General features: G+C 42.2%; 5 protein-coding genes and 1 pseudogene across 6 annotated transcripts in view; 2 read left to right on the top strand and 4 right to left on the bottom strand.

Annotated features, from left to right (window-relative positions):
• Nucleotides 1–12,112: 12,112 nt before the first annotated feature.
• LOC149467374 (uncharacterized) lies at nucleotides 12,113–25,916 on the bottom strand. The gene is made up of 11 exons (XM_089671879.1): nucleotides 25,850–25,916; nucleotides 23,094–23,213; nucleotides 22,205–22,402; nucleotides 20,749–20,840; nucleotides 19,411–19,521; nucleotides 19,309–19,341; nucleotides 17,844–17,952; nucleotides 17,685–17,727; nucleotides 16,551–16,676; nucleotides 15,328–15,353; nucleotides 12,113–14,129 (listed from the first exon to the last, which is right to left on the bottom strand). The coding sequence occupies exons 1-11, from the start codon at nucleotides 25,908–25,910 to the stop codon at nucleotides 14,062–14,064; spliced, it is 987 nt and encodes a 328-aa protein (XP_089528005.1). The 5' UTR covers nucleotides 25,911–25,916; the 3' UTR covers nucleotides 12,113–14,061.
• A 14,254-nt stretch (nucleotides 25,917–40,170) lies between these two features.
• On the bottom strand, nucleotides 40,171–83,439 carry IPO8 (importin 8). Its single transcript, XM_089671734.1, has 25 exons — nucleotides 83,207–83,439; nucleotides 79,766–79,847; nucleotides 79,415–79,571; nucleotides 73,450–73,608; nucleotides 73,190–73,346; nucleotides 71,373–71,462; nucleotides 68,803–68,897; nucleotides 67,186–67,270; nucleotides 66,721–66,855; nucleotides 66,025–66,124; nucleotides 62,423–62,499; nucleotides 61,872–61,988; nucleotides 61,701–61,790; nucleotides 60,508–60,673; nucleotides 58,580–58,740; nucleotides 57,888–58,013; nucleotides 57,744–57,810; nucleotides 57,357–57,482; nucleotides 56,537–56,634; nucleotides 56,117–56,212; nucleotides 50,663–50,883; nucleotides 47,284–47,489; nucleotides 45,340–45,540; nucleotides 43,150–43,266; nucleotides 40,171–41,127 (listed from the first exon to the last, which is right to left on the bottom strand). The coding sequence occupies exons 1-25, from the start codon at nucleotides 83,288–83,290 to the stop codon at nucleotides 41,066–41,068; spliced, it is 3,075 nt and encodes a 1,024-aa protein (XP_089527860.1). The 5' UTR covers nucleotides 83,291–83,439; the 3' UTR covers nucleotides 40,171–41,065.
• An 8,289-nt stretch (nucleotides 83,440–91,728) lies between these two features.
• On the top strand, nucleotides 91,729–153,834 carry CAPRIN2 (caprin family member 2). The gene is made up of 21 exons (XM_089671678.1): nucleotides 91,729–91,926; nucleotides 93,874–93,936; nucleotides 94,389–94,475; nucleotides 98,475–98,713; nucleotides 99,743–99,825; nucleotides 100,762–100,920; nucleotides 102,916–102,953; nucleotides 103,345–103,581; nucleotides 106,009–106,065; nucleotides 110,205–110,312; nucleotides 121,264–121,395; nucleotides 133,039–133,114; nucleotides 135,357–135,409; nucleotides 136,523–136,633; nucleotides 138,734–138,829; nucleotides 141,176–141,334; nucleotides 145,585–145,762; nucleotides 148,679–148,861; nucleotides 151,658–151,758; nucleotides 152,470–152,536; nucleotides 152,978–153,834. Exons 1-21 carry the CDS (start codon nucleotides 91,729–91,731, stop codon nucleotides 153,535–153,537), a joined length of 2,985 nt encoding a protein of 994 aa, XP_089527804.1. The 3' UTR covers nucleotides 153,538–153,834.
• Nucleotides 153,835–157,212: 3,378 nt separating this feature from the next.
• LOC149467371 (uncharacterized) lies at nucleotides 157,213–170,998 on the bottom strand. The gene is made up of 6 exons (XM_089671878.1): nucleotides 170,662–170,998; nucleotides 167,935–168,014; nucleotides 165,698–165,766; nucleotides 164,048–164,107; nucleotides 163,872–163,971; nucleotides 157,213–158,459 (listed from the first exon to the last, which is right to left on the bottom strand). The coding sequence occupies exons 1-6, from the start codon at nucleotides 170,801–170,803 to the stop codon at nucleotides 158,359–158,361; spliced, it is 552 nt and encodes a 183-aa protein (XP_089528004.1). The 5' UTR covers nucleotides 170,804–170,998; the 3' UTR covers nucleotides 157,213–158,358.
• A 15,316-nt stretch (nucleotides 170,999–186,314) lies between these two features.
• Nucleotides 186,315–187,530, bottom strand: LOC149467370 (general transcription factor II-I repeat domain-containing protein 2A pseudogene; annotated as a pseudogene).
• A 12,302-nt stretch (nucleotides 187,531–199,832) lies between these two features.
• ARFGAP3 (ARF GTPase activating protein 3) overlaps nucleotides 199,833–241,488 on the top strand; it is a 92,699-nt gene continuing 51,043 nt past the window's right edge. Inside the window, exons 1-9 of one of the 2 annotated variants that reach the window (XM_089671732.1) lie at nucleotides 199,835–200,029; nucleotides 213,271–213,389; nucleotides 218,920–218,992; nucleotides 228,468–228,599; nucleotides 232,864–232,941; nucleotides 234,278–234,377; nucleotides 235,273–235,338; nucleotides 238,370–238,414; nucleotides 239,460–239,509. In XM_089671732.1, the coding sequence (XP_089527858.1) occupies nucleotides 199,961–200,029; nucleotides 213,271–213,389; nucleotides 218,920–218,992; nucleotides 228,468–228,599; nucleotides 232,864–232,941; nucleotides 234,278–234,377; nucleotides 235,273–235,338; nucleotides 238,370–238,414; nucleotides 239,460–239,509 (732 nt within the window). In that variant the 5' untranslated portion in view covers nucleotides 199,835–199,960. Of the gene's footprint in view, nucleotides 200,030–213,270; nucleotides 213,390–218,919; nucleotides 218,993–228,467; nucleotides 228,600–232,863; nucleotides 232,942–234,277; nucleotides 234,378–235,272; nucleotides 235,339–238,369; nucleotides 238,415–239,459; nucleotides 239,510–241,488 lie in introns of both variants that reach the window. The other variant, XM_089671733.1, reaches the window with a different exon arrangement.

The raw sequence follows: 241,488 nt of genomic DNA, 5'->3' as shown, positions 1-241,488 counted from the left end.
GGCTGTCACTGACAGAAATGGTTTATTACCAGTTCCAAAAATAGAATCACGTCCACATTCATCCCCGATATCGTTAGAATTTGTCGCTCCAATTGTATTGGATGACAATGGAAGACCATTTCTACATGGATTCCTAAATGGTAAAAAGATCAAATTCCTAATTGACAGCGGATCTGAAATTAGTCTTACCAGAGAAAACATACCTGTGAAACCAAATTCACCCATGTGTAAAATAAAAGGTTTTAATAATACAGGTCATTCCACTGCTAGACAGGTGCCTAATGTAACATTTGAAGTACCTGGGCTAGTGAAAACTAACATTGATATTTGGTATAGTAATGCCACCGAAAATATTCTTGGCATTGATTTTATCAATAAGCAAAAGTGGATTATTGATATTATGACCAAAGTTATTTGGAGGAATCCATCTAGGCCCAAATCAATATTAATGGATCCTTCTATATACAGTGATGTTGGTTTCAACTCTAAAATGTTTACAGCACAAAAATGGCCTGATACTGATGGTAATTGTGCTTTAAAAGAATTGGTACAACGTTTTCCAAGTTTGTGGTCAAAGTTTAAAAATGACATAGGAACATTGAAAGATACAGAATTGAATATTGGGGGAATAGATCCCATACCCCTTAATCAATATGAGTTACCACAAGAATCAATAGGACCACTTTCTGCCATTATTCAAGAGTTTGTACAACTTGGCATTTTAAAGAAAACACAATCAGTGGTAAATAACTGTATTTGGCCTATCAAAAATGCTGACAATTCATATTCTTTGTCAGTTGATTTCAGGACACTGAATAAACATATTACAAATAACAAAGCAGTTGTTCCTGATCATTCTAATATCAAGTTACATTTAAAGGCCGAATCCAAAGTGTTTTCTGTTTTGGAAATCGATAACAGTCATTTTTCGATCCCCTTAGCTAAAAGTTGTCAATACAAGTTAGCTTTTAAGTTTCAGAAAGAGACCTATGCATTCACTCAATTAGTAGCTGGTTTAGACATCAGTGATGGTGTAGTCCATGAATCCATAGCAAAAATTCTATCACAATTTTCAAGGCCAGAATGCATTTTTCAGCATGTAAATACAATTATGCTAAGTACGCAGAATGTTAACGAACATATTACTCTTTTGTCTGAGTTATTTATGTTGTTACAGGAGGCAGGCCTAAAATTAAACCCGGAAAGAGTTCAGCTGATGAAAAGTCAGGTGAAATGCTTTCACATGCAGATTGGTCAAGGAAAGAGACAATTATTACATGAAACAGTCAGAGCAATCACTGCCTTTCCAGTTCCTACAACTCATAAAGCATTGCAACAATTTTTGAAAAACATAAATCATTGCAAAGAGTTTATGCATGGTTTCGCAGAGAAAGTTAAGCCATTATATCATCTTTTGAAGAGTAAAAATAACTTAGTTGACCAATGGGGTCCAAATGAGAATAATGCTTTAAAAGTGTTGAAAAAGGATTTGCAGAATGCGCCAGCATTAGGTACTATTGAGGTTTGTTCCAATGCTCCTTTTGTTGTGAAAACTCATGTATCTGATAATGCAATTTCAGTAACTTTGTCTCAATTAAAAGAAGGTAATGAGAGACTAATTAGTTACTTATCCAGAAATGTATCCCCATTGGAAAGAACTTTTACATCAGAGGCACAACAACTGTTGAGTTTCTTTTATGCAATCAAAGCTTCACAAAGCACAGTAAAGTCACATAGTATCATATTACAGTCTCCTGACAGTTCACTAAGAAGAATTCTTGAGGAAGATACATTCAGAGAATGTCGTGAAAAGTATCCTCAGTGGATAAGAGCACTGTTAGCCAAACACATTGTGATAGGTACAGCTGTATCAGACAAGTCTCTACCTCACATTCATAGCAACACATGCATTACTGAAGAACACTCTAACACCAGAATAATGACATCAGCACAGAAAACAGTTACGCATATTTCTAAAATTATAGGGATGAGAACAAAGGCATAAACCTTTGTCATCTCTGGGGTGATACAAAACCTTTCTTTGTTTAGTAAAACAGGGTTTTGCGGTCATGACCTATGATGAAATATTGCGTCCTGTCATACCTAAATAACACACTACTTTTGTATTCTAGTTTAGGTAATTTTAGACAGGATTAGGACAGTATTTTGATTGATATATAGAAATTTTCTGTAAAAGGAAATAGGAAGTAATGATACTTCACAATATATGTTCCAAACTCATAAACTGATTGTTCCATAATCTTTCATATTTGTTGAAATAGGTGCAAGAATAATGCAATGTTTGTGCCAAAGTAATGATACTGCATTTCTTTACAGAAATGACATCTAAAATCAAACATGAAGCGTAACAATCTCCTACAAGCCAACGTGAAGGAATTTGGACGTTAAAGAAGAGATCTTCATATGGGAAGAAGATTGAACAAGAGCTTAATACTGCACACTTGTGACTGATTTATTATGTTCAACAAAAATGTTTCTACTTTACAGAACTTAAAGAAGATATTGTATAGACATTGCATGAAGAAAAGATTCATCAAGAGGAAATCTATTTATTAGTGATAACATAATTTATTATTGAAAATATTGTTATAGGTCACATATACATTTTAATGATCCTTTTATTCAGATACTTACATCCATATTAGGATAATATTAATATTATTATTTTTTACATATTCATATACGGAATATTTTTTGGTTAAAACTTCATAGAGTTATTCCAGTTATTAGAATATCTTTTGTTAAAAGAGTCAAGAAACATATTACTCTTATAGGAATAATAGAAACTTATGACACATTTTAGAATGGAAAGTATATTTCCGGAGAGTTAAAATATTATACAAATATGGAAATATACTACATTAATTATTACATTATTTTTATTATTATTATTATTATTATTATTACTATATTATCATATATCAATTAACATTATGATTAAGAATTTTTAGGAAGAGAAACTGAGATAAGGTATAGAGTTGTGAAGGAAAGTTATTTTTGATTGGTCCAGTTATGAAGAATATGTACGATCATTTGGTATAAGACGGTGTGTATGGGACATGAATGAAGTGTGCATTGATTGATCATTAATTTTAGACTAATCATAATAAGGGGGATATGTTAAATCTAAATTATGATTCGGCACTTATATTGATGGCAAGCTTGCAAAATATTTGGTTTTTATGATTAGTCATAATTAATATTAATATGTGTGAAAGGTCTTTTGACAAATGGCAGTATTACTATTCTTCAATTAAACTGAGACTGAAAAAGATATGAATAAGTTAGCTGAGACAGCTAACCAGTTGAAGGTTGAGTATACTATATTTAGGCATAGGAGTATTTGGTAGTTATGTCAAGGTTATTAGAAGTGACTTACTATTACATTATGTATTTTAATAGTATCTGTGTGTATTTAGTATACGTCTCTAACATTGATACATATATAGTTTAGTGATTATACATTGATATGTTCTTAAGCTATACTATTCTTTTAAATATATTGCTGAGGGTTATGTCATTAGCTTATAATATTATTTACATCAGCATACATATGTTCCTGTCCATCAAACATCATATGTATAGCATCCCTTCCTTATATGAAATGGCTTTGCTAAGCAGTAATAATTTCCATAGAAGGTATTAAGATCACTAACTATGACGTACATTTGCCTCATAAAAGACCATGAGACATCGGACAAGGAGACTCTCACACACACACTTATACGCTACATGACTCTTGCATACACACGTCTGAGAAGCTGCAACAGGTGCATACTGAGATCACTTCCGGCTACAATATAGTCACGTCCGGTTCTTCCCAAGGAGACATGAGAAGGACAAGTAGAGATTGAAGGACAGGACAACACAGCACATGGCCGTACTTCAATACCTAATAATGGTGACTTTGTTTTAAACGTTTGCTTGTCATTTTTACAGTAGTTTTATCTACCTGGAACTGTCCATAATACGCTTTACATTGTCTATTTTACACCATTGTGTGATAGAATAAAATCACACTTCACTTTTTATTTCAATGGCTCTTTCATTCATAATCGCTTCAAGACACTAGAAGAAGTATTATATGTGTCTAAAAATCTAACATTTTGGTGAGCCAGCCACCGCCGAGTATTCCCATGCCTTGCTAAGGGGGAAAACGCACAATTCTGTGATTGTCAAGTCTTGGGAAAAACACGGTGAAAAGAACCTAGAAGAAAAGGCGATTAAACAGACGTGGACGAGCGGTCCAGTGACTGAGCCGGGTCAAACGAGAAAATCTTCTGATTACGGTGAGTAACAATTATGGAATTTATTGATGACTTAGTTAATGAAAGCAAGTTAGAATTTAAAGATGTTTCTTTATATCCTGAAGACAGTCAGCTATGGCACTATATGTATAACGAATGTTTACAGGCCAATATTCAGATAGATAAATCTAGATTTATTACTGTGCACAGACAGCGTAAAAAGATATCTAACATCTTAAATTTAGTAAGAATATTCAACAAAATGATTTTGAAAGTTTATTTACCTGTTAAAAAAGCTTGTACATTAAAACAGACAGAATGTAACACTGTACAGAATACAGAAAAGCATGAAAATTTGTCTCAAGATGCTCTTAGTTGTCCAAACTGTGACATTTTTTGTAATTACATAGAGAATCTTGAGGAACAAATTGACTCAAAGACAAATCTTTTGTTAAGACTGCAGAATGACAGTAAACAGGTTGCCATGATAAACACAGATAACAAACAGAGTGATTCAAAATCAGAGCCACGGCTGTCCGATATCTCTGAAAGTTCGGATATTGACTCTGATAACGAAACACAAATTAAACATAAAGAATTGTTATGTAAAACTGCAAAACTTAAATTGCAAATACATAATCAATTAATGAAAGTTTTAAAAGACATCCCTGCTTATGATCCAGATAAAGATATCTACAGCAACATGGAAATATATGAAATGCATGTCAAATGCCATCAGATTTCAGATCATGACATAAATTATTTATTTCCGTTGTAGCTGCCAATTAAATTTATGTCTCGAATTAAAAATTCTGTTATTAACGATAAAGATCAGAAAAAACATAATGACGCGACAGACAGACTGCGACAATTGCTGTTATGTTCAACAGGTGAAGACGTACCTTCTGTAGAAATGCTAGACTTACTTCAGACTACTGCTGACGAAGACCCTTTTGAGTTTAAAAATAAGTTTTCCAAAGCATATAAAATTATATTTGGAGTAGAAAATGAGGAAGACTCAGCTATGATCAAAGCTTTTGTAAAGAAATTCACGTAGTTAGACCCAGTAACCATTGTCATAGCAGAGGAAAAACAAAATTTGAATGACATAGTAAGTTTCATTGACAAAATCCGGAGAAAATTGAAAAACAGCAATCTCACTTATGAGGTAGCTGTGCTTCAAAGTGACAACAACAGTCAGACTACAGTTATGCCAGGAACTACAGGTCCCAGTAAGAATGACAACGACAGATGCAAGCAAGTGAGCCATAATGAGTATACCACATGCTTTCACTGTCATAAACAAGGTCATATCAGACGGCATTGTTGGAAGTTTAAACTTGAATCACAAATAAAGAAAATGGAAATAAAAAGTGAAAAAGCAGCTTTTGTACAACCTGCTATGTTATGTAATGATAAAAGTTTACCTGAATTGCCTTATGCCTCATCAGTTAAACAGAGTCATACTTTGACTAGAAACAACTGTTCTGACAACATGGCGAGAAGGGCTGTCACTGACAGAAATGGTTTATTACCAGTTCCAAAAATAGAATCACGTCCACATTCATCCCCGATATCGTTAGAATTTGTCGCTCCAATTGTATTGGATGACAATGGAAGACCATTTCTACATGGATTCCTAAATGGTAAAAAGATCAAATTCCTAATTGACAGCGGATCTGAAATTAGTCTTACCAGAGAAAACATACCTGTGAAACCAAATTCACCCATGTGTAAAATAAAAGGTTTTAATAATACAGGTCATTCCACTGCTAGACAGGTGCCTAATGTAACATTTGAAGTACCTGGGCTAGTGAAAACTAACATTGATATTTGGTATAGTAATGCCACCGAAAATATTCTTGGCATTGATTTTATCAATAAGCAAAAGTGGATTATTGATATTATGACCAAAGTTATTTGGAGGAATCCATCTAGGCCCAAATCAATATTAATGGATCCTTCTATATACAGTGATGTTGGTTTCAACTCTAAAATGTTTACAGCACAAAAATGGCCTGATACTGATGGTAATTGTGCTTTAAAAGAATTGGTACAACGTTTTCCAAGTTTGTGGTCAAAGTTTAAAAATGACATAGGAACATTGAAAGATACAGAATTGAATATTGGGGGAATAGATCCCATACCCCTTAATCAATATGAGTTACCACAAGAATCAATAGGACCACTTTCTGCCATTATTCAAGAGTTTGTACAACTTGGCATTTTAAAGAAAACACAATCAGTGGTAAATAACTGTATTTGGCCTATCAAAAATGCTGACAATTCATATTCTTTGTCAGTTGATTTCAGGACACTGAATAAACATATTACAAATAACAAAGCAGTTGTTCCTGATCATTCTAATATCAAGTTACATTTAAAGGCCGAATCCAAAGTGTTTTCTGTTTTGGAAATCGATAACAGTCATTTTTCGATCCCCTTAGCTAAAAGTTGTCAATACAAGTTAGCTTTTAAGTTTCAGAAAGAGACCTATGCATTCACTCAATTAGTAGCTGGTTTAGACATCAGTGATGGTGTAGTCCATGAATCCATAGCAAAAATTCTATCACAATTTTCAAGGCCAGAATGCATTTTTCAGCATGTAAATACAATTATGCTAAGTACGCAGAATGTTAACGAACATATTACTCTTTTGTCTGAGTTATTTATGTTGTTACAGGAGGCAGGCCTAAAATTAAACCCGGAAAGAGTTCAGCTGATGAAAAGTCAGGTGAAATGCTTTCACATGCAGATTGGTCAAGGAAAGAGACAATTATTACATGAAACAGTCAGAGCAATCACTGCCTTTCCAGTTCCTACAACTCATAAAGCATTGCAACAATTTTTGAAAAACATAAATCATTGCAAAGAGTTTATGCATGGTTTCGCAGAGAAAGTTAAGCCATTATATCATCTTTTGAAGAGTAAAAATAACTTAGTTGACCAATGGGGTCCAAATGAGAATAATGCTTTAAAAGTGTTGAAAAAGGATTTGCAGAATGCGCCAGCATTAGGTACTATTGAGGTTTGTTCCAATGCTCCTTTTGTTGTGAAAACTCATGTATCTGATAATGCAATTTCAGTAACTTTGTCTCAATTAAAAGAAGGTAATGAGAGACTAATTAGTTACTTATCCAGAAATGTATCCCCATTGGAAAGAACTTTTACATCAGAGGCACAACAACTGTTGAGTTTCTTTTATGCAATCAAAGCTTCACAAAGCACAGTAAAGTCACATAGTATCATATTACAGTCTCCTGACAGTTCACTAAGAAGAATTCTTGAGGAAGATACATTCAGAGAATGTCGTGAAAAGTATCCTCAGTGGATAAGAGCACTGTTAGCCAAACACATTGTGATAGGTACAGCTGTATCAGACAAGTCTCTACCTCACATTCATAGCAACACATGCATTACTGAAGAACACTCTAACACCAGAATAATGACATCAGCACAGAAAACAGTTACGCATATTTCTAAAATTATAGGGATGAGAACAAAGGCATAAACCTTTGTCATCTCTGGGGTGATACAAAACCTTTCTTTGTTTAGTAAAACAGGGTTTTGCGGTCATGACCTATGATGAAATATTGCGTCCTGTCATACCTAAATAACACACTACTTTTGTATTCTAGTTTAGGTAATTTTAGACAGGATTAGGACAGTATTTTGATTGATATATAGAAATTTTCTGTAAAAGGAAATAGGAAGTAATGTTACTTCACAATATATGTTCCAAACTCATAAACTGATTGTTCCATAATCTTTCATATTTGTTGAAATAGGTGCAAGAATAATGCAATGTTTGTGCCAAAGTAATGATACTGCATTTCTTTACAGAAATGACATCTAAAATCAAACATGAAGCGTAACAATCTCCTACAAGCCAACGTGAAGGAATTTGGACGTTAAAGAAGAGATCTTCATATGGGAAGAAGATTGAACAAGATCTTAATACTGCACACTTGTGACTGATTTATTATGTTCAACAAAAATGTTTCTACTTTACAGAACTTAAAGAAGATATTGTATAGACATTGCATGAAGAAAAGATTCATCAAGAGGAAATCTATTTATTAGTGATAACATAATTTATTATTGAAAATATTGTTATAGGTCACATATACATTTTAATGATCCTTTTATTCCGATACTTACATCCATATTAGGATAATATTAATATTATTATTTTTTACATATTCATATACGGAATATTTTTTGGTTAAAACTTCATAGAGTTATTCCAGTTATTAGAATATCTTTTGTTAAAAGAGTCAAGAAACATATTACTCTTATAGGAATAATAGAAACTTATGACACATTTTAGAATGGAAAGTATATTTCCGGAGAGTTAAAATATTATACAAATATGGAAATATACTACATTAATTATTACATTATTTTTATTATTATTATTATTATTATTACTATATTATCATATATCAATTAACATTATGATTAAGAATTTTTAGGAAGAGAAACTGAGATAAGGTATAGAGTTGTGAAGGAAAGTTATTTTTGATTGGTCCAGTTATGAAGAATATGTACGATCATTTGGTATAAGACGGTGTGTATGGGACATGAATGAAGTGTGCATTGATTGATCATTAATTTTAGACTAATCATAATAAGGGGGATGTTAAATCTAAATTATGATTTGGCACTTATATTGATGGCAAGCTTGCAAAATATTTGGTTTTTATGATTAGTCATAATTAATATTAATATGTGTGAAAGGTCTTTTGACAAATGGCAGTATTACTATTCTTCAATTAAACTGAGACTGAAAAAGATATGAATAAGTTAGCTGAGACAGCTAACCAGTTGAAGGTTGAGTATACTATATTTAGGCATAGGAGTATCTGGTAGTTATGTCAAGGTTATTAGAAGTGACTTACTATTACATTATGTATTTTAATAGTATCTGTGTGTATTTAGTATACGTCTCTAACATTGATACATATATAGTTTAGTGATTATACATTGATATGTTCTTAAGCTATACTATTCTTTTAAATATATAGCTACGGGTTATGTCATTAGCTTATAATATTATTTACATCAGCATACATATGTTCCTGTCCATCAAACATCATATGTATAGCATCCCTTCCTTATATGAAATGGCTTTGCTAAGCAGTAATAATTTCCATAGAAGGTATTAAGATCACTAACTATGACGTACATTTGCCTCATAAAAGACCATGAGACATTGGACAAGGAGACTCTCACACACACACTTACACGCTACATGACTCTTGCATACACACGTCTGAGAAGCTGCAACAGGTGCATACTGAGATCACTTCCGGCTACAATATAGTCACGTCCGGTTCTTCCCAAGGAGACATGAGAAGGACAAGTAGAGATTGAAGGACAGGACAACACAGCACATGGCCGTACTTCAATACCTAATAATGGTGACTTTGTTTTAAACGTTTGCTTGTCATTTTTACAGTAGTTTTATCTACCTGGAACTGTTCATAATACGCTTTACATTGTCTATTTTACACCATTGTGTGATAGAATAAAATCACACTTCACTTTTTATTTCAATGGCTCTTTCATTCATAATCGCTTCAAGACACTAGAAGAAGTATTATATGTGTCTAAAAATCTAACAAATAGCCAATAGCTGATTAAATAGCAGTCCGCATAAAATTATGTCAATATATAATATGCATAGAAAGAAAAAAAGTCCCATAAAAAGTGCAGGATATAATGATGATAATGGGAGTTAAATCTCAGAAATAAAATATGTGAACAGTTCCAAAATCCAAGTGCGAATCTTTGTGGCCCCAGTGTGAGAAAATAATAATCCGGTGGTGTGCGATAAATAGTAAGATTGCAAACTCACCAGAAGTGCAACCTTAATGCGCATTAATCATATAAATCAGCCAGAGGTTCTCCCCTCTATTGGAGTACAGCCTGGTGCAGGAATCGCCTCCTCTGTTGGTCTGGGCATTTATGATGTCAATCAGAGGTCCCTTTAAGGGGTGTGCTGTATTAGGGTCTGGTCACAGATAGGTTCCCTCCACTGGACTGGAGAAACACACCTGGGGTCCTAGATCTACACAGAGACACTTAGGCTGGGGGAGGAAGGGGCAGTAATAAGAACCAATCTGCTAGAAGCAGATATACCCAGCAACATTGGATCTGACACTGAGCTATCTTCTGTCCTAGGTGCTGAGGACACACCCACTCAGGTGAATCGGCCCACAGGTGATCACGCCAAGTACATGGTAATAGTTTACCTTCTTAACACCAGATTGTCCTGTTCCATGATGAGCTCCTGCTGACAGCATGCAGTCCCACACTATAAACATGTAGAACCAATGTAGCACCAAGATGAAGAAAGAATATTCAGAATCTTTACATCTGAATTAATGAGGGAAATTGGTTGATAAGACTTGCACTTAACTGGGTCTTTGTTGGGCCTAAGAAAAAAAATAAATACGTCTCATAGAAGCTGGAAGGGCTGCTAGTCTTGAAGGCATAAGGGGCAGATGAGTAGATGCTTATAAGTAGTGTACTAATTGGCCAAGAAGATATCAGGCCCTGGCATTTTGGTAGTTGAGAATTTGCTTGGGATATTTCCTCAATGGTAATAGAAGCATCTAAGGGTTTCCTCTGTTGTGGGGTAAGGGAATCCAGGCTAAGTAATTTAACAAGTCAAAATGAGGATAGGAGGTATCTGAGGAAGAGAGTTGAGAATACTAGGTGTACCTTCATGAGATTGTATATGGCAACATCCCTCGTTATCCAATTTTCTAGGAATAGCTATAGAAGTGTAGTCTGGTTTGGCAGCATATGCTAGGCAAAAACCTGCCTTATTGCCAAATTCAGAGATATATTGTTTGCATTCAAACAAGCTTTTTTTTTGAGTTTGAGAAAGAATTCATGAGACCTTTGCTGGGTCTTCCATTCTATATAAAGATGCTGAGGAGTGAAAAGATAAAAGAAGAGGGGCATGGTCAGAGATATGCAAGATCAAACATTCACAAAACAATGTAAAATACTATGGTATAATAACAATAAATACCAACAGAGAATAAATGCAGATGAGAGTGCAGTATAGGTATGTCTATCCAGCATGTTCAAACAAAAAGTAAAATTTGTTAGGGGGTGAAGTGTCAGTCCACATAACAAATAGTTTTGGCAATTGGTTAGGCAAATGGTTAGTTCCCAAGTATCCCTCATCTTGAGGGACTGTCCCTTATTTTAAACAAATCCTTCTGTCTTTTCCTCCTCAGAATTTGGAAGACTATTAAATAACCTGAAAGGCAAATCCAGAGGAATTTAAAGCAGGTAAAGCACAGTGAATATTTTTTTACTCTTCACCAACAATTTAATTTTGGCAGATCCTCCTACTGTGAACCTGATAAATAACCTCAGCCTGTGTGCAGAGGTGAGAAACAATTAATGACACAGTTAAAAAGTTTGTTATGTTGTGCTGCAGTACTAAAATAATGTTTAAAGAAATTAGGTTCCAGAATACATTTTCGGGGTCTTTGTTCCTTCCAATAAGCCATTCAGAGAAAAATATGCTATTGGGACTACAGAATGATAGCAAACTGACTATTGAGATTGATGATCTAGGACAATGTTCTCCATGTTTTTGAAAAAGTGTCCCAGCATTTATTAAAATATAGGGTTAAAGACTATACCCCATTCCCACATTTTTAAACTTGGGGATTGAGTGCTTCGTTTGGAAGGAAGAAGGTTGAATCACACGCTTCCTCATACCTGTATGTACTGGATATTTAACTTCAATTTAAGGGATAACCAAACAGCAAGGAGCTGTAATCTCTTAACATAAATTTACTGAAAAAAAAACAGACTCATGGATAATATCACTTTTAATAATATTATTGCACATTAAATTTTACAGTTGATCTATACAAGTATTTTTCTCAAGACAATTGTTGTATCAGGCCCTGAGAGCTTCCTACATAAACACATACCATTCTTTCTAACCTAAACCCACCACCCCCATCAAAAAACCTAAAATCTTTCAGATGTATGTAAATATTGGCTTTCATCTCTGAAGGTAGACCTCTGGCAAACTCCCCTACAACATGTGCCTATCTATAGGTTGGTAAAATTTGCTTCATTGAACTGGGGGAATGAGAATGGGTGTGATTGAGCTTCAATTTCAGAACTGGGAGAAGCATTTGCATTTGAACATCTGAGTTCAGGGCATTAATGAAAATGAAAAAGATTTTGTGTAGACAGCTATGATTTTAACTTTTTAAAGTTAATTCAAATCATTTTGAATACAATGTAACAGGTCTCCTTAAATGCTATTTACATAAGCAACAAGAACATTTAAATTCATGGTCTGGTTGTGTAATATGTTTTCTACCACACATTCACATCTTGTAATATTAACTTGTGGTGGAGACTAATGTGATAAGATGACAGCCCTGACCTCCACACTAGGTATCCAAGGCCATATTTAGAATCTATAGAAAAAATGGGGGTATGTCAGTATAGGTCATAAATGCATTTTATGAAAACAAAACAAACAAAAATTATATATACATACATATACACACACACATTTTATTTATTTATTTTTAAAAGGTGCAGCAAAACATCCACCATATAATGAATATTTAAAAACCCAAGATATGTGATCTCTGTGTATTTACATATTACTATGGCTGTATGTACTTACTCTATATTCTGAGTGTTATTCAACTGAATTTTGAATTTTTATTAACAACTGCTATTTCTTCATAATTAATAGCTACATCAAAGTCCTGATGAAGTAGACAGACTCTGTGAAATGCATAGATGACTGGAGCTCCTTGTTTTAAACTTGAGTAGCAGAGATTATTGTAACGCAGTAGCTACTGTATGGAATAAGTGAAATGTCTTGGGTTTTTAGATAAGTGTTATCTGTATATGGTTGTTTTTTTTCTATAAACATTGTAAATATGGTCTTGGACAATCGTGACTTGGCCATCTCTGACAACTGTCTCCAGCTGCTGACTCACCCACATCTGTAGAGTACTTTGATTGGTGGAAAGTACAGACGATCACATTGCCTTCACAGATTGAAGATATGTGTTTGGTATTGTCTAAAATTGGTCATTTCACTTGGAAATTAATTTATAGTATTTGTTGAATGAGGATATCCCATAAGGCCAAGTATTTTGTGGGATGTGTGCCCCCCCTCCTTCTTCAGGGCAGCCAACAGGTCTCCTTTCAGCTATCTTGGTTAGGTTACACTGACACTCAGCCCTAATACAGCCCCAGTTGAGACTTTACAGCAAAGTCCACCTTGATCAACTCCCAAATCGATATATTGAAAAAGGGGGATTCCCTTTCCTAATATACATTGGTTGTGTCTGACATTCTTGTCAGATGCATCCTGAATTTCTAAGCAAGATGACAAATTTTATTAGATGCTCCCCAACCACATATCTACAATTTGATGTTTAGATGAGCAATTTTTCCATCATGATCATAAAGGCAGCATCCAGAGTCAGGCTGAAACCCTCCACTCCCCAAGGGTCTACCAATTACCTTGAGAAAGTATGTCAGGTGCTCAATAGAGGCAGTTAGGAAAGAGAACTGAACTTGTATTTGAGCATTTCCAGGCGTCCGTGTTTTTTGCTTATGTTTTATAACCCTAATAATTATGGTTTGTTTAAATTACTGAAATATTTCACACAGTCCTAGGTAGACTTTACATGCCTTTAATAGTCATATTATCTATCTTTTCATAGCTTGCGTCATTCAACAGGACAATCAATATCCAGAGATGAAGTCCACAAACTGCTTAATACTGTCCCTGAGTCCTCATCATCATCCTCTCAACTCCGGTTATCTGGAAGCTATCCTTGGTAGCTGCAAAGGAAAATGCAGATGGATAATTTAGAGGACAGGTCTAAGTAAACTGGTAAATACACTGGAGAAACATATGCCACAATATTTAGAAAGCAATGTATTTATTTTTATGATTTATCCAGCTTTCTGGTGAAATATTTTCATTGCAGAATTACAATGAAAAAACTGTTTAGGGTTTGCAATTCTGCAGACTCTGGGGTTGATTTACTAAAACTGGAGAGTGCAAAATCAGGTGCAACTCTTCATAGAAACCAATCAGCTATCAGTTTTTTTTTTGTCAAAGTTGAAAATGGATTGGCTACCATGCACAGCTGCACCAAATTTTGCACTCAGTTTTAGTAAATAAATCCTTCTGTGTCATTCCTCCTGTCCATCACAGCCACTCTATCTGAGCCTACTCGCAGCTGGCTTGCAGAAATTAATATGAAGATGACTTTTGGGTTCTTCCACCCGTCCAAACTACAGTATTATAAAATCTCCTGTGAAGTGTACACTCCCCACACTGAACTCTTACAGCACCTATTCTTTGGCACTGAAAACAAGCGATCCAAATAGGGGATTCAAATGCATATGATGAAAATTACAAAAGATCTCTTATCCTGTAAAAAAAAAAAAAGTTGTGTTTAGCTACACTCCTTCCAATTTCCTCATCTTCCCCAATGGACATTAAAGTAATGGACAGACTCACCAACCAATAGAGTGGCTTACCGTTTTAAATTGCTCAATTTTCTTATAATTTTCCCCTATTCAGTTGAATTTATACAGTTTTGAAATTGAAATCTTTGAATTAAACTGCAGGACCAGTTTGGCACTATAGTAGTAGCAACATGACTTATAAAACAAAACCCCCTTCCTTTCTTGTAAATAACACAGGACTTTGCCTGTGTATATATATATATATATATATATATATATATATATATATATATATATATATTACTGTATGTACTGGTTTTGTTCATCTTCAACACTTCTATTTGCAATTCATTAATTTTGTTTGTAGTTTTCCATAACTCATAAGCAATTTTGCTTGCAATTTTAAAAATCCAGTTTCAATTTTTTTAGCTCACAAACCTGTAAATCGCTGATATATAAAAACAGCGGAAAATGGGCAGCAACAGCAAGATGAATTTGTAGCCCACATATGTTGATGTTAAAATACACTCCTTGTTTTCAGCCAGTTCAAATGTGTACTTACCATAGTAAATGCCTGTATATCCCCACCTAGAAGTAATCAGAGTATTAAGAATTAGTAACAAATACAAGTTTTAACATAACAAGTCTAAACTGCTTTTTTCAAAGTTTTTCTAAGTTTAAGAAGTTAAATCTCAGATGTAATTCGAATTGAGTTTTACCTCTCAATTTAAGTCTACTTTATCAGTAAGCATTAGCAAGAGAGGATGGGGTATAGGTGCCTCCATATAAAAACTTCATGTACATATAACATTGTAGGCAATATGGTTGATAATGCCTTTGCATTGTGCCTGTGGAGTTTTCTTCAATTTAAAAGGAGATATGTTGTTGGTGGAGCAGTGGACTCTAGTCCATGTGGGTATTTGAATTTTTCATATTTGGCTCCTAATGATAGGTTTATTAGAGGCAGCTTTCCTATAACCTGATAGGCACAAAAGCAGGTCCTCAGGACAACAGCAGCACATATGGTTATGTATGTTATACTTTTCTCCAAAATAGTCATGGGGTCAGTTTGGTATGCACCTTTAAGAGCTTGCACTAGGTAACTAAGCAAGTTCTAATCATGTGCATTCCAAATCAACTCCAGGATATCTGCCCCTGGGCCAGTTACTGCTTTGCTTTTATTTTTATCAGCCCTGATGAAGGTGGGTTGGATAAGCCCTAAATCACATTGGTCGCCATTTTCCACTATTGTGATAAGTACACATTAACTGCACTGTTAAACATACTTTTGGCGCTCTCCTCTTTACTATACTTTTCTCCACTTTAAAGACCCTACTGCTGTCAATGCCTTGCACACTGCTGTCATAACTTTCAACCACTAGACCCTAAACCAAGGATCATGAGATCTGCCTTTTGGAGCTGACAGCCAAGAATATGAAGACTAACTGCCCTGCCCAATGCCTACATAAACAAAGCAGGCAAACTTTCAACCAAGACCAGGCTAGGTATGGGTTAGAACTCCCATTGAGTTTAAATTACTACCTGTTTCCTCTTTGGAAGGTTGACCCTAAATTCTTGTCTCAGTGACATCTGAGTGGGACAGGTGATGGGTGTCAAGCAGAACAGGCAATCTCCCCAAAAGTGACACAGCCAGGAAAAAGGACCCAACAGAATTTCTAAATCTCCTGTATTCTATTTTCTAAATGAATGTTTTGTTTGGAGTTACATTTTACAGAAGCAAAAGTAACTCAGCAAAATGCAGAATAACAAAATTAGAGCACTTACCAGTCCCAGCACCCGTTAGGGTTGGTCAGGGTGGACCTGGCTTGAGGATAGAGGATGATGAAATTATTCAGATCAGCGACTTGGTTGTAGCCGGCGTATCTGGCAAACGTATCACCAACCTTCTCTCTGTAATACAACAAGGTTTTCAAACAATGCCTTGTAAAAATTGTGAAAAAGTGTGCAGCTATAGACATGTAGATGCCTCCCTAAGGGTGATGGATGGGGAGACATATGCCTGTACTCAGATGTGCTGATCCTAGCAGCTTCATTATTGGGGCCTCCATCAAAGAACAGAAGCAGCACTCACCCAATCACTTCTTTCTTCCTCTCAATGAGGAGAGGCATAGTTTGGACCAGTGTCATGGCATTCTTTTAACCAGTCCAAAAAGGTCTGTGTACAATATAGCCTCCCTAATGTAGTTTCAAATAAACTCATTTTCACTCAACGAATGAAAAAACTAAAATGAATATAAACTGAAAAGTAAAACCAACAAAATCGTGAAAAAGAAATATTATGATTTTTTTTCTAAATTCTGTTATTAAATTATTTATTAGTCAATATATTGCCAAATTGCAGGATAATTTCATCATTACATCAGGAAATGTTACCATATTCACATATTACTCAACCCAATTAAAAAATGTTATTGGCTGCAATGGTTTAAAGGCTCGGCAAAGGCTAATACTTTGCATATGGACAGATGCAGTTGAGTTTAATCACCTATCGGCATCTTTTATCTTCCAGGAACAGATCGGGGCTCTGCTCCTGTTGCAGCAAGACTTGTTGTAATCCCTCTGCTGCAATCTTTATAATGATCCATGAAGAAAAAACTCAATAGGGAGGGTATGACCCTGGCAATTGGATGGGGCTGAGAACACAGATGAAGAGGAGATCTCTTCCTCATAGCTGAAGTAAGGTCAGAAGATGAACCAGTACATGTCCCCTGGCCTAAATTCAGGAAATCATGACTTCATCTGTTGCCTCCTTCTGACATGTTTTTGCATATCAATACAGAAAGTTTTTCAGGGAAGATGGGTACAAGACAAAAGCAACATCCAGCCCATGGACCACAAATTGGACAGCCACGTGCTAAACATTATATCAACATGCAAGAGCAGAGAAAAGGGAATTACCTGCCCTGGAGACATCCATGGAATGCAATATGGAGCTTGCATCCTGAGATATAATGAAATAAAATGTTTAAGGCCACCATGTTTTATACAGTATTTAACCATAGATAACACAGTTTATTATTGTGGGTCTAGAAAAGGACATGGGCTGTAATCACTCACTTGTTCCACTGGCACATGCTGAAGGGACATAGATGTATCCTGCTGAGTCCATGCCATAGGTGACAGGAGGGGCCAATTTGAAAAATTCTGATTGGTCAAACAGGATCAACTGGGGATATAAGATATAATACATTCAGATTTTGTTTGTTTGTTTGGGGGGTGGGCTTTCAGAATAATAACATGCTGACACCGAAGGTCTCAGAACAATGACTTGTGAAGTCTGGAGAGCTCAGCACAATAACACACTGAGACTGGAGGTTCCTTCTGTAGGATCAGAAAACTATAAAAATACAACAACACTTAGAATCTCAGAAGATTTGAGCTGCATTAATATCCTACATTTTAGTGCAGTGCATACAAAATCCAGTTTGCTGGGTAGAGATGTGAATGTAGTCTTAAGCTAGCCATACATTATTCATTGTTTTTGTTCAACCAGCGTTCAAATAACCCAATTCGCTCATCCACACATGTGAAATGTTTTGAGTTAATACAGTCCTCCCACTATGCTATTGTGTTCTGACAATGGGATGGCTATAGTAGGCAGCACTGATCGTTCAGGAAAAACAGCCCAACAGGCCGGTTGTGCAGAAGTTGATTGGTAGGTCGACTTCTGTACTACTAACCTGCCCACACATGGAATGAAACTTGGCCAGTCCCTACTGAACTGGCTCAATTTCGATCCATGTATGGATGCCCTTAAGGACTAATATTTGGGGTTCCAGAACAATGGCACACTGAGAGTTGGAGTCCCAGAACAATAATATATTGACAAGTGGAGTGCCAGAATGATTGCATAGTAACAAGTGGAGTCCCAGAACAATGGCATATTGACAGTTGGTGTTCTGAAACCAATGAGCTTGTCAGTATCAGGATTTATGTGACAGTGTGACATCGAACTACCACTGGGTGCAGCCATTTCGAAGGTATAATCCCAGAATCCAAAGCTTCTGTCTGACATTTGATGTAGTAAAGAGCACATATTTCCTTGTCCATTCAGGGGAAAGTCCAAAGGGTCAATTTAAAGCCCATCCCGACCATCTTACAATCTCAGTATGCATCAGACCCCCGATATTCTTCCTTCCATGACTGCCAAAGCAAAGTACTAGGTGCTCCTGGGTATGGGGGAGCATGTTACTTCCTTCCATGAGGAATTGCTCAGGTCTAGCAGCCAAAAGCAAAGCCCAAGCACTGTCATATAGAGATGACATCATTGCTCTCACTAACGTCTGTCACCAACCAACAACAGGTATTTTGCAGCAACAGGAAGATCAGCAGATCACTGTAAAGGTAAATATAATTCGTTCAGAGTGTGGGCAAGGTGACAGGGTGTCTTTAGTCCCGTAAGTTATAAGTATACTATACTTTCATCCCATAGGTATAGTATACAGCAATGATTCTAAGAATCTGCAATTCTCCACATTTTATCTTAAAAACCTTTTAAGTAGCACTAGGTCACAAACTTTACCTGTCCAGACTGTCCGGCACTGCTGCTGGGTTTCTGAAAGGAAGAGAGAAGACGTCAGTATAAGAATCAAGTATGGCCCTCTGGAAATGATTCTCAGCTCACCTGCAGTCCACCATAGAAATGATTCAGAGCTTCATAAGCACCATTGTAGTTACAGTTATTGATATAGTCATTGTTCATGGTTCCACAGGATCCTCCGTAGCTGTCGGTGGGCTTGAGGGGAAAAAAAAAATCCTTCAAAGTTTCTATTTAAAATGGTTGTAAACCTCAGACATAACCAATGTCCCACCACAGTCACACTCTATTATTATTATACATGTATATAGGTCTGACATCAGTCACATCAGTCTCTGCACCAGAGGAGCTTACAGTAACTATTATTTACTATTTCTATACAACTATACATTTATATACATTGGTTCAACCTGCTCGGCAGTGTTGTATGGAGAACACTGAACCATTCACATCAATCTCTGCATCAAAAGAGCTTACACCACCCACCACAATCACACATTATTATTTTACATTTGTAGAGCTCTGACATATTTTGCAGTGCTGTATAGAAAACAAAAATGTAAGTCTCTGCACAAGATTTGCTCGCCCACTTATGTCCCACCCAGGGGCAGACTGACAACTCATGGGGCCCCCGGGCAATAGGGGATCATGGGGCCCCTGTGTCCTTGGCCAAACTCAAAAAAGCCTATGAAAAAGGTGCGATGGGCATCTCATGGGGCCCCCTACTGACCCCGGGCCCTCGGGCAGTGCCCGTGTTTCCAAATGGTCAGTCCGCCCCTGGTCCCACCACAGACACACTATTATACAGCTCTGACATATTCCGGAGCGCTGTACAGATAACACTGAGCCATTCACCAGCCTCTGCATCTGAGGAGTTTACACTCTAATTCCCCCACCACAGCCACACACTTATTATTATTTTATTTATTACAGGTACTTATATAGTGCCATCAATTTTACACAGCGCTTTACATACAGTATATATTGTACATTCACATCAGTCCCTAACCCTCGAGGGGCGTACAATCTAAGGTTCCTAACTCACATTCATACATACACATACTAGGGCCAATTTAGACAGGAGCCAATTCACCTACCAGCATGTCTTTGGAGTGTAGGAGGAAACTGGAGTACCCGGAGGAAACCCACGCAGGCACAAGGAGAACATGCAAACTCCAGGCAGGTGGTGCTGTGGTTGGGATTCAAACCAGTGACCCTAGTACTGCCAGGCAGAACTAACGATTTAGCCACTGTGCTGCCCACGCTAATATTAATATAACTCTGACTTCTTCCACAGTGCTGTACAGAGAACACTGAGCCATTCACCTCAGCTTTTTGTTTCTAACAAAACTGGGGACATGTTCTATAGATGCTTGGACCTAGAAGCCTGGAAAAATAGGACAATCAGTACAAGGTCTGACTCACCATCCCATGTTCAGCAGCTATATTGTATACAGTTTTTATAGATCCGGCGCTGATATATGTCGTGTAGAACTCCTGCAGCTTCTGGGCCACCCCTGTGAGCAACCAAAAATAGAAAATCACTCCTGGAGCACAGTCTACATTAGAAAGCATTTAATAATTCAAAATAAAAAAATGTAATGTGCTTGGTGTAGCTAATGTGTTTTAAGAATGCAGCATGTGACCAATCCAAATACAAGTTATATAAAACATAACCAATAGGTGTGCAATCTTTACACCAAATAAATACCACCCTTCTGTGGCAGTATGAAATTAACTATGATATAAACATTGCTATTATATACTTAATAAACCAACATAGATAATCATGTAAAAATAAAATGAAGTGAACAATAACCCAAATAAAAAAAGTCCACAACCAGTGTCCACGTGTAGCCCTTTAAGGCAATATTATCAAGAAGCCTAGTTTTAAATTTGTTTTTCAAAACAGACATGCGGTGTTCCCATAGTGCCAAAGCATGAGCTGTGCAAGCCCCTTACCCGTTAAAAATGATCTCTATAATAAAGAGATCAAACACACTTGAAAAATAAGAAAGTAGCGTCCATGTTGTAACCAATCCAGTATGCAATTTTCCACAGTAGTTAAAGGAGGGGACAAATGAAAACTGCATACAGTAATGTCGCTAATAGTCCATACTTTATTTGTGTAAAAAGATACAAACATTTTGTACAGTTGCGGGTGTGATGTCTCAGACCGAAGCCCTGACCTACGAGTCAGCAATCAGACATCGTCAGGGGATTTTTTTTATTTGGTTATTGTTTACTTCATTTTTTTGTTTTTGCTATCACATGCTTACCAGTGTTGCTTTATTAAATATATAATAGCAATTTTTTTTTCTCATATTTAAAATCATATCTTCACAGAACTGTGGTATTCATTTGGTGTAAAGATTGCACACCTATTGGTTATTAATTACCATCTAATAATTATTAGGAGATTTTATCACACTAGAATTTCAGCACGAATGAGGCAGTTGCACTCACATCGGTGTTATTTGTTTCTCTCTTTTTTAAAGCAGAACCTCCCACTTTCCTCTACTTTTGAATGTTTTTAGCAGCTGCGAGGAAACCCACTATACATGATACATGGATATTGGGAAGAACAGTAGAAATAAATATAGAATCTTTGAGGTTTGTGATTTTAAAGGCTAAGTTCACCTTTATGAGTGCTGCTACATTTAACATGGAGATGTAGCTACCAGCATAGGAACTTTGGAGACTCCAGTAGAGCTATGAGGGCAATAAGCAGTCATATGACAGATGAGGAACTTTTAGTGTCTGCTATGCAATACCTACCTTTGTGAGAAAATGTTTAACTGCTGAAAGCCCAATTGTACAGATTACAACACATGAGCCTATGAAACCGAAAAACATAAAAGAACATAAATACTAAAGTCACCTTGTACGAGGACACTGTCTTTTGATCCAGAAAAGATGAAGACACGTCCACGGCCCAGGTTAGATAGGGGGTCAATTAATCCTGTGTTTGCAGCAGTTTGTGTATAAGTTTTTATTGCAGCCATGCTGATGGAAGAAGGGATTTTCATACATGTAGTAGATGCTGTCAATGAATTTCCCAACGCACAATAATAGGGACCTGTAAGTACATAGAACAGAAAAACGTATGACTTCTCCACCATCTCTGCTCTCCTGAAATACTCTGTACTGATAAAGGACTTTGCTCCTTCTTCTATGTAACTCTCCTCTTCTTAAATACTTGATGCTGCTGGAGGACTCTACTCATTCCTCTTTTTAACTCTTCTCTCCTGAAATACTCTGCGCTGCTGGAGGACTATATTCCTTCTTCTATCTCTTCTCTCCCAAAATACTCTACACTGCTGGAGGACTATATTCCTTCTTCTATCTCTTCTCTCCCAAAATACTCTACGCTCTGGAGGACTGTATTCCTTCTTCTATCTCTTCTCTCCTGAAATACTCTACGCTGCTGGAGGACTATATTCCTTCTTCTATCGCTTCTTTCCCGAAATACTCTACGCTGCTGGAGGACTATATTCCTTCCTCTATCTCTTCTCTCCCAAAATACTCTACGCTGCTGGAGGACTATATTCCTTCTTCTATCTCTTCTCTCCAGAAATACTCTACACTGCTGGAGGACTATATTCCTTCTTCTATCTCTTCTCTCCAGAAATACTCTGCTGAGTACTCTGCAGAGGACTTTCTTCCTTCCACTGTTCTGATGATCTGTCCTTTTGCTTCAAAACATGTTACATCTGGGCATACCATGAAGAACAACCAGCCTCGCTCCAGCTGTTTGCTCTATTATTTACCTCCTGCAAAGATGGCGGCTCCGGTGACCCTTCCTGAGAGCGACATGTGAAACTGATTGGCCATATAGGCCCCAGAGGACAATCCAGAAACTGTCACAGCGCTATCCAAATTGTAACTGCCTATAAGAAAAAAAAAAAGTGTAGGATAATCTGAAAACACTTCTTGTCATAAAACAGTAATAGGTCCACTTTGACTGGCAGAAATTGACCAGTAATTTCCTTGTTCTCACTGATGCAAAACTGTCCTGTCACTGGCCAATTTCTATCAAGAATTAAGAGACTGCAGTTTAATACAGCAGTATAAAACGGGTCAGTAGCTGGACATTTTTAATGAGAGAGAAGTGGTCGAAATGCATGAGGGACATAAAATATAGGTAGCTGTTTTACTACAAGAAATAAACAGACCACAACAGAGTGAAATTGACAGGCAGCAGGACAGTCTTAATGAACAGCTTTCCACTAAAGAACTTCCAATTCAATGACATTATGGCCGCTCTGTGCCTCACTTTTTATAGTGAGGGGGCTGACTTATTCAAAAGCCCCTTTATTGGTCCTTTTAAGCATGTTGGCCATTATTTAAAGGCTGTGCAGTGCATTATGGTTTAAAAAAAAAAATTCTCCTGGGAAATGATGCAAATATTTTGCTGGGTCAAGAAATCTCAAAGCTGCATGAATCCATGGTAGCAGAGAGCCCAAAATTCATCCCTATTTCCAAACACAAAGGCTATTGTTATTTATAAGTAATAAGACCGGAGATTGCTGACCCAGGGAATAGCCAATTGCTTTAGGAAAAAAAAAACACTAAAAACCGCAAACGCGGAAAAATGCCACTAAAAGTGGGGAAACGCTGCAAACCGCCGGTTTTTAACTATTTTTGACCCAAAAATTTTTTTTTTTTTTTTTAAAAACGCTAAAACACCGGTAAATGCTAATGCAAAACCGCTACAAAAACTCACATTTTTAATGTGACTTTACACAGCTAACATTACCAGCGTTGTCAAAACGCCCAGCGTGCATGGAGCCTAAGGGTTTGATTTGCCTTCCTCTGGATAGACTGTAGGTTTTGGTCCTTGAAGATGTATGTTTTTCAATTTATTTATGCCTTGTCTTTGAATATGGTAGACACGTCTTTTTTCAGTCTAAGCATGTCTTTATCATCAGCTTAGTATGTCATCATGGAAGTCAAATAAGGAGCAATAAACAGCCCCAGCACTACGGACAATAGGTAAGTCACTCCTTGACTGCAGGGGAGACATCTGCCACTCTATGACTAGACAAGGCTTAGATAGTAACTGTCATGAATTTTCTGGAACAATCCCATATCCAGGGGCGGACTCACCATTTGGAAACTCGGCACTACCCGAGGGCCCGGGGTCAGTAGAGGGCCCCATAAGATGCCCATGGTACCTTTTTCATAGGCTTTTTTGAGTTTGGGCAAGGACACAGGGGCCCCATGATCCCCTATTGCCCGGGGGCCCCATGAGTTGTCAGTCCGCCCCTGCCCATATCTCATTCCTCTGTTCCAATGATGCTGAGTCCAAGGGTGTGTTTTGTGATCCTAGCTTAACCTCTATCTGAGTTGCTGTGTTTGCTCAGCAATTCAAAAAAAAAAAGAGTATTAACTGAGGGGACCACAGCCACAAGTGGGCAGTTCCTGCATTTTCAAGGATGGGACCATCCAGAAAGCGGTCATAATCTGAGTGGAACTATCTGGAAGGTGGATATGTCAAATGTGGGCCATAGATAGGGATGACAGGTAATTGCTAATATTTAAAGTGTTACTAAACCCCGGACCTTACATTCCCTGTATCTGGTCTCCCACTGTACACAGGACATGGAAATGCAATTATTTTAGCAAATATAAACTGCTAAATACCTTTTCTCATCAGCAGTTAGAGCAGTCTTGTGACTTCAGCAGAGCACTGGTTAAAGCTTGTAGGAGGAGTTTTCATTCTGCTCTAGGAGGATGCAAAACCCCTGACCCTCTGGACACTGCTGATTGGCCCTGTGCTAAACACATGCATTCTCCCAAGAAAAAAAAAAACCTCTCTAGCAATACACACAAACTGAGCATGTGCATGTGGCTATAGCTTCAGTCTGTCTTATCAGGACATAAAACGTGGAAATTTGAACAAAAGGAGGGGCAGAGAAAACAGGATCAAATGGCCTTTTTTACACAATGCAGAGGATTAACCCCTTAGGTTCCACAGTGAGTGTAACAAGCATGTTTTACTGCAGATACAGACTGATTTTACTGTTGTGGGTTTAGTAACACTTTAAGGAGAGTTGTTGCCTTGTAAGAACCACTTCCCACCCACTGATATACACGTTCTGAGTCCTTCCATCAGATTGCTATGTGCATACCTGTGTAAGCTTCATGTTGAATGCGGTCAGAGCTCACACAAGGTTAATGACCTCCTCTGTCATGTAACAGTGTCTATGCCTTGTGGTTGGTTGCTCATACTACATCCTAGGATCAAGTCACATGATTCGCTATAATGGGAAGGACTGTGGGTGTACCAAATGCTCCAAATGGGACAACAGTGCAGCATGCAGGTGGACAACACTGGATGGGGGGGAGGGTTGGTCTTACAAGAGGACCTGTCACTTTTTTTTGCGTGTGCTATGGAGGGTTGCTATCCCCTTCAAACTGAATGGGCTGCAGTTTTACAGCCTGTTCTAATGCACAAAAACATGCATACTCAAAAGCTAAGGATCCAATTGCTTAAAGGATAAATATGGGCAGAAGTTCTTACCGAGCCGGGACTGGGCACTGCAGAATCCAATGAGAGCCAGGAGAAGAATGTGCCCCATCATTTTAGCAAGTGGGTGAAGGCTGGGATGCTGCACCTGACCCACTCTAGAACCAGGACTTATATAGATCTTGAGTGGCCAGTAATCTGAGAGGCCGGTGATAAAAACACTGTGTGAAGGCCAGCTGCGGAGCAACCTTGGCTGGATAGAAGTAATTATTAACCTACTTGAAAAGGACAACTTAGTTATCCCTACCTTAATTAAAAACCAGTGTTGACCAACTTTTGTAGCTACCAAAAAGCCAAAGGTTGGTGCCCCTGAATAAACCTCTGTGTAATAAGGAGATTTAGGCTGGCCATACATTATACAATTATCTGCAGATTTTTGGTTTAGATTTACCAAAAACCATATAATAGGAGGACAAACCTAAACAACACTTTCAGTTGTATCCAATTAGGCAGGCCCTTGCACTACATAGTTGAAGGTAAATCTAAAGGAAATTGGGCAGAAAATCTGCAGATAATTGTATAATGTATGGCCAGCCTTAGTGTTCGGAGAGGAACCCTTCCATTATAGGCCTGCTGGAGGAGGCAACAACTGCCCAAAAGCCTTATACCCTGTATAGATTGGGTAGGAAATAGTTAAAACCCCTGTCAAGGGGAGAATATTTAAGATATTTCTCTTTAGCTCCTGTTCTAGAGGCATAACAAGAAGTAAGAGGAAATCTCTTCAAAGTGAGGATTCTCCCCTTAAGACAGTTATACTAAAAAGGTTGGAGTGGAGTGGTGGAGTGATGGAACCAAAGGCAAACACCATCTGGTGTCATTTTCAGTCTACCATACAGTGTATTCCTACGGGTCCTCTGGGTAGTCTAAAGAAATGTAAAGGTTTATTTTTCTGTATTATCTCCAAATGCGGCACTTATTGCAAACCCTAACTATGGAACTATGATTGGTTGAAACCCTCCGCGGCTTGGATATTTCTTATTTAAAGCACAATGGCAGAGGGTGGCTTTGTAGCCCCTAGAGGCAGGGTGTATTTAGCACAAGGCAAACAAGGCACTTGCCTAGGGCGGCAATTTTCAGGGGTGCAGCATCTTCCCTCAGAAGAAGGGATGAAATAAGGGACACGTACACCATGGGAACCAGGGGGGATCCAAGAGAGGCTGCAGACTGCTTGAAGGTGTATGTAGAGCATGATTCTCCTTCCCAGGGATGTCCGGAGCTTTGAAGATGATTGTAGAAGGCTCTTCTGAGTGGGGGGCAGGGGTGTTGTTGGTCAATATCAGGCTCTCTCTGCAGGAGGGGGAAGGGGGGGTCCATTGGGGCAGACGATTTTTGTGTTGCCTAGGGCAGCACAAAACCTAAATACACCACTGCCTAGAGGACGTCTGTTGATGACGAAACATGTCGGGCAGAGCATCCCTCTGACGTTATCGTGCTGTTGGCCATCTTGGATATGGTTCATGTGAATGCTTTTAATTGTTCTACAGCTTGTAAGTAGGATTCTATTTGCGCAAATAAAGAAGTTTTTGATATGTATTGCACTGTGAGAGGCATGTTTTTTCTTTCATGACCTTGTGTGGCACTACACTTTGAGTTTACATTCGAGTTGGAGTCCGGGAAGTTCCATGCTTTGGGGCGTGATACGGGAAGCCTGTCAGTGCTCTACATTATAAAGCTGGTTGGGACCCCTGTAATTAAGGGGTCTCCATTTCTGGTAAGCCTACATTTGTTACTTTGGTGGTGGTGTGCACTACGGTGACCAGTTGAAGCAAGTTTATTTGCATTCACAGCATTGTCTACAATAGTACCATCGATTGTGGAATTTTCTTCTTACACTTATGGACTATGGTTTATGTCTATATGGACGTTTTGTTATTGTTTTTGAAATTTTTCTAACTTTTATGTATATTTGAGGTGAATTTTTTGCACATTGAGATTTGACCTTTCCTCAACTTCGATCACTCTTCAGAGGTGTGAGAGTCTTCATAGGGCTCATAGATAATGCATGAGATTTTAGGTTACTTTGACCACATATTATGGTTTATTACACATATTTATGATTACTGTACTCACTCAGTTTATTCAATTATTTTTTTTCAAATTTTGATTGCCCTTCAGAGGGGTGAGGGTCTTCATACGGCATATATTTAGTTTAACTATTACAGTGTTTTATTTTCAATTTTTGATTGCTCTTCAAAGGTGTAAAGGTCTTCATAGTGCTCACAAAGTTTAAGGGTTCACCTAGCACAGTATCCATTTGAATTAGCTTTTTAAGAGACGATATCTTCTTATATACTTGCAGCTTTGTGACTTCAGTTGATTAGGGATCTTACCTACAATATTGAGGTGGTACTATACACCCATGAGAATTGCAAAATGCCTTCCCACTGTAAGATAAAGGGGGATATTAAACATTTATGGTGGATGTGCCCCAAAGTTAAACGGTTGTGGATACGAGTTTATAACATGGTCAATACACTCTTATGCCTAAATTTGTGCAAAGACCCATGTGAAGCCCTGTTACACAAGCCAATAGAGGGCATAACAAAAAACACGTCCTAGTGACCCACATTTTCATGTTCACAAAACAGATAATCGCAAAGGCCTGGAAAATGTCAGCATTCTCCTTTGTGGAAGTACAGTGGGGAGTACACAGCACATTAGTGAATTAAAAACTCATGGCGGGTGTGTGGCTTAGGCAGCGATGTGAGTGGCCGTGCGGGCTAGAGCTCTCCATTCCCATCCTGACTTTCTCCTTCTACATCGGGACTCATCCTGTCTTATGGGGCTAGACTACTCACCCTTGTTCTCCTCATTCACCCAGAACGCTTGGGGCTCGTCATTCCTACCCTGGACACATGATGAAGAAGAACAGAGAGGAGGGGGTGATGGCCAATTGCTCTGTTCAAAATGGTGCCGGACCCCAGCGCAGTGCTCCATTAAGGAGAAGCTGCGTGATACCACCACCCGCCTTGAGCGCTTTGCCCAGACACTGGCTAAGGAGGCTGGTGGCCCCAGTGCCTCAGCACCTTCGGCAGGGATTGCTCCTTCCCCAGCCTGGGAGGAAGACAAGGCCACATGGCATACCACTGAGGGTGCAGTGAGTAACCCTGATACGAACCCTGACTCCATCCCTGCTGTGGAAGATAGAATTAGTGTGCTGGAGGACTGTGTTCATCCCATGTTATGCTCTACTAAGTCTACTACTCAGAAGTTGGCTAGCCATGACTTCTGTTTGGAGAATTGGAAAATCGCTTACGCCGGAATAATGTCAGAGTTCTGAACGGTGGGAGGGTAAGAATCCTTTGTGGAAACCTGGCTGAAAGCTACATTTGGAGTGGAAAGTTTTATTCCTTTATTAGCTGTGGAGCGGGCACCTAGGGTTCTGGCCAGGCCGCCACCGGCAAGAGCCCCTCCCAGAACTTTCCTCATATGGATGCTTAATTATCAAGATCGTGACATCATTCTAAAGAAGGCAAATCAGATGGGGTCCATTTCTGAAGATGGCTTGCGGATTTTCTTCTTTCCTGATTTTTCGAATGAAGTTCAGCGCCAACGTGCAAAATATTCTGATGTGAAAAGAAAGCTGCGCCAATTGGATCTCAGTTACTCAACGTTATATCTGGCTAGACTTCGGGTGGCTGCTCATAATACCACTTACTTTTTTGATATGCCGGCTGCTGTTGCCCAGTGGTTGGATACATATCAGTGACCCGATTGCTCTTCTAATCCACCTTTAACCCTGATGAAGAATTTTTCTGCTTCTTTTGGAAGATTTGTGAAGTTCGGAATAGGCAGATGTATAGCCCCATTGCAAATAGTGCCCCTGTTTTGGGCTTTTTTTTTATAGTGCCTAGTACAGGCGCGTTCAGCATAAGCTTTTTTCCTGGTCACCTGGCTCCCCAGGTAGTGGCTCCTGTGAGGAGCAAGTTACTTTATAGTCTATTTGTAATTTTTCTTTCCTTCCCCTTTTTTCTATTTATGGTTTTCAGTTACTTTCTATTTTTTTAGTTTTTTTGGCCTGTGGTTTTTCCTGATCATGTGGAATAATTGATGGTATGGGCCAGAGGTCGGTGCTACTTTTGGACGTCTACATGCCAGATGTTCTCAGCCACAGTGAAAGTTAGTCCTTTCCAGGTACTGATTGTATCTGCCCTGAAGTCCCTCATTCTACTCCATGCCGTGGAGCCCCCCATGCACCTTTTCCCCCTTTGTTTGGCTCCGCTCGTTGGAGCGGGACATTTTGCTATACTCTATTTTGGTTGACTTATTATGGGTACCCTGACTGACACTTAGATATCCTGGAATGTGAGAGGACTCGGTGATCCTACCAAGCGACAAACTGTATTTGCTGCTCTGAAATGTCATTGTCCTTTTGTGATCTGTTTGCAGGAGACCCCCCTCTGCTTAGATACTCTAAAATATTTGAAACAAACTAATTTTAGTACTCAATATCTCTCTATTTACACCTCTTACTCTAGAGGTGTCTCTATGTTAATATCAAATGCGGTGGACTTCTCCTGCAGCCAGGTCCAAAGGGATGTGAAAGGGAGATATATATTTTTGTATTGTACCTTGTTTAGGAAACTGTACTTGGTGGCTAATATTTATATTCCTCCTCCCTATTCACCTGATGTTCTTAGGGACCTCCTAAAGTTTGACTTAGACAAGTCGGATGTCCCATGGTTGTTGGTGGGGGATTTCAATAATTATGGTGACCCATCCCTGGATAAGTATAGCTCTACCGCGGGTCCAGTGCCGTCGCAAACCACCCTGCTGAGAGACACTTTTCATGCTTCTCACGTACCCATAAAACCTTGTCGAGAATAGATTTAGCCTTGGGAACACCTAGGATATTGCCCTTCATTTTTTATATTACTTATGCTGCTAGAGGTGTCTCCAACCATTCCCCTTTGGTCCTGAAATTGTTTTTGAGGTCACGTCCCAATCGTACCTTTTGGAAGGTGAATTCTTATTGGTTAACTCTTCTTCCCCCTCTGGGAGGTCTACTGATTGAACTTCAGGAGTACAGTGTTGCTAACAAATTGACTGTGTCATCCTCAACATATTGGGATTCATTGAAGGCTTATTTGAGAGGTGTCCTTATTGCGCAGATTGCTTGTATCAAGCAGCGATCTAAGCAGTGGGAACATGACTTAAATACTCAAGTTCTACGGGCTGAGACCAGATATCTTGCTGACCCCACGATGGTTAACCTACATGACTGGGAACAATTGCAGCAGGCTTATGCCTCTGTTTCCCTCAAGAAGGCAGAACAGAAGCGTTTTTTTTCTCCAGCAGCCATACTTTGAGGAGGGGGAAAGTACGGGTCATTTGTTGGCTACTATTGTGAGAGCACAGAATCCTCGGGCCTACATTTCTGAGCTGCGGATGCCTCCGGATGTTGTGGTAACTGCCACTCCAGAGATCTCTACAGTCTTTTGTGAGTTTTTTATGTCCCTCTACAGTACTAAGGTATCCTACCGTGAGGAACACTTATTGTTGTTTCTTACTTCTATTCAATGGTCATCTCTGTCCGATTCAGAGAGAGAAGCATTGGAAATGCGATTGACTTTGGAGGAGTTGCAATTCACAGCTGCTGGTATGTCTAATAATAGGGCCGTGGGGCTTGATGGCCTTCCGAGTGAGGTGTATAAAACCTATGGAGATTTCCATTTATCAGAACTTTTGGAGGTATTTAATAATGCTTTTGAAGTTGGGACCCTGTCTCTGTCTATGAATGAGGCTGTCATTGTTGTAATACCCAAACCAGGCACGGACCCTGGCATTCCAGATTCTTATCACCCGATATTGTTGCTTAATTTGGACGTTAAGCTTCGGGCTATAATGTTGGCCGTCCGTTTTTAACCTGCAAATCCCAATGTGCAACAACGGTAACAGAGCTGTATTGTCACTTGATGCAGTTAAAGCATTGTTTGCGGCAGCTTGGGTTTGGGCCTAAATTTGTAAGATGGATCCAGCTTCTCTATATAGCACCGACAGCTAGGGTCCAAATTAATGGGCATGTTTCTGACTCCTTCCCACTATACAGAGGTACGAGACAGGGATGCCCCTTATCACCCTTGCTTTTTGCATTGGCTTTGGAACCCTTAGCGGCAGCAATCCGTCAGTTCACTATCATAGAATTTAAATGGTCTATAGGAGATAACAAAATATAATTATATGCTAATGACACTTCATTGTTTTTGGGAGATACCTCCTCCTCATTGATTGAAGTAATGTCCCTTATAAATACATATGATTCGTTCTCAGGGTTTACAATTAATTAGGACAAGTCAGTCCTTTTGCCGTTGGATCCCCTTCCGCTGGATTTGCCACCAATTGCTCAGCAGATATCCTTGGTGTCCTCCTTCAAATATTTGGGAGTTTTGGTCACCCCTCAGGTGTCTGATTATGTAGAACGTAACTTGACACCTTTACTACATAGGTTAAAACAGACGGGCAGAACGTGGTGTAAATTGCCTTTAACAGTCATTGGTAGAGCTAATTTGGTTAAGATGGTTTGGATGCCTCAGCTCCTCTATATTTTACATAATTGGCCAGCGTGGCCGTAAAACTGACTCTCTTTTTAGGGATCTTATTTGGAAATATAGGCATTCCAGAATACGGCTCTCCACATTACAGCTGCCCAAGGATGGGGGAGGCCTGGCTGTTCCTAATGCCAGATTATATTTTATAGTGTCACAGATGCAACACAGGTATGGCTGGAATAAGCTGGATATCTCTGACCTACTTTAGTGTATTATAATCTCTCAGTTTATTAATGTTCCACTAGTACAACTAATAGTTTCTTACTGTTTTTATCAAAAGCGTTCTTTCCCTACTTTTCATTTAATTCATAAAGTATGGGACTATGATCCGAACCTTAACCATGCATAAGGGGTACACTCAATATATGCCTAGTTGTAATAATCCCTAGTTATCAGAAGTGGCGAAGCTTGAGGGTTTTGATATTTGGAAAAGGTCTGGCCTTCGATTTCTCCATCAATTGTATAATAGGGATGTGCTTTTACCCTTTAGGGAGTTGGTCGATCTCTATCATATTCCTCATAAAGTCTTTTTTCAATATCTCCTGTTACGCCATGCATTGCATTGTCAGGCCGCTACAGTCCTATTTAAATACAACCCTACCATACCATTGACTATGGCGGTGTCCATGTCTTGCCCAAAAAGGGGTCTTATAGGAGATCTATACTCCTCTATACAGTCATCTATTACGGCTCGCTCCCAGGTGCAGAGTTTAGGATAGTGGCGGCAGGATTTGGAAATAATAAAGGAAGAGGAATGGACTCAGGCTTTGAAGTCCTTCTCGCAGGTTTCTTTATCCCCATCACAACCTAACTAACTCAACTGTTTATAATTCATAGAGTGCATTACACCCCACAAAAGCTTTACTCTTGGGGGAGGTTAGACTCTCCATTATGTTCTAGATGTCATTTAGATACCGGTACACTTATTCATATGCTATGGCATTATCCTAAGCTTCATCGATACTGGTCCTCTGTATTTAACACCCTTAACTCGATCTGTTCCATGCGAGTGCAACTTGATCCCAAAATTGCATTATTGGGTATCATCTCTGAGGACACCCTTCCTAAAGAGATGCACTTGTTATGGATTAGATCCTTGTATATAACCCGTAAACATATCCTTCAAAAATTATTTCCCATTTGCCACCAACTTATAGTCAATAGTGTAATGCTCTAAATGCTACTTTGAGGAGGGAGGAGTTGACTTACAAACACAGTAACTGCCCTAAAAAATTTAGGAAAATATGGTCTCTGTGGCTGGAGTCTAGTGATTCAGCAATTTCACCATTATCCATGGGAACGGATGAGGGTTAGATTTCTGATTTAGTGTTACTACTGTTGAGGGATCTCTAAACTCTGCTGTGCTGACATACGGGTTGTACTGGTGATTCTGACGATGCTGGTTCTGAGTATCTTGTATGTGTGTACTGCGATTTTGCACGATCTCTATATATGACAAAAAAGTTGTCTTTTTTTTTTTATATGGCCTATAACATTAGTTATTGTATATTTTTTTTCCCCTGTTCTTTGTTTGGACTGTTCACATAATGTTCGGCTTGGCATCTGCTGGTGCTGATATATAGCTGTTCCATGTCATAGTTTTGTTTATTGTTTGTTGTATTACATGCAAGAATACCTTAATAAAAATTACTTGATTTAAAAAAAAACAACTCATGGCGGTTCTCTCCGACATGCCTGAAAAACTTTTACAGACTTGGTTGGGCCAATTTCAGCCTATACAGCCACCTACATGTATTTTGGAAATATGATCCCCAACAATTAGCCAGTTACACATCTTGAGGAAATGCTGGCTTCTGCCATTCACCTTCTCCTACTCCCTCCCTTTTTGTTTCCTCCTTCTACCTCTATATTCTTATTTTGAACCCTCATACTTGTTTTTGCTTGTTCACCATGTCATCTTCTTCACCTCACTGAAGGTCCATTTTTTATGTAGTCAAGTCCCATATCAGGACTAGCTGCAAGCCTGTTGCTAGACTAGACGAACCTTATCCTGGCTGCTTTAAATACTAACTAAACTCCCAATTGTAGGCGCTTCTGTATGACGATCTGCCTGCTGCTTTGGACCCACCTGTCAACTTCTCCGTTGGAAGTCAACTTCTCCGTTGGAAGTCAACTTGGCTGTACTTGCTAAAAAACCTCTTTTCAATACCGTACACTATCTCTCCTATCTATGGTGGACAGACTTAACATTCAGTATTCTGACTTTGTTGTATCTTGCTTTTTTGTTACGACAACATGACTATGAAACTTAATTAACATGTACATCGCTGAGCTTCACTTCTACACATTTTGTATGCTGCTTGTCCTGATTTACTTTAACAACAAAATATTGTGAAAGAAATTTAAAGGTTTAGAGCACCACAAATGTATAAGTCCAGTAAAGATTTATTAATCTTGCTAAAAGATCAGTAGTTAAATTAATGCATTTCTAGGGCTCACAACTCTCCCTTCATCAGGCCTGAAATGATGATAGGAAATTGAACTGGTAAATGTGAGCAACAGATCAAGGATTCCTGTAATATCAGTCTGACAGGGCTGATAAAGTTGGTAATTTCCCTCAGAGCAAACTTGGACAGCAATAAAAACCTGATGGGTTCTAACCCCTTACCACGCTACCCTAATTTAAAATAAATAAAATATTTTGGCTTTAGATACTTTTTTAAAGCAGGCAATTTCCATATTTAGTGTTAAAGCCCAGTCCTCAGCCAAAATTTTATTATTTATTGGAGGGAGTGAAAAAGCCCCCCAAAAATGGGCACCTTTAAAATAGCAGTAGGCCAGCAAACGGTACCCAATAAATTGAAGTACAACCACAGATTTGCACCCACATATCATTGTTGAGTATATTTGGACAGGAATTCTACAAGGTTGCCGTACCCTGGATCACAAGCAGTAACTTTCCCCGAGGTGCAGTTATCAAGTATATTTCAGCTGGCATTAAGTGACTGCTATATTTTCTGTGTCCATACCTAGCAACGCAGGATGACTGCTGCATGATAGGGGTTGGGGAAAGACCTGGCAACCTACCCTGTAAAAACAAATACCCAAGAAAATTCATGGAAAGTCAGTTACGGATTGCAAATATACCCAAAGGTGGGTCCCCCAGGCCTGTAAGTACCAAACAAATAACTGGGGAAGAGCAAAGATCCTTTGTAAGTAAATCGGGAAATTATGAGGCAAATGGGTCAAATCCCTCGGGAAGCCCTGCTGCTAATGCTGCCTACAAGGAAAGAAAGAATCTGCGCTGCACTAAAGTTCATAAAATTGCAACATGGAATGTTCGTAGAATGTGTCAAGGAAGATTGGAAATTGTCAAAAAAGAAATGGCAAGATTAAACATAGATTTACTTGGAATCACTGAATTGCATTGGAAAGATGATGGCTATTTAAAGTCAGATAACTTTTCAGTGTATTATTTGGGTAATCAAGAAATTAGAAGAAATGGCGTAGCTTCCATAGCTCAGAAAACCATTGCTCCTGCAATTGAAAGTTACACCATCATTAGTGATCGCATAATGGCCCTTTTTTACATGGGAAACCATTAAATATCACAGTTTTACAATTATATGCACCAACAGATGCTCCAGACGATGATGAGCTTTTTTACGCCAAACTCGATTCAGCCTTAAAACAGGTACTAAAAAAGGATATTATTTACATCATGGGCGATTTTAAATCAAAAGTTGGCAGTCAGAAGGAGATGAATATTGTTGGAAGGCTTGGACTGGGTGAAAGAAATTCTGTAGTGAAAACTGTTTTTGGATTGCAAACACTGCGTTCATGCAGCCTAAACGTCGAGTGTATACATGGACATCACCAAATGGACAACATCGCAATCAGATTGACTATATACTCTGCAACCAACGTTGGAAAAGTTCAATCCAAGCCATAAAAACATTCCCTGGCGCTGATTGTAGTTCTGACCATGAACTACTTGTAGCAACCACCAAAGTGAAATTCTGTAACATCAAAAGAAAGGCCGCACCTAAAGGATTCGACGTCTCAAAAATTCCAGTTACATATGCTGTTGAAATTAAGAACAGTTTTGAGCTCCACAGCATGATGCAAAAGGAGCCAAATGAATTGTGGCATGATATAAAATCAACAATCAATCAAATTGCACTTAAGCATATACCTTATAAAAAAACGGGAAAAAGAAGTGACTGTCTATCAGAAAAAACAATTAAAATTGCTGATGAAAGAAGAAGAGCCAAGGTAATTGGGGACCATGTTGAGGTAAGAAGGTTGAATGCAGAATTTCAAAGAGCAGCAAGGAAGGACAAAGAAGAGTACTGGGATCAACAATGCGGAAAATTAGAAGACAGCAAAAAAGGCCATACCAGAAATCTTTTTGCAAAGGTAAAGAAAGCTCGAATTCCGTTTTCTGCTCGCAAAGGAGCAATAAAAGACAAGAATGGAAAAACCATGATTGATCGGTAAGGCATCAAATGCAGATGGAAGGAATATGCAGAAGAGCTGTTGGCAGCCAATGATAACGTGGAACCAGTACTTGGGGACCTAGTAGAGTTAGAGCCAGCTATACTTAATGAGGAAGTAGTATGGGCACTGAAGAAGCTACCAAACAACAAAGCTCCTGGAATTGATTATATTCCAGCTGAATTGCTAAGACCCATCCCATCAACAGTGATAAAAGAAATCTGCTAGAAAATCTGGGAGACTATGAAGTGGCCAAAAGAGTGGAAAAGATCAGTTTTTATTCCTCTACCAAAGAAAGGCGATTCACGAGACTGCAACAATTACCGCACAATTGCATTGATTCCTCACATAAGCAAAATCTTGCTAAAAATTATTCAACAGCGCCTAAGACCAGTCATTGAAAGAGAATTACCTGACTTACAAGCTGGTTTCCAAAGAGGTCGAGGTACACGTGATCAGATTGCTAATCTATGTTGGATTATGAAAACATGTAATGAATATCAAAAAAGCATCTACATGTGTTTCATTGATTACACCAAGGGATTCGACTATGTTGTACATGACAAGCTATGGAAAGCATTGCAAGAAATGGGAGTGCCAATGCACCTTGCACAGTTAATAAGGTCACTTTATACCGACCAAGAAGCTACTGTTCGGACACAATATGGCGAAACTGAGAGGTTTAAAATTGGAAAAGGTGTACGACAAGGTTGTATTCTCTCCACTTTTCTTTTCAATCTGTATGCAGAGGTCATCATCAGGAAACTAGATCTAGAAGAATCTGAAATTGGGTGAAGATAGGTGGTAGGAATATTAATAACCTTCGATATACTGATGATACAACTTTACTGGCAGAAACAGAAGAGGACCTGAAACACCTGATAGCAAAAACACAGGAGGAGAGTGAAAAAATGGGACTCCGTCTTAACATAAAAAAACAAAGATCATGACAACATCTAAAACTCGAACAACCAAAATATACATTGATGAAGAGGAAATAGAATGTGTTCAGGATTTCTGTTTTCTAGGATCTATGATAAACCAAACAGGAGATTGAGCTCCTGAAATTTAAAAACAGAAAGCATTAGGTCGAAATGCCTTGCATTATGCAAAAATTGTCGAAAAGTAAGGATATCAGCCTCATCACCAAATGCAAGCTGGTAAACACAATAGTTTTCCCTATAACAACGTACGGGTGTGAAAGCTGGGTTATGAAAAGAGCTGATAGAAAGAAGATTGATGCATTCGAATTATGGTGTTGGAGAAGGCTATTGAGGATACCCTGGACAGCAAAGATGTTACCAACAGAGATGTTTTAGAGCGAGTTAAACCAGGAATAACTTTAGAAGGAAAGATAATCAAATTACAGCTGACTTGTTTTGGGCATGTGATGCGATCTGATTCCTTAGAGAAGGCAACATTACTTGGTATGGTCAGTGGGGGGAGAAAAAGAGGAAGGCCGCAAACACACTGGTTGGATGCTATAACATTGAACCCTGGCCTAAGCATGTATCAGCTAATAAGAAAGGTGCAAGATCGGAAAAAGTGGAGAGAGACGGCCCATGCAATCGGCAAGAGTCAGACACGACTGAATGGATAGAGAGAGATTTTCTATCTTGTCTTTTGGGCAGTACTTGAGAGGCATTACTGGGCATGTACCTAGTTGGAATGTCTGCCATGCCCTACAATATCAAAGTTTTATCTGGAGCCATAAGTGGACACTTTCTGGCAGATACTTACCTCTGGTGAACCACGTTCTATCTTCTGACAAGAGCTTTTCTGCTCATATTGCTCACAAAATCCCAATTTATTATATGTAGATCTTACTGCAAAGATGTGAAGCACACAGTGCCCCTGGAAACAGGTGATTCAAGAGCTCAGAATCCTTTATTTTTAGTTGGGGTAAAAAAAAAAAATACTTTTTTCTTTTTAATAAAATAATATGAACTGTCAATGGGCAAGGGTCAAAGTCACATCTGAGATTTGGTCACTGTGCTTACCATGCAGGCAATCCATCTCCACAGATATCAATTTGTATCCTCAGTAACACACATTTTTTTTATCCTTCAAGTATGAAATTCAATTAAAGCAGAACTCCAGAGAATGAAAATATAAAATAAATACAAGAGGCGTGTGTATTTTTACTTTAATATTGATGTGTTTCTTCCATTTATGTGCAAGTAATCCAGTGTGAAACCTTGCCTCTAGTAGGAGCTTTCTGTAATAAAGACCTGTCACTGCCGCTTCCTGTCCTTGTTAAGGGTGACTGGTCTTGTCTCCACCCCTCCTGTAGTTTTCTGCAGGCAGCCTAAAGTGGGTGGGGCCTGCTGGGTTACTCCCACAACTCTGCGTGTAGCACAGTGCTGATGTCACTGTTACTTTTATATGGTTTGCAAATGCATTAGGTGCACACAAGGTTGAATGATATCCTTTGCGGCAATGGAGCATATATTCAAATGAAAGTATTCAAGCCCAGATTCAATTTTTGTTGGCTTAATATTTTTTCCTATCACTGTAGACCATACAAAAAAAATTAACACTGCACAGAAAGTTTCTTATTGTGCGATTGCAGTTTTTCATGCCATAGTATAGAAAAAAAAAACAATGATGCGATTAAATTTTGTCTTTCATGGCAAGCAAAAGATGCAGATTTTTTTACCAGCCCCCGCCTCCCCAACACAAATGGATGTAAACAAACTGCTCACATCCCCATCCTCCTTTCCCAAACAAATACTCACCTTGATCCTATGGCTTGAAATACCACAAGACTGCACTCTAACCCATTGCAAAAGAGCATTGTCATGAGATAGTACAATGTACAAGCCTAGACTCTGCACAATGTACAATACAAGTAGTAGAATCAGTCAGAAAGCGGCTGGATCATATCACCTTGCTAAGTGATCTACTGCTACCAATTTGGAAATGTACAATTACACAGTATAAGTATTACTATCATACTACGGAGTCCAGGCTTATGCATTAACTTGCATTGCATTGGTAATTTATTCTATTCTAACAAGATTTCATTAAAATCCTTTTTTGGACTTAATAAATATTAGCATGGTACTTAAACTGCTTTTCTAAAATTTTGGAATTCCTCCAGGCTCCTCTATACCCCCAATTGGGGTTTGTTGTGTCATATGGGTGTAGCCTCAGCATAACTAGACTGATTTATCAGGTCACTTGCACTATTGGATATTAAAATCAAGCAATCTAGTGCCTTTAACACAAGTACTCCATCTTCAGCGATATAAATCTCATCAGGTATTTTAAGGGTTGCATACTATATTCAAAAATGGAAAATAAATGTTTTGGCTATAGATACACTTTAATACAATGTACAATCAGTTTGTAACATTTGACCAACATTAGGGATGATGGTTGCTACATATGGCCAGTTCAATCATTTATAATTCCTTAGGGAATGGGACTGGGTTCTCACGACCAGATGACCACAAGTATTTCCCAAACATCAAATGGAAACGTAATGGAAATAAAAATTGCAGTCATAGAAATTGTGCACATGGCCAGCATAAGAGATGTTTCTTGTTTTTGATGAATAGAGAAGCTTCATTCTCAGTCACTTGTCTTCTGTCAGCCAAATGGTTGAATCTATTATAATAAACTGACTGCCAAATATATTTCTTAGCTGCAAAAATATTAACACAAGACGTAATGTGCAGCCTACAGGTTGTATAGGTGCTCCAAACACACACTCTTCTTTATTGAAAGACAAGGATGTAAAAGACTGGCGATCAATGTTACACTGGTAGTTAAAAGCAGGGCTTTAAAGCTAAACTTCAATAGCAGTCATTCATTAATCTGGTCCTTGGGGGCAGGGTCAATAGCACACACCGATGCTGATCTGTAGACTCCAAGTGCATGGTCGCCAGGGAGCTCATGAAGACAATAAAAGTGCACAGGTCAGTTGCACCATGGTCCTAGCTCAAGCTCCTTAAAACAATAATTTACACAGTTCCTCATTCATTTCATGATAAGGTCGGCCATCTCCAAGGAAAAAAAAAAAAAAAAACAGGAAGCTGACCATCAAAAGAAAAACACTCTTCCAGAAACCGGTGTGAAGGCTCATTGATGGGCTCCACTGCAGATGCTTCAAATTGCTTTTATAAGTCGCTGCCCAGTGTGATGGCATTTACAAAATGTATTAGTGCAAATGTCCCAGAGTCTCTTGCAGCTCCACAGTTCATTGCTGGGAACCGCCAACCATTTGCCCCGACTGCTGTTGCTGCTCGAGCTTTCGAGAAGCTGTGGGAAGAAAACACAATGGTGACAAGAGCAGGTTGTGCGAAAATATAAACATTCCAGGTCTTAAACACCAAAGGGTATTTAAAGAAACCCTATCACCAGACCATTCAGTTCAACAACAATCTCCCAAAGTTATACGTGCAGTTAAAGCGGAGCTACACTGCGTCTGAGCACTGCAAACAAAAATGCTGTTTAATTCATTTATAATGTTCAAAGCAAATTCACCGATTCATCCATGTCTCCATGCTTTATTTTGCTGAGAAATCATTTCGAAAAACACCTCCAAGCATTTTTGGCCCTGGCTATTTCGAGGAATCCATCTGCCTTTAGCTCAGGCATGTAGGAAGAAGGGGGGGGGGGGTTAGCTGAGAAAACCCATCCTTCCCTCCTGAAGTCTCCTGGGATATATGGCATCATTTGTCTAGGCCTGGAAAACAGGACGTAACTGAAGAAATGTAAAAAAAAAAAAAAGTTTAACCACTAGCCTACAGGGCACTTTCACCCCCTTCCTGCCCAGGCCAATTTTCAACTTTCAGCGCTGTTGCAATTTGAATGACAATTGTGCGGTCATGCAACATTGTAACCATATGAAATTTTTATCATTTTTTTTGAGACAGATAGAGCTTTCTTTTGGTGGTATTTTATCACCACTGGGTTTTTTATTTTTTGCTAAACAAACCAAAAACTACTGAAAATGTTGATTAAAAAAAGTTTTTTTCTTAGTTTCTGTTATAAAATTTTGTAAATGAGTAATTTTTCTCCTTCACTGATGTGCGCTAATGAGGCTTCAGTGATGGGCATAAATAGGCTGCACTGATGAGGAGGCACTAGTAGGTGGCACTGATGGGCATTGACAGGCATCACTGGTGGGCACTGAAAAGCAGTACTCATATATGGCACTGATAGGCGGCACTGACTGAAACTGTTAGGCAGCACTGACGGGCACTAATAGGTGGCACTGACGGGTACTGCTTGGCAGCGCTCATAGGCAGCACTGACTGGCAGATAGCTGGCACTGACTGGCACTGATAGTTGGCACTGAAAGGCAGCTCAGATGGGCACTGATATGTGGCACTGATGTGTACTGATATATGGCATTGATGGACACTGACAGGTGGCACTGATGGGGCTACACTGATCATCAGTGCCCTGATGATCAGTGTAGATGTCCCCTATGAGAAATGCCGATTACCGGCTCTCCTCTCCTCACGAGCCGAAATCATCGGCTCTTTCCGCTGATTGGTGATCTGATATGTCCCAGGGACACAGCGAACCACCGATCGCCACGCTGCACGCTCCTGGGGTCACGCACGCACGGTTAGAGTGGGAGGACGTCATATGACATCCTCCCAGAACGAGAGAACCTCCACCCATCCGTCATTTCCTTATATGGTGGTTAAATAAAGTAAATATGATATACATTCTTATCTATTTACTAATGCTAGTAGCATAAAGATTAAAAATAGTCAAAGTTGATTGAGCGAGTGACGTTCTGCTTTAAGGTATTTTAGACATCTTATTTACATGTAAAGCCTCCATTGAGTTGACAATCAAAAATCCTGAGACTGCTGCTGGGTGCCACCATCTTTGGTTGTGATGTCAGCAGCACCTGGAGACTCAGAGCTGTCATTCAATTGACACTCCTCCCCCGGTCTAAACGGTTATGTAGGAAGGCAAGGGGAGGGGTAGGGTGGATGAGCTGGGCCAGCACATACTGTAAAAAGACATTTCCAGAAGAGGAGGTCTATGACATTCAAGGAAAGAGGGCAGTGCTAGGGAACAGATTCTTCCTACAGTAGTTAAATTTTCTAGCAAGTTTAGAGAGACATTGAAAATGAACAAAAATCGTTTTTTTAGAAAGGAAAAACACTGCAAGTAAGCATTCAAAAAAAAACCTTGATTTTTTTGTGCTTTTATTTTTTTTTAAGTTGGCTTTCTTTAAAGTATAAAAAATGACCAAAAAACGCCATAATTCCTGATATTTTCCATGAAGTCCATTTTGTCACACAATCGGCCCCTTACCGGCTGCACTCCTCCGCTGCTCCGACAGTGTATAAATTTCCTGCAACTGCTTCTTCTGGTCATTGCTGAGCGGTGCTGTCAGTGAGTGATACCAGACTGGGTCTCTGCTCTGTATGCCTGAGTCAGAAGAAGAGCAGCCAAAGACATGATCAGCAATTTTCTATGTACAAGGAAAGATCATAACACTCCCCCTTACTATGGGAGCAAAAACCAGTTGTATACCTATGTATAGCGATATTAATGTGTGTAGTGTACTTGTCTTATGTCAGTGGCTTTAAAGTGGATAACGTATCACATAAAAATGTTGTCATGCTCAGTAATGTGTCAGTGTAGCACTTCTAGATACTTATTCCCTCCCACAGAGATCACAGCTATCTCCCTCTCATAATGCCATCATCAGCTTCTCTCTCCAATAGGACGGAAGAGTCTTTGTTTAGGCATTATCCAGGGTCACCATCTACTTCCTGGACTAAAATGCCAGCTTGGAGATGATACAATCATGTAAATCCTGGTGCCTGTATAGTTCTTAACTGTGTTCACAAATGTATGACACAAATCAGCACCTTGCTGAAGCCTCTCACCTTGTGACTTGCTGTAAATTTACAATCACTGAGCAGAAAAAAAGACATAGGAAATGCTTCTGACTATCTGCAGCAGACTGATGATATCCTCTCAGCTTCGACAAAGTCACTGACTTGAGTTTAAGGATGTTTTAATGATAAAGGGGAAGCTTTTCTGAGAAACAATATTACTGCTGTATTTTGTGACATGTCAGAAATGTATTCATGAAGAGTTACTATATATCTACTTTGAAATAACTGCACAGCTTTCCAAGACCCTCTAAAAGCCATTATTAGGTCAGGTTACATGCAAGCAGCCGTGCACTGTGGGTGCCATCATCAGCAGCATAGGTAGCACATGGCCTGCCAACACAAAATGGGACCGATCTGAATTAATAGTAAACTATTAATAAAAAATCAACAAAGAATATCATTCTATATAGTGTGTGCTTGCCTTGATACAAGGCCCCTAGCGTGGTTTCTGTCTGCTCTCCCATTCCTCTGCTATCTGTACAGGTAACTTCTGACAGTCTATTTGAACACCAGTACAGAGGTGGTAACTGACAACCTCAGCTTTGCTTGTTTCCCTGAGACTCTGTTGAAGTGCACACATCCATTCCATCCACTCAGATTACACTCAGATCTGTGCTGTGTACTGGGCAGACTGACATCAGATGCATATCCCCTGCCTCTTGGAAGCTCAGAAATGCTGTGTAAATTCTGTACCTGGAACGGATGTAGAGGAATGAAATGGGCATAACAACAGGTACAACTTACGTAGGAGGATTTGTTTCATCTTTGTGCATCAACCGACATTAGTCATTTCACTGGGTATGTGTAAGGCTTCATGTACATGAGTTTAGGAGCTTTTGGCATTTTTTTGCCAACGCTCCTAAACTCAATTCCAAAAAAGCCAATGTGTCCATGTACAGATCGGCTTTTAGCAGAGTTTAGGAGCTGCCGCGCTTAGGTGAGGAACCTCCCTCTCCTGAATGCGGAAGATTCACGTTCAGGATAGGAACGTTTTGACCACCGGCCACAGAAAACCGCAAAACACGCCAAAATCGTGGTGCCATGGTTTTGCCGTGATTTGTGGTTTCCCGCGGCCAGCGGTCAAGGTAGGCTCATGTACATGGAGCCTTAGGGTTTACAACCACTTCAATATAAATACCAGTTAAGTGTATAGAAATTTAAACTGTATACACCCCAAGGCTAGTGTCAGATCTGCAAGCTGGGCATTATGAACTCCATGCAGCGCATCCCATCAAAATGCTCCAAGCAGGACTTTTCTTTACCATAACCCACAGATGAACAGGCCCTAGTGCCTATTCTCCCCCCCCCCCAGTGGTTCTAAACTTCAAGCCAAATTCCACTCTAAAGACATCTCTCTGAACATGCTAGCAGATTTCTGGCTGCACCTGGTTTTGATATTCTCAGAGCCACTGACCCAGAATAGTTTTAACTACTTACAGCAATATCATTTGTGGTGTCAGGTTTTTTTTAAGGGCTCTCCCTAATGTGGGAGCCTTGTAAAATTTTGCCTTCACTGGTTGCTCCTTATCAACATGATATTAATGATATTAAGTAAAACCAGACTTTTTTTTTAGACCCATACCTATTTGAGGCTTACCTAACAAGACACCTGTAAAAAACTGGTATTCATCCAAGGCATCATGGCAATCAAGCGGAGTACTAAACCCTTCTAAGGCCGTCTCCTCCAGTGCTTCATCATCCCAGTCCTCATCGTCATCCTCCTCCTCATCATCCCGGGTGCTATCCTGCATGGCCTGGCCCAGGCTGTTTGCCTCCTCCTCGTCACTTGGAATCTCCTCTTCAAATGAAACGATTTAATTTAGTTCAAATAGAGTATAGGTAAAGCAAACATTTATTTTAGTTTTGGAAGGAGGATTTTATTGTTGTGTCTTCACTAGAGATATTCACCCTCTATTTGTCCCAGTGATCATTGTCACCCAGATAGAAAATGGTTTGAAATCCAAAATGTTAGAGCAGTCATCAGAAAACTAAGTGGCAACAAGAGAGAGGTAATTTCTCCTAACAATGGAGGGAATATTTGTCACTTCCTGTTGTATTTCTAGGACAGGAAGTGAAAGAACATAAAAAAGATTCCAGATGTTTTACTCATACCCGACTCTACCTGTGACATGGGAAATGGGAGTGCAGCTGACACTGGGACAGGAAGGCACAGACAGCAATAAAAACATTGTCATACGTTTTAAACTCTCCCCACTTAACAAGTGTTTTTGTCTGAGCACCTGTTAGAGAGACTTCATATCACTTCCTGTCCTGACAAAAAATGAAGAGACTCAGAAGGCCATGAAGACCTGATATAGACTCTAATACCTTGCTCTATCCAAAACCATGCATGTTTGGTTAGAGTTTGGCTTTAATTGCATACAATATAACTTTAGGCAAATCTAAAAGACACAAAATGAATACAAATAAAGGCTTGTTGATAAGAGGAGATATCAGAATGAGGAGCTCATCAGTGTGCTGCCCCTCCTTTCACTATCCAGTCATAGGCTGGGGAAGCGACAAGACCTGCAAGTGTTACTTAACCGTAACAGAGAAAAATCAGGTCTCCTTCCCTGCCAAGACAGGACTGTGCTGATATTTGAACTGAATGCACAGAAATACAAATCATTTAGCAGGTAAACAGCTCCCTTATATGCATTTGTGTATTCAACTACATGCCTGGATTTTTACATAATACTGTTCTGTGTGTAGCAGCATGCAAGGTTTGAATAGGACAATACAGCTTTCTTTCCTGTTTCACACTTTGCTGCATGAAAACGGACGTGTAAATAAAGCTGACCATATACTGTTAGGTTAATCAGCAGGCTGAACAAAAAAAATCTAACAGAGTCTTCCATTCACAAAAACAAGGTGGATGGAGGAATCCTTCCCGCTGTGACATTGTATTCTGACAGTTGCACTAACAACTGTCAGAATACACTGATCAGATGCTGATCAGCAAATTTTCCAACATGTCACTTTGACAGAAGTTGATCAAATGATCAACTTCTGTCAAGCGAGGATGACCACACACTGGCTGAAATACGGCTAGTCCCTGCAGAACCAAACCAATTCCGATCAGCATGTAGTCAGCTTAAGCTCTAATACACTACTACTAATGGTTCGAACCTAAACAGCTGAAAGAAAAGACTCAGCTACGAATCAGAGCCTATTCTCTATATTGCATTATTGCAATCTGTATTACATGTATTGGTGTGATACAGTGCCATTTATTCTTAAAGGCATCCCAATGAACCTTGCTGATGGATGTATGCTGTGGATAACATTCATGAACAATTTTTGGTTTGTTGTGGTGCATTGGGCAGTCTATTAAGTTAGATAGGATGCACTAATACAATGCATGTTAATATGTGACACAAGAGTAAAAGCGCATACGCTTACCGCACTGGAGCGGACCATGGGCATCCCCTTATATTAGTGAGTTCCAACTAAAATACAGAGGTCCCTGTCTATACTGTACAACTAGTCTATACAAGTTTACTGGCAGGTTCCCTTTCATCATTAGTCGCAGTCCCCCTACCATTTTCCTCAGTATCGGTCTTTATGTTTCGGGCTGACGTCCTTCGGTCCGGATGGTCACGGTTGGCACAAACCTGCCTCAGCCCGAGGAACAGGAGAAGGATGGAAGGCACGATGAGCGAAGCCACAGCACTGACAGCTGCTGGTCGATTTGGGAGCTCCATAAGCATACTGAGGCCAATCACACACATCTTCCTATCATGTAGTCTGGAGGAGAATATGAAGACTGAATGGAGGTGTCAAATGTTAGACCTCAATAACACTGTGTTTAGCTTTTTCCCCAAAGTTACCTGGGAAGTATAAACAACTTTTATGCTTCCCAGATCCATTTTTCCTGTATTTCGATGTCCCTGCTTTAAAGCAGGTTTAGACTAAACAGACCATGAATGCAATTTGTTCTTGATTACATAGGTACATCTAAAAATTGAGTTTGAAAACTATTCTGAACGTCTAGTGTACAAATGTACATTGAAGATCATAAGATGTTTGCATTCAAATCCGTTTAAAAATGTTCATTTTGCAGACTTAAAAGGTCTGTTTTTTTAAGTTAGTGTGCATGAGGCCTTAGCAGTACTATAAAAGATGCATAACTGTTTTCCTAGGAGGCAGCATTCTCCTTTGAGTCCCTGGTGCCCAGCAGCCAGTATTCATTATTTTTCTTGCCTAGGTGCTTACTTAGGGACAGTCAGGAAATATTCTGGTTTCTACTAGCTAAAGGATTTGGCTTATTTCTTTTACACTTTCTGTTCTGTCCACTCTTATTTCTCTGTTTGTGAACTTTTTTCTGACCTCTTATAATCTAGGCTGCGGAGAAAAATATTAATGGTGGGGCAAGTCATTTCTCTAGGAGTTGTAGCTGGCTCTGACTTGTAAAGGGACTGTAATAGCAGTAATCTCTAGCAGTTTCTGACCTTGCCTGCAGCACATTTGCAGTCCCTGACTATCTTACTAAAGTATATCCAGTTTGTGACCATTTTGTGTAGCATTACATACACTGAACATTATGTGTGCTTCTTTGGTGATTTCAGGGGCATCACTTGAGTCCCTCTATGTCAAATAAGTTGACCTGCTTTAAACAATCGATCCCATTTACACAAATATGTCAGTGTTTGGTAAACACTGGGGAATCCTGTGGTCTGAACATCTGCTGCAGCCATCACTAGGGGGTCCCTTTCTGCCTGTTGTAACATGTATGTATTTTGCTTAATGCAGAATCGAACAGGAGGGGCATAAGGTGGAAGCAGACACCCAAAACATCCGGGTAGGTAGCTGAGAAACTATGGCAGGTAGATTCCACTGTTGGAGTCTTCAAGAGATATAAAGCCAATGCGTGGCTTGGCTAGTTGAACTGCACTTATAAGAAAAAAACTTTTTTTTGGCCAGACTGACCCTTTAATTCTTCAAATACATTTTAGGAAACCTCACCCGCTTTTTAAAATTCTACTGGTTGCTTTGGTTTTTTCGTGCACATAAGGAAACCACTGTGTGCACACAACAATCTGGCATCTAGAATAGATGAAGCAATGCATGCTAGGAAATCAGAATATGGTTTGATATTTTAGGCTCTGACTATACAGTGAGGAACAGAAGTATTTGAACACCCTGCGATTTTGCAAGTTCTCCCACTTAGAAATCATGGCGGGGTCTGAAATTCACATTGTAGGTGCATTCCCACTCTGAGAGACAGAATTAAAAAACAATTTCAGGAAATCACATTGTATGATTTTTAAAGAATGTATTTGTCTTGCACTGCTGAACATAAGTATTTGAACACCTGAGAAAATCAGTGTTAACATTTGGTACAGAAGCCTTTGTTTGCAATTACAGAGGTCAAACGTTTCCTGTAGTTCTTGACCAGGTTTGCACACACTGCAACAGGGATTTTGGCCCACTCCTCTACACAGATCTCCTCTAGATCTGTCAGGTGTTGGGGCTGTCGCTAAGCAACACGGAGTTTCAGCTCCCTCCAAAGATGTTCTATTGAATTTAGGTCTGGAGACTGGCTAGGCCACTCCAGAACCTTGATATGCTCCTTACGGAGCCACTCCTTGGTTATCCTGGCTGTGTGCTTCATTGTCATGTTGGAAGACCCAGCCACGACCCATCTTCAATGCTATGACTGAGGGAAGGAGGTTGTTGCTCAAAATCTCACAATAAATGGCCCCATTCATCCTCTCCTTAATACAGTGCAGTCATCCTGTCCCCTTCGCAGAAAAGCACCCCCAAAGCATGATGTTACCATCCCCATGCTTCACAGTAGGTATGGTGTTCTTGGGATGCAACTCATCCTTCTTTTTCCTCCAAACACGACGAGTGAAGTTTAGACCAAAAAGTTCTACTTTGGTCTCATCTGACCACATGACTTTCTCCCATGCCTCCTCTGGATCATCCAGATGGTCATTGGCAAACTTCAGACGGGCCTGGACATGTGATGACTTGAGCAGGGGAACCTTCTGTGCAATGCATGATTTGAAACCATGATGGCATAGTGTTCTACCGACAGTGACCTTTGAAACTGTGGTCCCAGCTGTCTTCATGTCATTGACCAGCTCCTCCCTTGTAGCTCTGAGCTGATTCCTCACCTTTCTTATCATCAGTGATACCCCACGAGGTGAGATCTTGCATGGAGCTCCAGTCCGAGGGAGACTGACAGTCGTCTTTAGCCTCTTCCATTTTCTAACAATTGCTCCAACAGTTGATCTATTTTCACCAAGCTGCTTGGCAATTGCCCCCTTGCCCTTTCCAGCCTTGTGGAGTTCCACAATTTTGTCTCTGGTGCCTTTTGACAGTTCTTTGGTCTTGCCCATGGTAGTAGTTGGCGTCTGACTGACTGTGGGGTGGACAGGTGTCTTTAAAGAGCTCAGACAGGTGCTACTAAGTTAGATTAATGAGTGGAGTAGAGGTGGACTTTTTAAAGGCACAGTAACAGGTCTTTGAGATCCTGAATTCTTGCTGTTTCTTAGGTGTTCCAATACTTATGTTCAGCAGTGCAAGACAAATAAATTCTTTAAAAATCATACAATGTGATTTCCTTAATTTTTTTTTTTAATTCTGTCTCTCAGAGTGGAAATGCACATACAATTTGAATTTCAGACCCCTCCAAGATTTCTAAGTCGGAGAACTTGCAAAATCGCAGGGTGTTCAAATACTTCTGTTCCTCACTGTATAATAAAATTTTTTTTTAGAAAATTGCAGATACAGAATCACATAATCGCATAAAGAATTCAACGATAAAAGTGGCGATTCCAAACATTCATATGTTGGAGAAATGGGGTTTGAAGTTTAGCAGCAAAATAAGAACATAATTTGGCAAATTTGACAAAGATTAAAAATGTTATACTTGAACTGCACAGTGGATACTGAAGAAATACATTACTTGCCCCAGGAAGCAGTCCGTGTCGTTCACCCATTGGTTGATGAACTGTGCTGTGATTGGCTCTGAACTGTGCGGAAACCGGATCTGTTCCAGGGTGTTGAGGAGCAGAGCGGAGTTATAATACAGAGCTGCAATAACAACCTGCAAGCACATGGTGCGCAGCTCGCTGGATTTCACACCTCGCGTCAACCGTTCGAGGACAGCTTCAACAAAAAGCGGGATGCACTGAGGAAACACAGTGACAGTTCTCAGAGAAAAAACAGGAATGTACATAGGATTTTTGTACTCACTGCAAAATTCTTTTCAAGGGGATTGGACACTAGCAAACAAAAAAAACTGTAGGCTAGCCCAGGATAACCTCTCCTACTACCAACATGCCTCAGCTTAGTAGCAAAGCAATACCCAGAGAATGATCATAAAACACAGGAGGGTGGGACCTGAGCCTCCCAATGGAATCCAAGAATAGGGTTTTTATGATGAGTACAAAAACCCTATATTCTTTCTAGTTCATGGAAAGATACGGGAATATTTCACCTTTAGGATATCCAAAAAGCAAACAAAAACCAAGTCAGTATTAGCTGAGGTTTTAATGTTCACCTGGAAGAACATACAGAATGTGTGAACAGAAAACCAGGTGGCAGCCTTGAAAATCCAAGAAACAGTAGCTTGATGCTGAAAAGTCAAAGAAGCACTCCCAGATATAGTACTGTAGGCCTTGACAGGAAAGGGTAAAACCCAATTCTTAATACCTAAAGCTAGGATTATGGTCTACCTGAGTCACCAAGAAATGAGAATGAGAAGCCACATGCACCTTTCTGAGATCCTTCCAGAAACAGAAAAAGAATCAATCTTCTTGAAAGAAGCAATGGCAGAAAGACAGATTGACAGCCCAAATCACATCCACACAATGGATGGAACTTTTTTTTAGTGAAAAGGAGCAAGACAGTGGTATGTAAGAATGATATTCTGATTTTGGTGAAAGGCAGAAACTGCTTTAGGTGAGATGGAAGTCCTGGTTTTGTGTAGGTATACTTGCAGGTTACAGCAGTTCGTTCAGATACTCACCTTGCAGAGGTGCTGGCAACAACGAATGCCACCTTATAAGAGTAGAGAGGAGAAAGGTCTCAAAGAGGTTATAAAGATGGTTTCTGAAGCCACAGGGGTTTTAGAATCACATGGGAAAGAATAGGGAGAGCTACACAAGAGATTTCCTTTACACAAAGTACTCAAAGAGTGAGAATCCACCAATTTAAAACAGAAGAGAAAAGGACAGAAACCTGACCTTTGACAGTCCAGAGAGCCAAACCCTAGTTTAGAACCAGCTGCAGGAAGGAGAGAATGCTTTTCACAGAGAAACCCCTAAGGTGGAAACCCCAAGACCCATACTAAGTGAAGTATGCCTTCCATGTCCAATGATAAACCTTGGGGGTATGTAGATTTCCTAGCTTGTAGCATTGAAGGGATCATACATTCAGAAATGCCTCTACCCCTTAAAAGCTGGGCTTCAACAGGTCAAGCCATTATAGCCAGCGATCATGAAACAGGATGGTAAATCAGTCACTCAGACAGAAGATCACGACAATTTGGCAGGCCCACAGAGCATTCACCAGGAACCTCACCAGGTATGCGTACCACATCCATCAGGACCTGTCCAAAGCAACGAGGATAACCAGAACAATCCTGCAAAGCAGACGAGGAAGAAATTTCAAGGGAGGCACAGATCAAGGTTTACCAATCTCATGGATCCGCCAGAGCATCCACTGACTCCACTAGAGGATCATTGAACCTACAGACAAACCAGTATAGTTTTTTTGTTTAATATGGAAGCCAGAGGGTCCACATGTCCTCCATTGAGACACAGGTCCAGGAACACCTGTGGGTAGAGGGACCACTGCCCCAAAGCCAGGCACACCCAGAGGAGAAGATCTGCCTGCCAACTATCCAAGCCTAAATGCACATGGCGGACAAGGCTGAAACAGGAATTTCTAGCCAAGGCAGCATGCGGTCTACCTCTCTTGTCACTGAGATTTTCTCTCTGATGGTTATCATATACCACTGTCGTGGTATTGTCTAACTGAAACTGGATCAGATGATACTCAAGCAGGATGGTACGAGGCTGCAGAGATAGGCACACTGAAGTTTCAGTATACCGATTGGGAAACAAGATTCCAACAGCTAAATGCACCAACGGTTCTCAGGACTCCTCCCCTGCCCCACAGGCTGGCATCTGTCACAAGGCTCTTCCAAAAGGACAGGAAAGAAGGACTGGCCAAACAAAAGAGTTGGATTGCTGAGCCACCATGCCAGGTTCTCAGTGCCAAATGAATGGAATCACTCTGTTCAGGAACTGGACTGACTCAATAAACAATGATAAAAGGTTGCATTGTAGAGATCTTGAGTGAAACCAAGCAAAAGGGACTGCCTTCAAGGAGGCTACCATCAGACCAAAGACTCTCATGCAAAAGCAGATAGACAAATGACTCCTAGACTGAAAAGCTCTAATCTAAAACGCAGACGTATCTCCTGTGGAAGAAACATTCTGGTCAATGCCACATCCACAACTAGATCCAGGTACTCAGAACAATAAGTCGATTCTAGTGCCGATTTCTAATAGTTCCATCCAAGCCACTATAAACATCTGGATAGTCAAAGCTATGTTGTCTGACAGAGCCTGTGCTGACTGTTCCTTTAACAGAAGGTCATCTAAGTATCCCACAATGGGGATGCTTTGAGATTACAACACAGCTAATACTGGAGCCAGCACCTTGGCGAAAGCCCAAGCTACAGACCAGAGCCTGAAGGGTAGCATAGAGTTCTCACAGCAAGGCATAGGAAATGCTGACGTGCTGGAACAACGGAACAATGTAGGTATGCATCCTTTCAGATACTCTGGGTTTGGGAATGGTGAACAGGTTGAAGCAAGTTTTGGCAAGGTAAGATAACAAAATACGGTAAGGAGCAGGGCCTGCTTGAGATCAAAGCTCTAGAGAGAGCTCCCAATTATTTATCAGTTGGGCCCATAAAGACAGGTACATCCTCCGCAAGTTTGGCCTTTGTTAGGAAAGGACACTGCTGGATCTGCTTGGCAGACCACTTTTTTACAAAGTCCTCATCAAATGAGTACAAGGTTAACAAGCGAGTAGCAGCAGCAAACATCTTGACACAGTGTTTCCCAATCAGTAAAGGGAGACTTGGAACAGTAGATCCACTGGGAAGTCTTTACTGTCTTAAGGGCTCTAAAGGACCCAAGGTTAGGTTAGAAACAACTGGCTGTTCCTCCAGTTTCAAAGTGGTGCATACTGCATTAAAAGCTGAAACAGTCTTTCTTTTTTTTTTTTTTTTTTTTTTTTTTTTAGAATAATGGCAGAGGACTCGAAATAGGCAAACTCGTCAGGTAAAGACTGGAACAACTTAGAATCACACAGAGTCTCATCAGTAGGTCAGATAAAGAATCTGCAGGAGAAAGAGTGGCAGCATGGGGCCTCTGCGATCAAAATCGGCCAAACACTGGGTGATTTGAGCCACAACTGTAACAAAAACCTCAGCTGAGGGGACACAGGAGTGAACCATGTCCGACAGAGTTAAGGAAATAGACTCTAGGAGCAGAGGGCTACAGGATTCCAGACTGCTTATGTCAGCCACTTCAAGCAGCTGCAAGCAGCCCCAGGGCTGTTTGGTTTAAAAAGTGTGAGCTGGGGGCCACCTTTTACAGCAGAACTGTTCTGCACAGCCCAACCGGCCAACTCACACAGCAAGTCTTCAGAGACAGAGCAATCGCTGAGGCAATACTAAGTACTCTGGACCTGGAAAGCACTCTGTGGCTACCTTTTTACCGGAAGAAGCTCTGGAAAAAACAAAAGCAGAACACAGCGTCTGAAAGTCACTTCCAGGCTATTCACAGTGTCCAGTCCAGACATTGCACTCCAAGGCCAGGATGAGGTCAGCTGCGTCGGATAGCTGCACACAGAGAGACCAGCTCTAGCAAGAGTATAAAGAAGAATGCTGGCGAAGAAGAGTCTTGAAGAGAAAAAAGGTGCTAGCAAAAAATAGGTTTGTTTTTTACACAGCAGACATGAAGAATAGTTTTATTGTTTGCCAGTGTTAATCTTCCTGTAGGCAGCAGTATAACTGAAAGATGAGTATCTGTGTCCCACAACTGACAAGAAATGCAATTAATGAAAAGTATGGACTTGGGATAAAAACTAAAAATTCATACTCATCTTCATGCTTCAGAATCTGTCTGATGCTGCACCTGTCCCCTTCCAGCTCTAAGCCCAAGAACTGAGTGATCACATGACTGCTGATCATACAGTTCTTGGCTTGATTTAACGGAAGAGTTGTGACCGTCAGTCACTGCTCTCCAGAGTTCACAGGAGTGCAGGGCTGGAGAGAGAGAGCAGTTACAGCTGGCTTTGGTTCTGAGTCATGTGTTGAGAGCAAGAGCCAGCTGCCAATGAGACAGCTAGATGGATCCCAACAATATGGTCTGAATCCTTCCAGGGCCTGGAGCGGATCTGTGACATTAGCTGACAGTGGACTTTAGCCTGCTATTGGTGGATTCTGGGTCACAAGACAGCAAAAGTAATTACACTCCTGTGACCCACAAGGGAAATATGGCCACAAAAGCTTTGGCCATACTTTTCTTCTACTATTGTAAGTTATATTGAGGGGAGGAATCTTTCAATGAGTTGCAGCACCATCTTGTGGTCAGTCTGATGCAACCACATATTAGGTCAAATTGAAGTAAGATCCTCTACACTACAGCTCATTTTTTCCAAGATTTCCATACGAGTCTTTTTTAGAATGTGCTTCACAGAACCACATTACCTCTACAATCATTGAATAAACAGGAAAAAAACACAATCAAATCTGGAAAGCTCAAAGTGTCTGGGCAAAAAAAAAAAGTTCATACATCTCTAAAATACATGCACATTTCCCCATAATTGTCTTTAAATGCTGCAAATACCGAAAAATACCTGTTGATAAGAAATTCAGTAAGCTCCCAACTTCCTATGTCAGCAGACAACGCTGCTTCTGCTGCACTGAAATCCCAAGCAGGGTTGGTAGCCATTCCACCACTAGACTACAAAACATTTCCCTCCCCCTTATAGTATTGGGATGAGGAGAGGGGAAGGTTTCCTGTAGTCAAAATCAGGAAAGCAACCCAGGAAAGAAACCCAAGCAATCTATTAAAGGTAAAAAACATTTTTAGGTTTAGTATCACTTAAATCAAAATATGATGTTTGTGAGGAGATTAAAAAAGAAGCACTATACCTAAAAATGGCCACATAAAATAAGCTCATTATCAATATAAAAAAGCTATGATTTGTGACCACTCTAGTAGTGTACCCAGAATGAAGAAAGCAAAAAAAAAAGAAAGAAAGACTGAATAAGAGAGAGAGCAAGACAGACAAATAATCAGTTGTGTATATTGGATTCATTCCTATTTTCAGCTTACCTGGTCTATCCCTCGACCCTTACACTGAAGAATAATGACCTCTAGGAGTTTGGCTGCATGACACTCCGCATCTTCTCCCGCTTCTCCTGTCAGCACCTGTCCAATGAGAGAATGGGGTTGTTGTTCAAAAACCACTGCAGATTCTTAGGGTTCATTGCTTTAGTCAAACCTATTAGGCCATTATACTTGCTGTTGGGGGAAGAGGCAAAAAAATTGGTGGTTGGGATGTGGTGTTCCTGCCCACCATAAAAAAAAAAACCAGCGACCAGATGAATCTTCTTTTATTACAACGTAATCATTCTGTTTGCTGAATCAAAGTAAGGTGATGGTTATGTTAAACAAATTTTATTTATATTCTTGGCTGCAAGAAAAAATGTTATGTATATACGCATGCACACTAATGTGCTTTTAGCATCTCACCTTCTTACACATGGTGTAAATAATCTCCAGGTGTTTAGGGTTAGTCAGCAGTGTGCCTGTATCCACCGTGATATAATTATGAAGAAGTGGCATCATATCTGTGCATACAAAGAAGGGGGGGGGGGAGAGAAAGAATAATGAATACATGAGGATCTATCATATGGATCTATAGTCAGAAAGCAAAAAATAAAGCTCATCTTACTGCATAGCATTTACATTCCTATGGAGCAATCTGTAAAAGCACCGGAAGCCCAGGTGATGATTGTTTCAGTTCCTGGGCTTAGTGCTGGACAGCAGCTGTCACTAAGCCTGCGGTTCCAGCACTACTGCCAACAGGGTCAAAAAGCCACTGTCTGTTTTAAATAATACTGTTGATGCAAGGCTGCTATTTTTACATAATCTTTAGCAAAAACGCATATGAGTTTACAGAATGTGTGACTCAAAAACCGCAGCAAAAAAAGCAACACGGGTGCATGCTTGATGCATTTTTGCTGCGTTTCCATTCATTCTATTAAAAACTGTAGCAAGCAGGATTTTAAAAAATGTAGCAAACCTGAAACAGATCGGTGTGAAGAGTTCCATATGATTACACACTCACACATTGTTCTTCCGCTTTTTTTTTTTTCTTAACACGAAAGCAGAACAAAATATATTCAGTGTGAAAACAGCCTAAATGTAACATTTTGGAAATTTGGATGTGCAGACTCAAAAAGTTACTGACAACCCCACTTAAAGGTTGCAGGGAACACTGGCCGACAGATGAAAGGAAGTAACTATTCCTGCTACAGAACACATCAAACATGTTTATGTAATAACAAACCTGTAAAATATTCATAGCAGTCTCTCTGAAAAACTTCAAAAAGGATCTCTAGAAGTTGCCACATCTGTGGGGAGATGGTCTGGTTGGTGAGGCTGTATGCTAGTGCTAGAATCTCCTCATAGAACTCTGTAGGGACAGCAGAAATGAAATCCCATAGATAAAATACTGTGCACTACTCACTAAAGCATACTGTAAAGTCTGTCCAGGAATTGATCATTGCCTTCATTTGTTATAAACTTCACTTTTTACACAGGCTTAAAACCAAACTTATAACATTATGTTTTTTGGAACTTATGAGGTCTTAGAATAGAATTAGGTTATGTGACCACCCTAAGTATAAATATTACTACGTGACCTCCTCCTTTAAATCTTTTTAGTGGCTCATACCTATAATATGTTTCTGGAGCACAAGACCAACAATCTGCAAACAGATCCCCTCCAGCTGCTGCTTCACCTGGAAAAAAGGTAAAGAATTATAAAGGGCAAGGGAAAGTGGGGGATATCCACTAAGCTACATGTCCTGGTACACACCTCTTTATGATTCTCCACAACAGTCAGGACAATGTCGATGGTGTGAAGGATTCCCATCGCCATGACGGTTTTGTCCTCCACCTCCTCATACTCTTCACTCTGCAGGACCTTTACAAATATCTCAGCCTGGAGAAAGAACACAAAGAGCAGTGACATGGTACAATCCTGTATATCGCTTGTACATATAGACAAACACCAGACCACCCTGTATATCTCCTGTACATGTACAGAACTTCATACATCATCCTGTACATACATAGAGTACTGGGCCATCACAATCCTGTATATTTTCCTGTACATACAGATCAGACCACTGGAACATCTCCACCCTGGACATTTTTTGCACATGTACAGAGCAATGAGCAACCACCATCCTTTAAATCTCCTGTACATACAAATAAGGGCACCGGACTGTCTCCATCCTGTATATCCTAGTTACAGACCAGAGTACTGGATCATTACCATCATGGATATCTCCTGTATATATAGATCACGGCACCAGGCCATCACCATTCTATATCTCTCTTGTACACACATACTGTAGAGCAGCTGACCATCACCACCCTATATATGTCCTATACATACATACATGCACACACAGCACCGAATCATTGCTATCCTGTATATCTCCTGTACATATACATCACAGCACCAAACTATTGCCATTCATCATATCTTCAAACACCACTCACTAGATGCCTTGTCATATCCACAGCAATGGGGGCCACTTCCTGACTGTACTCGCATATCATCTTCTGGATGACGTTGGTCAGATCATCATTCTCGGTCTCCCGAACTATGTGCAGCAGCTCCTGCATAACTGGTCGGATGTACGGCCTCATGTACTCTTTTGCTGAGGGTTAAAAATGCTGGAATTGTTATAAAATACAAAACTACAATCTTAAAGTGTACAACAGCACTGTAGTTTAAATCTATTGACAATTTTGTCTAAGTTACCAAACCTCCTACACCAGATACTCAGAATAATTTGTGGTTATATCCCATCCATGCTGGAAAAGGCAACCGGTTAACCTAATTGCTGCCCTACTGCCAAGTGCCAATCTTCATGCTACAGCTTTCCAGGGGTCTAGGAACTCTCAACAAATCTCAACACAGAGGCCTGATGGGTGTTTGTTCACTTGCTCTAAAATGTTGTGGCTGGATTTTAAAGGCCCCCCAAGGTCATCGGTCCCATTCTATTCTCTATCTGCATCTTCTCCCTTAATTCAAATTTCAATCTGTTCAGCAGGTACTGCACAAATTTCGATCCATGTATGGACAGGATAGTTGTACAGAAGTCGATCTACTGATCACCTTCTGTATAACCACCCTGTTGTTTTTCTGCCACTAACGCCGGCAACACTGATCCATATATTCAGATGGCAGGGAAATCTCCGTGCTGTCAGAAAACAATAGTTTAGCAGGAAGATTTCCCCTATCCACATCTACGCTTGAAAAAGAAAAGAAAAAAAAGAAAAGACTCATGTATGGGCTGCTTAAGTCAGTCAATATCCTCTCAAGGCTACCAATACGATCTCTATGATGCCAACACCAAAATCTATCTACTCCTCAGCTCATTTCTTCAGTCTACTTGTGCATCACTTATTTATTGATAATTCAGTATGGATGTCACACCACTTCCTAAAACAAGACCTTCCAAAACTGAGCCCATAAAAGTCACCGGACTTTCGCATCAAAATCAATAACATAACCATCAGTCCCTCCCTTCATGCCAGGGTGCTAGGTGTAATCCTGAATTTTGATCTCTCCTTTTAGTGCCACATCCAATCGCTGTCCTAATCTTGCTGTCTTCACCTCTGTCAGCCCCTTAACTAACGACACAATCATCACTTCCTTGTCATCTCTTGCCTCAACTGCTAACTCATGCTTGTTGGCCTTCCTCTACACAGACTATGCCACTTTCTGCTTATCATGAATTCTACTGCCAGACTTATCCACCTTACCAACCGCTTAGTGTCTGCCACCCGTCTCTGCAAATCACTCCACTGGCTTTCGCTCACCCAACAAATAGAATTCAAAAAATGTTAACATACAAAGCCAATAACAATTGTCCTGAGTTACATCACCAACCTCATCTCAAAATAGCACCTAATTCGTCAACTTTGCTCCTCCCAAGATCTCTTGCTTTTTGGCTCCCTCATCGCCTCCAGGGTTTCTCCAGAGCCACTCTCATCCTCTGGAACCTACCTGAAGATCTGTTCAGCTATCTCCTACTCCCCGAAATCTCTTTAAGGAAGCCTATCCTGCCTCTTCTCAACAACTGAAACTACTTTCTCCACTAACTACTGTAATCTTCACAAAGTTATTACCTTTTGAATAAACCCTTCCCTTCTAGATTGCAAACTCTTATGAGCAGGGCCCTAAAAACACTTGTCTTTATTTGTATAGTAACTGCACTGTCCCTCTTTATATTGTAGAGCACTCCACAAACCGTTGTTGCAATATAAATCCTGCATTATATAGTATAAAAATATTACGATTTAGGGTATTGGTGTTCTATTTCAATATTGTGATTAATAAAGGGACAACTTAATATAGTACAGTACTGTAGCATTTTTGGATGAGTTACATATACCAAATATATTGAAAATTCTCTCACCAGCCCCCTGGTAACTGATTAACATCTGCAGAGCAATGGCAGCCTCCACCTTCACTGGCAGTTCCTTATCTTCCAGCAGACTTTTCTTTGCCAACTCTACGGCATTTCGAAGGTTCAGCTCATTGTGAAACTTCAGTGTGCTGAATGAGTGAAGAACCCAACATGACTAGAAGAGAAACAAGATGGAGTATGACATAACGGACAAAACTGAATTATGACAGATTAGTTTGCTAAAAATATTCTTTATGAAAAGGGGTTTTTTTTTTCTTAAAGTAAAATTCCAGGTTAACTGACAGGCAGATAGTCTCACAATTACCACTTCAGCCAATCAGAGAAAGCCTTGTATTCACAAAAATATAAGGCTTCTTTTGAATAGCAGAGAAGCATTTAGGTTGACTCAACTTAATTCTGGCAGCAAAGGGGAAGTTGCTTCTACAAATGGCAGGATATATACTGGAATTTTTTATACTGACATCCCAAGTGACACCAATACAGTGATCAGTGCTAATAAAAAGCACTGATACTGTAGTAATGGCACTGGGGTGATCAAAGGGTTAATTGTGTGCGGTTTTACTGTTACACACTAACTGTGTGTGTGTGTTTCACTGTAAGCACACTGCTTTGTATGGCTCTGCTATGCAGAGCCATACAAAGCAGTGTGCAGGAGCTGACAGGTTAGAGATCTGTGCTGTTTACATATAGGTCTCTCTCCCGTCGGAAATGCTCGGAGATCGCCGGGTCCCGGTGGGGAATCACTGACTGGGAGCTGGTGATTGGCAGCCGATGCCGCGAATGGTGGCGTAGGTAGGGCGCGTGCGTGCCCCCTACCCGGAACTGCAAAATCATGCATATATATGTGATTTACGCACCCATGCTGCCCTGTAGCAGTATTTCTGTTATAGGGCGGCGCGGAAGTGGTTAATGTGCAGCATCCCTTATTTCACATTTTGAATATAATAGTCCACTAATTGACTTTACACTATAAAACTTTCCTAAAACTGACAACTGTGGAATAGGTCTGTGTAAATTGTACTTTTAAACTCCTGAGGATCATGCATGACAATACAGGAATACAACTGGTAAATGGCGAAAGAGTGTTGTCACTGCCAGGAAGAGTCTTAACAAGTACCTTTGTGGCAGGATATTTATGAAAGATGCAGATTTAAAAAAAAATTCAAAACTGAAAGACCTACTCGTGCTCGGAGGTAGCCCAGCTCAGACATGAACAGTGGGAAAACATGATTCTGGATGAAGACTTCCATCTGATCCTTGTACACAGATTTCTGGAGGAAAATATAAAGTAATACACAACAGAAATGTCACATGTATACTGTGACCATAGCAGTAGTAGGCAAACCTGTTACCTTTAATAAAATCTCTGCAAGTGAGCCCAGCACATGAAGCGCCCCATCTATTTTCCGCGGGTCAACCGAGGAACTGGTGAGGATCTGGTAACAAAAATTCATCATCTTTGGCAACACCTAAAATAAAGAGGATTTTTAGAAAAATATACGCAAAATAAATTTTAGCACACACAAAACGCAATAGCCCCTTTTTTCGGTAAAATGAAAAAGATGAGGTTTGGTAAATATACCAAACATGTCAAGACTCAAAACTGCGTGCACCAGCCAAATGGTAAAAACTACACTATCCAACATTTTTCATAGGTGACGCTTTAAAAGTCTTTACAGGTTATCAGTTTACAATTAACCATGAATTATGACCCTAGGCCCTCATGTGTGGCACAATCACTGTGGGTACTATGTGCGTGTTTGCACTGTAGCGTATCCATGGAGGTGATTTTAATTTTTTTTTTTTTTTTTTTTTTAATTGCAGCCATAATCTTGTTTTAACCACTTGAAATCCAAGATGGCAAGTGGTTAAAAACAAAGTTTTTCCATTGTTCCTGACTCACCTCTTTCCTCTTCTTGGAGGCAGTAAAGAGCAGGTTTTGAGCAGCAGTGGAAGGAGATACATAATCTTCAAACACATCTAGAATCAGAAACACAACAGGTCATGGATAAGGACAACAAGCAAGAAGCAGTACTGGGTGTGACGTACCCAGTGTACAAAAAAACAACTGCCGGGTGTGGGAAGGTCTGACACTGAATGAATTGACAGCCTTGGTTGATCTACAGAACAAAATGGAGGATCTGCCATACTGGATATGGCATTGAAAATGCCACAAAACTAAATACATGCATGGAGAATAGTGCACAAAAAATCGAACTGCATATACATCTAGTATTGGTTAGTCACCTTCAACTGCACCTGTTCTGTAATGTTGAAGATGTTTCATAGTTTATCCAAGCCACTTCTTCAGTTCTAATGAGTGGTAAGAACATACCCCAGCATTTAAATCCACACAGGTAGCACAGACACCTTAATCCAGTCATCAAGGCATGTGTCAAGGTAGATGATGTTTGTCCAAGAACAGGATGAGAGGTGAGAAAGTTGTGGAACCACCTGGTTCTAGTTATATTATCTCATCCTTGGTGGCAGTAAATTTGCACAGGTGGTAATCCTTCAATTTACATGGCTGAAAGTGCAACTGGGGCAGAGATGTGGAAGACACATGATGGCGAAGGTGATGATTCCAGTCTGAAATTTAACTGTTCTGGTTTTAAAAAGTCACACCTTCAGACATGTGAATTGAAGTTTTAACAGCAATGCAGGCTTTGCGACACCAGTGACGGGTCAGTGGCGTCCAGGATTGGACATCTGTCCCTAACCGCAGCTATCCATTCTACGTACAGCTACATGCAAACAGTAGCGGGCGCTGTCAGCCCACTGTTAATTTAAAAGTGTAGAACGGCCACTGGTGCTCACACAACCCTGTCATTGCAGGAATCCACCAGTCCTTGCCGCAGGAATCCAGCAGCTGCTGCTGCCCGGCCGTGTGAAGAAGGCCTTATAGACCAGGGCTCGACAAATCCCAGGCACCAGGTCGCCATGGCAAACAGAAATCACAACCTGGTGCCTGGGCGCTGGTCAGCCCACTAACCATCAGCAACTACCGTATGCCCCAGACAAACAGCTCGGGGCACAGGGGAACCGATCCTTCTCCCTCCCCCCTGCTGGTCTCTATAGTTTCCCTGGAAGTAGGCAGTAGGCTGGGCTGGAGTCTGATGTCTGGCTGTAAAGCCCGATCTGAGTGATATAGTCAGGGGTGGCCGGGCTCTTCTCAGGCAGCCACTATCCCCTCCCCCAATGCCCAAGCAGGGTTCAAGGATGAATGGCTTCTCTCTGGGGTAAACCTGTTGGCTCTTCTGCTGCCCACCGTGCCCAAACCACATCGATGCCAAGCTGGCCTTCCTCCCCCTGGAGCTCACCTGGTGCGCACACGGTGCAGGAGGTGAAGGAGCCGTGGGCCTGTGTGCCGTCCCATGTGACCTCCACCTGACAGAGCGGGCGGACTGACAGTACTCCCTGCAGGAGCTTGACGCGGTGGAGGTGTTCTGGCAGAGAACATAGCGGAGGAGCTTCCTCAGCTGTATGTTCACCTGCTATGCCCCGGGGAGCGGTGGATCTGGGACAGATGTGCTCCTTTGTCTGCCTGGGCTCCCACCTCAACTGCAACATCTCCAGGTGTATGTATATATATATATATATATATTATTATACAGTATTTATAAAGCGCCAATGGTTCGCTCAGCGCTGTACATTACTAAGGGGGACAGAACATGTGACAGAACAATACCAATACAATGCAAAACATGAGGGGATCGAGGGCCCTGCTCTTTCGAGCTTACAATCTAGGAGGGAGGGATATATATATATATATATATATATATATATATATATATATATATATACACACACACACATACACACACACACATACATATACACATAATACACACGGGGAGGACCAGACCTGGGGTGTATACAGGGGGGAAGACCAGACCTTGGGGAGGGGGGAGGACAGGACAAGTGTGTATACAATGGGGGGGGGGGGGGGCAGAGTGCATATAGAAAGGAGGGCGGACCACACCAGTGTGTATACAGAGGAGGGGAGAGATGTATAGAGGGGGGGAATCAGGGTATATGGGGGAGAGGGGGGAGGCAGGGCTTAAAAATCCCAGGTTGCCATGGCAACAAGAAACTACATCCTGACACTTGAGCTTCCACCAGCCCACTCACTGCCAGCACCAGGCACTAGCAACTCCCATTGCCCATAGCACCAGACATGCAGCTCCAGGCGCTGGGCAGCCAATCCAACTCAAACATGCAAAAAGAAAAAACCTCCAGCTCTGCTGCTTATCCACAGCAGAGCCAAAGTTTCTCTATTCCTCTCTACACACTGGCACCCCCATGCACCCTCCATCCCCTCCCTCAGCGCTCCCCTCTCCCTCGACACCAGCCAATTCATGCATACTGTGGCCCACTCCTCGTCCACATGACGCTGGCGGTGAGCAGAACCCAGTCAACATACCATGCCACACACACATCAAAAACCGTCCCACCCAGCAGCATGCCCGGCTCCAGTCCCCTCCATTAGAAAATTCAAGATCTGCCATCTCGGTCAATGAAAATATGAAAATAAAGCCGTTACTAAAAAAAAAAACAAAAAAACTGTCACCTAACTTTTTTAGCTGGCTATTAGATTCAAAGCAAATTTGTCAAGCCCTGTTATAGACTATCTGCATATACAATAAAATAGAAAACCTGTGCTACATATATTATTCTTTGTGAACATAACATTAACAGTTTTGTTAGCTGTGTGAAAAGTAGAAGGAAAGACTAAGTAATAAACCAACATTTAAGCGTTCCCTTTCCTTGTCACCCCATGGCCCTGTATACAATTTATAACAAATCACAATGCAAATACCATTGTTAGCATTTTTTTTATGCGGTCACGTATCTGCAAAGCTTCAATCTCTGCTACTTCTGATGCGGCTTATGAGAGGGAACTCTCTCTTCCTCCAACACCACCTAAAACAGTGGACACCATTACTGCCCTATGAAATTCACTCCTGTTGTCGGCCCTCCACATTACATAGAGGAGCCAGAGCTTTGTGGCCACATGACCACATAGAAAAGATAACAAAATGCTAAAACAGGCATTACATTGTGAATGGTTATAAAATATATGCAGGGACATGTGGAGAAAAAAGGGAGAAAATATTTAAAGTGGAACTTTACCCGTACCAACCTGATACAAAATTATGTTCTTTAGCAAGGAACATACACTCCACTTGCCTCCTGTTTCTTCTTGCTGGAGGCTGCCTTTTTGCTGAAGCCCAAAGCCCTGTCAGCAGATTGGCCATTACATTTTCAGTACAGTGCCAAAAATAGAGCAACTGGGCATGTGCAGAGCAGGATGAGACAGTGTATTTCTGGATTTTAAATAGTATAGTCACTTATTTGCAATGTTTTACATAGCTATACCTGTGAAAGGGGTCAGCCTAAAATGATCTAGCAGGACTTAATTTTCTGACTAAAGTTTCATTTAATTGCTGCTTTATTACTTAGCCTTCTCTTTTAATTCAAACAAGCAAAAAAAAATCTATTTACCAAACTTCATGCGAATGTACTCATATGGGTCATCCTGCCACAAATCCTCATCTTCATCTTTGTAGCACATCAAGGGGAAAATCACCTCTTCAGAAATACTCTAAGAAGCAAGAGGTAGGGTATAAAGTCTAAGTGAAAAATGTTTACAATCACTTACTTACACTATGTTTAAAAAGTGGAGACACTTTGACAGTTTTACCCTGCAAACTGGTTTGATCATTCATTCTTTTCCTTTGTGTCCAGCAAGGGTGGAAAAAATTTAGAAGCCAAAAAGCAGATCTGCTAAAAGAATAACTAGCTGCTAACTATCTTACAGGAGTCATTTTTATGGCTCATTCCCATTATGGTGTGTTAACACAAGGACTTATTGCATTTATGTTATGCATTAACGTGTGTTGCATTAGGGCAGCTCATTCATTTTAAAGGGCTGTCAACATAACAAAATGCCTAAAAGAACAGGCAAGCACCATTTTGGTGACCTTGCACACAGTATTGCACCCTGTGTTGTGGACACATGTTGGTTGCCATTCAAAATTAATATAATGTGTATTGCTACAATGAAAAAGTGTGAATGTGGCCTTAGGGTTCTTTAGCTCCTTAGGTGGAATCTGTCACGTCAGAGACTAAAAGTGTTGTAGTAAAGACTTGCTGAACACATGTCCCTTTCAGCTCACCTATGTTTGACAGTGTTCTCACCTGCATGTTTGGCTTCAGAACCTTCCAGGTGACGGCATGAGACACCCCCAGGTTCAGGTAGTTGAGAGTCTGCTGCAAAACCCGCGGGGCCACATACTGCTTTTGTCTGTGCTGCTCCAGGACTTTCAGCAGAACCTGAGAACAAACAACATATTGATGTAGTGTGACAATTCCTCCCCAACAAAATAATTACCAAGCAAATGTTCTTTATGTTCATGATCTGCCTACATTGCGTATAGAATCTGAAACCCTGTTGACATCACTAGGACTAAAATAAGGTGTATAATGCAAAGGAAATGTTTTATTTTAAAATTTTCATTAGCGTGTTGATGAGGGGGAGGGAAGAACCAGCAAAATAGAAGCAAGATAAACATCAGCTTCAATCAAATTTTTTAATCAACAAGTGTATTTAGCTCTGTATGTATGCAGCTAATGGTAAAAAAAGTGTGCAGAATACAAAATCACCTGCAATATTCCCACAGCATATGTTTTCACAAAGAATTCTGAGAACTCAATATATTCCTTGGTGACACTTCCAGGACTTCCATACCTAAAGAATACAATGCCAATGTAAGTGGTAGAGAGAGAGATCATTTTCAGACAAGACACAAAGGAAAAAATAAGTTGTTTAGGATTGAATCAGACCTAATTTCTGATACTTATGTCACTTAAATGCACACTATGTATTGTATAAATGTAACATTTCCAGGTATTTATTACCTCTCACAGAGATTACAGTACTCTGTCTGACAATGCTTTCATCTGATTTTCTCTCCAGATGGAAAGCACCATCTTTTTTCAGGCATCATCCAGGGTCACCTTCTACTTCCTGGACTTTGATGCTGGCTTAGAAATGACACAATCATGTAAACCTTGATGCCTATGCAGTTCTTGGCTCTGTTCAAAAATGTCTGACACAGTTCAGCCTCAAAACTTGTGACTTGCTATAAAGTTACAATGTTGCAGTCTGATCACTAGTGGAGGGAAGTCTCTCAGCCTACATACAATCACTGCCCTGGAACTCAAGACCAGATTTTTAAATCTAAAAACTTAGGTTATTATATGAAAACGTTACAGTTGCTGTATGCTATATATATATATATATATGTATATATACTGCAGACTTGTAAGGTTAGCAAAAGGTTCACCACTGTAACGTTATATTGCAGAACAAAAAAAAGCCACCTCTACCTCTTACTAAACCGGCCAGTCTTACCGAGAACTTGCCAAACAAAACATATCGGAGCCATTATGGATTGCTCTCTTTTAAGCCTAGATTCATTTTGAATGAATCATTTTGAATCTGCATCAAAAAGGTGCGGGTATCTTTTTTTTTATTCGCTCTGGAAGCGGATCGCATGGGTGTTTATATCCATGCGATCCAATTCACGCAAATGCACTGCGTTTGTGACCTGCTTTTGGGGTGTTGCTAACTTTCCATTGACACCTGCAGCAGATCGCAGAACACAGTGCAATTGCTATGCAGTGTGGGAAATGCACAAGAATTATTGCATTTCCTGCAACACATCAGTGTGAACCGGGGCTGAAAGGTGCAAGTTTCAGAGTTGTCATATTCATTCTTATCAACCCACATAGTATATTGCTCCAACTAACAAATACACATCAAAGGGAACTCGTGATTTGAATAACTAATCCAATCACACTGTGTGCAGTGTGCAGGCTTGTTTACATGGTCGCCAATATCTGATCTCTGGCAACTCTATCAACTCTCTGGCAAAAATCGGTCGTTGCTGCCATGGATGCTGCCACCAATGCTTACGAGAAATGGCCGGTTTTTGTAGATTTTCCAGCATGACTGATAAAAAGAAACGAGAAGATCCACGAAAAACGGCCGATGGCATTGCCCCACTAACTGTGCGAATATCGGCCGATTTTTCGGTCGGACAAAAATTCGGCCGATAAACGACCCGTCTATGGCCTGCCCTAGCAGCAGCAGAGTGGAAGACCTGTACTTTCAAACTAAAACCTAGGTACTTGTATTTTTTTGCATAGCATACATGGTCCAGCTAAGGTAAGCAACTAGTTAAAAGAGGCAAGAGCTTCATAATATGCCGACTTTACCGTTCAAAGAGTCGGGTGATGGTGTGAAGGGCCCACTTCTTGCACTTCCACCAGACCAGCTCTGGACGGTCATCTTCATCCACCTGAAGCGTTTCCTAACAATGCGAGCACAAGATCAGCAAAGAAACATTTTTAAAATATCCCAGATTAAAATCAAGCAAGTTTTCCTTCTTTTTTTTTCTTAAATAAATAAATTGCAAGTTCTACATACCCTCTCGGCGCTTTCTCTGGCTCCCTTTGGGGACCCACCCAGAGTATTCCTCTTCAGGCAGAATACCAGTCACATCATTCTGCCAGTTTCTTGTGAGCCCAGCCTGTTGTTTACCCCTCCATCTGCAGGGGCGCATCATCATGCAGGCTGGGCTCGCGGTACTCCAGGACTAAGTGGCACTCCAACAACGTTACGTGAGTTAAATATAAATGTGCTTGCAAGCTACTATGGTGTATAATTTTAGTGCATAAAAATTAATTCGATTTAATTAAAAAATAATTAATAAATTTAAATCAATTGTGGTTCACTGACACTTTAACACATACTCATATCATTTTGTGAATAAATGATTAAAATAAATTAATATGTGTCGCGCTCCACTAAATAAATTAAATTATTTATAAAGTGCAATATGTGCTTAATTTAATCATTCAACTTTGAAATTCAAGGCTGGGGCTGCACAAACTTCCATGCATTTGTGGAACTGTTTCCAGGATTCCTTCCACCTTTTGCACTCTTGTATTGAGTCCTAGAGCGCATGAGGTTTTGTTTCTGCAACTTTGAAATTCAGCCAGGAGGAGGAGTGACATCACAGACACAGAAATCTGATTTATACAACTAAAAGGAGAAAATTGTGCTGGAAAGTGTTTTAATTCTCTAATGCTATGCGTGAACACTGACAGAATCCAAATCTTCAAGTATACGCGTTAAAGGATTTTGGGCATAAAATTGAATTACTGCATCTTGCAACTCATCATTCCTGGAAGTAAACTACCATTGGAAATTGCCTCATCTGTCCAATTGAGGACAAAAAGTTGTTTTAGCCTCATTTTTAGTTAGGCTAAAATTAAGGTGAGCGCATAAGAAAATGACATCCAGTTTTTTGAATATTTTCACGGAGTGGACACTAAAGTGGGTTTATGTTAATTATTGGACATTTTTTGAATAATATAAATTTTTTTATATATACTTTATACATTTTTTTCATATTATAGATTTTTAAATATATCACAATCACTGGTTGATATTTATATCATTCACAGATTTTGTTTATTCCAATATATATTTTGTTAATGAACTATATAGTATATGGTTAAATTAAGCACATATTGCACTTTATAAATAATTTAATTCATTTAGTGGAGCGTGACACATATTAATTATTTTAAACATTACGGGAGTGCTGCTCAGTCAAGAAAGTAACCTTGCCCCCCACTGCTACCAGATGAGGAAGAGGAAGTACTGCTGATGTCTTCAGACTGGGTAGAAGAATACAGGAAAAGGTACATATTGTGTTTGGGAGAAAGAAGGTTAAATGCCAGGAATTTCCCTATAAATCTTAAAAGTGATGAGAAAGCTCTCCAACACACACATAAACTACAACACATTTGTAGTAGAGTGGAGAAGTGTTACAACTTTGAATACTGTCTCCATTGCTGTCTGTGCCTCCCTGTCCCAGTGACCACCATACCCCACTCATTCTTGTACAGGTATCACAGTGACAGGAAATGACAGAACATTTCCCCAATGGGTCACAGACCTGGAAATAAAAACTTGACAAATTATGTCTCTTTGCCACTTTACTCCAAGCTAAAAATATATTATTTTTGCTAGAGATGAACCCTAGAAAGGAATTGAAATGTGGAAACTGTGCCCAAAAAGGCAAGCACAGACAAAGAGCACATCATCAGTACTTTCTGTGGTCTACCTGCAGACATCCCCAATACCAATTTACTATGCTTTGTTCTGCGTTTTATCTCTGTGTGGAGGCAGCTATCCTGGTAAATGTACGGATTTGATTTCTTATGTCAGAGCTGGCCCCTGATGATTGGTGGTCTGATGACTGGTGGGGGAATAATCAGGCAGCAACAGGGGGGTAGAGGAAACACAGATTCTAAGAAAGAAGCAGGAAAATCCTTCTCTGCAGGTCCTCAGGTACACCCTCTTCTCCAGCAAGCTGAACACTGAGCAGGACAGTAGTGATTCGAGATAAGCCTGGGTTCACACAGAAGCAGTGGGAAAAAACGCATGAAATTTGGACAGGAATCGCATTCCTGTTCAAATCGCATGCTATTCTTTGAGGTGCAATTTGTATTTTGAATTGACGCAAATTGCACCAGAAAGTATCGGTTTCCAGTATCGAGAGCATTTTCTTGCATGCAAGTACGGTCAGTATCAGTGCATCCCTAAATTTTTAATAATAGATTCCAGATTAAAAGATACATTTTTCAGGCTACTGCTTAAGCACACTTAACATTTTCGATTTTTCCCTATAACATAACAAGTCTTCACTTTTTAAGTTCAGTTCCACATTAAGCCTTTAAAGCTTTGTTAATGTATTTTTAATGTTTACACTCACAGGAGGAACATCCCGATCAGCAATACTGCTAAATATTCCCATCCATTGCGTCATGGTCTGATTGTTTACCAGCTGAAGCGGCAGAGTGTACTGCAGAAAGAAGGAAAAATAAAATCTCTGTAAAATGTGTACACACTGGCATAATAGGCAATGTTCACAAAGAATACTTTCCTGCAAATATGATATACTTTCCTATCCATTTATTGACGCTAGCAGCATAAGAATTACAAATAGTCCATGTTGATTGAAAGAGTGAAATTCCGCTTTACTTTTTTTTTCCAGGCTTTTTTCCTTCATTATTTGCACTTGGTGAACCTGCCAGTAACACAATTCCTGTCCTAGGGTGACAACAATCACTCAATGCACTGTATCTATGGAGGAGCAACATCTTCACAATAGGCTGCTATTTCGATTTGAATTACAAACACCTTTTTCCTCCACACATATACTGTACAAAACATAGGGGGAGATGTTATTGAGTTAAAAAAAAAGACAGCCAGCAAAGCTGATAGCATTGTTTGAGATCTCAGTTCAGCACACAGGAAGTTACAAGTAGGCTGGAACTCTGACAGGATCAGCAGGTATTGTTCTGTACTTGCAGAAAATGTACATATGAAAAAAGAAAAACGACTGTAGCTACCACATCTAAGGACTGGTAAGCTGCAATATATTACATTTTCCTGGGTTTAGATAAAATTTAAAGCTCAAAGTGTTACTAAACCCAGAACTCTGCATTCACTCCATCTGGTGCAAAGAACATAGAAATTAAATTATTTTAGAAAATATAAACTGCTAAATACCTTTTTTCATCAGCAGTTAGAGCAGTCTTGTGACGTCTATCCGTGTTCAGCTGAGTACTGGTTAAAGCTTGTAGGAGGGGTTTTTATTCTTTTCTGACTGTGCTATGAGGCTGCAGGACCCCTGATCCTCTGTCTGGACAGTGCCAATTGGCCCTGTGCTGATCACATACACTCTCCCAAGAAAAAAAAAAAAACTCTCCAGCAATACACACCAAACAGAGCATGTGCAGTTTGCCCCCAAGGCTGTGTACTATAAGCAGGTGGATTGGGGACAGTAGAGGAAGGGGAGGATCAGAGAAGACAGGATCAAACAGCCTTTTTACACAATGATTAACCCTTTAGGTTCCACAGTGAGTATAACAAGCACACTTTACTCCATATACAGGCTAGCTTTACTGTTGTGGGTTTAGCAACAATTTAAGTTTACTCGGTCAATACGTTGCTTTCCTTGGCTTTTCATTTACTCCCTTCACCAACAAGCTAATCACAGTAAAACTTGTTTTCATTACATCATCGCTGGGTCTTTATGCTTCTCTATGCAATGCAGGCAGATCACGGCTGGTGAGATGGACCAGCAGGGTGCTGTACGTTGCTTCTTGAAAACATCACAGCAGCCTACCTCAATTATCCTCCCAAGAGCCCCCTCAGCCTGACACAAGCAGTGGGCTGGAATTATGCAAATATCAAAATGCCTTGAGTGCATGTCAGTTTGGATGACTGGGAGTTCCTGTGCAGTCAGTATTAGCATGCAGACTTCTTTAGGTAATGTACATGTGTGATATTGAACCATGATGTTAAAAGAACAAAAATGAAATGAAAGCAGGGGGCCAAGGACAATCAGGCTGCACAAGAAAAAGCTGGATAGTGCTGGACAGTGCTGGACATCCTCTAACCAGGAAAGGAAGCAGGCTCTGACTTGCTGCAGCTTCTAATGCACACTAATGCATGGAAATGAAAGTAAGCAATTTCACTACAGGAGACTAGCCAGTACAACTGTGCACATCCTCCAATGCTCACCTGGATGAGGGCATAGAATATTTTCAGAATCTGCTTCTGCATCAACACAGAATAGTGGGAGGGGTCTGGAAGCAGCTGAACAATCTGCTGCTGGAGACGGGGCAGGAAGATCTGCATGGCTGCGATGAGAGGGGCTCGCTCATCTGCCTTCTTATACCTGCAAGAAACAGGAGACATTTTACGATTACAATTGTCGGTTTTCCCTCCACCATAATTATTGCAGTTCCCCTGTGGCTATCGAACAAAAAAATGACACTCACTCATAAGTCTTCACCAGCTGGTATAGGCAGAGCAGACTGCCCAGCCAACTGCCAGTGTTCTGAGACTGCAGGTAGAAGCCGATCTTGTCCACCACTCCGGTCCACCGCCCCGGGAAATCGTGTTTAATGATTACGCGTAAGCAGAGAGTCAGCTGAGCCCTGCAGAAACACCAGACAGTTGATGCATTTACTATTATATTTATGACAACAGATTGCGACATGATGTCTTTTTTTTACCTTTTATAGCAACATCATATGCCAGAGTACTGTCAGGTAGGTTATACAGTTAAAGTGTACATCCAGGACAAAAACTTTTTTTTTACTTAGTTTAGGATAGTGCATAAAAGGATTAGAACCCCTGTCTGTTCTTTACTGCTATCTGGGGTTCTGTCAGTAACGTATCAGTGTAACACTTTCAGACATTTATTCCCTCTTCCCTCTCAACAATGACAGTACTCTCTCTGACAATGCTTTTCACACCAGGACGGAATCATCTCTGTTCAGACATCATCCAGGGTTACCATTTACTTACTAGACTTGAGATGCTGGCTCAGAGATGACACAATCATGTAAACCGTGCCCAGTTTTTTGGCTGTTTTCACAAATGTCTGGCACGGATCAGCCCCTGCTGCAGCTTTTTACCTTGTGACTTGCTACAAAATTACAATGTTGCAGTCTGGTCACTGGGGGAGAGGAGACTGATGAAATGCTACCTCCCACCTGCAGCAGACTGGGAGATCAGAGAAGACAGGATCAAACAGCCTTTTTACACAATGCGGTAGATTAACTGCTTAGGTTCCACAGTGAATATAACAAGCAAGCTTTACTCCATATACAGACTGGTTTTACTGTTCTGGGTTTAGCAACAATTTAAGTTTAATCAGTCAATATGTTGCTTTCCTTGGCTTCTCATTTACCCCCTTCATCAACAAGCTAATCACAATAAAACCTGTTTTCATTACATCATCACTGGGTCTTTGTACTTCTCTATGCAATGCAGGCAGATCACAGCTGGTGAGATGGACAAGCAGGGTGCTGTACGTAGCTTCTTGAAAACATCAGAGCAAAATCACCCGGATATTTCTGGTGTCCCCTATGCCGACACTCAATATAAGGCCAACTTTTATGCAGATGATGCTCTTTTGGTTTTAACCAATCCTCTCATCACTCTCCCCAATCTCCAGGTCATATTGGACCGTTTTTTTACTATTTCTGGCCTTCACATTAATTTGTCTAAAACCACGGCATTGAATATTATGTTCCCTGCTGACCTGGTTGAACGGTTGCAGACACAATTTCCCTACCGTTGGGCATCCCATTCTCTGGCTTATCTTGGCCTTACACTTACTTCCTCCTACTCTGCCTCATTTTCGGCTAATTATTACCCCTTATTGCACTCTGTTACTTCCCTGCTTCATTCTTGGCAGTTTCCTTCTTTATCTTGGATTGGCCGGATAAATGCTGTCAAGATAACTATCTTGCAGAAAATTTTGTACTTTTTCCGCACTCTCCCTATTCAGGTCCCTGCGTCTTTTCTTCATGTACTGCAAAGCCGGATTCTCCATTTCATTTGGGCTCATAAGCGTCCCAGAGTGCCTAGAGCCACTCTGTATACTCATAGATTACAGGGAGGTTTGGGAGTTCCACATATTTCTAGATAGTACTTGGCAGCTCTGATTTCCCAGTTGTCTATGCTTCATGCCAAGACAGATATCCCGTTATGGGTACTCCTGGAATTACCCGACTGTGCTCCTCTTTCTTTAACTGCATTGCTTTGGCTCCCGCCTAAGTTGCGCCCTCCGGATTTGAGCCCTATCATGCTTCACAGTTTATGAACCTGGCATTCTGTTAAATATTCGGGTAATTTGATATCATTGTTTTTACCATTTTTGCTGATTGCACATAATCCTCTATTTCCACCAGGCCTAGAACATCCCCCTTCTTTCTCTTGGTGGACCTCCCATGGCTTTGTCATTGTACATGATTTCATGAGTGCTCGTAGGTTTCCATCATGGGAATCTCTTCGAGAGGCAAGGGGGGTCCCGCCACGGGAATATTATCGGTATTTGCAGTTGCGCCACTGGGTTTTAACCCTCCGTCGTACCTCTACATATCCTTACCGCAAAACGCCCTTTGAACACGTCTGTCAGCACTCCCCAGGGTCCCCTGGCCTTATTTCTGTAATTTATGCCTTTCTTAACAGTAGGTCCTCCTCATCACCCGTCTTATGTCTCTCAATGGGAGTGAGATCTGGGCGTCTTGATTGCGGCGGAGGAGTGGCGTAGGGCCTGGGGGATGGTGGCGAAATGTTCATTCAATACAGTCACTCTTGAGGCAGCCTATGAAGTTCTCCTGCGGTGATACTGGGTCCCAGCTCGGACTGCTCACTTTAATCCGACTGGCGGAGATAGGTGTTTCCGTGGTCTACGTGGGGACGTCCTGCACATTTGGTGGTCATGCCCACGATTGATAGGCTTCTGGTCTAGGGTTTTTGGTTTGCTACAAACGCTATTTCATATTACGGTCCATAGGGATGCAAAGGTGGCCCTCCTGCATTGCCCAATTTTGGGTCTGTCTAGGTCTCAGCAGAAATTGGCATCCTATCTTTTTATTTCAGCCAAACGTGCTATAGCTCAAGCTTGGAGAACCCCTTCGGTTGTCTTGCAGGGGGTGAAGACCCAGATGAATGCTATGTTGTTCAATGAACAGATGTCTAGCATTCTTCATGATTCTCATCTGAGATTCCTTAAGGATTGGGAATCTTTGATACTTTATTCCTTGCCATCCCTGCCTCATACTAGTTATGGCCTCCTATAGTCGCTGCCTATGTTAGCCCCGGATCCGTGATCCTTCTAGTTTCCCTTCTTTCATGTTTCCTTTCTGATTCCCTCTTGTTTTATTTTCTTTTTCTTTTCCTCTAACCTGTAACAATCATGCACACAGGGAGAGGCACGGTTCTCCATTTTGCTCCAAACTTCTGCATTTTGGTATTTCTCTTAAACTCTTATGCAACCACCTGAGGGGGGAGGTGTAACAATCGTGCACACCAGAGGCAGACACGATCTTTATTTTGTTAAGAATCCTTCATGTTATCCCCTCATTTCCCCCTCCCTCAGGAATGCGTTCAGTGTATGTTGCTAAGTTCCCTGCCTTTACACAATCCTTTTACCAAATAAGGCAATTGGGTTCTGTTGTAAGAGACACCCCGTTGACTTTGGGTAGAAATAAGCTGTTATGCTTTGTGTGTAGAGAGAGAAGTGAGGATCTCCTGCGTTTAACATCTCGCAGAGAGAGAGAAAGCCGAGTCTCGCTGTAACATCGAAACTGAGTGGAGACCAAAAATCCTTTTTGAGCTCATCAGACTTGAAACTGCTTAACCCCAGGCATTTATTTGGCAAGTACTTATCTGCATAAATTTCTGTTATCTGTTTGCTGTGCTGTTGTGATCTGTATGTATATATATATATATATATATATATATATTGGTTACATCTTTTTTCTGTAAATATTTCTACTGCACCCTTTTGACCTTTTAGTAATAAATCTTACTTTCTGAAAGTGTTGAACTGTTTCTATAGCTCTTTAATGTAACTTACGAATCCCTGCCACTGAAGAGCACTACTTTGAGTGTTTAACCCTCTGTATAACCTGTCTGCGGAGATAACAGTATACCGAAGATTAACCAATCATGCTAGTGTATTGCTGAGTTTCCTCTTTCTCTATACAAAAAGGAGGTGGTGGCAGTGTGAAGGGTTAATTGCGTAATTAACCTGACCCAGTAACAAACGCTCCCAGGCTGCAGGTGTATCGAATGTGGTCCAATTAGCTGGAAAATCGGTGTGCAGGGTGCAGCTGGGCGTGACATTGTTACGCACATAACATCGTGGTTTTAGATTGGCTAGTACTTCAGTCACGAGTTTGGTGAGAAGGTCTGGGGTCTGACGCGCGATCGTCACATAACCTTTTTTCTTTTCTCTTCTTTTTCCGATATTTTGTTGGATTACTGCTGCTATTTGGTTTGGCTTTTTTGCCGTTCCTTCTTGATGTCATTGGACATTTCGTTATTTGACTAATACAAGTCAGCAGGATGTCTCTGTTTATATGTTATTGTTCTGCTCTGCCCCTGCGAGGGCGTATTTTGAGCTTGTTATATTCTTAAAACCAAAACTTTCTTAATAAAAATACTGAAACAGAAAACATCACAGCAACCTGCCTCAATTGTCCTCCCAAAAGCCCTCTCAGCCTGACACAAGCCGTGGGCTGGAATTATGCAAATATCAAAATGCCTTACCGTGCCCATTTTTTTGCTGTTTTCACAAATGCCTGGCACGGACCAGCCCCTGCTGTAGCCTTTTATCTTGTGACTTGCTACAAAATGACAATGTTGCAGTCTGATCAATAGGGGAGAGGACACTGAGGAAATGCTACCTCCTGCCTGCAGCAGATTGATGCCATCATCTCAGCTTAGGAAAAGCTAAAGTATGGCTTTTTAATGAGAAAATGTGGAGCTTTTCTGAAAAGTATACTTTTGCTGTAAATTGTGACATGTCAGGAATTTTTCTATGTGGAGATTTACAGTTACCGACAAATCTAGTTTATAAAAAATTTTTTATAAACAGTGTCTAAACCATGCAGTTTTACCCAAGTATAGTGATATTAAGAAAAGCGCCAAAAAAAATCTCCAACTCAGCTGCAAACCTTAACCCAAATCAGGTATAAATACTTAATAATAAAAGGAATGCGCTAATCATGAATACAATGTCAAATAATCCCAGACACAAAATATATATAAATCCAAATTAATAAGTGCAAAAATAAAAATAATGTCCACAAATCTTGTATAAAGTCCAACCACCATAAAGTGACAAATACTGCAACCTTGTATAAACAATTGGCACCGTGAAGAAAATCCACCACGGAATAGATTAAATAAACTCACCAGAGCGATATGCTGATCAAATTATAAATCAGCATAATCGCTATTGTTCTGGGAGCGTTGATCTGTTGAGGTTTCCAAAGGTTTGGGAGTAATATACTGCAATCAGCCAATCAACATGGATGAAGAAACTTTGATATCAACCGGATCTCCTCTCTCTCTCTCCATAAATAAAGGCAATGCTCGGGGAATCAAGAAGAAATATATTGGTGCAATACGTTCTTTAAAACATAAGCTTTATTAAATGCCAAATGCAAACTCACAAGAAAGGTGTCTAAGCCGACACTAGCAATGACGGCCTCTGCAAATAACAAGGACGAGCCTCGCTCACCACGGTAGCCCAGCCGATAGTCTCGAAGAACGTCCTGACGTCACATCCATTAGGCCCCGTGGGCTTGATTCCCTGAGCATTGCCTTTATTTAAGGAGAGAGAGAGAGGAGGTCCGGTTGATATCAAAGTTTCTTCATCCATGTTGATTGGCTGATTGCAGTGTATTACTCCCAAACCTTTGGAAACCTCAACAGATCATTGCTCCTACAGCAATAGCGATTATGCTGATTTATAATTTGATCAGCATATCGCTCTGGTTAGTTGATTTAATCTAGTCAGTGGTGGATTTTCTTCACGGTGCCAATTATTTATACAAGATTGCAGTATTGTTTGTCACTTTATGGTGGTTGGACTTTATAGAAGATCTGTGGACATTATTTTTATTTTAATTTATTTTTGCACTTATTACTTTGGATTTATATATATTTTGTGTCTGGGATTATTTGACATTGTATTCATGATTAGCGCATTCCTGTTATTATTAAGTATTACCCAAGTGTCTAGCAGAGAATGAGAGTGTGTTCCAGTATATAGGTACAGAACCAAAGAAGTTCTTCACTATAGTGATGGTAACAAAGGAAAAACGAAGAAGAGCAATGTCCCAAACCAGGATAATGAAACTGGCTCTTGGTTGGCAAGGCTACAGGAACACTTTGAATCTAAGCTTTGATAAATAAGCAATCAAAGTTACTCCATACCTTACAAGGTCAGGTGAGCGGATGATCCCCTCCACAATGTTATCACGGATTTGCTGGCGGTCATTTTCGTGTATGTTGAATGGGAAGATGACTTCTCCTGCCATGGGTTCTCGGTCAGGCCAGTACTGTGTCACCATGTTCTTTAGGTAGATGGCAGCTATGACAGAGGGGCTCATTAAAGTGCATCTCAACTACATAACAACATCAATTAAAGTGATTGTTTGCAGATTGAATTTATTGCATGCAATTTCTGTGGAAACAATAACAATCAGACTGTTGAGTGTATGACCACCACTGTGAGGACACCTTAACATACAGCAACAAAATGACAGATGACAGGTATACACTTACCGGCTTGTCGCACAGGAAACTCCACCTGATCAGACACAATGATTTGCAGCAATGTAGGAGCAAAGCTGATGATCTTGTAAGACTGGAGAGAAGAGAAAAACATTGAATGCACATCAAGAAATGTCTTGATATGGAGATCCTGTTTGTGTAAATATTAATCAGAACATTATTTCTACATGTATGAATCTTGGGAAGCCATATTTCCCCCTTAAAGATAAAGGTTCTGTGTCCTATAGATATAAGTATACAGTTGTCCTCAAAAATTTGCATACCCTGGCAAAAATGATGAAATTTTGACATTGCTATTGAATATGTAACTGATGACTAGCTCCTTATTAAATCATAATGATAACAGAAATCACCCAAATGGCCATGATCAAAAGTTTCCATACCCTGGAATGTTTGGCCTTGGTACAGACACACAAGGTGACACACACGGGTTAAAATGCCAATTAGAGGTTAATGTCCCACATCTGTGGCTTTTTAAATTGCAATTAGTGTCAGTGTATAAATAGTCACTGAGTTTGTTAGCTCTTACATGGATACACTGAGCAGGTTAGATACTGAGCCATGGGGATCAGAAGAGAACTGTCAAAAGACCTGCTTAACAAGGTAAAGATGGAAAAGGATATAAAAAAAATGTCCAAAGTCTTTAATATTCAAGTCAGTACTGTTCAATCACTTGTTAAGTGGAAAATTCGGGGATCTCTTTATACCAAGCCAAACAAAGAATGACTGCAGCCACAACTGTTTGGGATACAAAGAAAACCCCACAGATAACCTCAGGAGAAATACAAGCTGCTCTGGGAAAAGACGGTGTGGTTGTTTTTAAGAAGCACAACACAATGATACCTGAACAAAAATTAGCTGCATAGTTGAGTTGCCAGAAAGAAGCCTTTACTGCACCAATGCCACAAAAAGCCCAGTGACAATATGCCCAACAATACCTTGACACACCTCACTGAGTTTTTTTTTTTGAGGCATTTGCACAGTAAAAAGTTCTTTCTGGCAACTCAACTATGCAGCTCATTTTTGTTCAAGTACAAAACAACCACACCATGCTTTTTTCAGAGCAGCCTGTATTTCTTCTGAGGTTACCTGTGGGTTTATCTCTGTATCCTGAACAATCATTCTGTCAGTTATGGCTGCAATCTTTCTTTCTCTCCCTGACCTTGCCTTGGTATTAAGAGGTCCCCAAATTTCCCACTTCTTTATAAGTTGTTGAACAGTACTGACATGCACATTCAAGGCTTTGGATATCTTTTTTTATATCCTTTTCCATCTTTATAAAGTTCCATTACCTTGTAAAGCAGGTCTTTTGACAGTTCTTTTCTGATACCCATTGCTCAGTATCTAACCTGCTCAGTGCACCCACATAAGAGCTAACAAACTCATTGGCTAGTTATACACTGACACTAATTGCAATTTAAAAAGACACAGATGTGGGAAATTAACCTTTCATTGCCATTTTAACCTGTGTGTCTGTACCAAGGCCCAACACTCCAGGGTATGGAAACGTTTGATCATGGCCATTTGGCTGATTTCTGTTATCATTAAAATTTGAAAAGGAGCCAAACAACAATGTGATAATAAATGGCTTCATATGATCACTATCCTCAAATAAAAGACAGTGTTTTGGCATGATCAATCATATTTTTAATATAAATGCCAAAATGTCACAATTTCTGCCAGGATATGCAAACGTTTGAGCACAACTGTATATGTATACATTCATATAAAGCCCTGGGCAGATACAAAGGGATTTACACACCAGGTCATTTTATCTGCTCTCTCAAGGCCATCCATCTCTGGCAATTGGCATCATTCTCTCTAAAGCTGCAGAAATTTCTCTGACGATAACTTCTACATAATTAGCGCTGCAGTGCAAAATTATACGTTGGGGGTACAATAATATACCCCCTCCTTTACACTATCACCTCTATGAGGGCAGAGTCATGTACCCCTCCCTTACGCTATCACCACTGGGGGGGGAATAATGCACCCCTTCCTTACCCTAATACCCTAGGGGGATAGGGGAGCAGACTGATGTACCCCTCCATTACACAATCACTCCTGGGTTGGGAGGGAGAAATATGTACTTCTCCCTTATCCTGTCTCCCACTGGGGAGGGGGGTGTACCCTTCCTCTACACTATTACCCCTTACACAACGAAGAATGATGAACCCCTCCTTTACAATACCACTCCTGGGTTGGGTGGGGAGATTGCACACCCCACCCATATCACCCCTGGGGGGGCAGAATGATGTACTCCTCCCTTACACTATTACCCCTGGGGGCAGAATAATGTACCCCTCCCTTACATTATAACCCCCGGGGGGCACAATGATGTACCCCTCCCTTACATTATAACCCCTGGGGGGCAGAATGATGTACCCCTGCCTTACACTATTACCCCTGGGGGGGCAGAATGATGTACCCATCCCTTATATTATAACCCCTGGGGGGCAGAATGATGTACCCCTCCCTTATACTATTACCCCTAAAGGTGGTGTGGAGGGGGGGGAGAATATGATGTACCACCTCCCTTATACTATCACTCATAGGGGTCAGAATGATGTAAACCTCCCTTACACTATTACCCCTGGGGGAGGCAGATTGATGTACCCCTCCCTTATACTATTACCCCTAAAGTCTATGTCTGTTACCCCTCCCAAGCCCTATTACCCCTGCGGGGGCAGAATGATATACCCCTCACTTACACTATTACCCCCGGGGGGGGGGCAAAATAATGTACTCCTCCCTTACATGGTTGTCCCTGAGTTGGGGACAGAATTATGTATCTGTTTCTCCTCCCCAGCCCTATTACCCCTGGGGGGGCAGAATGATGTACTCCTCCCTTATCCTATTTCCCTCAGGGGATAGAATGATGTAACCCTCTCCTACACTATTACCCCTTGGGGGGGTAGAATGATGTACCCCTCTCTTACACTATTACTCCAGGGAGGGGGGTAGAATGATGTACCCCTCTCTTACTCCAGGGAGGGGGGCAGAATGATGTACCCCTCTCTTACTCCAAGGAGGGGGGCAGAATGGTGTACCCCTCTCTTACACTATTACTCCAGGGAGGGGGGTAGAATGATGTACCCCTCTCTTACTCCAGGGAGGGGGGTAGAATGATGTACCCCTCTCTTACACTATTACCCCTGGGAGGGGGGGGTAGAATAATGTATCCCTCTCTTACTCCAGGGGGGGCAGAATGGTGTACCCCTCTCTTACACTATTACCCCTGGGAGGGGGGGTAGAATGATGTACCCCTCTCTTACTCCAGGGAGGGGGGGCAGAATGGTGTACCCCTCTCTTACACTATTACCCCTGAGGGGGTAGAATGATGTACCCCTATCTTACATTGTTACCCCATGATGTACCCCATGTAATGACAGGATTACCCCAGGATGGTGTCAGCCCAGTGACTACCCCCACCTGGTTGAGCTCGTTCTCGGCCGCCAGCCTCATCTTGGGGTCTATGGTCCCCCGCAGGGCCTGAATGATCCGGTTCGGATCCATTGCTGTGGGAATCAGAGCTGATCACTCGGCTCAATAGCGAATGCCGGGCATCAAAGTATCACTTTACGACCGGACTCCTCACACTGCTGCCGCAAACTATCGCGCCGTACGGAATCCATCAAACACTCCAGGCGGCCATACTGTACGGATGAGCATGCGCACTACGAGACAGAACACCCAGAAGTGGGAGCTGGAGGGGTCGGAATGAGGTCCTTGTGGAGGGCGGGATGTCAAAGTGACAAATGAAACATTGTGATAATGTCAGTGTGCGCAGGATACTTTCCTTCTGTGACACAAAGTATAACATTCGAGAGGAGGAGAAGGTTGCTGGCAGGGTATTTCTTTCTGCTCGTGACTTCACATCAGGCACTCCCCTCCTATTCTTGTATCGGTGTCACAAGGGCAGGAAGTGGGGCTAAATCTCCAATAGGGGATCACCGACAGATGTAAAACCTGACAGGAATTTGATTTGTATTCTTCTTCACACTCTAGTTAAGGCATGACTTGGCTTGTTAGCATGCTATTTTACCTGATACACACATACAGTATAGCCAATAATAAAAGGCTGCTTCTTCCTGCACACTGGGCATTGTTACCAAACTCTATCCGTCATGTCTGAACACAAAACAGCACAGAAATGTTGTCATGTGACCTGCTTTGCATACTAATTCATCACAATGGGACCGCCTGCGTCCAAAGAAACGCAGTGAAGGTCAAACAGCCTCAGAACCGCCATTGACGATGTACAATTGAGGACAATAGGAATCCGCGGAGCTGTGCTTTAACAGCAGGAGAACAACACCCATCTACGCCAACCCTAAAGTAGAGATAATGACAGAAGCTTTTTTTTTATCATTTTGGATAGAGAAAGAGGGAGGGATAAATCCACTGTCATTTTATTCATTTATTTTGCCATCTAGGTCCCATTGGGGAGATTTCCCTTCACTTTCAGTCCCAAAACAGGAAGTAAAAGGAAATCCCTCCAAAGGGAAGGAAATTCCTGTTACCCCTGGTTCACACCAATGCGTTTTTTAGGGCTAGTTCACGCTAGATGCAGTCCAGTGCATTTTTTTCTGCATCAAAACTGCATGCAAAGTGTTTTCCATGTATTCCAGTGGCCCTAGTTCACACCAGTGCAGTCAATTCCAGCAGGGGCGTCCCTAGGGTTGGTGTCACCCGGTGCGATAATACCTGGTGACACCCCCTCCGACGATCCCCGCAGAATGAAATGGATCTGCAGATTGAGCATAATGGATTGGACTGCGATCCATTATGCTCCCCAATCCGCAGATCCGATCCATCCTGCAGGGATTGTCGGCACGCAACTTATACGGGGTGACACCAGACCCGCTCCACAAAAAGGTAAGTTGTAAAGAAAGCCGACGATCCCCGCAGGATGGATCGGATCAATCCTGCGGGGATCGTCAACTTGCTTTACAACTTACCTGTTCGTGGAGTGGGTCCGGTGTCACCCCGTTTGGTCAGTGTCACCCCGTGCAGCGTGCACCCCCCGCACCTGCCTCGGGACGCCACTGAGTTACAGTCAGTTTCTGGTGCAGAAAGAAACAACTGAGTACTGTCCGTGATACTTTTTCACTAATACGGCTACAATCACCTCAAGCAAAATGGTGCAGAAAGAAAAGTAGAACATGCTGCATTTTCTTCTGCACAGAGCCATACTAGAACATAGCAAACTGCATCAAAATTGCACCAGAACTGCGTGTGGTGGAACTGTCAGCAAAAACGTATCCGGAATGCATCTGGAGTGCGTTTTTGTGGTGTGAACTGGCCCTCAGTGCTTTTTTTGCAGAAATGCCCTACAGTCCATTTAACATGGTTTCCTATGAGACACGTTCACATCTGTTGCATTCCTGGAAAGGCTCAGGGACTTTGTTAGTCCTCATGCACACTGGACGTTTTTACAGCAGCTGTTTTTCACGTTTGGCGTTTTTTTCTACAGTCAATAAACTCCCCAGAATGTTATCCTATGGGTCCATGCACACATAGGCTGTAATCAACGTTTTTTTAGCTGGGATGTTTTTTGGCTGAAAAAAAAACCAAAACTAGTAAGGCTGGCCATACATTATACAATTATCTGCAGATTTTCTGCCCAATTTCCTTTAGATTTACCTTCAACTATGTAGTGCAAGGGCCTGCCTAATTGGATACAACTGAAAGTTTTGTTTAGGTTTGTCCTCCTATTATATGGTTTTTGGTAAATCTAAACCAAAAATCTGCAGATAATTGTATAATGTATGGCCAGCCTAAGTTTCTAGAAGAGTTTTTTAGTTGCAAAAATGCTCTAACAATGAAAAACGTGGCCAAACGTGGTAAAATGGTGCAAACTGGTGTTTTTGGAAGGTTTTTTGACCAAAAAAACCTCCCTAAAAAGTGCAAAGGCTTATGGGGAACATTCCATGTAGAAATTAAGTGTTTTTGAATGGCATAGGCAGTTTAACCACTAGCCAACTGTGCTATAGCTGAATGACGGCTGCAGCACGGCTGTCCAGTTCTGGGCTGGCATGATATGATGTCCCCCCAGAACACACCCTCCCAGTGGCGCGCATCCAGCGATCTCTGTGATCAGACACAGCAGATCACCGAGTAAATACAGTTGCCGGTTATTGGCAGCACTTTCTTCATGCTGTCACAACGTGAGGAAAGTACTGCTAATAACCGGCAGCTGTCACAGAGCAGATCCACACTGATCATCAGGGCACTCATGATCAGTGCCTTCAGTGCCGTCCAGCAGTGTCACCCATCAGTGCCCCCTAGCAGTGCCACCCATTAGTGCTGCCCAGCAGTTGTGCCCAGGGGCGGACTGACCATTTGAGCACTGCCAGTAGGTCAGTAGGGGGCCTCATGAAATGCCCCTGGTACCTTTTTTATAGGCTTTTTTGAGCGTGGACACAGGGGCTCCATGATCCCCTATTGCCCGGGGGCCCCATGAGTTGTCAGTCCACCCCTGGATGTGCCCATCAGTGCCACCAGTCAGTGCCGTCAGTCAGCGCCGCCCGTCAGTGTCGCCTATCAGTGCCGCCTATCAATGCCCATCATTGCTGCATATCAGTACAGCATCATCAGTGCCACCTCATCAGTGCTGCCTACCAGCGCCACCTCATCAGTGCCCATCGGTGCTGCCTCATCAATGCACATCAGTGAAGGAGAAAAATTACCTGTTTTATAGCTTATTATAATTTTATAATAGAAACAAAGAAAAACTTTTTTGTTACTCTTTTTTGTTTATATACCGCAAAAAATAAAACACCCAGTGGTGATTAAATACCACCAAAACAAAGCTCTATGTGTGTGTGAAAAGATTAATACAAATTTCATATGGGTACAGTGTTGCATGAGCGCACAATTGTCATTCAAAGTGTGAGAGCGCTGAAAGCTGAAAATTGGTCTGGGCAGGAAGGGGGTATAAGTGCCAGGTAGGCAAGTGGAGGGACGGGGAGATGTCTACGATGATATAAGACGTGGGCAGCCAAAACGCAATGGATGGATGCAAATGTGAACATGCGAACCCTCCTACACTCAGATCGAACATTGAATGTGCAAATGATGGCAGAAGAATTGAAAAGAAAATGCAGTGAAAAAAATGCTGAGGTATTGGATCATTTTTTTTCAGTCCATTCTGGGAATTAAATTGTAGCACCTCGTTATACATGCATCTGTGGGTTGGGAAAGCCCTAGCCGTAGATGGTTTGGCCCAGTATAGGTGACAGATCCCTGGCAGACTCACTCAGGTGGGTTTTGGATTTGGATCCAAATGTGCCTGAGCTCATTCCTATCTGCCAGTGTAAATGAGGCCTCAGGCCTGGTTCACACCTATGAATTTTTCAGTTTTGCAGAACCGCATTAAAGTCCATTTAAAATGGTTTCCTATGGGTCACGTTCACATTTGTGGGTTTTCCACCATTTTGGAAATGGTCAGGTACTTTTTTCCCCGCAGCAGGTTGTGTTTTTGGTTCCATAGACTTCAGTGGAAACGCATAAAAAAAAAGCAGAGCTTGCATTTGTGATGTGTTTCTGCTGTATTTTTGCTGGTTTCTCCCGCAAGACAACAGACACCTGCAAAGCGCATCAGAACACTTGTGAAAAAAACCTCAAAATGCACCAAGAAAATAAAAATTAACAGTAACCTGCATAGATGTGAAGCAGGCTTAATGTGGCTGATGCAAGCACCACACACTAACATGCACTGGATTAACCTCTTCTTAGCTGCACGTGAGCCAAATGACAGCTACAGCACGATTGTCCAGTTCTGGGAGGGCGTCATATGACATCCTCCCAGAACGCGCACCAAGCGACACACACCCGGCACTGTCTATGATCAGCTGTGTCCTTTGGACACAGCTCACATGACTTGGTAAAGGGCCAATCACAGTGGCCTTTTACCACATGATCAGCTGTGTCCAATCACAACTGAAAACCATGTAAATACACTTGCAAGTTATCGGCAGTACTTTCCTCATGCTGTCATAGCGTGAGGAAAGTAGTGCTGATAACCAGCAACTGTGAAAGCGGAAATCTACACTGATAAACAGGGCACTGGTTATCACTGCAGCCCCAAAAGTGCCCAGCAGTGTTGCCCATCAGTGCCATCAGTCCGTGTCCATCATTGCCGCCTATCAGTGTTGCATATCAGTGCATCCTCATCAATCCCCACTAGTGCTGCCTCATCAGTGCAGCCTATCAGTGCCCATCAGTGCAGCCTATCAGTGCCCATCAGTGCTGCCTATCAGTGTATCCTCATCAATGCCCACTAGTGCTGCCTCACCAGTGCAGCCTATCAGTGCCCATCAGTGCTGCCTATCAGTGTATCCTCATCAATGCCCACTAGTGCTGCCTTATCAGTGCAGCCTATCAGTGCCCATCAGTGCTGCCTATCAGTGCAGCCTCATCAATGTACATCAGTGTAGGAGAAAAATTACCTGTTTGCAAAATTTTATAATAGAAACAAAGAAAAACGTCTTTTTTTTCAACATTTTTCAGTCTTTTTTGTTTAGCCCTCATGCACACTTGACGTTTTGATAACGCTAGTAAAGTTAACTGTAAATTGACGTTAAAAACATGAGTTTTCAGCTTTTTTTTGCATGTTTGCATTAGCGTTTAGCAGCGTTTTGCCGCAATTAGTGGCGTTTTCCCGTGTTTGTGTTTTTTTGGGGGAGTGTCAAAAAAACATCCAAAAACGCCGGCTTGTGGCGTTTTACCGCATTTCACCACATTTTGCAACATTAGAGCGTTTTTACAGCTACAAAACTCCTCTAGAAACCCACTAGTCCTGGGTTTTTTTCCAGCCAAAAAACATTGATTATAGTCTATGCGTGCATGGACACATAGGATAACAGGGGCAGACTGACCATTTGGAAACTCGGGCACTGCCCCAGGGCCCGGGGTCAGTAGGGGGCCCCATGAGATGCCCCTGGTACCTTTTTCGTAGGCTTTTTTGAGTTTGGGCAAGTACACTGGGGCCCCATGATCCCCTATTGCCCGGGGGCCCCATGAGTTGTCAGTCTGCCTCTGGCTGGGGGGTTTACTAGCTGTAGAAAAACACATCACAAGTCAACAACAGCCGCTGTAAAAACTTCAAGTGTGCATGAGGGCTTATGGTGTAAAAAATAAAACATCCAGTGGTGATTAAACAACAAAAAGAAAGCTCTATTTGTGTAAAAAATGCTAAAAATTTCATTTTGGTATACTGTTGCATGATCATGAAATTGTCACAGTGCGGCAGCCCTAAAAGCTGAAAATTGCCCAGAGCAGGAAGGGGGGTAAAAGTGCCCAATAGACAAGTGGTTAAGGTAGCCCGTTCATTTGGATGGACAGCCTAATGCACAAAAAAAGGTGTGTTGAGGTGCAATTAGGCATTTTTGATGCCACAGCAAACCAATGCGTCTGATGTGCATTTTTAGAGGGGACAGTAATAGGTAGGTTGTTGCAGTGTGATCCTGCCCTTAATGAACGCGCCTGCGTTATAGTGTGCATCCACGCTCAATGAAAAGGAGTCCTGAAAGCTATGCTGTGACATTGCCAAGATTCAGGAGTCTCCATGTCTGATTGACAGGTGATTGGTGGAATGTGTGCAGGTGTGTAGAGGGTGTGGCTACATTTATGAGAGCCAATTTAAAGGTCTGAGAAGCAACAAGCCCAGCTTTGGAGGAGTTGGGATCGGTGCCTAGTGAAGGCTTATGGTCAGTAATGAGTCCTAAAAATGGTTTACATAATTAGTTCTGTTGAGTAGAGGTGGCCCTAGGAAAGCTGCTCCATGTTGAAAACCTTGTGTAGGGCTTATTTACAGCATAATTACTGGGCATTTAGGGGTGCTGTGTTTTTAAAAAAAAATGAATGACAAAGTGCAAATCCCTGTCCCCAAAGTACTTTGTGCTCAAGTCTTATGCACACCTAGGCTCTTTAAGTATGTTCTCCTTAAAGGGACAATCCACAAAACTTCAGTTTTGGTGAATGAATGAGCTGCCGCCTAGCAGTGTATCTGAGACTTTGCTGAGGTCCCTGAGAAGGGGTTCACAGATCTGCAGTGTGCTAGTACTGCTTTATCTGCTGGATTTTGAGTATTTTCACTGTGTTCTAGCAAATGTAACTGGAGTGAGAACACCCCAAGCTGGTTGGCAAGAGTTAAAGGGTAACTCAAAAATAAATCCCCTCTGTGTGATCTATGTACATTGCAAGGATTTTAATGAACTTTGTTGCAAGTCCTTTTTTTTTTTTTAATCTGAATACAGTATGGCTTTGTGTCCGTGTAGAGTGAATCCGTATGGGAGTGATTAGAATTATCAGTCAGCTGTTCTACCTGCAGGATTCTAATAGTCCAGGTTCTGCATTCCTTTAGATGTTTTCCGTTGGACATCTTTGTTGAGGGGGTTACCCAAAATCTGCCTTGTAACTTGGGTTGTAGAGAAGATGTATTGCTAGTTCTAGAGCAACTTGAAACAGTGGGTGTATTATGTTTTATAAAGCTTTGGGCTCCATGAATGATTGGCTGGGGGGGGGGGGGTGGCAATTTTTTTAGAAAGTGTATCTGTTTCAATGGGCTTGTTTGCTAAAAAATTATTTGGTAGATGCTGGACAATTAAACTTGAGACTTCTAGCTCTTTCCCTATTGGAGAGATATGTGCTGAGTTTCTGGCTCTTCACACCTCCTTTGCCCATTATGATGGGGTCCCAATATACATGCACCACATCTGTCTATGCATCCACGATACCGGTTATAAAGCATTCCCATAATCCATGCACTGAGTTCCTAGATCTACAGATCTGTGCCTATTGAGGGGTTCCCACCATCCATGCAAAGTTTCTGGGTCTACTTATTTGCTATGCCCATCATAAGGGGTCTCAACATCTGTGCTATGCTCTGGCTCTGTTCTGCTGTGTGCTATTAGGAAGCTTCCCGCCATCCTTGCAGTATGGTCCTGATCTCCTCCTGTCCCCATTATGAGGGGTTTCCACCATATCCAGCTCACAGTTCTAAGTTCTGCATCAGTGTTGTCCATCCTGAGGCATCCTACCATCCCTCCTACAGAGGTCTAGGTCTGTGCAGGTGCTGTGCCCATTTTCAGGGGCTCCCGCCAGCTTTGCTGTTTTATTTTTTGCTATGGACAATGTTAAGAGGCATTGGAGTACACCAGTGTTTCTCAACTCCAGTCCTCATGGACCCCCAATAGGTCATGTTTTCAGGATTTCCCTCAGATGAAACAGCTGTGGTAATTACTAAGGCAGTGAAACTGATCAAATCACCTGTGCAAAATAATGGAAATCCTGAAAACATGACCTGTTGGGGGTCCATGAGGACTGGAGTTGAGAAACACTGGAGTACACAAAGGTGGGCAAGAACACCAAAGCGTTGGGAGGACTGGATTACAAATCGTATTGGCAACATCAGACATTTAACACCAGTAAGCATTTGGTCTCAGGATGTGGGGGAAGTTCAGTTTCAGTGCTGAAAACACTTGGTCCATGGTACTGTGATCTAATATACAACATGGTAGCACTCTACCACTATATCATAGCTCCCAACTGTCCATTTGGTGGGACTGTCCCTCTTTTCAATCCAAATCCTCTTTTGGATCACAATCTGTCCTGCTTTCTTCCTTAGGTGCCCCTCTATTTGGCCTGATGTGTAGACCTATATATACAAATGTAGTAGTCAATTATCAAAGTATTTTACTACACTACCCCATCAAATCTTTAAGTTACTGTTTTGAAAAGCCACTATAAATGAAAAGTGATGAGATTTTGAGAGACACTTTTTTGTGCATTTTGTCATGGTCTACATACTGGAGTCATGGCAAGGGAACATCCTTTGCCTACATACTTCATGCTATGTGTCCCTCTTTTCCATCTCAAGTTGGGAGGTATGTTATATCGATGTATGCAATTAACACTTTCCTCTTCTTTCAGTATGGTAGGCCTTTACAATGGTGCAGCTCTCACAATCCAGTCCCACTGGTGATGACCAGCTGATGCGAGAAATCAAGAGTCAGTCTGAGCGGGGCCTCAGCTCCCTGCAGTCCTCGCTGTCCTCTACCGCAACACCTCTCCAGGTTTATGAGACTTATATAGAGAATGGCTTAATTAGCCTGAAGCACAAAATCCGCAACATTGAGAAAAAGAAGGTACTGGTGTCTTCATGCTACATTATTTCTGCTAGGTGACTGTGTAAGATGACCGCTGACTAGCTCAAATTTGGTGATAGCAAGGGTTGACCAGGGCCTAAGAGTATGCACCAGATTGCCTATTGGCTTTTATTTATGGATATAAATGTGGCAACTGCTCTTGATGACTTGAAGGTCTGGGATTTGGCAGCATTATCTTCCACTACTTGGGGAGCTGCTGGCCTGGTGCAGGCATGTAGCTGGTGAATGTTTGCATATCAAATTTGCGTACTTGAGTCAGGTTATTTTTAAATGTGGTAAAAAAAGTACCTTCCCTTTGAGAGTGAAAACATTCAATAGCTGACATTCTAGTTCTGTGGTTGGGTAACTGAACATGTAGTACTTTTATAGCTCCCACTTTATTTAGTATCCTTTATTTAGCATCCTCCTGCTCTTTATCAAGCAATTCTTTTGAAGCGGTAGTAGTTAGTGAGAAAACTGAAGGAATTGCCTCCCCCTTGCAGATTTTAGCCATACTGTACTAGTATGCAGTGCATACTAGCACATTATGACCCTTACCGACCAACTGATCCAACCAGCGCTGCACTCTGGCCGGCTCCCTGGCACTTTCATGTTCACCCACTTTCTTCTAGATTTTGTATTTTCGGCTGCTTGATGGCCAGGGTGTTGTCACTCCCATGCATGGGAATCACATTGTTACTGCACAATGTGGGCCATAAATGTGATCTGAGCTGCGCATGCGTGGCTCAGATAACATTGCTCACTATCAGATGGGGGAGATTTATAACAGACCTCTAGGGTCTCTTCTGATATAAAAACCCTGCCTGTCAGCGATTTTTCTGATTTAGACTTTACTACCACTTTAATATGTAAGTACGAATTCTGAGACAACCTGTTAGTGAGTGTAGCACAAGTGAGCATGTCTGAGGCTCAAGTCAGGCTGGAGAGCTCTGCAGATCAGGCCTTTGTCACCTCTCCCTGGTTCTGGAAGTTTCCAGAAGCATCTTGAAACTAGTGGAAGGGGGTACAGGGGCAGGGATCTAAATATTCATGGAGGTTTGACCAATCCCCAGGCAAGAGGCCTGGCAGGGTGGTAAGATCTCCCAATAAATATTGAAGAGCCTAGTCAGTAGGGGTTTGTTGCTGGTTGGCATATGGATTGCGGAGTCAGAGATCAAGAGGCCGGGAGGGGACCCTGCGGGTCTAGGGGTTCTGAATCCAGGCAGGAGCTGAAGGAGCTTTTTGATCAGAAGGATCTTCACCACCCTTCAGCCTCATCCAGGAGACACCCTGTATTGCATGGGAGGATTTGTAAAGCAGGAGGCCTGGACAGCAGTCTTTACCGAGTAGCAGGATTTCAAGGGACAGTGAGTACCTCTTACCACCTCCAGGGACAACAAAGGAAGAACCTAACAAAAAGGGACAGTGCCACAACGTGCCTCTACCCAATGTTCTGGGATTCATTCATAGAAGCCAGGTGTGCTTGCATTCCTACTAAGGGGACATAGAGCTCCTGCATACAGTTGGGACATTGCTCTTTCTGCAAAGGGGACATAGAGCTCCTAATAGCAGATGGGATATCTGCTACTGATCCATTAAGGACTGATATTTGTGTAGTCTAGGATCCATTTTTTGCTGCAAGTTGTGCATAGAGATGTTGCTGTCGTTGAACTATGGGCATCCCATAACCCCCTTATTCCCATCAAAGTTTATATTCACTCAATAAAACAAAAACTGGTTAACTGAGAATGGAAGGTGGAAAAATGTGCTTTGCCTGGCTGTACAAAGGGGGACCCAAAATCCAGAGGCTCCTTAGGGGGTAGCTCTACATAGGAAACCTAGCATATTGTGGTCATCAAATTGTTCTGCTTGAATGTATGGCCTAGACACAATACAGATTTATGCTTGTGGATCATTTGACCCTGAATTTTTATTTTTTTTAACCAGGTTAAACTAGAAGACTACAGAGATCGTTTAAATAATGGGGAGGCGCTAAATCAGGATCAGCTGGTTAGTATGTTTTGTTAATGCACCCTGATAGCAAGCTGAGGTTCTAATGCGTGTCCATTTTGTGTTTGTGTTTTTTTGTTTTGTTTTTGGGCAACCTTCTAGAATCAGGAAAACCTCCAGTAAGTCAAGACAGTCAGTTAAACAATGCTAATTATGTAAGTTGAATTTGACCATGCCAACTAAGCCTCCCTGTTTGTCCTTTTTTACTATTATGAGTTTCCTAAATGACCAGTAGGTAAACTCCATAGGAAACGAAGGGGCAGGGACAAATTAATATTTAAGCCTTGCGGCAACTTGTGTGGACTAAAGTAGTTTGACACACAATCCATGGATATATTGTGGGACTACTTTGTCTAAAGTTAAGCGAATGGGTTATTTAGTCAGTCCTATTTAATAGGAATTTGCAGAGCTGCTGTAGTGAATAGTGTTTCTGTGGGGTCCATGTCTTTCAGGATGCAGTAGAGAAATATGATGAGGTGCTTCACAACTTGGAATTTGCTAAGGAGCTCCAGAAGACCTTTTCTGCTCTCAACCAAGATGTAAGTGGTTTTTATTCATGAACATGTATTTAAATGGTGTCACGTGAAGAGGATCTGTTGACCTAGTAGGCTACATTGAGAACAAACCTGTACTCAAGGGAAAGCTGTTTTTATATTTCATTAAAAAAAAAAACTTGTGATTGCTCAGGCACTGTCCACCATAAATGTCTAAATTGTCTAGCTTTTATTCTTGAACATTTTTTTTTTTAAATTTTCTGTCCATTGCTTGCTCCAGCAATAACCGCTGTCATTGCCCAAGGCAGACAACTTGATGGAGGTAGTGGTGGAACATGCATAGCCCATTGTCTGTGCTGGAAGCACATGACAGGATGACAACACAACAGAAAAAGGACACACAGTTCATCACTTATAACTGAAAGCTCCTGAACAGGGTCCTGTGGTGGGAAATTCCCCTCTCGTTTCAAATTTCTCTAAGGGGGTCAAATAGCAACACTTTGAGCAGTGAATGGTTAGAACCTCTGAGGATTGTGTTATGTTTCTAACTTTTATTGCCCTAAGGTCAGTGCTTAATTACTGTTGCCAATACCTGGCTCCAGTGCACGTACAGTGGTTATAAAAAGCCACACCCAGGGGCGCACTGACAACTCATGGGGCCCCCGGGCAATAGGGGATCATGGGGCCTGTGTCCTCACCCACACTCAAATCACACCCAAAAAATTTAAATAAAATCTTTAGGGGAATAAACCTAAAATAACCTGTCCCATCTTTTGGGGTACATGTCTCAGCAAAGCACATTTTGGCTTGGAAATCTTTGCCTGCTCTACCTTGAAGGTACAAGGAGATCCCTTTTTGAATTCATCACGAGAAGAGTACAAAATTTCTAAGGCATTAGCTATACCATGGAGCACAGAAGAGTCAACATCACTGTTGGTGCCATACATTCTCCACATAACAAGCTGGACATTCCTCAAATTGCGGAAAATAAGAAAAATCATCTGGAAGGCTGCCAAGAGGCCTTAACTGCTTGCTGCATGTCCACAGTACATTTACTGCAAGTGGGTGGCAGCTACAGGCTAGGCAGCGTACTGGAACATCAAACCGCATTGGCGCACCCCCTGGGACAGGTAGAAGCGCAATTCCATGACCTGAGACAGGATATCACAGTGCCCAGTACCCAGCCACTGAATGGCCAAGGTATCGTGCTCTGACCACTCAAAGCAATTACATGTAAGCAAAACTGTCAACTGGCTTCCATTTATGACAGCTTGCTTACTATTGAGATGCCGTGATTGGCCCACAGCTATCACATGGTACATGACACCCTGCAACATGTGATTAGCTGTTGCAAATCACAGTAGTAAGCAAGCTGTCATGAATGAAAGCCATTCATGACCGTTGAAACTATTGCTTATAGCAGTGATCATCACTGTTTTATAAACTGTAAAAGATCCCTGATCACCGCCAGAGTAGTACAGTTTCTGTGGCTACACTGAACTACTCTGGTGACAGTATGGTGTTAGAAAAAAAAAAAAAAAAAGACTGTCGGTATCTTTTTTTTTTTTTTTTTTTTTTTTTTTTCTCCACCACACCAATAGTGGTGCTGTACTGGTGATGTGGAAAATTGTGAACTTATTTAATGTATTAAGTTAGTTTCAAAAACTTGTCATGTCTTTTTAAATGGACTGTACTTTCCAAAAGGTCATTTGCGAGGTATTTGTGCTGTCCTGGCATTTTAGGGCCTTAAATGATAGGCTGTCATCGGGACTGATCAATTTTCAAATATGTATACCATAGTTTGTAGACTCTATAACCTTCACACACACTAAACATACACAAATTTGGGTTATTTTAACAAAGCAATATAGCACACTACATTTTTGCCTAAATATTTTATAGCAGAAACTAAACTTATTTTTTCAAATGTTGGGTTTTTTAATATAGCAAAAGTAAACCCAGTGGTGAATACCACCAAAAGAGGTGGGTGTGACACATTTCATTTGGGTAGTGTTACATGACCAAGCAATTGCCAGTTAAAGTAGCACAGTGCTGAATAGCAAAAAATGCCCTGGTCATTAAAGGGGTAAAACCTCTGAGGTAAAGTTTTAAGCAACATTAAAAGCTGCTAGGCTGTTATGTGTTACAAAAACCAACATAACCTGCCAAAAGCATGTGAATATGTTCTGAAGAGGCAAATTTAACTTTTTTGACAATTCCAAAAAGTATGTTTAGTGTATAACCTGCACTGAGCCACAGTGAAGCCGGGTGGTGGCAGCATTGTTTTGGGGGTTTTTTTTTTTGTACAGCAGGAACAAGGGTTTTAGTTAAAGTAAGGGGGACTTGTGAACCATTCCAAATATCAGTCAATTAGAGGCCAAAACAATCAGGCTTCTCTTAAAAAGCTGATTAAGAGGAATTTCACCTTTCAGCTTAACAGAGCATACCTCTCAACTAAAGAGTGGCTATTGCAGAAAAACAAAGTTTTGGAATTGCATAGACATGAAGCTGATTGAAAAATCTGTGGGATGATTTGAACAGGGCTTTGCATAGGAAATGCCCTTGCAATCTGAATGCTTTAAGGAAGCATGGGCAAAGATTCCCAAGGAAAGGTGTGCCATGCTGATTCTCCTACCCCCGAGACTGGATGACGTCATAAAACCAAAAGGTAATTCAACAAAGTATTTAAGGATGTGCATATTTATGCAACCATGTTAGTGTTACTAAACCCAGAACAGTAAAATGAATCTGTATGTGCCGTAAAGCATGCTTGTTATACTCAATGTGGCACGTAAGAGGTTAACCACTTAACCGTGCTGTAATGGAATGACTGCTACAGCACAGTATCCAGTTCTGGGAGGGCATCATATTACATCCTCCCAGAATGCACGCCCCTGGCGCTGTCAGTGATCGCCATGTCCTACGTACACAGCTGATCACATGACTAGGTAAAAGGCCAATCACAGCGGCCTTTTACCACGTGATCAGCTGTGTCCATTGACACAGCAGATCACAAAGTAAATACAGTTGTTGATAACTGGCAAATGTCAGGACATCTGCGCTGATAATCAGGGCACATCAGTGAAGGAGAAAAATTACCTGTTTGCAAAATTTTATAATGCAAACAAAAACTTTTTTTTTTTCTTTATAGTGCAAAAAATAAAAACCCCAGTGGTGATTAAATACTACCAAAAGAAAGCTGTATTTGTGTGAAAAAAAATAGATTTCATATGGGTACAGTGTTGCATGACCATGCAATTGCCATTCAAAGTGCAACAGCACTGAAAGCTGAAAATTGGCCTGGGCATGAAGGGGTAAAAGTGTCTGTTAGGCAAGTGGTTAATCCTCTGCATTGTGTAAAACATGTTTGATCCTGTCTTTTCTAGTCCTCCCCTTCTACTATCCCCATTTTATCTCCTGATAGAACAGCCTTGGGGGCAAGCTGCACATGCTCCGTTTGGTGTGTTGCTAGTTTTTTCCTTGGGAGGGTGCATGTGATCAGCATAGGGTCAGGGGTCCTCAATGGACAGTGAGGAAAATAAACTCCTACGAGCTTTAACCAGTGCTCAGCTGGACACTGAAAAGTCACAACTGCTGAGAAGGCATTTGGCAGTTTATATTTACTAAAATTGCATTTCCATGTGTGCTGTGGGAGACCAGATATAGTGAATGAAGTGTCCTGGATTTAATAACACTATTTTGTTTTTGTAGTTTTCTCTTTATGGAGTTGAACAGATGAATTAAACCTTTTTTTTAAAAATGTGGAAACATTCATAAGTGATATCTTGGGTTTTCACATCTCAGAATCCTGGCATTGTTACGGGGGGTGTTTTTTTTTTTTTTTTTTTTTTTTTTTTAATATAGACTGTAGTTGAGTCCTGGACCACCTCCTATATGTCCTTTTTAAAGGGACACTAAAATCGGTCCCTTACCTTTTTTTAGTTGTCAAATATGCAGTGTGAATTTCAGCCGATCTGGGCCTACCTCAGGTCTGGTTGGACTCCAGCACCACTGCAATGCATAAGTAATTTTGGACTTTCTCAGCTGATTAAAGCCCAGAAGAAGTCATTGAGGCGGGAGCATGTCCAAAGGCTTGAAGCGGAAAAGAAGCGCCTGCATACAGTCCTGCAGATACAGTACTTGCTGCAGTCTTTCTCTCGGGATCATGTCCAGGGAGACTTTAAAGATGGACTTAACGGAGCCATGTACATCTCCTCCAAGGAACTGGATTATCTAACAAAGTTTGCAAGGCTCATCTGCCACAAGAGGTTCAAACACATGAGGTAAGTTTGGAAACTGATTTGCCCCTGGTATTGGGACATCTTACAAGTTGTAGACAGCAGGCTGGGAGAAAGGGCCACCAGCACGTTTCATTGGTATTTTATTATTTCAGTTTTCAATGGAGAAGAAATCATGGGATTTTTATCTGGAAACCTATGCTTATTTTGTGTTTTTCCTACTTCCAACGTGTCTCTCAAACACAGCACTGTCGCATGATAGAAAGTGTAAAGCGTATTCTTTCCATGCTCCAGAAACTTAGGTGTTTCTGCAGGCTTTATTGTGAGGAGTTAAACTGAACATAAAGGGCATCTAAGGGGCTAATTCAGATCAGATGAAGCCTAGTTTAGAGGTCTAAGACTACAGACTTGTTCTAACAAAGGGTCATTCTAACTCCTATTTTGTTCATTTTCAGCTCTGAGTGAGGTTGGTGATACAAGAACTGTAAGGGCAGCCATACATAATTAATCTGGTTTAGCAGGCGCAGCTGATTTTTTCAACAATGTATGGGCAGGCCGATTGTTTAGAAGTGAATCTAACGAACAATTTCTGTACAACCAGCTGTCGGGCTTTTCCCTGAATGACCAGTGCCGCAGGCTATAGTCAGTGACGTATTAAGGTTTTGTGCTGCCCTAGGCAACACAAAAATTGTCTGCCCCCATGGACACCGACCAACACAACCCCCCCCCCCTCCCATGGAGAGAGTCTGACATTGACCAACACCGCTAACACTCATAGTCATCTCTGGGAATGAGTCAGGCAATACATACACCACCAAGCAGCCCGTAGCCTCTCGGATCCCACCTGGTTCCCATGAAGCACGTGTCCATTCTTTCATCCCTACTGGGGAGGGTGCTGCCCTAGGCAAGTGCCTTGTGGTAAATACTCCCCTGGCTATAGTATATACAATAGCACAGCAGGAGTGGGGCTAGGAAAAGTGTGTGGGGGGGAAAAAAAAAAAACTAATATCTAGCATAAAATTTGTAGACTGGGTACACTTGGCCACTGGTCACTTGTGTTAATGTTTTTTTCAGTCTAGAAGATGAGATGGATCAGTCAGCTGTCTACTTCTGGAATCTGCTAGAGGGTAATGAGAAAACAGTGGCTGGAACCAACTGTAAGTTTATCACTAAAGCCCAATAAATCTTCATGTAGCACTACCCCCTTAGTCCTTGCTAACGGTTTGGGTCCCCCTATAGTCCCACACAGCTAAGTAATTTCACACACTTGCATTCAGGAGTCACTGCTCCAAAGTTCTAGAATGGGGTGATTCCAGAGGGCTGGTCTGCAAAGCCTCTAAGCTCTGACCATTATAATTTGGCCTGCTAGCTGTTCACACCCTGGCTGCTACTCAGCACTCCTAGCTAACAATTGAGGTCTAGCTCCCCCTAGCTGACTAGGAGGGTGCTACATTCATGATCAAGTGACCAGCACCACCTATCAACTGTTGACTAGCTTGGTGTATCAAAAGCCAAAATGGTTTGGGCTTTGGATAGATTAAGGATTAAAAGCCCAATAGGGTTAAATCCTCACCTGTATCACTGCTGAAAATGCTTAACCTTTGTCCTGCAAAGATGAAAAAGGGATTTTAATGTTTCAGGAGTGCAGGAGAAGACACCTTCATAGCAAGCATTTATTTTGTGAGGGAAGTGGCAGAGGAAGGATCTCTAAGTTGGCGAATAACTTTGAGACAAAACGTGAGAATTAAGAGCTGCTGTAGCTGACTTCTTGGTACATGCTACAGGACTCAAATTTCTCCTTTCTGCCTAGTGTGCCATTGGCTTTGACTAGAATGGAGCGAAGTCCTATTGGGAGTTCTGACCTGGCATTTTCTCATGTGGGTAATGTGGAGCAAGTTTCTCCAGAGCCAGAGAAACTGATGGGCCTATCAGCGGTCACCTAGACTTGTCACCTTAATTAACTCTGTGCAGACCTTTGCAGCAGATGGAAAGGCACATACAACTCTTAAGTATATGGACTTTAATTTCCTGAATTAAAGTTCACTTCCCTTCTGTTATGCATAATCTATGACCTGCATTTACTCTTCACTTAGATAAATATTTGAAAGACCTCATTGCCAGAATGTTGGATTGCGGTTACTTTGAAAGTGTCCCTGATCCTCCTCCAGAGAAGAAGCCAGAGGTTTTACCTGAGGAGCCTCCAAAGACTGAGATTCACAAAGTGGCAACGCTTGAACTAGTGAGAGAGCAAGGTGTGTGTTTGAAGTTTTTGTAACACACAAAGGGTTTTCAATTTGAAGCTCTAGCCAAACATACATTGACATGTTTCTCTTTATCCAGTCCTGTGTTTTGTACACATTTCTGTTTCTGGTGGTCAAGGCTTCCTTTAAAATGTACTGTATAAAAACTGGATAACATTTTCCCATCTAAGCACAATGGTGCATTCAATATGCACTGCAATACACCCAGCGCAAGGTCATCTAATGCCCAGGGTACAGATGTCAAACTGCGCCCCCCACTCAGATGCACGAGGCATGTGTCGGCAAAAATCCCCCCCAAAATTAAGCACTAATTGGCACCGTAAACCCCTAGGTATAACCCCCCTCAAAAAAACACCCTCCTTGGTACACATCCTCACCCCTCAAATTTCCGCTCAAAGCACAATTCCCCCCCAAATTTCCATTCTAGCATAAATACCCCCCCAGTCACCCTTGGTGGAACAATTCCCCCCCCCCCCTCCAAAAAAAATGCACACATCCTCTCTCCTCAAATTTCCCCTCAATCATCCTTATGAGCACAAATCCTTCCCCTTAAACAAATTCTCCCCCCCCCCCTTCCAGTTATAGGTTGGGGCAGTTTCTGTTGTACTGTTGGTATATAGGTGAGGGGATGCACTGGACACCTTTGCTGCCATTGTGCTAAATGATGGGGTTCCAGTGCGCCCCTGTGCTTTTTGAGGGGTGGGCTCCCTCTACGCTTACCTGCCTGCAATCCATCCATTATACTTGTGCTTCTACTATGGAGGCTTTCATAATTTATAAAGTTAGGGCTGCTGAATACTGGGGTGCCGTAAAGAGGCTCTGTAGCTTACACTTGTATTTGCAAATGTGTGCAAACTAAACCTGTGTTTAACATGAACTGTTAGACATTACAATTTGGCTGGTTGGTAACTTGAGCTGGGAATGTGTATGTGGTTTTTTTTTTCCCCTCTTTCATGCATTGCTCTTGCATGTACTCCTGGCTGCAAAGGCTAGTTATATATTGGGGCAGTTGCCGTTGTACTAAAAAGAATGTAGGTAAGGGTGGGTAAACAAACTAAAGTACAAATCTGACATCCAGCAAAGTTCCTGAGCAGATTTGGCATATGCAATCCAGCACGAAGCTGACAGGAGTAGTGATGCCACTGTTGCTTACTCCTGTCAGCTTGGAATGCTAGGAATCCTGGCTGCACTCGCCCCCAACCCTCTCATGCTAAAGGCACCTGGGGCAGCTGCCCATCCTGCAACTCCCCACCACCACCTTATCCCGGCTCTGAATACATCACACTAACCATCATGCTTTTAGGTCCAGTAACGTGCATGTTTCAGCAAAATACTCAGAAGTTAAGCAAGCATACTGTACATCTTTTGCTGCTGGACTAAAGTTTGAGACCTCCTTGCTGGTAGTGCTGTTATCTGCTTGAATCGCCAACAAAAATGCTTTAAGACTAAAACTGTTTATACACTAGTAGCTTCAGTCAAAAATTGTTTTAGGACAGTTTGGTTTTCTAATGGTTGGGTCAAATTGATTTTTGACCATAGTGAAAAAATTTGAAGGAGCAGGATAGAATTTTTATTGAACAAGTTTCCAGCTTTGAATGTGGCATTTGTTCCAAAGTCAAATATTAACACAAATGAAATGACAAGTGTTTTGAAAGTACTTTTTGGCAAGTCATCAAATGTCCTAAGAATTTTCACATGAATGCTATAGGTTTAGTATAAACCTATATAATCCCAGTAGAGCAAGATTTATTTTAGTTTATCATTGTTCTGCAGTTGCTAAGACTTTGATGGGGCATTTGATTTGTGGCCTCCAGAATCGCATATTGGGTTTTGGTGTCCAAGGGATTTGGTTACTACCAACCAGACTTGTGTATATGGATGGAGCTTAGTCTGGAGCTAATTAAGCAAATCCCCTTTGCAACTCCCATGCAAATACTGACTTGAGTGTATAACGTAAAATGAGGTAATTCATTGTCTTTCTTCTAGAGTCCTTTGTGGAATGTGTGAAACCTAACCATCGCGAGGTAAGGCATTCCTTTTATGAGAAGCTGTTTGACTTTTTCTTGTATGGCTAAGCTTGGTGGTACTAAAGCAGAATCCTAGGCACAAATTGGATCATTATGTTCCACCTGTTTTGTACTAATAGCTTCAAACTCCTCCTATGATTGTCCTCCCATGTGCATGAATGCCTTTCGAATTGTGAAATCATGGTAACAATTTGGCTAGTGGAAGACAGTTACAGCAAAAATGGCTAGTTATATTTAAACTTTGGGAGCAAAACATAACTGTCTAAAACATCTTGGGTCATCTAGGTTACAAAATGGATGTATACAAACATTCGTTTGTGGAATTGTAGGACCTAACTTTTGCCTCCAAGCAGGAGTAAGTTTCTGACTCTGATCTTCTACTTTACAGCTTTCTATTAGGCCCATTGTGCTAAGAGCTGATCAGATGCGGCCCACAGAGGTGCAGAAAACAGAGGATGTCAAATCCATAAAAGCTTGGCCAGCAGCTATGGTAAAACTGCCAGAGCCAAAGAGGTGGCAGACTCCTCCATTAACTCCACTCGCCAAACCCTGGGAGGGGTCAGTGAGCACCCCACAACCGGCAGCTCTGCCTCTGAAGAAATGTGAATCAGAACCCCCAAAGGAGGTAAAATCAAAACTGAGCTAGGTGGAATTTTGTTTTACAGAATTACTTTAACTTTTCTGGTAAAATTTTAATTTTATGATGGCCATGCTAGACCTACCCAAAGGAGATTTTACACAAATATCTTTAACAAAGGGTAATCTGGCTATAGACAATTGCAACAGTAGCACTACTCCCACAGGAGCCACTGAGTTTGGTTCTCCCCTAAGCTATGCACGCCCAAGCAACACAATCTTCTACATCAGTCAGTAAAACAGTCCTTGAGCTGGTTTTTGTTTGAGGGGTTAACTTGGATTGGATTAAGGGGTATATGGGATGCCCAAGAAACTTCAAGACCCCAGACGAATCTTTCTTCTTCACCCGGCTGCACTGAGGGTATCCCTGGGCAAGGGGTTCCAAGATCTGCCACTTAAGTAGTCCTAGATGAGAACTAGTTGGGTCTTCCACCTGACCGCCCTCTCCCTTTGGCCCAGGGGGTGTAGAAGTACTCACACTGTCCTGTTAGCTTGATGGGTTGTAGCTGCTTTCAGGCCTTACTCTGAGCTGGCTCCTTCCTGCTGACAGGATTGTCCTCCCTAGGAGACTTAGCACAGTGGAGATCCTTCTGTCCAGCATTCAGCCTGTAGGTAGACTCCACACTCCAGCACCTGCCTTCAATCTATATTCCATCTGCACAAGCTGTCATATTTAAGGATTTACATTGGCCTTCATGCCCAGCATCCTACCTGGGGATTGGCCAAGTTCCCCTGATTATGAAAATCTGGGCCTCCTCCTCTCCACCCCTCTTCTAGAAAGTTCTAGCAGTTTCTGGAAGGGTGGGATGACTCCAGAAGCCCTGACCTGTAGAGCCTCCAAGTGTGTCCTGAGGTGAACTCTCTCCCAGTCTGACTCATCCCAAGCTTCTAACAAAAATCCTAGCTAAGCTAGAGGGCGTTACACAACTTTCCTAGGGTAGCCGTGTATATTGGCCTTTCATAATTTGTGGTTCGGAGTACAACTGTATTTTTGGTGAAAATGAAAAGCATTTTTAGTGTTGTGGTGTTTGAGAGCTGAGGTCTTGAATTACAGTGAGTCCAGTTTATAGGACTCATATTTTAGCAGTGGGTTTTCTTACTGCAGCTCAGCCTCGGGTTTGTCCAACAAATGAAGCCTGAAAGCAAGCTGCTCTTGTGCATTAAAGTGGTATTAACCCCAAAACAAAATGTAATACCATTCCAGTTTAACAATCCTTGTATGTGGTGGCTGGCTGCATTGGCTTTCTTTTTTAGGCTTTTAATTTTGTGATTCAACCAGTAACACTTCCTGTTTTTAGAGTCTGCTTTCTGGATGACTTGGTAAAGGGTACACCCTTTTGGACAGCAACATCAGTGCAGTGGGTAGTGTTAGACCAGCAGATTAAATAAACTTGGTGGTTGTAAACGCTTACATATACCCAGTGAAGTGACTGGCCTCCGATGACAGATTAAACAAATCCTCCTACATACGTTCTACTGGTCTATCTGCAGCTGTACATCCCCCTACATCCATTCAAAGTACTGAATTTATACAGGATCTCAGCTCTGACAAGCACGGGGCAGGGAGCTGTCAATCTGCTAAAGGGCCCTCCCAATCACTTTTTTCTCTTGGTGTTAGGAAAATTTGTCAGAAGTGATTCATGCTGATGGCAAAGGAACCGGGCAGCAGAGAGAAATCTCATGGTGCTCCGAATTGAGACAAATGCACACTACAGAGGGATATGCTTCATTTTGTCTTAGCTTAACCACTTTTGCAAATGGAAGACACTCTAGTTAACACTTCATAAAATTACAGTAAGTTTTTCTGAGGTTAATACATTTGTGAAATTGAAATGTTGGCCTCCTGGGAATCTCAAATTGGCACACTAGAATAGGGGAGAATATGATCTGAATTCCTCCTGTTTTCGGCTTTAAATATATCTCCTGCCTAACACTGTTTAAAAATGCCCCTCCGACCCACCTATGTGGCTTACCCTGTGAGGTGTATTTGCCCATTAGCCTGTTCTGGTTGAGTCATGTGTTCTGCAGCTGTCCCCGTTAGTCAGCCACTGCTGCAGGGGAGAAGAAAAGAGACAATGGCTGGACATGGAAGCCTATGAGTGATGTAATCACTCCTGGAATTCCCAGCTGTTGAACATTCTCTCCTTTCACTGCAGCTGCCACTGATTTGACACAGATCACATAACTGGAATGGGCTTAAAATAAGGTGAAGTATATACATATTTTCGCAGGTTGGGTAGCAGGAGGGGGGAGGGAACATTTTTAAACAGTCAAGGATAGGACAGTAATTTCACATTAATCTGTAAAGCCAGTAACTTTTTTTTTTTCTTCTTTTGAAAAGTCTTTCCTCTATGGGGAAAAATCTAAAACCCTTTGTATCTGTTTTAATAAACTACATGTTCTGATTGGATTCTAGAAACGTGAAAGGGCACAAAAACAGACATCTGAAATCAAACCTGCTGATCAGGTTAAGGTGAGTAGGAATAAAATTTTAAAAATGCTAGGTCTGTGCAGTGGTGTGCCTAGAGGGGGCAGGCCGCACTGGGTGACACCATCACAGGGGGTGCAGGATGCCAGCAGAGCTGAGCTCTGAAGGTTCTGGCCAGTTATTGAGGTGATCCCAGATTCCCGGCACAGTGATAACTGCCCCCGGGGTGGAGGTATGAGTATCTGGACCTGTGAAGATATGTATCCCCTGAAGCAACTGTACATGTGCCAGTTTCAGGCCGAGGAAGCCGATCTCCGACTTTAGTGCAGAGCTGCCACAGTTAACGCCTTACAGGCTGCAAGCCGCTGAAGCTGATCCCATTGATCACTATGGGTTGCAAGATCAATTAACCCCGTATAGGTTCAACCTATACAGTGTTAACTGATCTTGCAATCCATAGTGATCCATGCGTTCAGCAATGTGATCAGCATTTTGGCCACTAAAGGATTGCCACGTATTGATCACCTGCACATCACTTGCATGAGAGTGAAGTTGGAGCACGTTCATATGTTTTTGGGACTCTATTATATGATTATACATTTGTTTGCTGATTGATTTGAGTATTTAGTGCTATTTGCATTTCTGTTGTGTGATGTATGACAAATAGCACTGTTTGCACTATTGTTCCCATGGAGGGAATTCACCTGTTGCACATATCATTTATTTAGCATATTGGATCCCTCAAGTGTGGATTTTAGGGGGGATTGAGTGTTGTGCACTTATATATGTTATATTACAATGTTTTATTTTATTCACTTACCATTTTGTAATTCAATTTGATTTTTGGAAGTATTTATCACATTAGTTATGTTTAGCGCTACACCGGGTTTATCACTTTCACTTATTGGGTATAAGTCTAGTGTCAGCAGCTTTAGGGTTAGGGCTCCATTTAAGCGCAGGAGGATCCTTTTTTATATTGGCTTCAGCGGTTTGCAGCCTGTAAGGGGTTAACCGGCAGCTCTGTGCTAAAGTTGGAGATTGGCTTGCAGCAATCTATCGGCCTCCTGAATCCATATCCCTTTTCCTGGACGACTTTGCCACCTGGCTTCCCTTCTTCCTCTCCTCCAAGCTACCGACCATCATCCTCGGATTTCAACATCCCCATCAACATAAACAACCCGGCTACTTCCCAACTCCTCTTTCGTGCTCACACAGCACACAGTCCTCCACCCACACCGATGGGAACACCCTGGACCTTGTTCTCTCCCACCTCTGCACCCTCCATAACTTCACTAACACCCCCTTCCCTCTATCTGACCACCACCTCCTCTACCCCCCTTCCACCTCCTCTAAACCCCCCCCCCCCCAGCGTAAAACCATCACCAGCCAATAACCTCCGCAACCTGAACCCGGCCCATCTCCACCCGGTAGCTGACCGTCTGTACGACAGTATCCTTCCACTGTCATGCCCTGACCTGGCCACTACTGCGTCTAACGACTCACTTTCCCTCCATGCCGCCAAGCAAGCCTATTTCGTAACCCTCATCAAAACCTGCTCTCTTCCTCCTCCCCCACCTCCACTCAGTACCTCACTCACCACCCACACAAGATTGCCAATCATTTCCAATAACAAGATTGCCGCAATCCGTAAGGACATTGTCAATTCACAATCTACCTCTCCACCTAGCCCCCCTCCCTCCATCACCCCCTCAACTCTCCCCTCCTCTGATCTCGTAACCGCACTGCCCCACACCATACCTAACGCCCCACGCACTATCACCTCCCCAACGCTCCGCTCCTTCAGCCCTGCTACCACTGAGGAGGTCACTAAGGTCTTCACTGAAGCCCGCCTCACCACTTGCCCCCTAGACCCTATCCTCTCACAACTCCTCCAGTCACCCCCCCTCCTCCATTCGCTCCCGCACCCACATCTTCAATCTCTCCCTCTCTACTGGCACATTCCCCTCCCCCCCCCCCCCAAAGCACACATCACCCCCATACTCAACAAACCCTCCCTTGACCCCACTGACCTAAACAACCTTAGACCCATCTTCCTGCTACCGTTCACTTCCAAGCTCCTTGAGCGCTTAGCCTACAATCACCTTAGCACCCACCTCATTGATAACAACTTCCTTGATCCACTACAGTCTGGCTTCCGTCCCCTACACTCCAACTAAACCACCCTATTTAAAATCACCAACGACCTGCTAACTGCCAAAGCTAATGGCCACTACTCAGTCCTCCTGCTCCTCGACCTCTCCGTGGCCTTCGACAGTCGACCACCCCCTCCTCACCAAACTGCACTCCTTTGGCATCAGGGACGCTGGTCTCCTGGTTCTCCTCCTACCTATCCCAACGCTCCTTCAGCGTCACCTATAGTGCTGCCACTTCCCCCTCTCTCCCCCTCTGTTGGAGTCCCCCAAGGCTCTGTCCTCGGACCCCTCCTCTTCTCCATCTACACCTCCTCCCTTGGCAAACTTATACGCTCCCATGGCTTCAACTATCACCTCTATGCTGACGACACACAAATTTACCTCTCCACCCCTCACCTCACCCCCTCTCTCCGCCCGCATCGCCCACCTCCTGAACGACATATCAGACTGGATGCCGCTCCATTTTCTTAAGTTAAACAGGTCCAAAACCGAGCTCCTGGTTTCCCGCCAGCCCATGCCCCTCCATCCTCTCCATCACGACTAGCAACGCCAGCATCAATCACACCCCACACGCCAAAGTCCTGGGTGTCACCCTGGACTCAAACCTTTCCTTCCAGCCTCATGTCCAATCACTATCAAAATCATGCAGGCTCCACCTCCAACATCTCCAAGATACGTACATTCCTTACCCCAGACACTACTAAACAACTCGTACACTCCCTCATCTCACGCCTGGACTACTGCAACTCCCTTCTCACTGGCCTACCCAAACAAATGCTATCCCCACTCCAGTCTATCCTGAACTCGGCGGCTAGACTCATCCACCTCACCAACCGCTCCACATCTGCCACCCCCCCTCTGCCAATCCCTTCACTGACTCCCAATTGCCCAGCGCTTCAAATTACTAACTCTGACCTACAAAGCCATTCACAATGCTGCCCTAAACTACCTAACTGACCTGATACCCAAATACCACCCTACCCGTGCCCTTCGCTCCTCACAGGACCGCCTACTCTCTAGTTCCCTGGTCTCCTCCTCCCATGCCTGACTCCAGGACTTTCCCATCCTCTGGAACTCCCTACCCCAATCCATCAGACTGTCACCTACCCTCCTCACCTTCAGGCGCACCCTGAAAACCCATCTCTTCAGGGAAGCCTACCCCACCCTCACCTAACCGATCTCCTCCACTCCTCCCACTGCCACTTCCTCCTGTACCACTATCCCCTCCCTCCTAGATTGTAAGCTCGAAAGAGCAGGGCCCTCGAACCTCTCGTGTATTACTGTATTGTCTCATTTTCTGTCCCCCTTGCTATTGTACAGCGCTGAGCAAACCCTTTGGCGCCATATAAATACTGTATAATAATTTCCAACCTGTCCAATTTCCTCCCATGGTGGTTTCTGGCACACCATAGTGGCTGTTCTCTCAATCAGACTTTGGGAATGTCATCTAATGTCTAGACCCCTGTCTCCAACTCTTCTCTACACTCCAGTACAGATTAGTCTTGAATATTACCTTGGGTTCCTTGGCAAATTTTACCCTAACATCTGAATTTTATCAAGTAGATATACTGTACTTTCAGACTTGGAGTAATTCTCTTCCCTTCCTGTCCTAAAGACACAACAAAGTGAGAAGAAATCTCTCCAATGAGGGACATACTATTAAGTGGAAATATAAAGTATTCACCAGTGTCCCATGTATTCATATTTGACCACTGCAAATTTAGTTTTTACCTACATTTTAGCCTTGGTGGCAATGGTCATCAGGGGTTGGACTGTATTCGCCCCCATTTCTCCAACTGAGGGCAGAATTATAAAAACCTGACCTATGATTCTCTTCCCTACTCTATTTAAAAAAAAAAAAAAAAAAATACTATGTTTAGCGTGTTGGTAATAAAGACTTCTAGTTTCGGCTTTTTCTGTCCTAACATTGAGGTGAAGTCAACCCTTCAACATTTTGAAATCTGAACAAGAGAAGGCTTAACTTCCGTGTGTGTGTTTTTTGTTTTTTTTTTTTGTTTTTTTTTTTAATAGGAGGCCAAGCTCCCCATTGTGGTAAATGGGCAGATTCCAGTGAAGAAGAGGAATGTCCCAGCACCTATTTGCATTAGCCACCAATCTCCAACTATAAGCAATTCACAGGTGAGTGAGCATCAGTTCAGACTTGCATTTATCTTGAACTATAAACTCTGAATGCACAGCTCTATCACAACCTAAAGTACAATGCACTGCTTTTCAGCATGTAATTTCCGCCTATCTCCTGGGTTTTCATAAGCCTGCACAAGGCTAACCCTTAGGCCGCATTCACACTATTGCACTGTGGGAACTCATGCATACTACTACACATGGTAATGTGCATTGGTGTCTTGGTGTTCATGGTAATGCATCCTAAAGTACCTTTCTGACAGATGTTCATTGCAGCATACAACACATGGTAATGCTACTGTTATGTGCTGTGCTACTAAATACCCTCTTTTGGTCCCTTTTGGCAGCATGTTTAAATGAATGGTCTGTTCTAACACAATGTACTTTAATTGCGGTCTAAGGGTTCTAGAGTGAATACGGCCAGTACCATATCAGTGAAGCAGGGCTGAGCCAGTGTCAACTGACAGTGGGGCTCAATAGTGAGCAAATCGCTATTGGTGCACTCTATGAAGGGAAGGGGGGTGGTTGGGGCCAGGAGTGCCAGCGGGGAAACTAAGAGGATCAGGGCTGATTTGTGCAAAACATTGCAGAGCAGGTAAGTATGCCATGTTTGCCATTTTAATTTAGAAAAATTGAGTTATCACTTTTTTTGTTTACAAACGATTTTATTGTACAAGAGTAGACAGTAGAACAACAGCACACTTTAAAAGTGATATTGTCAGCAAAAACAAGGCACTTTTGAAAAGTACAATACATAAAGGTATATTAACATAACAAAGAAGATAAGAAAAAAAAAGAGGAAGTTACAAGTGCATGAAGTACGTAAATGACAAAATAGGTTAGGTGATACACCTGTCAATAGTACATGCCAGCCAACTTTTACTGGGGATGTTATTAAGCATGTAATAAGTGTCTGCAATCTCTCCATGACTCCCATTTTTTATCGTATAAGTGCAGCTTATCCAGTAGGGTATAATGAATGCGTTCCATAAGCATTACAGTGTCAATTCTGTGTAAAACGGAGTCTAAGGGTACAACATTGGACCTCCAATGTAGGGCAATAGACCATAAAGTGGCAATACATAATGTGTGTATCAATCTCAGATTGGCATCAGAGACCCCTGGGATATGGGCCCCCAACAAACAGGTCTGCATGGACAATCGTATCGGGGCGCCCGACAATAAGGTAGCGACCTCAGAAATCCTACGCCAGATCAAAGATATGGTCGGGCAATCCCAAAATATATGAACCAAAGTACCCGTGCAGTCACAGCCCCGAAAACATAGAGGGGACGTTTGTGGAAACAGTACATGTAGTCTTGACGGGGTATAATACCATCTGGTTAGAACTTTAAGGGCCGTCTCACGAACCGAAAGAGATCTAGAGCTCTTGCATATATTATCCACCATGGAATCCCAATCCTCATCCGAAAAAGTGACGCCACAATCCTCCTCCCATTTTTGTCTGTACAAAGGGGGAGCATGAAAAAGACAGATCAAAAATTGGTGATAAAGATTTGAGATAAGACCCCTACCCCTGGGAGAGTCACGGCTGACACGTTCAAAAAAGGAAATCGGAGAGGATGGGGCAAGGCCAAAGTGCGCTTTAAAAAAGTGCCTAATCTGTCTATAACGAAGGTACTCGCGAAGAGGAACATCAAACAACACGCGCAGCATATCAAAGGTAATATAAGATCCTCCTCTTTGGAAATCAGACAATCTGATAAAAGATCGATCATACCACCAACGAAACATATGAGGGGAAGAAAAGGCTACAACAAAAGTAGGATCCCCAAAAAATGACACACCTGGGGGAATAGAAGAGACTAAACCCAATTTAGATTTGTGTTTGGACCAAAGCGTCAGTGAGTGAGTCACTATGGAGTTATGAAAAACAGTCGATCGGGGGGAGATGTTAGACCATAAAATTCCCGGTAAATAAAAAGGGCGTATCGACTGAGACTCAAACTTGATCCACGGGATTTGAGAGTTAATAGTAGCCCATTGTGACAATTGCGCAAAGCGAGCCGAGAGATAATATAGCCAAAAGTTAGGAAGACCGAGACCTCCCGACCGTTGTGAGCGATACAAAATGGATGAGGCAAAACGTGGATGCTTATTTCCCCAAATAAAATTATTAATAGTCCGCTGAAAATGATCCAAAAAGGTTTTTGAGACCGGAACTGGAAGTGCTCTAAAGAGATAAAGCAATTTGGGCAAAATATTCATTTTAACCGCCGTGACTCTACCCAGAAAGGAGATATGATAACCGTGCCAGATCTTCAGTAGAGTAGAGAGACGCGATACACATGGTGGATAATTAGCCGCAAATATATCCGAGTATCTGGGAGTGAGGTTAATCCCCAGATAGGATATCCTGTCCTTGACCCAGCGAAATGGGAAAGAACTACGGAGAGATGCACTTAGGGAGTCAGGAACATTAACAGGCATGACCACAGATTTGGTAAAATTAACGGTGAGACCTGACACTTTGGCAAAATCGTTCAATACAGCACACAAGTTAGGTAAAGAAGTCAACGGGTTAGTAATAAAAAGCATAACATCATCAGCATACATGCTCAATTTAAACTGTGAAACTAATAATGAATAGCCAGAAATATCCGAATGTGATTTGATCGCCAATGCCAAAGGTTCCAACACCAGCGCAAATAAAAGGGGTGAAAGAGGACAGCCCTGGCGGGTACCTCTACCCAATGTAAAGAAGTCAGAGTTACAGCCAGGAAGCCTAATTCTCGTTTTAGGAGAGTCATACAGGGCATGTATGCCTGCCAAAAACCCCTCACTAAAGCCCATTTTCTGTAGCAAGGAGAACAAGTAGGGCCAAAGAACACTATCAAAGGCCTTGTTTATATCCAAACTCATCAACAGAACCTCTTTGGAATGTAAATTGGCGTCTTGAATAACATTTAGAGTGAGACGAATGTTATCAGTAATAAATCTGTCGGGAATAAAACCCGACTGGTCTGGAGAGACCAAAGAGGAGATGATAGGGGCCAACCGGTCCGCCAAAATACGGCTAAATATCTTTAGATCATTATTCATGACTGAGATTGGTCTATAGTTTTGTGGCAAACAGTGGTCCTTCTGTGGCTTGGGTATTAGAGACATGTTAGCCAATAACATCTCCTCAGGGAACTTACCCCCCTGCAAAACATCATTAAATAAAGTTATCAAGTATGGAGCCAACGTAGAGGCAAAATGTTTATAATAGCTAGCGGTAAATCCGTCAGGACCCGGCGCAGTAGAGCGCTTGAGCTCGCCTATTGCACATGTTATTTCCTCTAAAGTACAGGGGGCATTAAGAGTGACAATCTGAGAGGGTGTAAGGGCAGGGAGGGGTATAGAGTCCAGCCAAGAGTCCGACAGAGGGACAGAATCCGACTGCGGAGGAGCTAGTAGTTTTGAATAAAAATGTTCGAAAATACCCAAGACTTCCTGAGGTAGAGATGAGATAGCACCCGAATTTGTGCGTAATTTATACACGTGTGGGGGGCGCAGAGTGTGGTTCAACTTCCTTGCGAACATGGTAGATGCCGAGTTACTATGTAATAGGAATGAGGCCTTCGACCAGCGAAGGGCCTTTTCAGTTTTTTGGGAAAGCAGGGCATTCAGTTCCAAGCGCTTTTGGGACAGTAGCGGTTTATTAAGCAGAGATGGATTAGCGACATGGCTTCTATAGTGTGCTTCTAATTCTCGGGTTAGAAGTAGTATTTGCTGCCAACGTTTTCTATTTCTGGATGAGGCCATGGAGATAAGTCGGCCTCGTAGGACCGCCTTGTGGGCTACCCAGAGTGTGGCTGGGGAAATATCAGGGGTTAAATTAGATTGAAAATATTCCTGAATAGATGTAACCACTTCCTGGCGAGAGTCGATATCGGTTAGCATAGAATCATTAAGTCTCCAAGAGAAAGGAGTAGGTGCCAATCCCACAAATGTGATAGATAAGGCCACAATACTGTGATCCGACCAGGGGCTCAAATGAATGCAAGCTACCTTAGAATTAGCTAGTAAAATTGGGGTACAATATATATAGTCTAATCTAGCATAAGAGTCATGTGGGTGGGAATAAAATGTGTAATCCCTGGCTCCGGTGTTGTGCGCTCTCCAGGCATCCACCAACTGGAGGGTATCTAATTTCTTAGTAAGGGATTTTGGGAAAGCCTGGGAAGAATGCGAGGGGGAGCTACGGTCCAAAAGAGGATTTGCCACCAGATTAAAATCCCCACCCACCAAGAGATGAGGGGACAAAAACCTATCCAGAGTACCAAAAAATTTTGAAAAAAAGGTAGCTTGAGCTGAATTCGGTGCATATACATTAGCAATAGTAAGTTCTCGACCTGAAAGGGTGCCTTTAAGAATGATAAACCTACTGTCCGGATCACGATATACATGTTGAACCTCAAAGGGGAATGAATTATGTAGAAATATGGCTACGCCCCTACTCTTGGAGGAATGCAGGGTATAATACCCCTGCCTATAAGATCTATGAAAATATGTCGGGTGTTTTGCAGCTGCAAAATGTGTTTCCTGTAATAAGATAATCTTGGCTCCCAGTCGTTTATATTGAAGAAAGGCCGTTTTGCGCTTGTTTGGCGAATTGAAACCCTGGACATTATGCGAAATACATTGAATTACCATAGTAAACAGAGCTTATTACTATCATCATAAAAGTATACATTACAAAGATATCCCCTAAAATTAATTGGCTAGACATAGAGATCCGCAGGTCTAAAGCAGACAGACGTACAGGTGGCAGAACCAGCCCAGGGGACCCCCCGGCCCCAAGATGGGGGCCATGATGTCCATAGACCGACACAACACAATCCTCATGCACTAAAGTGTTGAAAAAAGAGAAGACAAAAAACAATAGAGAGGAGATTTGAAGAGCTCCTACAAATAAGGTAACTAAAGAACATGGATCAGGCTGAAAATTTGTCATACCTGATAAAACAAAAAGTTCAAATATTAAGGGGCCAAATGGGCCCAAACCCTGTCTCCCTAAAACATGGAAAACGGAACTGCCACCCCTCAATCGGGCGGCGACACTTCCGGCCATGTCAGGAGGCAGGGTGGGGTAACGTGTCAAAGAGTTGTGGAACCATAAACCAATGGGCGCAATTAAGAGGGACCAAAGACCCTTGTTATACCTTAACTCGTCCAGCTATCAATGCAAGGCACACACATTACTCAGGATTATAAATTTAACATAGCAGTAACCATAGAAATACACATCCTGACAGCGTAAGATGTAAGAAACAAAATCCCTGTGTCTCAATTCTCGGTAAAGTCATAAAAGACAATAGGCAAGACCAAGGACTGTCAAACAATAGGTAATAGGCAAGTGAGAATGGACCTATCAACCCGGATCCTGTCTGACTCTCCTATCTCTCCGTGGAGATGGGGTATGCCAAATGGGAGAGACACGAGGGGTGGAGGGTGGACGTTGAGGTGATGGGGCATCCGCTAGGCCCAGTTTGGCCAAGATTGCTCTACCTTCAGAAGGAGATGTAGCTATATATGTGCTCCCATTATGTGGAACAATCAACTTAAAGGGAAAGCCCCATTTGTAGCGAATACGAGCTGAGAACAGGACCGTTGTGACTTCTTTCATTTTTCTACGCTTCTCCAACGTGGCCGGGGAAACATCCGGAAAGATTTGTAAGACCGAGCCTTCAAAGGAGATCGTAGGGGTATTGCGAGCAGCTCTGAGTATTTCCTCTTTGGTCAAAAAGTCCCTCATGCACAGGACAATATCCCTAGGTGGCTTGTCAGTAGGAGGTTTAGGGCGCAGGGCTCTATGGATGCGGTCACAGGCAAAAGACCCAGGGTCACGATCCGGGAGGAGTGATTGAAATAATTTGGTCACGATTAAGGAGAGGTCAGACATAGACTCCGGGATTCCCCTGATTCGCAGATTATTCCTGCGATTGCGATTATCAAGGTCCTCCACCTGCGCCTGTAGTTGAAAAAAGGCCGTTTGTAAATGATCATGCTCTCTGGAAAGTTCACCATAGGCCAGGCTAAGTTCATCGTGTTTGGTTTCTAAGCGGTCTGTCCTGGAGCCCAATGTGGCTATTTCCTGAGAGAGAACATTAGTGCTTTTATGCAATTCTGATTGAAATTTGGCGGCTAGTTTGGCGTACATAGATTCCAAGCAGGACTCCAAGTCTCCTTTTGTAAGTTGCTGTGTATTTTCACTGACCAAGGCCGATAAGGGAGCGGTGGTATCCTGTGTGGGATCGGACAGGGATGCTCGCTCTGTATTGACTGGAGACATATTACAAAGCTCGTGTGCCTTAAGTAGGTATGTTGTGAGGGACTTCTGGGCTTGTCCCTTTTTTTTCTTTGTGGACGGCATACAGGGAGTCTCCTGGGGGTGATCAACTGAAAATAGGATAATGAATGGAGATTATAACCCCAGGGAACCTATAACGCCCAAAATAGGTTTAGGGTTGTAGTTACATGAATGCGGTTAGATTCATCTGCGGGAACATTATATTGTAAGGATAATTAGCAAGTCATGGAAGGGTAGAGAGGACATAGATCACAGTAACACGCAGATATAGCACACCGGAGCAGGATGATGGCACCAGATCCCAATCTAGGACACAAGAGGGACAAGTGGGAAGCAGAGGACCTCCAACACCAAGCACAGGGCCCTCCAGGGAGACACTCCACGGGGCAATATCAAGGCCCCAGTAGGCCTCTGAGCCCAACAGGGGCTGTGGTTACAGGAGATGGCAGGCTCCGGGGTCAGCAACGTGAGGCCCACTCCCAGGTCACTGCGGGGGGGAGCTAATAATAAGAGGGCACCCGCATCCCCCACTCACTGTGACCAGATGGAGGCTCCAGACCGGTGATGTAGGCCGCCGCCACCGCGGGAAGCAGTAAGGCTCAGTGGCGTCTCTCCCCCAGTCCCAGCAATGCAGAGGGCGCCGCGGATGTCCCCAGGCGATCTCCCACAGCCCGGATGGCAGCAGGTGCAGATGGGAGAGCCGATGGGCGGCGCCGGAGCCCCGGCCCGCGCGGCCGCACCAGGCCGCGGACGTCAGCCGCCACGAGGGGCGGAAATATCACCCGGGTTCCGACTCCCCGGGATCAGGGACACCACCCGGGTCCTCCGCCGGCACTCCGCGATACGCCGCCGCACGGATGGCAGCGGACTCAAAAGCTCGGCACCGGATGGCAGCAGGTGCGGATAGGAGAGCTGATGGGCGGCGCCGGAGCCCCGGCCCGCACGGCCGCACCAGGCCGCGGACGTCAGCCGCCACGAGGGGCGGAAATATCACCTGGGTTCCGACTCCCCGGGATCAGGGATACTACCCGGGTCCTCCGCCGGCACTCCGTGACCCGCCGCCGCACGGATGGCAGCGGATCTAAAAGCTCGGCACCGGAGCTCCGGATTATGCGGCCGCTCCGGTCGCCATCTTGGACACGCCAGTATTTATCACTTTATCCTGCTAGCAACACTTCTGTCTGTGATTGAAAACATATGCTGAACGGCATCCATGGGGAGCAGTTTAAGATTCTAGGACAAGTTTAGCAGTGTTGTAGCACTGCACCCTGCCTGCTCCCCACCCTCCAATCTTCTGTAGAATGTAAGTGTTTAGACCCAACACACTTTCTAGTAACATTGCAGAGGGCACAGGACAGCACTGAATTTCTGGCTAGATCAACAGTTTTTTGTTTTGTGCTTATATAGTAGTGGTATGTTGAATCTGTTCAATGTGACCAAAAGGGGGCAAATTAACTTTAGGGGTTCACTTACAATAAAAGTTTTGGGGTCAGAAGAGGAAAGGTGTTCTAAAACATTTTGTAGTTAAACTGTATGGACTTGTCTTTTTAGCCAGACTAAGCATAAGTTATAATTCTACACCCACAATTGATCCAGAGGAAGGCAAAAAAAAAGCAAAGCATGATTCAATTTGCTCCTGCAGGGGAAAAAAAAACTTCCTTCCTGAGCCCCACAAGAGGCAATCGGATATTCCCTGGATCAACTTTACCTATAAATGTTAGTAACCAGTTAAATTCTGTTTAAGAAAGAATAGAAAGAGAGAAAAGCGCCTTTAAGTGCAACAGAACCACTTTAATGTAGCACAAATGTAGGAACACTCACATGTACATTGAGTAAAGCAGGCATGTATGTATTAACCAGTGTGGAACGGCTGTGACAGGTGCCTGACATCGTGTCTTGCTGGACAAGCATGGTAGCAGGAGGGAGAGATGTGGAGCCATCTGGAACGCATGGTGAGGTGCGACATAGGCGTGATGACGTCTGTGACCAGAAGCTATTGCGACACGTTTTGGAGCATGCGCTGGCCTCTATTGGCAGAAGCGCTCTCCTTTGTCAAGCTTAGGAATGGCAAAGGCAGAATTCCGTTAACAGCTGCCGCCTGGAGATGGGCGGGGCCTGAAGACTCACTATCAGACCACTTTGTGCCAGATTTGGCAAACCTAATCGCCTGATAGAAGGAAAAGAAACTGTCCCCCGTCATTTTTCTTTAATTTCACCAAGCTAGCGTTTATAAGAACGGACGTCTGCCTTTGCCATTCCTAAGCTTGACAAAGCAGCGCGCTTCCGCCAATAGTCAAGCGCATGCGCCAAAACACGTCGCAATGAATTCTGGTCACTGACGTCATCACGCCGACGTCGCGCCTCAGGGTGTGTTCCAGATGCCATCTTGAGTGTGCATTGCGGCCGGCTCAATCTGTCTCCCTCCTGCTACCATGCTTGTCCAGCGAGACTCTGATGTCAGGCACCTGTCAGCCGTTCCACACTGGTTAACACATGCCTGCTTTACTCAATATACATGTGTGTTCCTACATTTGTGCTACATGAAAGCGGTTCTGCTGCACTTGGAGGCGCTATTTTTCTCCTATTATACAGAGTTCTGCTACAGTACTACATGAAGCTTGCCCTGAGTGATTTACAGACCTTCCTAATCTAAGTTATTTAGATTATGACCACTAATTATTGGACTTGGTTCTAGTGTTTTGCGCTGAGTACCATTTCTTATCCAAGAGAGAATCCAGGCCTTTTAAAGTTGGAGGCATCCTGTAAGGACCTTATTCCACTGCACAGCTTGGTGTCATCTGTAAAGACTCAAATAGTATTTTTTTAATCCCAGACCCTATATTATAAATATATTAGAGTCCCAACATTGAACCTTGGGGTACACCACTAACAACCCTAGACCATTCAGAGTATGAATCATTAACCGCTACACTCTGAATCTTTTAGCCAGTTTTCTATCCATTTACATACTGATTTTTCCAAGCCTGTAGACTTTACCTTACACATTAGCCATGTGGGGAACTGTCAAACTTTTAAAAATCTAAGTATACCACAGCCACCCCTCTGTCCAAGGTTTTGCTCACCTCCATAAAAAAATCAATTTGATCACTTCTTTCATTAATCCATGCTGTTGCTTAAAATCATTGTTTCCAGCAAGAACTCGTCTTGTGGTATTTTATTAAACTCTTCAGTATCTTTTCAACTATAGAAGTTAGGTCTATAATTGGTAAAGATTTTGACCCTTTTTTAAATATAGGCACCACATTGGCCTTACGGCAATCCAGTGGTACTATGCCAGTCACTAAAATGTGAAACTATGGCTTTTGAAATGAGAGCTCAATTCTTAAAGGACCCATGGGTGTATGTCATGCAGTCCAGGTGATTTATTCACCTTTTATTCTGTGTAAATATTTCTGGATCATATAGAGCCAATGTGGATCATCTGGAACTGTCAATACCATGCCCATTATGGACAAGAGCTCCCCAATGCTCCTTTTGTATACACAGAGCTGAAGAAGATATTTAATTTTATTACCTTTGTTCCCAGTCACCCGCACTAGATTATTTTGTAAAGGGCCTACATGCTCAGACCTGACCTTTTACTATTAATATATTTGAAGAATGTTTGGGGGTCTGTCCAGCTATTTCTTACAATCTGTCCATTTTTAAATTTTTGTGGTCTTTCCTTTTTTGCATATTTTGTTATATTTTTTGTAATGTTTAAATGCTAGCGTTCCATAATTTATTATATTTTATAAAAGCTCTTATCTATAGCTTTTTTTTAACTTTGGTTGTAAGCCACTTAGGTTTGTTTTTTTTTTAGCCTTTTAAACTTGTTGCCCATGGGAATATATTTTGCAGTGTGTTCATAGTTTGAAGAACTCCCATTTCTGTGTTCGATGCCAATATTCCCTCCCAGTCTAAGTCTTGGAGAGCAGCTCTCAGCCTTGGAAAAATAGCTATTAAAGTTAAGTTTGTTTTTCCATTATGTTGTGGTTTACAGCGAACAAATGAAATCATGTTATGGTCACTGCTACCCAAATCTTTTTATATGGACATTTGTAATAAGCTCTGCATTGAGATTACCAGGTCCAGCAGAGCATCATTCCTAGTTGGGGCCTCGATGAACTGCACCATAAAATTGTCCTGTAGTAGGTTTTATAAATTTTTGCCTTCAAGACCCCAGTTGCACTGGGTGCAACTTGGCATGCGATTTGAATGCCATGCGACTTGAAAATTGCTTGCCAAGTCGCACCCTATTGTCCACAATTACAGCTGTCATATTGGTGCGGTTCCACCTCGGTCGGAGCTGCACCGATTTCTAAAGTAGTACATGCACTACTTTTGGTGCAATTTGCATAGACATCTGTGTCAGATGTCTTGCAAATTGCACTTGAAATCGGCAAGTTCTCAGACTTTGAAATCGTGCGACTTCACTGTAAGTTGCATAATTTCAAAGTTGGGCTTGTACTGGGGTGTAACTGTTCCTGCAATACCTGTACTCCAGTCAATTTCCAGGTAGTTAAAATCCCCATTATCACTGCCCCAGCCCTTTCAATCTGTACAAGGAGCTTAGTCTCCACCTCATTAACATGGGGAGGCCTATAGTAAAGACTTTGGTTTCTTCCACAGGCCCCCCGGGTTATCTCCCAGCCAGCTGCAGAATTTTGCTCTTCACCAACTCTGCCTAAAGATCCAGAGCTCCGAAAACAAAGAATCAATGACCTTATTGATGAAATAAAAGGAACCTATAATTTCATGCAGGTAAGAATCCAAAGGTTTCCCTAATGTGCTCAGACACTTAACCATAAAGTATTAAAGGCAAAACATTTTTTAGTTTTTGGCAGGGGTTGTAATTCTCCCCTCTATCCAAGAGTATGGAATCACCACTCTTGGAAAATGTTCAATTGCGTAGAAAAAACTAATCAGACATGCCTCAACTATTTTTCATTTAACATTCCAACCTTCTGGCTTTAACCACTTCCAGACCGGACACTTTTACCCCCTTCCTGACCAGGGCAATTTTCAGCTTTTAGCGCTATCACACTTTGAATGACAATTGCGCGGTCATGCAACACTGTACCCAAATGAATTTTTTACCATTTTTTTTTAGATAGATAAAGCTTTATTTTGGTGGTATTTATTCACCACTGGGATTTGTATTTTTTTTGCTATGTAAATGAAATGTCCAAAAATTTTTAAAAGTTTTTTTTATAAAATTTTGCAAATAAATAATTTCATCATAAATCTTAGCCAAAATTTATTCCGTTATCTTTTTAGTAAAAAAAAAATCCAAATTAGTTTATAAGCAAAAATTATAATTTTTAAACATTTTTTTTTACATTTTTATTTTTTTTATATTTTTTATTTATTTATTTTTTTTACATACTGTCACCCTAGCAGTACAGTGTCACCATGGTGACACTGTACTTCTTGTGAGGGGTGATAAAGATTTTTTTTTTTTTACACTGATTGCTTTTACACCCATATAGGATGTAAAAGCAATCATTTCTCTTTCTGTGTGCATTCCTGCACTCATTGAGAAATACAGAGTGAGCTGTTATTGGTCACAGCTTGTCACATGGTACAAGGCTTTTGTTTATAGCCTTGTACCATGTGACCTCTGTGATCATTCACAGATTTCACACATGGTAAGCAATGATGTCACAAGTGACATCTTGCTTACTACTTTGCATTTGATCACTGATTGGCCAATCAGTGATCACATGATCGGGACCTCGTACAGAGGTCCCGTCCGACGATCGGTGTTTCACTGTGTCCGGAGGACACAGCGGGCACCGGATCGCGGTGCTGCGCGCTCCCAGGGAGCGCGCACAAGCAGGGTGCGGGGAGGCCGTTTATAGACGGCCACCCGACCCTGCAGTGCCACCGTCCGGCCGTTTATATACAACGGCCAGTCGGGAAGTGGTTAAGAAACTGTAGTCAGTTGCAACGGTTTTTGCAGATCAAGCAGAGGAAAATATTATGGAATCATGAACAAAACACTACAGTACACCACTAGTACTTTGTTGCGCCACCTCTGGCTTTTATAACAACTTGTTCTGAGGCATGGATTTAACTATCGACACAGTATTCTTCATCAATCCAGCTCCACCTTTCTCTTATTGCAGTTTCCAGATCAGCTTTGCACGTTCGAGCCTTGTCATGGACCATTTCCATCATAGATTTTCAGTTGGATTGAGGTCCAGACTATTTGCAGGCCCTACCATTGACTGTCTTCTTGAAGGAAAGCTTTCATTGCTTTTGCCCTATGGCAAGATGCATTTTCCTGAAAAATGTCATCACCAAACATCCTTTCAATTGATAGAATAAGTGTCTAAAATCTCAATATAAACTTGTGCATTTATTGAAGATTTAATTACTGTCATCTCCCCTGTACCTTTACATGACATGCAACCCCATATCGATTCCTCCCACTGACACAAATGATGGTGCCCCATCATTAGTGTCAGTGTGTGAGGAATGGTGCCCCATCATTGGTGTCGGGGGGAGGAATGGTGCCCCATCATTGGCGTCGGGGGGAGGAATGAGGGGGCACTATTCCTCCCACTGACACCAGTTATACTTACATCGCCGTGTCACACCCCCCCCCCCTGAAAAGTGCCGCCCTAGGCAAATGCGTTCCGAGCGCATTCCGGGGATCCACCCACCGCTCCGCTCTCCTCTGTAACCGGTCCCTCAGCCATGGTGACCCTGCCGTGGGAAAAGGGGGGGTGGCACTGCCACCATGCCGCCCCCCCCTGAAAAGTGCCGCCCTAGGCAAATGTCTAGGTTACCTCACGGCAGATACGCCCCTGTGCTTGTCCCAAGCCAAATCTCAGAAAATGAAGCTGTCCTGCTTTAGAACTGTATTGAATATCATGGTAGTGGAGTTGCCCAGTGAATCAAGAGGTCACAGAGATCCCTCCCCCCTACCTCTAGCAGCAGAGCTGCCCAGCGGCTCCCAGTGGGAACCCTGATTGATATGAGCAAGTCAGGAGGAGTCTTGCTCGCAGTGTGATAGGGAATCATGGAGGGGTGATCATTCCAGCCAGCCTTAAACCTTGTCAGTTGCAGTGAACACATGTGAGGCAGGAGGAGCTGCAGCCATTCAGACCAACCAGAGGAGGTGCAGTGATCTGTGGAGTGAGTAGACCTGACCAGAGGAGGTATAATTCCAACAGCAAAGAACCTGCAAGAATGCCTTAAGTGTAGTTTCCTCCTAATTGGCTAGGGGGAGCACTAGTTTCAATTCTCGGGGAGGAGGGCTGAGTAGCAGCCTGGGTGTAATAGCCAGGTGGGTCAAATTTGGGTCAGGGGCTGAGGGGCTCTGCAAATTAGCTGAGGTGTCCCCTGTACTAGAACGTTAAAGAGATCTAAATGCAGTGGGTGGAGGTAAGGGGTGGCTAGTCTGTAATCTTTAAAGGATCCTGGCCAATCCCCAACAGGAGGCTTAGCAAGGAGCCAGAACAGCCCTTAAGAGTAACTAAGCCTGCTAAGCAGGAGGGGGGAGTATTTGGGTGGAAGATGAGGAAATGAGCCTGGGAGGAGGCCCAGATGGAGGGACTAACCTACAGACAGTGTTTTGGAAGGAGGAAAGCTCAGGACTTTTCTGGCTTGTCCCCAGAGCAAGGACCACCTATGCAGCAGGGAACTAGCAGCCAGCAACCCACCAGCAGCACAGGAGAAAGAACTGAGTAAACCTGCACCTCCTGAGCCAGTAAGGGGAAAGAGGCACTCTGGTGGGAAACTGGATTTGCTTTTTACCCGGGACTGTTCGGGCACTGGATCCCCTGCCCAGGGAATTGCCCAGTACATCTGGATGAGAAGATTCATCTGGGGTGGTACTATGGGAGATGCTGGCTAGCTCTCATCAGACTGTTTGCTGTACAGGATTGAACGTAGACTGAGTTTGTCCTCTGTTGCCATTACCCTTGGGCATCCCATTCACCCCTTACTCCATCGAAGTTCAGTTTCCCAAATAAAACAAAACACAGCTCAAGGACTGGTTGCGGTCTAATCCAAGTCTGAAAGAGGAAATGTGTTGCCTGGCTGTGCAGGACTTTAGGGGGATAAGCAATTTGGGTGAACACGATTAGAACAATTGTTACAGTTGGGGTCTGTATGTTTATCGATGAATGACTGCTTTTCCAAGTGTTAAACTTGACAATGTAAACAAATAACATATGCTCTAACAAACACAGGGGCAATGTGAGAAGCCCTCTTTTGTATCCTTTATAGCTCTCCTACAGAAGGTTTCTCTTAAATGCATATTCATACCATGCTTTTCACAGCACTCCCTCCTGAGCTCTTGCACACTCTGCCCAGTGTCAAGCCCAGATAAGTCTTCCCGTTCAGATTACACTCTGGCCCCTTCACCATGGTGTCATTATGGACCTCACACTGAATAGACCATCTGAGAAATAGAGAAACCAAGGGAGAGCAGAGGCACAGGAGCTTAATGGAGAAAGCTGAGGAGAGCAGAGATGGGAACTGAATGTAGAAGGTAAGAGTAGACACAATGGAGAAAGAGGAGAGCAGAGACACAGGCCTGTGTAAGCTGGTCCAGCTCCTTTCTCACAAGTAGGTAACCATAGAATCGACAACTAGGAGCCTACTGTCACATTCTGCACTATGCAAGTGTCAGGGCTGGGCTCCTGCTACTTAACAAGCAACTCTTTTCTTTCAGTGCTCAGAAGCTGCTCAGCTGTCGGTAATTACCAGACTCTCGTCTTCAGTGCCTCTCCTGGGTACCATTATCTGCCTCATTAATCCAGCCTACAACCAGCCCTTTTTGCTGTTTTTAGCAGCTTAGCTCATTTTCTACTTGCCCTTGCATGGTCTATGATCTCCAGTGTGTTTCTACCTGTGTTCTGTGTAAATTTGGTCTGGCTGACTTCTCTTCCGCTTCCTGATTTTTGGCTCCTGACTATGCTGACTTCTGGTTCCTGACCCTGGCTTGTCTGCCTGCATTGGTATCCAAACCCTGGCTTCTGTTTTGACTACATTCCTGATCTGTTTGCAATTTCATTAAAGGTGTTTAACTGCACTTTCTGTCTCCACCTTGTTTATGGTTCCTGGCATTATGCAAGGGCCATGGAATGTAGAAGATACCTAGTCATTTTTTCCAGATTGGATGAGCAGGACCACTGCTTGGTTCATTTTGCCATAGCATCAACAACACTCCTAATCTGAGCTGCTCATCTGATTATCCTACCCCAGCTGCTCCAGTACAACCAGTGTTGGCAAGCCATCCCTGCTACTGCTCCTATCTCAGTTCAGGCAGCCACCTCTGATGCTACCACTGTAAGTTATGACTGGCTCTCCAGTGGTTTGGGGGCAATCCAGCTCACTGCAGAGTTTCTCAACCAGGTTGGAATATATTTTGAGATGCTGCCCCAGCGTTCCCTACGGACAGTGGCAACGTAGGCTTATTTGCATTGCTTTCTGACAAAGCCTTGGCTTGGGCAAACCCTCTATGGGAGACAAATTGTCCAGAATTACCATACCCTGAGTTTGTGGCGTCCTTTAAAGGGTATTTGATATTCCCACTCGCTCTACTTCTGCTGCCAAGAGCCTCATGTCCATTAAACAGAGTACGAGAACTGTTGCTGACTAGGCTATGGAATTCTGTACTTTGGCAGCAGAGGTTAATTGGAGCAGTGAGGCTCTTGTGGTTGCTTTTTCACTTGGCCTCTAACATTAAAGATGAGACTGCAGCTTGAGATATACCAAAGGATCTTGAGGAGTTGATCTAGTTTTCCGTTCTCATTGATACCAGACTCCAAGAGATCTTCCTTTTTAAGGAGCAGTTGTCAAAGCCACCTGTACGGTTGGCACTGAGCTTTGCCTTCCCACCCATTCCTCCCTCCCTTACCTCTTCGGACCAAGTCCTCCAGTGAATTGGGGCCAATGCAGCTAGGCTTCACATGTCTCTGCCGCAGAGGGCCATTAGCAGAAGGGAGAAATTGTTCCTTTACTGTGGCCAAGAAAGTCTTTAAGTCTTGTCTAATCTGTCTGGGCAACACCTGCACCTGAGGTCCTGTAGGGGATAACCTTAGGTGGTGTCTTTACATCCCCAGCTTTCCTTAAAGATAAGCCTCTAGTTCCAGTTACCTTTTCCTGGTCTGATGTTTCCATAGACACCCAGCCACTAATAGATTCTGGGGCTGCAGGCTTGTTCATAGTGCCTTTGTGTTGATGCATTCGATACTGCTGCAGCCTCGTGCCTCCCCATTTGTCATTTAGGATATTGATGGGAGACCTCTACATCCTGCCCATGAAACCTTTGACCATGGTTTTGGGGCTCTTCACAAAGGGATCCAATCCAAAGTCCTTTTACTCACCTCATTACCTAGTTGTCATTGGTTATGTGCTACAGAAGCACAGTCCTTTGGCATAGAGCAAAGGTTCTGTCATGGTTACCACAATGCACTAATACTTGTTTTCAGGAAGTGAGTTGGGTCTTATACGTGTCTTCAGTCTCCTTTACCAGAGGAGTACAGGAAATTCTTTGACAAAGGTCAGGCCGGTATTTTGCTGCTACATTTAGCCTTATCACTGCACAATTGTTCAACCTGGTGCCATTCCTCCTTGTGGCCGGGTTTACCTTTTTCTTTAAGGATAAGGCTATGAAGGAGTATGTTGTGGATATAATATACAGTATATGTGACTTGTGAGCCAAAACCTACTGAATTACTTCAATGGATCGCCAACATTAAACACAACTTCAACTGTGCAAATTAATATATTTATAAATGTAGCGCTCCTTAATACCACAATAACATATATATATATATATATATATATATATATATATATATATATATATATATATAAAATTTTCTTTCTGTGATATCACACACCATATATTTAAACTAAAAATTCAATTCTAAAAAGTGACATATAATCAGTGTTATATAATCAAAATTATTATTGTGACAACAATGTCACAATAATTTGATTATATAACAGTCTCTTCACAATTGATTTTTTAGTTTAAATATATGGTGTGTGATATCACAAAGGATTATCTATATATTGGTATTAAAAAGCGCTACATTTTATAGATATGTTGTGGATATACAATCTCAGGAGTTCATCCACAAATCCCCTGTTTCTGCTGGTGCGGTTGCTGTGGTGGTGGTTTGTGTTTTTAGTGAACTGAGACCCTGTATTGATTTTATAGGGGTTGCAGTCACATTACTATTAAAGCCTTTGAATCCCTCAATGGTGCTTTTGCTGCAGCCCCAGTGCTGACACATGTTGATCCCTCGCTACCCTTCATTCTTGTGGTTGTGTCTGAGACTGGAGTAGGCGCTCTCCTGTTTCAACATCCTACCCCTGTGGGCCCTATGCGTCCTTGTGGCTACTTTTCTAAATGGTCTCCAGCCGAAATCCAATTGTGAAACTGGGGACAGAATTAGCCATTTTAGCTCTTAAAGAATAGAAGCGTCATTGAGGGTACTTCTGTGCCGGTCCTCATTTTGACTGACCATAAGAATTTCATATTCTTGTCTGAGGCTAAGCGACTGTCTCCTAGAAGGGCTTGGTTGGCCCTTTTTCTGTCAAGTTTCAATTAGTCTCCTCCATACCTGCAGATGCATTTATCGTGGCAGTATTCCTCTTCAAAAATTGAGTCTTTCTATTCCTGTGATGCCTCTGGACCACATTTTGACCACTAGTCTCACTTTACCTTTTTGGGTGAGAGATTTCTGGCTTCTCAAATTTGCTTTCCTCCTGGAAAACCTCATGACTGCTGCTTTTGTCCCTGAGAATCACCTCACTGCTTTGCTCCAGACCTACCATTGCTCCAAGGCAACTGGGCACCCAGGTAAAAATCAACTCCTATGGTCTGTTTAGAAAGTTTGGAGACCCCTGGACTAGGCCACCAGAATTGTTGACAAAGGGCTGGTTTACTGTCCTTCAGACTTTAGGAGGGCCGGAGTGGCCCGTGAAAGTAGAAAATGTCAAGAGTAAAACAAGACAGTACTTGTAGTCAGTGGGAGGAATAGTGTCAAATCATTGATATTGGAGGAACAGTGACCCATCATTGGTATTAGTGGGAGGAATTGTGCCCCATTGGTGCCAGGGGGAGGAATACTACTCTGAGGGCTGGTTAGAGGTAAGTAAAGGGCCACATTTGGCCCATGTGCTGCAGTTTGGAGACCACTGGCCTAGTCTCCGTGCTGATGAAACTGTGGCACCTTCCAGTAGGCTGCCTACAACCCCCATACTCGGTGGAGAGGCCTTGGACCCACTTGTCTATTTTGTGGCTTTACCTAACTCCCAGGGCAATAGTTTTTCTTATGGTGGTTGACCGGTTTTTGAAAATATCACATTGCATTCTGCTAAAGAAGTTGCCTGCATCCAAAGAACTGGCATCAATATTCGCTCGGGAGGTCTTTCCTTTACATGAGTTACCTAAAGTTATCTTTGACAGGGGTATTCAGTTTGTCCAGGTTTTAGCGAGCCTTTTGTGCAGTTGGGAATTTGGCTTTCCTTCTCTGCATACCAACCGCAGTCCAATAGGGCTGCAGAATAAACCAACCAAGCTTTGCTATATTTTGGACCTGTTACCTTGGGTGGAGTTTGCTCACAATGCCATGAATACTGCTTCCTGATTATCTCAGTTTATGGTGAACTGTGGGTTCCAGCCATCCACATTGCCTGATACGTTCCACTGGAAATTCCTGCATTAGAGGGACATCTTTGAACTCTGTTCCACTTGGGTGCAGATCCAAGGATCCTTGCAACGCTTGAGAGGGGTACAAACTACATGCTGACACAACTGCACCCTCCTAACCAAGTTGGGGAGAGGGTCTGACTGTCTTCCTGTAACCTCAGACTCAGTGTTCCCTCAGTAAAACTGGTGCCTCAGTATATTGGGCCCTTTCTGTGTACTCTGTAGGGTTAACCCAGTGTCATACGCATTAGATATTACTTCCAAGATGTTTCATGTTTCCTTATTAAAGCCTTGTATGCAACTGCTATACCTCGGTTTCACATCCTCGCCCAGCTCAGGTTGACAACCATGAGGAATAAGATGCAATCAATCAATTCCCAAAGGTTTTGTGGAGGCATAAAATATTTAGTTCACTGCAGGGGTTACGGTCAAAAGGAAAGCTCTTGGGTCTCATCCTTGGACTTGCATGCTGCTGCCCTTCGTGCTATTTGTTTTCCCTCAAGCCTAGTGCCCCCTGAGGGGCAGGGGTCTTTAAGCAGGGGGTACTCATGGCTGGGCTCCTACTTAATGAGCAGCTCTTTTCTTTCAGTGGTAAGAAGCTGCTCATCTGTCAATTACAAGCCACTTGTCTCCAATGACTCACCTGGATACCATTACCTGCCTCTGTGAGGGACCGCCGAGCGGCACCACTAGCACTCCACTGGTCAGGCGTGCCCAGAGTGCGGAGTCTAAGCCCCAGGGTACTTGTTCACCAGAGCCCCTGATGGTGGGGATGGACTTGTAGTACCCCGGGACCAGGTCGCCACTACTGAGCACACCTGTCAGTGGTAGGGGTGTTCGCCAGGGGCTCCAACCAGGGAGAGCCAGATGTGAGGAGGTCGGGTAACCCCGATGGGATGGATGGCTGAGCAAGTGCGAAGTCAGACGGGCCGAGTTGGTAACGGAGAGGACGGTAAGCTACAAGGGAGCGGGCAGAGAATCGTCGGGTCACACGCCAAGTCAGCAACAGTAGGTCAGAACTAATGAGGGGCATTCAGAAAGAGGTCAGGCAAAGCAAGGGTCTGGGCAGGAGAAATCAGCAGGTCAAAAGCAATCCGGGTCAATAACTTACTTAGGCACAGGTTCAGAATCACAGGATACAGGTAAGACCAGAAGGCACTGGAATGACAGCTCAGGGACATTTAAATATCCCGCCCTGCGCTGCCATTGGTGCCCAGCAGGCGGCCGCGGCTTCTACTGCGCATGCGCGAACGCCACGGCTGGCCCGGACCTAGTGCCCGCGTCCCTGCACAGGGCGGTGCACTGCGCCTGTGCCCGGATCATCGCGGCGGGGATCGAGGGGATCCCTGACAGCCTCATTAGTCCAGCCTACAGCCAGCCCTTTTTACTATTTTAGCAGCTTGGCTCATTTCCTTCTTGCATGGTCTATGATCTCCAGTGTTTCTGCCTGTATTCTGTGTACAACTAGGTCTGGCTGACTTCTCTTCCAGTTCCTGTTTTGGGTCCTGACTATGACTTCTGGTTTCTTGACCCTGGATCATCTGCCCGCACTGGCATCCAAACCCTGGCTTTTGTTTTGACTACATCTCTGATCTGTTATATTTGCCATTTCATTAAAGGTGTGATTTTTAACTGCACTTTCTCTGTCTGGTTTATGGTTCCTGAGTCATTTCAGACTCCATTTAAGCCAAGCCCAGTATTTAGCGTAACTTTCACCACATCCACTTTTGCTGCAGTTTTTCCTTTTAAACCCACAAATGAATGCCCTGCTCCTAACGTAATGTGCCACCTACAGTGCCTTTCTGGAAAGTGTCGCCAACTTTTCCCAAAAATGTTTAGGAACTATGGCTCATGGGGGAGGGATATTGCATCTTGATGGCTTCACCTCCCAGTTCTAAGTCAGTGGAGGGGAAGGAATTTGCCCACACAATATTTCCCAAAATTAGATTTAAATTGTCAAATATAAATTTGAAATGAAAACTGAATTAACACTATGCTGTAATGTCAGCTGCACAATGTTAAAACCAACTCAAGATGGCAGTCTCCTGCAAATTCAGTGGCACTCACTCTGCAGAGCAGCCCTATGGACCTTCTATACTAAACTGCAAAACTTTGCTGGGGAGCAGTGTATCGGAGGACTAGATTTCCCAGAAGAGCTGGAATGAGTGGGGGTATAATATATAATACAGAAGTCTGGGAGACTGAACAGGAAGTGTGAGGTGAGTGAGCTGGAGAGTCGAAGCAGAGCTGTGCTGACTGCCAGAGAACTGGACCAGGCCACAGAGCTATAGAGGAGTTGCTGACAACAGGTCTTGCCACCATGTTCAACAAGACAGTCTGCCAGCAGGTAACCCAGAGCACAGTGACTGGAGTGAGGTTGGAGAACCTGTTTGCCCTAATCTGCTGACAGCCAGTACCTGTTGGAAGTCACTGATTGGGTGAGAGTCCCATACACCAGTTAAGCAAGAGAACACTGACATTCTCCTCACATCTGCTACTTTTACTGCACACAGTTGTGGACATTGCATCCAGTTAGCACATGTTGCGACTAGGGGCGGACTTACCATTTGGAAACTTGGGCACTGTCCAAGGGCCCAGGGTCAGTAGGGGGCCCCATGAGATGCCCCTGGTACCTTTTTCATAGGCTTTTTTGAGTTTGGGCAAGGACACAGGGACCCCATGATCCCCTATTGCCCGGGGCCCCATGAGTTGTCAGTCCGCCCCTGGTTGCAACCTAGTTCCCACAGCTGCTACTGTTTGAACATATTTGCAGCACAGTCCAATCCTCAGAGCTGGCTACGGTGTACACTTTCTGCAGGCCATATCACATCAGTGCTTCCTTGACCACTGGCTTACCCTCTTAAAGGAAAATCTATCATTGACATTGGTTACTGCAGCCCAGAGTGGACTTGCCCCTGTAGCCAACAAGCCCTACTGCCAGTTTGACACTTTATTCATCTAAAGCTGCCTTTTCTTTCCTGAGTGCACAAAAGGGGACAACGCTCAAGTCAAGTGCCACTGAAAGAGTACTTGTTGTTCCTCTCCTTGTGTTTAATTCATTTAAGGAACTGTCACCTACATCACTTTCTACTTGAGCACCAACTGGGCCCCAGCAAGCATGCAGAAGAATACTCACATTTAAAGGGACATTGACTACCCTGATCAAAGCTTTTTCAATCTTAGATTTTAGCCTTGCCATCAAATTCTGAGGGCACAAAGTGAGCTAGTTCTGCTGTTTTGCTAGTTTTCATTGCTCACTGGGGTTAATGTCTCAGGTTGTAGGTATTGGGTTAACTTCTGGAAAACAGCCCTGCTGACACTGAGATTCTGCTGTATGTGCTTGCTTAGTCGCAAGAATAATTGCCATTCCATGTACCAATACAATTTTTTACGGTCTTAACGAAGCTTGCATTGAAGTTCAATATAAATCTCATATCAGTTTACTCTAATTTTGTCTACTTTCTGGTGGTATTTTACTCTGGTTGTGTTTTAGCATTTAATATATATATTTCTCTCTACAATGACCCAACATTGAGAAACTAGGATAAACAAGGACAGGTATGAACATTCAGTGGAAACAGACAAGCCAAATCAAAAAATTAAGAACACTTGTCTAAAGTTATGTGTTCTATAGCTATAACTAATTCTGACATTCTGGATGATAAAACCTGAGTGGATTTATTGCATGTACCTGTAAATTTCTCCTTTTTCATTTGTTAAAGGACTCCATGTTGGATTCTGAGTTTCCTTCTCCAAAAAGTTCTTCTCCACAGCTGCCACCAGAGTCTCCTCCTAAAGGTAGGTTAGATTCTGTTATGGGCAAAAAGTGACTTCATTGTCTTTGTAGTGGGCTTGAGAGTCTCTTTGCACAGTGCTGTTGTGTTTCTAACAAAAGTTTGCATCTCCTACCTAAAGCTGAGTATGTTAAATCTCATTTTGAAGTTTTGCTTTAAGAATGTACATTTGCTTTTCTGATAGCCATGTTAAATCAACATTCATTTTTGGCTAGGCGCAGAATGGAAAATGTCTCAAATGAACCACTAAGTATATATGGGTTTTCTCTTGGGGAAATTTCATTAGTTCCTAAATGAAATGTTCAAGGGAATAAAATTTAAGTACTTTTCAGACATTCATAGTGTCATCAGATGCACTGAGAATTTTGGTATGAATTTATCAAATATTTGTGCAAACGCTTACTGGAAAATCTACTAGTGTATAACCAGCTAAAGACCTGTGTGGCTGCTTTGGACAAAACATACTCTAGATGTACAATTATGGCTGGAGCTGCCTTTCAAGTGAAACCATTCATGCACAATGCAGTACCAAACGAGAAGCAAATTGGGAGACACTTGCCCCAGGCTTTTCATCTGCTCCCTCAGCAATGTTTTTACTTGTATTTGTGTATATTTTTTTTTTCATACAATTTGCTCAGTTTTGGTCTAACAACTTTCAGCAGTTTTAGTGCAAAAAAACTTTGTCAAATATCCAGTGCTGTCCTCTGCAATTAACAATGGTTAAGCAGTGGTCTGTAGTCCTGAACACCTTTCTGTTATGACAATGCTGCTACTGAATCCAGGACATGCGTTGTCACACAGGATGTGCTGTGGGTAGGTGTGATGGACCCAATTGGAACAGGGGCTTTTGGATGGGACTGCAGGCTAGCCTCTTCCCTACTGACTATGGGCTCTGGCCACTGAGGGGCTCTATTCTTTGGGAGGTGTGCCTAGGGGACCTGTGGAGTAGTTTTTTTACTTCAGTTTTAAGTCCATGTCTCTCCAAAACGCTCTCTGAGAACTGGAGGACCAGGATACAGATTTGGGTCTGTGTGCCTGAACCAACATTGACTGCTTCAATCCTCCCCCTAGACTGAGCAGATGTTAATATAATCTGCTCAAAACAACCTGTTGCTGAGGTCTCTTGCTGTAATCTGTTTAGGTTTTGCTTACTGCTGTCTGTCCCATTGTTAATGGAGTTTCCTATTGTCGGCTAATCGTCCTGGAGGTTCCTACATGATGGGATTAGTCTTGTGTCAACATGACCTTGTTATCTAATCAGTGTGGGATGTTTATCCCAATGTTGTAATTGTTTTTTGTTTTTTTTTATTCAATAAGACTGCCCCTATTTCTGAAGTGTGTAAAAACCAGTATTTCTCCAGTAAGGAGTTCCTGTTTGCACGTAAACTAGTTTCTAGTTCTTGGATGCAATGCCAAGCTGTAATACCTTGTTCCTGTGTCCCAGCAGTGAGACAGCAGTTCTCCAATGGACACTCAGGTGGTCTGTCACAGTAAAATACAATTTATTGTGTAAAATTTAAGTAATGGAACACTGGTAAGTGCACTCCATCAGTTTATTGACAATAGCCTAAACTGGAGTAAAAGGCTAATTTTTGTACTATATACAATGGTTCTGGATGTTCATTTGGCACTTTGGATGTAAATGAATTATTTGCATGGCTCCATCCACTGTCCTGAATTCAAGAATAGTAGGCACATGATGAAATGAGACCTGAGCCTTTTTGTGTGTGGGTTTTTTTTAGGTTTCATTGAGCTTTGTAATCTTAATCGAAGTATAAAAATACATTAATGTGTAAAATGGGCATAACACAACTCAGAAAACCTGAAGGATGCAGAATTGCACTCATCTAAAGATGGCTGGAGAGGAAGGTTCCCAGGCAGAAAAATGCTTCAATGGAACTTTGGCAATGAATTCAGCAAGTCCTAGACTCCTAGATGAAACAAGTGTGTGCATAAATGCTGATGGCGTATGACAGAATGGACACTTAGTCTCAATGTGCAGGTGAAATGGTGACTCTGGCTGAGGTTGATGCATTGATATGCCTGTCTTTCACATTGGCCTGTGAGTGCAATGGTTTTCCTTCATTATTTGATGGTCTGCTCTATCCAATTTGCTTTTATGTTGGTTATTCAACTGGCCTCTGGATCTTTACAAAACTGCATGGCTATATTGCATGGTCCTTGATCTTTAGTGAACGCAATACTTTGCCATCATGTAAAACAGACTTTTTTCCTTTAATTTTTAGTGTCGATTGAGGCTATACCAATTCTAAAGGACCCGCCTGAGCAGCCTAAGGAGGTAAACGGATCATCAGATTTTGAAGTTTGTTGGTAGGAGGTAAACCGCTCTACAAAATGTGGATTGTGAGAAACCCTTTTTCACTCTGTGCTCTGGTCACTCTAGTCCTGAGTAGTCCTCTTGGATACCTCTTGTCATTTGGAGGATTATATGCAACTGTAACTTTTCTCCTTTTCCCACTTTATACCTGAATTTCTGGAAATTTCACTGATTTCTCTCCCATGCGACATGCATAAGGGGGGCAGGCTCAACTAGTAGTGGCAATGGTAAACTATGCATGAGACAGGGATATCAAGGAACAATCCAAATAGGTTTTTCCTACACTCATTCAGCAAGGTGGTAAACTAGCCTGTTCAATAAAGAATTGCTTGTACAGAATCGTAGCATAAAACAAACCCTCTTACTGCCCAAGCCACTAAACCTATGCTTGCTTCTTTTCACGGTGTCCCCTTATGGGTTCCCCAAAGATGCACGCATATGCTACTCTGTACATAGTTGGAAGCACATCCATTACACTGTAGGCTGATTGCAACTGGTTTGTTGCATTTGATTTGACTGCTGCTGGGTGAAAGACCAGCTGACTGACATAACACAAAAAAAAAAAAAAAATTCCACAACATACACAGAACCAGGCTCTAGCCATATGTCAGCTCAGATATAAAGACCTGTGGACAGTTGACATAATTGAGGTCTGGCTAACCTACAGTGTGGACCAAAGCTTTAGGCTTTGGGTTTTTGTTTAAAGGTTTTTGTTGGACTTCATTTTTTACTTTTATTGCTGTCACAAGAGATTAACATCCCTTGTGATAGCTTGGGCAGTGACGGGTACTGTTGGAGAGAGAAGGGGTCTTAGACCCCTGATCCCTCCTAGGCATCTCATCAAATCCTGCCCCATGGCTCTATTATGAAAGACTTCAAGAAAGTTTAAAATGTTAGTTAACTGTTGTGTTTTTTTTTTTTTTATTTTTATTTTTTTTTTTGGGGGGGGGGGGGCTTGGACTGCCTTAAGTCAAACTGCTGCAAGAAGTTGGTGATAAACTGGACACCAAGGCTTCTGTGTTGGATTCTTGGTTTCAAGCCCTAGAAATTAACTTCTGCTTGTCTAATTTACAGCTTTCTTCAGTGCCGGTTTCAGACATGGAGAGTGAAGCAGCCTGTCCTGTTAAACCTGAGCCTGCTGACCTGCCTTCTGACCATCCATCTCCCGTCAGGTCTCCTGTAAATGTACATATGTAGTGTCAAGTGCTAGCCTATAAAGTAATACACAAGGTTAAAGCCAGGGTTTGGCATTTTACAGATCTATCACCAGAATAAAAACCACCACATTCAACCTCCCACCCAAGGGTTTCTGTGCACATAGCACTTGTCCCAGTCTCTAAATCTCATCTCTTGAGCCCAGACCTGCAGACTGTTCAGGACATGGAGTGTGAGAAACTGGTTTTGTAAGTGAAAGTGCACTGAGCTGCAATCCTTGCTTCCTAACATGTAGGCATATGCAGTCTGTTTTCTCCACAAGCAGTGCTTGCCGTGAGCAGTACTGCAGCTGGAGGGAAAGTCTAGGAAAGCTTAATGGTTCCTGGGAGCAGCATTCGGTTGGCCATGCTGCATCCAGGTGACAATCTTGGGTCCCCCAGGGTCCTAAGTCCCTTCCCCCAGTGTTTCAGCATGCATTTGCGAAGTGGCTAGTGTAGGGAGAGCATTGCCATCTGTCACAGCCCTAGCAGAATGGAGGTTCCAGAGGAGTGAGAAAGCTTAGGGCCTGTCTGCACTTCTGCAAGCCAGGCATGGCCAGGCTGCATTCCACCTCCATTGGCACGCGCTGTCTTCAGTTTGGGTCTACTACCGCTAACTTTACGTTGCATTAACTGTAAGTTCCCAGCCAAGTTTGCTCCCTGCTGGCCTGTTAACTGTTTGCAAGTTCTTCAATGCATCAGTTACTGCACTCTGGGCCACGGTTTACTGCCACCACACCATGCTGCACCTACCCAACAAACAGGCTGCAGGTTAAGACTGTGTATTGAAAGCAGAACCTAACTGTATCTGAGCACCACAAACCAAAAACACATCAATTTTTAATATTAAAAGTAAATGCTCCCATCCCTCCATTCATGTCTGCATGATTTGTGTTCAGAAATCTTTTGAAAAACACCCAGCATTTTTAGCTTTGACCATCTTGAGTAAAGGCAGATTCATGTAGTATTTACTTCTGGAATCAATCTACCCTACTCTGATGCCCTTAATCTTGTGCAATACAGTGCAAAAGTGTACCGGCGGTCCATGTAAAGTCAGGCATTCTTGCTTGGCTGAGAGTCTCTCTCCTCCAGAAGAATAAATGTATAATCCTTTCGATTTACTTAATTGTGAGCAAACAGTCATTTTATTGCAGAAGAACATGTGTTTCTTCAATAAAACATACCTGCTCTTACAGCAACCAGGCCAGTCCTGTGTGCTGGGATGACTTATGACTAGCACCTGCACAGATGGAATGTCATCCCATGCCAGCCAATGATGGCTGAAATTCTGCACAGAAGATGCTGGCAACCGTGAGGGAGCATTGAAGGTGAGTATCTTCCCTTTTAGTTCCTTTAAGTCTAGCAGCGTAAGAATTAACAATGGTTAATTGTTTTCACAGAGAGGACAGTTGCTGCAGAATGGAGTAGGGTTAGGGCTTGGTGCTGGCTGTAATACTCCCATGGGAATGCCCATATTTTTTGGCTGGGAGGTGGAGCTACAACCAGCAATGACAAAAGGTTGATGAAAGGGACAACTGCTATGTGCACAAGGACCCCTGGAGATTTAACAAGTGCTTGTTGTGTTTTTTTTTTTTTTTTTTTTTTTTCTTCCAGGCACTTTGTGTCAAAATCACAAAATGGCATGCCACCCTGCTTACTGTTTACAGTAGTGGTTCTTGACCTGGGGGAGAGGGAAAATTTCAGCAATGGGCAATGGTGTTAGACTAGACGGCACCGTAAAATGCACTTCCTTGGGGCAGGTGTCTTGGCTGCACTTTCACTGGCAACCCACACCATGGAAATGCATGATGCTGTGTGGCCTAGTTGCCTGCATTCTGATAGCATCATGCTGGTGGTGGCAAGAGGTGAGCGTGGTGAAGAGGAAGTGGAAACTTTCTAATGCCCATACATTGTCACTAGAATGTGGATGAATTGTTGCATTCTCCTGACACAAGGGGTGTGAACAGTGCAGTTATTTTGGGGCCCTAGTTAATGCTCTCATGGTTCGGGATGACATAATTGCATAATATGTAGAATTGTAAGCTGTGGATAGTACTATTTCGCAAGTATCTAGTGGAATGTCTTCTGATAGCTTCCAGTTTCTCCAGTTCATGAGTTGGAGATCTCCGCAGAGCACATCTACGTGACAAGTCCACGTCTGACAGATCTGCCACTGGATAGGAACCCGGTGAGTTTTTGCACCTTGCTGGTTTTATTCTTGGTCATGATGCGTCAGTGTGAATGTACCAGCTGGGCAAAATGCACTCCTTTTTTACAACTCTTTGCTAGTGCTCAGCATAAATGAGTACACCTCAACAGATTTGTCATAAAACCTTTACTTTCCTTTTCAGAATCATTTTCTATGGGACACTATACTATAAAATACTCCCACAAATGTGGGCCATTGTGTGCAAATTAACAAATCTTGTTTGCAAACAAGTATATTTCCTAACAAATTCATTCAAGACCATCTTGCAAAAATGAATACACCCCAATGAAAGTCTTAAAAGCAAAGCTACATTTTAGACAATCCATTAACAAGAATTCAACTACAGGTGAGTCTAATTATTCATTAAATAGGTGTCCAACAGACAGTTATAAAAGGGCGTTGCTTAAAGAACCCCTTCCCATTTCATGCTGTCAGCAATGGCACCACATGGAAGAGAGAAATCACAAGGCCTGAGAAAGAAAGTCATTACTTTACACAGGGAAGGTAAAGGCTACAAGGAGATCAGCAAAGCTTTACTTGGTCAGAGTACTATAGCCGAAGTAATACAAAAATTTAACAGATAAAACTGCAACCATCTCACAGATGTCCAGGCCATCCATGGAAGGTAACACCTCAACAGGAGCATCTTCTGATGAGAAGGGTTGAAGAAAATCGCCATGCAACTTCACAGCAGGTAGCTAATGAAGTAGAAAGCCAAACTGAGGTCATTGTTTCCCGTGACACAAACTATGTACACTGCAAAGGAATAGCATGCATGGGTGTTGTCTCCGAAGGAAGCCTTTTCTAAAGCCCACCTAGAATTTGCCAGGGCCCATGCAGAAAGACTACTGGGATTCTGTACTCTGAAGTGATGAGCCCAAGATAAATGTTTTTGGAACTCATGGCTTCAAAGGTGAGGAGTAGGAAAAAATGCATGGTGCCTACAATGAAACGTGGCAGTGTCCTGTGAGGCTGCATGAGTGCTGCTGGTGTCGGAGCTGCATTTCATTGGTGGTATCATGAATTCACAGATGTACTGCTCTATATTGACAGATGTTACAATCACTCTTTCCTTGGTCGACGTGCACTTTTTCAGCCGGACTATGATCTAAACCACACATCTAAGGCCACTGTTGCATTTTAGAAGAACAGGGTAAAAAATGATTCAGTGGCAAAGTATGTCTCCTGATCTGAACCCAATCTAACACAGATGGGGAATTCTGAAGAGAAGTTGAATCACTCTCCAGCATCCAGGCTCTAAAGGGGTTCTTATTGAAGAATGGAAAAATAGATATTGTAATGTCGCCAACTTGTTCATTCTATACCTAGAAGACTTAGTACTGTCCTTGCAAATCATTGCGGTCACACAAAATACTAGATCGAGTAGTTTTTGTTGTGGGGTGTATTCATTTTTGCATCAACTAATTTGAGTAAAAAAAGGTATATTAACCTTACATGTAATGAACTAAACAAATGTTCTATAAAACTCACTTACTCTTACTTTTCAAAAGGGGTGTACTCATTTATATTGAGCACTATATATGGCCAAAAGCTTGTAAACCTGCCTCCAAATTTAGTTCAGGTGGTTCCAGTGGAAGGGTACAATTAATGCTACAGCATTCAAATGGCTTTTAGGTGATTGTGTGCTTGCGAACTTGGGGCAACAGTGTAGGGAAGGACCTTTAATGCTCAGCATGACTGTGCTCCTGTGCATAAAGCCAGCTCCATAAAGGCATGGCTTGGTAGAGAAGATTAGGAGTGCCCTGCAGAGAGCCCTGACTTTAACCCTATTGGAATACTTGGTGAATTGGAAGGTTGTTTAACATCGGTACTTGATCACACAAATGCTTTTTTGCTGAATGGGTACAAATTCCCTATACCTATAAAAGCTTACGGAAAACCTTTGCAGATGAGCAGAAGCTGTTGCAGCCACAAAGCTATAGGGAGAGTGGAGGTGCATCTACTCCATATTGTCTGTGGTTGTGGAAAGGGATGTCCATTACCCTGATTCAGTCCTAAATGGCTTGAACAGTAGTTGGCACTTTAGTTTTGCTGTGCTGGTGTCCTGGACTCTGTGAACGATTGGTGTTTTTAGGCTTCCTTCTATAGCACAAGTATTTAGCCATATAGCAGAGAATACTTGGTTTCCATTCAAGGTTAAGGTGGATAGCTTGCTTGGTTAGACATGTTTAGTAGGTGGAAATGATAGTAAAACATACTATCAGATACATGGTGCACAGCACTAGGTGACATGCAATGTACAAGACAACTATACTGTTGTGTTTTTTTGGTTTTTTTTGTTTTTTTTTTGTTTTTTTTCTCTAGACTCCAGTCAATATGCCAAGCAGCAGGATCCAATCTCCAAAGACTCCAACAAACGTGTCAATCTTGCAGCTGCAACAGGAGGAAACTGTCTTATCGAGAAGCCCACCAGTGTCTGCTCACACCTCCCCATTCCAGGGCATGCCAGCTGTAAGTTCAAGGGTAATAGCAGTAATTCTGATATCTCATAAAAAATATGCACCAAGAAAAGGTGGCAGGATTGGTGTTTTTCAGCTGACAAAATAGCCAACATAGAACACAAATCATAGTTGCCGAGGACTTTAGTCTGAAGATGCAGACATTCAAACATACTATATCTCAAGGCAACATTTTTTTTCATTTTAGATTGAGTAGGGGATGATTAAAACCACTGTTGGGATATTTAAATCTGTGTCCCATTAAGATTACCCTTCACTTGTCCTGTGTGCACAACAGGAAATATTTCTAAAGTGAGATATACAGTCATGGCCGAAATTGTTGGCACCCTTGATATTTCTCCAGGAAATCATGTATTTCTCACGAAACGTATTGCATTAACACATGTTTTGCTATACACATGTTTATTCCCTTTGTGTGTATTGGGACAAAACAAAAAAAGGGAGGAAAGAAAGCAAATTCGACATAATGTCACACAAACCTCCAAAAATGGGCTGGACAAAAGTATTGGCACCCTTTCACAACTGCGGATAAATAAGAATGTTACAAGCATGTGATGCTCCTGTAAACTCACCTGGGGCAAGTAACAGGTGTGGGCAATATAGAAATCACACCTGAAAGCAGATAAAAAGGAGAGACGTTCACTTAACCTTTGCATTGTGTGTCTGTCTGTGCCACACTAAGCATGGACAACAGAAAGAGGAGACGAGAACTGTCTGAGGACCTGAGAACCAAAATTGTGGCAAAATATCAACAATCTCAAGGTTACAAGTCCATCTCCAGAGAACTAGATTTGCCTTTGTCCACAGTGCGCAACATTATCAAGAAGTTTGCAACCCATGGCACTGTAGCTAATCTCCCTGGTCGTGGACGGATGAGGAAAATTGATGAAAGATTGCAACGCAGAATAGTCCGGATGGTGGATAAGCAGCCCCAAACATGTTCCAAAGACATTCAAGCTGTCCTGCAGGCTCAGGGAGCATCAGTGTCAGCGCGAACTATCCGTCGACATTTAAATGAAATGAAACGCTATGGCAGGAGACCCAGGAGGACCCCACTGCTGACACAGAGACATAAAAAAGCAAGACTACAGTTTGCCAAAATGTACTTGAGTAAGCCAAAAGCCTTCTGGGAAAACGTCTTGTGGACAGATGAGACCAAGATAGAGCTTTTCGGTAAAGCACATCATTCTACTGTTTACCGAAAACGGAATGAGGCCTACAAAGAACAAAACACAGTACCTACGGTAAAATATGGTGGAGGTTCAATGATGTTTTGGGGTTGTTTTGCTGCCTCTGGCACTGGGTGCCTTGACTGTGTGCAAGGCATCATGAAATCTGAGGATTACCAAAGGATTTTGGGTCGCACTGTAGGGCCCAGTGTCAGAAAGCTGGGTTTGCGTCCAAGATCCTGGGTCTTCCAGCAGGACAATGACCCCAAACATACGTCAAAAAGCACTCAGAAATGGATGGCAAAGAAGCGCTGGAGAGTTCTGAAGTGGCCAGCAATGAGCCCAGATCTAAATCCCATTGAACACCTGTGGAGAGATCTTAAAATTGCTGTTGGGAAAAGGTGTCCTTCCAATAAGAGAGACCTGGAGCTGTTTGCAAAGGAAGAGTGGTCCAAAATTCCGGGTGAGAGGTGTCAGAAGCTTATTGATGGTTATAGGAAGCGACTGATTTCAGTTATGTTTTCCAAAGGGTGTGCAACCAAATATTAAGTTAAGGGTGCCAATACTTTTGTCCAGCCCATTTTTGGGGTTTTGTGTGACATTATGTCATATTTGCTTTTCTGCCTCTGTTTTATATTTGTTCCAATACATACAAAGGGAATAAACATGTGTATAGCAAAACATGTGTTAATGCAATACCTTTTTTGTGTGAAATACTTGATTTTCAGGAAAAATATCAAGGGTGCCAACAATTTCGGCCATGACTGTATATCCCCTTTCTAGACAATGTCAATGGAACAGGTGGTGGAAGATGTCCCCTCTTTTCCGTTGAAAACCAGTTAATTTTCTTCAAGTATAAAAGTATGTTGGCAACAAAATAAGTAATAGTCTGGGGAAGATGCAAATGACCGTATATAATGGTGATTGGAGAAAGGGAGGGAAGAGGGGTGGGAAGGCAAGTTGACAAAGGTATAGACCTACCCAAGAACATACAAGGCAAAATGATCAAAGTATATGAAAACGCAATTAACTTTCTGCATGGTGACCTACCACTGAAAACACTTTTTTTTTTTAAATTGGGCAATGTAAATTTTTGCTACTGCCAAAAGCTGTCATTTGTACATTTTTGCTATTGCCAAAAACTCAGTGTCATTTGTAAATACAGCCAAGAACTGCTGACACAGGATTTATAGGTGTTGTCCTCCCTGAGCTAGCATATACAGGTGAAACTCGAAAAATTTGAATATCGTGCAAAAGTTCATTTATTTCAGTAATGCCAACTTAAAAGTTGAAACTAATATGAGATAGACTCATTACATGCAAAGCAAGATCGTTCAAGCCGTGAGTTGTCATTGTGGTGATTGTGGCTTACAGCTCATGAAAACCCCAAATCCACAATCTCAGAAAATTAGAATATTACATGCAATCAATAAAACAAGGATTGTACATAGAACAATATCGGACCTCTGAAAAGTATAAGCATGCATATGTACTCAGTACTTGGTTTGGGCCCCTTTTTCAGCAATTACTGCCTCAATGCGGCGTGGCATGGAAGCTATCAGCCTGTGACACTGCTGAGGTGTTATGGAAGACCAGGATGCTTCAATAGTGGCTTTCATCTCTTCTGCGTTGTTCAGTCTCATGTCTCATCTTTCTCTTGGCAATGCCCCATAGATTCTCTATGGGGTTCAGGTCAGACGAGTTTGCTGGCCAATCAAACACAGTAATCCCACAGTCATTGAACCAGGTTTTGGTGCTTTTGGCAGTGTGGTCAGGTGCCAAGTCCTGCTGGAAAATGAAGTCGGCATCTCCATAAAGCTCGTCTGTGGAAGGAAACATGAAGTGCTCCAAAATCTCTGGTAGACGGCTGCGTTGACCCTGGACTTAATGAAGCACAGTGGACATGGCTCCCCAAATCCACACACTGTCGAAACTTCACACTGAACTTCAAGCATATTGCAGTGTGTGCCTCTCCATTTCTCCATACTCTGGGTCCTTGGTTTCCAAATGAGATGCAAAAGTTGCTCTCATCAGAAAAGAGGACTTTGGACCACTGAGCAACAGACCAGGTCTGTTTTACTTTAGCCCAGGTAAGACATTCTGAGGTTTGTTGTTCAAGAGCGGCTTGACAAGAGGAATATATTTGAAGCCCATGTCCAGGATCCGTCTGTGTGGTGGCTCTTGATGCACTGACTCCAGCCTCAGTCCACTCCTTGTGAAAGTCCCCAACACTTTTGAATGGCCTTTTCCTGACAATCCTCTCCAGGCTGCGGTCATCCCTGCTGCTTGTGCACCTTTTTCTTCCACACTTTTCCCTTCCACATAACTTTCTATTAATGTGCTTTGATACAGCACTTTGGGAACATCCAACTTCTTCTTTTGCAATTACCTTTTTTGAGGCTTTCCCTCATGGAGGGTGTCAATGATGGTTTTCTGCACAACTGTCAGGTCAGCAGTCTTTCCCATGATTGTGATCCCTACTGAACCAGACTGACACCATTTAAAGGCTCAGGAACCCTTTGCAGGTGTTATGGCTTAATTAGCTGATTAGAGTGGGACACTTTGAGCCTAGAATATTGCACCTTTTCACAATATTTTAATTTTCTGAGATTGGGGATTTGGGGTTTACATGAGCTTTAAGCCATAATCGTCACAATTATGACAATTAACGGCTTGAACTATCTCATATATTAGTTTCACCTTTAAGTTGCATCACTGAAATTAACTTTTGCACGATATTCTAATTTTTCGAGTTTCACCTGTAAATCCAGAAAGTAGTTAGTAACCGTGACTGGTGCTTTAAAAAAAGGTGCCACTGTTCTGAAAAGAAAAGCAGGAGGAATACCTGGGAATGATACTTGTACATTACTTGGCATACATAAAGGTAGCATGAGAATTACTTGGGTCAGCTAATGTATGCAAATATGACCCCTTCAATAAATCTGCAGTTTTTCAATTTCTAATGCAACTTGCACTAGATGCCCTTTTATTATGCCGTTTGTGGAGGTGTAGTAGTTCATAGAACCACTAGACTTGTTCTGGGGTAATCTGATGGTTACAAGTATCTGTTATGCACTGTTCTCAGGTCTTTAAAGTTAATGCCCCTCTGCCTCTGCGAAAAGATATGGAACTTAAGGAGGAACCGCCTTATCCAGCAGAATACCAACAGACATTTAGCACAGCCAGTACCCAGACCCTTCCTCATGGGCTGCTGGAAACGAATGGGTCGGAGCCACATTCACTCATACAGGAGCAGTTACCAGGTGAGCAGAGCTTTAAGACATTAATCATGTCACATGGGAACGTTATTGTGGTCCTGTTATACATGAGGTTCTCCTAAAATGCCTGGTGGTTAGAAATGAATATTAAAACCTCAGTCACACACAAGGTGCTTTCATATTTCATGCACTTCGCATGGCCATTCTCTATAGGCAGACTACAAAAGCGCCAAGTAGTATGAATTTTGCAGGTATGGCTATATTAATTTGAATATCATGGGTTTAGGCTATTCATTGTACAATTATTACTCTTTAATGGCTCAATGTGGCATGACATTTTGCCAATATTTTATGAATAGATGCATGGGTATTAGATTGCTACAAGCGTTTGACGTATATAGCTGCAGGCACTGTGGAGAAACTTATGTTCTATCTCATTTTGGTTTTCAGCAGCTTGGCTCCCTCTGCTCCCCCTCGGCAGTCTGATCGCTCAGCTCTGTGTAGAGCAGAGGGGGACAGCTGCAGCATCAGATACAGCAGTCATCTAGGAGTATGAACAAATGTATTTTTTTTTTCCTGCATTTTTTAAAAGCTCAGATTAATTTGTCTACAGGCAAGGTAGTGCTACAGCTTTTAAGTATATCATTTGGATAAATACCTTGATGTAGTGCATAATGTTATGTGGAGTATAGCAAAAAACACTTTGATGTTGGCAGCAATTACATGACATACTCACGTTATTTGGTAACTGCGCTGATTGTTTTGCACTAGTTTGATATTCATTTAGGCATTTGTAGGACTTCACAAGCAAAATCTGATTCTGCCAGTGAACACACTTGTGAAGGCTGTGCCTGATTGTAAGACAGTGGGATGAAGAATTGTAGGTGCACAGCTAGAAGTATAACAGCTGATTCACAAGCCTGTAAATTGACTGTTGGCACCAGGTCACACCTAGTCATGCCCACTTTCTGGTTTGACAGCACTGCCTCTGCAACTGAAACCCTGAACTGAGCTATAGTATCTGGGTGTGAGAGCTTGAGACAAAATTGAGAGGCTTTGGCTCGTGCAGAGGTAAAGGATGCTACAAATGCCCCAGTTTGGTGATCTTTAAAATTATCCCTTACAGTGGGGCAAGGGTTAATTGCTCATCAAGATCTACGGGACACAAAAATGCATAATTACCCTATGCAACGCCCCCGCTAGACCTGCCCCCACAGAATAGCCTTCCCTATGCTCTACAGGTCTAATGTTATGTCAAAGGCCAGTCAATCGCTTGGTGCTGGGCACGAAGATGCAAAGACTGTTTTTGTTTTTGTTTTTTTGTTTGTTTTTCTGAGCATAGATGGCACCATGTGGTGGATTGGGTAATTAAACTTGCTTCTCTCTCCCTGACGACAATACAAGCAGTTAGCCCTTGCAGTGTGGATGCAGCCCCACTGCAAGGGATAATTTGATAGCTTGGAGTAGGTCTTTAATGCCCAAATCCAGTTACTATGTTACTATATAGCCTGTCATACAGGAGCCTTTAGTTGTGGTTAGAGGGAACTTTTTCCCAGCAGGACACAAAGCGTACAAACTAAAGTATTTTAGATGGGGTGGGGAGGCGGGCTGAGCCAGGCCTTGTCTTTCCCTGAGCCTCCAGTGATCAGTGGTGGGAAACAGAGGGTGAGTGGATGCTCTAGTCCAGAGGCGTCAAACTGCCGGCCCTCCAGCTGTTGCGAAACTACAGGTCCCATGATGCCTCTACTTTTGGAAGTCATGCTTGCAACTGTCAATCTTGCAATGCCTCATGGGACTTTTAGTTTGGTAACAGCTGGAGGGCCACCAGCTTGACACCTGTGCTCCAGTCTCTCTGTACCAGTAGATGCTGTGATGTGGGCAGTGCTGTGCTGCCTCCCCAATGTCTGTCTCGTGCTTGAAGCTCTGCTGGTATGGTCTCCTGGCAGGAAAATGTTCTCCGGTGCTCTAGCTCCCTCAGTGCCAACAGGAACTATCCCAGGCAGTTTAATAAACCTCTTCTCTGCACTCCTCCTGTAAAGTGCATATTGGGATCAGTAGTGGAGCAATTATATGGCTGCCATCCCAAACTTTGATTCAGGTTTCTCAGTGATCTGCATAGATGTCTATGGGCTTGCTTAGCTTTAGCTCTCCCCCTGCTGGCCAGAGGATCATGGTGTGCAACATTACATTATCTTTGAGGTAGCATAGAAGACAATGGAGTTTATTTACTAAAGGCAAATATACTGTGCACAGCAAGTGCAGTTGCTCCAGAACTTGGTAAATGAGGTAATACTTCACTTTGCTAAAAATATTCAATCTCACATGCAAGCTTGTAAATGATTGGATGATAGAAATCAGCAGAGCTTCCCCCTCAGATCTAGATAAACTGTGCTTGCAGTGCAGACTATTTGCCTTTAGTAAATCAACCCCAATGTCTTTATATTGTTGTAGCCCAGTATCTGACTACCTAAGTTAATAAGCTGGAGGGCAGAGCTGAGAAATCTGAGCCCCTGAAAACTTGAACCCAATTTTCTACTCTAAACTGATTTACTCTACAATGCCTACAGCTACAGAGGTCAAGAAGGGCTTCTTTTATGGGCTTGTTTGTTGGGCTGCATTGCCCATCACTGCATGTTGGGCTGCACTGCCACAAAGCAAGGCATTTTGCCTTCTATTGTAGTTCAGTTTGCACCAACATATTGAGTTGTGCGCTGAGAAAAATCATAGTTTCCTGCATAGTTTCCAACTTGCTGTAATGCATTGTGGCATGTAATCTAAATGTATGCCTGGGCATGTGTAGAAACATGTGCCGCAAAGCCTCATTACTGCTTAATCTATGGTAGACTGCCTCAGAGGAGGAAACCCTATATAACCCCTATATCCTGTTTAGTTTTGTGCACATCACAAACTGCAGTTGTGGCTGTATGGAAGAACCAAAGAGGACTTGACATTTATTTTTAGGTCCATATTCTTCATCTGGGGCTTCTCCAGTAAACAGTGGAAATCTGCCCTGTTACACGTCCACTCCGAACATTCTACCCAGACTTTCCCAGCCTTGCCTGACCAGGGGTGGAACAATCAGGGGGACCAGCCGTGGAGGACGCATCCTGACAAATGGCTATCGCTGCCAGACCACCTTCAAAGGTAAGGTTTTTGTTCTGTATTCCAATTGTTGGAGGGTTGCTATATTTGTTCTACTTGGTCCCACTGTGTAAGAATGCAGCCATTCTCTTGCTCGCTCACTCCTGAGTTGATTAAGGACTCTGGATTTTTAGTATGCATAGAACAGTGCACATGACCACAAATAAGTTGCAGTGTCTGTTCAAATCAGTGGAAATGAGGGGAAAGGGAAGGTTCAGGGGCTCGGCATGTTAGTGGCACTTGACCCATGACTTGATAAAAAGTTCTTTATCAAGGAATCTACATTTCACATTAATGCTGCCAAAATTGGTGTGCTTTAAATTGCCTCCAGCTTTGTTTCTTCTTCCAGGGGCTATTTTGCTAAAGCTCAAAGCCCCCGAGCAGCAGTAAATATTTAGGATGTCAGCAGATCAGCCTGTAGACTTTTGGCAGTGCCAAAAATAGAGCAACTGAGCATTTGCCAAGCAGGTTATGTAGTGTATTACTATGAAAATAAACACCTACATTGTTTAAAATGTTTTACATAGCTAAACCTGCAAAAGGGGCCAGCCTGTAGTGATCTAGCAGGATTTAATTTTCTGAATAAAGTTCCCCTTTAACATGGAGGGACATAAAAAATTAGTGTTACTAAACCCAGAACCCAGCATTCATGATATCTGTTCTCCCACAGTACACACAACATGGAAATGCTTATATTTTAGTAAATATAAACTGTTAAATACCTTTTCTCATCAGCAGTTAGAGCAGTCTTGTGACTTCTATCAGTGTCCAGCTGAGCATTGGTTAAAGCTTACAGGAGTTTTTCTTCTCACTACCCTATGAGATTGTATAATCCCTGACCCTCTGGACAGTGCTGATTGGTTCTGTGTTGATCACATGCACTCTCCCAAAAAAGAAACCCTAGCAATACACACCAAACTGAACAGCCTTGGGGACACTCCACATGCTCAATCAGGAGATGAAATGGGGAATGTGGAAGGGGAGGATCCAAAAAGATGGGATCGTACCACCTTTTTACACAATGCAAAGGATTAACCCCTTACATTCCACAGGGAGTATAACAAGCATGCTTTACTGCATATACAGACTGATTTTACTGTTGCAGGTTTAGTAACACTGTCACTTTTAAATGAGCTTCATACAGGATTACAATTCAGTTTAGCTGAATAGTTTACAACACAGTGTTCTGAAATGGTCACCAGATTTTTTTTTAAAAATTGCATTGGCAGTACAGCTCTGCAATACAATTACTTTTTGCCATGTTTATCCTTCCAAATATGCTTAAAGTACAGGAAAATACCTATTTATCTGCCAGAAATCCAGTGTGTTCCTTGCTCAGTTTGAGCTGACAACCCAATACCTCTGCTGCACTGAAACCCCAACCAGTATTGGCAGACCTGCCTGCTGGACAATAAAACCCTGCCTAACCCCTGCTCCTATCTTGCATACATTGCATACATTCAGAGCTTTGGATAAGGGGGTACCACCAGTCCTGTACGGGGCCCAGGCCAGCAGGGGGGCCCAGACAGCTGGGTGAATCAAATGTGGGCAGGAGGGTGATCAGCACGGTGGGGGGGGGGGGGGGCAATTACTGGAACCGATCCCCTGTACGGCACTCTCTGCAGCAGCTGAAAGCTGGCTTCTCTCCTTCCTACTGGATTTCAGCTGCTGCAGAGAGCCATACAGGGGATCGGTTCCAGTAATTGCCCTGCACCCACGACTATCCCTGTACACCAGATTTTTACAGGCTCCCCTGTGTTCCCCCCACCCCCACAGTATTGCCAGCTTCCCTCCTCTCCTTCCCACCGGCAGCTGCAAGCACACAATAGGATCCTTCAGGATGGAGAGTGGGGGAAGGGTCCGGTAAATGTCACATTTTACCAGCCCCTTTCCTGAATGAACACAAGTAGTAATCAGTACGGACCACTCACTGTGTTCATTCATAACTAAAGCATATTAAGCTGTTTTTGGGGGGTGGGAGAGTGGGGCCCTATGATTTTTGGCTGTATGGGGACCTTTGGTTTCTAACCGCAGCCCTGCATACATTGATCACAGCAAAACATTGCAGCGGTCTGGAATCTTAAAGCATTACTAAAGCTAAAAATGTTTTACCATAATGCATTCCTTGCATTAAGGTAAACTTTTTTTTCTATCTCTCTACCCTCCCCTCCCTGTGTGAAGGGGAAGAGGGGAGAATAGATCAGCACTGTGCACAGCTGTAGATCTTCTCCCCTCGCTTCCTCTTCAGAGGGACTCTAATGCAGTGAGAAGGAAGTGGTGGTGGGACCAAGTCTCGCTGTCTGCATGTGTCTATGGAGTGCAGCTCCATAGACCCACAGCTTGGAGCAAGCAGAAAGTGTCTTCAAATCCCCCCCCCCCCCCCCCCCCCATAGGTTGCCACCATACTTCCAGTACAGCCAGCCATAGAAGATAAATTTAAAATTTCTTTCCACTAGGCTTTTTTTTTTTTTATGCCCAAGTCAGTGTTCATGAGGACTAAAGGGCCTATGTCTAGGGTCAATTGGCAAGTAATTACTTTTTTCTTCAATCACATGTAGTAGTTAATGCAGTAAGGGGGGGTGGGTTAAGAAGTGGAAATACAGGAGAAAGGGTGGTAAGGATATCACAAATATGACGGTAATGGGCAGGCAAAGGATATCACAAATATGACGGTAATGGGCAGGCATAGAAATCCAAACTGCAGCCCTGAAGAAAAACAGCGGCGCAAGAGCCTCTGTATAATTGTGGCACCCTGTGGCTTTGTTGTATAACTTTCATGTCTTGACTCTCTCCCTGCAGGTCCAGAGAGCTTCAGAGGAGCCCAATGTGTCCCTAATGGAATGTACGGACATGGGTCATGCCCTGGGAGAGACTTTCCAGTTACCCAGTTTATATCACGGGTAGGGATTTTTACTTGCAAATATTTAACTTGGTGATTAAAATATTCTGGCCTTTTTTAAAGGTTGAATATCGTACTCTTAAAAACAAAGGCTCTTTTAAAAAAATGCTTGGTAATGACAAACTGCAGAGCTCTGAAGGGTCTCCCTTTGAAACGCATCAGCCTCACTTTTGAGAGTTTACCCTCGTGACATGACTCACACTGGCTCTACACTCCCTAGTTCCTTTGAGGATCTGTAATGCTTTTTACATCCTTGTTTGTGAGTGTGCGTATATATTTTATTTAATAAAATCAGAATTACTGAAGTAATGTGCAAGGTTTGTGTGCTTTCTTTTTGCTTCACGTCACATGATGGGGCAAATTTGAGGAGGAAGGCACTGGTGATGAGCCTACCTAGGATGCTTCCAAGGCCCTGGTTAACATTACCAATGCCTTACTCCAGAAATGGCAAAAACAATTTTACTCCAGAAGTAAGAACAAAAATTTAATGAATGTAAGATTTCATATCAACGTGCAGATGCATGCTGGGGTGGCGGTGTTATGTGTTTTTTTTTTGTTTGTTTTTGTTTTTTTTTTGTCTGTGTGTGAAAGGTCAGCTTTAAGCAAAAGCCCTCAAATGCAATGAATTGTTTTTAACTAGTTTAACTTGGCCGGAGGGCGGCTGGTGAAGAAATTTGGTTTAATTGTTTGACTGAACTGCTGACTTTTCTAGGATGCAAATTCCCATCTCTGTCACAAGCGAGGAAGTGTCACTCCTGGTACACGATCTACTGCAAGAAGTGAGTACCAATATTAGTCTGCAACCTAAGATGAAAGTAAAATTAGTCATTGTTCAAGTTACTATTAATCCAATTGGCTAGCTGAACTATTGCGGTGGTCCATAAACTCAGATATTTCAGTAGTGCGTCTATTTATTTTTTTTATTTAGTTTTGCACTGAAAGTAATTACACATTTGAAAATCTGGACTTTTTTTTTTTTGTGTGTGATCGGGTTCATAGTCTGTAATGCACTGCTAGGGATGCTTCAAATACAGTTGCATGTAGTGGTGATCAATGGGACAATTTGTGCAATACCTCATTTGCTATACTGTTTTAAAACAGTGCAATAATTGCTGATTAAAGATAACTAATTTTGCTTTTGTGCTTTTACCTCAATGCTTGTTAATGGTGCTTTATACTGTCTGCAGTAGCTGACTAAAATGTCTTGTGACTTACTACAGACTGGAATGACTCTCAGCTTGCCAGTCCAGAGCGTGAGGAAAGTTTCAACAGTACAGACTCTGGCCAGGGGGATTCTCGCAGCATGACGTCAGTTGACATGTCCATGAGCAACCAAGCTGCCACCATTCTTCCTGTTCATGTCTACCCCCTCCCCCAACAAATGAGGGTTGCCTTCTCTGCTGCCAGGACCTCAAATTTTGCTCCGGGTACCTTAGATCAGCCAATTATCTTCGACCTCTTGCTCAACAACCTGGGAGACACCTTTGATTTCCAGATTGGCCGTTTCATGTGTCCCGTTAATGGCACATATGTCTTCATCTTTCATATGCTAAAGCTGGCTGTCAATGTTCCACTGTATGTCAATCTGATGAAGAACGAAGAGGTAATGGTTTCAGCTTATGCCAATGATGGTGCTCCTGACCATGAAACAGCCAGCAACCATGCTGTCCTACAACTCTTCCAAGGTGACCAGATATGGTTACGGCTACACAGAGGAGCAATTTATGGCAGTAGCTGGAAGTACTCCACTTTTTCTGGGTATTTACTCTACCAGGATTGACTAGGCAGTTTCTTTGAACTTGGCCCAGCAGATGAGCAGATTGGGTAATGGTGAATGGTTGCTTGTTTACCAATGCAGATGTGATTTGGAACTATAAGCCCATCAAAGTATTTTAACTGGATAGGCCAGTGTTTTCATTTGGTCTAAACTTGGATGCAAAGTTTGTCATCCCATAATGCTTTGAATGGTGAAAAGCTTGTTTTTTGTTAAATGATGATTCTGGTGTGTAATAAGGTCTGCTGGTGCTGTATGGAGTTGGACCTGCTTTAAATAAACACTGGTTGCAACATTCTGTCATTCTTGGCTGTTTAATTTTATACGCTAATCAAGAGTGAACAAAAAGTGACAGTAAAGAACTGGTTACTTTCTCAATCTGCTTAAAAAAACATACTTGCATTAAAAAAAAGAAAAACTGGCTTCCCCAGTGGCACCTGGTGTATATGATCAGCTCAGACATTAAATTAACAAATGTTTTATATGTGATTTGCTAAAACAATGAACTTCTGCTGCTCCAGTTTGGTCTGTTTTAAATATACTAATGGATGTACTTCAGTTCATACAGGAAGCTAAGTGCACACTGTTCTGTACTTTGCAATGTGTTTTAAAGAAGTTTAAGCATGGGCATATGTGACAGATATTGCAGATCTTGCACAGATATGCCAATTCTACTTCCAACTATGGAATTGGTGCTAAATAAACTAAATTATGGTGTTTGTGGGTAAACATAAGAAGTAACCTTATTTGCTACCTCCTTGCTGGATAATTGAGCCGTTACATATGCTTTAAAATAAAAAAGCCCTTTTCTAGTTTAAAAAAAACAAACCCAAAAAACAAAATTTCAATTGTGAAAATATATGTTGATCCTGACAGAAATCCATTGCTTTTAACTCGGTGTACTCATCCTCTGCTGCACTTTAAACAAGTTATCAATCATACCAAAGGTATTTGAACTGCAAAAATTTTCCCCCTGTTAGAGCGAAGAAAAGGTTCTGTAATCTACGCTCTGTAATAGAATTTTCAAACATCACTGTGTTCCCACCTGACAGCTGAATGTAGAAGTATTGACGGCAATTAAAAAAAAAAAAATAATAATTTCAAATGGCATGGGGTCCCCCCTCCCATCCGTACCAAGCCCTTCGGGACTGATAAGGATTTTGAGGGGAGCACCCATGCCAAAATTTAAAAAAATGGCATGGGGGTCCCCCCAAAATCCATACCAGACCCTTATCCGAGCATGCAGCCTGGCAGGTCAGGAAGGGAGAAGATGAGCTAGTGCCCCCTCCTAAACCATACCAGGCCACATGCCCTCAACATAGGGGATGCTTTGGGGTGGGGCCCCCCAAAGCACCTTGTCCCCATGCTGGTGGGAGATGAGGGCCTTTTCCCCACAACCCTGGCCTGTGGTTGTGGGGGTCTGTGGGTGGGGGGCGCATGTTGATGGCAGGTGGCCTGGTATGGCTCAGGAAGGAGGTGTATGCCATTTTTTTAAACTTTGCCATGGGGGTTCCCCTCAAAATCCATACCAGACCTGAAGGGCTTGGTATGGATGAAGAGGGACCCCACACTGTTTTTTTTTTTTTTTTTTTTTTTTTTAAATTGCTGGCAATTCTTTTACATTCAGCTGTCAGTGGGGAACCCTGACAGCTGAAACAATGCATGGTTTTCACTACTAAAATACTCATGCGGTATTTTAGTTTTTTTTTTATTGGTGAATTCAAACTTTTTTAAATGCTATGCAGTAAGATGCCGCTTAGTGAATTGTGCCCTGTGTCAGATGTCTAGCGAATTGCACCTAAAATTGGCGGTTCACCTTTGAAATCGTGAAATTTTATAGTGAAGTTGCACAAATTTCAAAGTCGGGCTTGATGGGACTGGGGCCTTAAGAGCGATTTATTCCTTGGGGCAGCAGCTGGTTACAATACTGGCACAGGTGCTCTGATGGATCGGCATACCTGTGCTGTTCCATCAGATCTTTTTGATGAAAAGTGGTGCAAACACTTTTTTTTAATAGTTAGTGGCTTTGTAGAAGCCTGGGTGTGTGTTAGCAAGGTTCCTTTAGGCTACGGGGTGAAGGGCTCTCCAGGTTGTTCCTAGTACCTCCCCCTGCTCTGGAGAAGGTTTTTATAGAGCTGGTGTGAGTATTGGCTGTTCTACTTATTTGGAAATCTGACCAATCCCAGGCAGTGGGCATGGCTGTGTGGGAGATTACCCCTACTGGCCAGGATCTCTTATTGATGGGCTAGTCAGGTGGAAGACTGAGTAAAGAAATGCTGCTGTGGAGCCTGGGTGGGGGCCCCAGAGAAGGAGGGGTGGTCTACTTAGAGGCTGTGAGCTGGAAAGACACTGGTCAGCAAGGGAGGAAGCCAGCCCGGTGTAAGGTCTGAAAGCAGCTTCACCTTCTTAAAGCTACAGGAACTGGACAGTGAGTACGTTTATACCGCCTGGACCTACATGGGAAAGGGCAGTTAGAAACCATACCTAGTTCTCCCTGGGACAGCATTCTTATGCACCTGACTGCCATGAGTATCCCAGGGAAAGGGATTCAGAGACATGAGATTTTCATCTGGGGTCAGAAGAAGGTTAATTGAAGAGGACTGAGTGCTCTTAGAAAGGACTTTGCTGATCCGTTAAGAGACTTTCAACTCCCTTGGCACTGGCTCAAGTCCAGAATTGAATTTTTCTGCCTCTTGCACATAGGAAGTTTGTCCTCCCAAGTTGTTTAAGTTCCACTGGGCATCCCATATTCCCCTAGACCCTGTCCAAGTTGTTTTAACCTCTAAGGCTGGCCATACATTATACAATTTATCTGGAGATTTTTGGTTTAGCTTTACCAAAAACCATATAATAGGAGGACAAACCTAAACAACACTTTCAGTTGTATCCAATTAGGCAGGCCCTTGCACTACACAGTTGAAGGTAAATCTAAAAAAAATTAGGCAGAAAATTGGAAGATAATTGTATAATGTATACAACAAAACAAAGCTCATGGATAGTCTATTGGCTTTGGATGCAAGGGTGGAAAATGTATTGCTTGGCTGTGCAGGAAAATGCTGCCAAAACCAGCAGCCCCCCCACAATAAAAACCAGGATTTTAATCACTTGCCATTCTAGCCAAAACTTAAAACATGTTTGTGATTTTAGTGACCCTTTAAATGTATATGTAGGTAGCTGTGGTGTCTCCCTTGTTGCAAGTGCATACTAGGGCCCAACTTGTGTTCTTGCACAAAAGCCCACTGTATTCTGAACATGTGCCTGACACAATGGTTTCCTATAAAGTGGAGGAGGTTGTCACGAATGCGACATCAGACCCCAGCCCTTCTCACCAAACTCGTGACTGAAGGACTAGCCAATCTAAAACTGTGCTGTCATGTGTGTAACAATGCCACACCTATCACAACAATTTTCCAGCTAATGGACCACAATCTATGTACCGGCAGCCTGAGCGATTGTTACTGGGTCAGGTTAACTATGCAATTAACCCTTCACACTGTCACCACCTCCTTTTTGTACAGAGAAAGGGGAAACTCGGTGATATCAGCTATAACACTAATGGTTGAGGTAATTGTCTGTATAACACGGTCACCGCAGGCCGGTTATAGAGAGGGTTAAACAAACACAGTAGCGCTCTTTTAGAGGCAGGAATTCATAAATTTCAATTAAGAGCTATAGAAACAGTTTAACACTTTCAGAAGGAAAGATTTATTACTGAAAAGTCAAAAAGGGGTGCAATAAAAATATTTACAGAACAAAGATGTTCACACACACTCACACTAACACTAACAGGAGGTTAAAGTACTTGCCAATCAGCCTTGGGTGTGCAGATCAAATTTCAGAGCGAAAGGGCACGGATCTCCTCAGGTGGTACTGATGTTAAAAATGGGAGAATTCTTCAACTTCACTCTCTTAAGCCTGACAGCCCATTTTTTTAGTTCTCCAGCAGGGGGTGTCTCTGAAGGCAAGGACCAATACCCTGTTTAGGGCATGGAGGTCTGGGCGGAAACCTCAACTAGAGCCAAAATCTCTCCTAACTCATATTTTGGCCCATAACTTTCCATCTGCACAAGTGACATTCCACCCGTGGGTAGATTATTATGCAGACACGTCTGAGGATTGATTAGATATAAAATATGAAATTATACACTGCCTGGTTCACGAGATCTACTTTTCTGCTTTCCTATGTATTCGAGACAAGATAGTGACCTACCAAACTGTTCATCTTTTTGTGGCCAATCTGACGATATGTCTGGTTTTTATGGAAGTTTCTCATATTCCAAGATATGAGACATAGGGGGAAAATGGATTTTAACAGGTTATCTGGTCGTGTTTCCTTGAAATGTTCTTTGAACTCCTGGGAAAGCTTGCCTCATCTTATACAAGGTGTTACAATTTACAGGTTCTTTGGACAGCCACGGCTCCCTTGGGGGTCTTATAGCTCATAGCACCCCTGCTGGGCTCTGGCCTGTGACACTTTTAACACACACACACACACATTCTCTCTCTCTCTCTCTCTCTCTCTCTCTCTGCCATATGTCACTGTGCCTCTCAGAGGGAGGGGGAAAGTATAAGGGGAGAAAATGGAGATTCTTAACAAAATGGAGGCTGTGTCCTGCCTCTGGTGCGCATGTTTGCGACAGAGGTAACCGATCTCCCAAGATGCATTTTGAAGGCATTGAGCTGCCTAGGCTGTTTATGACCAAGAGGTGGTGAGAATCCTTTTTTTTTTTTTTTTTTTTTTTCTGCAGTCTGCTGCTTACAGTATTTAAAAAAATATTTACAAACTTGGTAACATAGCATTTAACAGATGCAAATATATATATTCTATTATAGAGCCATGCATGGCCTTTGTCGGTTTGTTTCAACTTTGTGTCCTCTTTGATAACATGACTTTGCCTTTGTTCTTGGTATTTTTTTCTTTACAGCGCCTGAGTAAGAAAACAGTTGAAAATGGTGGATAAGTAATTTTAAAAAGCTAAGTTGACCTTTCTGATCACCTTTCATGTTGTACCTATATTTGGGCAAATTATGAAACTAGGTCAGAGTTTGCAACATGCACTTGCCCCCCACCATGCTCACTTAATCTCAGTTGTTATTCCCACCAGTTCCTGTATTTTTTTTAATTGATTGTAGCTGTGCATGGCTCCTCCCCACACAGCTGCAGACTCTATTCAGGCTCCATGCACACTAGCAGTGGGTTTTTTTCTTCTATGAAGCTCCTAAAAGCTGTTATTAGCATTTTTTTCTGCTCCTAGAAGCTAAAAGTGTTATCCTAAGTGTAACTGCACACTACTTTTAGGCTTTAAGCAAATTTTGAAGTGTCTAGGAGCAGAAAAAAAAATTGGTTTTGTAGTTGGGAGCATTTAGCATTTTTTTCTGATTAAAAAAAAAACTCAACAGCTCTTCACATGTACTGTAAAAATGCTATTGCTCCTAAATGCTACTAAACATGCTATTACCAGCGGTTTTTGAGCTTGCAATAAAAAGCTAGTGTCCATAGTCTTAGACATCTGTAAATGGAAAGACTACTAGTCCCATCTGCTCTCATGTCAGGGGCCACTTGTAGCTCAAGTGTAGTAACAACCTAAACCTCAAATAGTAAAGCTACACCACGAATTTTACATGCTCTTGTTTGATCTCATTAATGAATTTACAAGAGCTGCAATTTAAGGGTGTCTTAATTGTTTCGCATCTATTAAACCCTGCGAATTTGACAACATCCACTCTTGCAGTGGAGTCTAGGGTTGCAGGGGTAAGGTGTGATACTTGATTTTTTTTTTTTTAAATATTCCCTGGCTCCTTCAATCCATAGTACTAATGAGATTTTCCATATAGCATTTGCTATTTTGGATACATGATCCAAATATTGCATGCACTATCCTTTAGTAAAATGTGCCAGGACCTTTGGCAGGGACACTGTCACTTTGCCCTGCACAGGCAAGTTGTGACATTATCTCTTAGAGGACTACAGTTGTTGACCTAGATGCTGAAGACCTTTTCTTAAACATGAATGAGGTAACATACAGATGAAAATGGTGTTTAGTAATTTAGCCTTAAAAGAACAGGATGGAAAAATGGCCTGTCTGATTTACAGACAAGTTGTAGCAAATTAAGAGAGAAACCTGGACTGTACCAGGGGTGGACTGACCATTTGAGCATTTGGGTGCTGCCTGGGGTCAGTAGGGGGCCCCATGAGCTGCCCGGGGTACCTTTTTTTTTTTTTTTTTTTTTTTTTATATATGGGCTTTTGAGTGTGGGCAAGGACACGGGCTCCATGATCCCCTATTGCCCGGGGGCCCCGTGAGTTGTCGGTCCACCCCTGGACTGTACTGATGTGTTCCGAGTAGATTGAACAGTAAAGTGTATTGAACACGTAAACTTTAGAGTAGTGTAACCCATTGAATGGGTGTTAGATGTAGTACTTTAAATTGACATTGGGTGGTGGCCTACCATTCAGCGGCAGAAAAGTCCTTTGGACCTTGTATGCTGAACAGCAGGACTTGAATGGTGAGCAGAGTGCTCAGGGACTGCATTTTCCAGGGGAGGTACCATGTGGGTGGGGGGCATATATACATCAAAAGCCTGGGAGACTAGGGCGGAGAGGAGGAAGTATGTTGTCGAGCTGAACTAGGCCACAGAGCCAGAGTTGTAGAGGGAGAAGGAATGGAAGAAGCTCACTGATTGCCTGTCCTGCCATGTTGTCTAGTGAGGCTATCTGTTAGCAAGAAACCAGACTGGATTCTGAATTGGAACCAGAAAGTCTGTGTGAGGCTGCCATCTGCCTGAGAAGCTGGACCGTTAAAAGCTGCTGAATCATATTGATCGAGTGAGAGTTCCAATTATCCACTAACCGAGTGAAAACGGTTTCATTACCCCAGCTATCTACTTCCATATAGTTGTGAACATTTCATATAGTTTCCTTAGGTTGTGGCCTAGTTCTCCTGGCTGCTTCTATTGAGGGAAATGTGCATCAGTCTCATCATACAAGCTGACTGCAGGACATAGTCACAGGTCAGGACACAGCAGTGCCAACTGAAACAACAAGTTCCCTTTTCCAGCAGCAAACAGGATTTGTAGCAATATGTTATATGCTGTGTATGGCCTCTAGGGGTCTCACTACTTAGATACTGGTACAACTGTGTAATTGCCTCTCTTTGGTTGTAGTTCTTGGGATATACACATGTATAATGGCAGCTATGAGCACCTAATAAAATGTCTGCTATGAACTACAGTGTGTGAGTACCTGAGCAGGATTGACTAACAACATGGTGGCAGCTGGGCACTGGACCTCTGCATAGCAAGTCTTCTGTCTACAAATACAGACCTGCACAGCGGAAGATAAAACTCTACAGATCCTAAAGACTGTCATCTTGAAGGGATGGCCAAAACACAAGCAGCATGCTCCAATGGAGGTTTCTCCATTTTATCACAGAAGAGATGAACTCTCTGTGGAGCATGGAATCATCTTTAAAGGAGAAAGGGCTGTCATACCAAAATCCCTTAGAAGAGACATAGAAAGATTGCAGTCGACTTACTTAGGTGTAGAAGGATGTCTATGTCGTGCATGAGAATGTGTTTATTGGCCTGGAATGAATGACCACATAAAAAAACTTTATAGCACAGTGTGAAATATGTGCATCGTGCAATAAGCAACCGAAAGAGACATTGCAACCACATCCAATTCCAAACAGACCATGGTCAAAAGTGGGAACAGATCTGTTCACGTGGAATGACAAGGAATATCTGGTAACTGTGGACTATTTTTCCAACTTCTGGGAGATAGACTACTTACAGGACACAAGGGCCAAAACAGTAATTAAAAAACTCAAGGCCCATTTTGCCAGATATGGCATTCTGGATATTGTGTTCTCTGACAACGCTGCTCAATTTACATTGGAAGAATTCAAAAAATTCAGGGAGAGGTGGGAATTTGAACACCAGACATCTCCTGGATATCCACAGAGTAATGGTAAAGCGGAGTCAGCAGTAAAAACAGCCAAAAGACTCATGCAAAAGGCAAAACAGGCAGGTACAGAGATATACCTGTCTATACTGGACCACAGAAACACACCCACACAAGGCCTAGACACCAGTCCAGCACAGCGGCTTATGAGTAGACGTACAAGGACTCTCCTACCAACTGCAGGTCAACTACTAAAGCCAAAGCTTGTTGGCAATATTAAAGCCAAACTAACGAAGAATCAAGATAGGCAAGCTTTCTATTATAATAAATCTGCAAAAGATCTGCCTGTTCTCCAGCGCAATGAAAATGTACGGATTCAGCCAATAGGCAAATATGACAAACACTGGAAAAAAAGCGAAGGTTGTACAGAAATTGGGACCACGGTCCTATGAAATTATAACAGAGGAAGGAAGAAGATGGAGGAGAAATCGGAGACATCTGAGAAAAACACAAGGAGATGATACAGGGCCCTGGGAACAGTATATGGACACTCAAAGCGATGAGACTATGAATACCAGCAACAAAGAAACAGGGACTGCTGAGGAGCATAGGGAGGTCTCTAGGCAGAGAGAGACAGTCCCAGAAAATAGACTGCCAGAATCAGAAGAACACCAAGATTTCTGTGAAGAAACCTCATATGTTACGTGAGCTGGCAGAACAATCAGAAAGCCGGCTCACCTCAAGGATTATATCTAACTTTTATAGCTATGTTCTACTTCACCAATTTGTGTTTGTGATATTTCATTGTTCTTTTATTTAAAAGAGAAAGGATGTAGCAATATGTTATATATCTGTGTATGGCCTCTAGGGGTCTCACTACTTAGATACTGGTACAACTGTGTTATTGCCTCTCTTTGGTAGTAGTTCTTGGGATATACACATGTATAATGGCAGCTATGAGCACCTAATAAAATGTCTGCTACGAACTACAGTGTGTGAGCACCTGAGCAGGATCGACTAACAAAACAGGATTTCTACTGCTGTTTCCCTCGGCCTATGACAAGCAGAGAGAGTTATCCTTTCCTATAGACATTTATGCCTAGTGTAACCTTTCACCATTTCAAGTCTGCCTTTTATCTAGTGCCTTAAAGGGCACTTTATTATTATTATTATACAGGATTTATATAGCGCCAACAGTGTGCACAACGCTTTACAAAATGAAGGTAGACATTACAGTTACAATATAATTTGGTACAAGAGGAAACAGAGGGCCCTGCTCGTTCGAGGTCACAATCTAGGAGGAAGGGTTGAGTGATACAAAGGTAATAGCTCTGGGGGGGGTGAGCTGATGGAGGAAATAAATGGTGGTTTATTAGGTAGAAGTAGGATAGACTTCTTTAAAGAGAGGTTTTCATGTATTGTCTAAGGGTGGATTGATTAGGAGACAGCCGGACAGATTGGGATAGAGAATGCCATAGGATGGGCGAAGCTCAGGAGAAGTCCTGCAGGCGAGCATGGGAGGAGGTGACATGGGAACTGGAGAGCAGAAGGTCTTGGAAGGATCGGAGAGATCGGTTTGGTTGATATTTTGAGACCAGGTTGGTGATGTAGCTGGCGGCAGAGTTGTGGATGGCTTAGTAAGTTGTTGTTAGTATTTTGAATTTTATTCGTTGGGCGAGTGGAAGCCAGTGGAGGGATTGGCAGATAGGTGTAGCAGACACTGAATGGTTGGTAAGGTGGATGAGCCTGGCAGCAGCATTCATGATGGACTGGAGGGGAGATAGCATATGGAAAGGTAAGCCAATGAGGAGGGAGTTGCATTAGTCAAGCTGAGAGATTACCAGGGAGTGCATTAGGAACTTTGTTGTATCATTGGTTAAAAAGGAACGTATTCTGGAGATTGTTGTCAAGTGAGAGGAGAGGAAATCCCCTCTAAGTTCCCATGCACGCTTTTGTGCTGAAATAATGCATGCCTTATTTTGGGATTTGATCAGAATCTCATTCCAATGAGCCTTCCTGATGGATGTGTGGTGTATTATTATTATTATTATTTTTTTTTTTTATATTTGGCCCACTCTGCCTCCTGCCACAGTTCTCACCTAGGTGAGAATGACATCATCCTGCAATATCAGGGAATATACCAGGAGGCATCACAATGCTGGAAGAGGGTAGACCCAGCAATATGTCATCAGGGGGACTGACTGTACGAGTGTAGAAGAAACGGCCAATTCAAGATGCCTAAAGCAAAACGAAGATAGTGCAGGACGTGGTGTGCAGCAGTGGATCAACAGATCATAAAAAAGCATAATGCTGGTTTTGTTGGGCTTGTCCATATCTTTTTATGGACAACTCATCATAAAAGGTGAGAGGGGATAAAAAAAAATAAGGGTAACATTTTTAAATTTGAAGAGCTTATTTATGCTTGTCTCATACTTACAAAAAATGATTAGCAGTAACGGTAAAGTCAATCCAAGTATAATAGTTGCTCTGATAATATTGGATAGAGGACTGGACTGGGGTTTATGATGTGCGTTCCTCTGAAAGACAAAGTTAAAGTATTTAGCTGTGAAATTAAATATTTCTATAGAACACATCTTACGTAATGAAACCAACCTTGTTTGTTCCCACATCCTGTGCTGCAGAGGTGATCTTGTTCTCTTTAGCAAGACTGTTCTGAAGAAGAAAGAAATGTTTCCTTTTTAACTCTTTCCTCTGCCTCTAACAACCCCCCCCCCCCCCCCCCCCCCCCCGCCAAAAAAAAAAAAAAAATTAACATGCTAATATATTTCACTAAACATTTTCATTACATACTTTTTTTTTTTTTTTTTTTCCCCTGTGCCTCTATGCAAGGGAGACAGATCCATTGAGGAGATTTATCTTCATTTCCTGTCCCTTTGCCAAGAGAGTGGGGGTGGTAATCCTTCTAAAATGAGGGAAATCGCTGGTTGTCACGAGAGCTAGTGTCTACATGCAAAGATTTTAGTACTACTCTGTGTTTAGGCCGATACCTTGTGGTTTCGCCCACTGTTCCTGTGTGATCCCAGGCTTGTCAGTGACTTCAGCCTGGGTGCGATTTGGACAGGAATTGCATTGCATGCCTTTCTTTGCAGTACAATTTAAGCCCATTCATTTTCTATGGGTTCAAATTGCACTGCAAATGTATCGGTACTCCGTATTGGCGAGTACTTGATGAAAAGTAACGGTAATCATACTCACTGGTTAAAAAAACAGGTATTGGTACAACCCTAGTATTTTCTTTCACTCAGTGACAATGGTAAACAGAGCAAACGTAAATGGAGTAAATCTCCCTAACAGGGGCACAGACAGATTAAAACACCTGGCAGGCTTTTATTGCTATCTTCACTCTATCCCAAATTTAAAAATATGTTTTGCCTTTTCAAATTACATTAACATGTTTAAAAAGTATGAGATTTTAGTGAAACCAAAAGTCATTTCCAATCTCCTTTTTAAAGGGGCATTATGGGTTTTCCAAATGGTAATTAACTGAAAATCATAATGTGCAGCAGCATAGGACTACAATGGGAAAAAGACAGTAGTCTTCAACTGGGCTTTAACTGAAAGCTTAACTTTCTTTACTTTGGTACTAAGTCTAGCCCAACAGTCTAATGACAGTGGCCAATAAGGGAGAGGGTGGGCAGGCCAGACTTGGGGTACATTCACATCTGCAAATGCACCCCAATTAGATGCAAGAACCCCAGTAGGGGCTCCCCCAATTAGCTGTGGGAGGCTGCAGACTCCCACAACTAATCGTGGCTGCTAGCATTTAATTGCTCATGTCCTCCAGGGCCAATCACTCACATGTGATCACAGGATGAGAAATTACATGCAAGTGGCCACAATTAGCTCAAGAGGTGGCAGCCTTCTATTGCTTTCAATAGGACTGCCTCTTGCAGCTATTTGCAGGAACCCCTGCTGGCATTTTGACTTCCAACCTGAATGTGGATTCCTTCACAGGTGTGAAAGCGCCCTTAGCTATTAGATGAGGAAGCCAAGTTTTTTGTGAAACTAGCTTCAAAAGGAAGTTCTAAGGCATATTTTTGTACAAATAAAGGTAATAGATGTCACCTTGCTCGGTCTGCTACTAGGCAGGACATTTAAAAATGGCTGAAAGATCTATCTTTAAAAGTTTTTACACTGTAGTCTGTGATAAAAATTTTACATACCAAATAATGAAATCTGTCCTGGCAGAACTATATTTGTAAGGAAAGAAAAGTGAATAACGACTCAGCCAATTGTACTCACTATGCTCGGTGTCAAGTCTGTTCGCAATGATGGAGGGTTTGATGTTACTTCCTCTTCATGGGTCTGCTTCTAAAAAGGAACAAATTATACTTCTATATTTATCCTATGGTTTATTTTCTACATATATATAAAGATTATCTTTACTTGCATTTTATGGTTTGGCCGCAAACCTTTCTTTCTCTAGTCATCTTCCAGGACTTCCCTCCACTCCTCAGTTCTTGATTGTGTTTCCCTGGCAGCAAAACATTTGTTTGTTTTTTTTCTTGGACCTAAGGCTGTGGACTGGAGGTCCTCCCTGGAGGGTAGGAGCTGAGCAGGGGAGGCAGGGGCGTATTTGCCGTGAGGAAAACAAGGCATGGGAGAGTGGGAACTCAATCCCGAGGCCTTTTTTCAGATAAGTCAGGTCTTTGGCTGCCCAGAGATAGACCTTTTTGCCTACAGGAGAAACAGGAAAGTGAAACGGTATTTCTCCTTGGCTCGGTAACAGGGATCCAAAGGCCTGGACGCATTAGCACAGGATTGGGATATCGAGCTGGCATATGCTTTCCCCCCTCTTCCGCTGAGCCTGCGGGTACTCCAGAAGCTGGAGTGATCAGTATGCAGACTGATCCTGCTGGCCCCGTGGTGGCCAAGAAGGGCCTAGTTCACCACCTTGAAGAGGTGGGCCATAGTTCCCCCGCAGCGTCTCCCAGTCAGGAGCGATCTCCTACTGGGACCAACTCTACACCCCAATCTGGAATTCTTTCTACTCTTATCAGTAGGAAACAGGTCACCAGAAAAATATATGCCAAGGTGTGGAGGGTGGTTTCCACCTAGTGTCAGGAACAAGCAGTTCGCCTTCCCATGGTCTCGGTGATTCTGGACTTTTTCCAGGCAGGGGTGGAGAAAGGTATAGCATTAGCTACCCTAAAGGTGCAGGTGGCAGCCCTGTCAGTCTTTCTGGATCAAAGACTTGCATCAGAGCCCCTAGTTAAGATATTTCTGCGGGCCAGGGAGGGAGAGACCCCAGTTAAGTTACATGCTTTTCTGGTTTGGAATCTGACCTTAGTATTAGAGGCTTTGACCAAGCCACCGTTTGAGCCAGAAGCACAGATTTCAGTTAAAAATGTATCCTTTAAGTTAGCCTTCCTGTTAGCCATTACAAAGGCAAGAAGGATAAGTGACCTACATAGCTTGTCAATCAAGGAACCCTTCCTGGTGGTGTTAGAGGACAGGGTTGTACTTAGACAGGACCCTCTGCATTTGCCCATAGTGGCCTCAAGGTCTCATAGGATGCAGGAAATTGTCCTACCATCTTTCATCTCTCAGGTGTGCTGTCCTGGAAGATTTCCCAGAAACACTGTTACCGGTAAGTGTAACTGGTACTTATCTGAACTCTGGGCAAATTGATAAATACATGGTTCAGATGCATGTGTGGTAACTGTATTACCTGCCAGAGGATTTGTAATTTTGTGCAGAAAGACTTGTGATCCGACCAAGCAGCAGGATCAGGTCCTCACTTTCCACTGCAGCAGCAATGCACCTTAAAGCGGAGCTCCACCCAAAAGGGGATGTTCTGCTTTAAGGACTGCTCCCCACTCCTCATTAAGGATTGGCACCTTTTGGGGAGAGCGGGTACCTGAATTTGACAGGTACCCGCTCCCACTTCTGGTCTGATTGCCTAGGCGATCAGAAACGGAAGGTGCCCTCCCTCCCTGTAGTCTTTTGGGACATGTGACAGGTCCCAGAAGACGACAGGACCATTTACAAAGCGCAGCGCTACTCGCGCATGCGCAGTGGGTACCCAGCTGTGAAGCCACAAGCAGTCACAACCGGGTGCTCACACTGAAGATGCTGGCCTCCTGGAATACAGGACGGCCGGTGAAACAGACGGCGGGGGACACACCATGGGACCGAGGGACAGGTAAGTAGCTGTTTTTTAAAAAGTCAGCAGCTACAGTTTTTGTAGCTCCTGACTTTTATTTTTTGACAGGGTGAGTGGAACACCGCTTTAACAACACAGTCCTAAGCTGTGGATTGGACCTTGAAGCACAAGATTAGGTCATCCCTCTGCTCACTCTTCTCCCTCCACCTGTCAGCTCATGTGAATGTAGCAGAACTTCATTGACTGCTAGTGCTGCCCCTTCCTCTTCCACTTTATATTGTCTGTTAGCTTGTTTCATCTCTCCAAGAACAACAAAAACATTCAACTGAACATATAACATTTTTAGGTGTTCCATGCAGAAGTGAATAAATACCTTTATCTTGTGTACAATCTTTGAAAGGGCACTCTGCGGTTGACCTTCTGGATGGTAGACTTGAGATATCTTTGGTTCATCTATTTCAACAACAAGTCTGAAATGATCAGTGTGTGAATAAAAACAATAATAAACCAAGAACATTTTGTGAAAATGTGTTTGACATGCTCCTAATTTTTTTTATATCCTAATCCTTTCATTTTTCTAATGTTTCTTCTCTGTTTGGCTCGGTAACCTCTATGTTCTTGGAATTTCTGCAAACAGCCCAAAAACACACCATTGGGGTCAGTGGTATCAAACCGACTGAACCATAGAATAAGTACTTGTTTGCTTGTATGGTTATGCCAAGTGTAAATTCATTTGGGAGGTGGAAGCAGTGACAAATGTTGATTTACATGTGCTCTATGCAATGTTTAATACGTTAGCCATAGAGGAGATGCCGAGAGTAATGGGCCTGGGCCTAAGTTCTGGTTTGTAGACAACTTATCAGGGACCGAAGCTGACAATCTTAAATTAGACTCTAAAAATTGGAATACCTGTATCTGAGTCAGACAACATATGGCTGATTTGAGCTTGTGAAACTTTGGGTATTTACAACAAGTTGTTTTTTTAACAAAATGCACCAAGCCCCTTACCACTGCTACATTAGAATGGTGTTACAAGTTGACTAAGTTGTTGTGAATACCTAGGAACGTATTTTGTTAAATTCTAAAACAGTACTTCTACTTGTGGAACCTATTCACATATTAAAGCAATGTTGTTGCTGCTGCAGCTAATCCCAATACAGTACAGTTAAATTATGGACCATCCCTTTTATATGTTCTTTTGCATAGTGTATACACTATATTGGCAAAAGTATTGGGACGCCTGCCTTTACACACACATGAACTTTAATGACATCCCAGTCTTAGTCCGTAGGGTTCAATATTGAGTTGGCCCACCCTTTGCAGCTATAACAGCTTCAACTCTTCTGGGAAGGCTGTCCACAAGGTTTAGGAGTGTGTCTATGGGAATGTTTGACCATTCTTCCAGAAACGCATTTGTAAGCTCAGGCACTGATGTCGGACAAGAAGGCCTGGCTCGCAGGTGCTGATGCCTTAAGAGTTCCCTTCGCTGGAACTAAGGGGCCAAGCCCAACCCCTGAAAAACAACCCCCCACCATAATCCCCCCTCCACCAAACTTTACACTCGGCACAATGCAGACAGGCAAGTACTGTTCTTGCAGCTGCCAAACCCAGATACATCCATCGGATTGCCAGACAGAAACATGATTCGTCACTCCAGAGAACACATCTCCACTGCTCTAGAGTTCAGTGGGGGCGTGCTTTACACCACTGCTTCTGACTTTTTGCCATGCACTTGGAGATGTAAGGCTTGGATGCGGCTGCTCGGCCATGGAAACCCATTCCATGAAGCTCTACGCACTGTTGCTGTGCTAATCTGAAGGACACAAGAAGTTTGAAGGTGTCTAGCTATTGACTCTGCAGACAGTAGGTGACTTGTGCGCACTGTGCACTTAAATATGCACCAACCCCACTCTGTCACTTTACGTTGGCCTGTTGTTCCTGGTTGCTTCCACTTTGTTATAATACCACTAACCGTTGACCGTGGAATATTTACTAGCAAGGAAATTTCATGGATGGACTTATTGCACAAGTGGCAACCTATCACGGTAATATAGTGTGTGTGTGTGTGTGTATATATATATATATATATATATATATATATATATATATATATACATATACACACACACACAATCTTCCTTGCAGCATTCTGCCCCGCCGGCAGATTATCTCCCTGCCTGCAGATTCAGAGTGAGAGAAAAGTGCTTCCACACCCCTTTTATAGGAAAAACTGCTCAGTGGGACAGTGCGAACAAGATGACTAGGTGTGCCCAGGCACATCTATGCACTTTTTACATTTCAAGGGGGTCTATTTATAAATGGTTTCACACAAAATCACACAACTTTCATTCAACAACTCTCCCTGCACCCGCTGTCACATTTTGAATTGAATACATTTGTACAGGGCTTCGCTTGCACAGCTGCGTCATTAATTCACAGGGATTTGTGAATGAGATAACTACAAGTCCCATCTTCCACTGCAATAGACAGCTTGTAGTTCTCAGTTAATTGCAAGGGTGCCCATAGTAGTTCATTCACAAGCCCTGTAGCTTTCAAACCAACAGCCCATACAAAAGTATGGGCAGAAAGCTGTACGACTTGTCTGGAGGAGCCTAACACTGCCCCTGTAAACCACTGATTGTGGTTGCAAAGCTCTGCAAGCTTTTTTTCACAAAAGTGAACTTCACCTTTAAACCTGAATTTCAGGTATGGATTTTTTTGTATAGTTACATTGGTCCAGCTTGGATAAATGTCGGTATTCATATGCCATTCCTGTGGGACCACTATGGATGTGGAGAATCACTTCCACTACTACAGTGATCGCTGTTGTCCTTCAGGCCCCGGTGCCAAAAGGCTATCCTGTCTCATCAGAGACAAAGGGGGTCACTTGCTCTGCACTGGAGCCATTTAAAGAATACCTTGCACACTTTTCTCAATTCATGAAAAGTGTTTTCTGATTGAACTAGGTAGAGATTGTGAAGGTACTGCCCTGCCTTTCAGCTTTGAAAGTTAGTAAATAAACTATTTTAGTTTCTCTTTTAAACATTTTAAGTACCTGAAATAAGTACCTGAAATAAATAAACATGAAGTCAGGGCTCACCCTCTTGTATTTCCACATCTATGTTATTCTTCAGGTCATTAAACCATCCTGGAATCTCCACACGACAGCAGTACCTTCCGGCGTCCTCCATGGTCACACCAGTGATGGTCAGTGACACGTCTCCATTCCCTACATCACCCATCAGCTGGTATCTATCTGTTTTCTTCCAGGCTACTTTGTTGTCACTAGTCTGGAGGATCACATTGTTACAGTAGGACAATGGACAGGACCCCCTGCCCCAGCATACAGAATGTGGGTATTGATAATATGTGTAAGAGCATGGTATGGTTATGGTGTCATCTGCTAATTCACAAACAGGAATGCATAACCATAGGAGACCTGTAGAGACAGAGGAGAGCTCTAGTCAGAATACAAGGAAAGTAGAAGAAATCCAATATAATTTCAAACTAAAGATAACTCTATTTTAAAGCTTTGACATACAGTTGCAAGAAAAAGTATGTGAACCCCTTGGGATTACGTGGAGTTTTGCATGAATTGGGCATAAAATGTGCTCTGATTGTCATCTAAGTCACAACAATAGAAGAACACAGTCTGCTGAACATAATACTACACAAACATTAGATGTTGCCATGGTTTAATTGCACATAACATGTAAACATTCACAGTGCAGGGAGGAAAAAGTATGTGAGGCCCTAGCTTAATGACTTCTCCCAGAGCTAATTGGAGCCAGGAGTGAGCCAACCTTGACTCCAATCAGTGTGATGATATTGGATGTGTTGCTGACAGCTGTCCTGCCCTTAAAAAACACACACCTGTTTTGGGTTTACTGGTTTCAAGAAGCACTGTCTGATGTGAACCATGCCTCGCAGAAAAGAGCTCTCAGAAGACCTACGATCAAGAATTGTTGACTTGCCTGAAGCTGGAAAGGGTTACAAAAGTATCTCCAAAAGCCTTGATGTTCATGTGTCCACGGTAAGACAGACTGTCTACAAATGGAGAAAATTTAGCACTGTTGCTACTCTCCCTAGGCGCGGTCGTCCTGTAAAAATGACTGCAAGAGCACAGCGCAGAATGCTGCATGAGGTAAAGAAGAATCCCAGAGTGTCAGCTAAAGACCTACAGAAATCTCTGGCACATGCTAACATTTTTGTTGACACATCTTCAATAAGGAAAACATTAACCTCCCTAGCGGTATGATTATTTCATATTTTTGGTGCTGAAAGCGGTACCATTATTTTGCATGGAAATATGTAGTTTTTTTATTGTAGGCTGTAATTTTTAGGAATAACTCACTGAAATCTGTCTGAACAAGAGTCTAAATCATACATTTAATTCAATAATATAATCAAACCAAAAACACTGCAATTTGAAATATTTCTGGAGTGCTGTGGTGCCTGGAGGATCTGTGAGAGGGATCCATTATTGCTCTTTGATCCGCAAGGGTCGAAGTGATGAGGTGAGAGGCTAATCCAGAAGGTGGTTGGATTCACAAGTTCTATCTACACTCAGATACCTGCACGATTTGTTTCACCTGTGGTCACTTTATAATATTATTGGAAACACCGTTTACATTTTTTCACCTTTAACATCTATATATTGGACTTTTTTTTGCGCCTAATAAGTAAATATTATTTCACTTCACATTTGCACGTGTGATGTAACTATATGTATGTGTAATTTATGCACATGCGTATAGATTCAAGTTTTTGTTTTTTCATCTTTTGGGTGTTTGATTTGATGATTTTTGTTATTATCAAGCACTTATCTATTTATTTCCATATTATTGTCACTATATTGGATTTGTGTCATTGGATTCCACATTCACTTTAATTTGAATGTAGCGCAGCATTTATATGGTTTATATTCACTTGATCACTGGTATATGATTTAATGCTAGCAGCTGTTTGGGGTTCATATATTTAATTTGTTTAATTGTTTAAACACAATATTTGGAGCGCAGGAGGGTCACACCACTATTGCTATTATCATTACCTTTTTCTCCCGCTAGCTCACAATGGAGGTGTTTAATTTTTTAGAAAATAGGTCTATCAATATAGAGGACATTTTCAGTAAAACTCCGCATGAGCCCATAGGTGATTTAAATACACTATATAGAAGATTGGGTCATGTAATGGAGAAAAAGGTCAGACTATGGTGGGACATGGTCACCCATGAAAAATATCTTAAAGAGAGATTAGTCCCAAGAAGATTAAGATGGGATGTGCCCATTAGTGATGGTTTGATAGACCAGGAATCAAAAAATGAATGGTTTGACTTTTTTCAAGAAAAGGGTTTGGAATTAATGAGATTTTTATTAAAACGCAAACAGAGAAAACTAAGAATTTTAGAGACACAAATTTTAGAGATTAAAGAAAAGATGGAACCACATAAGGAATCTCCAGAAATGGTTAATCTTGCTAAAAGATTAAATAAAGATTTGGAGAAGGTTGATGTAGAAGTGAAAAATAAAAAGATGAAAAAATATCAAAGGGATATGAATGATTTCAGTAAAGACCAAGTCTTTAAATGGCAATCTTCAGGTGTAGAATCAGAATGTAGTTCAGCTGACACTACTCCCGTTAAAGAAGTACGTGTAGAACCTATTAAGGGACATACGAATGATCATCCAAAAGAAGTTAGAAGTCAGGATAAAGGGAATTCTCAAAAGAATCATCCCAAAGGAGATAAGGGACACCAGACACCATACAATGGATGGAGACCTAAGAATGGTGGTTCGTTTCATAATAAACCACAAGGGAAAAATAATGGACATGGTAAATCCTATCGTCCACCTTATAGACCTTATTATCCCAAACCCAATCATTATTATCAACAGCCTTATGGCCCTCCTTATTTCCCTAGACAGGATGATAGACCCTTTTACCCTAGAAGTCCTAGACAGGACAATAGGCCTTACTATCCCAGGAGTCCTAGACAGGATCAACTAGGATGGCAGGGATCACGGTATGAAGGGAGGAGTCCCATCCCGGTTTATAATAGATATGAACCATTGGATTATGATTACCAACAGAGGAATTTTTTAGGGAAGGAGGGTGGGGAGAGAAGTCCCCGGAAAGAAGTATGTGCCAATTCAAGTCCCGGAAGACAAGAGGGTGTAGAGCAGGACGGAAGGTCCAAGCGAAAAAGAGAGTAGTAGGAGAGGGTATTTTTAATATTAGTGGTACTACACTCACCAAGGAAGAAATTCTCGTATTGGATAAGGGATTGAAGTTTGCCCCTCCAAAACCAGCTAACAAATTTGATATTTTTATAGACTTACAGAAATTCATCAGAAAGATTAACATCAAAAAGTACTTTATGGGTCTGTCCAGTACTAGGAATATGACTAATAATGCACCAGTTAGTAATATTCAACATACTCGATTAAGGAATAAATCCTTATTTAACCCTCAGATTAGTAATAACTGTCAAATAGAATCTTTTAAAAAAATGGTAAGCCAAGATTTGGAATCCCTCAAACTCCCTAGGTTTCGGCCTAATATAGACATGCAAAAAGGAATTAAGATGTTAACACAAAGAAATGACATAGTGGTCAGGCCGGCCGATAAGGGAGGGGGTATTGTGGTCATGTCAAAGAATTATTATTTGGAAGAACTGGGTACCCAATTAAGTGATAATAATACCTACGAAGTAATTAAGAAGGACCCTACGATTAAATACAAGAAAGATCTAGAAAGGTTGATTAAAAGAGGATGTGAGAAAGAGTATCTGAGTAAAAAAGAAGCCAGATATCTTGTTCCTGAAATGTGCAGAATTCCCATTATCTATACTATCCCGAAAATCCATAAAAATAGTATTTGCCCTCCGGGACGTCCTATAGTTAATGGGATTGGATCTTTAATGGCACGATTAGGGCAATATGTGGATATGTTTCTCCAACCATTGGTGAGATCAACTAGGTCGTATCTGAGAGATACCAAGCACCTAATCCAATTGTTGGAGAATGTAGATGGTAATGATGTGATCTTGGCAACAGCTGACGTCTCATCGTTATATACGATCATTGGTCATACAGAAGGGATGGAAGCTACGGAATGGGGTTTAAGAAAATATGGAAATCTGAAAAGAGGGCAGAGAAAATATATTTTGGACTGTTTAGAATTTTGTTTAAAACATAATTACTTTTGGCATATGAACGTGTTTTATAATCAAATTAAGGGTGTAGCCATGGGAGCCCGTTTTGCTCCCAGTGTGGCAAACATGTTCATGGCACACTGGGAAGAGATTGCAGTTTATTTGAGTCCTCCGAAAGAGCTTATTTTGGTTAAAAGATATATAGATGATATCATAGTAATATGGAAGGGAAGAGAAGAGGATTTATTATGTTTCTGTGAGAATTTAAATAGGAATGATAAAAATATTGTTCTTACATGGGAACATAGTCGTGAGCGGATTAGCTTCCTAGATTTAGATATTAACATCATACAAAACAAAATCATCACTAAGACATTCTTTAAGAGTGTTGATAGGAATGGATACATTCCTCGAGACAGTTGCCACTTCCCGCCGTGGTTATTAAACATACCTAAAGGTCAAATGATTAGACTCAGGAGAAATTGTACGATGCAGGAGGACTTTATGAGTCAAGCACAAAATTTAGGCCAGAGGTTTAAAGCCAAAGGTTACCAGCAAGATTCTATTAGTAACACGATCCAAGAAGTTGGGAACACAAATAGAGACGTGTTGTTGGTAGATCGAGAGAAAAATGAGGAACAGAAAGATCAGCTTGTAATATGTTTAGACTTCAATGTCCATTATAAGAAAGTGGAAACTATCTTTAGAAAAAATTGGTCATTATTGAAAGCTGATCCGGCCCTGAAAGAGATAATATCAGATTTCCCCGTTTTCAGATATAGAAAAGCCCCATCATTAAGAGACAAAATCGTTAAAAATGTTCTTGATCCACCCAATAAAAAGAATGTCACCTTTCTGGATATAAATGGGTTTTTTCCATGTAGAACTTGTTATGCGTGCAAAGCTACAAAAGGCAAGAATAAGAAATTGATGACTTTTTCTTCATCTGTGAGCAAGAAAGAATTTAAAATTGAAGAATGTATTACTTGTAGGACAGAGGGAGTTGTGTACGCGCTGCAATGTAGTTGCGGAATGCAATATATAGGGAGAACTAAACGACCACTTTGGGTCAGGCTCCGGGAACACGTACAAAATATAAAGAAGGGGTTCCCGAAGCATAGCGTCTCTAAGCATTTTGCCAAGTGTCACAACAAAGACCCTAGTGAATTAAAATTTTGGGGTATTACAAAATACAAGAGACATTGGCGAGGCAGTCATAAGGTGCGTACTTTGAGCCAATTAGAATCCAAGTGGATTTATAGTATGCATACTTATTTCCCTAATGGTTTGAATATCGAGTTTGATGTAAATTGTTTTATTTCTGATTTCTGAGGTAATTTGAGATGGTGCTATGGGTGTAGATTTTTTATAATTTTTGATTATGTAAACTCATGCTTTCAGATAGTATATATGTGTGTGAGTTTATTCGGAGTTGTCCTTTATGCGCTGGTGAAGGATGTAGCTACCAAGTAAAAGCAAAATTCTCTGTTCTATATAAAGATATTTTAAAAATAATTAAAATATTCTCATTAATAAAATATTCAAATATTCTTTTATTTAATTTTAATATATTTTATGATTATTCAATTTGTAGGATTATATATATACGTATGCGTCCTTATATGCAGAAGTATATGTATATTTCCGGTTAATGTCAATTATATTTATATAATAATAGGTACGGGCTGCTTATAGGCATACATAGTTAGAGATCATTATAGTTTGGTCTACAATTATGTGAGATATGGTCCTTTCTTTATATATTTTTATATTTTTTAAATAACAAATTAAAATATTTTAAAAGGGAATGGGTATTAGGTTGTTTTTGTTTAATATAATTAACATTGCAGTTTGGTACATTATTATATTTTTCCCTGTGTAAATGTGCCCACTGCAGAATTGGTATATATATTTTTGCTAGGTTTCTTTGGTGCATCATTATACACTCTTCGTTTTTCTGTGTAAATGTGCCCATTGTAGATGTAAGTCTGGCATTCTTGCATAATAGTCCCCAGTGGTCTTCAGTTTAATGGCTGCAGGAAGTATCGTTGCGATTAGGCTGAATGGAATATTGATGTGGGTGGTTCCTTCTATCCTGGCCGGGTATATAAAGAGCTATCGTCACTGTGATTGACAGCCCTGATGAAGTCACGTGATATTGTGACGTAACGCGTCGGCGTAAGCGCGGTGACGTATTTCCGGCATGGCGGCCATCTTGGTACACCTGTTATTCAGCTGTACACCCAACAAACACAGATATATCCTCATCTGAGAGCATGAGGGTCTCATGTGGACTGGCTGCTATGTAAGTGGAATTTTTTACCAACAAGTTTTATGTTCCTATGTTCCTATGGTATAATAAATATGCTACACTATGGGAGGATTCCTCTTTTTGTTCTGAGAGATTGATATTTCATCTATACCTGGAGAAGAGTTTAAGTGGGAATATTGAATTCTGAAAAGCGTTTCTGGAGTGCTGTGGTGCCTGGAGGATCTGTGAGAGGGATCCATTATTGCTCTTTGATCCGCAAGGGTCGAAGTGATGAGGTGAGAGGCTAATCCAGAAGGTGGTTGGATTCACAAGTTCTATCTACACTCAGATACCTGCACGATTTGTTTCACCTGTGGTCACTTTATAATATTATTGGAAACACCGTTTACATTTTTTCACCTTTAACATCTATATATTGGACTTTTTTTTGCGCCTAATAAGTAAATATTATTTCACTTCACATTTGCACGTGTGATGTAACTATATGTATGTGTAATTTATGCACATGCGTATAGATTCAAGTTTTTGTTTTTTCATCTTTTGGGTGTTTGATTTGATGATTTTTGTTATTATCAAGCACTTATCTATTTATTTCCATATTATTGTCACTATATTGGATTTGTGTCATTGGATTCCACATTCACTTTAATTTGAATGTAGCGCAGCATTTATATGGTTTATATTAATTTGAAATATAGCGCCAAGTTCGTACATTGCTGAGCAAAGTCGCAAAATTGTTTTCAGTGTCTGATGATGAATTTCTCCACGAATCATTATCACTCAATTCTGCAAGTGGTTCTGATTTACTATCGCTGTTCTCTAGCTGATCTAAACCCGCTTTTGACCTAAAGGGACACTTTTTGGACGCCATGGACTTTTCTAAGTTTCCAGGCAGAAAGAACAATCAAAATGCAGACAGGTCACAGGACAAAGCACTAGGGACAAAATGTATGTGAAATGGGTTGAAACAGCAATGTTTTACTATGTAAAATCGTTTTGAAAAAATTACATTTTTTTTAAATTTTCAAATTTCCCGCCGGCGGCGGCGCCCGTACGTCCCGACGTCACAGGGACCGGAACACAGGAGGCGGATGCTGGCATCTGCCGGAGGAGATGGCCGGGGATGCTGCAGGGGACACATCGTGGGAGCGAAGGTCAAGGTAAGTGCTGCAGGGACTCCCTATGCAGCGCCGCATGGTAAGCCCGAGTGTAGCTTGGGGTTACCGCTTTTGGTACAGACATTTTACCCCGAGCTACAGTCGGGAATACCGTTAGGGAGGTTAAACAAGAATGGAGTACATGGGAGGACACCACGGAGGAAGCCATTGCTGCCCAAAAAGAATATTGCAGCATGTTTGAAGTTTGCAAAAGAGCACCTGGATGCTCTACAGCACTACTGGCAAAATATACTGTGGACAGATGAAACCAAGATTGAGTTGTTTGGGAAGAACACACAACACTATGTGTGGAGAAAAAAAGGCACAGAACACCAACATCAAAACCTCATCCCCACTGTGAAACATGGCGGAGGGAGCATCATGGTTTGGGGCTGCTTTGCTGCCTCAGGGCCTGGACGGATTGTTGTCATTGATGGGAAAATGAATTCCAGAGTTTATCAAGACATTTTTCAGGAAAACGTACGACCATCTGTCCGCCAACTGAAGCTCCGCAGAGGATGGGTGATGCAACAGGACAATGACCCAAAGCATACAAGTAATTCAACAAAACAATGGCTGCAACAGCACAGAATACGCCTTCTGGAGTGGCCCAGTCAGAGTCCTGACCTCAACCCGATTGAAATGCTGTGGCATGACCTTAAGAGAGCGATTCACACCAGACATCCCAAGAATATTGCTACACTGAAACAGTTTTGTGAAGAGGAGTGGTCCAAAATTACTCCAGATCGTTGTGCAGGTCTGATCTGCAACTACAGGAAACGTTTGGTTGAGGTTATTGCTGCCAAAGGAGGGTCAACCAGTTATTAAGTCCAAAGGTTCACATACTTTTTCCTCCCTGCAATGTGAATGTTTACATGTTATGTGTAATTAAACCATGGCAACATCTAATCTTTGTGTAGTATTATGTTCAGCAGACTGTGTTCTTCTATTGTTGTGACTTAGATGACGTTCAGAGCACATTTTATGCCCAATTCATGCAAAACTCCACGTAATCCCAAGGGGTTCACATACTTTTTCTTGCAACTGTACAAGTGCTGCCTAAGAGCAAACACAAGATTTATTTATTACAGTTATTTATATAGCTCCAACATCATCCCCCTCCTTCATGTTATTTACAATCTAAATCTATCCTATATACATATGTAAACACACCGGGGCTAGTTTGGTCAGGAGCCAATTAATCTACCAGCGTGTGTATAAAAGGTCAGAGGTATAACTAGAACCTTCAGGGTTCCGGTGCAAAAAAACATGAAGGGCCCTCTGACCCCTGGCCAGGGGCCAGGTCCCTTCTCTCCAGGCCCAGGGCTCTTCACACTAATCCCAGGGCCCTTTACTCCCATTGCAGGGCCTTTTATTACGGTCCTGCAGTGGGACCCTTTCACATGGTCTGCAATGGGCCCCCTTCCTGCCGTCTTGGGTCCCCCCCACAGTGGCGGAATGCCAGGGTCCGGTTGCAAGTGTGACCTTTGTGACTGATAGTTCTGCCACTGGTGTCAGTAGTTTTTATTTTTGTTATTTTATTTTTTATTTTTTTTTACCATTTTATTTTAATTTGTTTTACAATTTTATTTTTTTATAATTTAAAAAAATTTTTTTTAGGAGCCCCATTGGGGGGCTTTGGTGGAATATCAGGGGTCAAAACAGACCTCTGATGTTTCAACTTTGTGTACTATTAGTTGGGAGCTGTTCCGATGGTGGCTGTATTAATTAAAAGGTTTCTGTGGGAAAATGAAAAATTACAGGAGAAAAATGCCATTACATTTTGAATTTTTCATTTTTAGTGGAAACTAGTCAGTGCAGAGGGTAATGGGAGAGGATGGTGTGTCAAAAGTGGCAAATTTGGGAGGGGGCTTTAGTTTTGGAGGAATGAGACTCTGGATTCTGTGTTATTGGCGACAGAAGATGAAGGATTGAAGGCTGGGCTGGAGATGGAATGGATGGTTGGGATGGGGGTCATAAATAAGGAGAGAGCTTGGGAGGGGGAACTTTGGTGCTGAAGGAGGGAGGCTTTAGGGTTATGTGTTGTTGGTGACAAAAGATGGAGGTGGGATGGATGGTTGGGATGGGTTTCCAGTGGTTTGGAGGATGAGAGAAGTGAGTTTCTCTGCGAGCTGCAGGATCGCTGTTCAGTGGAACTGTGATAAAATGCTGGCAAAATACATGAATGACATTTTTGGGCAGAGCAAAATTATGGCTGTTGTAGGGGAGAAAGGAGGTAGTCTCAGTGGACAAATGACTGATGGTTACAGCAGAGGGTTGGATAATGGAGTGGGCTGTTAGTTGTTAGGAGGGTGAAAGCATCCCCGCAGCAGCCGGCAGGAGAGTGTGTGTGTGTGGGGGGGGGGGGGGCAAAGAGAGTACAAAGAGGTCTGGGGCAGCAGGACCTGGATGGGGGGGGCATATAGAGCAACCGATGCACTCTATTTTCCTCCTGTAACTGCTGCACGCCTGCAGGAGGGAGAGGAGTAAAAGTGGGCTTTCAGCGGCTACAGGATCCAGGTGTACAGGGGAACCACACGGCCCCATGGAGCATGGGGCTGGGTCACAATTGCAACCCCTGTAGCTACGCCCCTGCCCTAGGTTCACACTTCTGCAGGCTAGTTGCGGGTGCAGGAATTGCACCTCTTACCACACCCTCAAACACCTGCAGCCAAATCGCACTGCTCTTAGGAGTCATGCAAGGCTGTCATTCATTCTGAATGGCACCCCCACGCATCTTAGCCCACACCGTGTTTGTGGGTACAGGAACCACAAGGAAATTTCATGGTCAAAAGGACTTTGCGATTTTCCTGCCAGCCACATTTTTAAAAAGCTGCATGCACCTTTTTTCTGCAAGAAACGGGCATATTAGAGCATTCAAATGAATGGGCTGCCGTACCCGATCAAATGCAGGCCACATGGCCCACAATAGTGTGAACCTTGGGTAAGATCATGTTATGGCCATAATTAGGTGCTAAGTGAACCCCCCACAGCGCTGTAGGGATTCTTCTCCCCCACCGCAGCTGACATACTTGAAATATGTGAAATCTGTTAACAAATAAACTTCAAGTCCCATCTGTCTCCATGGTAGATGGACTTGTAGTTACCAACAGAACACAAGTGCAGTAATCACTGCAATCATAAGTCCATTGACTATCCAGTGACAACAGTATGCTGCTGCTGGAGCCTGACATTGCACCTGCCATCCACTGATCACAGTTACAATGCTCTGCAGGCTGATTTGCAAAAAAAATGTACATTTTTGGGGCAAATATACGTATTCATTTATTTTTTATTTTTGATAACGATGTACATAGCCTTTAACCGCTGCTGCTAACTGCTACAGGGCGGCACTGGTGCTAAAAATCATGTATATATGCGTGATTTTACATTTCCGGCTAGGGGGTGAGCACGCCCTACTCGCGCAGTCAGTCGCAGGCGCGGCTGTCAATCATCGGGTCTCGGCCGGTGATCACTCACCGTTGCCCAGTGATTGTCGAGCATCTCCGACGGGGGGAGAACTGTTAGTAAACAAAACAGTTCTCCTCCCTGTCAGCTTGTGCACACTGCTTTGCATGGCTGTGCACAACACAGCCATGCAAAGCAGTGTGCTTACAGTGAAGCACTAACACAGCCCCTAGTAAAACAGCACACTGTTATCCCTTTGATCAACCCACATGTTAACCCCTTCCTGCACAGTATCAGTGCTCTTTATTAGCACTGATCACTGTATTGGTGTCACTGGGGATGTCAGTGGCACCAAGTCAGTTCCCCCCCAGTGTCAGAATGCCAGCCGCAGTCCCGAAGTCCTGCTATAAGTCGCTGATCACCGCCATTACTAGTAAAAATTAAAAAAAAAAATCCCAGTATATATCACCATTTGTAAACGCTATAACTTTCATGTAAACCAATTAATTTACACATATTGGAATTTTTTTTTAGAAAAGACATGTAGCCGAATACATTTTGGCTTAAAATTTATGATGAAATTTGATTTTTTCTCAAAATTATCAGTCTTTTTTTTATAGCCAAAAAAATTAAAAAATGCACAGGCAATCGATTACCACCAAAAGAAAGCTCAATTTGTGGAAAAAAAAGAACATAAATTTAATTTGGGTGCAACTTTGCATAAGTCGCTGATCGCCGCCATTACTAGTAAAAATTGAAAAAAAAAATCCCAGTATATATCACCATTTGTAAATGCTATAACTTTCATGTAAACCAATTAATTTACACATATTGGAATTTTTTTTTAGAAAAGACATGTAGCCGAATACATTTTGGCTTAAAATTTATGATGAAATTTGATTTTTTCTCAAAATTGGCAGTCTTTTTTTTTTATAGCCAAAAAAATTAAAAAATGCACAGGCAATCAATTACCACCGAAAGAAAGCTCAATTTGTGGAAAAAAAGAACATAAATTTAATTTGGGTGCAACTTTGCATGACAGCGCAATTGTTAGTTAAAGTAACGCAGTGCCGTAATGCAAAAACTGGTATGGTCAGGAAGGGGGGTAAATCCTCTGGAAGGAAAGTGGTTAAAATATGACAAGATGAAAAGTTGCAGCTGCTAGTCTGTAAAATTGTACTTCTGAACTAGTTCAGAAAGGTCTTTTAGAAGTACTGCACAACTTAACATGTTCCATGGTATTTATTTGTTCTTTGCATCTCCAGATCAAACCAGTGACCTTTGATGTGCATATGATGTCAGGAGCAATCCTACCAGTAAAAATAAATAAATACATAAATAACTTGTGTTTCTGGTTCTTTTCCTTTTCCCGCCGGCCACATGCATACATGCAGCGTCTTGGCAGGTGGCCTTTAATGCTGAGTGGCCACGTATACAATATGTGTCTATATGTAAACAGTTTACTGTACAAATAGTGCATTGACAATTAAGAAAAAATAAAATAATTATTATTTTTGATTAGCGCTGCACTATTTGTATTGTATTTTGTAAGGTTCCTTGTAACTGTTAACCTGTGCCAGCAGCTTTTTATTTATCATTTTTAATCTTAGCACAGAAATATGCATTTATGTTAAACAGTTTAACTAAACTGTTACAGAAAGCTCCCAATGTATACTTGCAATTGGGAGCTTTCGATCACGTGACCGCTGTGACAGCCAATCACAGAGGTCACATGATCGGAATGCCCGCCTCTGCCTCCTTCTATTTCAAGCCACTTAAAAGGCCAAGAGGCAGTGGCAGGGCAGGAAGGGGTTAATACATTGTATGCATTAAAGTAAAAAAAACCTCCACTAGCTGCTGCTTTTAGTATCACAAAAAAGAATACTAAGTTTAGTTTTTATCTAAAGTAACACTGTTGTTTTAAAAATAACAATGATAATAAGAAAAACGCAAAAAAAAGCACATTTTTCTTTTTTTTTTTATAGGTAGCACATTTTTCTTTTTTTTTTTTAAGGTATTTTAGTCTATAGATTGCATAAAAAATAAAACTATTTTGCAAGAAAATATAACAGAAAATGGTGTTGCTGGTCCTGAATGAAAATACATGTACTACTTTGTTACCTTACATACTGACAAAGTTACCACAAATACTAACTTTGTATTCTCCAGGGCCTCTGCCTTCAAAAAACATATAATGTTTTGGGGGGGGGGTTTAAATGGTTTTCTAACCAAAAATGCTGATTTTTTTTAACGTGTGAAAAATTTAAAAATTGCTTCAGAGGCCTAGTGCTTGGGATACACATACTTCTATCCTCAGGCAAAAAAATGTTTAAAGAAAGGGGCAGACTCAATGGACCACTTGATCTCTTCTGCCATCAGTCTTCTATGGTTCTAAAAGCAGAAGTCTCAACTGCGTGTCTAAACATGTATATGTGGAAGCCATGTTTTACGTCACCTCTATTTCTTGCATCTCTGGTTCTATCTATGGGAGGACAGACACTGGCATATACATGATAACATTGATATAAATTACCTGTGAGCAGCCGCATCAGTTGGCTAAACAGTCCCATCTTTGCACAGAATGATGGCAATAATGATATTCTCAAATATCGCTTTATCTAACCAGTAAAGGAAGTCTGACTTTGTGGTCTCCTACTCTGGCTGCCCTTTTACGTCAACAGACGTGAGGAAACACAGTGACCCCAATGAGTCATTTGTTCCTCAGACAATGTTCGGAAAACTGCCCTGAGACAAATACTGCATTACTGTAGCCCTTGTTTCAAATCCCATTCAAGACACTATCTGCATGGAGTTTGTATGTTCTCCGTGTGCTTGCATGGGTTTCCTCCGGGGACTTCGGTTTCCTCCCTGGTAGGTTAACTGGCTCCTGTCTAAATTGGCTCTAGTATATGTATTTGAGAGAGGGACTAATGATTGTAAGATCCTTGGGGGCCATTGAAAATTTCATTGTGAAAAATGCTATATGCCTGGATGTATATGGACTCAACTGTTTCTCAGTCACCTGCCTAGAGTGAGCATGTGATGTTAGAGGAATTCAGAGTTTCATTCTTGTACCTGGTCAGTGATTTGGAAAGGAATGAATCCTTTGGATCCCCATGACAGCCAGGCAGCTACAATTCTGATAAAGAAATTAGCCAATTGAGCTGCTTTGGTATTTCCTCACTTCAGATTTCCTGAAAATCATGTCTGTACATAAGAGTTCACAGAGCAAAAGATGCCACAGATGTATTTATCTAACCTGAGTGATAATCAATGCCTTGGCTGCTCAGAGTCAGGCTAATTGGAATGTTAGCGCTTATTCACACCAGTGGGTGTATGATGGTCCGCATAAGGCTGGCATGCTGATGTGCATTGTGTAAGGATGGTGTTGTGAAAATGATTTGCTGTGTTTGCTTCTTTTGTTTTTTGTTTTTAATTTCATAAAATGCCATTTTTTTTTCAACTCTATGCACAACAGGCATGCTGCATTTTTTTACACAATGCACATATAAACAGAGCACACAGAGAACAATTGTTTTCTATGTGTTCTTGTGTTGAGCCTGCATTGCTTAATGCTGATCAACACAGCTCAATACAACTGGTGTGAATTAGTTGAACTGCTGGGCAAATAAAAAATGACACACTGTACACTATAGTGCCAAAAGTATTGGGATATTTGCCTTTACACGCACATGAACTAAAGTTGGCATCCCAGTCTTAGTCCGTAGGGTTCAGTATTGAGTTGGCTCACCCTTTGCAACTATAACAGCTTCAACTCTTCTGGGAAGGCTGTCCACAAGGTTTAGTAGTGTGTCTATGGGAATGTTTGACCATTCTTCTAGAAGCACATTTGTGAGGTCAGGCACTAATATCGGATGAGAAGACCTGGCTCGCAGTCTCCACTCTAATTCATACCAAAGGTGTTCTGTCGGGTTGAGGTTAGGACTCTGTGCAGGCCAGTCAAGTTCCTCCATCCCAAACATGCTCATCTATGTCTTAATGGACCTTGCTTTGTGCACTGGTGCGCAGTCATGTTGGAACAGGAAGGGGCCATCCCCAAACTGTTCCCACAAAGTTGGGAGCATGAAATTGTCCAAAATGTCTTGGTATGATGACGCCTTAAGACAGGGGTGTCCAAACATTTTTGGAAGAGTGCCAGATTTGATGAAGTGAACATGTGCGAGGGCCGACCATTTTGCCTGACATTCTGATGAACCATTAAAATTAAATGCAAATGAACTATTTTATGCAAAAGTTTATTTAAAACGGCATACTTTTCATTTTGTGACTTGGATGACAAATCTAAACAGGTGTTAAATCACTCTGCCTTTAATCTCAAAAAAACAGGAAGCTGAAATATGTCAGGAACATTAGAAAGTACATTACACAAAGTATGAAGGTTGTCTGTCAACTTTTAAGTTCAAAAAATGTGAACAGGAACATAACACCAAGTATACATGTGTTCAAATATATTTAGAACTGATTTAGACCAACTGACATTAACTGAGATTTTACAATGTATTCCTCTCAATTGAAAAAAAAACTTGCCTGCACTAATGTGAAGGGTGAAACTGAGATCTGGACTGCAGCACATAGACTAGGTCTGGTTCAAAGGCCGTGCTTTTGATGCGCAAAATGTCACGCAGGTGAGAGTCACTTAGTCTTGTCCTCACACGGTTCTTGTTAAAGTTCATAACAGAGAATGTCTTCTCACACAAATATGTTGAGCCAAACAAGCTCAACATTTTCTTAGCCAATGTTCAAATCTCTTGAAACCGGCTCTTATCCAGTTGGCGGTAAAAGTTCACAAGAGAGAGCTGTTGGTGATGACTGCGTAACTCGCTGTCACAATGCAGCTCAATGAGCTCGAGCTGCAGCTGATCTGGAGCATTGTCGGGGTCAACAGAGAATGGAGAGGAGAAAATGCTGATCTCCTTTTCAATAGCTGCAAAATCTTGAAAGCGCCGTTTAAACTCCCCAGCCAGAGATGCGATGTCCGCTGCATACCTGCTCGTTTGTGCACTGATATCATCCTGTGGAAAACTGTTCATTATTTCCTGCAAAGCTGAAAAGTGAACAGTATTGGGCTGCGTTTGTGACAAATGCCTTAGGAAAAGTTGCAGCTTTGTTCCAAAGGCTTTGAGGTGTGAATAAAGCTGGTTCACCCTGAAGACTCGTGTTCAGTACATTCAGATGCTTTGTTATGTCGACTAGAAACCCCAAATCAGCCAGCCAAATAGGATCAGATAGTTCTCGCATTGGTTGTCCCTTTGTTTCCAAGAATTCTCCAATTTCCTTTCTGAGAGAGTAGAAACGCTGCAGTGCAGACCCCCGACTGAGCCATCTTACATCATTATGATATAAAACATCTTCGTATTCAGCCTGGAAATCCAGTAAAAACAGTTTAAACTGGCGGTGGCACAGGGCTTTAGAGAGGATGCAATTAATGGTCTTTAGCACCGCTTTCATAACATGATCATATTTGAGATGTTTAGCACAGAGAACTTGTTGATGAATGATACAATGAAGTTTGATAGCGTTGCCTCCTTCTTCAATCACCTTGTTACAGATTAGGGTTGATAATCCACTTCGTTCACCAGTCATGGCAGGTGCCCCATCAGTAATAATCCCAGTAACCTTGTTCCAAGGCAGTTTCATGTTATCTATGGCAGAACTAACAGAGACAAATAAATCTTTTCCTCTTGTTTGGTCCTTAAGGCTCTGGAGGTCAAGCAGCTCCTCAGTCACATTCATTTCATGGTCCACCCCTCTCAGAAAAATCAGCAACTGAGCTGTGTCAGAGAGGTCCGTGCTTTCATCACAGGCTATTGAAAAGAAGTCAAAATCAACTCCTTTTGACGTTAACTGTCTCTTAATATCTGATGAAATTTCTTCAATTTTCCTTGCTACAGTGTTACGAGCCAGGCAAATGTTGGCAAACTCTTGCTTCTTCTCGGGACAGATATTCTGCACCATTTTCATGACACATTTTTTGATAAACTCACCCACAGCAAAAGATTTACAATTTTTAGCAATTAACGCTGCCACCTCATAGCTAGCCTTTGTGGCATTTTCATTTGATTCACGGGCTCTTGTAAAAAATCGCTGTTGTGACATTAAAACAGCTTCAAGTTGCTTCAACTTTTCAGTGCGGTCGCGCCCTGTTAGCTTGTCGTATGTGCTATGTCTCGACTAGTAGTGTCTCTTGATATTAAATTCCTTATAAACAGCCACAGTCTCTTGGCATATCAGACAAACACAGTGATTCCGTATTTCAGTGAAAAAATATTCCACTTTCCACCTGTCCTGGAAGCTGCGGCCCTCACTGTCAACTTTTACGTTTCTTATTTGTAGTTGCCATTATAAAAATTGGCCAGAAGGGGAGAAGTTATGTAGAGACTACGAGGAGCAGAGGGTGGAACAGCAAAGATAGGATACTGTAACACAGGCAGACAATAGCAGGCTGTGCAATAGTAACAAATCAGATAATCATGGCATTATAGCACAGTGATGGACAGTCAGGGTTTAATGAAGGGTATTACAGCTTGCTACCAGATTCCTATATGCTCCCTTGTCTGCTTTAATGTATCCTGAGCACAGCCCGGCCTGCCTGTCAGTGTGTTGTCTGTGTTTTTTTTACTTTCAATATTCTGCCTTAATGGTGGCCCTTGTGGCTTTGTGTGGAGGCTCAGCACTCTCTTGACGTCATCAGCCAGCACAGGGAGAAGGAAAGCCCAAATCTCGCGAGATCTCGGAGGTCGCGAGATTTGGGCTTTGTTTCTCCTTGCACTGTCCCTCGGCCCACGTTCCGGACCCCACAGATGAGCTGCCCAATATATAACTTATGGCCCTCCACTAGTGATTCTGCGAACGCCACTGAGGACTCCAGGGATCTGTCGAGCGGGAATTGACATCATCAGCCGGCACACAGAGAAGGAAAGCCCAAATCTCACGAAATCTCGGACGTCGCGAGATTTGGGCTCTCCTTCCTGCGCCAGCTGATGATGTCAAGTGCCGCAGCTAGAGATCGCTGGAGTCCTCAGTAGCTTTCAGGGAATCACTACCGGGGGCCGTAAGTTATATATTTGGGTAGCTCACCTGTGGGGCCGTTTCAGTCTGGAACGCGGGCCACAATTGGCCCGCGGGCCGGACTTTGGACATGCCTGCCTTAAGAGTTCCCTTCATTGGAACTAAGGGGCCAAGCCCAACCCCTGAAAAACAACCCCACACCATAATCCCCCCTCCACCAAACTTTACACTTGGCAGAATGCAGTCAGGCAAGTACTGTTCTCCTGGCAACCACCAAACCCAGACACGTCCATCGGATTGCCAGACAAAGAAGCGGTCCAGAGAACTCGTCTCCATGATCTAGAGCCCAGTGGTGGCGAGCTTTACACCACAGCATCTGAATCTTTACATTGCACTTAGTGATGTAAGGCTTAGATGCAGCTGCTCGGCCATGGAAACCCATTCCATGAAGCTCTCTACGCACTGTTGTTCTGCTAATCTGAAGGCCACACAAAGGTTGGAGGTATTTAGCTATTGAGAGACAGTTGGCGACTTCTGAGCTCTGTACACTTGAGCATGCGCTGACCCCGCTCTGTCGTGTTATGTGGCCTATCACTTCATGGCTCTTGTTCCCAGTTGCTTCCACTTTGTTATTATACCTATATACAATAGAGGAGATGGGACTTTCAGGGTGCATGAACATGAATACCAAACATTAAAAAGTTATATCATTTTTATTTTGTATTATTGTAACAAAACACAAGAAAGGAAAAAATACAGAAACATAAAAACAATTTCAGTTCTAAGAATACAACTGAGATTGAAACTTGGTTAGGTAATTGTAGTTACTCCCTACATGTTTTGCCCTCACGGGCTTCTTCAGGGGAGATTTTTTTAGGAAATTTCTACCGCCAAGTTAGTCATGGATGTGAAAGCTCACGGAGCTAGGAGAAAATGACCTAAAAAATCTTAATTGGCCTACATGTCCAAAACAGTTGTAGAGGATATAATGGGCATCAAATATCATCTGTTAAATGCTTTAGAAGGATATATAGGTATAACCTAACAAAGATCTATTTGACCTATACGTTCACAACCATAGGAGAGGAAACAATGGACATCAAACATCCATCTGTTGAAAATTGCAGAGAAATATAAAAGTATATTCTGTCTTAAGGTCTAATTAGCCTATAATGTCCAGAAAAGATTGAAGAATATAATGGGCATCAAATATCCATCTAAGCACAACAGGATAAGGTTGGAAAATATAATGAGCATTCAGATACCGATCTGTTAAATATTGCAATTCAAGTAGCATGGAAAATGTGGGGAAAAAGGATTTTAATTGAAGATCAATTTCCAATTCCACTACTAGATGTCAGCAAAGGACTTCAGTCCAGACGATATTGGCTTTGTTCAGATCCAAAACATTCTCCAAGATACTCAGTATGCACTGGTGATTAGCAGAAAGACTTTATTATACCACTAACAGTTGACCGTGGAATATTTAGTAGCAAGGAAAGTTCACGGATGGACTTATTGCACAGGTGGCAACCTATCACAGTACCACGCTTGAATTCACTGAGCTCCTGAGAGCGACCCATTCTCCCACAAATGTTTGCAGAAGCAATCTGCATGCCTAGGTGCTTGATTTTTATACCCATGGAGGTGATTGGAACACCTGAATCCAATGATTGGGAGGGGTGTCCCAATACTTTTGGCGATATAGTGTATATGATGCAGTCTGTTATTATATTAACACAGCAGTGTTTGTTGTTTATAGTTCCCAACTGTAATATACCTTTTTTCCTTTTGATCCTGCCAGAAAGTCTGCTATTTTTCAACTTCCATTAAAGCCCAACTGAATTTTATGTTGAAATCAACTAAATACATTCCAGGTGCATAAAAAAAGTGTGCAAAGTCTTACCGTTTGTTTTCTATAGCAAGCAGTCACAGCTTAAAGTGGAACTTTAGGTAAATATTAAAAATGGGTGGACAGGCAGGATTTTTAATACAGAACTGACATGCTTTGTTTCTTCTGCATTAAAGCTACCTACCTGCCCGTCCACCCCTGTGCAGTGAGCTGCGCAGATGCAGCTCACTGTACAAATTCAGCAATGCCGAATTTGACAGCCCTGCTTGGCTAATGACAATGGCCAGCGTTCGAGACCCAGCAGCTGGTCCGCTCGAAGGTGTCAGTGGCCAGGCGGGGAGCCCCGGGACAGCACATCGTGGGATTGGATAGTATATTTCCGCTTTAAGTAGAAAAGACTGTCTCCTGTAGGCATGAGAAGAGAAGGACCTTTGCTCACTGTATGAAAGCAGTGTTCTCTCTGTAGAGGTCCAACGTGTTTCTTGCTGAGTCAGAGTTAGAGCTCTCCAATCAACAGGAAGCATGAGATATCCAGATTATATAGAGCTATAGTTTTGGCTCAGCAGAGGGCGTCTGACCTCTGCAGAGAAACCACTGCTTGCAAACAGAAAGAGAGGGTCCTTCTCTGCAGCATGGTTACAAGTACAAATAAAGAGGGTGAATTCCCCAAACCCCTCCTTCCCCCGTGCAATAAAAAACTGACAGAGATTCTAACTCTTACCCATTGCATCCAAAACAAAAATGCATTTACATATACTTTAATGTACAAAATAATTGGTGACAGGTATAACAATGTAGCCACCAGTGGTGCTAACTGAAAAAGTCCTTAAAGTGATACTAAAGGTTCATTTTTTTTTCTGTAAAATAACAAACATGTCTAACTTGCTTGCTCTGTGTAATAGCTTTGCAGAGAGCAGCCTGAATCCTTCTCTTCTCGGGTCCCGCACAGGCTCTCCTGGCTCATCCTTTTAGTCAGGTGCCCCCACGGCAAACAGCTTGCTATGAGAGCACCCGCTGCTCTGATTGTCCATTCACACATGGAGCTGCGGCTTAGCCCCGCCCCATCTCTCTCCTCATTGGCACCAGCAAAGGACCATTAGGATATGTATATAGACAATTTTCTGGTTTTTCATGGTTCTACATGGCAACATGCAGATGATATATAACTAGTTGCCAGGGAAGGTTATGCAGAATTATTTATTAATAAAAGAAACTGAAGATATTAGAGGATGCCTCCTTAACTCTACAATTGTCAGAACACCCAGGTAAATTCTGTAGTACCCGAGAAGGGTGTGAAATGATGACCACCCCCTCCCTCCTAGATTGTAAGCTCGAAAGAGTATGGCCCTCTACCCCTCGTGTGCTGTTTGTAGTTGCTGTAATGTTTCATGTATTGTCCCCCCCTCTATTGTACAGCGCTGAGCAAACCCTTTGGCGCTATATAAACCCGATGTAATAATAATAATAATGACCAGCTTTTTGCTCTGGAGATTGTCTCAAGGAAATTGACCTCGTGGAAGAAGCCCTCACCACTAATGGAGGATCCTTTCTGAATGCCCTGTACTCTTTGTGGATGAGCTTGACAATCCATGAACATAAGGTTCTTGGTTTGGCTTTGTTTCCTCTGTATTTGATGAAATGTCAGGAATCTTACAACATCTAGTTTGTACCTAGTGTATGTGAATTTTTGGGCTCAAAAGGAAAAGCTGGTAATACCCTTTCATATGATAGGTGATATAAAGATGCCACCTTGAGAATAAATTGCTGTATGGATCTCAGCACCACCCTGTCAAAGAAGAATGTAATGTATATTTTGGTGGCCTCCAGCAGTGAAAGTTCTTAAGCTCATCCTCCCTAGGTGATTGCAGCTAGAAAGATGGCTTTAGGTTGTGATGTTCCATAATGAACAGTTTTATGTAGGAGTGAAAGAATATTGCAAAAGCATGTCCAGACCATGGTTGAATCCTATTGAGGGAGCACTAATTTTTTGGAACCCCATCATGAATTTCTTGACAATTACAGGTTAATTCACCCATGTTTTCTTTGTGACTGCTGAAATGGATGGAATCTGAACCTTAAGAGAGCTAAGGCTCAGACTCCGGTCTAGACCAAACTGTAAAAAGTCATGGGATCAAAGCTATGAACTGTAGCAAACATTACAAATCTATCCCATATTCAAGAGTAAATATTGTTTGTTAATGGCTTGCGAGATTTCAACAAGATTGATATAATTGTAGAGGCACATTCTTGTTGTTCCAGCCTCTGCATTTTAACCTCCAGGCTCAAATGGACAAGTCGCTCTGACTTTGTATGAAGGCATTCCACTTGAGACAGAAGCTGTGAGAAAACTGGAAGAGGTATCGGAGGACATACCCTAATGACCAGAGGAAACCATTGCCTTCGGGGCCAATAAGGTAGAATGACAATCACTGCCAGGTACTTTGAGAGCAGCTTAACTAGAAACCTCATTATAAGGGGAAGAAATTAAAAGGTGTATGCCAGATTGCAATTCCATGCCAGGGGGGTGAGGAAGACGGGATAAGAATCTGGTAAGTTTCTGACTGCTGGCCTCTGCAAAAAAATCCAGTTGAGAGAGACCCCACAAGTGTGTGATTTGGTTGAAGACATAAGGGTGTAGAGTCTACTCGCTGTCATCCCCAAAGTTCCTGAAAAGGTATTCTTGTTGCCCAGGAGACAGGTCACTTTGACTTCTAGAAGGTGCTAATGTGACCAGAGCAATTACAGCTGCTCTCATTTCCAGGATATTTGACATTACTTCGTCTCTCGGGAAGTCCCACCTTCCCTGTCATCTCTTCTATTGTGTGAGGAGCCCCCTCTGAAACTGCCTGAGCTATCAGTGTGCCCAGGGTATCACTGGAATAAAGGCTGACATGGTCCCTAAGAAGCTCATGCATTGTGGGACTGTCATTGAAGAAGATGCTAACACCCTTGGGATCTTCTCCCTAATTGCCAGAGCTTTCTCTGACCCTAGGTTCACACCTAAGCATTTTCTGCAGCGTTTTTCAGAAATGCACTACAGTCCATTTAACATAATTTTCTATGGGACATGTTCACATCTCCGTGTTTTCACCTGGTGTGTTTTTTGGAAAGTATGGGACTTTTTTAAATGCAAAAGGTTGCATTTTTGGTTCTATAGACTTTAATGGAAACGCTGCAGAAAAGCATCTGGTGCGTTTTTGACGTATTTTGATGCATTTTGCATTTTAGTTTACCTAGCAACAATAGGAAAAAACCGTGCCAAAAAACACATAGGTGTGAATGTAGCCTGAAGGAATAGATACGATATCAATTGATATCTATATCAATTGCTGCAATGGATTGATGTGGTTCTTTTTGAAATTGATCAACCATCATCTCATTCTGCAATCTTCATGTAGCACACCCTTGGGTGATGCTTGGCTAGATATATAGGTTCAACTCCCACCTGAATCTGGTGACACCTCCGATTATACCCAGAACACTCCGACACTCTGAGAATATTTTTTATGGGTTTTATTGAAGAAGACAAACCCTGAAAAAGAACTAGCTGATTTAACACAGGCAATGTACATAAAACACAGATACCACTTTGTATAACATAGTTAGTAAGAAATCACAATTCACTCGCCAAAGACTCAAAAAAACTGACTAGTATCACACTGACTAGGGTGACATATGAGAGTGATATTGACACATGAAACAATAACTGTTAATGAGGTTTAGCAGCTTATTGACATTTGCTATAGCAGTACTATCTAGAGCAGAAATGTCCTACCTAACCACTGGCCAGTCGGATGAAACTTAAAGTCTCTCAACGTTGGGGCCTTTTAATCAATGGAAGAGCGCTCACTCTCTGCATGGGAGAGTATTTGTAATCCAGGGGTAGCAGGATAGCACAGTCTCCTTTAAGCAGAATCTTCCAGTGAACATTGCAATAGAAGAAAACAACACTTTAACAAATCTTTACCATACAGGTGAAATCCTGATATACTGACACTTGCTCAGTATATTCAGAGCAGCAAGCTTCTGTGGGGACTTGGAACTAAACACACTCTTCAGCCACAGCACAAGTCTTGAGGAGACAAACCAGTAATATACAGAGACAGAGATCTCTCACCAATCAGCAGCAAGAATAGCTAATTCTGAGCAGCTTGGGCTTTCCAAGATCTGTTTCACTCTGAGAATTAGAGAGCAGGTGTTCTCATGACCATTCTCCAGAGATGAACAGCAAGTGCAGCAATATCAAAATCCCCTTTCATCACAGAATACTCACTCTTTCTGGATTGTCCTCTAGATAGCATTAGACAGCAGTAGAAATCCTCTCTCTTTCAGCAGCTCCAGACTTTGAGAGACACATGCACTTGAGTGGCTGTAATCCTGAGTGTCAGGCAGGACAATCCTTGATTTGCACACTGTCCTCCTGCAACAATTCCTCTGCTACGCACTCCCAGCCCAGCCCATGGGCTCTAGCAGCACAGAGAGTGAGACTCTATGACTTTATACCAGGAGCCCTTGCTCCATGCGGTCCCCTGAAAATGTCTGCCTCCCCACATGTGCTTCTTCTTCCTTTTTCCTCCCTCCTTTTCCTCCACAGCCAATCATAAGTTCAGCTGCAACAGTGCTGCTATGGGTGGATCCTTCTCAGCTGTAGCAACCACCAATCAGAGCACAGTCCTGCTTTTCCTGTCTGTCACTCACAACGAGGGAAAAGAAAAAAAATGCTTTGCAACTGCTGTTTAAGATTTAAAGTAACCAGCACATCTCTACATTCATGACAGTCCTGTTGGAATGAAAGTGGTCAGGGCTGTGAAGAGAGAACATCTGCCTTGGAAGCATTTTTTTTTTAACCTGATTGGTCACTAACAGACAGTGGAGGGTGTTGTGGTTAGAGGCTCATGGTAAGAAAAGCATTCGAGAATTGCTACAATGCAAGAGAAGGAGCAGCAAAAAGGGCAAAGTTATAAACTAATCTGCACAGTTATTCCAGGTGAAGACATATCAGACATGTACATGTGTAGCACTACCCCCTTAGGAGTTGCTGGATTATTTTTGTGCTCCCTGTTGCTCTGGACCCCTCTCTGAAAGGCCAACCCTGCTGACACCACAGTACACTCTTAACCGGAATAAATCACCACCAGAAAGCAAACCCACACAGTCATTGGAGTAAACTGGTAAGAGGTTTCTAGCAGACTTCATTGTAGCTTGGTCACTGTCACGGCTATGGCAGGTAGCTCTCTAGACCCACAGCTAGGGTTTCCCAGGGCGCGGGGTCTAAGCCCCAGTCTGCTTGTTCACCAGAGCCCCTGATGGTGGGGATGGACTTGGAGCAGGCAGGGACCAGGTCGCGGCCCCCGGTACACCCAGCTGAGGTAGAGGAGACTGCTAGCGGTAGCAGGATACAGGGTGATTATTACGTACCGAATTGGGGAGTCTGAAATGGAGAGAAGACGTCCAATGGAGAGAAGGCGTCCTCTTACGACTCCCGCTCGGAGACCCTAAAGTTGGGAACAAGGGTGCAGAGCCAGGAGTGCCGTGAGGATCTTGCAGCTGTCAGTAGGTAGTTGGGAACTCAGGAGATCCGGACACAAGCCAGGTGCGGGTGCAGAAACGTAGGTGCAGCAGCAGGCCGGTGTGGCGGTAGTCTTGATGTGGAACCGTGAGTGCAGCGGTAGGTATGCAAGACGCAAGCCAGTTGCGGTTGCAGACAGGGTCATACAGCAGAGTCAGGCAGGCTGGGTCGGTAACAAGCGGGCAGAAAGTACAAGAACAGGCAGGAGAATGGTCAGGAATAGCCGGGGTCGGTGCAGGCGGAGTTCTTTCTTAGGCGATTATACAGGAAAGCAGGTATCAGGATCAGAATCAGGAATTTGAGCACAGGAACATATTTAGACCAGAAGGCAATGATTCTTCCTTGCAGCAGGTTTAAATAGCCTGCTGGCCGTGACATGGGTGCTTACTGCGCATGTGTGAGCTTCCTGCGCTACCGCGCATGCGCGGCCGCATGCTCTCGCACCTGTGCACTCGCTTCGCCACTACTCGAGGGGATCCGTCGCTGTCGCACCGCTGCACGGCGACAGGATCCCTGACAGTCACACAGCATAAACAACATTGGCATGTGCAGAGTCAGTTGCTACTTGAGTCAGGTTTAAATAAAAAAAAAGAGAACGCATATCATAGAGTCTCAGTTAGTGTTAGCAGGGCTGCTTTTCAGAAACAAACCCGATACCTTCAACCTGAGGTGGCTTTACAGTTCCCAGTGAGCAGTGAGAACTATCAAACAGGTAGACTACCTCACTTCGTGCCCTCAGGACCTGATGGGAGGTAGCCTGAAATAAGAAAAGAGCTTTTACCCCAAAACAACAATGTTCTCTTAACCACTTACCCTCTTGAGGATTTACCCCCCTACCTGATCAGGCCATTTTTTGCGTTATGGTGCTGCGTTACTTTAACTGACAATTGCGCGGTCATGCAACACTACACCCAGATTAAATTATGTTATTTTTTCCAAGAATTGAGCTTTGTTTCAGTGGTATTTAATCGCCTGTGCGTTTTTTATTTTTCGTGCTATGATAAAAAAAGACTGATAATTTTGAGAAAAAAAACTATATTTTTGACTTTTTGCTATTAAACATGTCCAGTAAAAAAATGTAAAAAATCTAATTTCGTCATAAATTTAGGCCAAAATGTATTCTGCAACATGTCTTTGCAAAAAAAAATTCCAAAACGTGTAAATTAATTTTTTTTTCGTGAAAGTTATAGAGTTTACAAATGGCAGTATAGATACTGGGATTTTTTTTTCCTACTAGTAATGGCGGCAATCAGCGTCTTTTAGCGGGACTGCAGTGGACATTCTGACACTGGGGGGGAACTTACTTGGTACAATACAATGATCAGTGCTAAAAAAAAAAAAAAGCACTGATACTGTACTAATGACACTGGGCAGGAAGGGGTTAAAATGTATGGCTCAAATTGCACTGCTCAGAAATTGCATGTGATTTGCACAGGACCAGGGGCGGACTGACAACTCATGGGGCCCCCGGGCAATAGGGGATCATGGAACCCCTGTGTCCTTGTCCAAACTCAAAAAAGCCTATGAAAAAGGTACCAGGGGCATCTCATGGGGCCCCCTACTGACCTTGGGCCCTCGGGCAGTGCCCGAGTTTCCAAATGGTCAGTCCACCCCTGCACAGGACTTTGGTGCGGTTCCTATTAGAATCACATGCGATGTGCCGCACCGCATCAGTGTGAACCTGGGCTTAAGGATGAATTCCAGGTATGCTGTATTTTTACTTGGTAACATTGGTCCAGCTTGGAACGATGGAACTACAACCCCATGTCCAAAAAAAGTCGAGACACTGTGTAGAATCTACACAATTTGCAACTCTCATAAGCCCAAATTTTATTCACATTGAAAATAGAATACATATCAAATATTTAAACTGAGAAAATGTACCATTTTAAGAAAAAGAAAAGAAAAAGTAATTTTGAAACTGATGACAGCAACATCAATGGAACTGCACATAACTCTTTGGATCTGCAGGTGAAGGTCTGAAGACAAAAAGGAGAATGTTGTTCAGTTACCTTCTTAGACCTCAACACTTTCCTCTTTTGACCTTGCTACTACTGAAGAGGTCACTAAGGTTTTCTCAGAAGCCCGTCTCACTACCTGCCCTCTGGGTCCTGTCCCCTCACAACTACTACGGTCACCCTCTCCTTCCATCCTATGCTCCCTCACTCACATCTTCAATCTCTCCCTCTCTAACGGTGCCTTCCCCTCCCCTCTAAAGCATGCACACAGCACTCCCATACTTAAAAAGCCCTCCCTGGACCCCACCAACCTGAACAACTTAAGACCCATCTCCCTGCTGCCATTTACCTCTAAACTCCTAGAACGCTTAGTATACAATTGCCTGAGCTCCCACCTCACTGACAACAGCCTTCTTGGCCCTTTATAGTCTGGCTTACGCTCACTACACTCCACTGAAACTGCCCTACTAAAACTCACTAATGATCTACTAACTGCTAAAACCAATGGCCACTACTCCGTACTCTTACTACTTGACCTCTCCGCGGCTTTTGATACTGTTGACCATCCCCTCCTCCTCACAAATCTCCACTCTCTTGGCCTGATCAAGATGTCACAAATAATGGAAGCAAACCCTGCAATAAAAAACGCTGCAAATTGTGCAACCAAATCAATCCATCAAAAAGTGTCAGACACTCAAAAGGGATCTTCAATATCTCCGGATCATACAGCTGCACCTCCAGTAATGTTGTGTATCTTATCCAGTGCAGAAAATGCAGCAAAGGATCTTATGTTGGCAAAACAGGACAGAAGTTGCAAACAAGGATGAATTTGCACAGACATACCATCAAGGAACATAAAGAAGATGACCTCTGCACACCTGTGGGACACCATTTCGCACAACCACACCACACAGTGGGAGACCTCAATATTTTAGTTCTTAAAGGAAATTTGAAATCCATTCAGGAAAGAAAAACTTTTGAACTAAGAATGATAATTCTATTTGACACAAGAGATAACGGCCTGAATTTGGACATGGGATTCCTCACTCATTATCCAACAGTTTTATGACCCCCTCTGTGAGTGTTGTCCCCCCCCCCCCGTCTTTACTTTTGCTGTGTCTTATCGCTAGTCTAATCCTAGTCTGTTAACCATTGCTGTGTACATCTGTTTGTGTGTTTCTTTCAGTTTTTCTTTCTCTTCAGAGAAGCCTATCCTGCCTTCAGCTAATAATGGAATCTTCTATTCCTCCTACCAGTCCCTCCCCCACAGTTATTACCTTTTGTACCACTAGCCCCTCCCTCTTAGATTGTAAGCTCCCAGGATCAGGCCCTCCTACCCCTCTTGTATTGAACTGTATTGTCACTGTATTGTCTCCCGTTATATTGTAAAGCGCTGAGCAAACTGTTGGCGCTATATAAATCCTGTATAATAATAATATGAAGAAGATGTATCTGGTCCTGTAGGTGGGGATAGGGGCGGAGCTCTGTCATCAGCAGGTTGTCATGCAGGCACCAAGGAAAATGTTTTGGCACTTTCACCTCTGAGCTGTCCCATGAACTACTTCTTTCCTAACACTAGATGTCCTCAGCCTCTCTGACTCTATGAGGAGAGGCCAGTAGGGGGCGGGGCAGGTGGAGCGGTTTTCTCTGTGAGTCACGTGGAGGGGCGGAACAGAGGAGAATTAAAGGTTACAGTTCAAGCGGTGACGAAGCAGTCTGTAAGGGGAGGCGGGCTTATTGTCGTGATGTAGTCTGTATGGGGGCGGGGATAAAAGCAATAGCTAAGCAAATCTAGTCAAGCTTGAAGGCCGATTTCAGGGCGGTGAGGTAGAGGGCGGAGTTAAGTACTGTGAGTCTGACAGAGGGCAGGTCTCGAAGCGGTGAGATAGTGGGCGGGTCTCGGAGCGGTGAGATAGGGGCGGGTCCAGGAGCGGTGACGTAGCCCGGCGGTTGTTGACGTGGCCGTCGCAGTTGTCGGTGTGTCGGTGAGGCGGAAGGATGAGCGAGCCCCATAAGCAAGATATTGTCGCTATCTTCAAGAGGCTCCGGTCAGTTCCCATTAATAAGGTGAGTGGTCCGTGGAGATGGTCCTGCCGGGCGCTCCGCTCCCTGGACTGTGCCGGTCCGCATTGGAGAAGTACAGGGCCGGGAGGTGGTGGTGTGACATGTGACACAGGCGGACTCCTGGGGAGGATCACCTGGTTAGTACATTTAGTAGGGTGGGTATAGGTGGGCGACTCTGGCAGAGCTGGGGTGAGGGTGACAGCTGGCTGACCCGGTCAGAGCGTGTGGGGGTGACAGCTGGCTGACCCGGTCAGAGAGTGTGGGGGTGACAGCTGGCTGACCCGGTCAGAGAGTGTGGGGGTGACAGCTGGCTGACCCGGTCAGAGAGTGTGGGGGTGACAGCTGGGTGACCCGGGCAGAGAGTGGGGGGGGGGGGGCAGTTGGGTGACCCGGGCAGAGAGTGTGGGGGTGACAGTTGGGTGACCCGGGCAGAGAGTGTGGGGGTGACAGTTGGGTGACCCGGGCAGAGTGTGTGTGTGGGGGTGACAGTTGGGTGACCCGGGCAGAGTGTGTGTGTGGGGGTGACAGTTGAGTGACCCGGGCAGAGTGTGTGTGTGTGTGTGGGGGTGACAGTTGAGTGACCCAGGCAGAGCGGGTGGGGGGGACAGTTGGGTGACCCGGGCAGAGCGGGTGGGGGGGACAGTTGGGTGACCCGGGCAGAGTGTGTGTGTGTGTGTGTGGGGGTGACAGTTGGGTGCCCCGGGCAGAGTGTGTGGGGGCGACAGTTGAGTGACCCGGGCAGAGCGTGTGTGGGGGACAGTTGGGTGCCCCGGGCAGAGTGTGTGTGGTGGTGACAGTTGGGTGCCCCGGGCAGAGAGTGTGTGGGGGCGACAGTTGAGTGACCCGGGCAGAGTGTGTGGGGGTGACAGTTGAGTGACCCGGGCAGAGTGTGTGGGGGCGACAGTTGAGTGACCCGGGCAGAGTGTGTGGGGGCGACAGTTGAGTGACCCGGGCAGAGTGTGTGGGGGCGACAGTTGAGTGACCCGGGCAGAGTGTGTGGGGGCGACAGTTGAGTGACCCGGGCAGAGTGTGTGGGGGCGACAGTTGAGTGACCCGGGCAGAGTGTGTGGGGGTGACAGTTGAGTGACCCGGGCAGAGTGTGTGGGGGCGACAGTTGAATGACCCGGGCAGAGTGTGTGGGGGCGACAGTTGAGTGACCCGGGCAGAGTGTGTGGGGGTGACAGTTGGGTGACCCGGGCAGAGTGTGTGGGGGCGACAGTTGAGTGACCCGGGCAGAGTGTGTGTGTGTGGGGGTGACAGTTGAGTGACCCGGGCAGAGTGTGTGTGGGGGACAGTTGGGTGACCCGGGCAGAGTGTGTGGGGGCGACAGTTGAGTGACCCGGGCAGAGTGTGTGTGTGTGTGGGGGTGACAGTTGAGTGACCCGGGCAGAGCGTGTGGGGGGGACAGTTGGGTGACCTGGGCAGAGTGTGTGGTGGACAGCTGGGTAAACTGGGCAGAGTGTGTGTGTGGGGGTGACAGTTGGGTGACCTGGGCAGAGTGTGTGTGTGGGAGTGACAGTTGGGTGCCCCGGGCAGAGTGTGTGTGGGGGTGACAGTTGGGTGCCCCGGGCAGAGTGTGTGTGGGGGTGACAGTTGGGTGCCCCGGGCAGAGTGTGTGTGTGGGGGTGACAGTTGGGTGCCCCGGGCAGAGTGTGGGGGTGACAGTTGGGTGCCCCGGGCAGAGTGTGTGTGGGGGTGACAGTTGGGTGCCCCGGGCAGAGTGTGTGTGGGCGACAGTTGAGTGACCCGGGCAGAGTGTGTGGGGGCGACAGTTGAGTGACCCGGGCAGAGCGTGTGTGGGGGACAGTTGGGTGACCCGGGCAGAGCGTGTGTGGGGGACAGTTGGGTGACCCGGGCAGAGTGTGTGTGGGGGACAGTTGGGTGACCCGGGCAGAGTGTGTGGGGGCGACAGTTGAGTGACCCGGGCAGAGTGTGTGTGTGTGGGGGTGACAGTTGAGTGACCCGGGCAGAGCGTGTGGGGGGGACAGTTGGGTGACCTGGGCAGAGTGTGTGGTGGACAGCTGGGTAAACTGGGCAGAGTGTGTGTGTGGGAGTGACAGTTGGGTGCCCCGGGCAGAGTGTGTGTGGTGGTGACAGTTGGGTGCCCCGGGCAGAGTGTGTGTGGGGGTGACAGTTGGGTGCCCCGGGCAGAGTGTGTGTGGGGGTGACAGTTGGGTGCCCCGGGCAGAGTGTGTGGGGGCGACAGTTGAGTGACCCGGGCAGAGTGTGTGGGGGCGACAGTTGAGTGACCCGGGCAGAGTGTGTGGGGGCGACAGTTGAGTGACCCGGGCAGAGTGTGTGGGGGCGACAGTTGAGTGACCCGGGCAGAGTGTGTGGGGGCGACAGCTGAGTGACCCGGGCAGAGTGTGTGGGGGCGACAGTTGAGTGACCCGGGCAGAGCGTGTGGGGGCGACAGTTGAGTGACCCGGGCAGAGCGTGTGGGGGCGACAGTTGAGTGACCCGGGCAGAGCGTGTGGGGGCGACAGTTGAGTGACCCGGGCAGAGCGTGTGGGGGCGACAGTTGAGTGACCCGGGCAGAGCGTGTGGGGGCGACAGTTGAGTGACCCGGGCAGAGCGTGTGTGGGGGACAGTTGGGTGACCCGGGCAGAGCGTGTGTGGGGGACAGTTGGGTGACCCGGGCAGAGTGTGTGGGGGCGACAGTTGAGTGACCCGGGCAGAGTGTGTGTGTGTGTGGGGGTGACAGTTGAGTGACCCGGGCAGAGCGTGTGGGGGGGACAGTTGGGTGACCTGGGCAGAGTGTGTGGTGGACAGCTGGGTAAACTGGGCAGAGTGTGTGTGTGGGGGTGACAGTTGGGTGACCTGGGCAGAGTGTGTGTGTGGGAGTGACAGTTGGGTGCCCCGGGCAGAGTGTGTGTGGGGGTGACAGTTGGGTGCCCCGGGCAGAGTGTGTGTGGGGGTGACAGTTGGGTGCCCCGGGCAGAGTGTGTGTGGGGGTGACAGTTGGGTGCCCCGGGCAGAGTGTGTGTGGGGGTGACAGTTGGGTGCCCCGGGCAGAGTGTGTGTGGGGGTGACAGTTGGGTGCCCCGGGCAGAGTGTGTGTGGGGGTGACAGTTGAGTGACCCGGGCAGAGCGTGTGGGGGGACAGTTGGGTGACCCGGCAGAGTGTGTGGGGGGGACAGTTGGGTGACCTGGGCAGAGTCTGTGTGGTGGACAGCTGGGTAAACTGGGCAGAGTGAGAGTGTGTGGAGGGGGGAAGGTGATTGCTGGGTATATTTGGGCAGAGTTGTGGGGGAGGAGGGACAGCTGGGTAACTCAGGCAGAGTGGGAGGGGGCAGTTCAGTGACCCAGGCAGAGTAAGAGGGGGGTGCTGGGTGACCTAGGCAGAGTAAGGAAGGGGAGGCTGAGTGACTTGGGCAGAGTGAGTGGGGGAGGAAGACAGCTGGGCAAAGTGTATGTAAAGGGGGGTGACATCCGGGCAGAGTTGGGGGAGGGCATCTGGGTAACCTGGATAGTGTGTGTGTGTGGGGGAGGGGGACAGCTGGATAACCTGGGCAGAGTGGGGGGGGGGGGGGGGGTGACAGCTGTGTTACCCAGGCAGAGTGAGAGGGGGGATGGTTCAGTGACCCGGGCAGAGTAAGGGGGGGGGGGGGCTGGGTAACCTGGGCAGAGTAAGGAAGGCGGGTGCTGGGTGACTTGGGCAAAGCTGTGGATGGGATGGGGCGGTAACGGCCAGGTGACCCGGGCACCATAGACAGGATAAGAGCCTCAGTCCCTCAGGCAGAGTACAGGGGTGGTAAGTGGCCAGCAGTGTGATGCAGAGTATATATGACTGGGCAGGATGGGGATGAGAGGTTTGGCTCAGCTGTGAAGAGGTCTTCTCCTTCTTCCACTACAAATGACTTTCTCTGGCTGTCAATGAAAGTTGGGTAGTGGCTGCTGGTATATGTGGCCCTGTGAAGGGTGCTGAGTACTGGGTCGTATCATCCTTCTCACTGACCCCAGGCAGCTGTGCCCTGTGGAAGCTGAGGTGCCCCATCTCTGGGCTGTGCTCAGTCATTACATCTCACTGACACATGGACCTTCTCCCCCTCTGTGCTGGGGTAGTCATACCGCTGTGATTGGAATCCCCAATGAATAGAGGACTACCGATCAGCTACGCTCCCACACATGTGCCGTACTTCATTCTCAATGTGTAATCATTGTATATGTTTTCACTTCTTTCTGATTATTATTTTTAAATACATTCTGTGTTCCTAAGAAACATTAATTGGAAAAAAAGGCTTGTCTGTGTCATAATCCTAAAGGATGAACAAGCAACGGATTAATGAGAATTGCATCAGCTGGGAACACAGTCATAATGCTTTGTTTTAGTACTTTGTAGTGAAAGTTGATGATCATCCAGATCTGTAGGTTGTAGCTGGATCAAGCAATGCAGTGATTTCTTGTCAGTTGCTTGTTTTCTGCAGTGCACATCTACCATCTGTTCTTTACAATCGGGCTAAAGAGAACCTGTCACAATTTGCCATGAGCAAGAATTGCAGTGTTCAGTTTTAAATTATCCTAAATTTACAGGTTTGAAATTTGGCTTCTTATTTAAGGATTTACTTCACCCAGCTATAAAAAAAACACATACTTGCCAGGCTGGACTTCCATGAAGGCCTTCTGATCTTCTGCGCTGCCATCTCTCCTTTAGGTGCCAGCTGTCGCTTCTCACAGCCGTCCCTACAAGACATGCAGAAGATCATGGACTGCAGGGAGACTGGTCCTGTAGCCTCCTGAGATGTGTATCCCAGGTGGCTGCAGGCAGGTGGGCCGAGGGTACGTCATCCCTACCTAAGAAAGGAATGATGAAGTGGCAGCAGGCATCACAAAAAAAACTTGCTTCCTGGGAAAAAAAAACAGGCTGAGGGAAGTTGGAGGAAGAGAATTATGCCGAGTGTTCTTTTCACACGAAGGTCTCAAAACCTGAAGTGAGAGGACACCCGAAGTATGATAGTAGTAACGTGCTCTAAGCTTAAGAAACTATCAGCGCAGCAAGAAAATTGTTGCATAAAGTTGCAAATTGCTTCAAACAAGAGATGATGGATTATGTTAGGGTGACCACAGCTGATAAGAAGCTCTGCGCCGCCTGCTGCTGGGTTTCTTTGATATTCAAAATATGATTGATCATGCCAAAAGCTGTCTTTTATTTAAGGCTAGTGATCATATGAAGCCATTTATTATCACGTAGTTGTCGTTTTTGAAGTCCTAGTGATAACAGAAATCACCCAAATGGCCCTGATCATAAGTTTGCATACCCTGGAATGTTTGGCCTTGTACAAAGTGACACGCACAGGATAAAATGGCAATTAAAGCTGAATTTCCTTTTTTAAATTGCAGTTTCTGTGTATTGTGTTTGCTAGCTGTCACATGGATGTACTAAGCAGGATAGATGCTGAGCCATGGGAAGCAGAAAAGAAATATATCCAAAGCCTTGAATATGCCAGTCAGTACTGTTCAATCACTTAATAAGAAGTGGAAATTTCAGGGACCTCTTGAAACCAAGTTAAGGTCAGGTAGTCCAAGAAAGTTTGCGGCCACAACTGAATGACTTGTTCAGGATACAAAGAAAAACCCACATGTAACCTCAGGAGAAATATAGGCTTCACTGGAAAAAGATGATATAATTGTTTCAAGGAGCACAATACAGTGACACAAACAAACAAGCCCATTTACAATATGCCCATTGACACCTTGACATATCTCACAGCTTACAACTGTAATTTGCAGTGAGGAGACCAAAATAGAGCCTTATAGTCACAACCATTAGCACTATGTTTGGAGAGGGGTCAACAAGGCCTGTAGAGACAAGAATACCATCCCCACTGTGAAGCATAGTGGTGGCTCACTGATGTTTTGGCAGTGTGTGAGATCTAAAGGCATGGGGAATCTTGGGAAAATTGATGGCAGGATAAATGCAGCATGCTATCAGAAATTACTGGCAGACAGTTTGCATTCTCCAGCATGAAAGCTGCGCGTGGAACACTCTTGCATTTTTGATCACAACAATGACCCTAAGAACAAAGCCAAGTTGACCCTCCAGTGGTTAGAGCAGTAAAAGGTGAAGGATATGGAGTGTCCATAGCAATCTCCTGACCTTAATATCATTGAGCCACTCTGGGGAGATCTCAAACGTAGGATTCATGCAAGATGTCCAAAGAGTTTGCATGACCTGGAGGCATTTTGCCTAGATGAATGGGTAGCTATACCACCTGCAAAAATTCGGGGGTCTCATAGACCACTATTACAAAAAACTGCAGGCTGTCATTGATGCCAAAGGGGGCAATACACAGTATTAAGAACTAAGGGCATGCAGACTTTTGAACAGGGGCATTTAATTTGTTTACTTGTTATGTTCTGTGCCATTCTGTTATAACCTACAGTTGAATATGAATCCCACAAGAAAAGAAATGTGTTTTTGCCTGCTCACTCATGTTTTTTTTTTTTTCTTTAAAAGTGGTACACTGTATGCAAAGTATGCAAAGTTTTGAGGGCTAATCGCTCATCTTTATTTATGTCCTTAACCCCTTTAATGATGGACCAAACCAGTTTTGCAACTTGGCACATTATAGTAATACTGTACACATCTTCAACTATTTAGTGTATCCAGATGAAATATACATTTTTTTTCAAGACAAATTGGGCTTTCATTCAGTGGTAACTGATAATGGATATCTCCTGATTTTTTTTTTTCATTTATTTTTTTAAATATATATATATATATATATATATATATATATATATATATATATATATATATATATATGTGTGTGTTTGTGTGCATATCTTCACAGTTGATCCAGAGGAAGGCAAAAAAAACCCAATAAAACATGATCCAACTTGCTCCAGCGGGGAATGAAATTCCTTTCTGATCCCCCAAGAAGCAATCGGATATTCCCTGGGTTAACTTTAAATATTAGTATCCAATTATACTATGTGCATGTTGGTTCAGTTAATAAAAAAAAAAGCACCAAATTTGCATCCCTCCATTGGTGAATGAATGGAAATCGACGCACAAACATGTTCAAAATGTACATGAAAATCTGATGCGTTTTACATACAGAGCAGTGTGAAAGTAACCTAACTCGGCACAAATTCTACTGCTAATGATTGCTGTGATACCAGATGTATATTATTTGATGTCTGTGTCTGTAGTAGGGCCAAGGGACAAAAGTATGTATTTTGCATGTAACTTTTTTTTATTTTTACATAGACTTTTTGTTTCCATTTTTCTCCTCTAGCAAAGAAAAGATACTGTCTCTTGTATACAATGCATCTAGCGCCACTTTGTTGCACGTTACAGAATGAAATAATCTCTTTGCTGACAGCAACAGTTGTTTCAATTTCTAAACTGTAAAATATTGTCACAATATGTATAATTGCAACATTTGTTCAAACTTAGAAATAAAATGAAGACTCTAATTGGATACTTGAACATCTTTCCCAATATGTATATTGTTGCTTCTCTTTGTTTATTCAGGATGGGTATATTTGCTTTGAGAATTCCCAGGAACACAGAGTCACCTGTGTTTGTTTTTAATCTCTCTGTATAGTGTAAAGTACATCTGCTTGTTTTTGTTTGGATATATTCCTGGGGGCTGGGGAAATGTGCAGTAATGTATTTGTTTTGCTGACCTGAGCCAGTCGTATTTATCCTAACGTGTTTTTAAGATGGAAGGTAAAATCTTTAAAGTCTATTTCAGTCTAATCTCTAAATCTGGTCATAGACAGCTCAAAATCCTGCTGATTTCAGCTGCATCTGCTGAAATTCGAGCCATGGGTGACCCTGCAAGTAATGCCTGGTTTGAAAAAAGTTGATTTAAAAATCTTCTGAGATGTGGGGAAAGTCTGGCACTGCCAAACAGTACTATCAGCTTCAGTATAAGGCCCATTTGTTTAGCCGCGTTTGCATACCGCGTTCATGCGCGTTTTGCGTCTAGAAGCGTTTCTTAAAGATAACCTCAGGAGACCTTCCAAAATGCATAGTAAAAAATTAAATATTTCAGACATTTTGAGATAAATAGAGAGAGCAGAAGCAAAGAGAGCAGTATTTGTTGAGATTAGCAATTTTTTTTTTTTTAATTTGTGGTGTTTGGTTGTGTTCCAGCTCATTCCTGTGCAGAAATTATTGCAGCAGTGTCTAACATATTTTTTTTCATGCAAAACCTCAAACTATGGTGTGCTAGCTCCATGTGAGTACTGGGAAACCGCTTTGCATTCATTTTTCATGATGAAAAAAGGCTCTGGACAACATCTGGAAATGGAGTTAAAAAAAAATTTCAAACACAAGCACCTATAAACACGGTTAGCCGCATTTTGCATTTGAAACGCTGATAAAATATACTGCTGAACACAAGTTTTCTGTGTTTAAAAAACGACTGTAAACTCAACTGCCTGTAAACTATCTTAAATGAAGATGTGTACATGGACACATAGGAAAACATTAGGGTGAGTTCAGGGGCTGCTGAAAAAAATGCTGAACAGCTCCTAAACGTGAGTTCATCAGCTGCAGTGTACATAAGCCCTCAGTTTGGAAATGGCAGTGTGCTCTTGCTGCCAGACTACATGTCTAACAGGAATGGAGGAATGGCTGATTTTCTCTTGTTCAGCACATGAGCTGAATGAGACATCGAGCTGTGTATGGCTACCCTAATAAGAAGTCTTCTAAGTCCAAAGATTAGGCTACATTCGCATGAGAGATTTGGCCCAGTACCATTGGCAGTGGCAGGAATCCTGCTAATTCATGCAGCTTTTTTTTCACTTGTGAGCAGCTAGCTGTGGCCACCACCTAAACACTTGGTGGTGGCCACAGCGATCTGTGGCTTTTTCCCCAGCCAGCAGTTACCTGCGGTGATTGCTGCTGCATGCACTCAGGTAATCACTGGCTATGCAAATAGCCGCAGCTGTCGCTGACCTGTCAAGTGTACGGGCTCGGTCGCTGCAGCTAGCCATTCACAGGCAGCAAAAACAACTGTGGGAAACAGGGTTTTGCTGCTGCCATTTGCACCACGCCAAATCAACTGCATGAATGTAGCCTTTAATGTATTCCAGATTGCAGATTAGTTTTCAGTCCCTTTTTTAAATATGCAGCTTTCAATAAAATTAATTCCTGGTGATCCTGCCATAAAGATCCATATTCAAGCGCTTCCTGTTAAAGGGTGTAAGCTGTCTCCCAATTGTTTTCCTGCATTGTCACCCTGACCCATTCCACCCTGGCAGAGAATACAAGCACACATTGCTCAGACATGGTCCACTCTTGTCACTGTCAGTCTACAGCAATGGTGTCCAGTTGATGCTTGCGTGAGTGCATGTGGACAGGTAGTGACTACAGGAGATCATCAGCACTAAGATGGGAATTAAAAATGGAAAAACAGTATTTTATGGGGGGGGGGGGGGGGGGGAAACAATCACGGTAGTTGTCTATGGCATCGATTATTGAAACTTGAGCACATTACTGTCCAGGAATACTGAAAACCCAGGCTATCATGATGATGCAGCCCACAGGGGATCAGTCCATGTCTGCCTGAGGAAGGTGAGTTATTATTATTATACAGGATTTATATAGCGCCAACAGTTTGCTCAGTGCTTTTGAATGACAGCAATTGCTATTCATCCCAGAAGAGCTTCATTGATAGGTGAGCAGGTGAGTCTGCAGGGTACAGCACTAGAGTGGTGGATTTACAGCCAGAGCTGTTCTTTACTTTTCAATAGATGGGCCACTGATGTTGTTCATTTTCTTGCAATCATAGAGTTGGGATAAGACAGATTGGGGACTGTAACAGGCTGATTTTGGATATGATTTTGACCTGCTTTAATGTTTGTGTGCTCTAAATCCCTTGTCCAAAAATTGAAGCAAATACAAGCTCAGTTTTTACTGGTGCCAGTCCTGTTCAAGGTTTAATTTTTGCCCATTTAAAGAGGTGAACAGTCAGTGAACACTAGCCCTGTAATTGGAATAAATTCCCATGACACAAGCTTTGAAATTGATTGGATATGCTGTATGAAAAGACTGTAAAAGAAGGCGACAGAAAACAAATAAGACCAATTGTTATAAATCCATCTGTAGGGCTAATGTGCACAGGTGTACAATTTGCTGCTTCCGGATTAGTAAGATATTATAGATGGGAACGCAGCAGTATTGTATGCTATGGACCCATTCTCACTGCTCCCTTTTGGTCTGCAGTGTGTAGTTGCGTAAACCTAAAATAGATCAATCTGCATTTGTGGTCATTCTTATGGACTGCATTTTACACCACACATGTAACGTATGTACTAACATATACATGAAACCTGTAAATGCTGCTGTTGCTCAGGGCTGACATATTTAAAAGTCGACTATGTATCCATTACTGCTGCCAAAGTTTACTATATACAATTGACATTTTACAGCTACCGCCTTTAAAGTAATTTTTTGGTGCATGTGCAGAATTACTTCAGCCTTCAGTTATTAAGAATTGCCTGAGGTCAATCTGCATATGTGCCACCACCGCATGAAAAATTATATATCTTAGGGGCAGATGAACTGTTTGGTCAACAGTGCTGTTAGCTACACATTTTTGATATTTACACATTGGTCCTGAGAAGCAGCGGCAGCCTGTAGGGTCCATGAACAATGAAAGCACAGAAACATTAGCACAACCATTACATGCTTACGGTGTACTGACCAAAACTATAAGTATGTGTGCATGAGGCCATAACTCCAAAGACATGCTGGCAGGTTAATTGTCTCCTCTCTAAATTGTCCCTAGTATGTGTATGTATGTATGATTGTGCGTTAGGGACCTTGGACTGTAAGCTCCTTGAGGACAGAGACTGATGTGAATGTACAATCTGTAAAGCGCTGCATACATTGATGGCGCTATATAAGTACCTGTAATAAATACAAATTAAAAAAGAAAAGATTGATAGCTGTTTTGTGGCTCACAGGGTCAGCTGACCTGCATGTCTGCTGATTTGGCAGTGTAAGGTGTCATACAATTCCAAGGTTGGGGTCAAAAGTCTGCAATTACATCAGGCTGATGTTACAATGTGGAACTTGGCCTGTTGTTTATTCTTTAATCAGTGTCTCGGGTGCTTGTTAGAAAATATATAGTTTTTGTGTTGTCATATGTTGCACAATTTCACTGCTAAATTTAGAGGCGTTTTTTTTTTTTTTCACCCAAGTAACCTGTAAATTGGTGCCATAGATCCTTGGTGAAAAATTATATTCTACAAAGCAAACTATTGGTGTAATAATATTAGTGTGTGTGTGTGTGTGTGTGTGTGTGTGTGTGTGTGTGTGTGTGTGTGTGTGTGTGTGTGTGTGTGTGTGTGTGTTTTTATACTAATGTTGGTATTTTTTCCTGTGGAAATGCTTGAATCTCACGATGATGACACTTTGGCAGACATTCTTTATATTGCTGGTGACCTGCTAGTATTGAGTTTGCTCATCAGGTCATATGGGGTGACTACAGAGGCAGGAGTTTTGTAGTGAATAATTACTGAAATATTGCCTAATTTTAGTAACCTTTTTTATTATTCTTATTTTAACTTTTTATATATTTTATCCATATATTAGCATATTATAAAGGACAATAGTATTTTTTTTTTTTTACTGTTTATCTCCTAACAATACTAATGTCCTCCTAACAATACTGTTACTATGGATGAGACCTAGTCATTTCATTCATTTTACATGCTGCTAGATGAGTCTAGGAGCAATTTAAATGCCTGTTAGTGACTGTTCTAAATCGCTATATATAAACCTTATGATGTGTTGCCAACAGCATTCTCAAGTGTTCCAGCCAGTAGTTGCCTCCACACTGTTAATGTGGACCAACCACCTTTTTATGGTTAACAGAAAAAAAACTGTTTTATACTTACTATAGATTTGTGTGCTTTTTTGTTTTTATGAGGTTAGTGCTTGTACCATTCTTCTTGAGAAACCCTTCTGCAGACTACATGGTGGCATACTGCTTCCTGAGATTGGCAGATGTTTCTTTTTTATTGGGCAGCACAGTGGTTAAATGGTTAGCACTTCCAACTGGCAGTAGTAGGGTCATGGGTTCCAATCCCAGCCACGGCACCTCCTGTCTGGAGTTTGCATGTTCTTCCTCCGGGTACTCCAGTTTCCTCCCACACTCCAAAGACATGCTGGTAGGTTAATTGGATCCTGTCTAAATTGCCCCTAGTATGTGTATGTATGAATGTAAGTTAGGGACCTTAGATTGTACACCCCTTGAGGGTTAGGGACTGATGTGAATGTACAATATATATGTAAAGTGCTAAGTAACTTGATGGCGCTATATAAGTACCTGTAATAAATATTAAGTGAGAATGCAGCAGAAAAAGAGACTCGACCAGAAAAAGATGTCATAACTTAGTAGTCATAGGGATGGAATACTGCCCCTATTTTAATCAAGTCAAAGAGCTCTGGATTATGTGCTCATTGGAAGTCAACAATTAAAATGATACGAAACACACAAACGCTGTTTTAATTTACATTGTCCCTTCTATTTCTGTTAATGGATGGCATTTGTAATTTATTTTAATTAGTAAAAAAAAAAATCTAAGTACCTTGTTATCTTAATCAATATACAGCTGTCACATGACCCAGCTGTTTTCCCAGCCTGTTTACAGAGAAAGGTACTTCTTGGCCACCATTAAAGCTGTTGCCACCATTAAAGCTGTTGCAAAGGCTCCAGATTTTTATCTGTATGCATGAAGGTAAAAAACTTTTTGTGTACAGCAGTGCCCCCAGTCGACTGTCCCGGGTCTCTGCCTCATTGGCTGAAACAGCAAGCGGGAGCCAGTCAGCCAATGAGGAGAGAGGGGGTGGGGCAGAGCAGCAGGTGCCCCCTTGGCAAGCTGAGGGCTGTGGGAGCACCCAACAGAAAGAAGGAGCTAGGAGAGCCTGCGGGGGACCCGAGAAGAGGAAAATCCAGGCTGCAGCAGGTAAGCATAGACATGTTTGTTGTTTTACAAAAAAAAAATTAACCTTTAGAATCTCTTTTGTAGATATTTCCTACAGTATAAGATGGAAAATCTTCACTTTTTGAAATCGGGTCTAATTTAAAGGGATCATTGCATAATATTTTTATTGCCTCACAGCTGTCTTGCTGTAGTGTATAGAAGGATGGCTGACTTCACATTTAAAACCAATTTGTGTCTTTGATATGCAGTGGATCATTTGCAGAGTTCATTTTAACAATATATGAAGTCGATTTATGGATGCAGTGTAACAGTCCCATTTTCTTATATTTTAGGCATGCTTTGACTGTGGAGCCAAGAACCCCAGCTGGGCCAGCATCACATATGGTGTCTTTTTATGCATAGACTGCTCAGGAACACACAGATCTTTGGGAGTGCACCTAAGTTTTATTAGGTAAGTGCTTTCACTGTTTCCTCTAAACATTTATTGATAGGTTCCATGCACACTGGTCTTAAAAAAAATAAATGAAATGCTGCTTCTAGAGGAGCAAAACCAAAAATTTTATATATTGCAGTTTACCAATCCTAGATGTGGTGGCTGCATTGGTTTTCTTTTTTATGCTTTTTTTTTTTTTTTTTTTTTTTTTTTCACCCTTTTATTTCACCTGGTTATCCAACCAGTAACACACTTCGGGTATCTGTTTTCTAGGTGAAGTAGTAAAGCAGACACATCTGGACAGTATCACTGTCCGTCTGGGGGAGGTTAGTGTTAGACCAGCAAATTTAGATGGACAAATTGAAGCTGAGCTCCAGTTAACAATGTGTAAGCAGTTAGAGCAAACTGTTTTGTTTTTTTCCTTTTTTGATATAAATTCTTTACATAAATAAATAAAAGTTGATAATTTGAACTACCCCTGTTAACGTGAAATCGTTTGTCTCATCCTCTAATTGATGCTTAGAGATGATAGACAGCTTGGTCTGTTAAAATGTATATAAATATTACTCCTGCGCTATTACAATAACAAATAATGCTAAGCTGCCAGCACTAAGGTGACACAACCCTGGCACCAAACACAGTAGAGAAGTATAATTATAAAGCAGTGCAGCGCTATAAATACCCTATCTGCATAACTAAATAAAAGACCAATATATAAACAACATGTGATGCTGTGAGTCCTCCCAATAGTATAGATCCGTCTTGATATGTGAAAAACACACACAGAATTCATGCAGGTGCTCCCAACTTAAACGTGAATCCACAGTGACAGGGGTGCCCCCTCACCTTCCTGCCCAGGCCCCGCAGGACCAATGAGCCAGACAATTGCCCCTTTTGTAATCCTCCCACAACACCTTGGGGGTCTCCTCAGCAGTGGTGGTGGTACTTCCTCCTCTGGTGGATACTGATTTCCACTAGGTGCCTCCAGATATTAGTGCGCACTCATTCCATAAACACCCCACATAGGACAAAAAAGATCCACATAGTGTAAAACCGCAAAACCTTTTATTAAAGCCACACTAATAGTACTACTCACATTTGTGTGGTTTGACATGCACATTTGCACCACACCATGGGTGTACTGGCTTGTGTGGATCCTCACGAGAAGGTGGACCAAGATGGCGCCGACGCCGGATATGACGTCACCGCGTGGTCCGTTAGGCTCCTCCCACTGGCGTATCTACGCGTTACGTCACGGTTAATAGCACGTGACTTCTTCAGGATATACGCCTCCTATGGGCCTGGTCTCTGTTTTTATCCTCTCAGCCACTCAATTAACAGAAGGGGGGGCGGTACCCACACTGCCATACTAATGAAGTCTGACTTCCTATCTATTATGCGGACATCTTATGATGCAACCTATGCTCTACCCTTACTCGAAGTGTTAGAAAGTGGTTAAAAAACAGGGGAAAACGGAAAATAATTTATTAATACCCCTGTGTCTATCCAATAGGACTAATTATATAAAAAACTTTAAAAAACTTTATTAATTACTCAAATTAACTGGTAAGTAAAAACCACTAATAAGTGTGACATATACTGTCATAAAGACCTAGAATCTAATATTTATCAGATCGCTAAATACCACTGATTGTCAGTGCCACCAATGGTGTGATGTTACAGACCAATCTCCATTACAGGATACATAAAGATAATACATATATACTAATAAAAACTTGTGTTTTTATATATATATTTTTATATATAAATTGTAATATTGAATACATAACAATATGACCACTACACATTAAATACTCCCCTTTGAGTATACCGGAGTATAATCTTTTGCTCCCCTTAGAGCCTTCTTATTAGCCCCAATAATGCTCTTTAATATTACTTAACCAAATCACAACTTCCTTACGCCTTACTAGTTACTATAAAGCGCTAAAAATTACTGATGAAGCTATTGAGATCAAACTCGACATTCAAGCCTCTTGGGGCTTGCGTCCTCATCAAAAAAATCCATTTGGATTCCTTTTGACTAAGATCCTTCACCATATTACTACCCCTCCAATGTCCTTTGTGTTTTTCAATACCCCAAAATTTAAGTGATGTGGGGTCATTATGATGATGTGTGGAAAAATGTTTTGGGACACTGTGCTTCGTTTGGCCCTTTTTTTTTATATTTTGCACATGCTCCCTTCTTCTTTTCCACATCGGCCTTTTCGTCCTCCCCACATATTGTAGTCCGCATTTACACTCCAGGCAGTATACTACACCTTTGGTTTGACATGAAATAAAATCTTTTATGGTGTATGTCACCCCTGTATTATTTGCCTGGAACTGTTTTTTCCTTGTATTTGTGCCCCTCGTCTCCCTACATGCATAGCATGTCTTACAGGGGTAAAACCCTTTCAAATCAAGCACCGTAGTTTGCTGTTTTATTTTTGGGGGGTCAATTACATTTTTAACTAATTGTGACCTGGCTGCTGAGGCCCTCCGATATATAAATTTAGGCTTTTCCCCTAGACATTTCCCTAACATTGGGTCTGTTCTAAGGATAGGCCAATTTTTTAAGAAGATCTTTTCCACTTTTTTATATTGTGTATTAAAATCAAGGATAATTGGTATCTGTTCCTCAGATGCTTTTTCCTTCTGTTTGTCCTTCAATAATTGGGCCCTTTTCTATTTTCCTTACCTCCTTTATGGTGTCGGCAAAAGGTTTGAGGAAAAGGGGTACAAGAAGGAATCCATTGCAAAGGATCTTAACTTGTTGATCATAGTCCTCTTTATTAGTGCAATTCCTCCGCAACCTGACAAATTGTCCCTTAGGGATGTTTAGCAGCCATTGGGGGTAATGACAGCTATCCAGCGGGATATAACCGTTGCGGTCAACTCCCTTAAAAAATGTAGTGGTAACTAAACGGTTCCCCCTTCAATGTTTAAATCCAGAAAGTTTATTGACTCCTTACTGGTCACCCAAGTTTATTGACTCCTTACTGGTTATCATTATTGTTAAGGGTGTTTAAGAATATTTGCAAACTCTCTATCTCCCCTGCCCATAGGATGATTACATCGTCAATGAACCTCTTATACAAAAGTAGTTGGCGTGGGGTTTGATAATGAACTGCCTCTTGTTCCTAATAAGCCATAAAAAGGTTTGCTACACAGGGTGCATAGCGAGCCCCCATAGCAACCCCTCTGATTTGCTGAAAATATTGATGGTCATGCCAAAAATAGTTATGCGTAATGCAAAAATCAAGGCAGTCTATAAGCTGCAATGTAATACATTTTTTGTTTTTGGGTCTAATACTTCTTTAAAGCAGTATAAAACCCAAAAGCAAACATTTATTATAATACAACTTACCAATTCCTAGATGTGATGGTTACATTAGTTTTTCTTTTTAGGCTTTCTTTCTTGTCACCTGGTGATCCTACCAGTGTGTCTGTTTTTCAACAGAACAAGCTGTCCTGTAGATATAGCAGTTTAGAGTGTTTGAGACAAACCATTTACAACTGACAGGGGTGCATGCAACGATCGGCTTTTATTTATGTAAAACCTTTTAATCCAAAAAGGAAAAACATGTTCCTGTAACTAGTGTTATCTGGTGTTCAGCTTCTATTTGTTAGTGTGTCTACATCTGCTAGTATTTCTAAAACCCCTCCCAGACTGACAGTGCTGCTGTCTAAATGTGCCCCCTGTGCGCCTTCATTTAGAGTGGGGGCACTCTAATACAGGAGGGGTGTTACTGGCAGGATCACCAAGTGAAAATGGAGAGGGAGAAAGCCTAAAAAAGAAAACTAATGCAGACACCACATCTGATTGGTTGCTGTACATGTAGGCCATCTACATAACTTCCAAAGCCTGACTGGAATACTCCCAGGATGTTGCTAAGTGAGGCCTAGTCATTAGTGCGCACCTCTTCCATCACAGGAATGAGCATTTTCTCCGATTCTTCCCCTTTTCAAGTGCTCTTTCTCTCCCCTGATGCAGTAGCTCTGAGCTCAGTGTTTGAGAGCTTGCTCCTGTGATGGTGGAGGTGAACAGTAATGACTGGGCCTCACTTGGCAGCCTTCTGGGAGTATCCCACTCAGGCTTCAGGAGGTACGTAATTTGCCAACGCCTTGCTTATAGCAAGGGCATTCAACTTTTTAGTCTCAGCTGCACAGTTCCTTTTTATCTACAGACAGAAAATGATCTTGGTTTTCACTGGTACACATAGGTCTGGAGCTCAGAAGACCACACACTGAGTGCAGGTAGGCCACCTGTTTGGCACCAAGGCTTTATTTAGTTTCCAAATGCAGATTTGTTTGGGTCTCTAAATATAACCTTTTACCAATATTATTTATTTATGGACCTGGAAGGGCTGCTGATTTCAATCCAGTTATGGCCATTTCCCATTTGTGAGAAGTCCATCTAATGATCAACTTCTCGCAAACAGGCTTGTTGGAAAAATTTTTCCTTGGATCAGCGCTGCAGCCAGTTGACTGCAGCCCTGATTTGTGTATTTCCTGAAAGCTCCATGTCAGCACAGCTGGGTATGGGCCCCGCCCCCTCCATGCTTCCAGGACCTAAATGAATTTGAGCCTGCCTGCTGCCTCGGCATTCCTCCTCCTTTTTTTTTTTTTTCTCCTATATTCAGTACCTGGGCATTCTCCTCTACTTGGCTGGTATAAAGGGCTTGCTGTCTCTCCATCTGTCCATGAGTGTGGTTTCCAGCTGGATGCAGTCCCTGGTGTACCTGCTAAATAACCCATAATCCAGGGAGCCCCACTGCTGGTCTTCAGGGTGTCTTTTATCATGGCTAACAGCCTTGTCTGGGGTCTGTTAGGTCCATGTGAAGTGAACAGCAGAGTCTCCCCTAGGCATGTACACCCACGCAGTGCCAGTGTTTGCAGCTTTTGTCTTTCTGCTGCTCCCTCTGATAAGTATCTATCATTCAATTTTCCATTTTGTGTATTCCCACAGTGGAGGCATCTCTGCTGTCAGAATACAAAAACACAAATGGGAAGGATTCCTCCATCCAACTTATTTGTTTGGATGGGGGAGTCTGTATGGCCAGGTGCCATTAATAGTTTTGTGTCCATACACCTGTAAAATAACAGGTGTGCTGTGCCAGCATTTGTGCCTGTAAGCCTTGTAGCAGCTGATAAGGAATCCTGTTAAACTTGTGAAAAGTGTGTGTTTTACAAAAGGGATTGCGAAATCCTCAAATATATTGTGTTACAGGAACTAGATGTAGTCTGTTGATTCAATTCAAAAACCTTTTCATCCACAAGCGGCTTTTGTCGAATAGGCATTTCTGGGATCACCAATCCAATTGATCTTTGCACATTTGTCATTCCATCCATGTTGTGCTCATATGTGCTAGAAAATTAACAAATTTATTTAACTTACTACTACATAGATTGGTTTGCTACTCACTGGTAAAGGCTATGACTGAACTGAATGTGTATGTTTTAACTATAGGTGGTGATCACCTAAATAAAAAAATAATTGTTTTATACGCTAAAAAATGTATTTTCTTTTTTTTTTTCTTTTTTTTAGATCAACAGAATTGGACTCAAATTGGTCATGGTTTCAGCTTCGATGCATGCAAGTCGGTGGAAACACCAATGCAGTAAGTGTTATAGTGATGTTTTTTTTCCTCAACGAGAACTTGACACTCTCTCACACCACCTGTGCATTTCTGTTGGTTAAAGTGGATACTTATCCCAAGGATGGACCAATGGCAAGGCTCAGGGTTAAAACGCTTTCAGGAACTTTATATATAAACTTGAAACTGAGGGTTAGCTATATGGGCACCTATGGACCTACAAGGATAGTAGAGAGGTGGCAGTTCTGTGGCTTCTATAAGACAACCCTTATCCAACTAATCCTGGATAAAAAAAATATATTTTTTATTTTTTCTCCTTGTTGCTTCCTCTAAAAGAAAATCTAATTTCTAGGATGCTCCATTTACTAGGAAGTATGTAAATATAATTTCTTATTTATACAATACAGGACACAGGCAGATTTAAAGACAACTGGGTTAAAGGCAGGTACCTTCAGGTGACCGAACACTGACAAAAAAAAAAATTTGTGAGGTCCCCAATATAACTCCTCCTGCTCCCAAGCCTCAATTTTTTTGCTAGTGTCCGCATTGTATGGTACCTGAATTACCTACTTTTGACAGCCTGACCTGTCCAGACTCTGTCCTGCAAGATTCAGCAAAGGGCTCGTCAGTTGCAGGCCTTGGTTCTTCAATATCAAAAAATCTGCATGGACTCCGACTGGAGTACCTATTTTATGGCTCAGGCTTGAGTGTGTATTCTCCTAGCAAATTTCTTGTTGCCAATATCTCCGGTATGGGAATTTCTGTCCCATTGCCAACCCTCAGTGTAGTTTTGCATGAGGGTACTGGATCTGATGCTGACCTCATCTGAGGTGGTGCCATATGCCCAGATTTATTCCATACCATTACTACACAGTATCCTGGCTCTGTGGGACAAGCAGACTTTTTTTTCTCTAGATGGACCCATGAGGTAACACACTCTCTCTAACATGGTAGATATCCAATCCAGAGTTGCAGTCAGGAAAGTCCTTTCTCTCATTGACTCGGACAGTGCTCATGATGGTTGTCAGCCTGTTGGCCTGTGGTCATGTGCTCGGGACCGAAATGGTACAGAGAACGGGGTCGGTGGAGGAACCCTGAATTCTCATCAACTTTTAGAAGAGCTATTCACCTCCCCCTGCCTTTTAGGGACTACCACAGGTGTGGATTACATCAACCACCAGGGTGGGTCCAGACGTTTAGCAGAGAAGTAGACCTGATTCTGCTCTGGGTAGAGCATCCCATTCCAGCCTTGATAGCCGCACACGTTCCATATGTGAAAAACTGGTTGGTTGAGTTTGCCAACAGCTAGACTCAGGAGAGTGCTCCTACACCCAGTGGTGTTTTGGTAAATTTGTTGAAGATAGGGGATGCTGGATGTGGATCTCTTCGTGTCAAGATTCTACCACAAGATGAAAAGTTCCGTGTCCCTGTTGAGGGATCTTGGAGCCTTTGCAGTAGATGCCTTGGTGACCCCGTGTAATCATTTCTCCCTTTTCCTTTTTATAAATGTCTTTCCTCCCTAAAGATCTTCACTTGTGTTGCACCAGATTTAGTCAGAGGGCATCCAGTGATACTTGTGGCCCCAAAGAACGTGGTATGCGGATGTTCCATGGCCATCACCAGACCACCTGGATCTGCTGTCCCAGAGTACAGAGTTCTATCCTGCCCCCTTGACTTTGATGACTTGGCTGTTGAAGTCCAAGTGTTGAGAGATAGGGGCTTGATTTAGTTTGTCTTCATTATGCTTTTGAGTGCCAAAAAATCGGCTTCTCACAAAGTCTATCACTGCACCTGGAAGGCTAATTTTGCCTGGTGTATATACCAGAAGGTTAGTCTTCACCAGTACACTGTGGATCATATCTTTTCCTCAGTTGGGGCTGGGTCAGACATTGGCCCATAGTATGATCAAGGGCCAAATATCATCTTTGGCATTTCTTCTTCTTTTTTTTTTTTCCCATTAGCCATTTGCATCTCACTTTTATTTGTTGCTGCGTAAGTTGTATTGGTTGGTTTTGTTGATGGTTTACACTCCTCTTATTGTTACTGCTTTGGGACATCCCAGTCTGCATGTGTTCTGTACTATATGAAAAAGAAAATCAGATTTTTGATTTACCTGTTGGGCCCCTTTCACACTGGTGGACTGTGCCAGCGAATGTGCCTGCTCAGCAGGGAATCTTTCCGCTGATCCCCGCTAAGTAGGCGGATGACAGGTCTGTGTCCACTCCACCTGTGCAGAGCAGACACAGACACAGCCTACTATCCTCTATGGATGGTTAGATGTAAACAGACCACCGATCCATATTATATTCGACTGTCGGATTCTTTTCACTAGACCGATCCCCATCCATATGTTTTTAGTGGATTGGAGCGGATGCAGGCTTATGTAAACAGATACATGTCCGTTTACATCCACCGTTCCATAGAGGGCAATGGATGGTCTGATTGGGTCCATCTGAAAGGACAGGTGGATCCAAACTGTCTGCCCGTGTGAAAGGGGCCTTAAAAACAGTTCTTGAAGGTACAGTACACAGGCCACTTTCCCCTCTGTGGTCCTCTGTTGGCTTGCTAAAGAACTTAGGTTTGCTGGAAGTGGAAGGGGTCATATGAGGGACCTCATGTTTTTGTTTGCCAGTGTCCAGTCACCTGAAGACTTTAACTCGGTCACCTGTGAATCTGTCTGTATTCTGTACTGTACTCCAGGAATTAAGAACTGGAGTCAGAAATTCCATTATATGGTAAGGGTTAGCAACCTTTTCCACGTTAGGGGTGTGTTTATAAAACATTTCCAGAGCTATACGTCTTGTGAAACTGCATGTGCTTCCGTTCTGTGCAATTGGAGGCAAAAAAGAAATTTTCTCAGGCTACATTTAGTTTGATTTGTCTTCATCCATAGGAATCGGAAACATACTGTATTATGGCCACCAGAAAGAGCTGACAACGTAAATAGCTATTTATTATTTTCAGCTATATCTATTGGCCATAATGTGATATTTTCCCAATTCTTATGAATGAATACATTCAAACTAGTGAGGAAATAGCCTGAGAAAATTTCCTTTTTACCCCCATTCCCACAGAAAAAAATGTACACGCAGTTTCACTGGCTGAATAGCTCTGCAAATTTCTTATAAATACACCCCTAGGTGTCATGGTTATAATCATTAGACAACCAGCATGCCAGTGACCAATAGCTCATTGTAGTCTTAGCGTTAATTTTTGTACTCAAAGTTGTACTGCCAATGACAAGTGTTAAAAAAGAAGTAATCCTATACATTGGGTATAGAAAATAATTACCCCCTTAAAATCACATTTTATTGCTTTGCAGCCTGAAAGGAAGACACACAGTTTTTGTTTTATCCAGCTGTATTTACTCAGTGAGACTTATAACATCCAAGTGAAAGAATGCCAACATGTCAGGAAAAACAAATTTAAAAACAGAATCACTGAGTTGGAGAAAGGATCACCCTCTTGTCAGTATTTTTTTGAACCCCCTTATGCTTTAATTACAGCCTTTAGTCTGTTAGGATATGTCTCTACTAACTTTGTACATCTAGATTGCCCACTATTCTTTGCAGAACTGCTCAAGTTCAGTTAAATTTGATGACTGGACTGCAGTCTTCAATTCATTCCACAGATTTTCAATGGGGTTTAAGACTGGGCTCTGACTAGACCATGCTTCATTTCAGGCTGCAAATTAACAAAACATGATTATTTTAAAGGCAAATTTGTCTTTATTATATTTTGTTTCAAATTTAACAGTACAAAGCATGAAAAATAATAACATGGACAAATAAGTGGACAAAAAAACATCACAGGTGTTGCTATGATCCATGTGGATGAATGAAAATTATTTTAAACAGCAGGATGGAGGGCTCAATAACACATATTACAGAGATATGAAAAAACATAGATTCAAGGGGAGCATCCCCAGGTGAGATGTATGAAACAAAAATTAGATAACTCCGTATAAACCCAAACAACATGATTATTTTAAAGGGGGTGATTATTTTATATATATATATATATATATATATATATATATATATATATATATATATATATATATATATATATATATATATATATATATGTATATGTGTTGAATTTCATTTATTTCTAGTCTACTCCTTGCAGTTTGTAAAATTACTTTGTGAAGTATCCATCACATTTACTTCTTTTGAGTTCTGTGACGCGTTTACCATGCTCGGTGGATTTGCACTGCTGTGCAACACATTTTACAGAACCTGCTGTCAACTTCAGAGGTGCCAAGAGGAGGATTTTTAAGAGTCTGTACAGGAACCATAGGATATGTAGTTCTTAGAAATAGGAAGTAAAACAAAAGAATGAGCAATGCATGCAGGGAATCCAGGAGGTTATAGAAAGACAGGCAGAACTCACAACATGAAAACTTATGTTGGAATGTAAAAAATAACTATCATTTTATATTGCACTTACAATGTTGATGTTCTAAAATGAAAGTGTGCTTTTGGCTCTAAAACTCCTTTATCTTGCTAGTGGCAGTACAAATTAGGCAGGCCATAGAATATTTGATTTTCTTTCCTGCAAGCACAGGTTGCAGGAAAGAAAATCTCTTGATTTTCCCCCATCAACACTGTGTTGATGGGGGAAATCCAAGAGATGTTCTTTCCTGCAACCTGTGCTTGCAGGAAAGAAAATCAAATTGTCTATGGCCTGCAAAGACTGGCCAAGATTCAAACCGTCAATGGATAGGCTGGTTGTACCCAATTCAATTGTTGTATGACTTTGGTACAACCAGCCAACCGCTAGCAATAATCACTGTGTTCTCCAGGCAGTGATGGCTCCCCATGCCCACCCTGCCGGGAAAACACAGTGATTATTGCTAGCGGTTGGCTGGTTGTACCCAAGTCATACAACAATCGAATTGGGTACAATCAAGCCTATCCATTGACGGTTGAATCGGCCGGTCCTTGCTGAAATGGCTGAGATTCAAACAATCTATGGCTAGCTTAAGAGTGCCAAACCTGATTAACTGGTATGCATGATTTCCAGATCTCAAATGAGCCCCAATGCGTGCACTTCAGACCTCAGATCAGCCCCAGTGCATCTATGTCACACTTCAGATCAGCCCCAGTTCATGTATATCACACTTCAGATCAGCCTCAGTGTGCATGCCAGACCTCAGGTCAGCTGCAGACCAGTATCACTTGGAATGTATGGTATTGCAGTAGTTGCAGATGGTCTTCTTCTGCACTGCATGCTGAAGGCCTAAGCTGCCGGGAGCTTTTAGTGATGCCAGGGAGGTGGGTGTGGGTCAGATGTTGTAGTTGATAGCCTACCCACTTAGCTGTCAATTTCAGTTAGCGGCAGCTGTTGTCGTTGTAAATGGCATTGCATGTCTTCATTTTGGCATACAATAACTATTTATCAGGCATTGGCAAAGCAGAGTATTTAAAACACTCTTTCAATGTTTTTTGTTTTTTTTTTTGTTTGTTTTCTCTCTCAGCTAAGTTGTCCCATAAAACAAATGTAGTGTAACCCATGGGAACATTTTATGATTTACTACATATTACATTGTTTTTTGCTTACCCATTTGCCCTCTATCTAGTATCAGATATTAGCTGAAGTCTGGGAAAATATTTGGTCAGATATTTGCAGTAAGTTAGAAAGTGGCAAATTTTTTTTTCAAGTCACTTTTATGTAGCCTTTAAAAGTCTCTGGACAATGATTTCAGGACATCAAATGTAAGCTTAAAAAAACAGACACTGAGCTTTTAATACATGGTGACATTTTGTGTGAAACTTTTAATACTTTAAGTCCATATTTTGGTTTGTTTCAGATCTTTTCTCCGGTGTAGCCTTTTGTTGAAGGTTTGTTTGCCTTGGATTACTTTGTATTGTGAGCATGCTGGTCAATGCTTCAAAAAATATTTTGGTTCCAGGGATAACAGATAAACATGTACACTGACTAGAGGACAATGTTTTGTGTGTAGGTGTTGGATCCTCTTATTTTATTTTAGCTTTTGATTGATGATGGAGATTTCAGGTACTCTGTTGGAGAGACCTCTGTGCTGTGCTCCCAGATCTGTGCACCTGATCAAATTTTAAGGGGCTCCTACCATCCTGTACAGAATTTCTGGGTCTGAACACCTGATGTGCCCATTATGTAGGGCTCTCACATCTCATCTGTATTTTCTTTATTAAGGGGGATGTAGCAGAATGCCCTGGATCAAATATGGGAATTTATCACAGGGATATCTCACTGTTAGGTATCCTAAACATATAAGTTACCTAGAAATAACTTGGTCCTTCTGGCTCCACCTATAACTAAATTATTATGTTTGGGTGCACTGACCATTCAAAGGATAAATGCACTTTTGATACACTTAGTTTTATTTGCATAATGCTCTTTGCTGCATCATGCAGTTCATTAGCTCTTTGCTATTACAGTCCAAATACTAGTTGGCATACTTACTGAATGAACAAAGCACACATACTTTGCAAAAGCAAAAGTGATATCTTAAAATATGTGAGCAGCGGCAGGGTTTGTCCAGGATTCATAAGGAATAATGGCCTGAGTCTCACAAGACTATGAAAGTTCAAACATACATTTCTTATAAATTGTATGACCTCCGAAAACCTAATTTTGCAATCATTGGGTGCATTGTGCAAATTTTTAGGTTGAGGTTTTGCTATGTTGGCACTATGTAGTATGGTGAAGACGTGCAATTGGATTACCTACGAATCAAAATTCAGACAAAATTTTTCAAAGATTTGATTGTATCTGAATTTCCAAATCACAATGGAAATTAATTTCAGCAAATCCGAAACAAAAAGGAAACTGATTATCCGAATTCACTAATGAATTTGAAAATAAATTTGAATTAAATATTTTGAAATGGAGCCATATTGCAATAAATACAGTAAGGTGTAATAATAATATAATCTAGAATAGAAAATAAAATAATATAATAAAACAGAATAGAGAAAAATAGAATGGAAAATTTAAGGAATAGAAAATAGAATAGAAAAATTATACAGTAGCCTTCGTAAATTTGAAGTTCGAAATTTGAATTAAAAATGAATAGAATATAGCCATCTTTCCAGTTTCGAATAGAATATAACCGCGTTCCGAACATTCAAATTTCAAATAGAATATAACTGTCTTTGAAATTTGAATTTCGAATAGATTAAAATAGAATATAGCAGTCTTCTGAAATATTTGATTTCAAATGGGTTTGAAAATAACAAATATATGAAGCGAATCTGAACATGCAAAACTAATTCTGAAAATGAATCATTCTAACGAACATAACAGATATAGTGAAATTATAACAAACAAATCCGAAACAAAACACATTTTTCAGTTTTGCACATCTCTAGTACAGTAGTGTGTATATATTTATTTGGTTTTTGTTTTTTTAAAATGATTTTTAAGGATTCTATAATTGACACAGTAATGCGGTGCGGGACACCGTATGTAATTCGCACAGGAATCGCATTCCTGTGCAAATTACATGTGATGTCTGTGCGGTGTGATTGGAATCATACATTTTTGTATGGCTCAAATCGCGTCGCTGCCACACCAAAAAGGTGTTAAATGACGATACTCTACTCTAAATGATCATACAAGCTTACCTTGGCTGTCATTTAAAAAGACTTGGTCAGGTCTTCAAAACAACATTGTCCTGGAAAAGAAGTATGCACCATGATATAGAAAGATACCAACATACAACGAATCCTTACAAGGTTTGATTTAAAATGCCACACAGCTCCAAATAGAGCTATGATTAAAAGTGAAGTGTGGGATTAAAAAAAAGAAAAAAAAAAAAAAAGATTAATTATACTCTCCTAGGTAGAGGTATTATCATTCCGATGCAGCATCTGTCCCCTGCCGCCTCTAAGGCCGAGAACTGAGACCACTGATTGCTCAGTTCTCAGTCTTTTGTGAGCAGAGAGTGGTGACTGTCTGTCACTGGCTCTCTGCTTTGCCCCTCCAGTGCTCACTGGCGTGTTGGGCTGTGGAGGAGGTTGGGAGTAGCTGGCTAAAATACATCAGTTTAGAGTTGTATGCTGTTTTAATAACCTTTTTCAAGGATTTGTTAATTTTGTTTTTATGGCATATGGACAGATAGGAGTCATTACTGAGTACCATTGTTTTTTGGTGGCCCAAGTAGGATGAGGAGGTAGAGCCGTTATTTTGTTATTTGACATTATAATCGCCTCTCTGGCGGCCTGTGTCTTTTGCTGCCGGTCCATTCCAGCGCTGCAGTTTCCATTGGTCTCTTCAGCATTTGACTTGGGTTTTTTTTTGTTTTGTTTTTTCTGCAGGCTCCATCATTAATTCTTTCTATTCATTTTAAATAATTTTACAAATAAATACATCACAATAAAATACAAGACAACAATCAAGAAAAAAGAAGCATTTAAAATTCATACACGTCTCACACACACAAACGTAAACAAAAATAAATGTGCATCCTAGGACCCAGTTCAGATATCATAGCAACCATAATATTCAACAAAGAGGAGGGAAGGAACTGCAGTAGAGGTGGGGGCCCCCCATATCTGGATGTACAGTAAATAATCCCACTGATCTTCACCAAAATAGATCTTGTGACTACCTAATCCACGCCTCTCACATCCTCACTCCCCCACCCTCTTTCTTTCCTCCTCTTCATCTCCTGTCCATCCCCTACTACATGTATTACAATGTCACTGTTTGAGCACTGTAGTTGTAGTGATGGGAGTAAGGATCTATGGTGTGCACAGGGGACACCGTCATCTCACACCTCAGAAGAGTCTTATGGAGAATTCAATGGGGGAACAGAGAGGGGTGGTAGGAGACCCGGGCTGCTGGGTGGCGAGTATGCTACCTGTGTCATTGCAGAGGAGTGCCATTTTGATCATTTTAGAGACCTGTATAGTCTCTAAGCAGCAATGCTAATTGCATTTTCTAATTTACAAGTGAATGGATAGTACTTAGTGGAACAGGTTGTGCCAAAAAAAAAAAAAAATAATAATCACAGCCAGTACTAAGCTGTATTGTTGCAAGTGCTCTGAAACGACTACAATCACCGTAAGCATGATGGTACTTTTATGTAACAGATAGAAAATAACTGAAAGTTGCTGAACATATAGTATACTGTGTTTACTTTGAAGGAAGGAATTGTTTTCTTTACATTTTGTACGGCACTGAAAACCTCACTGCAGTCATGAGGCCTTTCACATTCCAGCACTCTGGTTCTGAAGGAAAAGTTGTCTATGTATAACTGAAAATATTATATAAATATCAGCAGCTGTAACATCTGTGCACTGAGCAATGGTGGTGGTGGGCCATATCTTGTTGTCATTGTGCAGCATGCGGTGTTGTAATCCGTTTTGTACATGCTTGCTCTTTTAATGTATTTTGCATGAGTTTCTTGTTCTCCTTAGCCAGAACTATACAGCACAGGAATAATTTGCACTTATGACCTTTCTATTTTTCTTTTTGTTTGTTTGTTTTTTTTTTGTTTTCATTGTAGACTGTCTTCTTTCGGCAACATGGCTGCACCACAAACGACTCAAACGCAAAATACAACAGTCGAGCGGCAAACCTGTACAGGGAGAAAATTAAAACACTAGCATCACAAGCAACAAGGAAACATGGCACTGAAGTAAGTCATATGGAAGACCAGTAGAATGTGTAGAAAGTGTATTACAGGACACAATAAAACATATTCAGTTCATCGATGAAATACATTTTCCCATGTTTTTGCTTCCCAATAAATGCCTCAAGTACAGAAAAATATCTGTTGATCTGCAGGAAATCCTAATGTTCTGTTTGAGCTAGGAAAACAGTGCATCTGCTGCACCAAAATCTTAACCGTCTTTGTCTGCCCTGTCTACTGGACTACAGTATTACCACCCCCCCTATTTCCCAATGCGCTCTGTCACTCTACACGTGCATACATTATTTTTTTTTTTTTTCCCAGCAAAACAGTGCTGCTGCCTGGACTCCCAAGAGCCTGCATGCACACACTGTGTGTAGGGGAAAAGCTCTTAGAATATGTAGCACTGCCAATAGAAACTGAGCCATTGACTCTTATTTGACAGGGGGTAAAAAAGAAAAAAAAAATGCTTGGACGTGCTCTAAAGGGAAAGAGGGAGGTTTGGGTGGGGGTGACCTGGAAGAGAAAAAAAAAACTAGCTCAATAAACACTTTTATTATACTGAAAGACATTAAATCACAACATATATGCACTCACATTTGCTTGATAGGTATGCACCTGTAACAATCCTACACCGTATACTAGGAACCAGGCCAGAGAAACATCATATTGTAACAGCGCCTCTCTCTCCTTCTGCAGACAGTGCAGGCAGACCAGGGAAAGTCGGAATGCTTACTCCCAGCTGGTGCGCGGTCATCCATGGACCTCACAGAAGGCTGTCAGTGTGCAAAGACTGATGGGTCACTCCCCCATTAAGCTACTGGGTTGCCATGGCAATGACAGGTTTCAGGGACGTGTCCCCCATTTTCACGTCTGCCAGCACTGCCCTTCCCACTGCTTTTAATATAAAGATAGTGGGGTCGCTAAAGAATATCTCAAATGAAATACATTGCTGGCTGCTCTAAGGGACATTAATCCTGCAAAATGGCAGGATAACTCTTTAACCCGTAGATAGCTGGGAAAAAACCTGGACCATCAATCTCCTCCTAATAAATGAAAAAATAAATTCATATATACATATAAAGTAATTAAAAGATAGATATACGTGACACTTCATGTGCCAATCTAAAGACATTGATTATAAGACATTGGAAATTCTCCTTAATATATTGCGTTACAGTGCCTCGAAAAAGTATTCATACCCCTTGAAATTTTCCAAATTTTTTCATGTTATAGCCAAAAACGTTAATGTATTTTATTGGGATTTTATGTGATAGACCAACACAAAGGGGAACATAATTGTGAAGTGGAAGGAGAATGATAAATGGTTGCAACATTTGTTACAAATAAATATCTGAAAAGTGTGCCGTGCATTTGTATTCACCCCCCTGGGTCAATACTTTGTAGAACCACTTTTCACTGCAATTCCAGCTGCAAGTTTTTTTGGGTATGTCTCTACTAGCTTTGCACATCTATAGAGGGACATTTTTGCCCATTCTTCTTTGCAAAATAGCTCAAGCTCTGTCAGATTGGATGGAGAGCGTCTGTGAACAGCAATTTTCAAGTCTCGCCACAGATTCTCAATTGGATTTAGGTCTGGACTTTGACTGGGCCATTCTGACACATGAATATGCTTTGATCTAAAACATTCCATTGTAGCTCTGGCTGTATGTTTAGGATCGTTGTCCTGCTGGAAGGTCAACCTCTGCCCCAGTCTCAAGTCTTTTGCAGACTCTAATAGGTTTTCTTCTAAGATTGCCCTGTATTTGGCTCCATCCATCTTCCCATCAACTCTGACCAGCTTCCCTGTCCCTGCTGAAGAAAAACTTCCCCACAACATGATGCTGCCACCACCATGCTTCACAGTGGGGATGGTGTGTTCAGGGTGATGTGCAGTGATAGTTTTCCGCCACACATAGTGTTTTTGCATTTAGGCCAAAAAGTTCAAGCTTGGCCTCATCTGACCAGATTACCTTCTTCCACGTTTGCTGTGTCCCCCACATGGCTTCATGCAAACGGGACTTCTTATGGCTTTCTTTCAACAATGGCTTTCTTTTTGCCACTCTTTCATAAAGGCCAGATTTGTGGAGTGCACAACTAGTAGTTGTCCTGTGAACAGATTCTCCCACATGAGTTGTGGATCTCTGCAACTCCTCCAGAGTTTCCATGGGCCTCTTGGCTGCTTCTCTGATTAATGCTGTCCTTGCCCGGCCTGTCAGTTTAGATGGACGGCCATGTCTTGGTAGGTTTGCAGTTGTGCCAAACTCTTTCCGTTTTCGTATGATGAATTGAACAATGCTCCCTGAGATGTTCAAAGCTTGGGATTTTTTTTATAACCTAACCCTGCTTTAAACTTCACAACTTTATCTCTGACCTGTCTGGTGTGTTCTTTGGCCTGCATGATGCGGTTTGTTCACTATTGTTCTCTAACAAACCTCTGAAGGCTTCACAGAACAGCTGTATTTATACTGAGATTAAATTACACACAGGTGGACTACTTATTAATTTAGGTGACTTCTGAAGGCAATTGGTTCCTCTAGATTTAAGTTAGGAGTATCAGAGTAAAGGGGGCTGAATACAAATGCACACCACACTTTTTTCATATATTTATTTGTAACAAATTTTGAAAACCATTTATCATTTTCGTTCCACTTCACAATTATGTGCCACTTTGTGTTGGTCTATCACATAAAATGCATTTACATTTTTGTAAAGTGAAAAAAGTGCAGCGCTAACGATAAAAAATATAAAATATAAATAGTCCTCAATAAATATCACAAGGTAGGTAGATAGAGATATACATATATGTGTGTGTGTGTGCTATATCAGAGACTGGCCACACCCTCAAATAGACAGTAAGAAGTCCATAGGAACAATGTCCGGTAAATGAAAAATAGATGAAATGGTGACTTTGTTACTCCCAGTGAGGCACTCGTCAAAACCATGTAGGAAATATAAGAAATGTGCACTCACCAGATGCGCAATATTAATAGCCAGAGGTCCCCTCTTATCCTGTGGAAGGTGCAGTTCACACTGGACAGGCTGTCCCACAATACTGGCGCCTCGAGAGATCTTCACTACTGGTGGAAGCTGTGATGGGGTTCAGCTTATATGAGTCACTCTCCTCTGGGCCTCAGGGTGGTCACCATATGGTCCTGGGGGGTTAAATGCTCGATGTGGAGCAGAGAATAGTGGCCATAGTGTAGTAGGTCAAAATATAAATTCTTTTTTTAATGGTTAAAAGTGATGAACATACATAAAAGCAAATGGAGGCTATCGCCAATGAAATGAAGACAAAGCATGCAGCAAAACCGTTCATAAACCATTTAAAAAAACTGGCCAGCTGGATAGTTATGGGGGCCACCGGACCTCCTTGATCCGGTGGCGTGGCGTCTCAGGCGTGTATGGCCTTAAGGAGGAGCATATGATTCCATGCATATGCAGGCATGCTGAAAGTTTTCCTTACAAGTATTTTGGATTTGGCTGAGAACCATGCCTTTCCTGCACGTGCACTGAATCCCCTCAGCTTGTGAGCAGGCATACCTCAGGTTCAGGTCTCAGTCAGGTTCAAAATATTTGACTGCCTACAGATATTAGGATCATCATACAGCAAGACAGAGGGAATGATAATCTCATCCTCCACCCCATTCCCCCTCTTTATTATAATATATATATATATATATATATATATATATATTTTAATATTCAAAGCAAACTCCCCCACCCATTCATGTCTTCATGCTTTATTTTGCTGAGAAATCGCTTAGAAAAACACCTCCTAGCATTTCTGGCTGTGTCCATCTTGAGTAAGGGCAGATGATTAATGTAACATTTAATTCTTGGAATCCATCTGTCCTTAACCCAGGCATGCAGGCAGGAGAGCGTGCTTAGCTGAGAAAACCCATCCTCCCCTCTTGAAGACTGCTGGGGATGACATTTGCTTAGGCAGGGAAACTCGGAAATAACTAAGGAAATTTAAAAAAAATGTTAACATCTAAATATGATATACTTTACTATCTATTTACTAATGTTAGCAGCATAAGGACTCAAAATAGTCAATGTTGACTGAGAGTGACTCTTCACATGCTATTCAGGTCCTTATTTACAGTACTATAGTAAACCAAGTATTTCAACCCTGAAGCCCTGAAGTACCAGCTGTTCTCTCTTGTCCTTTGTCCTACCTTTTGCTTTGTCAGGTACTATATGGCTACCTTGCATTGTCCACTTCTAGTGCTTTGTCTAATCTGATGGTTTTTCCCATTAATTGCAGCTGTGGATAGATGGCTGCGGGGCCCCACCACTCTCACCGCAACAGAAGGATGAAGATTTCTTTTCTGCACACTCAGAGGTATTGATAAAGGGGGAGATATCATCTGGGATTGTAAAGTACTGGGTTTTACAGGGTGTGTGTGTCGTGCATTTTTTTTTTGTTTTTTCTTTTTTTTTTACTTCTAAAAAATTATTTTACGCGCTCATCTATTTCTAAAATGCAGAAAGATACATTAACATGCAATGTTCCCCCCAAGAAACTGCATTCTACTAAAAACGAAAAAAAAACACATGGGATAGCAGACACATTTGAGCAACATTTTGTAGATATTAAGAACTTCTATAAAAATTGTTGGAGACTTAAGTAGCTATAAAGCCTAATCCATGTTTAGGCTTCCGCATTCCCCCTCAACCCCCCCCCCCCTGCGCCCTCCCCCTTTCTCTTTCTGAGCCCTCATTTGATCCAGGGATGTGCACATCTGCAGTTCTTCTCTTCCCTCCATTTCGGGTATCACAGGCTTTGTTGGGGCGCTGGTAGCCATGGCTCCTGCTGCTGTCAATCACAGCCAGTAATGGGGGAGCAGGGGGCAGAGCCGAGTCCCACTGTCTGGGTCAATAGAGGCAGCCAGCAGGGTTCGGGAAAGAGCATGCACAAGTGCCCCCCATAGGTAGTAGCTTCCTATGGGGGTACTGGACAGAGAGGAGAAGCCAGGAGCGTAGGTGGGGGACCCGAGAAGAAGACGTTTGGGGCTGCTCTGTGCACAGAGCAGGTAAGTACGAACCTGTTTTGGTATAAAAAAAAAAAAAATGACCCGGAGTCCCTGGTTTTTCTTTAATGTTTATTGGATTTGCTTTTTATATTTTTTCTCCTTACCCCTCGATCGTGCTCCTTTTTTTTTTTTTTTTTTTTTTTTTTTTTTTTTTCCCTGTATTTCTAATTTTGTTGATGTTTTTTTTATTGAACATCTGTTATCTGTGTATTTTAATTAAAATAAACCTTTTCAGTGTCCATCAAAATATGTGAAACAAAACCCCAAATAAAGTCCAAAAATCTTTCTCCAATTTCTGAATAAATTCACCATATGATTCCAATAATTGCAGTGTACCTCAAACTTCCTTGACTTCCTCATAAGGGACACCCCTTATGAGGAAGTCAAGGAAGTGACAAAACGCGTCAAGGGACGTGACGTTGGGCGTTGCCTGAAAAACCGGATGTAGCGGTGGACTATGAAAAGATTTATTTTAATTGATTTATGCTTTTAAGGGTGAAAGTGGGACTTTTTTAGTGTTATTTCACAGGGAATTATAGAGTGTATAAGTATAAGATACTGATTTTATATTTCACAATATCTTTGTAATTTGTTTTAAAATGTTCAATAAACTCAGATTAAATACAAATTCTAAATTTCTAACAGCAGGTCAGTGACACAAGTGATACAGACTGGACACAGACACCCATGACATCAGAACCTGCTTTACTGAGTCCTCCACAAACTATCACTGATGGCAAAGAAGGTATGATTACAGGGATAACTGGGCTGTTTTTCTGGTATTCAGCATTAGAAGTATGTCATTTTCTTAACCTGCACTAGGAAATTACACCGCAAACCCAGATTTCCAGCTATCAGCATGAAGTATACCTGTACTGTAAAATACCACTTAGCCGTAATCATTCAAATTTTGGTTTGTTAACCCTTAAGTGGAACTAAAGTTCTACTGTTATACACTGAACAGACAAGCTCTTTTTTTGCACAAGAGACATTTTCATGTCTCTCCTGCAATAAATAAACCTACCTGACTGCTTGCAGCATTCTGCAGCATGTAACCTCTCCAGCACAGTCCCTGTGTGCTGGGGTGATTGACATGTGCAGGAGTGACATCATCCTGCCCTCGGCAATGAAGATGATTGAAGAATGGCACCCAGGAGAAGATGCTGGCAAAGGATGTGGTTAGTTGAAGGAAAGGTACGTTTTGGCCAGTTTACAGCAGAGCTAAACACTGTTCATTTTATCCTTCAGCCAAACTGCTAGACTGGCCAAATTTCAGTCAGTGTTTTAGTTTTTGAATGCCCATCTGAACAGCATCAGTTTCAGTTAACGTTTACAAAGTAGTTAAACAATTCTACTACATGGCCAATGTATGTGGACACCCCACCAAAAACTATTGGGTTCAGGTGTTTCCATTGAAGAGTCCTGTTCAAGTTATAGTATAAAAAGATGTTTTTAGACAGTTGTGCACCTCTGACTATGTGGTAACAATTTGGGGAAGGCTCATACAGTCATGGTTTGACCACTTTGGTGTGGAGGAACTTGAGTGGCCTATGTAAGTCCCGATCACACCTCCTACTTTTCTACTCTTCTTTTTATATTTAAATCCATTAATGTTGATTTGTAATGTTTGTGTTCTTTAGTTTCAGGTGATCTGGAGATGGGGCCGAATGTGGATTGTCTGAGTATGTCCCCAAAAGCAGCTTTAGGTAACAGATTAGTTACATTTTCATTACACTTGCAGATATGCACCTAGTATTGTGTTATATGGCATCTTTTGTGCACAGTTTCCATCAGATGTATATCTGTTGCAGTGTCCCTCTGTTACATCAGACTACTTTGTTGGCAAGGTTATAAAGGTAGCAGTATCTAGACCGTCATATATGTAGTTGTGGGGAATTCTGTAAAAATGTTAACAAAGGAATAGTCCTAACAAAGCAACTTTTGAGTCAAATGTATTTAGGTGCTAAAAAAGAAAAAAAAGAAACAAAACACACATATGACCACACAACCTCACAATTTATGCATAGCTCCCCATGTTTTATATCTTTAACCATTTGAGTCACTGAACGTTTTTACAATTTTTTGGTTCTGTGCATTATACCTTTCTCATTTGTAGTAAGGTATCATACATATTTTTTGGGGGGATAGATAGGGCTTTAGTTTGATAGCAAAAAAATTATAGGTGTGGGAGTATAACCTGTGCAGAGGACTAATCAATTAGACTGGCTGCTGCTAGCAAAATCCCAAATGTGTACCGGTGAACAAATGTTTGAGTGCAAACATAAAAATTACTGCGCTGCCTCTTCCAAAAACTACTTTAAATAATTAATAAATGAATGAACTCCCTACTACACGGAGTCCCCACAAATGTGCATGTGCTATAATGCTCCGTGGGCTGGCAATTATATCATTCCTCCCCAGTAACTAAATCCTAAATAAACCAATAAGAAAATACAAGGTGCTTAAAGGACAATAGTGCTAAAAATAGCGCATATACAATGCCATAAACTGTGTGTATACAGTGAAATTGTATAAAAGTGTGTGTGTGTGTGTGTGTGTGTGTCCCAATAATGTGCAATTATATAAAAGTTACAATACAATTGAAAAAAATCCCAAAGTAACCCCCATCCTGTGTGATAATTAAGTGCTACAGTAATAAATCTTATCCATAACAATTCTCTGTGCGTAGTGCTTCTCCCCCCCCCCCCCCCCCCCCCCCCCTCCAGAGCCCCACTCACCACAGGTAATTGACCACCTGGAATGGTAGGTCAAATATCATATGAGATGTTGCAGTGCTCTCCTGCAGGAAAGTTGGCCATCTGTGTGGTCTTGACACCTCTGTACTCTGGTGACAGACGCCATAGTGGAAACCCCTGCAGATCAATCATTTGTGACAAAACTCCAGATCCTCCACAGCACTCCCTCCACCACTGTAAAAACATCAAAGGGAAACTTCCATAGCGTAACGCCATATTTAAAAACGCTTAAAATTGCACTTGCATAAAAACCATGTGTATGGCACTTTATAAAATCCCAGCAAAAAGCAATTCCTTCTCAGAGAACAAGTGTAGCGCTATCAAGTCCTGCCCTGCATGTTTCGACATATGATGTCATCAGGAGCACATCCTACAAGGATGCTGAGAACATTTCACTGTTGGAACTACCAAACAAAAACAAATGGCATAAGGTACCTATATCCTGGAAAAATTAAAGTAGAACTTTTTTTTTTTTTTTTTTAAGCGGGTAGACTGTTTTAATGCAGAAGAGACATATAGGGGTTTATTTACTAAAGCTGGAGAGTCCAAAATCAGACTCCCTTCTGCATAGAAACCAATCAGCTTCCAGGTTTCATTGCCAAAGCTTCATTGAACAAGCTGAGGTTAGAAGCTGATTGGTTTCTATGCAGAAGGGAGTCTGATTTTGGACTCTCCAGCTTTAGTAAATAAACCCCATAGTGTCTCTTCTGCCATAGCATAAACTTAACCTGGCTGCTTGCAGTCTCTTAGAATGTACACTGAGCTGTACATTCTGGCTGTGTGCAAACATAATCCTGAACAGGCCAATTAAAGTGGTTCTATAGGCAAAACATATATTTTTTTTTTTTTATATACTTTTGATGCATCCACTGCATTAAGGTAAATGTTTTACATTTTTGCTGTCCTCCCTCATCCTTCTATGTACTTACCTGAGTCCTCAATTGATCCAGTGCTGTGCATGGCTTGATCTCTTCTCTTTTCTCTTCTCTCTCCTCTCCTCTACCTTTCCTCGCCTCGCGCAGTTCCTGCTGCTGTTAATCAAATTCTGTGAGAAGGAAGCAGGGACAGGGCCCAGCCCCACTGCATGTTTCTATGGAGCGCAGCTCCATAGATGCACACAGCTTGGGAGCGAGCACACGCCTGTGCCCTGATAGCAAGCAGCTTGCTATGGGGGCACATGGAGAAAAGGAGGAGCCAAGATTGCCTGTGGGGGACCCCAGAAGAGGAGGTTCTGGTCCACTCTGCAATACCATTGCACAGAGCTGGTGAGTATAACATGTTTATTAATGTAAATAACAAACAATTGCCTTTAGTAACACCAGATGCCAGGGAGTGGATGCTGTTAAAGGACCTTTGCACTAAGGGTAACTATCTAGGACATTAGTTCTGCTTTAAAGTGTAATGTGTAGAGTCAAAAATTACGTACTTGATACAGTCTGTCAGTAGTTTTTTTTTTTTTTTGAGACCCCCCCCCCCGCACTATAGTTTAATTACCTGATGATCTTTTCCGTAGATCTCTTATTTTTTCCCCACTTCCTGCATTTACAAAATGACAGTTACAAGGGATTAAGTAAATCCTAATACACTGCTTGGCGTGCTTCATAACTGCCAGCTTTGTGTGTGTGTTGTTTGCTTATTACTTGAGGTAATAAGGTGATTTCTACAGGAATGAGCAGCATTGTCACCCTGTCACAGGTAATGTAAAAAATAATGAACAGGTTATGCACTGTTATGAGAGAAGTAGAAAGAAACAAATGCTATGTAAATGGTAGTGACAGACTGCAGCATTTTGCCTGATGTTCCATTTTAAGTGGTACTTTTCGTGTGTGTGTTGTGGGTTTTTTTTTTTTTTTTTTTTAATAACCCTTGCAACTTTGACATGTAAGTTTATCAGTACGACCCTTCCCTATAAAGTATAGTTTGTTTTGTAGTACTGCTATAAATATGTCCTTTTTGTTTTTTCTTATCTTCCATGTTGCAGCTGATTCAGTGAATTTAGTATCTGCAGGAAGCACACCTCTGACAGGTGATCCAAATCCTGTTCCTAGCTGCTATAGTCTCCTGATTTATCCTGCACACCCATTTATACAATGCAAGAGCTTCTGCATAAAACACCTACTCAGTCAGAATTTAAAGTACCACGAAGGTTTGGTTCACACTAGTGCAGGCCGCAAGGCAACCCATTCATTTGAATGGGATGCTATGCCCGCTTTTTACACAAGGAAAAAGTGCATGAAAATGTATATTCTTTTTGCCCATCCAGTTTTCATGCAGTTCGAGATGCGTGGGGGTGCCATTCAAAATGAATGTCACCCTACCCCCACGTCTCCCAAGAGAAACGTGATGCGTCTGCAGGTGCAGGAATCTCATCGATACCCACAACTATCCTACAGCATGTGGGCTAGTGTGAACCTAGCCTAAGCCTGAAATGTATGGGGAACACCTAAGGATTACATGTTTATTTACCAAAAACATAAACCAAGACCAGGGCCATTTTTGTTTTGTTAATATACAGTAGGGAAGAATAAGAACCACCTTAACGCTTTTATTTGAATCGGGTACAAGTTTCCTGGTGAAAACTGCCTAAGAGGCATTTTCCCTGCACTTGTAGAGATTTCATCTCACTTCCTGTTGCGTTTCCGGAACCGGAAGGAGGAAAGTCTCCTTAGTGGGACACAGACCACACACACAAGAATTGTTTATATATTCTTGTTTAATACACTTTAACCATTTAATGTTAAGAGCCCTTATGTATTTGTTAAAAAAAAAAACCCTTTCAGGAACACAGCTAGCACATAGTACAGATTCACACAAGTAGATACATTTTCTGACACTGTGCATTTGGATGGGTGCTGCTGCAAAGCAAGTCCCATGATTTGAGTGCATGGAGCAAAGCATACTCCATACACTATTGCTGTGCTACACAATGGCAATCGCTCATATCCTCTGCGATGTTTGAAATTTGAGCATAAAATCTATATGTAATTCATGCCTGCCAAGTTGTATGGCTTTATCAAGGCTTTGCTGTCTGTGCTTATGTACCTAAATAATCTGTAAATATTACCTTACAGAAGTCAGTTCCTCGCTAATTAAGAAGAAGCCTGGCCCAGCCAAGAAAGGGGTAAGCCGTGTTATGATGTTTTCTCAAACTTAGGGGGTCTAGTAATAAAACATTTGTTGGACAAATGTCACAAACATGCATCCAGGCTGCTCAGATTTTCCCTATGTTATCACAAATACAATGACTGCCTGTGGTACCATCTGCTTCATCTAGTGGCCAAAATGCAATATTTTTTTTTTTCTGCAATACCAGTCAGAAAATAACTCATTTTGGCCAGTAGATGGAGCTGATGATTATATTGCCCTATTTCATTTGTTTATTACAGGTACTTGTATAGCGCTTTACATATGTATTATACACTCACATCAGTCCCTAACCCTCAAGGAGTGTACAATCTAAGGTCCTCCACTCACGTTCATACATAAGCTAGGACCAATTTTAGACTCTTAGTGTTAAGAGAAAATACAGGGGAAAATTGTACAAAATGGACAAAAGCTTGTTCAGGTACTTCCTGTAGCAGGGTGAGAGTGCACCATACTTGTCTCTTAATTGCTTCTGAGTAGTCACCCTGTCACATGGTCCCACAATAGACACCGCAAGCAGTCATGCTGAAGCACATTGCCCTGGCATGGTCCACGTTTTGTCACCATTGGGAAGCCTGTCCTGAGAAATGCCTTGCAGCCATTGTAAACCGATAGTGGTTGTACATGTAGACAGAAAGTGGCTGCAGGAGTTCAGCAGCGCTGAGAAGTAACAAAGAAGAAAAAGAGAGGCATCCCTAGGTGGAAGGATGCAGTGTGTGCTGCCCGTTTAAGCACTCTGACTGCAGTATGTGTATGTACATCCTTTGTGCAAGTGCTTATAACAAGCTCATGGCTGTAGCCACGGACTCTGTGTTCCCCTTTTTTTTTTTTTTTTTTTTTTTTTTTTTAGCTTGTGATCGGCTGTTCAGTAAAAGTGATTTGGACGGCATGCGCAATTTTGAGTCTAAATAGGTTTTGGTTATCAATTTAGTAGACGCAACAATATCTTTTTTGTTTTACAAAAAAATTGGGTATTGTGTGTTTGTGTGCATAACGCTCATTTTTTTGCAATGGAAGTGTTCTACTGAGCAGGAGTGGGCTTCTGGGTTTTGGTACCCAGCTGTCTCTCAAGATGAAGGATTGTTTGGGATGGCTTGGTGGCAGTGAGGGGTGGGATGATCATCCAAAGGATAAGCTGAAAAACATTTTTTTCCAAAAATGTTTTATTAGGTTTTCAAATTTAATACACAAAGACAAGTAAAGCCACGTTACGATATATGTGGCCTCCATGCCATGGGTAAAAAGCGTCAAGTGGACAAATGAAAAAATGTATTTAAATAAAATAACAATTTCAGTTTTTGGATACACAGTTCGTCATGTAGGATATACATCTACTTGAACGTACACCCTGTGTTAGAGTACCGGTCTCTCTGCAGTAGCCTGAAACCCCACTTCCTGCTGAAACACAGCTAGAGCCCTGGAATCATCAAAGCTCATGTTCCCTGCTGATTGGAGAGCTCTAGTTCTGACTCAGTGGAGGCATGCCAAACTGCTGGCCTTACAAACTATTTCCTTTTACTTATAGATGCTTCTGCTGTCATATAAACTGTATGGGGTGTCTACTTCATACAGTATGCAGCGATGTGTTCTGGGAGCTGTAAGGGGACTTCCTGTCTGCTGCTGGAACAAAATTCTAATTGCCACGAGTTCTGCTCAGCCATTCTCAGAAAGCCTTATATTTTTTGAACAAATGACTTGCTGTAATTTGGCTGAAGTGGAGAGGTGGGCAGATACAGGGACATATCTATCGCAAAGCAAACGGAGAGATTGCCTAGGGAAGGGACCTTTTGAGCAGCGAAGGACAGAGCCATGCAGGACCGCCATCAGAGGGGTACCTTTGGTACTCTTGCAGTGGCCCGGGCAGCAGGAGGATCGATGTGGGGGAGGGCAGTTGCAGAGCGATGTTCTTGTACCTCCCTCCAGCAGCTGACAAGCCAGCACCAGACAAGCCAGCAC

This window comes from Staurois parvus, unplaced genomic scaffold, assembly GCF_062004578.1.
Source record: "Staurois parvus isolate SC_StPar_1 unplaced genomic scaffold, SC_StPar_1.0 ptg000114l, whole genome shotgun sequence".
Lineage (NCBI taxonomy): Eukaryota > Metazoa > Chordata > Amphibia > Anura > Ranidae > Staurois > Staurois parvus.
This window is presented reverse-complemented; position numbering and strand designations above follow the sequence as displayed.

Coding starts and splice junctions, on each gene's coding strand:
- LOC149467374 (XM_089671879.1), bottom strand. CDS start 25,910: ATGATGGGGCACATTCTTCTCCTGGCTCTCATTGGATTCTGCAGTGCC. Junction 23,214..25,849: donor CAGTGCCCAGTCCCGGCTCG/GTAAGAACTTCT, acceptor TTTTTCTTATAG/GCAGTTACAATTTGGATAGC. Junction 16,677..17,684: donor CATGGATGTCTCCAGGGCAG/GTAATTCCCTTT, acceptor GTTGTATTACAG/AGAGAAGGTTGGTGATACGT.
- LOC149467371 (XM_089671878.1), bottom strand. CDS start 170,803: ATGGGTGATGTAGGGAATGGAGACGTGTCACTGACCATCACTGGTGTG. Junction 168,015..170,661: donor AGATGTGGAAATACAAGAGG/GTGAGCCCTGAC, acceptor TTGTTGAAATAG/ATGAACCAAAGATATCTCAA. Junction 164,108..165,697: donor CAGACTTGACACCGAGCATA/GTGAGTACAATT, acceptor TTTCTTCTTCAG/AACAGTCTTGCTAAAGAGAA.
- IPO8 (XM_089671734.1), bottom strand. CDS start 83,290: ATGGATCCGAACCGGATCATTCAGGCCCTGCGGGGGACCATAGACCCC. Junction 56,635..57,356: donor CTGCTATGAATATTTTACAG/GTTTGTTATTAC, acceptor TTGTATGCACAG/ATATGATGCCACTTCTTCAT. Junction 47,490..50,662: donor GACACGGACTGCTTCCTGGG/GCAAGTAATGTA, acceptor ATTCTCCTCCAG/ACTACATGATAGGAAGATGT.
- CAPRIN2 (XM_089671678.1), top strand. CDS start 91,729: ATGGTGCAGCTCTCACAATCCAGTCCCACTGGTGATGACCAGCTGATG. Junction 102,954..103,344: donor TGAAACCTAACCATCGCGAG/GTAAGGCATTCC, acceptor TCTACTTTACAG/CTTTCTATTAGGCCCATTGT. Junction 110,313..121,263: donor CAACTATAAGCAATTCACAG/GTGAGTGAGCAT, acceptor TTTCTTCCACAG/GCCCCCCGGGTTATCTCCCA.